This window comes from Canis aureus, chromosome 20, assembly GCF_053574225.1.
Source record: "Canis aureus isolate CA01 chromosome 20, VMU_Caureus_v.1.0, whole genome shotgun sequence".
Lineage (NCBI taxonomy): Eukaryota > Metazoa > Chordata > Mammalia > Carnivora > Canidae > Canis > Canis aureus.
This window is the reverse complement of record NC_135630.1, coordinates 14,310,509-14,598,866: the sequence shown is the minus strand read 5'-3', so window position 1 is coordinate 14,598,866 and position 288,358 is coordinate 14,310,509. Positions and strand designations below refer to the sequence as shown.

General features: G+C 34.7%; 1 protein-coding gene and 1 long non-coding RNA gene across 6 annotated transcripts; one reads left to right on the top strand and one right to left on the bottom strand.

Moving 5' to 3' along the window:
* Positions 1-63,684: 63,684 nt before the first annotated feature.
* LOC144291485 (uncharacterized) lies at positions 63,685-132,705 on the bottom strand. 3 transcript variants are annotated; one of them, XR_013358766.1, is made up of 4 exons: positions 132,473-132,705; positions 131,061-131,156; positions 121,722-121,961; positions 63,685-63,752 (listed from the first exon to the last, which is right to left on the bottom strand). It is a non-coding gene; the product is annotated as an uncharacterized LOC144291485 (long non-coding RNA). The 3 variants fall into 3 exon arrangements; XR_013358767.1 differs by lacking the exon at positions 63,685-63,752 and adding an exon at positions 82,943-85,352; XR_013358765.1 differs by lacking the exons at positions 63,685-63,752; positions 121,722-121,961 and adding an exon at positions 130,262-130,649.
* A 161-nt stretch (positions 132,706-132,866) lies between these two features.
* On the top strand, positions 132,867-193,916 carry PCDH10 (protocadherin 10). 3 transcript variants are annotated; one of them, XM_077861022.1, is made up of 5 exons: positions 132,867-136,502; positions 138,228-138,286; positions 138,844-138,950; positions 146,836-147,141; positions 193,429-193,916. In XM_077861022.1, the coding sequence occupies exons 1-5, from the start codon at positions 133,857-133,859 to the stop codon at positions 193,494-193,496; spliced, it is 3,186 nt and encodes a 1,061-aa protein (XP_077717148.1). In that variant the 5' UTR covers positions 132,867-133,856; the 3' UTR covers positions 193,497-193,916. The 3 variants fall into 3 exon arrangements, with proteins under 3 accessions (XP_077717148.1, XP_077717150.1, XP_077717149.1); XM_077861024.1 differs by lacking the exon at positions 193,429-193,916 and adding an exon at positions 173,901-180,347; XM_077861023.1 differs by lacking the exon at positions 193,429-193,916 and adding an exon at positions 152,837-153,112.
* The last annotated feature ends 94,442 nt before the right edge of the window (positions 193,917-288,358 follow it).

Genomic DNA, 288,358 nt, shown 5'->3' with positions numbered 1-288,358 from the left:
TTTTCACAGATAATATAACAATAATAGACTCACAGTAAAAATTACAAACCACATACAGAAAAAGTTCTATGAGTAAAAGTCATCTGAAACAACTAACAGAAACAAACCCACAAGTACTTCTAAACTTAAATATACTTTAAAACAATTCAACAATCATGTTTCTACGTTTAAAGAAAGTAAAATATGAGGCACCTGGGTGGATCAGGCTGTTAAGCATCTTCGTTTGGCTCAGGTTATGATCCTGGGGTCCTGGGATGGAGCCCCACGTCAGGCTCCTGGCTCAGCAGGCAGTCTGCTTCTCCCTCTCCCTCTGCTGTTCCCCCTGCTTGTGCTCTCTGGTTCTCTCTCTCTCTCTCTCTCTCTCTCATCCACTCTCTCTCTCTTAAATAAATAAATAAATAAATAATAAATAAATAATAAATAAATAAATAAATAAAATCTTTTTTAAAAAGTAAAATAAGAAAAAAAGGTAAAATAAGAGAAACAAAGAATAAATTGAGGATACTAAACCATTAAAAATGGATAAGCATCCCTGTCATCTAGTCAAATGGAAATTTTAAAGACAATGCAAAGACATACACATTTTTAAATAATGGTGGTGTTAAACATGAGGTTAGAGACAAAATTAGAGTTAATAAAATTAAAACTGGAAACAAAGAAAGCGTTCAGAACAAAGTGTTCAGAATAAATATCTCACAATAATGAGATATTTAAAAAATAACTAGAAAATCTAAGCTCTATATCCCAGAGTTTCTAGGGATAATCTTTTTTTTTTTTTTTTTTTTTTTTTTTTATAATGAGTAGAATCACTTAATGAAAGTCACCATTCTTCAGATTCAGGAAGTCTAAAGAATCTTATCACAATAAATACAAATGTATCCATGCCTAGTGACTTAAGTGTTACACAACAGTTGACCGATGAAAGGAAAGATAAAAGTTATGCAGCAGCCATAGGACACGAAAAAGTTTTCTTCAATTGGTAAAAGAACTAAATAATTGAGGGCAACAATGGAAGTCAAAAGAAAATAGAATAAATCTGTGTTGAAATATAACCACTTTAAAGCATAGGAATATAATTGCATTGAGCTACTTTTCATTGAAGATTTTTTATACAAACATAATGCATGCCTACACATAGTGTAAATAGTTTTCAACTCCTTAAATTAGAAACAACAAAACTAAATTACAACAGTACAATGTAAATTGGGAATCCAATAATTCTAAATTTCTTCTTCTCATTATCATTTTTTGCATGGCATATGAAAAAACTCACTTTACATTTTTAAATTAATTTAAATACATGCTAAAAATATGGACCACCTTAAAATGGAAGATGAGAGGCAGAAAGTATACATTTTAAACCAGGAGAAGGAAAATTTAATGAGGAGGTAAAAACTTCAATCAGACCTAAAGAAAGATAGAAAGGAAAAAAATATAACAAAGTAAAATATAATGAGACAAAAAAAAGCAAACAGAAGGTAAAATGTGATCCAATTATATGAATAGCTCTAATACATTGAAATGGAAATGGACTGAGTCAAATGCATGCAAGTTAAAAAGATAACCTTCAATAATGTTTTCACGTAACTGGGACATAAACATTTCAGCTGATGATCAAATCCGCAATAATAACTAAAAAAATTGAATTGATATTTTTTAAAAATCTTTTATATATAACATAATTAATGTATTATGATTAATATATATTTTAATTTGTAAGTGATTTGGTTTATTTTACAACATATTATGTAATATATTAACATATACAAATAAGTTTTAATTATCAGTTCTTTTATATATGAAGAAAGGTATCAGTGTGAAATGTCTAAACAAACCAAATTCATACAAGGAAGAGCATTCTTCAGTTTACAGATATCAGTGGCCATTTGTCACAAACGGTAGACACTTTTTTATTCTGGGCATAGGGATCTGATTGTGCTCAATGTAGGCATCAAGGCTCTTTAGGGCATGTAACCTAGGCTTCCAAGAAGCAACATTAAACTGAGTTAAAAATGCAAGTGTTAGGGAATGAATGTTTGTTCCTCCCTGACCCAAATTCATATGTTGAGTCCCCAGACCTCAATGTGGCTATATTCTGAGATGGAAGCCCCTAAGGAAGGAATTAAGGTTAAATTAGGTCATATGGATGGAGCACTGATATTATAGAATTAGTGTCCTTTCAAGAAGACACACCAGAGATCTAGATCCTCCCCCACTCCTACGCACACACACAAGAAGAGGCCATCCAGAGAAATCATCCATTTATACACCAGGATAAGAAATACCACCAGAAACTGAATTTGCCAACACCTTGATCAGAAACTTCTACCCAACTTAACTGTAAGAAAATACATTTCTGTTGTTTAAGTCACCCAGGCAGTGGTGCTTTGTTACGTACCAGACAGATATTTATTAGGAAGTAATGCTTATGAAATATTAGATAAAATAAAAAGAAGTAAGCAGGCTTGGGCAGGGAGACACTTAAATAATAACACAAATCTGGCAAATTCTTGGTCAGCACAATGGAAGCTCTGGAGCAAAGATTGCTCATTAGAGGCCAAAATGTCCAGGACCCAGTACCAACAGCATGTTCAATCATTCGCTGGATGTGCCTAGGAAGAACCTGGCCTTTGCTCCAAGCCTGAGGTAGATCCTGAAGACTCTAACAGCTGTAGCAGTCAGCTAACTGAACTTCTTACAGATAAATGGCAAGTTCTTTCTTGAAGTGAAATTCAGATAATGCACTGCCATGTGAGCTACTGCCCACGCCTTGTGCTACGCAGATCTATCTGTCTATACATATGTAGGGACTAGCTCTTGCAATATACCAGAGATCCTTACTGCTCAGGGAAACTCAGTAGATACATGTTAGTGAAATTCACTTTAGTCCATTGCTGCGGTTGGTCTAGGGCTGCAACTGGAATTCCTAGCCTATGTTGATTGTGGTGGTTTACTTGCTATTGGACCTTAATCCCCCATTCTTGGTGGTTCTGAATTATGGTAATCATAGTATTAAGATATGAGTACTACACTACTTGTCTATGTAGTCACAAGTGGGGTAAAAATGACCAGGAGGCATCCATGTGGATCACCCGAGTTCCCCACATAGTCTCTTCTTTATAGGGATTGAGGTGCATTTATCAAGATGATGATTCTTCTTTCCTTCTGGTCCCTGGACATAAGGCTTCAAAAGTATACTGGTGTCATTATAGCTTGGAGTTTAATGGAACCATGGCTGTGTCTTCTGGCAAAAGTGCACACTCTGGAATGAAGACCTCTAAGTCTTAAGAGGTCAAAGTTACAAAGACAAGAACTCAGATTTTGCCACGGAATCATTTGAATGATGTCCATTCAGCATATTTCTTATAATGACAAAATTCTCAACCTATTGATTCACACAGAACCAATAGGATGTCTATAGATAGAGAAAATAAATTGATTTTAAGAAATGGACTTTCTGTTGTGGAAGCTTGACAAGTCTAAAATTTTATATTAGAAGCTGTCTGACTAAAGGATCAGGAAAGGGTTGAAATTTAAGTCTAAGGGCAGTCTTCTGGTGAACCAAGAAGAATTAATGCTGCCGATGAAGTCCAAAGTCAGTCTTCTAGCAGAATTCTCTAATTGTAGGGAGATTAGCTTTGTGTTCTACTCAGGCCTTCAACCTATTGGATGAGGCCCACTCACATTATGTACAGCAATCTACATTACTCAAGGTTCACTGATTTAAATGTAAATCTCACCCAAAAATATACCCACAGACACATCTAAAATAATATTGAACTAAATATCTGGGCACCATGGTCCAATCAAGTTGATTCAGAAAATCAGTTATCATACCTGCTTCTACCTCTTGCTTCCCAGAATCATATATTACTCTTATTACAAAGAAAGCATTAAATGGAGGTCTCTATTTCAGTATGTATATTACACCCTGGTTGGCACACAGCTTCTGAGATGACACATCAGATATGCTTTAGTAGGCCATCAGCATCCATATGGTGAAGAAACACAATCAGTGGGCCTCATAGTCCCTGGTGAATTTCTGTAACTTCTTTGCTATGAATTGGATCCTTTTGTCGATTGTATACGATGTGGGATTCCATGCCTATTAATTTAACACATAAACTCCAGATAATGATGCTGCCTAAGGTTCTATGTGCAGGAAGTGCAAACTCATCTCTGGAATAGGTATCTATATCTATAAGAACAAATCACTTGTCCATTCAAGTTCCCAATGTGCCACCATGAAGTTGGTAATGCCAACTACTTGAGACTACTTGGTTGTTGAATTACTTTTCTATGGTGGATACATTCTGGTGGTCATGAATATGAGATATAAGGATCTTTACACCCATGCTTACTTTACTATACCCATCCATATGTGTCTGCTTCATACCACCTTGTCTTCTATTTTCTAGGCTTTTTCCTTTTATGAACTTGAATACACAATCCGGGTATTTGCCACTGCCCAAAAGTCCATATACATTCTTACTTGAGTCAGTATGCATTTAACATTAAGTAGAAGACCAGGTTTACCACTTAGAGTCTCATCCCCTGAAAAGATTTTCTCTTGCTACTTTCTTTCAAGGTCAATCCTGACTGGTTATAAAGCAACTGTTGTTGATTTTTTACCTATAACAACATACTGAGCCAATTAATTCAAACAGGAAGCATATTTATTTTCCTTCTCCAGCTTCTATGACCCTCCCCACTCCAATACAACATCTCTTAATGACTGAGATCAGTGAGGGGTGCTACTGCAGCCACACGGGTGACACAGCAGTAATGGGCACACACTAATAATACGATGGCTGACATGTATGTTAATACTAAAGTAAACCATAATACAGGAGTATTATCAGAGATAAGGACATTTCATAATAATGAAACAGCCAATTCCACAGGAAGACCTAATCATCTTAAATGTGTTTGTACCTAATTATATAGCATCAGTATACATGAATAAACTAAATTAAATGGCGAAGTCAAATTCACAATCATATTTGAAGGTCTTAACAGTCCTTCTTCAATAACTGATAGAAGCAAGTACAGAAAAAAATCATGAGGCAATAACAGATTTAAACAAGATTTAAATACACTTGAGATGATCTGTGTATCAAACACTATTTACACAACCTTAGAAAAATCTACTCTCTTTAGGTGCCTATGGAATATTCACCAATATAGGCAATATGCTATCTCATTGAGCAATTCTCAATAAAATTCAAAATCATTTGGTCTAAGTAACTTTGCCAATTTAAATAATACAAAAAAGTAAGATTTAAAATCTATTATATGAACAACTCTCTCAAGAAACCAGACCATGAAAAGTACATTCATCTCAAAAATATTAAAAGGAACAAAATTATAAGGAAAGAAATCAATGGAAGAGAAAACATATATAAAATAGTCATCAAAAAACTTATTTTTCTAAGAGTGATAAAATATAACTTTTTAGCAATTTTGATCAACTAAATAAAATAGCAAAAACAATTCACCAATTAGTAAAGAAAGGCACACATCATTACAAATCCTAAAAAAAAAAAAAAAAAAAGAAAAGGCCAAGATAAGCACTACTACACCAATATATTTGATGATTTAAGAAAAAGAACAATTCCTAGAAAAAAGACACATTAATGAAACTGACCCAAAAAGAAAAAAAAAATAATTTAATAGTTCTAGACCTCAAATATATATATGTGAAATCTATCAATATATCTATCTATATGTATATATATTCCATATATATATATATATATATATATATATATATATATATATATATATGCCATGCCTATAGATTTAACACATAAACTCCAGATAATGATGCTGCCTAAGGTTATAGTACATAAAGGTACTATACGACTTTAAAGTGTTACTATAAAGTTACTTCAAGGTTATTTCATTAATACTGTATGGTATCACATAGAGATAAGCATATCAGTGAGGCAGAAGAGACACAGTAAGCCCTGACTTCTGTGGCCACTCAATAAAAACATCTAAATAATTCCATGAGGGAAAGAATATACTTTCAATAAATGATGGTACGGCAACTGGAAATCCAGAATGGAATGCATTAATCTTGATTCTCAATACTCTAAACTTATTTCAAGATGAAACCTGAATATGAAGCTAAACTATGAAGCTTCTAGAAGGAAATACTGGAGAATATAGTAATAACCTTTTTGTGTTAGACAAAAATTTCTTTTTTTTTTAATTTTTATTTATTTATGATAGTCACAAAGAGAGAAAGAGAGAGAGGCAGAGACACAGGAAGAGGGAGAAGCAGGCTCCATGCACCGGGAGCCCGATGTGGGATTCGATCCTGGGTCTCCAGGATCGCGCCCTGGGCCAAAGGCAGGCGCCAAACCGCTGCGCCCCCCAGGGATCCCTAGACAAAAATTTCTTAAACAGAAAAATGTAACCAGGAAAAAAATAACAAATTTGAGCTTATAAAAATAATTAAAAACTGCTTATTAAGTACACTACTAAGAAAATAAGAAGGTAAGCCAGAGAAGGGAAGAAAATACCTGAAATTCAAATATCTGCCAATGATTTCATATTCAGATTATATAAACTGTACAAATTAATAAGAAAAAGCAAACAACCTAATTAAAAAGTGAGCAAAGGATTTGAAAAGTCTCTCCTAAGTTAGAATATTCAAATAGACTATAAGCACATGTACAGTTGTCAAACATCATTATTCCTTAGAGAAGTACAAATTAATTCACAGTCAAAAACAATATCCAAGCAGGAAATCAAAATTATTTACAACCCCAAATTAAAATAACAATGAGACTATTATATACCTATTAGAGATCTAAAATTAAAATATGTTATCATGCCAACTGTTAATAATGTGGAATAACTAGAACTTTTATGTATTCCCGTTAGGTATTTAAAATGGCATGTTCACTTTGGAAAACAATTTTTTTTTTAATTTAATAAAGAGTGAAACATAGACCTGCCAACTACCACAGGCTCTATTACTTATTTACCCATGTGAGCCAGGGAACAAGACTAAAAAGGAGCAAGAGAAAATGTCTTTTTGGGGGGTAAGTATGATAGGTAAGTATATTCTCTTGATTATGGTTATGATTTCATGGATATATATATAGACAAAATTTACCAAACTATGCACTTTAAAAATAAAGTTTAATGTATATTAAATATATCTTAAAGTTGTTAAACACACATTTAAAACTTTTCAGAATTTGCTACTAAACCTAAAAAACATATACTCAGTAATCCAACAATTCTACTTCTGGAGAAAGGAGGGCCTATGACAACAAAAATATTTCTACAACAAGGATTATAGTAGCTCTATTCATCATAACCACAATCTAGGAATAACATAAATTTCCATTACATAGAAAATGGAACAGCTATGGTGCTAGATTCATACAAAGGAATATTAAGCAGTAATAAAGACCAAACTATGGATAAATGTAATAATATTTTGTAATAAAAGAAATTTTGTCTTCATTTAATTGGTTGTTATATGCATATAAAAATTACATTAAAATTTCACATTTAAATATCAAGCTGTACAATTAAGATTTTATTTCATTGTGTATAAATTATACTTCACTAAAACATCCAAATATATATACATGTATATATGCCTATATTTATATGTGTGTCTGTGTATGTATATACCTCTTTTTCTATGATATATGTAGAATATAAATAAATAGATACATGTATACATATCCATGCACATAGTAAAATACATGGGGAGGTGTCAAAAAAAGATAAGAAGGACAATATTGATCGAATTAAAGTTGACATGTATTGATAATAGCTAAAAATAAGAAAATTTGCTACATAATGATGGAGTAATTCTAAAGGGATATAAGAATTCTATATCTATACATCTAATAATAATCAGTTCAACAAAAAGAAAAACTTAATAAAATTAAAATAGAAAAATAGACAATTCCACAAAGTATAAGATTATGTTAAAACTGGCTAATTAAAGGTATTAAATATATCAAGATTATCAATTTGTAATAAATAGAAGATTTTAGAAAACAATACTTTATTCAATGTTTGTGTATATTTTTTTCTGTACTCAATTGGAAAATATATCTGTAGTATAATATATTTGAAAAAATCAGTGAAGTGTGACATAAAGAAATTTCAGAGATTCTCTATTACATGTAATATATTTTCTGGTCACTGTGCAACCACACAATTATATTGAAAATGATGATGTAAACATTTAAAAATTCCCATCTATAGCCCAAAGAAATAAAAAATGCCAACAGTATTTAAGAAAACCCAGAGAATGAACCTAAATTTAGACATACAAGGAAATTTACATAATATGTTTACATTAAGTATATAAAATGTTACAGTGTAAAAATTGGAATGTTAGAAAACAAATCAAAAGAAATATAAATGAAGCAGAAATAAGAATAGACTATGGATTGGAGGAAGTTAAGATAGTGGAATAATAGGGGGACTTTGGGCTTGCCTCATCCCTCAAACATAGCTGGATTTACATTAAACCATTTTGCACAGCTAGGAAATCAATCTGAAGATTATGAGAACAATCTGCACAATTAGATTGAGACAACATACAAGTATGAGGTGTGGAGACATGAACTGGGGGAAAGAAAAGCTGCAGTGCAGCAGAGGGAAGGGAGTCCTTTATAAAGAGAGAGGACAAAGGAAGAGAAGGGGAAAGAGGGCAGTGGATCAGGGTCAGGCAAGAAAAACATTCCCCCAAAACCAGCGACTGGGGAATCAAGAAGAATTGTCTATCATAAGTTTTTACAAACATGGGAGCTCATATTCTGAGGTTTTAGAAGTCTGCACCATTTGGCAGAATCAAGCCAGGCAGGCAGCAATGTTCCTGGGAGAAGGAAGGTAGAGGCCCAAGAGCAGACAGTGGACAGCCTGGTTTAGGGATTCCATGGGTTGTACTGGGAAAGAATGTTCCCATTGCTGGAGTACATTTATCATGCAAATGGACGTGAAAAGAAAGCTAGAGTTGCCATACTTGTATCAGACAAACTAGATTTTAAAACAAGGATTGTATAAGAGATGATGGAGGACACTATATCATAATAAAGGGGTTTATCCAACAAGAAGATCTAACCGTTATAAATATATATGTCTCCATATTGGGAGCAGCCAAATATATAAACAAATTAAAAATAAACTTAAAGAAACTCATTGATAATAATACAATAATAGTAGAGGACCTTAACACCCCACTCACTGCAATGGACAGATCACCTAAGCATGAGATCAATAAGGAAACAATGACTTTGAATGACATATTGGACCAGATGGACTTAACAGGTATATTCAGAACATTTCATTCTAAAGCAATAGAATAGGCATTCCTTCAAGTGCACACAGAACATTCTCCAGAATAGATCACATACTGGGCCACAAGTCAGGGCTTGATCAGTCCAAAAAGACTGAGATATATAATACATATTTTTGGACTCCAGCACTATGAAACTTGAAGTCAACCACAAGAAAACATTGGGAAAGATCACAAATACACGGACTTTAAAGAATATACTACAAAAGAATGAACAGATTAACCAGGAATTTAAGAAATTTTAAAAAATATATGGACGTGGGGTGACTGGGTGACTCAGTTGGTTAAATGTCTGCTTTGGCTCATGTCAGGATCTCAAGGTCCTGAGATCAAGCCCATGTCAGGCTCCCTTTTCAGCAGGGAGTCTGCTTCTCCTTCTCCTTCTGCCCCTCTGCCTACCCGACCCTCTCTCACTCTCTCAAATAAATAACTAATAAAATCTTTTAAAAAATAACATGCAAGCAAATGAAAATGAAACAAGACAGCCTAAAACCTTTGAGGTGCAGGGTAGGCAGTCTTATGAGGGAATTATATAGCAATGCAGGTCCTCCTCAAGAAGCAAGAAAAATCTCAAACACACAATCAAACCTTAAACTTAACGAAGATGGATAAAGAACACCAAATAAAGCCTACAACCAGCATAATAAAGGAAATAATTAAGATTAGAGCAGAAATAAATGATATAGAAGTTAAAAAAAAAAAAACACCAGTAGAACAGGTCAACAAAATTAGGAGCTGGTTCTTTGAAAGAATTAAAAAAATTGATAAACCCCTACCCAGACTTATCAAAAGAAAAAAGACTCAAATAAATAAAATCAAGAATGAAAGAGGAGAGATCACAACCAATACTGTAGAAATAGAAGGAATTATAAGAGAATATTATAAGCAATTATATGCCAACAAATTGGACAATGTGAAAACAATGGATAAATTCCTAGAAACATTCAAACTACCAATGCTGAAACAGGAAGAAACAGAAAATTTGAACAGATGTATAACCAGTAAAGAAACTGAACCAGTGATTAAAAAAAAAAAAAAAAAAAAAAAAAAATTCACATCAAACAAGAGTCCAGAGCTGGAATGCTTCTCAGGGGAATTTTACCAAACATTTAAAGAATAGTTAATATCTATTCTTCTGAAACTGTTAAAAAAAAAAAAAAAGAAATGGAAGGAAAACTTTCAAACTCATTCTATAAGGCCAGCATTAACTTGATTCCAAAACCAGATCGAGACCCCACTAAAAAGGAGAAATGCAGGCCAAATTACCTAAACATAAATGCAAAAGTTTTCAACAAAATATATATAAATATATATTACTCAGCCATAAAAAGGAAGGAAATCTTGCAATTTGCAAGGACATGGATGGACAGTGCCCTTGTGATGAGCACTGGATATTAATTTCACACTGTATACAAACTAACTGGATATTAATTTCACACTGTATGTTAACTGAAATTTAAATAGAAACCTTTTTAAAAATGTGGAAGCAGTTTGTACATAAAGTGCTATATAGGGATGCCTGGGCTTTGGCTCAGGGCGTGATCTCAGAGTTCCAGAATCGAGTCCCACATGGGGCTCCCCACAGGGAGTCTGCTTCTCCCTCTGCCTGTGTCTCTGCCTCTCTTTGTCTCTTTCATAAATAATAAATACATGCATACACACATACATAAATCTTTTTTTAAAGTGCTATATAAAATTTTTAAGTGTTTATTAAAATAAGTAAATAAATAAATTTGACAATCAAAATAAACCTATTTTGATTGAATCTACAGCTTAAGGTTTTGAAACTTACTGCTTGGGCCTGATGCGTACTCTCCTCTGAGTTCAACTCAGAACCAAGTCCTGTGAGTAGATTAGGCTGTCAGTGGCATCTCTGCATTTATGAAGTATGAAACCACCGAGCAGCGTCCTGCCTGAAGGCATTAAAAGAATATAGTCTCAAAAGCACGATTTGGTCTAACCCTTTCAATTTGTATGAAAGATATGGAGAACAAAATAAGTGTTTTTCAGGGGGAAAGAAGACAGAAATGGCTCTTAAATATCAATAATGTCAACTGATTCTGAGTACAGAGCCTTTTCAAAATTCTGCACCAAAAACTTTTTGAATTAAGATATCCCAACCCTATGTAATCTGATTTTTTTTTTGCTGAAAGAAAACTAACAGAAACAGCATCTTTATCCCAATAGAGAAAGAAATATGTGATTGACAAATTATAACTCCAGACTCATTCTCAACACCCAACACAGAGGAGAGTTATCTCCATTTGCAGCCAAATTGGGAAATTGGATGCTATGATACCACCTACAAACTTCAGACATCAAAAAAATGCATTACTTGAGGAAAGAAAATCTATAAATGTTTACTACTAGAAAAATAGTGTGAAATTTTTGTCTCTTAATATTTTATTTATTTATTCAACAGAGAGAAGGAGAGAGAAAGAGCACAAACAAGGGAACTAGGAGAGGGAGAAGCAGACCCCCACTGAGCAGGGAGCCCAATGCAGGGCTCTATCCCAGGACACTGGGATCATGACCTGAGCCGAAGCCAGATGCTTAATGGACTGAGCCACCCAGGTGTCCCTGTGAAATGATTTTTAAATCTAAGTTAATAAGTATTTGTGAGGTATCTTGTACTCTTTTAAAACAGCTGTTAAGTAGGAACTTTCAATTAACTTGAAGCCAAGTGGCCAGGAGGCTTACGTGTCTAAAATGACAGAAAATAAAATACATGACATTAAACCTGATTATATATCAAAGGGGAGCATACCTAAAACATAATTTTTAGGAGAATTCCTTCATATTTTTTTCAGTGTAATTAATACATCTATAGCTTAGAGTCAATGGTAAATTTCTAATTTATGTTAAAAACATTTTAATTATGCTCTTTATACTATAAACAGTCCAAGAAATGCAGATCACACATGTGCTTACTACAGCACTGCTTAAATGTAAAAGAAGGATTTTCATTTATCCATATTTAAATATTCATTTCTATCTCCCGTAGAACAAGTAGATGTAAAAACAAACTATAAATACTATTAAAATATTATTGTGCATTGTTATTGATGGCTCATATTGTGGAAATTGTTTTTATGTAAAAGTAAATATTGAAGCATTTAATAAAGAAAAATCATCTTATTTAAAATAGTTGGCATGTTGAAGATGTATAACATATTTGTATAGGAATTAAATGACTAAGGTTTCTCATTTCAGATAATTAAAAGGCATGTATACTTATCTTGCAATTGTAATTTGATGGCTATATTTTAACTTGAAACTACTCTTTCTAAATAGATAAAAATGTTTTTAAGTTGTTAATGTAATGACTTAAAAAACTAATTATTGTATAATGTGCTTAAGTTATGATCTATTTAAATGACAACATAAACACACACACGCACACACATATACATACACTTACAAAAGAGTAGTGAAACTTTTAGCTTTCCTAGCATTTCAAAGTTTGGTATTATTCTAACAATAATCAGTATCACAACAAAAACAGCAGCATTTAATGGCACTATTAACTCAAAAACCTAAAACAGCAACTACATTAATTATATTCATTATACTTAATTGAACATAATCATCTAACCTAACAATTCCTTGTACACTAATTAATAAAACAGCATGTCTTCTAGATCAGAAATATATAAAAATAGTCTTTCTTTTTGAGTAGATCAATTTCAGTAAAACGTGTTGGGCCACAATTTAGTGTATAAAGAAGATATTGAATTACATTTAGTTTTAATATAATTTTAGTGTACCTTAATTTCATATCATTACCAACAATGACATAAGAATATAGGGCTAGATATTTTTTTTAATGTAAAGCAAATGTTTTCCAATAATCCTAGGATTTTTACCACTCTTGTCAGCAAGTGATTTTGGAAAAGCTGTTACTCTTCCTCATTTTATTCCAACTGTCATCTTCATCAAATGCCCTACTCAAATCTTTCCCTCTCACTCTCACTAGTTGTGATTTTGTGTCCTACCTAAGAAAATACTTATTGCAACTATGTTTGTACAAGTAAAAAACTATATGTTCATATTGTTATATTTTTACACCTCTCTGAATATAACAGGTGTTCCTTTGTCTCCAAGATTTCTGTCCCCAGTGACACAAATCCTTGACCAGGTTAATAATCACTACCATTTATTATTATATCTCACTGACACTTTTCTATTCCTTTTGTACCTTCTCTGCAACAAGTGATTGCAGTTTCCATCTCAAATTCCCTCTCTCTGCTTCCTCTCCCTCCAACTTCCCAACTTATTTATGAGATCTCTTTCATACTCAGCATCAACTTCAGCCACCATCATTTACTCGCCCCCTTGATATCTATTTATTTTCCATAATATAATTTTTCCTTCAGTTTTTACATTTCATTCAAAATCATAGATAACAAAACTATATGCCAAAATCTCCCCAAATGGTATCTATAATTTTTCTGCCACTATGCAAGCCACATATGCTAATGAATGTCATAAGCTGCTTCTAAATGTCAACTAACACTAAAGAACTATGTAATCCCTAATTTTCAAATCAACTCAAAATTTTGTATTAATTATCCCTTTTAATGGAAAAGAATGTTGAGGATCACAGAAGGTAAGTCTTCACAGTTTATGAACTGCAAAGCCATGATGAAAATCTTAGTTTGATTATATGTACATGTTTTTCCTACCAAGCCAGGTTGCTTCTCCGTATTCAAATGTCTTAGATGTTCAATATGTAACTCAAACTCAATTCCAAAAATCATTCCATCATCTCTATTCCTCTACTTCCATGTTTTCTCTCTCACAGTGAATGGTACTGCATTTCAAACCAATCATTCAAGCCAAAAAAATCAGTGAATCAAATAGGCTTCTCCATATATATAATCTGTACAGAATTCCTATGGATTCTATTTAATTTTCTTTCAAATCTAGTTTTTCTTCAATTGAAAAGACAACCACTGATACTGCTTCATGTTAGCCCTTATCCTTTTTAGTCAGAAGGAGACCAGAAATTAGTATCTTTATTCCTTAGATCTATCTTCTATATAGGACTGAAAGTGATTTATTTTATTTTATTTTATTATTTTATTTTATTTTATTTATTTATTTGAGAGAGAGAAAGAACAAGAGGAGGAACAGAGGAAAAGGGTCAAGCTGACTCCTTGCTGAGTGTGGAACTCAATGCAGGGCTCAATCCCACATCCCCGAGATCATGACCTGAGCTGAAACCAAGAGTCCAAGGCTTAACTGACTGAGCCACCCAGCCTCCTCTGAAAGTGTTTGTTTGTTTGCTTTTATCCTAAGTCAAGTTTGGATAGCTGCTGCTTGAAATAATCCATTGTGGATGGAATCAAAACTAAGTTTAAGATACTCTACAAAGGACTAAATAAAATGGTCCTTAAACACTTCCCATCTTGCACGCTCTCCTCACTCCCTGCACTCCAACTTGCATACTCTCTATATAATCATCTAGTACAACCAGCAGCTTCAGGGCTTTCTACTTGATTGAAAATATTCACTTCATTGGCTCCTCTTTTTGCTATTTAGCTGACTTTTTTATGTATTTGCCCCATGTGATCTACACTCTTCCTCAGCCATTTTCTAATAAAATGTCCTACTTTTCTTCAAAACATTTTTCTATATAAAAATAGTGGTTATGGGGTAACTCGGTGGCTCAGTGATTGAGTGTCTATCTTTGGCTCAGGTCATGATCCCGGGGTCCTGGGATCAAGTCCCACACCAGGCTCCCTACAGGGAGCCTGCTTTTCCCCTCTGCCTATGTCTCTGCCCCTTTCTCTGTATCTTTTATGAATGAATGAATGAATGAATGAATGAATGAACGAATAAATAAATAAATAAATAAATAAATAAAATCTTGAAAAAAAAATAGTGGTTACATATTTGTGTGCTTATTATCTCCTCCCAGTAGAAGGTAAAGTTTATGAGAGTTGGAGTCTCATCCATTGATATTTTGATTTCCTAAAACAGTATTGGTAGCAATTCAAATATTTATTGAACATATAAAAATACTTGTCATTCTAAGGTAAATTTTAAAAAGAATACCCATTTTTATTAGATAATTTAAGGAATTAATTATTTCTGATTTCTACATGACCTTTTATTGAAATATGCCTTTGACTTCAAAGTCACTACTCCCTCTACCATTTCCTACCCATTGCCTATATAATTAATAGATTTCATTCTAGACATATATTTCTTGACATATTACCTGACATTTTAACCTAATCTGGTACAGATATACTATATTATAAAATAGAGAGTAATGTAAAGTCCTCAAAACATTGGGTATTTTTGGAATATAAAATAAAAGCTAAGACATACACAGAGCCTTCCATTTCCAGGAATATAGCTGGATGTTTGCTCTGTTTATTATGTTCAAAAGAACAGAATAGGGATTAGGGCCACCTCTTCCACTGAAAGATTAAGTATGGAGATGATAAAATAAGGTTTTCTGCCCCAAGTACAGAAGAAAGCAAAATCCAAAGAATTAAATTACTCTTAAAGTTACTTTTACCATGAGAGCATTTCCTAACCCCAGGAACTTGAACATCAGATTTTTCTGCTTAGCACAACACTGGAAACCAAATGCAAGACATGTTCGACATGGACTGTGAAGTGGAGGTATATTCACCATAAATGTGGGATCCCAAAGGCTACCCCTCAGTATAACAGTAAACCCCATTAAGCTGCTCTAACACTCATTGCCAGAAGCCTGCCAGGAACTCCCTTACATTCAGCAGATCTGTAGCAGGGAGGAGGAAACTCCACAGAAGCTGTAATCAATAGATCTAAACAGCTTATAATTCATTACTTTAGCAAATACTATTCCATATTAACTTGATCTTTTTAACAAAATAGTAGCGAAGTTTCATCAAGCAATTATGGTTATCCCCCACTTTAAAGATGGCGAATGAAAAGCAAGATAGGATAAAGTACTTTGCCCAATGTCGCCAAGCTAGCAAACAGCACAGTTAAAACTACCTAAGGCAGAAATCTTTCTAAGCTATTAAAGTGCCTCCCTGTTTCATGACGCTACACAAAATATCACTTGAAAATTTTGATTGCAAAATTCATAACTCAAAAGATATGTTCCTACACTCAACTAAAATTTTTGATTGCCAAATTCATAACTCAAAAGGTTGTATTTCTATAGTCACTTCAGATTTTATGGAATTAAAATGTCATGGTGTGTATGGTGTATGACTTGTGTGTGAGTATTGACTTCCTTTCAGATTCCTATGGTGATTTTCTGCTGCCAAATTCAAACGTTTATACATTTCATAGGCAATCTTTACAATATAAAATGCTTCCATTAAGATAATTGAATAAATAAAAAGTCAAAAATAGAGAACAAAATAAATTCTTCATAGATCTTCCATTTTATAGATTGTATATAATAACATTTGTAATAGATGTATTCATATATGTGTATGTAAGGTTTGCTGAATTTCTTTGTAATAATAATTTCAAATATCTCATTCTCTTTTGTCCATTTATTTTTAAAATAAAAATCTTGGGCAGCCTGGGTGGCTCAGTTGGTTATGAATCTGCCTTTGGCTCAGATCATAATCCTAGGGTCCTGGGATCTAGCCCTGTATCAGGCAACTCTACTCTGAGTTGTGAGTTGTCTGCTTCTCCCTCTCCCACCACCCCTCTCCCCCTATTCCTACTCTCTCTCTCCCCCGCATTCCTGCTCTCTCTCTCTTTTTCACTTTCTCAAAAAAAAAATTGTCTTTAAAAAATAAAAATCTTAAATCTATTTTAAAAGAATCAATAATATTATGGGAACATTACAGCATGAGCATATTATTAAAAAAAAAGAGGGAAACAAGGTATTCTCTTAGATACAAAGGCTAAATAATGATACCATTCCTATTAAATAAAGATATGTCCAAAATGGAAGTTAAGTAAAGAGAATTTGGAGCATAATGGAATTAGCAGTGAGAAATAAAACCACTAAGAGAGCTTGTTGTTGATAAATTAATAATAACAATTCTGGTCCATAATAATGGATTAGTTTAGATCCATTAAGAAGTAAACCATAGGAGTAATGCAAGAGGGGAAATCCCTAACTTCCCTGACTTGTAACTCAACATCATAATCTTATGTGTCTACGAAATCTAAATCCAGTCCTTCTCTCTCTACAATGTATTTTATTTGATCTGTCAGTAGTTCTTTGATCCTCAAAAATTAAGGAATAGTCTCATGTTCCAAAATAGCTTCCACCTTCTGTAACAGACATGTAGGAGCAGGGTAGGTAGAACCATAACATGTGAGATATGTCAACTGGATTGCTGAATCTCTCTCTCATACAATGGCCCCTTTCAACATGGTGGTTGTCCCTTTAATACCTCTTCAAAAAACCATGTGACAGAACGTAAAGACTGCTAACTCTGGGAAACGAACTAGGGGTGGTAGAAGGGGAGGAGGGCGGGGGGTGGGAGTGAATGGGTGACGGGCACTGGGTGTTATTCTGTATGTTAGTAAATTGAACACCAATAAAAAATAAATTAAAAAAAAAAAAACCATGTGGTAGAAGGCTAATGATGCTAAAAGCACTTTCAGCTTCCTTCACATATAGATGTTTTCTCATAAGACCATGTGTATTTTTTTGTCAGTGGGTTTTCCTTTTAGGAAAAAAATTCACATACTTGTTTTTCTGCATGGCTGTAAACTATTTTCAATGTTCACAAACTATCCGATAATATATTTTTGATAATAAATACAACCAGACACCAAAAGAGAATTTGTAAAATTAAGTTCAATGGTTTATTTTATTTGTAAATGCATAGTGATCTTTCGCTATGTCCCAAGCACTGAACTTGTTGCCTTAGATACAACTATAAAAATGAAAGGCAAGATTTCTTGGGTAATTCATAGTGAAGTAGGGATGACAGATGTTAAGCCTGGGGCAGGTACTTTGATGGGGAAGTACAGGAGAACAAACAACAGAAGTTCCAAACCAGTCTAACACTCCAAGAAATGATTCCTAAAAGTCAATATATAATTTATAATCTGAAGAATGAATAACAGGTACTGAAGAGATTGCTGAAAGGAACAATGCATGGAAACTCTCTAAGCAAAATATCAGCACACCTGTTCCAAGAAATTCAAGAAAACTTTAATATGTGTGGAGAACAGAATAAAAGGGAAGAAATCAAAAGGACAGATGGTCTTGGGCCAGATTATGTAGGACTTTGCAGACCATGTTAATGTTTTGAAGTTTTATGGTAGGCATAATGAAAAGTCTTTGAATCATTCTGATTCAAGAAAAATAATATAGTCAGCTTGCATTTTCAAAGATCACTTAAGTTTAGTATCCTAAGTCAACTGTCAGTAGATATATTATAGACATATGACTAGTTATGAAGCTACCATAATGGTTAAGATATGGATATATAGAACTGGAATGACTTCAGGGCTATTCTAGAGCAAGAATAAATCAGATTTGGTGGCTAACTGGAGGTACAATTGAGAAGGGCAGGAGGAAACCAACTCAGACTAAAATTCAGGGGATTAGCTTTGAATGAGAAATGATTCCTCTTCTAAGTAAAAGGTGACGAAAGTGGTGCAGGTGTAAGTTTAGGTGTTTTGGCAGTAAGTTTAATGAATTTGATTTTTCAGGGAAGTAAGGGGAGGGCAATGTGACAGTTTAGAGGCATAAAGAAACAATAATGAAAAACAAGTTATTTAATACAGCAAACCAAGAAAAGTGTTGTTGACATAAATAATACTGGTTTCTCAAGTAGCATTAAGGACAAATTATGTGTTTATAGGGGTGTTAATCTAGCCAGCTGAGAGATTTTTTTTTCCAGTGGATTTGGTTGTGGTTTTACCAAGCTGGTAGAACCAGAGCAAGGGATTAGAGTAATGGAACAATATGACCAAATGCCCTGGTTCTGTTGGGATTGTCCTAGTGTTGGCACCGAAAATCTTGTGTCCACAGAAACTTCTCAGTCCAAAGTAAGCTGTGATGTTTGGTCACCTTCAGTGTTAAAAAAAAAAAAAATCTATCATAGCAAAATAGAGTGAGCCAGATAAAATTAGAGACATAAGATGGACTTAAGGAACCAACACGGAAGGGGGGGGGGATAGAGGATTAAAATAAGAGAGGAAGTTGTTGAAACTTTTGTTGAAAGAGGAATCTCTGAATTTATTTGCCCACTAGTCCTACATTTGTAGGTGCTGAATTCTAAGGTGTAGGTAACTGAAAGGAGTTATGGATGATAAGCTATTATTGGCGAGAAAGTCAAGAAACTGAGAAGTCATACTGTTGAATGGGTTGACAAGATCAATATTTTAATGCTGCAATTTATTGGGCAACATTTCCATTAAAACTGTAGACACTGTTGGCACACTGGGTAAAAGCATTTTATTCCCATGGCATGTGCCTTAAATGAGCAAGGGTTGGTTTTTCTTTTTTTTTTTTTTTTTAATTACATCTAATCAAAACTGCACAGAAGATGCTAAGAAACTGAGGAGAGCATTTACCATACCATCTGGAAGGTACCTAAAGTGTGAAAGAATCAACACATGCCACCTAGAAGAGAGGCAAAGAAGTAATTTCCTCGAGAGAGTGTTAGATTTTGTGAAATAAGAAGTATGAGAAATGTTAGTTGAAGAGATTGAATAGATAAGAGCCTTCATTAATCCTGAAAGGTGACTTCTGTAGGAAAATAAAAGTGCTATCCAACTTTGGAAGCAGATCATAAATTTTTCCTTAACATTTTTACCACAATTACCAGTGGGCACTAAATTATCAGTAGGTATATAACCTTCAGAACTCATTTTCAGTTTTTCATAGTGCCTATCCCAGTGGAAATCTTGACCAAATATATATATTTGATCTGCAGGTGCTATATAAACCATTTAATTATACCCTTGTAAATACAACCTATACTCAGGGTATAAGCAACTATTTCTGTTCTGGCCCCTCTTTATTTAATAAATTAAATGAAACCTATGACATAAAAAATAAATTAAAAAAATTAAAAAAGAAAACTGTGACATGCTTATTTTATATATCTACAAGTCAGGATTTTATTGTCTCTTAAAATTTCTCTCTTAACTCTACAGCATGGAAATTTTAAATTAAAGTTTAATATTCTAATAGACATCTACTGGTGTGGGTGTTTTTCCATTTTAAACTGCAATAATATGAAAACACAGCTGCTAATATCTACTTAATACCACTATAATTATTACTGTGATTAAACAAAGACATACACACACACCCCAAAACTGATTTGACCTGCTAAGAAACAAAAAAGTGCATGATTTCTATAAAAGATTATTGTATTATTTTTTTAAATGTAGTGAGTGAGGTAATTCTACATATTTATCTTTAGCTGTTGATATTTTATGCGTAAAAAAACCTACCCAGAGTAAACTCTTTCCCAAAGGTGTTGCATGAGATGATTGCTAATAGTGCAGACAGATTAAGTTAAAAATCATGGTGGGGTGGTGAAGCTAATGTCACATACCACGTTTTTTATGCAGCACCTACTGATTACCTCCAATCCCAAGCAGAGCCCTTTTCCTTCCCCATTTCTTTTCTTGAGTTTGTTCTCTTATTGAACAATGTTTAATAACAAAAAAACTATATTTTGTTTTGTTTTCCAAATAAAAATTAAAATCTATGCCAAACCTTAAATGAAATAATATGTGAGAAGTCTGTTTTATGATAAAGTGCTACAAGTTATAAAATATAGGATTGTCTAAAGTCAGGTGATGGGATAATTGACAGAACAATGTTAAGGGACACAGGTAAAGTGGAAAATTTAGTTTGATGAACCACAAACAGAGCAGCCTTCTGCTCAGAGGTGCAAGCTCTTCCCTGGCTTTCAAACCTTCATAAATTCTGTCAACTGCAGATAATCCCAAATCTCCTGGTATAACCTCAGCGCATTCCTGGGTGTTCACTAAAAGGGTGAGTGCATCAAAGCTGACTTTTTTGCTTTGCTGCCCAGATTTTCAATCTGTCTGAGGTATCATATTACTGAAATTAAAAACGTAGTATTTCTTATTAAAGAATGAGGATATGTTGATCTGATGAGGTTAGGTAAAATAAGTGCTAGATATAGAATATGCAATAAACCCTACTCTTAGTTAAACACATGAAATGCTAAAACACTTGAGTTTTTGTTCGGTCACTGAGTATAAGAATAAGATAGAAAAGTATATTATGATGGTGGCAATCCAATTTTAAGTACTTTTTCAAGGGGCACCTGGGTGGCTCAGTTGGTTAAGCACCTGCCTTCTGCTCAGGTCGTGATCCCAGGGTCCTGGGATAGAGCTCCACATCAGGCTCCCTGCTCAGCGCGGAGTCTGCTTCTCCCTCTCTCTGTGCCTGCCACTCCCCCCACTTCTCTCTGTCAAATACATAAGTAAAATCTTTAAAATAAATAAATACATATACACTTTTTCCAAGTTTCTACTAATTTAACAATTTTTAAATTTGCTATATGAAATGTTGAACTTGATAAAAATCTAACTTTTAAATAATGTGTTCCTTTAGAAAAGGAATCTTTAGTAGGAGTTTGATATTTTTCTAATCAGCAAAGAAATCTTCTGACCAAAAAAAAAGACAAAACAGTGAATGTTACATTCAGTGATGCAATGTATTTTGCTTGTAGTCTTGTTATAAATTGCATATTATAAAATTCACTTACCACATTTGTCCAATATATTCTTACAAGTTTTCAATATTTTTATAAGTTTTAGAATTAGCATTACAAAGAAGTTCTAGAAATAATATTTTGTCATTGTCACATTTACTAAAAGCAATTCTTCTTCCAAAACCTTTCATGATCTTCTCTGCGCAAAGCTCTGTGAAAGATACAGGCCAAAGAAAGAATCAAAAGCAGATAAATTCTAGTTTCTGAATATTTGAAGTTTATATTCCAGCAAAGGGAAATATACATAAATAAACAACAAAATAATAATAAGGACTGTGATAAAGGTATATATTAGTTAAAAGCTAAGAGTAGGGATTGTATGGTAGAAATACAGACATTAGAGAACTGAGTAGAAGCCATAAATAGGAATTAAGTGCTGCAAAGCACAACTAGTAAAGTGAAAGCAAAGGAATAAAGATAAGAGAATATAATCAATAAACCTGAAATAATAAAATGTATTAGCTTCCTAGAACTACCATAACAAAGTACCACAAATGGGTATCTTAAAAAAAAAAAAAAAAAAAAAAAACAGTTCTGGAGTCTGAAAGTCTAAAATCAAGGTATTGGCACTGGTACTGGTGGTTCTTTCGGAATGCTCTTAGAGAGAAAACTCCCGTGACTGCCAGGGATCTTTGGCATTCCTTAGACTGTGGATGCATCACTCCAATCTCTGCCTCAGTCTTTACATGACATTATCCCGGTATCACTGCATTTTTACACAGTCATTTACTTATAAGGACACCAGTCATTAGATTAGAAATCCACCCTACTTCAGTACGTTCTCCGTTTAAGGAATTACAACTGCAACAACTTTATTTCCAAATAAGGTCAAGTTCTGAGGTGCTGAGTAAGGGTTAGGATTTCAACACACTCTTCTGGGAGACACAGTTCAACCCACATTCTAAGAGCAAATACATATTAAATAGTAAGAAAACACTTTAGATAGTTTTAGCATTTTACTCTCACAATATCACTTTGTAATGGTTAATATTATAATTTTGATTTTCCTGAAGTAATTTTACCAAAGTCACAGAAAGTTAAGTGATGCAGTCAGCCCTCAAACACCAAAGCTAATTTAAAAGCCCATTTTTTAACCATTAAACCATCTAGCCATTATTTAACTATGTTATCCTGCCTTCCACATAGTCCAATTTATTAGATCTATATATGGCATATGAGTGAAAAAAAAAAAGTTGAGAAAGTAAAAGAATGGCATATCTTAAATGGATGGAATTCATGCTTTACTTTGAGACAATTACAAACAGTGATTAAAAAGGCATTCAAAGTCAGATCCCTGTTTTGCCAAAAATACAAACAGTGATTAAAAAGGCATTCAAAGTCAGATCCCTGTTTTGCCAAAAAAAATGGTGGAAATATGAATCACAGCAATTTGGGGAGATGTTGAAGAAAATAAATTGTTTAGAGGCTAATGTAATAATATGTAAGTATGTATGAATGCCTGGACTTTGAGACTGGGAGGTATTAGCTTAAAAATGAAGAGAAAAAATTTAAAGAGAAATAGAACTTGAATATAATTATATGTGATGCTAAGAAAGCACTGGGTGTTATGCTATATGTTGGCAAATTGAACTCCAATAAAAAAATAAAAATAATAAAAAATAAAAAGAACGAAGCTGGTTAAAAAAAAAAAAAAAGAAAGCTGAATGATTCAAAGATGATGCTATCATCTCTAACCTTGCAATAATGCAAACAATGCTACTGTACCACTAAGACCAAGGGGGATATGATAACCACTTCACTCACTCAATCTAATATATAGAATTTATATTTTGAGTTGAATTTATACTTTGAGTTAATTTTCCGCACTATTCTATGGAGTTTGTGTCTATTATTTAAATGAGTTTGGTAGGAGACTATGTCATATTTTAGATAAAAGCTAGGCTCCGGTCTCTCAAAGGTATGGATCTCAGGAAATCTGCCACTCACCAGTGGACCTCCCAGCAAAAACACACAGTAGGAAAGGCAAAGCGTAGATGATCTTAGATATGATAACATATCAGATTAGAATATATATCATAGCCTAGTTTGGAAATGGCTTTTTGATTTCCGTGTTATTTTATTAGAGGTCTTATTCTGGGCACATATGCCAATGGACTTAGTACATTGGGTTCTCTTTGCAGGGTTCACGGGTTTCCACATTCCATACCTTTCTTCTCTTTAATTAGGTATCTCTTATCTACCTGTTTCCTTATAAATGTCATATATGGTTGCTATAGGCTTTGCCTATAAACTTGCTCAGCAGGCAAGTTTCTAAAGTGAGGGACACAGGAGAAGTCCGGGACAGTGATTCAGACTCTTGCAGGTGGGCTTTTACCTTCTGTCAGTATGTATTGACAACCAATACACAGTTAGGAGATGAACTCTAATTTTCTTTATCATTGCTGGTTGGTAATAAATTTTGTTTTGCTGTCATCCTTTGAGAAGTATAGCTTTTGTGATTGCTCATGTAATGAAATAATTAGGATTTTTTTTCAATAATGCTGAAATTGTATGGGAAGACAGCACATTGTTATCTTTTCATATTTTGAACGATGAGCTTTCAAGTACATGGTAGCAATTTGATATTTTTATACATTGCAAAATTATCCCCATGATAAGTCTAGTTACCATCTGTCACCATAAAAGTATCGAATCACTATGATGTACATCTGAAACTTACAGGGCATTGTATGTCAATTATACTTCAATCAAATAAAACATGCTAAAAAAAAGACACATGGTAGCTTGAAATAATAAAGCTCTGCATGTTGAAAATACCTATCTTTCATGCAATTCTTGGTTTCACCATGCATTTGATATGTATGTCCAACTGACAGGAATTTTTTATTAAGAACAGATTTAATCAAGTGATTTATAATAAATAAAATATTGATAATATTTTGCTGACCACGGAGCCTCAAATGTCTCTATTACATTATTTTTTTTAAGAAAGAAAGGGGTATTATAGTCTGTTGGTTGTCAATTGAGATGCACATAAGGATCATTTGGGGATATTTTTGAAAACTACTGAAGCAGGAGATCTACCTGCAAGTATTCTCAATCAACTAAATGTGGATGGACTGGGGACTTGGATTTTAAAACTTACTATCATACACAGCCAGTATTGCAAACCGGTGCTTGAAGATTCCAATCCCTGTGTACTAAATATGTCCTTTTAGGGTGATTCCTTTGGCCCCGAGTTCAAAACTAAAGGATCCCCCTGCCTCCAGCAGCATGGTTTAGTTTTGATAAACAACAGCAATGATGAACAAAATTGAACTTGCTTATTAACATATCACTGCTGAACTTTGTTTTCTTCTCTTGATGAGCATAACTGAGTTTTTGAAGCTGAAAAAAGCCTGCAATTAACCCTATTATTTACAGCCAATGTGATTTGCCAGCAGAGTCTAACACTTGCTGGGTCAAATGGTGTCTGAAGAAATAGTTGTCATTTATTTTCACTGCTTGATTTCTTTATGTTGAACAAATGTGCCCAATAGAAATAAAATATTATGTGCCATGATTGATGAATCATGTTACTATGCATTCCATGTGGCTCATCTTTTTGATAAAGTTGTAAAATATTTTTCTCAGTTTTCGAACTCTAGAAATTAAAACTCAAAAGATTTTCTCTGAACATTAATGTATTAAAGCAGTTAACATATATTCCTATAGCCCTGAGATTATGTATTTATTTTTAAATAATAGCATGCTATTTACCTCAATTAATTTCTAGCTTAAGTTTAATTCCTAGAGTTGTGTAAGTGCTATATCAAGGATTTATATCAGAGAATCTTCAATTCCCTCATAGGAATCAAGTAAACCAGCTGAAATATCTTATTGGTTGACTGTATTCTTTAGGATGAGTTGAAGCTAGCTATACTGGTGAGTCAATTTTATACCATTCTATACTGTAGTTTAAAAAATTAGTAGAAGTAAAACTATTTCCAACGATTTTAGTTTTATTTCAAAAAAGCAAGAAATATCAGATTTATGAAAATTGTCACTTATTTTTTCATATTCCTTGAAAATTTATACTTTGAAATTAAAATGCTGTGCAACTTAATTTGTCATCCATAGAGTAGTTATGAAATTTATTTTATTTTTTTTAAAGATTATTTATTTATTTATTAGAGAGAGAAAAGAGAGAGAGAGAGGCAGAGGATAGAGCAGGCTCCATGCAGGGAGCCCGACGTGGGACTTGATCCCGGGTCCCCAGGAAGTTAGGAAATTTATAAAGAAGTTTACTTTGTAATATACTAAGCACCTAAATTTAAATTAGAATAAGCAGTATCTTCTTTTAATACTTTCAATGGATAGCTGCTAAAATTTGGAGATAACATTAAAACTTGTTTTGAGGGGGGCCTGAGTGGCACAGTCAGTTAAGCATCTGCCTTCGGCTCAGGTCATAATCCTAGAGTCCTAGATGGAGCCCCACATTGGGTTCCCTGCTCAGGGGGGAGTCTGCTTCTCCGTCTCCCTCTGACCCTCTCCCTGCTCCTTCTCTCTCTCTCTCTCCCTCTCTCTCAAATAAATAAATGAAATATTTTTTTAAAAAATAAAATAAATAAAAAATAAAACTTGTTTTGAAGTCCTAGAAAAATATTAGAGGGAAAATAGGCACCATATATTTTAAGTTCAAAGTTTTTTCACCTTGTCAAAGGCCCCATTTGCGAAGGTCTTCTTACTTGAATTGTATATTTAGTCCAGTGTTTTGTAATGCTTGATTCATTTATCTATTTTAATATATATGCCCTTTATAGATATGCTCTACTTTTAAGTTACTACTACTGATCTTGTCTTATGCTCTATAGGGTATAATAATACAATAACAATAACATGTTTTGGATTCTTAAATTTAGTATCCCCCTACTGACCTTTTCTTCCTACTCAGTAATATAAATAAGTAATAAATATATATAAATATGTCATATTTATGCACATAAACAATGTAAAATGATTTTGGTAAAATTGTCTAGAATGTGAGGTTAATAAAAAACTAATTATGCCTATTTTATATATTGTGGTGAAGCCCAGATTAAAATTTAGGTATGGCATGTGGATTGCTTTTATTATTGTTGAAATTACTTACGAACTATTTATATGATTGGGCAACAGCATTTTCTAGAATAGTATGACTATGCTGTAGCCCTGTTTAACCATTTGAAATGTGAACAGTACAACTTGAGATATGCTTTAAGCGTAAAATGCTCAGTGATTTTTGAAGACCTAGTTGGAAAAAAGAATGTAAATATCCTAGTTTCTTTTTGATTTTGTGTTCAAATTGTAGTATGTGTGGTAAATTGGTTTAAATAAGATACATTCCTAAAATTATTTTCAATTGTTTTTTTTATTTTTTTAATGTGGATGGTATAAAATTACATTTGTTGCTCACATTATATTCTGTTGGACAGCACTATTCTAGAGCAATGGGCAAAGTACTTGTAAGCATAAATAACATTAATAGATTTCTCATAAAGGAAAGACTGCATGTAATATCTTTATAGAATTTTATACATCTGTGTTCATATTTTGACTGTAGTAGTTATATTATTTCCATAATATGGATGGGTTTTGGGTTTCAAGTATAGTCAGTAGCTCGTGCTTAACTTAGTATGCGCATAAAATTTATTAGAGAGGATGTCAGTCTTAATTTTCTTCCAGTGTGAAATGGTCAGGAGGTTAAATACAATAATAACACAGGATTGTTAGGTTTCTTTTGATTCTTCAGGATATAATTAGTATATCATATATAGATCCCATTTAAAAATTTTAATGCTATAAGTATCTAGTCCTTAAAATTTAGTTTCTATATTGGGTTTGCTCTGTTAATTCAACTAGAAATGAGAGCAGGTCCCTTTATTGAAATTCTGTTTCGTTTCAGGCATTACATGCTATGCATTTGAGAAATGCTACCTCACTTAAACTTTGAAATGATCCTATGATACCAATATGAACCATTGCCAAGTATTCTCTCACAAATGGTTTTCACTATTAATTCAGCTGTTTTCAATCTATCCTAGAAAGAATTAAAATGCACCCTTTTGTAACTTAGGTCCCTCAAGTAAACAAACATCAGAGTGAATATGGCTTATATTTTGATTGTTGAATACTAAAACCACCACTTCAAATAGAGAATAAAGATTTTGTCACATTTCCAAAAGTAAACTGTAAATAAAAAATAAGATCACTGTGTGTAGAAAGAGAGAAAAGACGGCATTGGAAAACTGATGAATTTTGTTATTCATGTAGTGACTCTCAACATTGGTTTTGACATATCCCAAAATAAGATTGCTTTGCTGCAATTGGTTTTTTTTCAGTTTTGTTTTTTTTAACAGTTCAAGACAATTCTCTTCTATGGAACTCTTTGTTAATAAACTACGCTGTGAATTTGATAGTATGTTTGTGAATTATTACACCAAAACTTAAATATTAGCAAACACTTATATGTACAATGTTCACAGTATTAAAGTGACTTGACATATTAATCTAACTCTTACAGAAACTACAAAGTAATATATTATCTCAATTTTAAAATGGCACAGAATGATAAGTAACTTGCCCAAAAACACAAAGCTAATCGGATTCAAAGTCAGGCATCTCAAATCATGAATATGGCAAAGCAAGCACGCAAATACTTTGGACCTCAAAATCTTTTTTCTGTTTGCTGTTGTTGTTTCTGTGAAAGTCAAATTCAATAAAGAAACAGTAAAGTCAAACTTCTTTCTGGCATTGTTAAGTTCCACTTCCATATTCAGAAGATATAATCTGGAGATTTGAAAATGCAGAGGAAGAAATCACTGTCAATTTCCTTGCCTGCGTGCCTCTTCCGTTTCTAAAACCTAATAGTTAGATATGTAGTCACTTTGTTCTAGACAGATCTCTAATTATCACAAGGAGTTTCACAGAGTTCTAAAATAACAGTAATTTGAATTTTAAATACTTAAAATAATTATGTGTCATATAGATTTTGGGGACAGAGAGGGGTTTCACATTATTAACTGTAAAGTTGGAGGTTTCAGCCATCTAAAATGCCAGAAATAATTATTACAGAATTTCAAGCTGAAATTAACCAGGAACAGCACATCTTCTCTTAGGTTTGATAGAGCACTTTGAGAGAGTCAAACATAGGTTTCTATTCTGTGTATGAATCTCTTTTTTAAAAATTTAACCCAAGAAGTGTTTATAACTGAATCAAAGTCCCCTGGCAGGATGCTTAAATGGGGCACACTGTTTTAAGTCTGTGTTCATTCACAGTGATAGGGTTTTTATATGATACATATTTTACCAATCATTTTCCAATTGTAAATATCAAAACGGAGAATTTTCCATGCATGACACTATTCAGTCAAAGAATATTTATTACTTTCTGCTAATAGCAAAATATCTTGAAAGAATAGAAACAAACTTCACTCAAATGTCTTCATTATTAATCTAGTGTTAACTCTTTTGTGCCTATACTACACTGTGTAGACTCAAATACCTAAATGTGTAATTATCTTTTTAGCTTTATTTTTTCTTTCAACTACAGTTGTCTATAAAATATAGAGACAAACATACTTGTAGATTGAAATAAGCAAAAAGCTAAAGGCTGAAATAATCATACCACAGAATTTCCGGCTTCTATGCTGACATTAATCAGCTTGAGAATTGTCACTCCTGTCTCTGTAAGAACAACATAGACTAAAACCAATGGCTATTCTTGGACACATCAGAGAACGGAGGGCAAAGGCAGGGCAAAAAGCCACTGACAAATCTAGAGAGACAAATCTAAAGAATCACAACTGAGATCTGCTCACCTGAAAGAGAAATTACTGAAGCTTTAAACAAATAGGATAGTTAATGATAAATTTAACAGTATGCTGGAAGCTGACTCTAGATTAGTATGAAAATGAAAAAAAAAAATCTTGAAGGATGTAGTCTTAGACTAGCCCATATCTGTTTTTCCTCCACAATACCAGCTCCCCCAGGTTCTTATAGAGGACAGTGTCAACACCCTCATGGCTCTGGCAAAGATAATGGAAATGTAACCATTTTGAAATAATTAAGTGTTCTCTGTAACACCAGTCTTCGCTGCAGAAAAGACTTGACCAGAGATGTATTGCAAATGGGGGAGAGGCATCTCCCCAGTTGCAGCCTCCTTTAGGCTTTATATCTCCACTTCAGGGGAACAGTGTGGCAGAAACTATTTAATTATGATATTATAGGACACTCTCTTCCCTCCTGTCTAACTTACCACACTATCAGGACCTCAGGATATAAAAGTGGATTAGAGCAAAAAGAACTGCAAGTCAAGAAACCTAAGGAAGCAGTTTAAGGAAGCCTAAAGACAATAGGAGAAATGAAAAGAAGGACAATTGAGAAATCTGAGGCCTCTAATACCTACAACTGTAGAAAAAGTTAAATATAGTCCTATTTCTAGCCAGATTAAAATAAATGCTCATCAAGCCCAGATATTTTTGACAATAAATATATACTACCAAGCATTTAAAGATGAATATTGCCAATTTTACACAATCTCTTCTAGAAAACAGGAGAGAACACTTTCTAACTTTTTATTAGATCAGCATTACCTTACTACCAAAATCAAATAAATATATTACAAGAAAGGAAAACTGCAGATCAATATATCTCATAAACACAAATATAAAAAACTTCAGCAAAATATCAAGAGATCGAATTCAACAGTCCGTAAAAAGAATCATATACATAAACAAGTGGGAATTATTTTGGAAAAACAAGGCTATTTCAACATTCAAAAATTAACCACTGTAATCTACGTATCAGGAAACTAAGGCAAGAAAATTATATAATCTTATCCATTAAGTGTTAAATACATGATAAAATTTCTCAGCACACCAGAGATAGGAGATTTCAACTTGAAAAAAGAATGTTTGCAAAAAATTCACTCCGTGATAATAGAGAATAAGAAAATAAGAATTCCCCCCGTAAAACTGGAGGAGGCAAAGATGTCCTCTTTCACAACTTCTATTCAATATCACATTCTAAAATGTAGCTTTCCAATACGTCAGCAATGAACACGTGGGAAAAGGAAAAACAACAACAACAACAATGAATTGACAATAGCACCAACAATTGAAATATTTAGGTAAAATCTAAGAGAATATGCATAATATTTATATGAAAAATACAAGAAAACTCTGATGAAAAAGTCAAAGATCTAAATAAATAGTGTCCTTGGCTAGCAAGACTACTGTTAAGATGTCAAATCATCCCAACTTAGTTTATAAATAAAAGGAGGAGAAGAGACAATGTTCTGTGCTGAAGAATTGCAAATAATTTATGTAGATACTCAACCTTCAAGGAGGTGGGTGTGTAACTTTATATACTCCTATGAATGAACTAGACAGAGCAACTTCCTTCCAAAGAGTACAGTATGGAAAGCATGCAGGAAAAAAAAAATTACAGTTGAAAAAACCGACAAACCCTACCTCAGCCAGGGAATCAGGCCAGTATGAGTGTTCATAAATCATGTTGATAGGATATACCTTTGATACAATGTGATGAAAATGGCACTTTGCCTCTGTGGACATCCTTCCCAAAACCCATAATCCCAGTCTCATCATGACAAAAACATCAAATTCTGATAGCTGGGCATTCTAGAAAATACCTGACTAGTTTTCCTCAAAACTAACAAGGTCTCATCAAAAACAAAACAAAATGGAAAATTTTTTTAAAAAAGCAAAAACCAAAAATAAATTTAAAAAAATGTAAGAAAATGTCATTGCTAAGAGAAACCTAAGGAGAGACAGTGACTAATTGTAATGTGGTATCCTATACTAGGTCCTGTAGGTCACTAGATGAGTGATCATACAGGAGAACAGAAGAAATGCCAAAACATAAATAATAATTTCAGAAGAAGTCCCATTTGTTATTGGTGATAGGAAAATAAGATATAATCACTCATATTTTATAGTCATCTCTAAAAATATGGGCTTCCTTGAAAGCACTGACACAGAAATCAAGACAACAAAAACATGATATCAGGTATAAATCAAGAAAATATTAATAAAGTATGGACTTCAGTTAATAACTTTATAACAAATGTATCATACTAATATAAAATGTTAATAGTAGGAGGAACCCGATGTGGGGTATGTGGGAACCCTACTATTTTCATAGATTCTCTGTAAATCTAGACTGCTCCGTAAAATAAAGATGACATTTTTTTAAACGCCTATAGTCATTTATGCTTGGAACAATTTCATTTTAAACCCAATTATTATGTGTATACTTTATAATATTTTAAGCCTAAGTCCTGCTAGCATCTCATGTACTTTGCTTCACTTCCATATAGGTATACTATATTTACACCATATTATCAAAATCTTCAAAACATTTTAAGGATAATTTGATAAGAATAAATGAATTAGCAGTGGAAAACTATTAATAAAAATTAAATTAAAATGCCATAAAAAAGGCAGGCAAAAGTGGTTATTTTCTCTATACATCTATATAATTCATTTTTACACATTGTTTTCTTTCAAGTAATGTCATTTCACCTAAATAATCCCTTAAATTTATTATTGTTCATTAACAATTGTAATTGTGGGGTATCTGATGTATATTTAGTTCTGAGAGTAAATAAATGAGTGAATAAAAGTTCAGCAAAGAATCAGGCAGGAAACAAATGATTATTTAGGGGGGAGAAAAAAGAAGAGAAGGTAAAGGACAAAGATATTTTACTCATGAAGTAAAATGGTGTTTACATGCTTAAATAAAATATTACCTAATCATATAACTGTTCCCCAAATGTTAACAAATAGCTGACTTAAGATATTTTAGTTTCCTTCCATATTTTAGTTTCTACCCACCTTATCATAAAAAAAGAAAATGTACAATTGTTTGATTTGAACATTGCAGAGCTTACAAAAATGAAAATTTAAAACCCAAAAAGGGAATAAACACAGCAACTTACCTATAACTTATATCAAATTATAAGACATGACTATACTCATATAAGCTTATAAAATTTCTAGAAGTGCCAAAAAGCCTACACCACATCATAAAATTTCTAGCCAGAAAAAAGAAATAGCTGCCTTTGAATAGTATGGTTGAATGCAGAGTCAATATTTTTAAAATAAGACTGACATTTTTTAAATGGTCATTTTAGAAATTATAGAATTGTTAAAATTTTGGAACCTAATTAATATATTATATCGCCATTAAGTAAAATAGTGAGATTATTTTCTGTGTTTCTATAAAAAGGAATTGGCTATGACAGATGAATCAAAGCAAGGTATTTAACTTGACGTCATAATAGGGAGAGATAAGCACTTGACGGATCAAACTTTCCTCAAAACCATTAAAAGAAATAAGATGTACTGAAATTATGAAAGTATATGTCTCACGTGCAATTAGTGGGCTAGGAATACATTAACATTATGGCAAATAATGTAACACTAAATACTAAACACTGATAAAATTAAGTCAATAAGGAAAAATGCATTGAATTAAATGGCAGTAATGGAAACAAATCAATCAGGACAGATTTTATAGCCAGGAACAGGAAATTTTTGAAGTAAGACTATAATAGATGAAGAAAATGTTTTAGATTACACAGAATCATAGGACTTAATTCTTAGAATTAAAGTCAGAAAAAAATTAAAGTCAGAGAATCTGATGAAATCAGTTAATATTTTAAAAGTGTAGATTGTGATCATATGGGAGAGCAGGAAAAAATGAGAATACATAAATAATAATTTCAGAAGAAGTCCCATTTGTTTTTGGTGATAGAAAAATAAGGTATAATCACTCATATTTTATAGTCATCTCTAAAAATATGGGCTTCCTTGAAAGCATTGACACTGAGAAATCAAGAATAATTGGTTTAGATGATAATGGAACAATATTTTGTGGAAGATGAAAAATCAGACAAAGGTAACACAGGTAACACAGGTAATATCCTAAAAGTATACACTTGAAAATTGGTAAAGAAAATAACAGAAAAATAAATAAGTCTTAAATGAAACTGTGAAAAGAGTCTAACTTCACTCTAATCCAGACATTAATAATTTTTAAATGTTAATGAAACAGATGTTTTGAGCAAATTTTCAATTGATATATAAACTAAAACACTACTAATCATTTTTAAATCATAAGATTATTCATTCATTAAGTAGGTTCAGTCATTATAGTCCTTATCTTCACATTTCAAATATTTTTCCATTAAAATATTAAAATAAAATATTTGAATTCCTGTTATATGTGCAACATTAAAACCTATGTGATCATTTTCTCTGCCATTATTATTTTAATTTTGAGGTAAAATGGTCCTAGAATTAACTTTAACCAAATCTGATGATCTAAATTTTAATTGTTATCATTGCCAACATATACACGTCACTTCAGCAAACATTACAACCCCAGAATTTCTGAATAAAACATTTCTTTTAAGATTGTCTACATTTGCGTATTCTTTTCATTCTGCAAATGCCCTTCCTCTCCTTAACTATTATTTTCACTCTGTTTAATCTACTTCTCCTTGATCCCTTCTTATCCCAATTTCCCTCCCAAATTCACTATAGAATAAATATATACACACACAACAATATAATGTAGAATAAGAATGTGGCAGATCCAGTGGCTGCTTGATAATTATCTCCAAATGATTCCATATTACATTACATATAATTATATTAAGACAATCTATATGTTTTATTTTGAGCATAAATGGAATAAAATGAAACAAATATTTGAAGAATGACTATGTAGAACACATTCTACTAGATGTCTTACACATTTACTTAATTTTAACTCCAAAACAAACCTAAAATGCTTGTCCAACTTTCCACTGTTTGAAGAAAAGAAAACCAGGGTCTAAAGTAAATCATTTGACTTGTCCAAGATAACACATCCAAGATAATGAATTTTAAATCACTTGATTTTTTAAAAAGTTGTAATAACAATTCAATGGGGAAAATCGATATTTTCACATTTTACTCGAAAAGCTTCAAAAACACTGAAAGTCATATGCAAAATTAAATTAAAATGGATCTTATAACTAAACATAAGACCTAAAACCCTAAAACTTCCAAAAGAAAACATTTCAGAGAAAATATTTGTTAACTGGGATTAGATCAATGTTCAGTTAATGTGACATCGAAAGTGTGATCCGCAAAAGGAAAAGAAATCCTAATTTGTACTTTGTCAAAATTAAAAACTTCCACTCTTCTAAGATACTGTTAAGAGAAGGAAAAGGCAAGCTCTCATATGGGAAAACCTATTTGCAATCATACATCTAATAAAAGACATGTGTCTAAAATACATAAAGAACTCACAGTAAAAGAAAGCAAACAATCCATAAACTAAATGGTAAAGTACTTGCATGGGCATTTTGCCAGAGAAGGTATAAAGATTTCAAATAAGCATATAAAAATATTTAACACAATTAGGAAAATAAAATTTTAAACTACACAGATATTGCTGTACATTTATTAGAAATCCTCTCCATTCCAAGTATTGGTAGGATATAGAACAACTAGACCTCTCAGACACTGGTAGTAGAATGGAAAATGGGGACAGCCACTTCGGAAAATTTGGCAGTTTCTTAAGAAATTGAAACACCTACCATGTAAACCACACATTACTAGCTTCAGTTATTCCCCATGACCAATAAAAGCATGCATCTATGCAATGATTAATATATGGATATTCACAGCATATTTGTAATAGCCCCAAACTGGAAATGGCCCAAATGTACATCAATAAAATGGAAAAATAAACTGTGGTATATCCACGTAATGGAATGAACTTCTGATGTACACAAAAACAGATCTTTCAGAAAAATTATGTGAAATGAAATGGGCCAGATAAACAAGAGGTCAGGTAAGCAACAGAAACATATTGTCTGCCTTCATTTACATAATGTTTTAGAATATAAAACTAATTGACAGAAACAGTTAAATTGTTGTCTTGAGATAGGGTGAAGGGTTAGGGAAGGGCAGAAAGAAGGTACCTCAGAAGGGCATAAGGAAACGTGAAGGCTGATGATTAATTTATTGAATGTGGTGATTTTACAAGGGGATATATATTTCAAAATTTGTCAAATACACTTTAAATATGTGCAGTTTACTGTGAGTCAATTATACCTCCACAGAACTTTAAAAATATTTGGTCAGGGCATCGTCTATTAAAATCCTTCTATAAATTTAATTTTCTTATCCTCTTTGTAAGATTTATATCTTGGAAGAGTTGGTCTTTTCTGCCTGCGTTTCTTTCCTCACCTTGTGTTCACCCCTCAACCCATGCCAATCTGGCTCTTGCCCCAGGCTTCTGTCAAAATTGTTCCCACTAAAAGTAACCAATGGCTTCTACATTATTCGATCCAAGTTACTTTTTCCTTTCTCGTCTTACTGGACTCTTTAATAGCATTCAATATTGTTAACTATTTCCTTTTTCCTTCAAACACTGCATTGGTACTAAAAAAAAAAAATCATTGCATCAGGTTTTCATCTATATTTTAGCCAATGTCCTTCTTCAATGTTGACTCAGTTCTTGTGAATAGACATAGTTCCCCTCATGTTTTTCTGTTCTAAATCTCACTCCCCTTTATTTCAATTAGCATCTCTATACTTCAAGTTACTTCAAAAAATTTTTTTTCATACTCTAGATCTCTGAATTCTAATCTATACATTCATGTCTACTTGGTTATATAAAAATGCCTTAAACTTTTTAATCATCTGTTTTTTATCCCCTTTGTTCTCTACAAATGTAGCCAGTGTAATATTTTTAAAAGTACAAATCTCATATATCACCCACTCCGGAAAACATATCAATGATCTCAGGTTAAAATTTAAATATATAGCATGATCTAAACATAACCTTGCCCTTACCTACTTGTGGATTATCTTATATACGCTGTTTCTAATTTTTTGAATTCCAGATATACGGACTTTGTCTAAATTACTTGAACATTGCTTTCTTTCAAAGAAGGCTTTAAGATGCTTTTCTCACTGGCTGGCACTCATCCCAATCCCTCCCAGCTTTTCATCTTTTTAAATAGTCTTTCTCAGATCTCAGTTCAAATGCATTTTCATTAGAAAAGTCTTTCAATTTCCTGTTATCAGCTATCCTTTTTTCTCTTGGCACACTAACACATTTTTTAAAATTATAAACTGATATATTTGCTTAGTGGATATATACTGCACACCTAAAACCCCGTAAGTTCACAATCATGTATCTCTTTTGCTCATTACTGTTTCCTCATTGCCATGAACAGTACCTGACACACAGTAGACAAATTAATATTATATGTGCCGTAGAAAGAATTATCATAGTTAGCTCTTTTAATAACCTATATACAACATAATATTGTCGTTTAAAAACACAGGCTTGGAGACAGGAAGTTAGAGCATCAAATACAGCCTCTATTGCTTCTTTGATGTATGACTTTAAATAATTTATTTAACTTTCTAAGTCTAAATTTCTTCATCTCTATAGTGGATGTAATTAATAAAAGTTTTCCCTTAAGTTTTTATGTATATTAAAATCAATGATCAACACAAATTCCCAATAGAGACCCTCTAAAACTATATTCCCAATGTTTTTTGATATTATATATATCAAATGTATTTACATATAGATATATTATATATTATATATACATATATATACATAAATACAAATATGTATTTACATATAGATATATTATATATTATATATACATATATATAAAGGAAAGTTGCAGGCAATCACTTCCTATATAAACTTCAGGAAAGAATTAAATAAAACGAGGTTATGTCTCAATATGATAGACTTACAAATATCTAGCCTATGATTTTGAATATAGTAACCCCAGTTTAGAAAATGACCAGTCCATGTTATGACAGCATGCTTGCATAACACCCAGATCAAGGGTGTGATAGTACACATAACTGTAACCACTATGAAAACAACCTATTTAAATTGTATATCACATTATTCATTGTCTGATAACTTCATCAGCTCCCACTTTTATTGATATGTTTTCAATGATTTAAGAGCAATGTCATGAAATAATCAGCATAAATAATGTATAATATTTAGATATTTAAAGTCATAATGAAATGTGGAATGAAATCCTATCATTAATTTTGCTGTTACTAATTAACTAATCGTTTTCAGTCTTTTTTTTTTTTTTTTTTTTTTGGTGTTTTGATGGATATAATCAGGCCAACATATGAAATGAAATGCGGTCAATTTGTTTTTCTTTTTCATGGAAAAGTGACAGGACTATATTTCCTTGGCTAAGGAGACAAAACTGTGTGAAGTGCCAATTGTCAAAGGACTCCAAAAATATAACAGAAAAATCACTAGTAAGGAAAAAAACTACAAAGGAGTGGTTAGGGATGCCTGGGTGGCTCAGCAGTTGAGCTCTGCCTTTGGCTCAGGGTGTGATTCCGGATCAAGTCCCACATCAGGCTTCCTGCATGGAGCTTGTTTCTCCCTCTACCTATGTTTCTGCCTCTCCGTCTCTGTGTCTTTCATGAATAAATAAATAAAATCTTTTAAAAAATAAGTAATAGATTAGAAAAACATACTAAAACTGATAAAACTGATGATAGAAAACATTTAATATCTCTATTTTTTCCAGCAACCAAAATGTTTCCTTCATTTCCTAGGCTAATAAAGCATCCCATTAAATATATAGTGACGGAAAGTTTAGTTAATACAATGTGATATATATCTTTAGTGTTTGTGATTCTAATAGTATAAGGAAAAAAGCTGTAGTAAACAATTTAAGATAGATCTCTAAGGAAATTTTAACTTAATTAAAATATAAATACTAATTTTTTATTGGGATCAACATGACCTACAGTATAATAAATTAATAACATGGTAGATTAAAATGCTACGTATTTTTGGCCACATCTCCCCCAAAGAGAGGACCATCTGTTTCTCTTCCCCTTGGTTATGGGCTAGACCTCCAACTTTCCTTTACCACTAGAATACAACAGAAATAACTGTAATTTATGAGGGTGGACTGAACCTTAAGATATCTGCAGTTCTTGCTTTCATATGTTTAGAGAGTTTCCTCTTAAGAACTCACTCATCATACAGACAGAATTCCAAGGCAGGTGGAAGGTCACAGCTAAGGTGCTCCCATGGACAGTTTCAGCTAAGTGCTCAGCCAACAGCGAACACCCCCTACCAGCCTCGTTGAGTGAGCCACCTTAGATGTTCAGGTACAGTTGAGCCTCCAGCTCACTAGAGCTCCAGCTGGCATCATGCAAAGTGAAGATGTTCTCAACTGAGTCAATTACCTCAGTCTGTTCAGCTGCTAGAGCAGAACACCATAGACTGAGTGGTTTACAAAGAACAGAAATTTCTTTCTCATTGATTTGGAGGCCAGGAAGTCAAGGATGAAGGCACTGGCATATTTAAGTTCTGGTGAAGCCCTGCTTCCTGGTTCACAGAAGTCCATCTTCTCTCTGAGTCCTCACATCATGAAAGGGGAAAGGGAGTTCTCTAGGGTCTCTTTTATAAGGGCACTAATCTTATTCATAAGGATTCCATCTTCATAAATAAATACCTCCCCAAAACCCCAACTATCTCAGTATCATCACATTGGGGTTTTGGAATTCAACATACGAATGTGGGGGGATGCAAATATTCCTCCGATAGCACCAGCCAATGCACAGTATCAAGAGAAATAATAAATCATATCATAAACTGCCTAGTTTAAGTATGGTTTGCTATGTAGAAGTATAAAATGAAATAGAGGGTAAAAGTTCTACTGTGCTTTAAAATAAACAGTGACTCCAGAATCCCTGGATTGACAGTAGTTTGTCTGACCTTGGACAATTCACAATTCACTACATTTCTCTGAATCTTGGTAGTAACAGAAATCATATGGTGGGACTGTTGTGAGAAGTGAAAGGAAGAGTTCCTATAAAGCACTTGCACAGCGACTGAAACATAGTAAAAAAGTTCAGTAAAGGCTGTCTGCTGTGTTGTTGCTATTGAGGTTGCTGTTAAACTGGTCTGTATGACAAATTCTATGATGTGTCACTCTGCTAAGGACTTGTGTTGAGCAGGGAATGGAGATACGAATTATATACAATCTCAAAAAATACATATTTTAATAACCTGTTATCTTATTTTATTTTTTTAAGATTTATTTATTTATTCATGAGAGACACAGATTGAGAGAGAGAGGCAGAGACACAGGCAGAGGGAGAAGCAGGCTCCATGCAGGGAGCCAGATGTGGACTCAATCCCAGGATCATGACCTGAGTCAAAGGCAGGCACCCAACCACTGAGCCACCCAGGCCTCCCAACCTGTTATTTTAAATAAAAGCAATACGGTCGCACAGAAAGGTAACTTTGACAGTACATTAATAATCTGTAACTTATTTTTCCTATTTTATTGTTTTAGAAAAAATATATTACTTTTTTCCCCAAAAAATGCTCAAATGGATACATTTATTATGATGTTATTACAAAGATTAAATACCCAAAGTTAGTTGATTATAGTTTGGCATGATGACAGAATTGGTGTTATTTTTTAACTAATAAAAATAATTGATTTTTGGGCAGCCTCAGTGGCTTAGTGGTTTAGCACCTGCCTTTGAACCAGGGAGTGACCCTGGAGACCTGGGATCGAGTTCCTCGTCGGGTTGGGCTCCCTGCTAGGAGCCTGCTTCTCCCTCTGCCTGTGTCTCTGCCTCTCTCTGTCTCTCTCTCTCTCCTCTCTTTTCTCTCTTTATGTATGTGTCTCCATAAATAAATAAATAAAATCTTAAAAAAAATAATTGATTTTCAAGCTGCTGGGTGGCTTAGTCAATTAAGCATCCCACTCCATTTCAACTCAGGTCATCATCTCAGGAGGGATGGAGCCCTGCACTGGGCTCTGCATTCAGCAAGGAGTCTGCTTCTCTCCTTCCCCCTTCATCTCTCTCCTCACTCAAACACATACTCTTTCTCTTTCTCTCTCTCTCTCTCTCTCTGTAAAATAAATAAATCATTAAAAAAAAGTAATTTATTTGGCTACATAACATAATACTGAAGTCAACTCATCCCAGAAATATGTCATATACAAGTCTCAATATTTCATTACATTATGTACTTCATTTATCTGATTACAGTTTAGTTTCTGAAAAGAACTCTCATTTATACTGAGCACTCAGAAAATCCTTTCTCTTTTATTTATGTTTTTAAAATTTCTCAGTGGTATTCTCTAATTAGCTTTAAACTTTCATTTCACATTTAAAAGGGCTTTTCTTTGTTCTTAAGAGAAAATTAACACTGGATTGATACTAATAACTAGTATCTATTTGTGTTACCCAAACAACAAGTATTTTTATCTTTATGTTTGACCAATTGCACATCGTAAACCACTAATTTCACTTGCAAAGAGTCAAACTCTTAATTTCCTCTTCATTTACCCTTTCTAGCTCAGCAGGACATGTCTCTTCTCTCAAGCCTCCATAATAGACTTAATTTACCCAATAGAGAAGAACAGTCATTCTGATACATGGTTCTGAAAAACTCTGCTATTGCTCTCTATTGATCTGTCCACCAAATCTCATGGACATCTCCCTTAAACTTGAGGTATTTTATGCTTGAGTGGTTTGTATTGCTTCATGATATTAACAGAAATCTAGATTAGTTCCAAAAGACTAAAGGAGAAATGCAAAAGGGAAGTAAATTAAGAGAATATTATATTTCTGAAAAGAATACAGTTTTATTTATAAAACTAAGGGAATTCACTTATATTAAAGTCATCTAGTATTTCCTAAAGTTTCCATGTTAATTTAGCATAGATTTACGGTAGCTACTTCAGTGCGGTCAGCATAGTTTGTTCAGTTAGTTCTCTTATTCATACTTGGTCTTACCCAGAAGTTTCTTGATCAATATGAAAGCTACATTCAAACTGCTACTTTCTTTAATTACATGAGTCAATAGAAAAAAAAAAGTCACAGTAAAAATCACAGAAGTTGCCAACATATTTGAATGATTAAATAACAAATTCTGATATAGCCAGAAGTATGATGAGAAAACTTGCTTTGATTGGCCAATGTCAACTAGCAAATTAATAACTAATGACTAACATAAAAGTAATGTTTTTAGATTTTTCTATCACGAGACTTCTGTTTAAACCATTTAGTAGTATTACTTTGTAAAAAATCTTAATTGGCATACTATGGATTATATTATTTCTAAAATACGAGGAACTTAGCACAAGAGAAGCTTCTTCAGTTGTGTAGGCTCTGACAGAAGCAGAATTCACTTAATCCTTGTTATCTAGTGGTAATTCCATAATAGATAGCTGTACCAATATGTAACACCATACATGGGAAGTAGCATCATCATAATAATGTAATTTAGATGTCAGACCAAAACCACATGTCTATGAAAAATAGTTTTAATGATCAATTCTTGCCTTCCTTGTACAATAGAGTCTCAATTAAGGACTATGTGAGCTAAGCTGTCCATCATCAATTAGGTGTCATAAATCTCCTACTATATAGATAGTCATGAACATGACCAGCACTATTCTAACATCAAGTAGAAGTAGTATATATGAAACAGAATTCAAGTGGGTGCTAGAGCATAGCTAAATTGTATGAGGAGCTGGCTCACACTCTCACTTCCAACCATTCTTGCTGCATTGCCATCTTTCCCTCAAATAGCGACTATAGCCCCACAACTCCCCAAATTCAAAACAAGCTCATAAGGGTACCTGGATGTCTCAGTGGTTGAGCATCTGCCTTGGACTCAGGTTATGATCCTGGGGTCCTGAGATCCAGTGCCAGATCAGGCTCCCTGCTTCTCCCTCTGCCTATGTCTCTGCCTCTCTCTGTGTCTCTCATGAATAAATAAAGCGAATCTTAAAAAAAAAAAAAAAAAAAAAGCTTATAGATGGTAACACAAGTTGATACTCCTGAGGCATAAATTGCCACAGATACTACCTCATTCAGGTCATTCTAAAGGAGTGAAGAAGGAAAATCTTCCCCATGGGCAGAATTTTAAGTAATACACCTGGTCATTTCACCTGAAGGACAGATGGCCAGAGATACAGATCTAAGGTGGAGAGAGATATTCCTTCTCCCCTGGACTTGGCAGGTAGAGAATGGGCTGTTCACCCATTCAGATTCTCCTAGCTGAGGTTCGAAATTATCAAAGTCTGAGAACTTTATACAAAGACACAGAGTCAAATTAGATATTGTGTCAACTACGGTGGAGTTAGGTGTCCAGGGACAACAGTAGCAACAATGACAGTCAGTAACTAGAGTTAACGGTGATGTTCTAATCAGGTAAGTTCTCTGTCCTGCTTACACTGATCTTTGTCCAAGCCTAATTCTACAATACCCCACGAAACTCCATAATCTAGCAGATAATTTTTCTAAAATGACTATTTTACTCAAGGTAAGCAGAGTTTATTTGTTTTATGAAGTTAATAAATGAGACAAATGCAGTGCCATCTCTTCATATAAAGATAAATTAGTTTATTTTTTATTTTTATTTACCAAGAAATATTTTTATGAGCTTATGCAGGGTCTTTGAAAAAGAAAAATACTTTTACTTCCAATATATGAGCATTTATCTCTAGAGATTTTTTTTTTTTGAGAGACAGAGCAGAGGAAGAAGGAGAGAATCTTAAGCAGGTTTCACACCCAACATAGAGCCAAATGCGGAGCTCAATCTCAACACTCTGAGATCATGACCTGAGCCAAAATCAAGAGTCAGATGCTTAACTGAGCCACCCAGGAGCCCCTATCTATAGATATTTATGTTTCAGAGCTAGATTGACATTCTAGGATTATGTTTTACAGATCATATTGCCATAGCTAATAACAAATCTCCATAAATTGCAATGCACTAAAATATGTGAATGATTTTCCTACTAATATAACATGAAGAAAAGATACGTAATTAGAAAATGTCCTAAAGTGCTAGAAGCCTTATACACTAACTAGTATTTTGTAACTAAGATTAATGTTTTATTTTACAGAGAAATATGAAGATTTTTCAGATTATTGCGGTGGAAGTAGAATGGAAATTAAAATTTAATCCATACATTTTAATTAGTTTAATATGAGAACTAGACTAAGTCTACTAATGTGGCAGGACTGTGAAATAATCAGCAAGCAATAAAATAAATTTTAAAAATGCATAATTAGAAAGCAATAATAAACAATGTTTATTTTGTTTTGAATAATCTATGAACTATAATTGCTGTTTCTGTTTATTCGAATCTGGCTCAAAACATAAATCATCTTAAGGCCAAATAAGCTGCTGTTTTTGTCTTTTGATATTTTGTTTCTTTCAAAAATATTTGCAGGGGGGCAAGATTTCTACTTTACTCTGAAGTTGGAGGAAGCTCCTGCTGAACTCATGAATAGAAAACTTAATTTAAAACGTAATGGCATCATTTACCATACGAATTATTATAATTAAGCATGTTAAGTGGGCTATGGCTCTCATGTCTGTGTTCTGAATACTCAAATATGAATACTGAAGATATTGTTCTTCATTGAGCCAATAAAAGTATCATCAAAGGAAGCAAGTGACTGAAAGGAACTGTGGTCACTACAAATGTCAATGAAGCCAGAAATAGTCCTTTAAAAATCAGCTATGCTGCCAGTGAATGCAGAAAGGGCAAAGCTTATGAGTCATTGACATAATCAAAGTAATACTTGAATGGGCTACTAATCAATTAAAAATACAAACTGAAATATTCCAGCGTTTTAATTCACATGGGTATATTCAATTTAAAAGACCATATTTCATGTGTAAAGAGATATAACATTTATATTTCAAAAAAATGTTTTTCTACATTTTTTAAAAAAAGAAAATAAAAGTGATCTAAAGCCATGGTCTGAAACTCATTCTGTACTTAAATGTGTATCTGGGAAGCAATAGAAATAATAAAGAACATTCTTCTTTTCCAATCTGCAAAAACACATTTAATCGGAATAATGTAACTGATGGATGTCCTCCACAAAAATATGTAGAGGTGATGGACCATGCCCAAGTTGCTCATAAGGCACTTAATAAATGAAAGCAAGAGAGAGACAGACAGAATAATCAAGAATTTCAGGAGGAGTAAGCTGTAGGTTTTTCCAGGTAGAGAGACATAAAAATGTCAGAATTATTATAAACTGTTTGATACATAAATATGTAATAATGTCTTGGTATCTCAAAAGAGATAATGCAACTTGCAAACACTTAGGTCAGAATTTATGTACTAATTTTATCTCACTCAGAAGTTAAATTAAAACAAGCCTTGACTCTGATTACATACTGATGCAAATTAGTTTACCAGACAGTTATGATAAAATGTATGCTTTGATAAAATTTTGCATCAGGACTCACAAAATGGAGGCTGACCCAGTGGCCAGGCCCGTGTCACAAATCTAAACCAAAGCTGATCTGCATTTCTGGGAAGCACCTGTCAAGGAGAGCTAACATACACTAATCACAACCCTCTCATTCTGCTTTAGCTAGCTTACCTTATTCTAGAATCTAGGACCTGCCTAGCCTTATAAGGATATCCCCAACCTCCTAGCCAATCATGGTCTATTTCTGCTCACCCCTTTTAATATTCTATAAAACTCATGTTTGTCCAAAATTCCAAAATTACTCAGACAGGGTGATCCATTTCTTGTGAAGCAATGTATTTCTCCAATCTATGAATCTTTTTCCCTTAAATAAAAAACACCAAATTCATTTCTAATTGTTCTTGTTTTTTTCACTTGACAAGTTATACCAACCCATAGGCATATGTTGATGCTACCTAACATGCCACTTATTATATAAATGAATATTATATAAAATATTCAACTCACAATTTAAATTATAACAAGGAAAGTTTTTAACAATTTATCCAAATATCCACTAAAATATCTACAAAAAAGGAAAGAATAAGATAGGAAATTCAATCTTTATTGAAAAATAAGGCTATTGTCAACATATGAGTAGTTTCCTTTAATTATACTTAAGAATTTCATTAAGAAAAATCCAATCAAGGTAAATAAAAACAAAAATAAACACTTGTGACTATAAAAAAATAAAAAGCTTCTGCACAATGCAGGAAACAATCAACAAAATTAAAAGGCAACCTGTGGAATAGGAGAAGATATTTGTAAATGATATATCCAATAAAGGATTAGTATCCAAAATACATAAAAAATTATAAAACTCAACACCCCCCAAAAAATAAATAATCCAATTAAAAAATGGACAAAAGGCATGAATAGACATTTCTCCAAAGAAGACATCCAAGTGACTAACAGACACATGAAAAGATGCTCAAAATCAATCAGCAGGGAAATGCAAATCAATGTTATAGTGAGATATCACTTTACAGCTGTCAGAAGGGATAAAATAAAAAACATAAGAAGTAACAAGTGTTGGTGGGTATACAGAGAGAAAGGAACCCTTGTGCACTGCGCAGGAGTGCAAACTAGTGTCCTCCCTATGGAAAACTGTATGGCGGTTCCTCAAAAAGTTAAAAATAGAACAACTCTACGGTCCAGTAATCATACTACTGGGTATTTACCCTCAAAGTACAAAAACACTAGTTCAAAGGGATGCATGCATCCTTATGTTTATTGTAGCATCATTTAAGATATCCAAATTATGGAAGCAGCCCAAGTGTCCATTGAGAAATGAATGGATAAAGAAGAAGTGCTATGTACACACACATACACACACATGCTGGAATATTATTCAGCCATTAAAAAGAAATCATGCCATTTGCAATGACATGGATGGAGCTATAGAGTATAATACTAAATGGAAATAAGTCAGTCAGAAAAAGGCAAATACCATATGATTTCATTTATATGTGTAATTTAAGAAAGAAAACAAATTAGCAAAGAAAAGAGATAGAGAGAAACTGACTCTTAACTATAAAGAACAAATTGATGATTTCCAGATGGAAGCTGAGTGGAGGGATGGATGAAATAGGTGATGGGGTTTAAAGAGTACACCTATCATAACATGATGAGCACTGAGTAATGTTACAGAATTATTGAACCACTATGGTATACACCTGAAAACTAATATAATATGGTATGTTACCTATATTGGAATTAAAATTTTAGGGGATCCCTGGGTGGCGCAGCGGTTTGGCGCCTGCCTTTGGCCCAGGGCGCGATCCTGGAGACCCGGGATCGAATCCCACGTCGGGCTCCCGGTGCATGGAGCCTGCTTCTCCCTCTGCCTGTGTCTCTGCCTCTCTCTCTCTCTGTGACTATCATAAATAAATAAAAATTAAAAAAAAAAAAAAAGGAATTAAAATTTTAAAAACGATAAAAATTGAATCCCTCTTTCACATCTAAAATGCATCAGCCTCATGAACACAAAATAAGGTAGAAATATGCTTTATCCCTCCTTCAAAGTACAAACCAGAGACCCTTACGGTGTAGCAACCATACTCTAAAAGCTGGCAGTGCTCCATTGCTATAGATTGGCAGTTTTCGAAGAAGGTACTTCCCATTCCTTAAAAATGAACCTTAATTATTTATGCCTTGAAAATATACAACTTCTCTGTAATTTAAGATATTTTAAGGAGCATCTGAATGACTCAATTAGTTAAGCATCTGACTCCTGATTTTGGCTCAGGTCATGATCTCAGAGTTGTAAGATCAAGCCCTGCGTCAGGCTCCATGCTGGGCATGGAGATTGCTTAAGAATCCTATCTCCATCCCCTCCTCCTCTAAAAATAAATATATTAATTAATTAATTAATTAATTAAATATCTTAAAAACAGAATTTAGAGATTTTTAAAAAATATGCTCAATGGTCAGCATGTGGCCTAATATAGGACTTGTACTCACAACACTGAGACCAAGACTTAAACTGAAATCAAGAGTCAGACACTTACCCCCCTGAGCCACCCAGGCACCCCAGCTGTAGAATTTTTAAATCAGTAATTGACAGTAATCAAAGGAGAAAAAAATTACATTCAAAATATTGACATGTAACAGATATAATGACATACATAGAAGATGAACCCTAAAATAACAAATTTTATTCTTTTCAAGTGTACTTGGAACAATTACCAAAACATATGCTCTTCTTCACTCTATTCAAAAATTTGGAACTAGGAAAATCATGTATTTCCTAAATATACCAAAAATGTATCCATGAAGACACAAAGAGTAATCTTATACTTAATGATGAATTATTATGAGATTTATTGCTAAAGTCAGAAGTGATACAGAGATACCTGCTATGCAGGTTCTATTCAATATTATAGAAGAAGTGGTAGGCAACTGTATTTGGGCAAGAAAAGTTCTTATAAAATGGCAGTTAAGGGAATAGAAATTAAAAAACATATATGTACTAAGCTTTCGTTATTCATAGCCACTTGACTGTGATGATAGAATATTAAAAAGTATCCATAAAATATTACAATTAATAAAGAATTTAGCCAGATATATGGATTAAAAAAACATGTTATAAGCCATAAAGCATTTTTATGCACCACAAATAATATAAAAATTATTATATTAATGTTGGGGCACCTGGGTGATTCAGTCAGTTAAGCATCTGAATCCTGATTTTGCCTCAGGTCACCATCTCAGGGTCCTGGGATTGAGTTCCCCCATCCCCCCAATGCCTTGTGGGCTCTTCACTCACCAGGGAGTCAGCTCAGGGATTTCTTTCCCTCTTCATCCGTCCCTTCCTCACCCCACTCTCTCTCTGTCTCTCTCAGATAAGTAAGTAAGTAAGTAAATAAATAAATAAATAAATAAATAAATCTGTTTTAAAAATGCTAAATCTCATTTAATTTTCAATAGATTAAAAAATCAAGTATCTAAAAATAAATCTAATGCAAGATTTGCAAACTGGTACATGGAAAACTTCATGACATTAATGATAGACTTCTGGAGAAACCTTAAATAGAGGAATATAGAATATTCATGAAGTGAAATGTTGACCATTTGAATAACATAAATTTCTCCAACTCATTTATAAATCTAATACTATCCAGATTAGAATACAAGCTGGAATAAAAAAAAAAGAATACAAGCTGGAACCTGTGTGTGTGTGTATGTGTGTGTGTCTGTGTGTGTAAATGACGAAACTGACAAGCTGTTTCCACTATGTGTATGGGAATATAAAGAATGAAGAACAGTAAAGTCAATCTCAAAGAAGAAATCTAGAGGATCCATATTATCAGATATCAAGATTTACATTAACTATCATAATTAAGAGAGTTAATAGGGTCTAGAAACAGATATATCTAAGTCTGCTGATTACAGCACAGCACACTGGGAAGCAATGATTATTCTATGACTGTGCTAAGTCACTCAGACAATTACATTAAAAAATTAATCTTAACCTCTAATTCACACCATAAACAAAAATCAATAATGTAGAATAAAACGAAAGATAAAACAACAATGCTTTTAAAAGAAAAATGGAAAACTATCCTTATGATCTTAGGCAATCAAAGATTTCTTTAAAAAGACAAAAGAATAAGCATAAAGAAAAAAAATGGTAATTTGAACTATGGTAAAATTTGATGAAAATAAATTAATAATGGAAAAATTGGGGCACCTGAGTGGCTCGTCAGTTGAGTGACCAACACTTGGTTTTGGCTCAGGTGCGTTAGTAGGATCAAGGCCCACTTGGGGCTCTGGGCTTAGTGTGGAGTTGACCTCAGATTCTCTCTCTCTCAAATAAGTAATAAAATATTTTTTAAAATGGAAAATTATTTAACATTTACATGTTAAATTAATATATCTTTAATAATTATATGCTAAATGTTTAAGTATGTTTTGTATACATGTATCTGACAATATAAGCATAATAAACAAAAACAAACTCTTACAAGTCAATGTTATAAAGGAAGAAAACAAAAGGAAAAAATAGAAAAATACATGAACAGCCTCTTCAAAAGTGAAATATTCAAGAGGCAAATAAGTATATGAAAAGTGCTCAAATTCATTAGTCATTAAAGAAATGTAAAATAAAATAGGCTGACCCACTGTATATCCACCAGAAGGTTAAAACTGAAAAAAGATAATTTGAAGTATTGGCAAGTGTATGAAAAAATTTGAATTTTCATATGTTGCTGGTAGTTTAAATTTACACTATTTACAAAATTGCTATGCTGTCCTTTTACAACATAATCCACACATATCCCATGAACCAACTATTGCCAGCTTACATATGTATCTACAAATATGTAAAACTACATTTGCCAAAAGATAGGCAATATTTGTTCATAGCAATAATATGTGGTATCAACTAGGAAAACATCCCATACTCATCAGCAAGACAATAAATAAATACATACAATGGCCTACTATATAGCAAGGAGGAAAACAAGTTACATCTTTGTGCTACAACATGGATAACTCACACTAACATAATGTTGAAAGAATCAAGATGCAAAAGAGACAGGCTATATATATTTGACATATATGAATATGTGTATGCATTTTATATGTATTAAAAATGTAAAAAGGAAGGCAGCAGTAATAATACTAAAGTATGGGGAAGAAGTCAGGATAAACATTACCCTTCAGAGTTGATAATGATTGCAAAATATAAGCATAATGTGAACACTTTCTGAAATGCTGGTAAAGTTCTGTTTCTATATCAGATAGTATTTACAACAGTAATATTTACTATAATTTTATCAAGATCTACATTTAAAATCAGCTTACTATTTTTTAAGTGTGTTACAGTTCAATAAGCATCTATTCAAAATACATGCAAAAGATAAAATACAAATTATAAATAATAAATACCCAAATTTAGAATCTATATTTTAATGAATGTAACTTGATTCAGAAATTACACTATAATTTTAACAAAATAATTCTATTTATAAGTTTAATGTTCAATGACCATTTAATTGTCAAAAAAAAAAGCTACTATGTTCCATTCATCATCTGCGTAGGCCACATAGGTAAAACTTAAAGAAAATTTGAATTGTATACAGTTGCAAAATATTTCTCTCCTGCTTTATACAATTTCATGAGTACATCATTAATGAATGTGTTACTCCAAGATCATGAATTGGAATACCAAGTGAGGGAAGTTCTGCAATACTGAACCTCATACTTCATCATGCAAAACCAAATTCTCTGGTCCTTTCTAAAGGAAGATATGGCAAGGTAATTAATAAGCTTTCCTTAGCACTTCTTCTCAAATCCTCCTTATGCTCCAAAGTCCATCTCCAACACTGGCAGCATCCCAGCCCATAAATTCTGTACCAATGTATTCAGTCACTTTTTTTGCTTTAAAACACAGGGCAAAAGATAGAGTGTTTTTCTGGAGACTGAAACATGTAGGAAAGTTTATGTTTAGTATTATGGGATGCAATATGTGAGCAATAGGTGTTGAACTTACATGCAGATGTGCTAGTGGTATGCTGAAGTCTTTACATGCAAGCTCATGACAACTTACATCTTCATGATGTAATTTATAAGCCACTTTTTAAAAAGATTTTACTTATTTATTTATGAGAGACAGAGAAAGAGAGGCAGAGACACAGGCAGAGGGAGAAGCAGGCTCTCTGCAGGGATCCCAAATCAGGACTCATCCTGGAAACCCAGGATTACACCCTAAGCCAAAGGCAGGGTCCCCAAGTCACCTGTCTCCTCCAACTTAACCTAGATAACTTTCAAATCATCCTGAAAACTATGAATTTGACCTGAGATTTAAATAAAGAACATCTGGAATGTTAGAGAGAGAATAGTTTGTGCTTCTAACAAGTACAACTTGCTTTTAGCCACTCCACACTGAGCAAAATGACTAGAAAGAACTCACCACAAAATAAAGAATCAGAAGCAGTACTCTCTGCCACAGAGTTACAGAATTTGGATTACAATTCAATGTCAGAAAGCTAATTCAGAAGCACAATTATAAAGCTACTGGCTCTGGAAAAAAAAAGATAAAGGATTCAAGACATTTCATGACTGCAGAATTTAGATCTAATCAGGCAGAAATTAAAAATCAATTAAATGAGATGCAATCCAAACTGGAGGTCCTAACGACGAGGGTTAATAAAGTAGAAGAAAGAGTGAGTGACATAGAAGACAAGTTGATGGCTAGGAAGGAAGCTGAGGAAAAAAGAGAAAACAATTAAAAGACCATGAGGAAAGGTTAAGGGAAATAAACGACAGGCTCAGAAGGAAAAATCTACGTTTAATTGGGATTCCAGAGGGCGCTGAGGGGGGCAAAGGACTAGAAAGCATATTTGAACAAATAATAGCTGAGAACTTCCCTAACTTGGGGAGGGAAACACGCATTAAGATCCAGGATTGGAGAGATCCCCCCTAAAATCAATTAAAAAATTCAACACCTCGACATTTAATAGTGAAACTTGCAAACTCCAAAGATAAAGAGAAAATCCTTAAAGCAACAAGAGACAAGAGATCCTTAACTTATATGGGGAGAAATATTAGATTAACAGCAGATGTCTCCACAGGGACCTGGCAGGTTAGAAAGGGCTGGCATGATATATTCAGGGTGCTAAATGAGAAGAATATGCAGTCAAGAATATTTTATTGAGCAAGGCTCTCATTCAGAAGAGAAGGAGAAATAAAGAGCTTCCAAGATAGGCAGAAACTGAAAGAATATGTGCCACCAAACCAGCTCTACAAAAAATATTAAGGGAACTCTATAAAAGAAAGAGGACGTCCAAGAAACAATCCACAAAAACAGGGACTGAATAGATATTATGGAGACACTAAATTCAGATCTTTCAATAGTAACTCTGAACGTGAATGGGCTTAATGATCCCATAAAAAGGCAAAGGATTTCAGACTGGATAAAAAAGCAGGACCCATCTATGTGCTGTCTACAAGAGACTCATTTTAGACCTAAGGACACCTACAGTCTTAAAATGAAAGGGTGAAGAACCATTTACCATTCAAATGGTCCTCAAAAGAAAGCAGGGGTAGCCATCCTTATATCAGATAAACTAAATTTATCCCGAAGACTGTAGTAAGAGATGAAAAGGGACACTATATCATACTTAAAGGATCTATCCAACAAGAGGACCTAACAATCATGAATATTTATACCCCAAATGTAGGAGCTGCCAAGTATATCAATTAATTAATAACCAAAGTTAAGATGTACTTAGATAATAATACACTTATACTAAGATACTTCAACACGATGCTTTCTGCAAATGACAGATCTTCTAAGCACAACATCTCTAAAGAAACAAGAGCTTTAAATGATACACTGGATCAGATGGATTTCACAGATATTTACAGAACTTTACATCCAAACACAACTGAATACACCTTCTTCTCAAGTGCACATAGAAGTTTCTCCAGAATAGACCACATACTGGGTCACAAATCCAGGTCTTAATTGATACTAAAAGAATGGGATTGTCCCCTGCATAGTTTCAGACCATAATGCTTTGACACTTGAACTCAATCACAAGAATAAATTCAAACACGTGGAGGTTAAAGACCATCCTGCTAAAAGATGAAAGGGTCAACCAGGCCAGGAAATTAGAGAAGAATTAAAAAGATTCATGGAAACTAATGAGAATGAAATTACAACCATTCAAAATCTTTGGGATATGGCAAAAGCAGTCCTGAGAAGGAAATATATTGCAATACAAGCATCCCTCAAAAAAAAAAAAAGAAAAGGGAAAAAACTCATATATATAAGCTAACCTTGCACCTAAAGTAACTATAGAAAGAACAGCAAATAAAACCTACACCCAGCAGAAGAGAGTTAATAAAGATTCAAGGAGAACTCAATGAAATAGAGACCAAAAGAACTGTAGAACAGATCAACAAAACCAGGAGTTGGTTCTTTGAAAGAATTAATAAGATAGATAAACCATTAGGCAACCTTATTAAAAAAATTAATAATTAATAAAATCATGAATGAAAAAGGAGAGATCACACCAATACCAAGGAAATAAAAACAATTTTAAAAACATATTATGAGCAGCTATATGCCAATAAATTAGGCAATCTATAAGAAATGGACGCATTTCTGGAAAACCACAAACTACCAAACCTGGAACAGGAAGAAATAGAAAACTTCAACAGGCCAATAACCAGGAAAGAAATTAGATCAGTCATCGAAAACCTCCCAAAACACAAAAGCCCAGCTGGCTTCCCAGGGGAATTCTATCAAACTTTAAGGAAGAAACCATACCTATTCTACTAAAGCTGTTCCACAGGATAGAAAGGGATGGAATACTTCCAAACTCGTTCTGTGAGACCAGCATCACCTTAATTCCAAAACCAGACAAAGACCTCACCAAAAAGGAGAATTACAGACCAATATCCCTGATGAACACAGATGCAAAAATCTTCAACAAGATACTAGCCAATAGGATCCAACAGTACACTAAGAAGATTATTCATCATGACCAAGTGGGATTTATCCCTGGGATGCCAGGCTAGTTCAACACTCGTAAAGTAATCAATGTGATAGATCATATCAACAAGAGAAAAATCAAGAACCATATGATCCTCTCAATAGATGCAGAGAAAGCATTTGACAAAACACAGCATCCATTCCTGACCAAAACTCTTCAGAGTGTAGAGATAGAGGGAACATTCCTCAGAATCTTAAAATCCATCTATGAAAAGCCCACAGCAAATTTTATTCTCAATGGGGAAATGCTGGGAGCCTTTCCCCTAAGATCAGGAACAAGACAGGGATGTCCACTCTCACCACTGCTATTCAATATAGTACTAGACGTCCTAGCCTCAGCAATCAGACGACAATATGAAATAAAAGGCATTCAAATTGGCAAAGAAGAAGTCAAACTCTCCCTCTTCATAGATGACATGATACACCACGTAGAAAACCCAAAAGCCTCCACCCCAAGATTGCTAGAACTCATACAGCAATTCGGCAGTGGCAGGATACACAATCAATGCCCAGAAATCAGTGGCATTTCTATACACTAACAATGAGACTGAAGAAAGGGAAATTAAGGAGTCAATCCCATTTACAATTGCACCCAAAAGCATAAGATACCTAGAAATAAACCTAACCAAAGAGGTAAAGGATCTATACCCTAAAAACTACGGAACACTTCTGAAAGACATTGAGGAAGACACAAAGAGATGGAAAAAAATTCCATGCTCATGGATTGGAAGAATTAATATTGTGAAAATGTCTATGCTACCCAGGGCAATGTACATGTTCAACGGAATTCCTATCAAAATACCATGGGCTTTCTTCAGAGAGTTGGAACAAATAATCTTAAGATTTGTGTGGAATCAGAAAAGGCTCCAAAAAAAAAAAAAAAAAAAGGAAAAGGCTCCAAATAGCCAGGAGAACATTGAAAAAGAAAACCATAGCTGGGGGCATCACAATGCCAGATTTCAGGTTGTACTACAAAGCTGTGACAATGTTGTCGTGGCACAAAAACAGACACATAGATCCATGGAACAGAATAGAGAACCCAGAAGTGGACCCTCAACTTTACAGTCAACTAATATTTGACAAAGCAGGAAAGACTATCCACTGGAAAAAGGACAGTCTCCTCAATAAATGGTGCTGGGACAATGGGACAGCCACATGCAGAAGAATGAAATTGGATCATTCTCTGACACCATCACAAAGATAAACTCAAAATGGATGAAAGATCTAAATGTGAGACAAGATTCCATCAAAATCCTAGAGGAGAACACAGGCAACACCATTTTAGATCTTGGGCAAAGCAACTTCTTGCAAGACACATTTATTAAAGCGGGGGAAACAAAAGCAAAAATGGACTATTGGGACTTCATCAAGATAAGAAGCTTCTGCAAAGCAAAAGAAACAGTCAACAAAACTAAAAGACAACCTACAGAATGGGAGAAGATATTTGCAAATGACCTATCAGATAAAGGGATAGTATCCAAGATCTGTAAAGAACTTCTTAAACTCAACAGCAAAGAAACAAACAATCCAATCATGAAATGGGCAACAGACATGAACAGAAATCTCACAGAGGAAGACATAGACATGGCCAACACGCACATGAGAAAATGCTCTGCATCACTTGCCATCAGGGAAATACAAATCAAAACCACAATGAGATCCCACCTCACACCAGTGAGAATGGGGAAAATTAACAAGGCAGGAAACCACAAATGTTGGAGAGGATGCGGAGAAAAGGGAACCCTCCTGCACTGTTGGTGGGAATATGAACTGGTGCAGCCACTCTGGAAAACTGTGTGGAGGTTCCTCAAAGAGTTAAAAATAGACCTGCCCTATGACCCAGCAATTGCCCTGCTGGGGATTTACCCCAAAGATATGGATGCAGTGAAACACTGGGACACCTGCTCCCCAATGTTCATAGCAGCAATGTCCACAATAGCCAAACTGTGGAAGGAGCCTCAGTGTCCATCGACAGATGAATGGATAAAGAAGATGTGGTCTATGTAAACAATGGAATATTACTCAGCCATTAGAAACAATGAATACCCACCATTTGCTTCAACGTGGATGGACCTGGAGGGTATTACGCTGAGTGAAGTAAGTCAATCAAAGAAGGCTAAACATATGGTCTCATTCATTTGGGGAATATAAAAAATAGTGAAAGGGAATAAAGGGGAAAGTAGTGAAAATGAGTGGGAAATATCAGTGAGGGCAACAGAACATGAGAGATATCTAACTCTGAGAAACGAACAAGGGGTGGAGGAAAGGGAGGTGGGGGGGGTGATTGGGTGATGGACACTGAGGGGGGCACTTGACGGGATGAGCACTGGGTGTTATACTATATGTTGGCAAATTGAACTCCAATAAAAATATACCAAAAAATTAAATTTTGTAAATGTATATTCAAACAAATTATATTAAAGGCTAAAAATGAATATTCCAAATGAATTATTATTTTAATATAGTTTAATATATTCTATTCTGAGAAGGATGATTTTATATCTATTTTATCTCTATGGCAGAGACAGTCTATAATGATGGTGTGCTACTGTGCATCTCTTCCACATGGAGATGAAAGCCACCATGTTAGGAACACTTATATAGCCAAAAAAGGGCAAATTCTATAATCAGGTATTTACTATTTTGTTGACTATCTAAACGTAAGGAAATGAAAGAGAGAATGTTAATAATAGACCACAAATCAGAATTATGTCTTGTATGTGGCCATTACATTGAAAGTAGAAAAAAAATTGAAAATATTATTCTATTGTTCTAAACCTACAATCCAATTCAGCAAAGAAGTTGCTTGCATCACTGATGAACAAACGATGTTCCCCTACATGTCTTCATTATTATTAATGTAAAATAAAAAATATCAGCCAACATTCATGCCAGGACTATACTTGCTAGTCAAACATTCAAAGGTCAGCCATGTATACAGGAATAAATAAAAAAGATCAATGTAAACATTCTGTGTATAATTATTAGCTATCCATAATTTACAAAAAATAATATTGAATATTTTATTACTTATAAGGAATCTGATATACAATCTTTGCAGCAATAAAATTTATAAGTGTATATACATGTAGGTATATGCATGTTTTTTTTGAGATCCTGTTTTGAAAGAATCAAGATGAGAGCCTGTTGAGAGCTTGTTGTTAAATATTTACCAGCAAAACAATAAAAGAGATCAAGTATTTAATAAATTCATTTTTGTGAGTGATTGTGAAACAGAGGACCTCCAAAAGGACGGGTCCAGAGAAAGTTCCCCTCCCCCCTGCATCTAAGATTGTTAGGGAAGTTAACCAACTCTCCCAAGGCCCACAGTTTATAAATGACATAGAAAGCCTTAAAACTGAAAGTCTAACATGGAAGTCATGCTTTTTCGACTGCAGTGTCTTCTGAGATCATGTCATGCATCTAAAGAAAGAATACATTTTCTCAGCAGAAAAACGAAGTAGGAAAGATATTTTTAAAAATCAAGCACCATCTTTAGTTTTGTAAAATTGGGAAAATATAAGAGAAATAACTTTATAATGTTAACTATTAAAACAGCAAACATCTTGCTAAATAGCTAGAAGTATTTGCAAGACACTATCAGCCCTGCTAATGAATATTTTCCTGGAAGTCTTAGCTAAGGCAATATGTAAACAAGTAAACATGAGTAGTTTAATGATCCAAATATAACTAATAATTTTATTGCAGTTTAGCACATAAAGTATTATTATTTAATTACAAAATTTGAGGTGATAAACCAATGGTAGAATTACGAAGAGGGGGTGATCCAAGTTTTCGGGAGTCATTATCAGGTATTGGTAAAGATTCTAAACTCTGGAGACAAAGTGCATAAATTCAAATACCAGCTCTTCATCTTATGTAAATTAGCACATATTATTAAGATCTCTGTGCCTCAGTTTCATCATTAGTCTGTAGATAATACTTACCACCCATAGCAACATATGATTTGTTATACAGACAATACATTGGAAACAACATATATCATATGAAAATTCATATAGAAAAACTGACACCAAAATAGGAGATCACTGTTGTAAACCTTACAAAATTAAACATAATTACATTATCTTGGTAGATTGACTGGAATTACTGAACGGATAAGGCTTTCTGCGATGTAACACAAATTCGAGAGGTTGTGCAGATAATTAGTGTTGCTTTCTTCTAAATGAATAGCCCTCTGTGAGTCTGCCCTTTCCGCCCATCGACTGGCACAACACGGTTGATCAAAATGAATCATCATATCAGCAAGAGAAAAAACAAGAACCATATGATCTTCTCAATAGATGCGGAGAAAGCATTTGATAAAATACAGCATCCATTCCTGATCAAAACTCTTCAGAGTGTAGGGATAGAGGGAACATTCCTCATAATCTTAAAACCCATCTACAAAAAGCCCACAGCAAATATCATTCTCAATGGGGAAGCACTGGGAACCTTTCCCCTAAGATCAGGAACAAGACAGGGATGTCCACTCTCATCACTGCTATTCAACATAGTACTGGAAGTCCTAGCCTCAGCAATCAGACGACAATATGAAATAAAAGGCATTCAAACTGTCAAAGAGGAAGTCAAACTCTCCCTCTTCATAGATGACATGATACACCACGAAGAAAAAGCCTCTACCCCAAGATTGCTAGAACTCATACAGTAATTTGGTAGCGTGGCAGGATACACAATCAATGCCCAGAAATCAGTGGCATTTCTATACACTAACAATGAGACTGAAGAAAGGGAAATTAAGGAGTCAATCCCATTGACAATTGCACCCAAAAGCATAAGATACCTAGGAATAAACCTAACCAAAGAGGTAAAGTATCTATACCCTAAAAACTATGGAACACTTCTGAAAGACATTGAGGAAGACACAAAGAGATGGAAAAAAATTCCATGCTCATGGATTGGAAGAATTAATATTGTGAAAATGTCAATGTTACCCAGGGCAATACACACGTTTAATGCAATCCCTATCAAAATACCATGGACTTTCTTCAGAGAGTTGGAACAAATTATTTTAAGATTTGTGTGGAATCAGAAAAGACCCTGAATAGCCAGGGATATATTAAAAAAGAAAACCATAGCTGGGGGCATCACAATGCCAGATTTCAGGTTGTACTACAAAGCTGTGGTCATCAAGACAGTGTGGTACTGGCACAAAAACAGACTCATAGATCAATGGAACAGAATAGAGAACCCAGAAGTGGACCCTCAACTTTATGGTCAACTAATATTTGACAAAGCAGGAAAGACTATCCATTGGAAGAAAGACAGTCTCTTCAATAAGTGGTGCTGGGAAAATTGGACATCCACATGCAGAAGAATGAAACTAGACCACTCTCTTTCACCATACACAAAGATAAACTCAAATGGATGAAAGATCTAAATGTGAGACAAGATTCCATCAAAATCCTAGAGGAGAACACAGGCAACACCCTTTTTGAACTCAGCCACAGTAACTTCTTGCAAGATACATCCACGAAGGCAAAAGAATCAAAAGCAAAAATGAACTATTGGGACTTCATCAAGATAAGAAGCTTTCGCACAGCCAAGGTAACAGTCAACAAAACTAAAAGACAACCTACAGAATGGGAGAAGATATTTTCAAATGACCTATCAGATAAAGGGATAGTATCCAAGATCTGTAAAGAACTTCTTAAACTCAACAGCAAAGAAACAAACAATCCAAACATGAAATGGGCAACAGACATGAACAGAAATCTCACAGAGGAAGACATAGACATGGCCAACATGCACATGAGAAAATACTCTGCATCACTTGCCATCAGGGAAATACAAATCAAGACCACAATGAGATCCCACTTCACACCAGTGAGAATGGGGAAAATTAACAAGGCAGGAAACCACAAATGTTGGAGAGGATGCGGAGAAAAGGAAACCCTTCTGCACTGTTGGTGGGAATGTGAACTGGTGCAGCCACTCTGGAAAACTGTGTGGAGGTTCCTCAAAGAGTTAAAAATAGACCTGCCCTATGACCCAGCAATTGCCCTGCTGGGGATTTACCCCAAAGATACAGATGCAGTGAAACGCCAGGACACCTGCACCCCGATGTTTCTAGCAGCAATGTCCACAATAGCCAAACGGTGGAAGGAGCCTCGGTGTCCATCGACAGATGAATGGATAAAGAAGAAGTGATCTATATATACAGTGGAATATTACTAAGCCATTAGAAATGACAAATACCCACCATTTGCTTCAACGTGGATGGACCTGGAGGGTATTATGCTGAGTGAAGTAAGTCAATCGGAAAAGGACAAACATTATATGGTCTCATTCATTTGGGGAATATAAAAAATAGTGAAAGAGAATAAAGGGGAAAGGAGAAAAAATGAGTAGGAAATATCAGAAAGGGAGACAGAACATGAGAGACTCCTAACTCTGGGAAACAAACTAGGGGTGGGGGAAGGGGGAGTGGGTGGGGGGTGGGGGTTACTGGGTGATGGGCACTGAGGGAGGCACTTGATGGGATGAGCACTGGGTGTTATTCTATATGTTGGCAAATTGAACACCAATAAAAGTAAATTTATAAAATAAATAAATAAAATAAAATAAAACCTAAAAAAAAAAAACAAAACACCATTGAACTGTTTGTTGCTACTGTCACTACTAACTACTCCTTCTGTCACTACTAAAAGTACACACTAGGGATGCCTGGGTGGCTCAGTGGTTGAGCATCTGCCTTTGGCCCAAGGTATGATCCTGGAGTCCTGGGATCGAGTCCCATATCAGGCTCCCTGCATGGAGCCTGCTTCTCCTTCTACCTGTGTCTCTGCCTCCCTCTCTCTCTCTCTCTCTATGTCTCTCGTGAATAAATAAATAATTAAATTTTTAAAAAAGTGAATACTAATATTCAAAAAAGGAAATGAATAATGTACCCATAGTTGGAAAGACTAAATATTCCAATTTTCTACAAGTTATTCTATAATTAGATGCAATTCTGATCAAATCCCAAAAATGATTTTCATAGTTGACAAGCGTACTATTACAAATCTATGTGGAATAACAAAGGGCATTGCATAGTCAAGACAAACTTTAAGCTATAACATTAGGAGGAGCACTTCATCCTGGCAGATATTAAGACAGTTAGTAATACCAACTGTTGGGACCGGGATAGACAATGAACAGATTAGAGAGCCATGATTCAGATGCTCACATGTGAATATTTACATCTGATAACAGTGCCTTTACAAATCTGTAGGAAAACACTTGAATATCCAATTCAGCAGATGATGTTGGAACATCACTGATTATATACAGAAAAAACATTATACCATATACAAAGTCAATTCTATTTATCATATAACTTCTGGATGACAGTAGTAGGAAATAAAACACTGTATCAGACCAAACTCAATCCCATATTAGTGCCTGAAAGAGGTCTACAAAAGAAAAATAAAATCATGCCACTGAAATATTCTCATTTCATCTTGAAGAAGGATGAACAGAGACTTGGGCAGGTGATTGGGTTATCACCTTATGATTCCACATATACGTTTTTTTTTTTTTTTTAATTCATGACACTACGGGAGAACTGTGAAATTAACTTCTTTTGAGTCCCTATAACTACAGTTGAAATTTAGATAGGTCCTCAATAGTGGAAATTTGCATTTTAGGTCTGTGTATGTGTTTTAATTACTTTTTCCCTCTATCTGATAGATGAACTTCTATCTCATAAATGGGATTCATTCAATGCAGTTATGATGTGTCCATACCACAAAGTTAGGCATGTGGTATCAAAATTATTTTATAGCAAACTAATTGCTTTAGAAATGGCCACATAATACAAAATAGATCAATTACATTCCTCCCAAAAAGATATATTGGAGAAACAGCACATTATTCATCAACAATATATAGATTTAAAGGCATTCTAAGGGGGTGCCTCAGTGGCTCAGTTGGTTAAGCACCTGCCTTCAACTCAGGTCGTCATCCCAGGGTCCCCTGTTCAGCAAGGTGTCTGCTTCTCTCTCTCCTTCTTCCCCTCCCCAAACTCATGTGCTCGCTCTCTTTCCCTCTCTGCTCCCTCTCTCTCACATAAATAAATTTTTAAAAAATAAATAAAGGCATTCTAAGTTGAGTCAACCAATTGCCATCTTTACCACAAAGACCTGGCTAGCAATGAAGCCAACATAAAGGAAACCCACTCCAAGAGAGATAAAAGATTCCTGAAACGTAAAAGACTTCAATCAGTCATGACAGAAGCCAGTAATGCTCTTTGTCCTCACCATTTTCTGTGTTGAATTTAACCATCAAAGTCTTTTACTATTGCCACCATAAAAAATAATAATTTGGGTGACTTAAACATTAAACTAAGGCTACATAGTTAAACAGGAATGGTTATAAAATTGATTACAAATGACAAAACAGTGCTAGAAATTGAACAGCTTTCATTCAGGATGAATTTATTAATACACGTCTTTACCGCTCCTTTAGTAATCTTGTTAACATTAGGCAAGATCGACTAATTGCTGCAACAAATGGAGACCAAAATAAATAGCATGTTACAGACTGCATGTCTATGTCCCCCTAAAATGCATCCACTGAAATCCTAACCCTTAACGGGATAGTATGTGATGGTGGGACCTCTGAGACATAATTAGGTAATGAAATAGAGCCTTCATGAGTGTGATTATTTCCCTCATAGAAAAGGACCAGAGAGCTAGCTTGCTCACTTTCTGCCACAGGAGGATACAAAGAGAAGTCAGTTATCTACGACCTGGAAGAGGGCCTTCCCCTGGCCTCAGTCATGCTGGCATTACAATCTCAGACTCCCAGTCTCTAGAACTGTGGGAAACATGTCTGTTTATAAGCCAACTTATCTATGGTGCTTCATTATATCTGTCCTAGGATATACTACAAATGTATTAGAGCTTATTTTTTGCTCAAAAGAGTAAACAGGTCAGTATAGCAATCCTCCTCCAAATGGCCAACGGGCTTTCTGCCATCTTCACCTTATGCCAATCCAAGGCCTCTTTGGCAGTGCTCCATTCCAAATTCCAAATAGAAAACAAATAGAGCTTAAAGGAGCATACACGGGAATTTTTAATGGGTCAAGACTGGAAATGTCAACTGTGTTCACACTGCATTGGCTAGAACTCAGGAAATTCCCACACAAAAGAACAAGAGGTAAGAAACCTTTGCTTCCAGGATCAAGAGGTGGAGAACAAGTGCATTTTTGAGCAGCTAGTACATTCTCTACAAACCACCTTTCTGTTGATACATATCCATGTAGACTCACTCTTTCCCCAAGGGGGCACTCCAAAGTTTTATCCACTTACCATAGATCATTGAAAATTCAATCTCTGGATATTGAGTAGTTCTCTCCATCGTGGCTGGATCCAGTTGTAGTCCTACAAAGTATGACATAAAGGACAAAAGATCAGACCTGTGTATGTTATCAGGGGTAGAACAACAATACAACCACAGTAGAAAACTTACATTTTGGAAAAGGAGAGAAAACAGCTGCTCATAATAAACAATACTGCAAGGTAGGCCCTGTAAGGCACCTCCTCCTTAAATGCACTCCTTCTGAACTGCTGTGGAGAAAGTTCCTTTATTAGACCCACATTCCTGACCAGAGAACTTCCTGGTTCATTGTTCTCTCAGATATCAGAATCTTCCCTCTGAGAGACACTTACTTTTTCATTACTTATCGAAACTATACATCTTGTACAGGCTATGTCCTTCTTGTGGGAGTCTACGGATTGTTCTGAGTCCTTTTTTATTTTATTTTATTTATTTATTTATTTTTTGGTTCTAGGCAGTCAGGAAAAAACACTATAATACTATAGTGGGACAAGGTCTTAGTCTTTAAATAAACAGGAATTTTTATAACCCTATAATTATTAAGAGAGTATGCTATCAATGAAAGATGATCAATGAAACAAAAACACACAAAAATATATATCATTGATATATGACAAAAAAAGATAACATTTCAAATCAACAGAAACCTATATTCTATTTTTAAACAGTGCTAAATCAATTATCCATAGGTTTGGGGATTGGTTTCACAACTGTTAAATTCAGACAGACACATATTCATAAATACATACATGTGAATATAATTTTGTACATTACCATAATATATGAAAAAATTAAAAAGAAAATACTAGCTATTTTATTATCATAAGCTTCATATTAAAACTGACAAATGCAGTACAAGAGGGTCCCAGCTTCTATTTCCATATGTAGGGAGGTTGAAAGTAACCAGTCCATCCTAATAAGTAAAATGCTAAACAGACTTAAAAACTGACACCTCTTCTTGGATCCATAGTAAAGGGGAGGACACAGGGCAAACTGCTGGCCCCCAAATCAGAGAGACAAACAAGCAAAATGAGCTTAGCTTACCAGAGCAAAGACTCACATGTTACAACTGCTACAAGAACCCAGTGCCAGGTAAGAAAAACTGAATTACTAGCTGAATTACTAGAGGCTCAGTGCAGACAACTCCGGAAGTTAAAATTCCAGGGGGAGTCATAAAGGTGTTCCACAATATTGTGAGATTTACCTCCCATAGCCTGACCAGATTCCCACAGTAAATGTTGGAGAAACCTCTCCCAGGTCTTCTAGCAGAAGAAGAAAATAAGCCATTTTCTTTTTTAGTTAGTTATTTGTTTCTTTAAATGATCATTTTTTATTGTGGTAAAATATATATCTAACCCGAAATATGTAATTTCTACTAACCACTTTGAAGTGTATAATTCAGTAGCACTAATTACATTTACAATGCTGTACGACCATCACACTGTTTCCAAAATATATTGTTCCAAAGGTATGGTCATTTTATTTTTTATTTATTTTTATTTTTTTTAATTCTCCATGCTTTTCCTTTATTTTTTTGGTTTCAAATTATTTAAATTCTAGTTAATGTATAGTATAATACTGGTTTCAGAAGCAGAATTTAGTGATTTACCACTTTCATAAAATACCCAGTGCTGAGAGAGGAGGCAAGATGGTGGAAGAGTAGGGGTCCTTGAGTCATCTGGTCCCCCAAACTCACCTAGATAACTTTCAAGTCATCCTGAACACCATGGATTCAACCTGAGATATAAAGAGAGAACAGCTGGAATGTTACAGAGAGAAAAGTGATTGCTTCTGACAAGGTAGGAAGGCGGATAAGAGGAAAGGCAGGGGAGGGGAGCCATGGAAAGCCGTGACAGGAAAACGGTGGAGCAGACAATGGGGAACTTGAGAAATCTGCGCCTGATTCTTCCCTGACTGAAAAGTGCTCAGTGAGGAAATAGGGCAGACTCACAGGAGGGGCAGTGAAGTCTCAAAATTCCAGGAGACACATAAGTATAGGAGCACCCAGGAGAAAGCTCACCACAAACTGCGGTTGGATCACAGTAAAGGACTGGAACACTGCAACCCTCCTGGGGCATCTGGGAGAAGCAGGCCAGGGGCACAGGCCCACACCAGGACTCTCGTTACCCTAGAGCCTGGCAATAGATGGAGGCAGGCTGTCCTCTGTTCGCTTCGGACAGGTGAACCCTGGGAGCGTGGGTCCAGTGGTATAGGGCCCTTGATCCAAAGGAATCCCAGCAGATAAAGCTGGCTATCCTCCATTCCCCCAGGGACAGAAGGAACCAGAGAGGGCAGAGGACAGTGAGAACTGTCCTGTTGCTGGGTGCCCTTCAATTTGTGCAGATCAGTGCCCCCACACCTGCACCCAGGAGCATCTAGGCCACTGTGTGCTGGGAGACTGTAGTTCCATAGTCTCAGGGAGCTCTTGGCTCCAGGGCTGGAGATCTGGCCACTGCCATTTTTTAAATTATTATTTTTTTTTTTAATTTTCACCTTTCACCTGGGAGAGGTGTGGCCTCTAGGAACAAAGGCCTCACAGGGTAGACAGCTCACACTGAGCCAGGCCACCTGGCAAGGGGAAGGGCATCTCCATCCAGGCACACACACATGAGCATCAGCATAGCAGGCCCCTCCTCCAGAAGAATTGCTGGAAGAACAAGGGAAGAGCAAGTTTACTGACCAACCAGCACTGGAAAGCTCAGGGACTGAGGGAAAAGAGTATATAGAACTCAAAGGTTTTTTCCTTACAATTATCTTTCAGGTTAAAAATTTCCAATATTTTTTCTCTTTTCCTGACTTAACTACAGTATTTTACCAACTCTTCATTTTAAGTTTTTTCCTTTTACACTTTCATATTTCTACAATTATATGTCTTAAATATATTCTTCATTTTTGGATTCCTTGCAACATATTCAATTTAATTTTGGTTGTTCTATAAGTCATGGGTTTTTTGTTTTGTTTGTTTTTTCTGTCTTGTTTTGTTTTATAATGGTGGACATTAGTACCTTCTAACACACGGACCAAAATACACCCAGGACCAAGGGGAACCGTGTTGGTTCATTCTGTGAGATTATATTCTCTATTCCTTCCCATTCTTACCCCCTCTTTTATCTTGTTTTTGTTATTGTGGTTGATATTGGGTCTCTATGTAAGTTTTGCTGGTTTAAATAAACTCAGATTTTAACATCTTCTGACATACAGAACAAAATACACCTAGAGCCAAGAAAATCAACTTCTAGGTCCACTTGGTGAGACTATATTCTCTCTCCACCACTACTTCCTCCCTACCTTTTTTGTAAATTATTACTATTTTTTTTAATTTGTTTTTCACTTTCATGGCCCTTTTGTTTCATTTTGTTCTGGTTTTCTTTTTCTTTTATTTTCTGGTCTCTGATCTCTTCAGAATTGTCTATGGTGTATTTTACTTAGGTCGTGGTTGATATTTTTGACTCTGCTCACTCATACAGTCCTCCTGCACTGGATAAAATGAATAGAAAGAAGAATTCACAACAAAAGAAAGAACCAGAAATAATACACTCTGCCATAGACATGCTAGATATGGATTTAAGTACCATGCCGAGATACAATTCAGAAGTACAATTGTAAAATTACTTGTGGCTCTGGAAAAAAGCAAAAGGGACCCTAGAGATTCTCTTACTGCAGAATTGAGATTTAATCAGGCTAAAATTAAAAATACTTTAACTGAGGTGCAGTCTAAACTGGTTGCTCTAACTGCTAGGGTTAATGAGGTGGAAGAGTGAGTGACATAGAAGACAAGTGGTTGGAAAGGAAGGAAAAAAAAGAGAAAAACAATTAAGAACCCAAGAGGAAAGACTTAGAAAAATAAATAATAGCTTGAGAAGGAATAATATTTGGCTTATTGGGATTCCAAAAAAAGTGGAAAGAGAGAGAGGATCACAAAGTATATTTGAACAAATCACACCTGAGAACTTCCCTAACCTGGGGAAGGAAACAGGCATTCAGAACCAAGTGATAGAGAGGACCCTTCCCCCCAATTCAACAAAAACCAATCAACACCCTTACATATGATAGTGAAACTTGCTAATTTCACAGATAAATAGAAAATTATAAAAGCAGCTTGGAAAGGGATTCTTAACTTATATGGAGAGAAATATCAGATTAACAGCAGACCTCTCCACAGAGACCTGGCAGGCCAGAAAGGGCTGGAGTGATATATCAGGGTACTAAATGAGAAAAACATGAAGCCAAGAATACTTTATCCAGCAAGGCTCTCATTCAGAATAGACAGGGAGATAAAGAGCTTCCAGGATAGACAGAAACTGATATGTGACCATCAAACCAGCTCTGCAAGAAATAATAAGGGGGACCCTGTAAGAGAAAGAGGAAGAAACAATAAGCAGAAACAGGCATTGTATAGGTAATACTATGACACTTAATTCATATCTTTCAATAGTTACTCTGAATGTGAATGGGCTAAATGATCCCATCAAAAAACACAGGGTCTGGTTTTATCGTACTGGATGAAAAAGCAAGACCCATCTATATGCTGTCTATAAGAGGCTCATTTTAGACCTAAGAACACCTCCAGACTGAAAATGAGGGGGTGGAGAACCATTTACTTTTCAAACTGTCCTCAAAAGAAAGCTGTGGTAATAATCCTCATATCAAATAAATTAGATTTTATACCAAAGACTGTAATACTTAAGTGGTCATCCAATAAGAAGACTTGACAATTATAAATATTTATGCCCTTGATATGGGAGCCGCCAAGTATATCAATCAACTAATAACCAAAGAGATACTTAGATAATAATACACTAATAGTAAGAGACTTCAACACAGCACTTTCAGCAAAAGACAGATATTCTAAGAAAAATATCATGAAAGAAACAAGGGCCTTGAATGATACACTGGACCAAATGGATATCACAGATACATATAGGACATTCCATCCAAATGCAACTGAATACACATTCTTCTCAAGTGCACATGAAACTTTCTCCAGAATAGACTACATACTGGGTCATAAATCAGGTCTCAACTGATACCAAAAGATTGGGATTGTCCCCTGCATATTTTCAGACCACAATGTTTTGAAACTAGAGCTCATTCAGAAGAAGAAATTTGGAAGACAATCAAACACACAGAGGTTAAAGAACGTCCTACTAAAAGATGAGTAAATCAACCAGGAAATTAGAGAAGAATTGAAAAGATTCATGGAAACTAATAAAAATGAGAGTACAACTGTTCAAAATCATCAGTATACAGCAAAAGTAGTCCTAAGAGGGAAATATATCGCAATACAAGCCTTCCTCAAAAAATTGGGAAGAACTCAAATACATAAGCTAACCTTGCACCTAAAGGAATTGGAGAAAGAACAGCAAATAAAGCCTAAACCAAGGAGCAAAGAAAGATAATAAAGATTAGAGTGGAACTCAATGAAATACAGACCAGAAGAGCTATAGAGGAGATCAAAGAAACCCAAAGCTGGTTCTTTGAAAGAATTAAGATAAATAAACCCCTAGCCAGTCTTATTAAAAAGAAGAGAAAGGACTCAAATTAATAAAATCACGAACAAAAGAGGAGAGATCACAACCAATACCAAGGAAATACAAACGATTTTTAAAATGTATTATGAGCAACTATATGCCAACAAATTAGGCAATCTGGAAGAAATGGATGCATTTCTGGAAACATACAAATTACCAAAACTGAAACACAAAGAAATAGAAAACCTGAACAGGCCAATAACCAGTGAAGAAATTGAAGCAGTCATCAAAAGCTTCCCAAGACACAAAAGCCCAGGGTCCAATGGATTCCTAGAGCAAATGTTTCTATCAAACATTTAAGGAAGAAATAACACCTATTCTACTAAAGCTATTTCAAAGAATAGAAATGAAGGGAATACCTCCAAACTCATTCTATGAGGCCAGCATTACCTTGATCCCAAAACCAGACAAAGACCCCTCCAAAAAGGAGAATTACAGACTAATATCCCTGATGAACATGGATGAAAAACTTCTCACCAAGATATTAGCCAATAGGATCCAACAGTACATTAAGAGGATAATTCACCACAACCAATTGGGATTTATCCCCGGTAAAAGGGTGGTTCAATATTTGTAAAACAATCAACATGATAGATCACATCAATAAAAGAAAAGACAAGAACCACATGATCCTCTCAATAGTTGCAGAGAAATTATTTGACAAAATACAGCATCCATTCCTAATTAATATTCTTCACAGTGTAGGGATAAAGGGAACATTCCTCAATATCATAAAAGCCATGTATGAAAAGCCCACAGCGAATATCATTCTCAATGAGGAAAAACTGAGAGCTTTTCCCCTAAGATCAGGAACACATCAGGGATGTCCACTCTCACCATTGTTATTCAATGTAGTACTAGAAGTCCTACCTTCAGCAATCAGACAACAAAAAATGAAATAAAAGGCATTCAAATTGGCAAAGAAGAAGTCAAACCCTCCCTCTTCACAGATGACATGATCCTGTGTGTAGAAAACCCAACAAGACTCCACCCCAAAGTTGCTAGAACTCATTGCTAGTCAGCAATGTGGCAGGATACAAAATCAATACACAGAAATTGTGGCATTTCTATATACTATAATGAGACTGAAGAAAGAGAAATGAAGGAATCAATCCCACTTACATTTGCACCCAAAACTATAAGATATCTAGCAATAAACTTAACCAAAGAGGTAAAGGAACTATACTCCAAAAACTACAGAACACTTCTGAAAGAAATTGTGGAAGATATAAAGAGATGGAAAGACATTCCAATGGAAGAATGTTTATACTTCCATTGGAAGAATAAACATTGTGAAAATGTCTATGCTACCCAGAGAACTTTACATGTTCAATGCAATTCCTATCAAAATACCATGGACTTTCTTCACAGAGTTGGATCAAATAATCTTAAGATTTCTATGGAACCAGAAAGGGCCCTGAATAGGCACAGGAATGTTGAAAAAGAAAACCAAAGCAGGGGCATCACAATGCCTGACTTCAAGCTGTATTACAAAATTGTCATCATCAAGAGAGTGTGGTACTGGCACAAAAACAGATACATAGATTGATGGAATAGAACAGAGGACCCAGAAATAGACCCACAACTCTATGGTCAACTCATCTTCAACAAAGCAGGAAAGAATATCCACTGGGAAAAAAAAAAAAGGAAAATCTCTTCAATAAATGGTGTTGGGAAAATTGGACAGCCACATGCAGAAGAATGACACTAGACCATTCTCTTACACCAGACACAAAGATAAACTCAAAATAGTTGAAAGATATAAATGTGAGACAAGAATCCATCAAAATACTAGAGAACACAGGCAACAACCTTCTTGAACTTAGCCACAGAAAATTCTTCTAGGGATTCTTCTATAGACATGACAGCAAGGGAAACAAAAGCAATAATGAACTATTCGGACTTCCTCAAAATAAAAAGCTTCTGCACAATGAAGCAAACAGTCAACAAAACTAAAAGACAACCTACAGAATGGGAGAAGATATTTGCAAATGACATATAGATAAAGGGCTAATATCCAAGATCTACAAAGAACTTATCAAACTCAACACCCAAGAAACAAACAATCCAGTCATGAAACAGGCAGTAGACATCAACAGACATTTCTCCAAAGAAGACATACACAAGGCCAACAAGCCCTTGAAAAACATGCTCTACATCCCTTGCCATCAGGGAAATACAAAACAAAATCACAATGAGATACCACTTCACGAATGAGAATGGTGAAAATTAACAAGACAGGAAACAACACATGTTGGCGAGGATGTGGAGAAAGAGGAGCCCTCTTACACTGTTGGTGGGAATGCAAACTGGTGCAGCCACTCTGGAAAACTGTGTGGAGGTTCCTAAAGAAGTTAAAAATGGAGTACCCTATGGCCCAGCAACTGCACTGCTGGGGATTTACCCCAAAGATACAGATGTAGTGAAACAACGGGACACCTGCAGCCCAAAGTTCATAGCAGCAGTGTCCATAATAGCCAAACTGTGGAAGGAGCGATGATGTCCTTTGACAGATGAATGGATAAAGAAGATGTGGTCTGTAGATAAACTGGAATATTACTCAGTCATCAGAAAGGACAAATATCCACCATTTACTTTGATGTGGATGGAACTGGAGGGTATTAGGCTGAGTGAAATTAGTTAACCAGAGAAGGACAATCATCATATGGTTTCACTCTTATGTGGAATATAGAAATAGTAAAGGGACTACAAGGGAAACGAGGGAAACTGAGTGGGGAAAAACTAGGAAGACAAACCATGAGAGACTCCTAACTCTGGGAAACAAAGTGTTGCAGAAGGGGAGGAGGGGGGTAGATGGGGTCACTGGGTGATGGGTACTAAGGAGGGCACTTGATGGGATGAGCACTGAGTGTTATGTTGTATGTTGGCAAATTAAAAAGACATTTGCAAATTAAATTAAAAAAAAAACACTCAGTTCTCAGCACAAGTGCTCTCCTTAATACCCATCACCCATCCACTGCTCTTCCATTGATTATCAGTTTGTTCAGTCTACAGCCATACCACCCTGAATGCATTCAATCTCGTATAATTATCAGTTTGTTCTCTATAGCTAAGGGTCTTTTATGGTTTGCTTCCCTATCTTTTTTCTTTTTTTTCTTCCCCTATGTTCATCTGTTTACATCCAAAATTCCACATATGGCTGAAATCATATGGCATTTGTCTTTCTCTATCTGTCTTACGTCACTTAGCATAATACTCTCTAGCTCCACCCACATTGTGACAAATGGCAAGATTGCTTTGTTTTTCATGGCTGAATAATATTCCACTGTATATATTTCCACAACTCCTTTATCCATTGTATCAGTCAATGGACATTTGAGCTCTTTCCATTATTTGGCTATTATCGATCATGCTGCTATAAACTTCAGGGTGCATGTGTCCCTTCAAATCAATATTTTTGCATCCTTTGGGTAAGTACTTAATAGCACAATTGCTAGATCATAGGGTAGTTCTATTTTTAACTTTTTGAGGAACCCTCATACTGTTTTTCACAGTGGCTGCACCAGCTTGCATTCACACCAACAGTTTAAGAGGGGTCCTCTTTCTCTGCATCTTTGCCAACATCTGTTTTTTCCTATGTTGTTAATCTTAGCCATTGTGACAGGTGTGAAGTGGTATCTCATCATGGTTTCGATTTGTATTTCCCTGATGTTGAGTGTCTGTTGGCCATCTAGATGTCTTCCTTAGAAATATGTTTATTCATGTCTTCTGCCCATTTATTAACTGGATGATTTATTTTTTGAGTGCTGAGTTTGATAAGTTCTTCTTAGATTTTGATTATTAACCCTTTATCATGTATCTCAATTGCAAATATCTTCTCCCACTCCAAATGCTTCCTCTTCACTTTGTTGATTGTTTTCTTTGCTGTGCAGAGTTTTTTCTCTTGATGAAGTCCCAATAGTTCACTTTTGCTTTTGTTTTCCTTGCCTCAGGAGATGTGTCTAGTAAGAAGTAGCTATGGACAAGGTCAAAGAGGTAGCTGCTAAACTGATTAAACCCCTACAAGACGTATCAAAAAGAAAAGAGAAAGGTTCCAAATAAATAAAACAATGAATGAATTGGGAGAGATTACACCAATACAACAGAAATACAAATAATTATAAAAGAGGGGATCCCTGGGTGGCTCAGTGGTTTAGTGCCTGCCTTTGGCCTGGGGCATGATCCTGGAGTCCTGGGATCAAGTCCCACATCAGTCTCCCTGCATGGAGCCTTCTTCTCCCTCTGCCTGTGTCTCTGGCTCTCTGGCTCTCTCTCTCTCTCTCTCTCTGTCTCTCATGAATAAATATTTTTTTAATAATAAAATAAATTAATAAAAGACTATTATGAAAAATTATATGCCAACAAATGGGGCAATCTGGAAGGAATGGATAAATTCCTAGAAACAAACAAACTACCAAAACTGAAACATGAAAGAATACAAAACTTGAACAGACTGATAACCAGCAAGGAAATTGAGTCAATAATTAAAAATTTCCCAACAAACAAAAGTCCAGGGCCAGATGGCTTACATAAGAGGAATTTTATCAGACATTTAAAGAAGAGTTAATGTCTTCTCAAACTGTTCCAAAAAATAGAAATGGAGGAAAAACTTCCAAACTCATTATGAGGCCAGCATTACCCTGATTCCAAAACCAGACAAAAACCCCACTAAAAGAAAAAATATAAGGCCAATATCCCTGATGAACATGAATGCAAAAACTCTCAACAAAATTATAGTAAATCAAATCTAAGAGTACATTAAAAGGACTATTCACCATGATCAAGTGGGATTTATTCCTATGCTCATCAATATCCATGAATCAATCAGCATGATACACAACATTCATAAAAGTAAAGAATCATATGATCCTCTCAATAGATGCAGAAAAGAGCATTTAACCAAATACAGCATCAATTCTTGATTTAAAACAAACAAATAAAAAACCTCAGCAAAGTTGGGATGGCAGGAACCTACAAAATCATAAAGGTCATATACAGAAAACCCATAGCTAATATCCTCAAAGGGGAAAACCTAAGAGCTTTTCTTCTATGGTCAGGAACAAGACAGAGATATCCATTCTCACCACTCTTGTTCAACATAGTACTGGAAGTCCTTGCTTCAGCATTCAGACAACAAAAAGAAAGAAAAGGCATCAAAGTGATCAAGAAGAAGTCAAATTTTCACTATTTGCAGATGACATGATTTTCTATGTAGAAAAGCTGAAAGACTCCACTGAAAAATTGCTAGAACTGAAACACAGATTCACTAAAGTTACAGTATACAAAACCAACATTCAGAAATCTGTTGTATTTCTATACAGCAAAAAGGAAGCAGCCAAAAGAGAAATCAAGGAATCAATCTCATTTACAACTGCACCAAAACCACAGGAGACCCAGGAATATGCCTAACCAAAGAGGTAAAAGTTCTATACTCTCAAAACTATAAAACACTTATGAAAGAAATTGAAGATGAAAAAAAAATAGAAAAATCATTCTATACACATGTGTTAAAATAACAAATATAGTTCAAATGTCTATAACTATCCAAAACAATCTATATACTTAAGTCAATCTCTATCAAAATACAATTGGTATTGTTAACGGAGTTAGAACAACCAATCCAAAAATTTTTATGGAACCACAAAAGACCCTTGAAAAAGAAAGGCAAAGCTGGAGGCAGCACAATTCTAGGCCTCATGCTGTCTTACAAATCTGTAGTTATCAAGACCATACAAAAACCGACCCATAGATCAATGAAACAGAATAGAAAACTCAGAAACAGAAGCCATAACCATATGGTCAACTAATCTTCAACAAAGCAGGAGAGAATAACCAATGAGAAAAAGACCATCTCTTCAACAAATGGTGTTGGGAAAACTGGACAGCAACATGTAGGAGAATGAAACTGGACCACTTTCTTACATCATACACAAAAATACATTCAAAATGGATGAAAGACCTCGATGCGAGAGGAAAACATCAAAATTCTGAAGAAGCCATTTTTAAATACTCCAGGGCATGACGTTCTTCTTAACAAGGCCTGCCCTTATGTGAAACTAGTTAATCAAAGCTAACCCTGCAAGAGTTTTATCAAAGCATAATTGGCCCAGGGAAAGGAAATATCCAAATCACTGTAACCTGTCCCAATTAAGGAGGGAGAAAAGAAATGAGAAACACTTGTCAAGTTGTAGTCCAGATATACAACTCACTAAAAAATTGAGACCTGCTTGTAGACTATAGAATGTTTCCCCTCTCCTGACAACTGGCCATGCATTACTAAAGGCCGACTTATAGTAGTTCCTTTTATTCAGTGTATCATGTCTGAGTATCAAGAAAAAATCATAATGCAATTATATTGCAATAATAACATGAAATTATATTGTACATTCATTCTTTATTTCATTGACTCAGCTCTTACATTTATTAATTCCTCCTTTCTATTTTCTTTGGTAAGATTTATTGCTCTTTTATATCATCTTGAGATGGAAACATAGATCACTTGTTCTCAACTTTCATTCTTTTATAATGAATGTGCTTTAAGCTCTACGTATTCAGTTAAGTGCTGCATTAGCTGCATTTCATAAAATTTGAAGTGACAGAGCAAACAGCAGAACCAAACATGGCAGAGATGTTGGGATGTCAGACTAGGAATTAAAACAACTATAATTTATATGCTAAGAGTTTTGAGGGATAAAGTACACAATATGAAAGAAAAACATGGGCAGGGATACAGAGATGGAAATTCTAACAAAGAAAGAAAAAGAGATGCTACAGATTGAAAAAAAAGTAACAGAAATGAAGCATGCCTTTGATGGCCTTATTAGTAGATTGGACACAGCTAAGGAGACTACCTGGTCTAGAAGATGTAGCAATAGAATGCTCGAAAACTGAAAAGACTAAAAAGGCTGAAAAAGCAGAATAGAAAACCTAAGGACTGTAGAACAAATACACAAAGTGAATATATATATATATATATATATATATATATATATATATACCCTTATATATATATATAATGGGAATACCAGAAGGAAATGAAAGAAAGGAACAGAAGAAATACTTGGAAGAGTAATGACTAAGAATTTCCCTCAAATTAATGTCAGACATCAAACCCCATAGCCAGAAAGCTCAGAGAACACTAAACATGATAACTATAAAAAAAAACTACACATAGGAATATCATTTTAGAATTATAGAAAATCAAACATAAAGAAAAAATCCCAGGAAAAAAATCTTACCCATAGAGAAATAAAAAAGCATTACAATCAACTTCTCAGAAACCATGCAAGTGAGAAGAGAGTGTGGTGAAATATTTAAAGTTTTGAGAGAAGTAAGGTACCAGCCTCTAATATGAACTTATCCTTGAAAAATGAGGGAGAAATAAAGATATTCTCCAAAATTGAGGGACTCTGTTACAAATAGATCTGCCATTCAATAAATGTTTAAAGAAGTTCTTTAGAGTGAAATAATATAGACCAGAAACTTGGATTTATATGACAAAGTAAGAGCACCAAAGAAGGAATAAGTGAAGGTAAAACAAAATTTATTTTTTTATTCTTAATGGATCTAATAGAAATAGTTTGTTCAAAATAATAATAGCAATAGTGTCATTCAATTACATATGCATATATATGTGTGTATATGCTTATATATGAATATATATATATAAGTGAAATAAATGAATGACAGCAATGATATGAGATAGAGGATAAAATAAGGATTTTGTTAATATAAGATATGCTATCGTAAAGTGATGTAGTATTATTTGAAAGTTGTCTTGGAGTATAAATGTACATTGCAAACTTTAGGACAGCCAGTAAAAAAGTAAACAAAAAAAAGGAAGAAAGAAGAAAAGAAAGAAAGAAAGAAAGAAAGAAAGAAAGAAAGAAAGAAAGAGAGGGAGGGAGGGAGGGAGGGAGGGAAGGAGGGAGGGAGGGAGGGAGGAAGGAAGGAAGGAAGGAAGGAAAGAAGAAAGAAGAAAGAAAAAGAAAGAAAGAAGAAAGAAAGAAAGAAAGAAGAAAGAAAGAAAGAAAGAAAGAAAGAAAGAAAGAAAGAAAGAGAAAAGAAAAGAATAAATGATGTTGAGAAGGAATAGAATGTTGAATCATAAAATGCTTAAGAAAATTTAAAAAATAAATGGTTAATTAAAACCACAAAAGGCAGAAAAATGAAAGACATATGTAGAGGGAAAGAACAAGGACAAAAAAGAGTAAACATTAATTCAGCTATTTCAATAATCACTTTGAATGTCAATAGTATAAATGCACCAATTAGAAGACAGAGATCATCAGAGTGGATCAAAAAATATGACCTAACTATATGTTGTCTACAAGAAAACTACTTTAAATATAAAGACTCATATGAATTAAAAATAAAAAGATGGAGAAGCATACACACCATGCTAACTGTAATCAAAAGAAAGCAGGAGTAGCAATATTAATTTCAAACAAAGCAGAATAAAAGATAAGGAAAATTAACAAAGAAGGGCATTACATAATGATAAAGGAGACAATTCTCCAAAAACACTTAAATCTGAATGACATAACAACAAAGCATCAAACTACAAGGGGCAAAAACTGTAAAACTGTCAGGAGAAACTGATAAATCCACTCTCATAACTGGAGATTTTAATACCCCTCTATTAGAAACAGAAGATAAAATCAGTAAGAACACAGTTGACATCAACAATACCATCAACAAACTGGACAGAATTAACACCTGCAGCCTACTTTATTTAGCAACAGCAGCAAAGTCCTAAATAAATAACCAGCAAATTGAACCAAACAATATGTAAAAAGAATTATATCCCATGACCAAGTGGGTTTATCCCAGGTATACAAGACTGGTTCAACATTCAAAAAGTAATTAATATAATCCATCACATCAACAGGCCAAAAAAAAGAAAAAAGAAAGAAGAAAAGATAGATAGATCACATGATCATATCATTAGATGTGAAAAAAATATTTGAGAAAATCCAGCACATATTTGTGATAAATATTCTCAGTAATTTAAGAATAGAGGGGTACTGTTTCATTTTGACAATGACTAACAAAAACCTACAGCTAACATCATACCTAATAGGAAGAAGCTTGAAGCTTTACTGTGATCAGATATGAGGCAAGGATGTCCCCTCTTACCACTCCTTTTCAACATCATACTGAAAGTCCTTGCTAATGTAAAAAGGCAAGAAAAAATAAATGAAAAGTATATAGACTGAGAAGGAAAACATAAAACTGTCTTTGTAGAAGACATGATCACCCATGTAAAAAATCTAAAAGAACCGATTTTTTTTAAAAACTTCTTGGAACTAGTAAGTGACTATAGCAAGTTTGCAGGATATAAGATCAATACACAAAAGTCAATTGCTTCCCAATATACCAATGATAAACAAGTGGAATTTGAATAAAAACATAATGACATTTACATTAGCAACCAAAAACTGAAAACTTTAATCTAACAAAATGTTTAAAACTGAAAAACTATAAATCTAGCAAAATGTTTATAGGATCCATATGAGGAAAAGTATAAAACTATGATGAAAGAAATCAAAAAAGCTAAATAAATGGAGAAATATTCTTTCTTCATGGATAGAAAGACGCAATATGACCAGGATATCAGTTTTTCCTAATTTGATCTATAGATTCAATGCAATCCCATTCAAAATCCCACCAAGTTATTTAATGGATATTAACAAACATTAAATCTGAGGTTTGTATGGAGAAGCAAAAGACCTGGAATAGCCAATACAATATTGAAAGACAAGAACAAATTTGGAGGTGTGATGCTACATGCCTTCAAGATATATGAAGCCACAGTAATTAAAATGATGTGGAGTTGAGGGGGCACTTGGGTGGCTCAGTGGCTGAGTGTCTGCCTTTGGCTCAGGTCATGATCCCTGGGTCCTGGAATCAAGTCCCACATCAGCCTTCCCACAGGGAGTCTGCTTCTCCCTCTGCCTATATCTCTGCCTCTCTGTGTCTCTCATGAATAAATAAAATATTTTAAAAAAATAAATAAAATAAATTTAAAAATAAAATGGTATGGAGTTGACTAAAGAATAGATAAATAGAGCAATGGTACAGAATAGATAACCCAAAATTAGACTCCTCTAAGTATAATCACCTGATCTTTGACAAAGAAGAAAATGTAATAAAATGGAAGAAGACACCCTCTTCAACAAATGGCACTGGAACAAGTAGACAGCCATATGCAAAAAAATTAATCTAGATATTGACCTTTTACCCTTCACAAAAATTAAGCAAAATGGATCTAAGGTATAAAACTCCTAAATAATAACGTAAGAAAACCTAGGTGACCCTGGGTATGACAATGCCTTTTTGATACACAGAGGAACAACCCATGAAAGAAAGAACTGATAATCTGGACCTCATTGTAATTAGAACTTTTGCTCTGTGAAAGACATTTCAAAACAGTTAGAAGACACCGACAGGGAGACTGGCAAAAGACACAGCTGATAAAGAATTTTTATCCAAAATATACAAATATTATTAAAAGTCAACAATAAAAAATAACCCAATTTAAAAATTGGCCACAATCTTCAAAGAAAATAGACAGATACCATAATCATATGAAAAGATGCTCTACATAATCTGTCATCAGAGAAAATCAAATTAAAACAATGAGATACACTGCACATCTATTTAGGGTCGCCAAAATCTGGAACACTGACAACAAATGCTAACAAGGATGTGAAGCAACAGGACCTTTCACATGTTGCTGGTGGGAATGTAAAGTCTAGAAGACAGTTTGGCAGTTTCTTACAAAATGAAACACACTCTTAATCATATGACCCAGCAATTGCACTCCTGCATATCTACCCAGAAGAGCTAAAAATGCATGTCCACACAAAAACCTGCACCTAGATGTTTATAGCAGCTTTACTCATAATTGTGAGATAACAGAAGCAATCAAGAAATTCTTCATTAGGTAAATGAAGAAACTATGGTGTATCCAGACAATGAAATATTATTTAGCACTAAAAAGAAGTGAGCTATCAAGCCATGACAGACATGGAGGAACCTTAAATACATGTCCCTAAGTGAAAAAAAGTCAATCTGAAAAGGCTATATACTATATGATTCCAACTACACAACATTCTGGAGAAAGGCATAGAACTGTGGAGACAGTAAAAGGTCAGTATTTGCCAGGATTGGGAAGGAGAAGCAGAAGAACAGGTGGAGCACAGAGGATTTTTTAAGGCAGTGAGAATACTCCGTATGACATTATAACAGATTTCACTATGCACTTATCCAAACCCATAGAATGTACATCAGCCAGAGTGACCCCTGATGTAAGTCTCTGTGTCTTGGTTTGGGCTCAGGTCATGATCTCTCAGCATCAGGAGATAAGGCCCTGCATCAGTCTCCATGCTTAGCAAGGAGTCTGCTTGAGATTCTCCCTCTGTGCACTACTCCCGCCCATGCTCTCTTTCTCTTTAAAAAAAAAAAAAATACAATAATAATAAATAAATCTTTTTTAAAAAAAATAAAAGAAATAATAACAGAGTTTTCCTTTTCTGAGGCATTAATAGGTATTGATGAGGCAGGCAAGACCATCTGTAAAGAGCTTTATGGCAGTTGGCCTGTGAGGGATACTGCAAGGAAATTCAGTTCATTGTTTATGATGGGAAAAAATGGAATCCCAGTATAATACAATCCAGATGAAGAAGGCATATGGAATTAATAAAAAAACCACAAGGGAGGAGTGGTAATCAGATCTATTGACTTTCAAGGAACTGAAGCAGGGGATATTTTATTATAATATCCCTAGAATATAATAAATGAGCAACTTGTATGTGCTTGACATTAATAAAGAAAATAAATCCAGTATGTAAAATGTAACACAGTAGATTAGAACATTTACAGCCTTAAGTCAATTCATAGATCATAAGTCCTTTGACTAATGAATTGAGAGGCTTTGTGGAAGACCCTTGCAATGGTGCTTACAGCTACATTAAATGAATAGGTGTCCAAGTCTTCTCCAGCGAGATATACAGCCATTCGCTTGGGTGCCTTATAACTGGATACAGATAAATACCCAAATCTCCAAAGGTTTGTTAAATGTAGGTTCTGAATCGACACTAAAGTTCAGAATACAAATATGTCTGAGGCCCAACTGCCAGAATGTGTTGTCAAACCACAGAATCTGTGTATATGTCTCCCAGTGTAATCCGTGGATCCACAACCAATCCTATGGTTATTTTTTCAGTTCCTGATGAAAAGTTAAAATCCTTTCATTGACTCTCCAATATTAGGGCCATAAAAGCTAAAAGGAAACTCAGGACTGCTTCCTATATACAAATAAAAGATGAAAAATAATGGATTACTAAACAGTAACATAGTCTGAGTGGACGGACTATAATTACATGCAGCCAAATTGATAAATCCCACAAACACAATGTTCGGAGAGGGGGGAGACCCTGTATAAAAGAGTACATACTATATGATTCTATGTGTATAAAGTTTAAACACAAGCTAAACTACTAGTCTTTAGAAGCAGGATAGCAATAACCCTTGGTGGGAAGGTAGTTACTGGAAGGGAACCGAGAGGGTCTGTGGGCTTGATCTGGATCCTGATGTTGTACATACATGACTTGTGGTCTCTTGTTTCTATGTGATAATTGAATAAAAATGCTTTTTAAAAAGTTAAAAAAAACAATATCACACCTTCAAGGAGCTAAATAAGATTTTTATTCCAGTCTGAAGATGTGAAAGTTGCAGGATTGATCATTTCTGTACTATCCATTTTTACCTTATCTTTTGACAGTGGAAAAGCCTGACAGATGTTAGAAATAACTGCATATTATTATTAAAGTGATTAGGTTGTTCAGATCCAACAATATTGGAAGTGTACATCGGCAATGACAATAGTGCGTGGAAATTCTGTTAAGTCTCAATAGGAGAATCACATTAAGGACTCATTAGTTTTGGAGTAAAGCTATGCCCTTTTCTGCCAAAATCATTCTACTTTTGAGAAGCAACTCCTGGCAATTTACTGGGCTCTAGTAAAGACTTTTAATTAAAAGGCATCAAGCAAATATGCAGCATGAGTTGCCCATCACAAACTGGTTTATATCTACTCCATCATTAAATGTTAATGATGTGTACGAGACTGAGTCCAACAACATCAAGAACTCACAATTAAATTGCATGAGATGATGGCTCAGAATCTCAGGATGGTTATTCATGCCACTCACCAGGTCTTCCCAAAACCACAGGTATGGCCTCAGGGTGGAGGATTCCCTGTGACCAGGGAGCAGGAGATGAGGAATGCAGACCTGATTTGTGGAACTTGAATGGACACATGATTACTGCATTATTGAGGATTATCAGTCAGGAAAATCCTAGAGTGTATAGTTTCAGGCAGTATGTCTGACTGTCCACTCTTCCTAGAAGAAAAGAAGTTTTGATATTCACACTCATGGGCAAGAACTGAGGTTCACTGATGGCCATTCAATTGGAAAGGGAAAGTTTGAAAAGTGGGTATAAACAGGTCTGAAGGAGAGATATGCATGAAACTTTCAGAATGGCCACAGAGTGTGAAGATAGCTGTGAATGGCCATGTAAAGTTCATGAGTCCTCAAGATCACCCTCACTTCTGATAGGGATTTTAAGTTTGGGGGTCCCAAGAATTCAATAATTCATCAATAATTCATCAGAACTAGCAGAACTCATAAAAAGCATTATACTCACAGATACAGTTTATTACAGCAAAATTACACATATTAGTATCAACAAGGCCCAAGAGTCACCAAGCACAAGCTTCCACTTGTTGTCTCCTAGAAGACAACAGTCATACATTGCTTCCCCCCCTAACACACACACAATATATGACAATATTTATTGAGTAGTGCCAGACAGAGAACCTCACCTGGGCCTTTGTGTTTACTGTGCATGTCAGGCACAATTCCAGATGTTTTAAAAATAAAAAAGTAAAAACACATTCACTTGTTCCAAATATCAACCTGATGAGGTAGTACCATTTTTATCCACATTTTATTGTTACGGAAGCTGAAGCATATAGAAATAACCTGATCAAGGTCCCAGGTAGTGGAAAGAGAACTATAAACCATGCCATCTGGCTAAGAGAACCCTTCTCTTAACTACTATGACCTGCTGATTGAATTACTGAAGTGCCGTTCTTATCTCCTTGAAAATATGTTTAACTTCCTGGAACAACTTTGATAGAATCTTTCATTTTTATGAGAAACCTCTGCTTTATATGTTTAGCTTAAAAACTCAAGAGATTCCTCTTTTTGTAAAAGGCAGGACAGTCAGGTGGGGGTGGCAAATAAGAGACAGCCTTTCCCCTGGTGCTTTCACACTGCAACCTTTAGAGAAAATATTTGCTGTTTTAAAATGGAAATACACAAAAGCAGCCATTGTCTAGACTTGAGGTTTCACAAAATTATTGCTTTTTTCATTTAGCTGAAGAAAGTGCAACACAGCAGTTAAATTTAAATGTATACAAAAAAGCCCCAATTACACTAAATAATAGGAATTCTAATGATTACTTCACTAAGTTTTCTGAATATAACATTTATGTCTTAAAAAAATTCCCAGTAGCCAGTGATATATTTTTCATTCACAGTATTTGAGTGATCTGTCTTTTGAATAATAGTAAATATGGCTCACATTTATTTTAAGATGTCAGGAAACAGTCCAGTTGACAATATTAATAGAGAAGAAAATCCATGATCGCAGAAGCTTTCCTGTCAAACATGACAGCCTTCTAAATTACTTGTCAAAGTTGACCCACACACAAGCTTAGATGAACTAAGTAAGTTAGGCAAGTTAACAGTGATTGTAAAAAGTGAAATAAATCAGAATTCTGACGATATTTATCGCTATATATATCTTGGAGTAGAGAAAATAGACAAAAAGCTTACCTACTTCCTATAACCATCTAAGAATAAAAAATATATTTATACCAAGTTCAGAGAAAGGAGACTTTTAACACATATTTAATGTCATCATTCAAACAATACAACAGGGATTTATTTTACCATCAATGAAAAAACGATTAATAAGGATGTCAAGTAAATAATGTCTATGATAAAATCAAACTATAAAGATGTCATTTGCAATTAGAAATATTAACTTCTTTTCTTTTTTTTAATGATTTATTTATTTATTTACTTATGATAGAGAGAGAGAGACAGAGAGAGAGAGAGGCAGAGACACAGGTAGAGGGAGAAGCAGGCTCCACGCACCGGGAGCCCGAAATGGGACTTGATCCCGGGACTCCAGGATCGTGCCCTGGGCCAAAGGCAGACGCTAAACCACTGAGCCACTCAGGAATCCCTAACTTCTTTTCTAAATTCAAATTTTGATTCCTGAAACCCAGGATTAGAAAATTAAAAAAAGAAGAGTTCCATGAGATAATCCATCACCCAAATGTATAATTGTTCAGCATATTTTAGATGCAAGAATTTCTTCTTAAATAATACTTCAACAATATATTAAGGACAAATTCCAAGGGTAGAGATTAAAAGTTAGCTTATTATTATACTTAATATTTGATGAAGACTTACAATGTCATTTTATATGAATTATTCACTTATTAATCACAATAAACCTATGACAAGGTCCTATTTCTCATTCCACTTTTTTAGATGTGAAAACTGGCGATCAGAAGACATAAGAATTTGTTCAAGGTGCAAATGTAGAGCCAAGATTAAAACACAGATGTTACAACCAACATTTTTAAGCACCAACACAAGGAAGACTTTGATGTTAAAGATTTTACATTATTGGATGTTTGTTTGACAAATCTATTCAAATACATTCCCAGTCTGCAAATCCATCAAATGTCTATAGAAGTTTTATAATAAATGTTTAATTTGCCTTGAATCATTCTTCCTACAATGTTTATTAAAAAATTAGGGCAAAAAATAAATAAAATAAATGAAATGTTCGGGCAATTCACATGCAGAAGAATGAAACTGAACCATTTGTTCACACCATGCACAAAGATAAAGTCAAAATGGTTGAAAGATCTAAATGTGAGACAAGAATCCATCAAAATCTTAGAGAAGAACACAGGCAACAACTTTCTTGAACTTGGCCACAGCAAATTCTTCCAGGGAACATCTATGAAAGCAAGGGAAACAAAAGCAATAATGAACTATTGAGACTTCCTCAAGATAAAAAAAAGACTCTGCACAGCAAAGGAAACAGTCAACAAAACTAAAAGACAACCTACGGAATGGGAGAAGATATTTGCAAATGACATATCACATAAAGGGCTAGTATCCAAGATCTATAAAGAACTTATCAAACTCAACATCCAAGAAACAAACAACCCAATCATGAAATGGGAAAAAAAAATATATATATATATATATATGAATGAAACGGGCAGAAGTCATCAATAGACATTTCTCCAAAGAAGACATAGACATGACCAACAAGCACTTGAGAAAATGCTCCACATCACTGGCCATCAGGGAAATACAAATCAAAACCACAATGAGATACCACTTCACACCAGTGAGAATGGGGAAAATTAACAAGACAGGAAACAATATATGTTTGCGAGGATGTGGAGAAAGGGGAACCCTCTTGCACTGTTGATGGGAATGTGAACTGGTACAGCCACTTTGGAAAACAGTGTCAAGGTTCCTTAGAAAGTTAAAATACAGCTACCCTAGACCCAACAATTGCACTACTGGGTATTTATCCCAAAGATTCAGATGTAGTAAAACAACAGGACACCTGCAGCCCAAAGTTCATAGCAGCAATGTCCACAATAGCCAAACTGTGGAAGGAGCCTTGGTGTCCTTTGACAGATGAATGGATAAAGATGTGGTCTATGTATATAATGGGATATTTCTCAGCCATCAGAAAGGACGAATACCCACCATTTGCATTGACATGGATAGAACTGGAGGGCATTTATTATGCTGAGTGAAATTAGTTAACCGGAGAAGGACAATCATCATGTGGTCTCACTCATATGTGAAATATAAGAAATAGTGAAAGAGACCATAGGGGAAAGGAGGGAAACTGAGTGGGGAAAAATTAGAGAGGAAGACAAACCATAAAAGATTCCCAACTCTGGGAAACAAAGGGTTGCAGAAGGGGAGGTGGTGGATGGGGAGATAGGGTTACTGGGTGATAAGTAGTAAGCAGGGCACATAATGAAACGACTGTGAGGTGTTATACCATATGTTGACAAATTGAATTTAAATATTTTTTAAGTTAGGGCAATTGATCTTGTACATGTTAATATACCTTAAGAAACATCATCATGTGTCATGGGAACACATACTTTGAGTTTATCCGGACACAGCAGAACATGAGCATACAAAAAAACACAGAAAAAAAAAAGTCAGAAAAAAACATAAAAGTGTTGGCAAATTCAGATTTTTTCCCAGTGTCTCCTGTGAATTACTTTTCTAAGACACTGCAGGATCATTTTGGCCCTCTGTTTTCTGCTTCTATAACTGTTATTTTATTATGCACATTAATTAGTTCAGCAAGAAGTCTAGATTTCCTCCTGGCGCAAAAAGAATTTACTGGCAGCAGAAAAAACTGGCATTTCTCATAGTTGCAAGATAGCTGAACTGTAGACCTACAAAATCTCTAGTCAGAGAGAAATAAAGCAAAGAGCTGCCATTTCCTGAGCATCACCTAACACCTACAACATAGTGTCCTAGCTATTTTAAAACACTGTTTCATTTAGTGCTATAAGAAATCTCTGTGGACAAATGGATTAGTGTGCATGCCTAAGTGTACTAGATAGCCATAATTTTCCAGCATTAAAGGAAATTTTAATTTATAAACAATTCTGAGTCAGAAACAATTCTAAAGCCTCAATCTAGAACTCTGCCTGACACAGTCCGTAAATGTTCTAAGAACATGTTTTAATGTATTAAATCCTTGAAGAAATGTATCAGCATTTTATATGTGGTCTTTAGCCTTTAATTCCTCAGTTATAATAATAATGAGCAAGAAGGCATAACTTAGGTTCTTTTTCAAAGAGAATTAAGATTAAAAGTGTTGGTAAAGACATTAGATAGATAGATAGATAGATAGATAGATAGATAGATAGATAGATAGATGATAGATAGATAGATGATAGATAGATAGATAGATAGATGATAGATGATAGATAGATGATAGATAGATAGATAGATAGATAGATAGATAGATAGATAGATAGCTTTAACAAATATAGAGAAATTTGAGAATATGCTGGTCATTCTGTATGGTACAGAAGCTGCCTATGCCAAGGCATTCACATCAACATCATAGATTATGTGTGCATACACGTGTGTATGTATGTTGGGGAATGGAGTGCAAAGATAAAATCCCATAAAAAATCATGTCTAATACATATATAGATAAATAAAATATTGTTGGATTAATTAGTGTTGTCTTTTCCTCCTCCCAGATTTTCTTCTTTTTTTTTTTCCACTTTCCTTTCAATAAAGTAGAAAATTCCATGCTTCAAAGTATTCAGGATAGGTATATAACTGGAAGGAAAATAAAGATAGCTTACCAGAATTCTTAACCCTTGTTTTATAAATCCTGCACCCACCGAGCATAATGATGTCAATTATAAATCAAAAGAGCCTTACAAAAGCAGGAGGCTAGTTGGTGTTTCCCCCACAGTTTTCCATAGTTTCCCTCACAGCGCCCCAGGGCTCCAAAAGGAATGCTGTGTGAGAGTAGAGGAACAAGTAACCACTGTCACTGGTCACTGGTCACTGGTCACCAGACTCAGAAGAGATTTTGTCACAAGACGTATGGCATGGCGGCAGCTAAAAAGTGGCAGACAAGTAGATTACTGTCATACGTGAAGGCAATGGGGCTGTCAGCATGTCCAACACAGTCACCAGAAGCTCATTTCCATTTCAGCACCAAGTAGGCTCTCAGAGTATGGAGGAATCAGAGAACCTACTGGCCAAACATGGGACTTCCTATGAAGTCAGAAAGTGAAGAAGTCACAGTAAAATAAATTACAAAGGAAATAAAGTGGTATTTTTTATACATCTTGTCTCCTTGACTGTAATTACCACCTGCATGACTGTAAAATAATAAAAGTAATACAAAGTACGTAAGAAAGACACATGTGTCACAGAGAAGGTGATTGATTATCTGAAAAAGACTTGCAAGATGAGAAAAAGCTTCCTTAGCAGTGAGAGTTGACATATGCAAAGTTAGAAATATCTCTAATCCCATATTTTGATCTCAGTACCATCAGCAATACATTACTGTAGGACTGGAATATGAAAATCCATAAGCAAATGGTTTTAAGACATGTAGAGTTGCAATAAACATAAGATGAATTGGATGAACAGAATAATTTTCTTCAATAGCAGTTCTTTTAAAAAAAAATACAGTAATAGTTCTTGAAGTATGGTCAAAGGACTCCTAGTGATCCCAACAATTTTTCAAGGGGCCCACAAGGTCAAAAGTATTTTTCTCATAATAATAAGGCCTTTGTCACTCTTTTTTTCTCTCACAAGAATTTGTTTGATGCTTATTGTAAATGAGATTCATTTCCTTATTTTTCAAAAATTTTGATGTTGGTGTGTAGAAACATTACTAATTTTTTGTACGTTAATATTATATTCTACAAATTATTGAATTCACTGATTAGAGGTCACAATTTTTGAGATTTTTCTAAATATAAAATCGTGTCATCTGCAAATAGAGACGATTTTACTTCTTCCTTTTCAATTCTTATACACTTTACTTCTTTTTTCCTCTGACTACTCTCCATAAGGCTTCCAATATCATGTTGAATAGGAGAAATGACAGTGGGCACACTTGTCTTGTTGCTCATTTTAGAGGAAAAGCTTTCGTCCTTTCACCATTGACTATGATGTTAGCTATGGGCTTGCCATGGCTTTTATGCTGAGATATGTTCCTTCTATGGCTAATTTGCTAAGAGTTTTTATTATAAGTGGATGTTGAAATGTGTCAAATGCTTTTTCTACATCTATTGAGATGATCATGCTATTTTCTTCTTTCATTCTATCAGTGCAATATATCACAATCATTTGCATATGTTGAACCATCCTTGCATCTGAAGGATAAATAACACTTGATCGTGGTGAGTGATCTTTTGCTGCTGAATTCAATTTGCCAATATTCTGAGAACTTTTTCATCTCTATTTATCAGAGATATTGGTGTGTGGACTTATTTTCTAGTAGTGTCCTTTTCTGGATTTAGTATCAGGATAATTCTGACCTTCTTAAGTCAGTTTGGGACTAAGTGTTCCTTCCTCTTTGATCTTTTGGAAGACCTTCAGAAGGATTGGTGGTAATTCAATGTTCAGTAAAATTCACCAAGGAAACCATCCAGTCCAGTGCTTTTCTTCATTGGGAAATATTTGTTTTCTGATCCCATACCCCTACTAGTAATTGGTTTATTCAGATTATCTACTTCTTCCTGATTGAGTCTTGGTAAGTTGTATGTTCTAAGATTTTGTCCATGTCTTTTAGGTTGTTCAATATGCTAACATATAGTCATTTATAGTAGCCTTCTATGATCCTCTGAATTTCTATGGTAATTGTAATGTCTCCTTTTTCAATTATACATTTGCGTATTTGAGTCTTTTCTCTTTTTTCCTTGGTTGGTCCAAGGGTTTGTCAATTTTATTTATCTTTTCTAAGTATCAATGCTTACTTTGCTTAAACTTGACTTTGCTTTTCGGTTATTTCATTTATTTATATTCTAATCTTTATTATTTATTTTATTCTGCTAACTTTTGAATCACTTTTCTCTTTAACTAGTTCCTTTATGTATAGTTAGTCTATTTATTTGGAAATGCTCTTACCTCCTTTTTAATCTTTTTAACATTTTTTTAACTTTTTAAATTTTTTTTTTAATTTTTATTCATTTATGATAGTCACACAGAGAGAGAGAGAGAGAGAGAGGCAGAGACACAGGCAGAGGGAGAAGCAGGCTCCATGCACCGGGAGCCCGACGTGGGATTCTATCCCGGGTCTCCAGGATCGCGCCCTGGGCCAAAGGCAGGCGCCAAACCGCTGCGCCACCCAGGGATCCCTAACTTTTTAAATTTTAAGTTATTTTTAGTTTCAATTTTTTTATTTAACTTTGTTAGCTAAGATACAGTACAATACTACTTTCAGCTGTATGATTTACTGATTGAATATTTACATGCAACACCCACTGCTCATCACAAGTGTCCTCCTTAATACTCATCACTTATTTAATCCATTCCCTGACCACCTCCATTCCAGCAACCCTCAGTTTTTTCTCTATAGTTAAGAGTCTGTTTTATGCTTGCCTCTCTTTTTTGTCCCCTTATATTCATCTGTTTTGTTTCTTCAATTACACATATGAGTGAAATCATATGGTATTTGTCTTTATCTGACTTATTTTTTTTTTAATTTTATTTATTTATGATAGGCACACAGTGAGAGAGAGAGAGAGGCAGAGACATAGGCAGATGGAGAAGAAGGCTCCATGCACCGGGAGCCCTACGTGGGATTCGATCCCAGGTCTCCAGGATCACGCCCTGGGCCAAAGGCAGGTGCTAAACCGCTGCGCCACCCAGGGATCCCTGACTTATTTTGTTTTGCATAATCTCTCTAGCACCATCCACATTGTTATAAGTGTCAAGATTGCATTCTATTTCATGGCTATATATGTGTGTGTGTGTGTGTGTGTGTGTGTGTGTGTGTGTATTTTCATGGCTTTTTCATGGCATATATATATATATATATTTATCCTTTCATCAATTGATGGACACTTGGGCTCTTTTCATTATTTGGCTATTGTTGTCTTCTGCCCATTTCTTAACTGGATGATTTGTTTTTTTTTGTGTTGACTTTGATAAATTCTTGTTAGATTTTGGATGCTAATCCTTTATCAGATGTGTCATTTGCAAATATCTTCTCTCATTCCATAGGCTCTGTTTTAGTTTTGTTGATTATTTCCTTCACTATGCAGAAGCTTTTTAATCTTGATGAAGTCCCAATGGCTCATTTTTATGTCTGTTTCCTTTGCCTCAGAAACATATCTATTAAGAAGCTGCTATGGCTAATCAATGCCAAAGAAGTTACTACTTGTGTTCTCTTCTAGGATTTTGATGGATTCCTGTCTCACATTTAGGTTTGTCATTCATTTTGATTTAGTTCTGTGTGTGATGTAAGAAAGTGGTCCAGTTTCATTCTTCTGCACATGGCTATCCAGTTTCTCAACACCACTTGTTGAAGAGACTGTCTTTTTCCCATTGGATATTCCTTCCTGTTTTGTTAAAGACTACCTGACCATATAGTTGTAGCTCTATTTATGGATTCTCTATTCTGCCCCATTGGTCTATGGGTCTGCTTTTGTGCCAGTGTAGTCTCTATGACTACAGCCTTGTAATATAGCTTGCAGTCTAGACTTGAAATGTTTCTAGCTTACTTTCCTTTTTCAAAATTGCTTTGGCTATTTAGGATCTTTCGTGGTTCCATAAAAAAAATTAGGATTGGTTATTCTAGCTCTATGAAAAATGGTGGTGTTATTTTGATAGGGACTGCATTAAACATGTAGACTGCTTTGGGTAGTAACAGACATTCTAACAATATTCGCTATTTCAACTATTTCAATCCATGAGTATGGAATCTTTTTTCCATTTCTTCTTGTCATCTTTAATTTCTTTCATAAGTGTTTTATAGTTTTGAGGGTACAGACCTTTTTACCTCTTTGGTTAAACTTATTCCTAGGTCTTCTATGGTTTTGGTGCAGTTGTAAATGGGATTGATTTCTTGATTTCTCTTTTGGCTGCTTCCTTTTTGGTGTATAGAAATGCAACAGATTTCTGATTGTTGATTTTGTATCCTGTAACTTTAGTGTATCAGTTCTAGTATTTTTTTTTTTTTTGGTGGAATCTTTCAGCTTTTCTACAGAGTGTCATGTCATCTGCAAATAGTGAAAATTTGACTTCTTCCTGGCCCACTTCGATGCCTTTTCTTTCTTTTTGTTGTCTGAATGCTGAAGCAAGGACTTCCAGTACTATGTTGAACAAGAGTGGTGAGAACGGACATCTCAGTCTTGTTCCTGACCATAGAGGAAAAGCTCTTAGTTTCTCCCCATTGAGGATGATATTAGCTGTGGGTTTTCTGTATATGGCCTTTATGATTTTTCCTGCCACCTCTACTTTGCTGAATTTTTTAAAATCAAGAATGGATACTATATTTTGTCAAATGCTCTTTTCTACATCTATTTAGAGGATCATGTGGTTCTTATCCTTTGATTAATTTGTGAATACTGAACCAAACTTGCAGCCCAGCAAAAAAAATCCCATTGACCATAGTGAGTGATTCTTTTAATGCACTGTTGGATTCAATTTGCTAATAATTCTGTTGAGAATTTTTGCATACATGTTCATCAGGGATTTTGGCCTCTATTTCTCCTTTTTAGTAAGGTCTTTGTCAGGTTTTGAAATCAGAGTAATACTGGCTTCATAGAATGAGTTTGGTAGTTTTTCTTCTATTTATATTTTTTGGAATAGTTTGGGAAGAATAGGTATTAACTCTTCTTTATATATCTGATAGAAATCACCTGGCAAGCCATCTGGCCCTGAACTTTTGTTTGTTGGGAAAATTTTAATTACCGATTCAATTTCCTTATTGGTTATCAGTCTGTTCAAGTTTTCTATTTCTTCCTCTTTCGGTTTTGGTAGTTTGTATGTTTCTAAGAATTTATCCATTCGTTCCAGATTGCCTAATTTGTTGACATATAATTTTTCATAGCATTCTCTTATAATTGTACTTCTATGGTGTTGGTTGTGATTTCTCCTCTCTGTAATTTTATTTATTTAGGTCCTCTCTCTTTTCTTTTTGAGTTTATAGTTTTTTTTTTTTCAAAGAACCAGTTCCTGTTCTCATTGATCTGTTCTACTGGGTTTGGTTTGTTTGTTTTTATAGGACTTATTTCTGTTCTAATCTTTATTATTTACCTTCTTCTGCTGGTTTGGCTTCATTCGTTTTTCTTTTTCTAACTCCTTTAGATGTTAGTTTGCATATTTGAGATTTTTCTTGCTTCTGGAGGCAGGCTTGTATTGTTACATGCTTCCTTCTTAGGACCACTTTTGCTGCATCCCAAAGATTTTGGACTATTCTGTTTTCATTTTTATTTGTTTTCATGTATTTTTTAACTTATTCTTTAATCTCCTGGCTGATCTATTCATTCTTTAGTAGGATGTTCTTTAACCTCCATGTATTTGTGATCTTTTCAAATTTTGTCCTGTGCTTGACTTAAAGTTTCATGGCATTGTGTTCTGAAAATATCCATGGTATGACCTCAATATTCTTGTAGTGGTTGAGGCCTGATAGGTGACACAGTATGTGACCCATTCTGGAGAATGTCTTACGTGTACTTGAAAAGAATGTGTATCCTGTTACTTTAGGATAAAATGTTCTGAATATATCTGTTAAGTCCATCTGCTCCAGTATGCCTAAGTTCCTTGTTGATTTTCTGCTTAAATGACCTTCCATTGATATAAGGGGGGTGTTAGAGTCTCCTACTATTATTGTACTATTATCAATGAATTTCTTTATGTTTGTTATTAATTGTTTTACATATTTGGGTGCTCCCAAGTTGGGGACATAAACATTACAATTGTTAGATCTTCTTGTTGGATAGACCCCTTTATTATGATATAGTGCCTTTCTTAATCTCATTTCAGTCTTTGGTTTAAAATCTAGCTTGTCTGATATCAGTATTGCTACTCTAGGTTTCTTTTGACATCCATTTGCATAGTAAGTGTTTCTACATCCTCTCTTTCAATCTGCAGGTGGTCTTTAGGTCTAAAATGAGTTTCCTGTAGGCAGCATATAAATGGGTGTTGGTTCTTTTTTTACCCATTCTGACACTCTATGTTTTGATTGGAGCATGTATTCCATTTACATTCAGAGTGATTATTGATACATATTAATTTAGAGCCATTTTATTACTTCTTTTGTCATTTCTGGAGATTGTCTCTATTCCTTTCTAGTGTTTATCATTTTTTATCTTTCTTTCCTAAAGAGTCCCCTTTATTGTTTTTTGCAGGGCCAGTTTAGTGGACAAGAACCCCTTTACTTTTTGTTTGTCTGGTAAACTCTTTATCTCTCCTTCTATTCTGAATCATAGCCTTGCTGGATAGAGTATTCTTGACTGCAGATTTTTCCCATTCAGCAGGTTGAATATATCACTCCACTCTCTTCTGGCCTGCCAAGTTTCTGTGGAGAGATCTGCTGCTAACCTTATCTGTTTTCCCTTGTAAGTTCGGGACTTCTTTTGTCTTGCTGCTTTTGGGATTTTTTTCTTTATCTATTTTGCAAATTTAACAATGATATGTCTTGGTGTTGGCTTGCTTTTATTGACTTTGATGGGAGTTTTCTGTGCCTCCTGGATTTGTAAGTCTGTCTCCTTCCCCATATTAAGAAAGTTTTCAACTACAATTTCCTCAAATAAACTTTCTGTCCTCTTTTCTGCCCCTTTTTTCTAATGGAACTCCTATGATATGAATGTTATTATGTTTGATGGAGTTACTGGGTTCCCTAAGCCTACTTTCATGGTCCAAGAGTTTTCTTTTTTTTTTTAATTTTTTATTTATTTATGATAGTCAGAGAGAGAGAGAGAGGCAGAGACACAGGCAGAGGGAGAAGCAGGCTCCATGCACCGGGAGCCCGACGTGGGATTCGATCCCGGGTCTCCTGGATCGCGCCCTGGGCCAAAGGCAGGCGCCAAACTGCTGCGCCACCCAGGGATCCCGGTCCAAGAGTTTTCTATCCTTCTTCTGATCAGCTTCATTATTTTCCATAAGTCTATCTTCTATATCAGTTAATTTTACCTCCACTTCTTCTATCCTGTCATCATTACATTCAGTTTCAAAACTCAGTTATTACATTTTCATTTCAACCTCATTGGTTTTAAGCTTTTTTATCTCTGTGGTAAGAGTATCCCTGATGTCTTCTATGTTTTTCTTAAGCCCAGCTAGCATCCCTATGATTGCTGCTTTAAATTCTGGATAAGGCATATTATTTACATCTGTTTCTATTAGATCCCTTGCCATGACCTTTTCTTGTTTTTTGGTGGGGGATGAATTCCTCCATGTTCGTGTTTTGGCTAGGTCTCTGTCTTCTTCTGTTGTATTGTATGGATGGAGGTTTCTGTGATTTGCCCTGCAAAACCAGCCACCCACACCTGCATGTACGCAGGCAGACTAAAGAACATTGTTCGTGAGACTTATGCTGCATAAGAGAGTTTGGGAGCCTGCTTCGTTGACATTAGCTGGCCTCCAGGCCAGAATTGCCCTTCTAGTCTGGATGCCAAGAGCTATAAATTTTTCCTTGTATCTCCCCTGGCTCTAGTCTGGGCTGGCCTCCTGAAATGGAATCTGAGAGGGGAGACAAGCATACCTCGCCCAGGACCCTTGAAGATGTAAAGACACAATAACAGACATGCAGCCCATTCCAAACTGCATGTAGGCAAATAAATGTTTAACTTCAGACTCCATCATTTGCCCCATTAATATGGCCCTTATGAGGATGGTCAGTTGGAAGTCTCACCTGAAAGAAGGATGCTCCATTCAGGTCTCTCAATCAGGACTCCAGTCTGACTGTCTTCAAAGAGCTTCTTCAGCTAATGACGTTGGGTGTTGTTAAGTACTGATTTGACGTAACTCTCTTATTCTCCTTTACTGCTTACTACTACCCTCATCTATGTGAAAATTTCCATTTTCTTATGTTTCTGTTAGATTTTTATAATATCAATAAAGGTTTTTTCCCCTTCAAAACTGAGAGTAGAGCTGTTGTGAAACTTTGCTTCAGAACATCTGTGTGTTGGTAAAGTCTATTAGGTTTCCTGCTCCTGAGAGTAATGGTTTTATGAAGAAGTCATATATTTTTCAGGGCCTGGTGCTTCAGGAAGTTTCTCTGGTGTATTCTTCATGCACTCTGCTGCTGTGTTGTGGCTACTCTATCCCTCAAGCCAGTCCTCAACAGAGTTTCTCCTTGCCTACATTAGGGAGTGTTTGGTCTTTGGCCAAAGTGAGGCAAGTTTTAATAACGTGTGGTCTTGTCTGCTTGTTAAAAGAGACCTGATGCTATTTTCACTAGAGCTGAAGATCTGCAGAACTCTATGGTCAGTACACATGCTGCATTGGGTGGGGGGGTGTCAGTCTTCTGGGGAAGGGGCCCTGATGCACTGGTTCTCAGGCACACTTGCCTGAGAAAAGCAGTACTAGCAGAGCACAGGGGGCAGGGCTTGGTGTAAGCAAAGTAGGCAGTCAGTGTTGGCACTGTGCTGTTTACTGAGGTTAGTTTATGCTGAGAGGCAGGGTAGAGAAAAGGTACAAGCCAGCTCCTTTGTCCCAGGAGAGGGGAGTTTGTGCTTGCTGGTGTCAGGGAGGCCCTCCCAGAAGAGTGAATAAGTGTCCCTCGTCTGTCCTACATCTTTTTCAGATCATTGTTTTCTTACTGTGCCCCTGTTGCTTGACTGCCTGGAGTAGCACAGTGCACTTTGGGCTCTTTCACAGCAAGTCTAGCTGAGTTTTAAAACTTTTAACTTTAGAGACCTGGTGTGATACAATCTTGTGCTGGTCTTCTGGTGGAGGGTCTCACCATGCTGGGATTGATGCAGGTCTGACCCAGAAGGGCAGTTGCCCCAAAGCACAAAATTGTGGGGTTTGGAGCAAAGGATATTAAGGGGCCAGAGTTCAGGTTAGCCACCCTCAACAGGTGTCTCTGTGCCTAGACTGAGGGGTGGGGTAGGGAAATGGGTCATGAAGGTTCCTTTGTCCCAGAGAGGCAATGCCACCTCTCTCAGATGCACTCCAAGAAGGAGTGCTTCTCAGGTGATCCTCAGGTCATGCCATCTGCCCCCCAGATTACCTGCCTTCTCTACAGGAGCACTGCAGTGTTCTCTGGGCTCTATACCAGCCACACAGTAAACTTGTAAAACTCCAGGCTTTGAGCTCCACTGGTTGTAAAAACTCAGGAAAATCAGCCCCTCTCATTTTCCTAGTCAGTGGCTTCAGGGAAGTGTTTCCTTGTGTGATCTCCTGCTCTCCTCTCTCAATCTCACCTCTCTCCTACAACCAGGGCTCCCTCCCCTCTGCAGCACCCATGATCCTTTTCTCCCCAAACCACATCTCCATACCTCCTACTTTCCACAATGTGGCCTCCTTCTTCCCTGTGGTTGTTTTGTCAGTCCTCGGATCAATTTCTTGGGTATTCAGGATGATTTGATATTTATCTAACTGTGTTCAAAGGAAGAGGCAAGCCTAGGGTCCTCCTACTGTTTTGCCATCTTAGCTGCTCTTGCCTCTTAATGTAGGAATTTGTTGCTAGAAGTTCCCTGCTTAGAACTATTTTTGCTACATCCTATAAGTCCTGGTGTCCCTAGGTAAGGACATACTATTGACATTTTGTTCATTGTTTTCTAGATTATATGTAGATCCATTGTTCCCTGTTTTTCATTCTGCTTTTTGTGTGTGTGTGTGTTCTGATGTCTTTTTTTTTTTTTTTTTTTTTTTTTTTTAGTATCAGCATATTGTTTCATTGTGTTCTTATGTGTAACTACTACCGAATTTTCCCTTGCAGTTACCATGAGGCTTAAATAAAATATGGTAAAGTTACAACACTATTTTAAACTGATAACTTCAATACAATTTGTAGACTTTACAAATTTTTTTTCTTCTCCCCCTCACATTCTCAGTTATTTCTGTTACAATTCACATGTTTTTTATATTCTGTAACAGCATTAACAGATTATAGTATTCATGGTTATTTTTGCTACATTCAGTTAACTTTCAAGCTACTGTTTTGAGTAAATGCACCACCATTACCATATTGCAGAATCTAACTATGACTATATATTTACCATTGCCAGTGAGATGATGTATGCTACCTTTTTGTGTTTTGGGGATGCTAATTAGCATTATTTTACTTCCACTCAAATAACTCCCTCTGACATTTTTTGTAAAATTTGGTGGTAATAAACTCTCTCAGCTTTTGTTTGGGAAAGTTTTTATCCTTCCTTCATTTCTGGAGGACAGCTCCATTGAGTATAGAATTTTTGATTGAGTTATTTTCTTTCAGTATTTTAACTGTCATTCCTTTCTCTCCTGACATGAGAAGCTTCTGTTGAGAAGTCCACCTATAGTGATCCCTTGTATATAATTTCTCTCTTTTCATTTGCTGCTCTTAAAGTTCTTTGTCTGACTTTTGACAATGAAATTATACTGTGTTTCAGTGTAGCCTTATTCAGATTCAATCTATCTGGGGTCGTTCAGGCCTCACAGATCAAGATGGCTATTTCCCTCCCTGGGTTTGGGAAGTTTTAGCTATTTTTAAATATACTTTCCATCCCTTACTCTCCCTTCTTTTGGAATTACCATAATGTAAATATTACTTATTTCCATTGTGTCCTACAAATCCTGTAGGCTTGCAGTCCTCTTTTCCATTCTTTTTTCTTTGTGCTTCTTCGACTAATTTCAATATTTTAATTTCTAAGTTGTTGATTCTTCTGCATTGTAGACGTCTACTTCTAAAAATCTCCATTGAATTTTAGAGTTCGGTTATATTTTTCAACTCTAGGATTTCTTTTTTATTGTTGTTTTTAATGGTTGCTACTTCTTTGTCAAACTTATTTTATTCATGCATTGTTTTCTTAATTTCATTTAGTTGTCTATGTTTTCTTGTAGTTCATTTAACTTTCTTAGAGGGTTATTGCCTATTCTTTCATGGTTCACAGATTCGTATTTCTTTAGGTTTAGTTACTGAAGCTTTATTCAATTTGGTGGTATCATATTTACTTGATTTTTTGTGATCCCTGATTCCTTACATTAGTATCTGTGCATTTGAGTAATGGGGCTCCTCTTCCAGATTTTACAGGTTTGCTTTGGCAGAGATTGCTCTTCACCAGTTAGTTCAATTTGGGTTTCTTGGTGTGTCTGCTGATAATGCCTTTGAGCAGCTGGGGCCTGCTATCATCATCTATTTTGAGGCTAGGCAACTGTTTGAACTCTGAGGACAGAGATAGGGGGTGTCTCATTGACAGTTAGTTGGATAAGACTTCTGGCTTGGTTCCCTTCCCAAGAGGGCTATAGGATGAGCTCTGCATTTGTCAATACTCTGCTCAAACTTACTAGATGGCTGAGACCGGGTACTATAGTAGTAGACAGGATTATGAATTAGCTTCCCTGCCCTAGAAAAATAGAAAGCCAGGGTCTTGTACAGCTTGTTTTGAGGGGACCTGAATCAGGGCTAAATATAGGGCATTGAGTTCTTTGGTCAGATAAGGGCATCAGTTTTGCTCTGCAGACAGCAGAAGCCACAGGCTATATTCTGCTCAAGGGCCACAGTACATAGTCACACTTTTGAATTAGCTATGCAGCTTCCTGTTTGCTCTCATAAAGTTCTCTGGTTGGATAGGCTGGAGGCTGTATTTAACAATGAGCAGGGCTATAAACTAGATTCTCTGCTTGGGTGCAGCTGAAGTAGCTCTAAAACTGGTGAAGCTCTTTGTTGTTTTAAATTAAGCTGACCTGCACCCCAAGGTCCCTGGCTGTACAAGGCCACTGGCTTTGCTCTACAAACTACTGTTTCTGCCTGTAATTCTCTTGCCATAAATACTGTATACCTTTCAGGTGTTTTTGCCAGCTCTTCTGGCCAGAAAAAGCTAAAAAACACTCTCCACAGCAGGTGGGGCTATATCTCAGCTTCTTTGCCAGGACAGAATGGGGAGAAGCCTCCCCAGGCTACTCTCAATTTCCCAAACAAGCTCTCTGTTTAGGTGGGGCCTGGAGCCCTCCTGCCTTCTTTGAATTAATCCTTCTCCCTGTGTGTAGTACTGGAAGCCTCAACCTGGGGCATTAGTTTTGCTCTGGGGACAATCAACTCTGCTTATCCACCTGTCAGCTTAAGTACCCCTGGGGTATACAGCTTCCATGGGTTGCTAGTCACATGGGCCTGGAAGGCAGTCTCCACAGTGGGTGGGCCTATGGCTCATCACCCAGCCTCCATGTAAGTATACTGGGCTCTAGGCCAGCAAACTCTTCCTTTGAGGATCTGAATCAAGTAGATCTGCACCCCCTCCAAGTTCCCTGGTCAGAGTACACCCTTGATTAGGTTTTGAAGATCAGCAGAGGTGCTATTGCTACTTGGGCCCTACAGGTATCAACTCAGTCTACCAAGATCTATGTGCTGGTTGTTGCAAATCTCTCCCCGCCTTCTCTGTGGCAGTAAGATTCTCATTGATTGAGCCCCACAGATTCCCTTGCAATCTCCATGATGCAAGATCAGAGTAAGGGTTCCCACAAAGACCCCTAGTTCTCTTTTCCTACTGGAAAAAAACAGAGGCTCAAGGGAGACCTCTCTATATGGTACTATGCTCTCCTGGGGGAGGGCAATGTGGTCACTATGTAGCTGTTCCTGTTACCCTTCTAATGCAATTTGTCTTTGTTTCTAAAGTACAGGGGTGTGCTTCAGCCTCACCCACGTTCTAGATATCTCTCAGCCTCACCCACGTTCTAGATATCTCTCAGTGATATCTTGTTCTTGAGTAGATATCAGCCGTCCTTCTTGTGAGTGGGAATAAAAGCATAGGTCAGAAATGACCCATGCTGGCATATTGGTGATGTCATCCTCCAAAACACATAATTTGATATACATTCTCAGTACTGTAGTTTCAGTGTTGAAATTCACTGTTTCCAAAAATCACTAAATAAAGATGGACTTTATGAGTTTACTGTTCAATGACAATACAGTAAGTATAATAAAATTATACTATTAAGCTATTAACCTTGAATAATGAGACATGAACAAGGAGAGAAGTCTTAGCCCTTACCTACTGAAGATGAGTTTAGGGTTTCTAAACCCTTAAAAATGTTCCAGAAAATTAATTGCTAGCCCACCTGCCTGAGGATTTCATTTGGAGAATAAGGCCATAAGTCAATTAAAATGCATGACTTTATGCTGGTTGTGACTACACAAAAGGAAAATTTTGGTTTTTGTAAATACAATGTGTGAACACAAAAGTAGCATATATAACTGATGACAAAGAGATGTACATATATACTTACCTTGTACAGAAACATACATATGTATATGTATCATGTTTACAATGCTAAAAAGTATTTAACCATATTGGTAAATGAAAATTTAAACGACAATTAGGTGTGGAAATAATTGCAAATATATTTCTGAACAATCAGATGGACTCTGCAGTGTAAAAGGAAAACTAATGGCTCATTTGAAATATCAATATCAACAAAATTTTAGAGAAAGCCAAAATAAAGTAAATATTTAAAGAAAAAAAATTCTTAAAAGGTTCATGAGTCCTTCCTCGTTTTAATCTCATTACTTAGAAAACCCAACCCTAAACAAGACAATAATACAAGCCAGGAGACCAGGTTCTGATTGACATTTTTCCACTATTTCACTTTGCCACTTAAAACAAATCAATTAAACTTATCTACATCTTAGCTACTTCTTCCTTAAAATTAGGAAATAGATTAGATGAATTCTATAGTTGCCTCTAGTTCTAACAGTCTAGGATTCTGATTACATTGTCTGGAGACCAAAAATCTTTAGAGCAAGATGAAGGCTACCACTTAGTGATATGTCCTTAATAAATAATATTACCACAGGGGGATCCCTCGGTGGCTCAGCAGTTTAGCACCTGCCTTCAACCCAGGGCATGATGCTGGAGTCCCAGGATCAAGTCCCACATTGGGCTCCCTGCATGGAGCCTGCTTCTCCCTCTGCCTGTGTCTCTGCCTCTCTTTCTGTCTCTCATGAATAAATAAATAAAATCTTAAAAAAAAAAACATATTCCCACAAACATAAGAAGGGCAAAAGCTTGAAGGCGGTAGAATGAAAGATTTATACTTCCCCAGAGAGGTACATGATTCATTTCCTCACTTCATTCAGGGCTTGGCCAAAATACCCCTCAACAAAAAGGTCTTTCCCAAACACCCCATGTAACCATTCACCCACTGTTCATTGAACACTCCCATTTTTATTTTTCTTCCTAGTACCTCTTACCATTGCATATTTTACATGTTTAATATTTTGGATGTTTATAATATATAAATACTAATATAATGTTGCTAATATAATGTCCATGAGGCAGTTTTGTTTTGTCTTGTTTTAATTCACAGCAGTACTGCCAATAGAATGATACGTAATATACGAATGGAGCTCAATGAAAGTTTGTTGATTGAATGTTTGATGCTTTCAACAATAAGTAGACCCACAGGACTGGATCATAGAGATGTGTTGACACTGTGTAGGAGAAAATAAGACTGGAAAAGTAAGCTGGAACATGGTATGAAATGGTTGGTACAACATTCTAAGGCAGAGTTGTCCAATGAAACCCTCTGTGATGATAGAAATATTTTAAATTGGTGCTATCCAATTCCGTAGACACTGTATGGTGGCTTTTGACATGAAACTGTGATTAAGGAACCTTTTTTTTTTTTTTTACTTTTAATTCAGTTTATGTTTATTTATTTTTTTAAAGATTTTATTTATTTATTCATTAGACACACATAGAGAGAGAGAGACATAGGCAGAGGGAGAAGCAGGCTCCATGCAGGGCGCCTGACATGGGACTCGATCCTGGGTCTCCAGGATCAGGCCCTGGGCTGAAGGCAGCGCTAAACCGCTGAGCCACCCAGGCTGCCCAAATTCAGTTTATGTTTAAATGTAAAGAGCTACATATGACTGTGGCTACTCTCTTAAGCTGTGCATTCTCTAAGGAATTTGAAACTTACCCCAAAACCAAAGAGCCATAGAAAATTTGTATCAAGAAAATTAATGGGATAAGAACTATATTTTTGAAAAATCATTCTGAAAGTAATACTTAGAATGAATTGGAGTAGAGAGAAGCTGGAAAGCAAAAGAGCCAGACAGAAACTGCAAAAATCTGGATGTTACAGACTGAGGACCTGAATTAGGGCAGTGACAGGATGAATGGAAGGGGAATAAATGACTGGGAAACACTGAAGAGGCAAAACAAACAGAATTTTTAATTTATTTTTTTTTATGTCTGCATAATCAGACAATGGCTAAGAGAGAGAGAGAATACCCCCCATGATTCATGTTCAGGACACAGATTTCCAAAAAGGCCTCATCAGCTCACTCCTATAATTTATGGGCAATAGGGATGTTAGGAATTCCTCAGTCTTCTCTTGTCTTCCCAAAGTACGTGTGTAAAACATCCACATCTTTTAAGCCCTCCTCATCCAAGTTTGGGCTCCTTTCTTTATCAGTGAAAAGATATCTGCTTCCTTCCTTTTGGGTTGGATTTTGAGACTTTAGAGGGCTCTCCCATACAAGTACTGTAACTCCTACAACATAGGATAAGAATGAAATAATAGCAACAAATGGCCTCAGAAAGAAAAAAAGTAGGGGAGGCACTTATGGAGAAGCAGGAAGGACCAGTTTTTTATCAAACTATGCTGATTCATTTGCATTTCAGCTTCTATAACTACTCGGGGATCAGAGTTCTCATGATTCTTCCTAGGACTTGGCTTGCACACTTTGGAGCAAATGATAGATGTCATTGCTGTCATTCCTCTAGACCTCACTCAATCTTCTCCCACTATAGGACCATTCCAGCACCACTGGGACCTCTCTTTTCAGTCATGCCTGCTGAGTCTTGGCTCCTCCAGCTGCCAGGGCCTTGGCTAGAGGAGCTCTGATCAGGCCAGGATTTTGATGTGTTTAACTGTGAATCCATGTTTGCTGCTACAGGTGATTAGAATGAAAACACTACCACTAACAGAAGAACCCAGGTAGTAGAGAAAAACATACCAGTGTCAAGAAACATTCACTGATAAAAATTCAGATCATTGGGCAACCCAGGTGGCTCAGTGGTTTAGCACCTGCCTTCGGCCCTTCGGCCCAGGGTGTGATCCTGGAGACCCGGGATCAAGTCCCACATCGGGCTCCCTGCATGGAGCCTGCTCCTCCCTCTGCCTGAGTCTATGCTTCTTTCTCTCTGTCTCTCAAGAATAAATAAATAAAATCTTTAAAAAAAATTCAGATCATTGTGAATACTTTTTAAATCCATATGCCAAAGTATTGGTCATGGTTCAAAAACAAAAGCATACATTTAAAAAAGAAAAAAAAATCTTTGCTTGCTTGCCTAGTCAAAAAACAAGTCCAACTACATTCTGTAACCAATTTAAAGTTGACATTAAATAAGACTGTTTCTAACATTAGATATATGTGTGTGCACATATATGTAATATATATAAGCAAATACACATATAAATTGAAAAATAATTTAAGATTTAAGACATTATCAAATAAATCCACTTTGTTCATCATTCCTGTAGAAAGCCATCTGTGACAAGTAGGCACAGGCTTTTCTTTAAATGGAGGAATACATTTTTATTTTAAGTTCACATCTAAACAGTGAAACCCTTTCTATCACAACACAAGGAAGACTTCTCCCATATTGGCAACTGTTTTTATATGGTTGGCAGGTTTCAATGGGTCTGAACTCATATGAATAAATTCCAACTACTCCACTGGATGAAAAGCTCACACACTTCCGCTTTTAAAGATGAAGTAGAAAATAACTGCCAGATGTAAGACCAAAGAGTGATTTAATATTTCATTAACAAAGAAGCCTTGGCCCTTATTTGCACTATTAAAATCTTAATATAACGAAGTCATATAATGGGACAGTCAGAATTTAGAAGCAAATAAAATTCCTTGGCAGACCAAGAATTCTTGCCACCTGTATCTCAAGGCAGAAGGAAGCATACTTTGCGCTTAGGATCTGTAACAAGCACATTAAAGTCAAAGGTGCATCTATATATCCCAAGCTAAGTAAAAAATGAAAAGAAATGCCTGAGGGCTCATGTTCTGAATAAAACTGTCTACATTTTGAGAAATTCCACTCTCTATGGACTTCTAATGATTATAACAGCAGGAGATTGAGCCAAAGAGACTCAAAGGAAATTGAAAAGCATGGTTTTAAGGGAAAACCCCAACACCCAGTAGAATGATAATATAGATTACTCAGATTTCAATCTATTTCAACTAGTAGGACGATGTATTTGTGTTTGGACAACAGCAGCATGATAGAATATAATCCATCTGAGAGACTAGCATGTAATAGCCACCTCTTCTATTGTTCTTCTGAAAGACATGTGATTATGATTGTAAAGTTCAAGAAGCTTTTGAAAAAATTAGATTTCAAACCTGGGAACTACTAAAACTTTTCAAAATGAGAAATCATACTAAAAAGCAATCATAGGTAGGAGCCTAAGCAGACTACAGTTTAACACTTAGTCGTAATGCTAGTCTAGGTTCACTCTTATTTTACATAACTAGAACTTCATTAGAATTCAGTATGATATGGATAATTTAGTAATTTCTAAGAATTAAATAAATTATTCATAGCCTTATGCTAGAAGACAGATGAGGATTAGAAAATCTCACAACTGTGAGTATATTTATTTGAAAGTGCTGTACTGAACTAGACACTATATTTTAAATTTTTTCCCCAAATTTATCAATTCATTACTATATTTTCATCACTTTGTGTAAATAAGGTCAAGAATTGGTATTTCCTTTTTCTTTTTTAACACTTCCCTTGCCTATCCCATAACCTAAGAGGTATAGATAGGCTTCATCACTGATATGGATCTAGCAGAAGCATTTGGGATTACTGAATCTGAGGATATTGGTTGGAACTTATCCCATTACAAACACATAAGTGTGATTTTCAAGATTTTGAATGAAACTTTTATATCCTAAAATTGTATTAGCTTCACTGGAAATAAGCATCTTCTTAGGAATAACCTTTCAAAACGATGACAGTCAAATCTACTGCAGACAAATGTAAGTGAACTTCTTAATTCTATCTTTTTTCTTGTCTTGCCCATTTTGCCCTTATTTCGCTTAGCTAAAATACTTGCTAAAAAGCAAACAAGGAAGAATGTGTATCTGCTAAGTTGTCCTCAAAAGACTCCCTATGACTCACCCCAAAATTCTTCAAAGAAAAAGAAAATACATTGGCTAACTTGTAAAACAATAGGAAGAACTTTTGAAAAGATTATAAATGTAAATAATTTTAGCTAAATATGGATAGGGCAAGAATGTTCATAGGAAGAAATTTGGAAGTTGTTTAAATTAGAGCAGGGCTCTTTCACCTATTTTTAAATTGGCAATGTCATGTAAAATATGTGAATTTGTAACTTTAAAGTTTGAAACCACATTTAAGGAGAGACATCAAAGAAATCTGAAAAAAATGAGACTTGAGTACATATCTTAACTTGTAATTTCTGTTTTTGTCCTTGAGCATATTATTTAATGTCACTCAATCTCATAATTTTCATCAATAATATAATTATATATATTTATAGATTTCATGAGATAATTGAAATATCATATGTAAAATATTTGATAAAGAGTAAATTTCTCATTTAGTCAGATACCTAACTAACATGGAGTAGGACCAATGATGAAATCAGTTGGGGAGCCTTTTTACCCAAAAAGCACTATCAGAGTAAAACTAATTTCAAAGCCAACCCGCTTTTATCCATACTTACTAGATAGTGAAGACCCACTGTAAACAAATCCCCCAAGAAGATGAAAATGAGCAAATTAAGACTGGCCTCCAAGTTAACCTAGAAAAATCAATACACAAGAAATGTACAAGACACCTGAAAGTGACATAATTGCTCCCAATAAGCAAGACTTGATTATAACCTCAATATACCACCATCTCTAAAAACAGAATGTGTCAATCAGAAAAGGGTTTGGTTGGTTAAAGAAACATAGGGGGGAAAAAGGGAATTACAAACAGTAGCATTGGTAGGAAAAAATAAGAAATGTTTTTAAAAGCACTAATCATAAAGGAAAAGATGGATTGATGTTAAAGAAAAAAATGTATCAAAACATACACTGGGGACGCCTGGGTGGCTTAGTGGTTGAGCCTCTGCCTTTGGCTCAGGGAGTGATCCTGGAGTCCCGGGATCGAGTCCCACATCGGGCTCCCTGCATGGAGCCTGCTTCTCCCTCTGCCTGGGTCTCTCCCTCTCTTTCTGTGTCTCTCATGAATAAATAAATAAAATCTTTTAAAAAACAATATACACTAAAAGAGAACAAAGATAACCATTATATGATAGGGAATACTTACATTACATATTATAAATATGGGCTCCTATCCAGAATTATAAGAAAAAAGAGAAATAATAAGAAAAGACAAATTGAAAAATGGGAAAAGGAACTGAACTGGCAGTTCATAAAAGTACAAATCCAATAAATTTATGATACTCATTGGTAATTGGAGACACGTAAGTGAAAACTGTCATGGAGTTTGGCCGCACATCTATGAAATTATCAGATAACTAAAATTTCAGCTGATGCCATGGGTTATTAAATATGTGAGAGCAGCAGGAACTCACATAAACTGCTGATGAAAGGTATAGCACTACAGTGGCTCTGAAAATGTGTTATCATCTAGTAAGTATATATCTCATATAAAATTGTACAAAAAATAAATAAATAAAAAAATAAAATTGTACAGTTGTACGGGGATTAAATATATAAAACTGTTCATAACAATAGTGTTTGTGATGGCCAAAAATAACAAACATATGCAATAAAGATAAAATATACAAGCTGTAAAAAAAAAACTAACCACAGCCCACCTTCAATAATATATGATTCCTATAAAAAAACAACTCATTAAAAGAAGCATAACACAAAATATGAACAATGTTTCATTTATATGAAATATAAAAATATATAAAACTATTATTTTGCTACATGAATAACAAACTTTTAAAGAAAATTAAGGAAGTGATTCTCTTAAAGTCAGAACAATTCTAATGACCACAGATGGAGAGATAATCATTGAAGGAAACAGGATATTTTCAGATTGTTGGGAATGCTGTCTTGATATGGGTGGTGGCTACCTCGGTGATCATTTGATAATTATTTAATATTTTTTAATATTTTTAAAATGTTGCCATCCATTGTAGTGGGCTGAAAAGTGGTCTTCCAAAAGGTATTTCCACCCAGAACCTCAGAATGTGATCTTATTTGGAATAAAAGTTTTATAAATGTAGTTAAGAGAAGAATCTCTAGAGATCATCTTGGATTGAGGTGGATCCTAAATCCAATAACAAGTTTTCTCATAAGACACAGAAAAGAAGAGACACAGAGATACAAGGAAGAAAGCCATGCAAAGAGAGAGGAAGCAACTAGAGTTACATTGGCATATGCCAAGGAAAATTGTGAGCTACCAGAAGCTGGAAAAAGCAAAGTAGAATTCTTCGTTAAAGGCTTTGGAGGAAGGCAGCAGGTGATTTTTGGATTTCTGGCCTCCACACCTTTGAGAGAACAAATTTCTGCCATTTTAAGCCACTAAGCATGTGGTAACTTGTTACAGCAGCTCAAAGAACTAATACACACATTCTATAGACAATATTGTCACTGAGCTCTTTACATTTGGGGCTGTGGAAATGGCCTTGGTTACATTCTGACTCAATCATTTACAACCCTTGGGCGATTCATAATATCTTTTAACCTGTTTTCTCATGTGTAGAAATTATCAACCTGAAAATGTTGCAGTACAGGGTAAACATTAAAAGCTCTCAGTACATTGGTACATGTTAACGATCTGGGTAATCATACACATTTATATATTCTCCTCAGTATGCCACAAATAGTGGACTCTTCTTCAGAGAAGACCATCATATGAAAGATGAATAAATTAAATAATTTTAGTAATACTATAAAATTAAATTAAATCAACTTGCTTTAGTCTCATTTCAGGAACACCTAGCAACTTGGCCCCAGCAGAGGCTGTACCTTATATGAAGTAAAGAGGCTTTTCTAGTCACACAGGTGTTCACAGCTCTGGTCTCTGTGAAGTCACTCATGGTTGTGGTTAAATACATCCTGCTAGTATGTATCAGTCTTACACTGCTGGTCAATAAGAAATAATACCATAGAAACAGAAATAATCTCAATATATTCAAAGAATCAGGTTATTCAGAAACCTTGAAAAGTCCACTTAGATGAAGACTTTTTAGGAAAACAAGTATTGGCCCTTCCCCAAGAAGAAATCATAACCTTTTCCTATTCTGTACACTTATTTGAATCTCTAGTGTAAAGCATGGTTCTAAAGAAAAAAAAATCATCTAAAAATGCAATTACCATCTACACAGATAACCATGGTATAATTTTCATATAAGCAAAATTAATTCTAGTTTTAACATTATCATAGTGATCATAATTGTGCTTTATTTAAATTTTTAAATGATGAGAGACCAAATAAAACTAAAATTAATGAAATGTAAAACACAAGCACTAATTTCCTTTTTTTAAGGTAATATTTATGGTCCAAAGAAGATTAGTAGTATTAATTTTATTTAAAATGAGATGATCAACTTTTGCTTTGGAAACATAATAGGAACATGTACCTTTGGCACCTAATCTGGTTTCCTGGTAAAAGTGATTTGAAATTTGTCATCACTAGGAAGTCTTTTTCCACTAAAAGCTTACTCATGCGTGTCTATTCTGACTAAACTTATCCATTCACCTTCACTGAGCTCTTTGCCTTCCTGACTAAAAACAAAAGTACTAAGCTGTATGGTGTTTCAGAGTAGAGAGCCTGCCTATTTTTTAAAGACCTATTGTTAACAAATAAATATATTTTGAGAGAGGGAAAGAGAGAGCATGGAGGGAGAGGCAGCAGGGGAGGGAGAAGGAGAAGATTAAAATATCAAGCGAACTCTGCACTGAGCACAGAGTCCAAAGCAGGGCTCGATCTCATGACTCTGAGATCATGACCCTATGATCATGACCTGATCCAAAACCAAGAGATGGTCACTTAACCAACTGAGCCACCTGGGCACCTCTAGAGAGATATGCCTAATTAGAAAAGTAATAGGTAGATTCCGATCATGAGTTGACACAGGGTCTTTTCCATATAAAATTCTTAGCTCTAGTATTTAGCAACTCTGGGTCTCCATTTAAATAATTTAATCTTTCAGGGCTGTTTATTCACTTATAAAATAGAAATGATCATACCTACAGCAAAAGGTTAGTGCATATAGAAGCATTCATACATCAATAAATAACATCACTTAATAAATATTAATTGGTCATCAGTCTTATCCTCCATTTTTAAGTCACCTCTTTTTGAGTTCATTTTATTCTTCACAAACTCTAAATTTTTGGACTACTGTCCTATTTCTCTCATCTTTCATCCAAGCCTTTTGAAGGATTTGTCTGTTTCTCTTTAGTTCCTCATCTGCCATTCATTGCTCAATCCACAAAAATCTGACTTCAAAATAAGGCTTTTAATATACATGCTGTGATTCATACATATCCACATTTCAAAATGCAATCTATATGCCAGTGACTTAATATAGGCCTGTGAGATGCATACTCCATCTTCCATTCCCTTATTTCTATTTAAATAAAAAAAAGCCTTTTTTTTTTTTTTTTGGTTTTGTTTTTAGCCTTCCACATTACCACACAGAATAAAAGATATTTCCAGAGCTTCTTGGTAATTTGGTGAGATACGACTAAATTATTTTGCATGCAAAAGAGATATAAGCAGACTGGGGTGAAAGCTTGGCTAAGTCTCTTTAAAAGGGAGGAGCTGTGCCTTCTTCCATTTTGCTACTGGAGACACCATTGTGATGGAGCTTCTACACTAGAAATTTTGGATCCTGTAAGAAGTTCCACACCTTGGAGGGCAGAATGGAGATCTAAAATAAGTCTGGATGACCTTTTTTTTGTGCTCCATTCAGCCTAAGTTGCCTTCCACTATGCTTCTTCCACAAGACTGAAAAAAGTCTCTATCTTGTTTAAGCACCTGTGATATGAGAGTATTTGGTGCAGCTTAGCTAATTCAATCAATTCTATATATTTGAACCAGACCTTTCTGATGAGTTCCAGTCCTATATACAGATTGCTATTTAATATTTCAAAAGATCCTCAAGGTTAATGCATCTGAAACCAAAACAGTTGTCTCTCCCAAACTTCTTTCCCATATATCATGTCTCAATTAATCATACCAGTATCTGCCCACTTATTCAAAACCTACATTCCCTTGGATGCTTCCTCTCTCATTTGAAATATGAAATACTCAACAGTATTGCCTTGCATTGACTTGAATTCATCTCCTCCTTGAGTTTACCCACATTTCAATAGTACATTTTTACCTCTACCTCAGTTACAGAAATTTAATACTACATATCAATATGCTTACTGAATTATATACATTTGAGTAGGACATTTTATGATATTGGCCAGTGATATCAATATTTTTATAAGCATTAGTAATGTCTAAAACTCATGGGCAACAACAGTGGCAATTATTGTAGCAATAGGCTAAACAGATTCTAGTATCACTGACAGGATGTTCCATCCATACATTTTTAACATTTGGAACCGAGTATTATAGAAAATCAATTGAGCACTCTGGTATGCTCGGTAATACATTTTTACTGATGAAGGAATTCAATCAGTATATAAGTATATATGTGTTTTTAAATCATCTTTATTCCAGTGGAGGAAGGATCAGATTTGAATTCTATAGTTAGCAAGTAAAAATTTCTCACAAGAACATTTTGCCATCTCAGCTGATGTAAACAGTCGTTAATGTGAACTCACTAAAACAAAATAATAAAAATTTTTAATTACCAAATAGTTTTGCAAATTAAAATTATGCTACATGACTTCTGGTTGAACATGGTTTCCCTCTAATGCCTCTCAAAACTGCCTTAAAGTGACAAGTAAATTAATTTTAAAAACTTATGTATACACAAGAGAAAGAAAAGGAATCACAGCAGATGAGGACTGTCAGGAGGTTTTTTGGTAAAAGAAAAGTAGATGGATATGTGATAACTGAAATGGCATTGCATAGAAAGTCAATGCGAAAATGCCCTCACAGGAAGAAAGCCATGTCCCTCCTTACATACCACTGAATTACTCAGGAATTGGACTTACCAGTAGAGCACATGGGATGAGACTGAAAATAAGGAGATTCGTTAAAAGATGGAATAAGTACAAGAGGCTATTATCTCTGGGTCTCCAGACAAAAGGTGACAGATGGAGGTGAGATACCCAAATAAAAACAAAAGGTTTAACATGAAGTCTGCATACTCAAAAGTGGCATTTGCCAGCCCATTTTATGTTTATCTGCAAGAGATTAGAAGATTTTGCTCTATGAAAATCAGCCCAAGATAAATGATCCCAAACATTCATATTTAAGAATCCCAGATTAAATGATTCTTCCTACTGTGAGGGACATGTACCATTTTCATAGTGACCCTTGTACACTGAGCATCCAATGAACTCTTTTTTTCTGATCATTAAAGCAACATTTTCATTCTGCTTTAACACTCAATGGGTGGTGAATGAGCACCACACCCAAAACAATACTATAAATGAATAATATTGAACAAAATCAATAAACAGAAAATAGGATAGGATCTAAAAAGAAAGAATTGATACAGGAAAAGGATAATAATTCAAAAGAAAGCATTTTTCCCAAAGCAATATTTAAAAAGTACAGTAAAGGTTAAACACCTCTTATAAATTAAATATATGATAATAGACATAAAAATATCCACTAGAAAATATGGAATTTCAAATTGAGAAGAAATTTAGACAGCAGGAAAGAAATAGCAAAGACACAGAAAATAGGAAAATGTAATAAAATTGAGGCACTGATTTAATTAAGTTTCAAGAAAAATTAGAACAAGAGAAGAAAGTTAAGTTTAAGAGTATCAAAATATTTCCAAAAACTGAAAGATATATGTACATTTAAATATCTAAGATGTCAAGGAATGTTCCCTCTATCCCTACACTCTGAAGAGTTTTGATCAGGAATGGATGCTGTATTTTGTCAAATGCTTTCTCTGCATCCAATGAGAGGATCATATGGTTCTTGGTTTTTCTCTTGCTGATATGATGAATCACATTGATTGTTTTACGGGTGTTGAACCAGCCTTGTGTCCCGGGGATAAATCCTACTTGGTCGTGGTGAATAATTTTCTTAATGTACTGTTGGATCCTATTGGCCAGTATCTTGTTGAGAATTTTTGCATCCATGTTCATCAGGGATATTGGTCTGTAATTCTCCTTTTTGGTGGGGTCTTTGTCTGGTTTTAGAATTAAGGTGATGCTGGCTTCATAGAACGAATTTGGAAGTGCTCCATCTCTTTCTATCTTTCCAAACAGCTTTAGGAGAATAGGTATGGTTTCTTCTTTAAACGTTTGATAAAATTCCCCTGGGAAGCCATCTGGCCCTGGACTCTTGTGTCTTGGGAGGTTTTTGATGACTGCTTCAATTTCCTCCCTGGTTATTGGCCTGTTCAGGTTTTCTATTTCTTCCTGTTCCAGTTTTGGTAGTTTGTGGCTTTCCAGGAATGCGTCCATTTCTTCTAGATTGCCTAATTTATTGGCGTATAGCTGTTCATAATATGTTTTTAAAATCGTTTGTATTTCCTTGGTGTTGGTAGTGACCTCTCCTTTCTCATTCATGATTTTATTAATTTGAGTCTTCTCTCTCTTCTTTTTAATAAGGCTGGCTAATGGTTTATCTATCTTATTAATTCTTTCAAAGAACCAACTCTATATCTATATATCTATATATAGATATATAGATATATTAAACACACACATATTTTGGAATGAAAAATGGTCCAGTGAATAGTTAGCCCAATGAAATGTGTTTTTGTTTTGTTTTGTTTTGTTTTGTTTTGTTTTGTTTTGTATGGAGTAGCACACAGGTTGCATCATCTTGAAATTTCAGAATACTGAAGGTAAGGAGAAAACCCTACAACCTTCTGGAAATATAAGCGAGCACAACAGGTCACATTACACAAAGCTGGAGTTAGAATATCCTAATATTTTTCAAGAGCAACCCTGGAAGCTAGAGGAAATGGAATCTTCAACATTTGGAAAAATAAACATTTCTGAACTAGAATTATATCCTCAGTCAAATATGATGTTCAACAATGTTTTTCAGAATTGTATGATCTCAAAAATGTGAATCCCAAGACCAACTCCTATCTCATACTGTATGTTTCTGGAGGACACATTTACCTAACATTAAGGAATAATCTAGAAGGAGGAGAAATATAAACTGAACACAAGAGAACACACAGGAAACTTCTGGATGATGGTGAAAAGAAGTCCTGGATTGATAACTGTATCTCTGACCTGCAGCTCAGGGGCCTCAGAACAGAGTAAGATGACAGCAGTGAAAAGGAAAGAAAAAAAAATCTAAAAGATGATCTGATGTGTATGTATGAAGAGAATTTATAGTGTTTCTGGAGAATTTGGAGTGATAGGTATATACAAATTAAAGACAATTTATAATCGACTCCAGATAAAAACCATTGCACAAGAAAGTAATTATATGCATAGTGCATGGCACTTAACTCAGATATAAACGTAAGCACCAAATAATGTTCTAACCAAAATTATAAAAAGGCTTCAGTGGGATAATGGAAGGAGTAGAAGCGTGTTTTTATATGTATGAGTGGATTGTTAAAAGACCTTCTTCTCTGGGACTTTAATAGCTATATGCAGCCTAAAATTGAGAGGTTAAGAAATAAAAATATCAATGAGGTATTTAGAGCTGTAGCTAAAAATATCAAAAGAAAAAGCTTATAAAGTTCAAAATACTTGTCCTTGGTGACTGGGTATCTTGGATGGGGAAGGTGGGAGCAGAGGATTCCTGTTTTTTGCACACTGAACTATTTAGTTAAAATATATCCAAATGTATTATATTAAAAACATTAAATTAAAAATTAGTTATTTTTAAGCAACTGTAACTTGAAATATGTTAGAACCTAAAACAAAGAAATGTTTCTTAGGAACATAAATGCTATAATTAATAAGTTGAAACTGTCATGTCAAAGTGATTGAAAAATAATGCTTTAATATTTTCAACTATTTTTAAAACTTTGAAAACTACTTAATCTCTAGCATATATACCTTCCCCATATAATTTTTTACGCTATTTATTTGTTTAGTATACTCTTTTCCACTATGTCAAAAAAGTTCAATACTACACTGAAATTTTCTGAAATTCCAAATTAATCAAGTGTGAATTAATGTATGATAGATGCTAGACAGCAAAATCCCAAATGCTGGCATAAATTCTGCTTTTAAATCAACCTCAACTAAAAAGTAGCAAAACTGAAAATAATCTCCATAAAAGTCCAATATTTTACAACATAAAAAAAATCACTGGTAAGAAAAAACAAAAACAGTCTTCATCTATCTGAGGTTGAGGCAAGAAACACATAAACAAAATGTTACTCATTCTATTACTTGTGCATTCAATTCTGCAATTTATGGTCCCCCAGTCTTGTGTTCATTTTAAGAAAAGTTACTCCTCGCTTTTTTATTAAAGTGAGAGAGAAATGAAAATATTAATGGGATTGGCCTGGTATAATGCATTTGCAAAGGTGAAACCTTAAAGTGAAATCGAATGGGGCACAGGAAATCAAATGAGCTTAAGGATTTAACTATAACCAGGGAATAAAAGGTTATTCACTTTTGCAAAATCAAAGCAGTCTCTGACGAGTCTAATTAATGAATAAAATTATTGTTTCTTTTACAATAGACCTTTAAACTATTTCTACTCAGCAGTCTCAAAATGATTTCACTAAGAGCTATTGGAGTTATTGAGCTGAAATGGCAGCTGCTGTTTTTCTTAGTTTCCTTTATTCCGTAAAAGGATTGGTAACTTACATTTGGCTTCAAAACACTTCTCCACTAGCAACTCCCCTCTGCTTTGTTTCTCCCTGAAAAGTTTAATCTAATTTAGAGTATTCAAAGGGGGAAAGAACCAGGTTATTTTTATAAAGTAATTAAAAGCATGATGCCTTTTATTCAATTGCTTCTAAATTAGAACTGCCCTTTCAAAGAAATATTAAGCTGAAACAGATAAAGTTCATCTTCGTAAATACGACAATTAACCGTAAGCCAAGGTCTCCATACCTGTGGTTTAGCAACATCCAAATGAAAGATTAAGCAGCTCTCAACCTGCATTTTGAACTATTTAGTAGATGTCAAAATATTAAATCCCTTACTCTTAAAGATCAATGAAATCTATTTTCATATTTGAATACTTCTTTATCATAAAAACATATTCACGCCCTTCTGGTAACAAAATAAGATTGATACTGACTCTAGATTTGACCATAGAGAGGCTTCAACAAAATATTACTTGGACAAAATTATGCAGTCTGGAATTTTTTAGTGAGTCATTTAGGGTGAAAAAAAATTAATCAAATGAGTGGGGGAAAATGTAAAAAGGTGAAAAATCCCCTGATTCAATTAACTAAAGGCAAGCTGCCTCTGACTTCTTACAACTGAGATTCTTCTGTGGATACAAGTAGGCTAATTAAATAGGTGGCTTTGTGCTTCTTAATTACTCATTTCTCCCAGAAAGATATTATATGAAATTTAACAATCATTCTATAGAAACCTGAACACATTTCCAATTGCACGTAATGAAATTGTTAGAAACAAGATATCCACAAGCATGTGTAAGACAATTATATATATATGGTGTACTGTACTGAGCTCATTGTATGTAAATGCAAGAATGATTCAAACAAGATTCTTTTAACATTTAGGATTAAAAATATATTACTGCATTACAAAGCTGTAAACAGGAATTCTTTATAAATTCTTTATATATTCTATATAAAATAGGTTTGCAGCAAATCAGGTCTGGCAAATCAGTACACTAAATATATATGGAGCATCTTTTTAAAAAACAGATTAAATACAATCTATAATGGTATAATTTATTCTACAAAGTCTAAAAATATAATCTGCAAAACAATTTTCTTTACAAAAGAACTTCAAAAATAACTAATCAAGGACTTCTTAAATATACAAATGTAAAGCATTATTATCACTAATGTAATTTGTTATTAACTTTATATACATGGGGACCACTGTGTTGAAATTATCCCAAAATGAATTGAAAATGTCTCTTATTAGAAGGACTATAGGTGACAACATTTAACCTTTTCTCTTTGTCTTCATTATGTATATATGTGTAGCACTTAACTGAATTAATACAGATTTCTATCACTCTGCTTTCAAATCTGGTGATACTTCTACCCACATCCTGCCAGTCATTCATCTCTTTTCTAATCTATATACAACTCTAAGCTAGAAAGAACGAAGCAATGGCACTGCAAGCAGGTACTCAAGACTAGTCGTATCACCTTACCACTTTTCATATGAAATTTTTTAACCAGAAAGAAGTTTCTGTAAGCACCAAGCACAATGTCCCAAACACGTAGGACTTTATTTCACATTTTTAAATAAGTAAGTAAATAAGTATATGAAGTTAGTAGCAAATAAGTTTGGGAGATAGGCATTTTGCTAAAATAAAACTAGGAGATTTAGGCACACAGGAAAAAATCAAAGCATTAAAACATGGGTGAGCATTTTGTAATCACAAATTATGCGTTCACAGAGGACGTGACTTCTTCTCAGACCACTGCTTGTGTAAGAATGGTATTTTTGCAAAGGGCAATGGGGGCAGGACCTTGGAGCAGTCAAATTTGATAAACTTTGTCATGAGTTTCTATGTGAAACTTACTTGTTCAAATGGCAATAACTACATTTTCTTTTTTTTTTTTTTTTTGCTTTTAATTTATTTTTATTATCGTTTAGCCATTCCTCATGAAACAGGAGGGTTTTGTTAATGTAACCAAGAAATTCTTTCAAGGTCTCCTTCTGGGGACTCAACATCTTAAACCACAGTTTTACTTCCACTGACACATTCTTAAATACTACCTTATGTTTCTGCCAAGGAAAAAAAAAAAAAAAAAAGGAAAACCTACTCTATATCCAGACATCCCTTTACACCTTTTCTTTAAAAGCCTTCTTGCCATTAGAATGACAAAGTTATTTTAGTGGTTCTCCCACTAATTTAGTGTTTGGGGCAAATTGCCTAGTGGGAAAACATTCAATTTAATGGCTAATGAGAAATCTACTTTAAAGCAACTCCTGAAGGAAATCTTAAAAAAGAACAGCTAAAGTTGCGTTTGTTTTCTCTTCCCAATGCAAAACAACCATAGTCACTTACTAATAACCCATTCTCTTTCATCTCTGAGTTCTATAACCCTCACAGATTTCAGAGGTACTTAATTTTAAATTAAAAGGTCCTCTTAACCTGCTCAACTTTTCTTATTCTCCATAGCACTTTTCTGACATAGGAGATGATTTGTTTATTTAATACATTCATTTGCTGCTGTCTGTACACACACACATGAATTTGAAGGCAAGAATTTGTCTATTTTATTCACTAATATATCCCAAACACCTTGGCACATGACAGGTGTTGAATATGCATTTCTTGAATGAATAAGTGAATTAATCAACCAAAATTTCTTGCCATTTTTTATTTCAAATTGAAGTTACATTGAGCATTGCAAGTTATTAACTTCTGGGGGAGCCTACATGTAATAAACTTGAGTTCATAAACTTGAAATCTAAATTATGATTGTCCCTGCAAGCACAACCTAAATAAATGATTTTTTCTAGGCCCTAGCCAAACATACATACAAAATAAGTCAACTGTACTCATCCTGCAATATCCATCAACATCTTGAAGATGTTATTTATTTTTTTATTAAACCTAGGCATCAGTAGTGAAAAAGACTGAGACCTTGATATATATAATAATATATATTATATAATAATAAAAAAATTCTTAGAAAGACATATTCTATGGGACTATGGTAGGTCCAAGCATAATACTTCTTTCAGGTGAAAAGATATTCATCTTTAACATGCTATTTGATTCAAAAGCTATCTGAAGGAGAAAATTTTTCAAAAACAGGGAGGCTAAATCCTGGGGTCCATTGCATTTCTCCAACACAAACAGGAGCAGATTTGGGTTGGTCTCCTAACATTTGCATGGTTTCAATTTGTTTTTCAAATGAACTTAGCTCAGTATATTTAGTTAATGTCTTCTTAGTTTCTACAGGTCTATGCCAATTTTAAACTCCAAATACTTAAGGGTATTTAGACTTCCAAATGCTAGAGAACCATATCAAAAAACAATAAAACCTGTTGGGAAGTACTTAAGAAACACTCAAGTTCTGAGAACCTATCTTTTTGACCTTGAAAAAGAAAAAAAGTCTGAAGAAACAGTTTCTCTCTGAATTTCTCTAAGTCTACTTATTTCATATTAGAATTAATAAGGCTTAAATATCAGCTCAAGAGAATCAAATGATCCTAAAACAATTGCCCAGCATTAATGTGAGCATTTGCAAGCAAGCAAATCTATTTGAAAACTATAAGCCAAACTATAGGCCAAAAATTGCAAAGCAACTGACTACATTAAAATGAATGAACAAATTATAACAAATTATGGTGGGTCAAGGAACAAAGCAAGCAAGCAAACAAGCATTAAAAAAAAAAAAAAAAAAAACCCGCAAGGGAGAAAACATATACAAAGTAAATACCACTTACTCAGCAGTATAGTAGCATTTGGTAATGTCAGCCCTACACTGCTCATTATTGACTTGATCCTCAGCAAGTGTCTGAATCTACTCTATTCTCAATTTTCTCCTCTATACGTAAGGATTTTGGATTAGATAAAATGGTTTTAGTTTAAAAGGTAAAGAGATCATCTTACAAAGCTCAGTATGTCAAACAAAACAACAGAAAAATTGCAGGGTACCGGAGTTTGACCTGCTTGCCTCTTTGGTTCTCACCTCCACTCCGTCCATCTTCCAACCCCATATGTATCTGAGTAACCTTCATAAAACCGTTGGATGCTCTTTGTGAAAACTTCTGGAAAGAATGGCGTCAATGGACCGCTCTAATGAGGAATGTTCTTATTCTCCATAAGATGCCACAGTATGGGTATCGATCATCCACTTAAAGTTTTTCTGTTTCTTTATATCATGTATAATTTTATCATCATACTCATGAGTATAATGCTTTCAGAGTGGATATGAGGCATAAGGAATAGCAATTTTGTACTTATTCATAAAGATTGATATTACACCTCAAGATAGTAAATCGAAAAAGTATTGAATTTTTCCAATTAGCAGGCAAAGCACATTTACTTGTAATTTTTAAAACAGAAGATGGAGAAGCAGAATAAAAAGTTCTCTTGTCACTGCTTTGATATGTAATTCTAAGAAATTTTGGTTTTAAAATTCTGATGCTAATATTAAATCAACTGGCCAGTGTATATTATACTGTTTCTAATGGATCTTTAATAACCTTACAAAAAAGAAAAAAAACTCTGTATCTTTCAGAATAAACCTGAGATTTAAAATACTTCCCAAGCACACACTCTTATTTGAGGAAGTTTATCTGATTTTCTCATGTTAATAACAAGAAGGAGGGGGGCGAGTTTAAAATGGGAGTTAGAATTACAATAAGCTTAAATGTGAAACTGTTAACCAACTGAGATATCTTCTATCTACCTGTAATAAAACATGAAATTTAGCTGTGTATACTGCCACCTATAATTCACTGATATATAACACCTTCTTCTCAGATAAAAAAAAAAAAAAAGAAAATTTGCAAATATTGCTGAACACAATACAAATACAGCAGGGATTCTGTGACCATCAGCAATTTAAGAGAACAGCATCATATCCAAAAAGATGTTCTTAAATGCCATGACCTTCATTTTTTAAATCTACTTTATTCCTAATTATTAAAGTTAAAATAAACTATAGAATCGATAACATTTCTGTCTTTACATCTAAAATTCTTCTTCATATGTAAAATTTCAGAGCGCAGAAATAGAGGAGTTCTCGTTATAGTCTCCAATCTATAAATCAGACCTCATGCTCTCATGCATGTCCTTATTTTAAACATAAAAATGTTACATAAGTTATGAGAAATGCAGCTAAATCCAAACTACTAACTTTAAGGGTGAGGGAAAAAAAAAAAAGCACTTTTTTAATGGGGCATTTATTTTAAAATTGTAAATGAATTTTCCCAGCCAAGATTAATTCAGGTGTGCTATTAAAAAGAATCATGACAAAGATCAATAAAAATTTTAAAATAAATAAATCATGTGCTCTAGGGTGATATTTACCTCCTTTTTTTAACTTTCAGAGATGAATATCATATATTTAATTCCACAAAAAGTTAAATAAAAAGCGATATACTAAAGCATAACTGAGTGAAAAAACAAAAACCTTTTAGACAAATTTTAATATAAATTTCAATAAGAAATAACCATAAAAACAACCATTAACTTAGTTTTTCACAGAGGACATTGTCAAAGCTACCTATGCATGTTAGAAATACTCTCCACTTGGAATCTGAAAAACAGGCTGTTATTTTAGGACTCTCTCACTGAAAGAAACCTTTTAAGAGTTTCTGGGAATCTCAGCACCAAAAATTGGGAAATTTTTCTAATTCTGGTAATGAGGGATAGGTTGAGAGGCTAGCAATCTAAATTCCCTTCCTCCCACATCAGTGTCAAAAGGAACTCACGTTGCAGTCAAGAGAGGTCCAAAAGTTTCAAACCTCGATTTCCCCTTCCAGAATCTCCATCTGTTGCCACCATTGAGTTCTCAGGTGCTCCCAGGATGCTTCCCAGGTGAAGACCACTGTTCTCTATTTGAGGGCCTCACGTTGTGGGAAGAGCACAATTTCTGCTGTTTCTCACAGATTTGTTTGAGAAGTTCTTTTTCTTGCTTTGAGAAGTAGAGCTGAAGAGCACAACATTCGGCCCTGTTGCAAGAAACGTGTCTGGAGTGATGTAAGCATGCCTCATGTGGAAGGATTTCAATCTAAAACGGAAACAGAGTTTCCAAAATGCAAAATCTCATGCAGGCGCTCTTAGGGAAACCTGGGAGACTTGATTTCCCATAAATGTCCCATTTACGAAAGAAAACTTATCTCTGGCCCAATGAACATCCTCCAAGAGTCTCTCCCTCCCCTCAAGCCAATAAACTTACTGCTTGGATGCTGGCTGGACTCCCTGCTGTCTCTCCTTGTCCCTAAGTCCCTCCCCAGCCCCTCAGACTCAGCAACACCTTGGTGCATTTTGCTTTCTGACTTGCAATTCTTTTGCTATTCCTGAATAAACTCAATTTCTGGTCATTCGAGTTTACCTCTTTCTTCAGTTGATAGATACTACCATGAATCTAATTGTCCCATGGTTTTATATTTTTTAATTAATGCTCAAATCCAGTGAGGAATCCATTTTCATATATCATGAAAGATGAAAAACCAAACCTTTCTTTTCACAACAGACATGAAATTTCTCCATTTTAAACCAAGCAAACGTCTACATATCACCTGATGATGTGTCATCTATCCTATCCCATTGATTCTTTTTTATTTTCTTATACCAAAAACATAGTTTTAACTACTATGCCTTTTCCCCCCTAACATGTGTACTTTAACTTTATACTGAAACCCTTTCTTTCTGGTCAACTAATCCTGACTTTATTAGTCTGTGAAAAACCTCACAGGACTCCTCTCAATCTTGTATATGTAAAATAGTTGTCAGACCAATTAGAGAATTATTTCCAAACTCCATAACATCTAAGCCAAAATATGGGTCTTGCAGTTATGGAAAAAGGAAGCTGGGGAATATATATATAAATAAAATATTATTATTTTATATATATAAATAAAATATTATTTATATATATAAATATATATGCAATATATATAATGGCAATATATATATAGTCAAAAGGAACCATATATATAGTTATATATAGGATTTATTCATATTTGTATATATACATAATGTGTTTATTCATATTTGTATATATAGTCAACATATACATATGAAATAGGGTGAAAATTAGAAAACAAAATCATAATAATTTATCACTTTTGAGTAGTAGTTGGAGAGAGAAGAAATGAATTTTATTAGTTCTGAGTATTTATACAATTAACTTTCCATCTTAATTTCTTTGCAATAACCAACTTGAAAAGACCTTTCTCAAATACAGATTATTAAAAACATAGATTGTGGAATTGAGTAAAATATCATAGAAATATCTTTCGAGATAATAGTAGAAACTTAAAAGGTCAATCATTCAGTTATTTAGTCAGCACAACTTTATGAAGTACTGGTTATGCAGCCAACAAATCCATCAAAGATGTGACCATCCAGCTGAATGTTTGTTAAGTTCCTTGGGCTTAAGCAGTACTTCTCTCTCTTATCTGTCCAGCTGAATGAAAATACGTTCTTGTTAAATTAGATACTTAGGTAGTCTGAGTAGGAAAGGTTAAAAAAATTCTTTAAGAAAATCAGCAATCAGCACTTCATCATTAGATTAGCAACAGCCAAGGTCCTCAAATACATGTGCTAATGAACAACCAATAATATCACATTTTATCATAATTCTGAGGCTGAATATTGGCTCTTAGCCCAAATCATACCAAAAGCATTACTCAGGTATGATGCTGAATGCACCCTTGCCTGCTAACCTTAAATTTGGCCAAGTTCTTGCAGGTGGTGATGGGGAGGAAAAAATCCAATGCAACAAAATGAAGGCCTTCTGACAGTGTAGATAGACTTAAGGGATGGAGTCCAGAGTAGGGATATTGCCCCATAATTGAAAAGATTACTTTGCTGTTTTTATGCTTTCTATAGAAAAGCTTTTTGCTGTCACTGCCTCACTTCTTCACTGTGCAAATCCCTCTAACCTGCTTCGGATAGTTCTAAAATCATAACAAAAGGGCGCTTGAGTGGCTCAGAGTAACTGACTTTTGATTTCAGCTCAGGTCATGATCTCAAGGTTATGAAATCCAGCCCCGGGTTAGGATCCCGCTCAGCACAGAACGTGCTTGAGATTTGCTCTCTCCCTCTCCCTCCGCCCCCTCCCCCTCGTCCCACTCATGTGTATATACTCTCTCTTCCTCTCCCTCTCTCTCTCTCTCTCTCTCTCTCTCTCTCTCAAAAATAAATAAAATCATAACAAAAACTGCCCTTTTCTGGAAATCTCTGCTTAACTAATTGGTTTTGTTCTAGTCTGTTCCTTATGTACCTGGAAGTCACAGTCATTATATGTTTTAACAGTTTTTTAATACTGATTAAGAAGTTATCAAAACTTTTAATGTATATTCTTTATCAAATTGAGTATGAATCCTTAAAAATATATAAATCCATGATTTATGTATCTTTTTTATTCTTTCAGTATCCCTATGACTCTGCTCCTATCACACCAGCACCCATGCATGTTTTTGTTTCTAAAATTGTAAGAAGCTGCTGAAGAAAATACTAATAACAGCAATATTAGGCAGAAAAATTGCAAGGACAGGATGCTGAAGAGAGTTAAATACAATTGAGGCTTGAGACTCAGAATTGGTCATTCCAATAAACTCATTCTATTTTAAGTAACTGATTTTCACTGGTTTGTTTTTAATTTTGAGAATTTAGTACTTATCAGGATGAACAGAGTAATTAGTATTAAGGCTTTACACAAAGAAACTGGAAAAAATAAGTGAATCTATCAAATAAGAATACTTTAATCCTAAAATTTTGATAAATATAGATGAAAAACAAATTTTTACAATGGCAGAGCCATGTTCTTGTCAAAACAATTTAAAAAAATCTATCTACAGGGCAGCCCAGGTGGCTCAGTGGTTTGGCACTGCCTTCGGCCCGGGGCCTGATCCTGAAGACCCTGGATCGAGTCTCATGTCGGGCTCCCTACATCGAGCCTGCTTCTCTTTCTGCCTGTGTCACCGACCCTCTCTCTCTCTCTCTCTCTCTGTATCTCTCATGAATAAATAAATACAATCTTAAAAAAAAATCTAACTACATATCAGTATTATCATATAAATTAAAAACTTACAGAAAATTTAAACTTATCTGGAATAAAATAAATTTTAAAATAAAACACAGTTAGGAATAAAGGTCATTATTGATTTTTATGTTTTGGTGCCTAATTAAAATTTTGTTAGTTTAATCTTCTTCTTTATTATTTGCATCCAATCTTCAAGTTTATATTATAATTTCCTATAAAACAGAAACCACGTGGAATTGTTTTTGCACCTCAAAGTAAATATTTTAGTTTGTGTTCCATAAGGGAAATAAAGCCACTAGGAATCAATGCCAATTATTCTTAATAAGTGTCTTATTTAAAGACACCTCATTCAAAACATCTCGCTATAATAATATTTAACATTTTTTGAGAGTCTACCATGAGCCAAGAATTTTACAGAGAGTATTTTAGTTAAGCCTCACAATGACTCAACAAGGTCAATATATATCATCATACTTTAACAGATGTTCAGCATGTTTGACACATTGACAGTTTCAAAGGAGTTAAGTAATGTGTCCAAGTTCAGATATTTTGAGAAGCAGGGATTTGAGCCCAATTTGGCTTAATTCTTAAGCTTATGTTCTTCATAATTTACTGATGTATCATTGCTTGCCACAGTTGGGTGCTGTTAGAGATGAGTAAGACATAGAGCCTATCCTATAGGGCTTACATCACACATACTCTGAGTGGCTGGATACAGTTAGTTTTTTCTAAAAGAAACATGATATTCTCCTCCGTCAATACTTATTATCACCATAATAATACATATTTTACTTACAGTGGGTAATTAAGTTTCCATAATCATCTTTCTTTGATTATTTCTTTCTGTATTAAAATTGTTTTAAAGTTGATTACTTCCATTTTCTGCTGGCACAAAATTGTCAAATAAATTTGTTCAACTTCGAAATTTCAAGTTAAAACAATCTTTTCTAAGCAACACTGAAGAAATGAGTATAAAGTGAGAGCTGAAATTTCACGTGAGTATAACAGTTTTCCTTTTAAATCAAAGACCAGTTCAGAAATATACACAAAATAAGAACTAATATTTGAATTGTATCAAGTTGATACACTGCTTGGGGTTTTTTCCAGCTTTTAACAAACTCTGATAAACTAAGGCAATACTTCTGGGACCATTGATCAACATTGTACTTTTCAGGACTGGATAAAGCAGAGACAGCTTCCTTTTGGACACGTTTGTTGTATCAATTTCCATTTTCAGTCATTAAAACCTACAATTCCCATGTCAGGCGCTTCTACATGAGAAAGAGATGACTGCTATAAACCATTCAGTCTAGTAAGAAAACATAATCAAGCTTGGGTTCCCTGACAATCCACACACACGTACACACACACACACAAAATTTAAAAAACTCCTCCTTAAATTAATTTATGAATCTCTCCATGGCTCAACTCAATATTTTAGCCATTTTGCCTAGAATAGAAAACCAGTACTCTTGTCTGTACAAAATCTGGATGAACCCCACCTCTAAATCAGCTCTTTTTGTTTGTTTGTTTGTTTTACCTCTTAAGTAAATCTAACTCAAACTAGAAAAATATCATGATGTAGGAAAGTAAGCCTCCACATGAGCATCAAAAGGCCTGCATATGAATTTTGTATTAGTTTTGTGAGTTACTTAAATTCTGAACATCCTTAGTATCTTTACCTTATCATGTTGAAATGATAATACCTAGAGACCTGGAGAGAGATTTGATAACTTATGTAAGAATGCTTGGAATACACTGGATGTTTAAAAGTCAATAATCAGTTTCCTCTAAAACAAAACAAACAAAACAAGAAGTCTAATAAAATATAGCCATTTTACAGTATAGCACTGCTAGACCCATTTAAATAAGACATCGTGGAAATCAAGTTTCTAACACAAAGAATTATACCAACTAAGCAGGCAGTCAAACTGAAATAGATAATTCTTTTATTGAAGTATCTATTTACTGTTTACTATTGTAATTCCAATTACTAATTACTAGTGCAATTCTCAAGTTACATTTGATATTCTTTGCATGGTGTCTGTCTCCAATAACATTTCTGAACTCTTCAGAAAATAATGCTATGGCTTGTAACCCTAATCACAATTTGGATAATCTCATTTTGTATTTATAAACTCAAGGGGCTTCCCCTTAAGAAAACAATTTATACTTGCCAAACACTAGCATTATGCTGACTGTATCATTGTCAGATAAGAAGCAAATACACCGGGGAGGAAAAAACACAGACTTCTAGACACCTTTCTTCTTACTTATATAAATTTAATCAGGGCTTGCAATTAATTTTTGAAATTGTTCTAAATCGATCTTAATGTTCAAACCTTCATTTCTACCTTTGGGCCCCATCAGTAAAACCCGCATATCACTCATGTTAGCAAAGCAGCTTGCCTTTTAAATGTGATGTCTTGTAGTTCTTATTTACAATCCTAATCACATCATTGATTTCAGTAAACTTTCAGTAAGAGTGATTATTAATGCTGTCAAAAGCAGAACCTGTGATTCAATTTTTTTCTTTTGCTTTTTTTTTTTAATAAACCTAGATAATTAAGATCAAGCCTGATAATATAGCTCTGGAAGCCCCAGAATTAGGGGCTTTGGAATTAGGAGTTTCCTGTGGTTGAGTATGTAATACAGCAAAGACACTGCCTTCACTTAAAATTCTACCCACACCCTAAAATACTTATATAAGCTACAAATGGTTAAATAAAAGTGCTAGGAGTAGTCACTCATCATCACACAGAAGTAACTACACTTTTTTTTTCCAGAGTCAAAAAACAACCACCCCATAAAATTTTATCTGACTGATTTTTTTTCCCTGTAATTTAAGACAGCCATAAGATCTATTCTGTCTACTAAGGCCAAAACAAAACTAAGGTATATGACCTTTTTACTAACTCAGGGGTGTCTTTAACACACTAAAGAATTAAACAATGTTCTGGAAAAATAGGATAGACAAATATGAAGAAGGTAAGAGATATTTTGGAGAAATCAGATTTTTCAATATCAAAAGCAATGAAGGGAAAAGTTAAGATGAAATCACATATATTTTTTTTTTATTTTCAGAGAAAGAGGTCATGATAAAATAAAGATTGTCATTCTAAATTAGATCTACTTATTTGCATTCTGAAAGAAGGTGTGGACGGAAACAGAAGTTTCCAAAGGTCTGTTTATCACTCAAAGACACAATATGTGAAGGAGCTGCCTAGAATGTTAGTATGTTCAATGTTCACTCTCCCCATACTCAGGAAATATATATATATTTGGAACCCATATCAGACACCATTGCCTAATTTAAAAATATTCCTGGACCTCTATTGATCAATATCTCTTATAGAAAGGATGAGAGTGTAGCATCTGAACTGAAACAGTATTATTAGAAAATGATATCGTGAGCATTAGGATGTATAATTCATGTTGCTTTCATTTGCTCAGACCATTGTAAAAATCCATAAATCATTTTCTTCTTCATGTATTGCTTAAGTGCAATTTGTCATTTTGCATTAGAGGGCTGCTTCAGCTCATCAGTGCTTTTAATTCACTGTTTAGAGTTTAACAAAATGCTGGCCCCGTCTGATAACTGAAAGACACTGAAATGTGAAGCCGCACCAATATTAACTAGGTTAAACAAAATGGAGAAGAACATTTCTACTTGGAATATCAGGTAATGCTTTAATGGAATATCCAGTGTTCCCAGTTCCCAAAACATGGATTAGTTTGCTCTCTGTTGAGTTCAGAGCACAGTCTCTAAAGAGTTCCCTTTAACTACAAATGTTAGTATATATACAACTAAAAATGTATAGCACATGCTATAAATCTTTTCTAGAAACTGTAGTCAACATTCTCTCTCTAAATAAAGTAGAGGAACAAAAACTAACACAGTGTGTCTGTGCCATTGTCTCCAAAGCCCTGCCTTCCCACCTCTTAGGTTAGGTTACACTACTACGAATAAACCGATTTCATGGACACCCATAAGAGATGCAGTACAGTCCGGGTCCTCTGAGTTTGCTCTCTGCACTGGAAATGACAAACGTCAGGAACCATCTAGCTCAATCCTGGCCGAGTCTGGTGTTTGAAAGACTTCTTATTGACAATTTAAATTTTTTTTCTTCCATTTCTTAAAAAAAAAAAAAAAAAAAAAAATCTCAAAGCTCTGGGCACACTGCAATAATAAGAGGATTTAGAAACAAATTGCTTTCAAGTCAAGTTAAATCACTGCAAACACTCATTTATCCAAACGGCTGGTTAACAAACTTGTTTCCCTCCCGCCTTTTCCAGAAAAGGGTTAGGGAAGAAAGCAACCCTGGTACCTAGTTTCAAAGTTTGGAACCACGTATATAAAAAATGCATTTGTGGGATCCTTAGCGCCCCCCACCCCAATTTTTTGCTGTAACTTAGAAACCAATGAAACACGCGCCTGTGCATTATCAATCTCATACACCAACCAGGACTTTTATGAAAACTGATTTGGGTACACCCCTTGAATTAGCAAGGACTGCTTTCCCCTTCTGATTTAGGATGCAATTTGGCCCAAATGGTTGCTCCCCTGGACGGGGAGTAGGATTGTGTTCTCTAGGTACTGGGGCTCCCTTCCCGGTCCAGGAACTGGGGGTGCAGGGTGGGATGCAGTATCACAGGATAACTCTGGATTTCAAAGAGGTCATGAACCCAGCTACCAAGGCTCTTGTTTATGCAAACCTGGCCTCACTAAATTCCAGGGTCCACCGAAGGGAATGCAAAAGGAAAAGGAATTAAGAGGCGTTTTTTTTTTGTTTTGTTTTGTTTTGTTTTGTTTTTAAGGCTTTTGTGGGTGACAGGGTGGGGCTGTTTAAAGGTGCCAGGGTAAGGTGGCAGAGGCGGCTGTGACTGCCCTGAACCGAATGCTCTCGCTACCCTGGCTGCAGCTCGCTAGGGGAGGGGGGCCGGGCTCGGGGCTCGGGGCTCGGGGCTGCTCCCCGGTCAGAAGACCTGGTCTCACCCCGAGGGTCCCGGGCAGCCGCAGGGGCCAGAAGCCAGGGACGCGAGACCCCGGGGGCCCCCCGGCCGGCGTGGGCGGCGCGGACACAGGCCTGGGCCACCCTGGAAAGGCTGCAGAGCCCCCAACAGGCGAACCCAGCTGAAGGAAAGCTGGAGCCTTCTCCGCCTTGCCCTTTGCCGCTGCCGCCGCTAGGAGACGCCTGCAACCCACGTTTGCATTTGCAGAGAGCGTCCCCGGCTCCAGCACGACTGGACCAAAAAAAAAAAAAAAAAAAGGCAGCAGCTCCAGTGTTACAGTGGATGTAGTGATTATTTACAGGCCAATCTGGCCATCTCTCCACGCCCTCGTCCCCAACCTCTGGAAGCTCCACGGCTCCCAGCGAACCGCCCCAAGTCGGCTCAAACTTCACGTGCATTCCGACCACACCAACCCCCTCCCCCGGTTCCGGATCTGCATTGTCATTCAGCCCACGCGTCTCTCACACGCAAACACGCGTGCACACGCGCGCACACACAAGTGTTTCCAAACGTATAAAGGGGGAAAAGAACAACAACATTAGAACATTACCGTCATTAAAAAAAAAAAAATTGCTCCAGGATTCTGATGAGTCAGCTGGAAGAGCTCAAGATTTTTCATTTCAATCCCGCAGATCTGAGAAAAAAAAGGGGGGGGGGTGGAGAGAGGGAGAAGTACGGATGCAATGCCTGCCGTTATTAATATTCAGATACACTATGATCTCCTTTGCATTGATCCACAGGTCCTTTTTGTAAACTGCCGCCCCCTTCTCGGCAGCAGACGCGAGGCTGAAATCATTGCAACTGCAGCGGTTTTCTGTTGGGCAATTTGCTGCAGCTGAGAAAGGATTAGCCATTTTTGCAGGCATCTCTCCCTCTGACCGCTCCAAGGCGGGCCCCGTGTCCATGAAGGAGCCTGGGGCGGGGGGGGGGCGCCCGGGCCCTGGACGCGCGCTCGCGGGGCGCACGGAGCCCTGCCCCGCTCTGCAGTCCCGCGCGTGGACACGCGCTCTCCTGACGCCCCCGCCGCGGAGACAGGCCGACGTACCTCGGGGCGGGGAAGGGGCTCTCCTTTTCTCGCAGGTTGTGGCGGTGTCACTCTCGGGTCATCCATTAGCGGGAAGCCGCAGGGGACCGTTCTGTACTGTGGTATAAGATGAACACTGAACAAGGGGGGGGGCAGCTTTAGGGGATAAACAAACAACCCCCAGCAGCCCATTAATGAGTATTAAAAAATAATATATATATGTTTTAAAAATGTTTTTTTTTTCTTGGATAATTGACAGTCATCTCCGTCTCTAACATTATAGAGTTCGCGCTGTATTTTAACTTCAGGAGAACGGGATGCATCTGCCCCCGCGTCGGGGAGGCAGGCAGTGGGCCCCGAGAGCTGGCCAAGCGCATCCTTCGAGATCAGCGTGTGTGTGCCTGTGTGTGTGTGTGTGTGTGCGCGCGCGCTGCGGGGCTCCGTGGGGGCTGGCACAGACCTGTGCGCCGGGCCCAGGAGGATGGATGCGGGCACCCTTAGGTGTGCAAGCGCCTTCGCCGAGAGCCGCAGCGGCACAGACCGGCGCCCCGCGTGTGCGCGGCCCCTGCCCGCCCACTCACGCTCACCCCTGCCCGAGTTCTCAGCCGTGCAGCCGCTCTCCTCCAGCGGTCTTGCCTCAAACTGGGCAACGACCCACGGGCGCCCCGGTTTACTCGGGGTGGGGGTGGGGTGGGGTGGAGAGAGGGATCTCCAAATGTCAGAAAAAAAAAAAAAAAAAAAAAGGAAAAAAAGCAGAAAATAGCCCTCCCGGTTTTGTAGGGGAGGAGGGGCGGGGAGAGGGATCTCCAAATGTCGGGGGGGGGGGGGCGGAGGCAGATAATAACCTGAGAGCGCCCGGGTTTTGTAGGGGGGGGGGCGGGGAGAGGGATCTCCAAATGTCAAAAAAAAAAAAAAAAGCAGAAAATAGCCTGAGAGCGCCTTGCAGCGCGGCACTCGGCCGGGCGAGGCGCAGGGACATCCGGGGCGCCTTGCAGCGCCCAGCGATGCTCGGCTGCCTGCGAGCCGGTCATTGATCGGGGCGCTCGCAGCTCCAACTAGCCCCCCGCCCCCCCACCCCCCCGGGAATTGATCTATTTGGTAAGAGCGTGTGTGCACAGACACTGAGCAGGTCCAACGCGTCCGCACCTCCATCGCAGCTGCCGGCCCACATCTGGCGTGAACCCCTCGGCTTCTCAGGACCCACCTCCGCCCCACGCTCCCACCGCTTCACCCTCACGCTTAGTTTTACACGATCCACCTTATATCCCTTAAAAAAGAAAAAAAGAGAGAGAGAGAGAGAGAGAGAAAGATGTCCAACCCATCGCTGCCAGAGTCCCTTAATCAGGTAACCCCTTGCAGTCAGTTAGTGGCCTCTCTGCAACTTTCCCCCTTCCCGGTGATTTATTTCCACGATCGGTAGTAAAGGAAAATACCTTAAAGGAAAAAGAATGTTAGCGTCATTGGAAACCCCGCTCCGGAGAGAGGATGCCGCTGCTGTTGCTATTATGTTTTCGCATTTGCTGATGCAAACGGGGGAGCCTCTGTCTATTCCCTCTGCGTTTACCTGCGGCTGGGGACTGGGAACTTTCCGCGGCGCAGTCCCCAGCCCGCGCCTCGGGACCTGCCGGGCTGTTCTCGCTCTCACACTCACACTCACCCCGGCCTCCCGCCCCGGCCCGGGTTGCGTCCCGCCCCCTCCCGGCTGCCGAGTGACGCGCCTGCCTGACAGCCGGGCTGGCCAATTGGCGGCGGCCCGGTGGGTGGTGCTCCTCAGCGATTGGTTGGCAGATCGAGGGCGCTGCGCAAAAACAGAAAAGCGGAGCGCTCGGAGCTCAGAAACTGCCAGCCGAGATCACAGGCTCTGGGGCTGAAGCAGGAGGAGGGAAAGGACTGGAAGGAAGAGAGGGAGAGAGAGAGAGAGGAGGAGACAGGTTAGAGAGAAGGAGGCTTGGGAAGAAAACAGCAGGAAAGAAACTGCCCATCACTCTTAGAGAGAGGCAAAGGATGCTGGAGAGGAGCGCAGAGAGGGGCAAAACTCTGAAAGCCAAAACGTACCAATAGAGCGAAAAGAGGAGAAAAATGCCAAGAAGAACATGCATCCGGAGAAATGAAGAGAATGAAAGTTTTATGCTGCAGAGCCGTTCTGTGTTTTTCCGGCACAAAATTCTCTCGCTGTTTTTAAGCCCTTTTGCATTTGCCAGCCGTTGACATTGAGGCATGTTCAGCGGTGCCGGCTGCATCTCCTCTTCCTTCTCCTCTTCCTCTTCATCTTCCTCCTCCTCCTCCTCCTCCACCTCCTCCTCCTCCTCCTCCTCCTCCTCCTTCTCCTCCTCCTCCTCCTCCTTTTCCTCCTCCTCCTCCTCCTTTTCCTCCTCCTCCTTCTTCTCCTCCCATCAGCAAGAAGACAAACCGAGGACAGTCTTGAAATATCGAAATTTCCTCCTTGGGATTTGCCAGCGCCGCGTTGCGCCAAGACTGTCGGAATAAAGGACGCTGACTATTGTATTATTATTTTATTAATTGGTCAGTGGGAAGATTACAGATGAGGAAAGGGGACGCCTGTCACCCTTCCTGCGCTAAGATTGAAAAATGAGGCTGAATTGGGGGAAGCCCTAAAATGAAGCAAAAGGAATAAGATTTTTAAGGACAGAAAAGCCACAGGAACACCCCCCTCCCCATACACACACACACACATAGGGCACTTTTATTTGTTTTTTTTTTTTTTTTTTTTTTAGATTTTTTTTTTTTTCCGTGGTGGTGGGGGAGGTGATTGGGTGGCTGACTGGCTGCGGGAAGCTGCTTCCTTTCCCTTTGGAGATGATTGTGCTATTATTCTTTGCCTTGCTCTGGATGGTGGAAGGAGTCTTTTCCCAGCTTCACTACACAGTGCAGGAGGAGCAGGAACATGGCACTTTCGTGGGGAATATCGCTGAAGATCTGGGCCTGGACATTACAAAACTTTCAGCTCGCAGGTTTCAAACGGTGCCCAACTCGCGGACCCCTTACTTGGACCTCAACCTGGAGACCGGGGTGCTGTACGTGAACGAGAAGATTGACCGCGAGCAGATCTGCAAGCAGAGCCCCTCCTGCGTCCTGCACCTGGAGGTCTTCCTGGAGAACCCCCTCGAGCTGTTCCGGGTGGAGATCGAAGTGCTGGACATCAACGACAACCCCCCCTCCTTCCCGGAGCCGGACCTGACGGTGGAGATCTCGGAGAGCGCCACGCCGGGCACCCGCTTCCCCCTGGAGAGCGCGTTCGACCCGGACGTGGGCACCAACTCCTTGCGCGACTACGAGATCACCCCCAACAGCTACTTCTCGCTGGACGTGCAGACCCAGGGGGATGGCAACCGGTTCGCGGAGCTGGTGCTGGAGAAGCCGCTGGACCGCGAGCAGCAAGCGGTGCACCGCTACGTGCTGACCGCGGTGGACGGGGGAGGAGGAGGAGGAGGAGGAGGGGGAGGCGGAGGAGGAGGAGAAGGAGGAGGGGGGGGAGGGGGCCTGCCCCCCCAACAGCAGCGCACCGGCACTGCCCTACTCACCATCCGAGTGCTGGACTCCAACGACAACGTGCCCGCCTTCGACCAACCCGTCTACACTGTGTCCCTGCCCGAGAACTCGCCACCCGGCACGCTCGTGATCCAGCTCAACGCCACGGACCCAGACGAGGGACAGAACGGCGAGGTGGTGTATTCCTTCAGCAGCCACATCTCGCCCCGGGCGCGGGAGCTCTTCGGACTGTCCCCGCGCACCGGGCGGCTGGAGGTGAGCGGCGAGCTCGACTACGAGGAGAGCCCGGTGTACCAGGTGTACGTGCAGGCCAAGGACCTGGGCCCCAACGCCGTGCCCGCGCACTGCAAGGTGCTGGTGCGGGTCCTGGATGCCAACGACAACGCGCCCGAGATCAGCTTCAGCACCGTGAAGGAGGCGGTGAGCGAGGGCGCGGCGCCCGGCACGGTGGTGGCCCTGTTCAGCGTGACCGACCGCGACTCGGAGGAGAACGGGCAGGTGCAGTGCGAGCTGCTGGGGGACGTGCCGTTCCGCCTCAAGTCCTCCTTCAAGAACTACTACACGATCGTGACCGAGGCCCCGCTGGACCGCGAGGCCGGGGACTCCTACACCCTGACGGTGGTGGCGCGGGACCGGGGCGAGCCGGCGCTCTCCACCAGCAAGTCCATCCAGGTGCAGGTGTCGGACGTGAACGACAACGCCCCGCGCTTCAGCCAGCCGGTCTACGACGTGTATGTGACCGAGAACAACGTGCCCGGCGCCTACATCTACGCCGTGAGCGCCACGGACCGCGACGAGGGCGCCAACGCCCAGCTCGCCTACTCCATCCTCGAGTGCCAGATCCAGGGCATGAGCGTCTTCACCTACGTGTCCATCAACTCCGAGAACGGCTACCTGTACGCCCTGCGCTCCTTCGACTACGAGCAGCTCAAGGACTTCAGCTTCCAGGTGGAGGCGCGGGACGCGGGCAGCCCCCAGGCCCTGGCCGGGAACGCCACGGTCAACATCCTCATCGTGGACCAGAACGACAATGCACCTGCCATCGTGGCGCCCCTGCCCGGGCGCAACGGGACCCCCGCGCGCGAGGCGCTGCCGCGGTCGGCGGAGCCCGGCTACCTGCTGACCCGCGTGGCCGCGGTGGACGCGGACGACGGCGAGAACGCCCGGCTCACCTACAGCATCGTGCGGGGCAACGAGATGAACCTGTTCCGCATGGACTGGCGCACCGGGGAGCTCCGCACCGCGCGCCGGGTGCCGGCCAAGCGCGACCCCCAGCGGCCTTACGAGCTGGTGATCGAGGTGCGCGACCACGGGCAGCCGCCCCTGTCGTCCACGGCCACGCTCGTGGTGCAGCTGGTGGACGGCGCCGTGGAGCCCCCCGGCGGGGGCGGGGGCGGCAGCGGGGGCGCCGGGGAGCACCAGCGCCCCAGCCGCTCCGGCGGCGCGGACGCCTCGCTGGACCTCACCCTCATCCTCATCATCGCGCTGGGCTCCGTGTCCTTCGTGTTCCTGCTGGCCATGATCGTGCTCGCCGTGCGTTGCCAGAAGGAGAAGAAGCTCAACATCTACACGTGCCTGGCCAGCGACTGCTGCCTCTGCTGCTGCTGCTGCGGCGGCGGGGGCTCCGCCTGCTGCGGCCGCCAGGCCCGGGCGCGCAAGAAGAAACTCAGCAAGTCGGACATCATGCTGGTGCAGAGCTCCAACGTCCCCAGCAACCCGGCGCAGGTGCCCGTGGAGGAGGCCGGGGGCTTCGGCTCCCACCACCACACGCAGAACTACTGCTACCAGGTCTGCTTGACCCCCGAGTCCGCCAAGACCGACCTGATGTTCCTGAAGCCCTGCAGCCCTTCGCGGAGTGCGGACACTGAGCACAACCCCTGTGGGGCCATCGTCACCGGCTACACAGACCAGCAGCCCGACATCATCTCCAACGGAAGCATTTTGTCCAACGAGGTAAGGCTGAAGCGAAAGGACCACCATCTCTCATCTCCTCCATCCGAAAGCCTCCTCTAGCCCGGCCCTTGTATCTCTGGTGCACTGTGTATTTATACTTAGGATATTCACTTATTTGTATCTCTGTGCGGGGGGGTGGGGGGTGGAGGGGGCCAGGGGGCGGGGGGGAGGCTGTCCCCCACCCCTTCGTCTGTAACCTAAACTTCGTGTCGTCCCTGATCTCCTGCGCTCCACCCCTCCCTCCACATTGACTTTCATTCCCTCCCCTTCCCCCTCCTCCCTCCCTCCCTCCCTTGGTGCTTTGCCACCTTGGACCTTCCCTCTTCCCTCTGGCATCCTTCCTTTAAAGTCCTAACCCCTTCTCAAAAAAAAAAAAAAAAAAATATCTGAAAGTGGAGGGAAAAGTGCGCGGGGGGCGGGGGGGGGGGTGGGCAGCGAGGGAAATGCGGATGGAGGGACTTTCGGGCCCTGGCAAAGGTCTTCCCGCTCTTTGCGTTTGTCCCAGGCACTAATAAAGTTAATTTTGTTTGCTTTGTTTATCGATGCTTTGAGTCGCGTGTAAAAGTAAGCTGTAGATTGTTTGACTTTGCACAGCTGTCTAAACTCGAATGCATGTTTTAGTGAATAAGTTATCAGATCCTTGTCCTCCGACCTCGGGTTGCAGAAAAGGCTTCCGTTCTGCTCTGGACAGCATTTACAGCCGCCCTGGAAGCCCAACGCCCACACAGTGTGAATTTGAATGAAGTTGCTTTGGCACAGACCCCTGTAAGCGTAAACTAACTAACGGAAGGCTTAAACAATTGTGACCTTAAATATATATATATATATATAATATATACCTTTTAGCTGATCCTCACCTTTTGCCACTGTTCTGGGTAAATCGCTGCTGTTGGCTTTCTTCCTCAAAGAATTTGGCTTGTCAATTCTGATCTCTTTTTAAAAGATGGGGAAGTGGCAAAGTTGGAAGGAGGGAGGGAGGGAGGGGGAGAACACAGTTGATTTGTGTACAAGAGAGTTGGGGCCAGAAGAGGTGTGTGGATGGTGGATGGTGGACGGTGGGGAGGAGAGTGCACAGGGCGTTTTGGAGGGGGAAAGGTATGGGGGTGGGGGGGAGTGTGGATGATGAATTCCTTTCTCGGCAGGTTATTTTATTTATTTGAGTCTTAGAGATTATTAATTGACTTTCATGAATATTTGTACAGCTCATTTGTATCTTAAGCACATTTTGAAAATAAACAACAAAATAATTCCATAAAATATCCAAACTTTTTGCTTATTGAGCGTGCTGTTTTTTCTTGTGTCAACCAGTATGCACCCAAACACTTTTTTAGGCCACTGAAGGAAAGACTGCAGAGTATACCTAGGTTGACTCTATTAGGAACAGTAGTTTATGAGCCCTAGCTATGAGGTCATTTGCATTCTCTCCTTAAACACACACACACACACACACACACACACACACACACGTTTAAAATTGGCTTTTTATTTTTGCAATTTTTTTTTTATTTATTTTTTTTTTTATCCCTTTACTGAAAATCTAGACTGAGGTGTCTCTGGATATCTCTCTCCCCTTACCCAGCAGTCACCAGAGGCCTTAGGGCAGCTTGCAAATGCATAAAACCGTACACAATTACTTAAACTAGACTCAATTCCTAACCTCAGAAGAGGACTGCTAGTTAAGCCCTTAGCATTCAAATGCTCTTGATTTATTTATTTTCTTTCTAGACTAAACACCAGCGAGCAGAGCTCAGCTATCTAGTTGACAGACCTCGCCGAGTTAACAGGTATGGACTCTTTTTTTATCCCCCTAGCTTGGTGTATGGACAAGTTTACTACCTATTAAAGTTAGAAATTAGACGTATTATCCAATATTAGAATATAAGATGTATGAAAGCATCTCCAGCTAGGGCAGATCATAAATACTGTTTATGTTGGTTCCTGGACAATACATTAGAAATATGGGTGTCTTTCATCTCTATACAACTTACTGAATATATTTGAATATTTTATCAATTTATACTCTTAACACTACTTCTGATAGCCTCCCTGTTCCAAGGGTCTATATACTCCGTTTTATGACAATGATATAAACATACGCGTAGCTCTCCTCACAGAATAATGACTAAACGTGACGTGCCTTAAAGGCTCCTGCTGACTTCTTTGCTCAGTTGTAAAGAGTTAGGCTGTAAGGGGATGAAAACTAGCTTTTCTGCAGAAATAAAGGCCACTGTGAGAGGCCTGTGAATCTGCAGCACCATTGGTGACCATGTGGTGGCAGAAGAATGTTTTCTGTGTTTCTTCACCTTTTTTTATTCTAATATTCACGTTTTTGTACTTCTAGTTCTGCATTCCAGGAAGCCGACATAGTGAGCTCTAAGGACAGTGGTCATGGAGACAGTGAACAGGGAGATAGTGATCATGATGCCACCAACCGCGGCCAGTCAGCTGGTAAGTGTGCTCAAAGGGCAATGCTGACCTTTATAGTTTGTTGTTGTTGTTGTTGTTTTCAAAGTAAATCTAGAAAGAGTGATGTCCTAGGTATTTTTTTGTAGGGTTAATGTTGGTAAGTCCACACCAGGAATATGGTGTCATTCTATGTTGATAATTACATAGTCAAAGAGGATTCTAAAAATGCCCCTTTGGGTACAGTTAGAGACTTACTGTGAAATATGTTAGAACATGAGCTTATTTCTTCCTTATGTGATGTTCTTTCGTGCAATTATATTGAAATTTAAAAACCTATAGATTTCTCACCTGGTCCAGGCCTCAGTCTTCAGTCAATGAAGGTATTATTAGACTTGTTTATGGATGAGGTAACTGAAGATGAATGAAATTGATTGACCTGCACAAAGTCACAGAGAATAAGTGGATGATGATTGGGAACTAGAATCCAAATTTCTTCCCTTTCGAGAGCAATGCATTTTGCAAGCCACTGAGTATTGAATGAGAGAAGGAATGGTGATTAAAAGTCATGAACAGGCTGACAGCAGGATCTCCAATGCTGGGTTCTTAGGCTTCGGTCCATTAGTAAATATTGGATAATGTGTATTTTCTCAAGCATCCGAGGCTTCCTCATATTTTCCTTGCGGTCCATGACCTGTCAAAATTTGAACCCCGTGCTTATTCGTATGTGAGGTTAATGATGCCTGCCGATAGGGTTGCAATGTGATACATAGATTTTACATTCCTTACTTATTTTAGTTTACTTTTTCCTCTATGAATTTAACCGTGAAGTTTTATAGGGTGCTGATAACTCTATTTCCTAATCCTTAAAGAAAAACACTTTGAAAAATAAAATATATGCCTTATAATAATGAAAATGATTTCATAACGGTTGGATTTTCTTTCCACGTCATTGGCATTTCAACCAAGAAGGGGGCGAAGGGGGCTGGTTGATTTTTTTTGTTTTTAACTTTTTCTTTTCTGATTGAGTCTTGTGTCTTTGTGACACGGAAAGAAATGGAAAGGCAAATTAACTCTTGTGACTTATAAAAGCATCCGTCACTGGGCCATCTCCAAACTCAACTCTGTTCCCTCGCTTTTGAGCTTCATTTTGGTTAATGATGTAACCCCAGAGTGGAAGAGTCCTCATTTTCGAGGTAACACCAGTCCTAGAGAGCACACATTCCTTAGCACACTTGGTGGACCTCTGAAGGGTGCTGAGGCAGTGTGTCAAAGGGCAGTACCCGCCCCACGGTCGCCTGGCAGCCGTGGTTACTGCAAGCCTCTCACTTGGCTAAAGTGTGCTGTGTCTGAGGCTGCCTTAGCCTTGGGAAACACAGTCAGGAGGGGGGAGTAAAAAGGCTGCTCAAGGGTCTCTTTATATTGCTGCAAGTCATTAATATGCAGACCTAATGAGACTTGAGAACTGCCAAGAATCCCCGGAGGTCCCTGCCCCTTGCGGGCCTTCACGCTAACTGAACAGAGCATCTATTTAGTGTCTGGGAACCTGACAACAAACCAGAACTTGCCAGAAGTTTATATTTGAGTACAAAGTCCCTTTCATTTTTGGCCTATATATGGCATATGATTTATTGTTACCTTTAAAAAGCTGTACATTCAGAATTGCTCGTCCCTGTTCCTTTTTTTCAGGGGTTCTAATTTGAGTTAGCCTTTTTAAACTTCTAAAACAAAATGCTTAATATTAAAACAGAGTATCTGCTTCGTGTTTCCTTGGGTGCATTTTATTCTTTTCCCACTCCCCCACCCTCCCTCTTTGTTTTTTTCTGTAGCACTCCAGTCTCAATGAACATTTCAATTAGTTTAGTTCCCTCAGACATAATGAGCTATAATAACCTAACCAAAAAGAAAGAGAAACGAATAAACATCTGCAAAAAGTGCTAAATTTGGAAGATGGATGGGAAGAGAGTCTTATCAATGAGCCTTCCCAGTAGCTACTTTATTTCACAGGGACTCAGTGTTGCCATTTTGGTAATGTTTCTCTCAAATCATTTGAGATGTCAAAGCATTAAAAGGAAAACTTAAATGCCAAATTGTGTTCTGGAGAACATTTTCTAAAAAAGCAAGGCAGTTCATATTTTTCTTCAGCAGTGGCAAAAAAAAAAAAAAATTGCCCTATCTTTACCTTCTTAAACGTGAAAAGTATTACAGAATTAACGATTTATTTTGGTATTGCGTTGGCAGTTCTAGGGCAGCCACAACATACTGAGTGCAATAATCGCTGTTTTCGAATTGTAATGACACTCTTGTATTAAGAAGTCATCTCACCTTTGTGTGCTGAATTGCAATCAGACTTACTATGTCTAATTTTATTGTAAGAGTGATTTTGAAGTGTTTTCTTTTATAAGTATAAAACCCTAAATGCTGAGAATTGGAATGCATCGACTTAATGACTTTGCCCAGTCCATACTGATGTTGCGTACTGTACACTTTACAGCAAGTAGCGCGATAAGGTTTCCTAAAAGATGAGCCTATTTCAGGTGAAAAAGTACATCTGTTTTATTTTCTTGTGAAAGCCAGGTACTGATGATCTTCCCATTTTGTAATACTTAAGACACATTACTCATAGCGCATCTATTTCCAGGTTTAGGATATGGGAAAAGTTCATACTAATAAGCAAATCTTACTCAGCCAGTTTTTAGGGGGAGGACACCAGATTGTCATGGAGAAATGATACTGAAAAGACACAGACTCTGAATTCTCTTCTTCAGTCTCTCCCTCACTCCATGCGACATTATATACACTATTGAGCTTTAGTGCTTCACCTGTTTAATCTTCCTACCTTTGTATTTATTCCCAATTTCTTTTTCGATGTTAGCATTATTTTGTATTTACTTGTCTAGATATGCCTTCTGTTTATTCTTCTATGAATAGTTTTCTTTTTTGTTCTTTCTCCCCTACCCCCCTTGCTTTTCTCCTTTCTAAAGCCATTTGCAGTCACCAATCTTGTTCATAGAAGGGCTTTAAACACGGAGGCAGCTGCACAGAGAGAGAATCACATAAGCTTTTTCAGTTTTCTACTGCACCTGGCTCCATGTGTGAAATTCTTCGGCTTGACCACTGCTCTCTGGCATTTTCTTTCTATAGCCTTGTCAAGGTGCTTTCCGTTTTTTTTCAGGGCACTATTGATGTATTGGTTGCATTTGGCAGAAGTCCAGAGAGATGTGGTAAATCTATGCATAAACCATCACAAGAGGAAAATCTGATTAATATAGCTTAAATAGCCAAAAAAAAAAAAATGTCAAAGTGTACCTAAAAGAAATATAGTTTCAATTTTATTGTATGATTAGAGTAAAAGATTTTTTTTCTGATTTGCAATACTGATACAAAAATTTTAGTTGCCTATTATTAAACATTTTAATGGTCTTGCAGGTACGTCTGAGGAGATATAGTTAGTTGTAAAATTTCCTTTGCCTCGTTTATTGAATATCTGCAGTATGCATACCATTAGAATTATCAATTCATTTTTAATAATTGTGCCTTCTTAAAAGATATATATTGAAGAAGATAACCCTAATAAACGATTCTGTTAATCTTACTTGTTATGGTTTACCTGAAAATTGTCAAGTCACTCTTTCCTGTAAATTTAAATTTCAGTTACAAGCTTAGCTTCTAAATGTGTTTATTTTTTAACTAATTTTGAGATTGATACATGACACATGGTCAAAATTTGGCTACACATGCCAAAAAGTGATTCGAATTGTCAGTATCTTCAAATTAGTGGATAAAGTACATCAGGAAATGTGTTCAGCTGTTTGCACAACTACTGCAATAGTAACAAGACAATGTTTGATTAATCACAAGTACAGATTTCCCTTTCACAACTCCAGTAAGAATTTAGATACAGGCAGATTAGTCACTTGTAAATAAAGTGACTTTACATGATTGATTGCAAAAGCTTATTCAGATTTCTGGTGAAAATATGAACTACAAATTGATGATACAGAAAGATTTATAATTGGAAAAAATACATGATAAAATATTAGAGAAAATGGAGAAAAATATAAACATTTTGAATGATAAGTAGGGAGCAGTTTTGATGTACATGTTTTGATTTTTTCATGAGTGAATCGTGTTGTTAAATACCTGCCTCCAAGCTATATTTTCCTAAAAATTATAGCAACTTTTGTGATTATAATTTATATCTCTCCATTTTTTTGTGTTAAGTGGTTAAAGGAGGACTGGAAATATCTTCAAAAAAATGAAATATTGATTTTCTTTAAAATTAATTTATCATGTTATGAAAAATTAAACATTTTTTATGAAGCCTTGGTGCACGAGGAAGAAATGTACATATAACTCTATATTATTACATTCTTCAGGAAATAGCACACATGGAGTACAGTTATAATATTTTTGAAGTCACAGTTTTTTCTCAGTGATAATATCACTGCCTCTAAGGAACAAGTTTTACTTGCTGGTTAAAAAATATGTATTTCAAAATTTGTCTAAATATATCTTTGCATAACAGGCAGTCTATCATGTCAGCTGTCATGCCTTGTAGGACAGATTATTTCTGAGAGGTAGGAAAAATAAATAACTAGGAGAAGAAATTTCAAATAATGTGTATATGTTGAGATATTTCTTCAAAATTGCCAAAATTTCAAAACTGAGGTTTGGCCTGTATTTGTCCACTGTACAAATCTGGCAGGTTCTATAGTAAGGGTATTTGAATAAGAGAAACTAAAGATCAAGTTAAGTTTTCTCTTGGACCTTTAATTTGAGCTATTAAAATATTCCCAGAGCAATGTGGAAGGCATGCATTTTGTCGCCTGCCCTATGATACCTGGCATTCCTGTATATCGCGTAGTCACTTATCACAACAAAACTTAAAACACGTCTGTTTATTTGGTCATTAAATAATATATTTAATGGGACTGGTGATAAATGAAAAAAGATAAAATACTGGTTGTCTTTCAGTGACTCCCTGAAGTGAGGAATGGGAATGGGGACATTTATCTGATTCTCAGACTATAGCGCTAAAAGGCAAATGGTTTGAAATTTATTGATGTGCTATTTGTTCTTTCTCTTTTAATTTTGTTTTGTTTCTCTGATATTTTCCTAATGAGAAATCGGTACACTTGCTCTATCAGTAAAGCTGGTGAAATACATTCATGCACAATTTGTGATCCCTTATCTTTCATTCTGGTCTTATAAAGCTGTGTATACTATTGCTATGGGGATCACACTTTAGAAGGACTCATTCATAAATTTACTAAGAACATTATATACAAGTGTTTTCTTCCTTCTGTCAGGTAAAATTGTTCTTCCAACAGAAAACTTAATCATGTTTCTCATTTTTCTTGTTATGCACATGATCTATTTTCTGTACAGGTTCTCAACTCATGAGAACTTGATTACATCATCTAAGGGCATTTTAACTAGCCTCTAATAATTAAAGAAGCTGAAACCCAAAAAATTGTTAATTTCCAGAGAAGAAAATGGGCACAAAAAACGTTCTACTAAAAGTCCTTCTAATATAATCAAACAATACCTTAATAATGTCGAGAGACTAGTTTATTAAAATTTTTCTATAAGAGAGATGATCATATTTAAAAATATGAGAGGACTTGGATACAGGTACTTGAAAAGATGTGAAAGATTATCAATGGTCTCATGCAGTATATTTAAAATGATATTCCTCAGTCATGTGAAGAAAAATTGCATTAATCCCAAATTTCACATTACATACCCATCTTCTTCAGGGTCTAATAATACAGTTCGATCTTAGTATTTAGATTAATTCCACCAACTTCAAATTTAACATGACGAATTTAATTTTCAAACAAATAACTGCTCATCATAGTTTGACTTTTAATAACAGTTCCATCTATCCAAAAAGTCTTTTTTTTTTCTCTCTCTCTCTCTCTCTCTAACACAATGCAAACAGGGAGCACTCAGTATTCAAAATATACATTTTTCTGGTCGTATAGCTTTAACCTACCTAGTATGTCAATATTTATCAGGGACATTTTCCTTCCCTTACACTTTTTCTTTCTACATATCTCCTTGAAGAAATAGGATAACAAACTGAGCTACTCTGGTGTCTAGAAAAGCATTGACATGTTTCACATGCTTTCTTAGTCTGGTTCCTTATCCTGGTTTCAGCTCACGTTTAAGTTCCTCAACAGTTCACTGATCAGTAATTTATTTCGAGGCTTATGCATGACAATTATCAATGGAACATTATAATCAAAGTCAGACTCGGCATTATACATAGTTTAATTTAAAATAAAAAAGTCATATAGTGAGATTAATATATGATAAGAAGCTTCGTTTTATTTCTTTAAACATAATTTACATAATTAACTGTTCTGAACTCCAAAATACTTGTGGATAATCTAAAAGATTAATACTCTGAAAAAATATCTTCCATATTTTATACATACAAATGTTAACATATACACACAAACAAGTAAAGCAGTGCCATCAGGGATTTATAAACTAAAACTGACTCAAGAGTTCAAATCGCTCATGGTATTTATAAGAAGAAACAATCTAATGGGTTCATTAAATAAATATTAGTCTGTTGATTAAAAAAAAGAAATTCGGGGATCCCTGGGTGGCGCAGCGGTTTGGCGCCTGCCTTTGGCCCAGGGCGCGATCCTGGAGACCCGGGATCAAATCCCACATCGGGCTGCCGGTGCATGGAGCCTGCTTCTCCCTCTGCCTGTGTCTCTGCCTCTCTCTCTCTGTGTGTGACTATCATAAATAAATAAAAATTAAAAAAAAAAAAAAAAAAAAAAGAAATTCATACCATGCATTTGAGAGTTTCTTTTATACAGAATAATCATGCTTGAATTACTTTAAATTGATCCTGTTTAAAAACATGCACAATAAATGTGTTAGTATGTTTAGAATAATATTAAAATGTGATTTGGGTTTATGTACTTGTTTTTCTGGGTAGGGATAGTTATCAAAATGAATATCTAATAGTATTCTATAATGCTCAAAAATCGTTACGCTTTGCTGAAGAAACTGAACTTTGAGTCATAATCAGATAATATGGAATAGTCTGGTCAATCTGTGGGAAACAATGAAACTTGAGGATGTCATTTGAAATCTTAGAATTCTCAGATTAGTAGGGAAACAGTTCTAGGTCTACTAGAACAAGTGTTTTCCAATATAGAACAAGTAATAAGGTATTTGTCAATAGTATCTGCAAATGACTCACATTACACTTGATTACCTTGGTTTCACTAATTATAGTCATTTGTTCTGGGTTTGTCTGCAGTGGTAAATGATAAGTGGTTTGTCGTAATATGGGCTACCAGAATGTCGTTGAAATATACCTTTTAGGGGCATTTTCTGAGAACCTAAGAAAGCATGCTCTTGGCCACTCCTGAAATGTTTCATTCTTATTTATTGGCTTGTCAATATGTGTGCCGTATTTCTGCTGAATTTCACTTTTTGTTTCATGTCCAGATTCCATAATCTAAATATCATCGTTTATACATCACATAGTTCTGCTGTTTTTGTCTCTAAGAAACAGAAAATGTTGGATGCCTTATCATCATTAGAGATTGTGGATCAGGAAAGCTTTACGCCTTGCATTTTTCTCTGTTATGAATTTCACCAGAGATTTTTAAAAGTATTCACTCCTTTTCTACTCCCCTTTCCCTAGCTATTTAAATAATTTAGAGCCAGAATTTCTTTCCAATACTCTGAGAATTTTAGAAACGTCTACCTCAGGGTCCTCTTTGCTAGAAGAGTCTAGCTCTTTGGAAGACAGTACAAAGACATTTTTGGTTCCTGTGAGGTTAAGGGCAAGAAAAATTTGGCAGAACCCATTCAGCCAGCACTTTGTAGGCTCCCTGTCATCTTTCACGGTGGTGAGTCCTGTATCTGCAGTGTCTCTTTTTTCTGCTTACAGGTATGGATCTCTTCTCCAACTGCACTGAGGAATGCAAAGCGCTGGGCCACTCGGATCGGTGCTGGATGCCTTCTTTTGTCCCCGCCGACGGACGCCAGGCTGCTGATTATCGCAGCAATCTGCACGTTCCTGGTATGGACTCTGTTCCAGACACCGAGGTGTTTGAAACTCCAGAAGCCCAGCCTGGGGCAGAGAGGTCTTTCTCCACCTTTGGCAAAGAGAAGGCCCTTCACAGCACTCTGGAGAGGAAGGAGCTGGATGGACTGCTGTCTAATACACGAGCGCCTTACAAACCACCCTATTTGAGTAAGTATTACATAAAAGGCTTTATCAAAGTATTCCCTTTGAGGGAGTAAGTTCAACCTGCCATGCCGCCCAGTAGCAGTAGAAGAGTTCAAGTTGTTTTCAGAAACAAAGATAAAAGTGACTCTTGGAGGCAGGCAGCACTTTGCTGTGGAAAAATGAATATACGTAACAGGAAGGCAGGTTCCTGTGTCAGGACATGGTTGTTGACAACAATCAAACATCACTTTTGATGTTGGAAACATTTTTCAAATGCGCTTCTTATTGCCTTTGAATATTGCTCTCTTGCGTACTTGATTTCCATGTGTTTTGAAGGGCTTAATTAAGATAGAAAAACATCTCTTGACACTGGAGTCACGGGGAGATTTCATTTTTTTTTTTTATTGATGTCAGCATTATCGCACAATTAATCCTTTTTCCATAGTGGCATTACACATTTTAGGCTAAGGTAGGAAATCAGTGCAGCTATGACTTTGACTATTCAACACGATTCGGTAATATGTTCATATGGAGTAGAGTCTCTGATCAGAATCAGAGGAACTATGTGATGGAAAGATATACATAAAGCAATATTCTTTATTTACGTAAAATATGTTCTTCTAACACGGAGACATTAAAAATTGTACTCAGCTCTTTCAATATAGGAGCCATATTCTTTAAGTGGATTATTTTACACAGCCACTGTGAAAATAAAAATTCTTAGAGATTCTGTAGTGTATTTCCTTTGAGGATCTCGGTAATGAAATTATCCTATTATTCTCTGCTATGTAGTTATCTTTTCCTTCTAGTTAACGGATAAATACCAGTGATAATTAAATAGTTTGGTCAAACCACATAAACTAATATGTGAAAAGGATGCAACTCATAAAAACTCAAAAGATGACTTTTATCTTGTATATCAAATCCAAAGTACATGGTGTCTTCTTTCTTTCATCTTCTAGTACCCAAAAAAAATCATGGAATCATAAGCTAGGAACAAAAACGAGGCAGATTACAGATGTATCATTTCTTTTATGATTTATGGACTGGGAGGGAAATAGAAAAAAAATACTGAAAGGAAAGAAAAAAAACTTGAAGAACATATATTTCAGCTCTTATGAATGTATATATGAAAGGCACAAATGGAAGGCATTGAGGACAATACTACTACTCTAGACACTGATAGTAAGAGTAGACCAGTGTTCTATGAATAAAGAAATAGATCTGCTATTAGATACATACGTTGTGATGGCAATTATGATTAAACTTTTATGAAAGATTGCGTTCAGCTTTTCAAATTACTTGGAAATACCTTTACCCCACGCATGATACAGTATTTTAGCATTTCAGAACCAAATAATTGCTTCTGTCCATGAACCATTGTATTGCTTTCTTTTTTGAAGTTATAAAATACAAGGAGAGCACATATACTTAAGGAAAGTATCGAAATGTCTAACAATTACTATGATGAAATTTGTATGCTAAGGTCCTAAAGTTTAGTTTACATGTCTACACACATTAGTGATGTAAAATCATTATGCGTGTTGCGAGGAATCAAAGAATTCATATGTTATTTAATTAAGAAAATGGATTTGTTTTCATAATAGTCAGATATAGGAGAATAAATTACTTTATAAAGCTTTTTTTTTTTTTTTTTTTTTTTTTCTGTTTTAGCCAGCTCATACCACTCTAAATTTAGGGTTTGGAATAAAGTGTGACCTGGGTGAAAAATAAGCAGAAATATAAGTATTTTGCTGTTCTTACTTATACTCTCCTTAGTTCTTCATAGAACTTTAACTTTTAGTGTTTAATGTTATCTTAGGCTCACAATTATCTTTAAAATTATATCAAGGTTCTGATTTAATAGACGCAGTCAATTTTATGGTTAACTTGTTCGTATAAACAACAAGTCAAACCCTGTCCTGACCATTTTGCCCTGAAAATTCACACGGAGATAGTTGTTAATACTTGTATTATTTATCATCAGGAATGGAAATATTCTCATCTTCTAAACTGAAAAGCATGCCCCTTATGTAATTAAGCTGAAAACTTGACACCTACAACTTATTTTTAATCAGAATGTTTAAGTAATTATTGAGGTAGTAGTTTTCTTTTGCTGAATATGCATTTAGTTCTTTAGTGAACATACTGTGTATTTAATGTTAAGAAAAGCAGCGTGTATTTAGTCATTTTTGTAGAGCTCTAAAAATAAACCCTAATGAAGCTACCACTGTCATTTATAAAATGATCACAAAATGGTAATATGCTTAATAATGCAAATGAGATCATTGTATACACAAGAACGTCCCATTTCTATACTTCTGGTTGTTAAATTTAAAATTAAAAATCGCAAGAAACCAACTTCTACCCAAAAGTGCGTGTGCACACATGTTAAAAAAAAGTCATTTGTGTTTCTTTTCAATGCCCAAATACAACTATATTTCCTTTTTTTTTCTTTTTAACGTGTAAGAAAAGATCCATGAAGAGTATACATGATGCATTTAGTGAAATGGAAGTAATTTTTTAAATCAGGAATAATTTTGAAAATGTCTATTTAAACTCGTCAGTCATGAGCACTTTATGAGCATGCTTGCTCATATTTTCGTTATAATGTTGTAGTTGATTAATACTCAGATTAAAAACTAAAGGGATATACTGAAAGATTGAAGAGATTAAACATGTGGAATATTGTTGTATTCAAAACTGTGTTTAGATTATCTTAAAATGCTAATGAATTTTAACTTAGCTTTACCTTTTTTAGAAAAATAAAAAAATACTGAAATATCACCTTAACTTTTAATACAAAAATAATCTCTGTCTTTGATACATATTAAAATGAAACACAAAAAATATTATTACCTGGAGTTTAAAAATAACGCCACATTTTATCATGGAGAACTCAAGAATTTCTTTAGTACTATAGACATTCTTTAAAATAACAGTCTTTCAAATGACACATTATACGGAAAGCAACCTGGATAGTCTCAGCCAATATGGAGCATAAAAACAATTGAAGTTCAAGAATATATTGTTAAAAGCTGTAATATTAAGATAATTTAGAAAACCCCAATAGTTAAAACAGTATCTTTAATATTACTTTTGCAATCATCCTTGCTTATAATTTTGGCTTCACATTTTAAACATCATGGCTTATGACTTTTGTCAGTAAATAAGCATATCTTTTCGCTCAAATCATACACAGTACAGTAGTTAAGGTGTAAAACTTTATTATTTGGAAACTTGTTGATTTCTCGTCAATAAACATAATCAGTGCCTAAGAATTGACAACAGTTAAAAGACAACCAATGAAGTTTCATCTAAACTATTTATGAAATTCTTTATTTCATTTCATTGGTCGTACAATAATACATTACATTGAATGAAATGGAAAAATACACTGACCTAAAAATTTTTAAAACTCTAAATCCATGAAATTTTCTAGACTCAAGGGACTGTAGGGAACCATTTATTGAAGTGTCATGGTCCATCCTGTGTTCACATTACACAACATTTTGACTAGTCCAATATGCCAAAAAATTACTACTTATCTCCTGACCTAATTTTATTTTTGCCTACTTTTTGAGTCCTTTTGAAACTTCGATTCGACTCAGTCTTAACATAATACAAGAAAAGATGTCAGAACTTTGAAATATTCCTCTTGAAAAATTGCTGACACTTTACCTAGAATTTTTTTTCAGTAAACCTCATTTTGAGAAAATTCTTTTGGGCATCTATGTTATTTCTATAGTGCACTTCAAGTTTTCAGCTGATTAAAATTGTAGAGTATGTTTTGTTTAGACACATCACTTTCAATCCCTTCATTATCTCAATCTGCCTTCTGTGAGTTTTCATAATTTGTTGAACTCGATAGTGTGGTAAGAGCATAAATAAGATTCAAAATAAAACAACTTTACTTATTGGTACACATTACCCTCGCATTTATGAGTCCCTGTATATGTTTTCTCTGAGATTTATATATTCCTGTAATGTCATAAACATAGCATCACTTTATGAAACATTAAAGTCCACAAATAACACTATTATCCATGGCCTTTTTGACATTTCTGTCTCATAGGTCCATACATCACTAAATGAATGGTCATCTTTTTTTAGAATTTTTTTCCTAGTGCATATGTTAATTTCTGTTCCCTTTTTATCTAAGTTGTGTTGATTTTTTATAATACCCTATTTCTGAGACTTTTGCTTCTCTCATTCTTTTAAGGATAGCTCTAGATTTGTGAACCCAACTTTTTCACTTTTTTAGTTTATCCCCTTATGACAAATCTCTGGTCTTTGAATCACACTAGTCCATCACATTTATTTTTCATCAAATTCCCTTGTTTAGTAATTGAGAATTGAACTCAATCAAAATAGTTTACTCACCTGAACTCTGTGATTAGAAAATAAATGAAAACTCAGGGCCAGAAAAAAAAAACCCAAGCCCAGTTCATATTCTCTGTATATCTACTGTTAGATTTAATGTTTACTGAATTTTATGATATTTTACTTTTAAAAAAATGATAATCTAGTCACAGTTTATATCATTACTCCAGTAAGCTATGCAGCACCCTGGAACCTTCCTGTAACTCCAGATAAATGAAATATTATCACATCATCTGATTTCTTGTATAGTTGTTCAGTAATGGTCTACCTCAATTAATAGGACTTCAAGTGAAATCTATAAAAATCCTTCTGAGGTGAACATTCATTTTACACCTATACATCTGACAATTTCTGTAGGCAGCTTATTTTTCACTTATTCAGACATCAGTGCTTCTCGGTGACTTATCACGCCATTCAAAATTTGTGTCTTTGGGTGCATTGGAACTGGTTAGTATCCAATACTCTCTTGGCCTATTTAGACTCATTACCCAGCTGTACATACTATAAATGCTAAATAATTATGTGATTAAAAAATGAATGAATAGCTAAATGAGTGTTTTTAAAGTACCCAAATAATCTTTAATGCTGTCATTATACTTTCATTTACACACGTCTGCCCATAGGTTTTATTTTTTTAATCTCTAGGCAAACTTTTTTTTCCCATTTTTAAAATATGTTTTAAATTAGTTATATTTCTCTCATGCTATTACCCACGAGTTTTTACAAGGGGAAGTAGATTGTGAATGCATTCAAAATATTGAAATGCACCTAATCAAAGTGCTTTGTAAAATATGATGGAGTTTTTCAATACCTGGGGACTTAAAACTCCTCTTGATTCATTCTAAGAACTTCTATTATATTCTAAAGAGGTGTTAAATTTGTTTCATACTTGTCAACTTTTTTAGAATTTTAAATACTCCCCTTTCTTACCAGATCTTTGAGATAATCTTTCCTTGACATATTTTATTTACTAGCAGCTTTCGTAGATTAGGCCTCATCTTTCACTTCTTTGTAAAGCTAATAGATATAAATTTTCATCAGTTTAGTCACTTAGTTTTCTTACATAATTCTCATGTAGGAATTATTTATTTGCATGTTATTAATTATATTTTCAAACTGACAGATATGTAGTTAAATAAAAGTATACTTAAGGATATAGAGAGAAGACTTAATTGGTAACAGTAATTTATATCTTTATTCAGTATTTTATTTACACTCCTTAGTATGTGGGTCTCCATCTATTATTTAAAGCAGTTTATTTTGTGCATATTTTGCATTTTATTGAGCTAACATTTAGCATATTAATATTATTTATATACCTCATTTTATATTACAGATCATTTCCATCCTCTTTCTTATTTTGTACATTGGAAGTAAATCCTTATAAGCCTTGTCCGTCATGTGAGCCTAACAAAGGAAGATTATCAATTAAAATATAAATAGAATTATTCAATGAAAAGGATTATCTACTTGGGATTTTTTCCTGCCTCATCATACTGAAGATGTGTGGGTCAAAATTTAAATGCATTAAGATATAAAGATATTGTAAAGAAGTCTGGAATATACAAATTCAATTGCTTATAAATATCATTAAACATTATTCAATACTCAATGTGCCAGACTTTTTTTGGGTGAGTCTGCGTCTTCTGAGTCCTTTTAATAGGAATTAGACAGCATCATTTGGACAATATGGCTTGGAAACTGTTTTGGACTGTGAGGTTCTTGTTCAAGATTAAATAATTTTATCAAATCAGGACTATACTCAGCATAATGGGAGTCTATTTAATTTTTCCCAAAATATAATAAAAATCTTGGAAGTTTTATATCAAGATCCAATAAGACTCCCTAAATCCTGCATTAGTGGCCTCTAATCATCTAATCAATTTAGGTGGGGACAGTATAGAGAATTTGAAAACATTTAAACCTAAATGTAATTATGTTCAAAAGGATCTAGATAAAGAGAAATTATAAGCTAGAAAACTTCACAGATAAAAATCTGGGTTTTATTTCTGATTCTTTCATCAATACATTATATGACATTAGGTTTGAACATTATAGCTAGGCACATAACCATATTCTTTCTCCTAGAGATACCTTTCTTTTAAGTGTGAAGATTGAAAGAGTATAAATGAACTTAATTTCAACAAAATTTCCATAATCTGTACAGTAATTAAATTATCAATGACAAAAAAAATTTTCAATGACAGCTTTTAAGTCATTGAGTTCAATGAGTAATTTTAAACATATCTTCTGTGTTCTATTTCATGAGTCTATTGTATGGACACATTTGTGCCTATATGCATCCCATATAGAAGAATTTAATTTTTAATTTTATTTATCAATTATCAGAGGAGAAACAGAGCATAATTATTTAACTAATGGCTACTTCATTATCAGAAGCTGTTAAATATAATAATATGGTGTTTTTTGAGAAACAGACAAGTGACATAATCGATTTTGGTCTGTTTATCTTTTAAGGTACTAGTTGTATTTTTGAGGCCCAGTTCCCATTGCGTATTACAGCAAAATTAACCATTACACTGTAGGGGAAATAGATGTTTGTATTCTGAGGAAAATATTATTGTTGCTGTTTGTACAAATAGGATTTTTTTCCTCTTTTCATGTTGCTATTAGCCAGAATCCTACCCTAGATTCCAGTATTACCTGTGCTGGATATTTAATGGTATATTTTACACATACTAGAAAAGTGACTTAGTTTATCATCAAGTAGTTGAAGATTCATATTTATTCCAATATCTATATTTAAGCTGAAAGCTAGATAAAGACTGCATTATTCATAAAAAGTATTTTTTGTTGAAGTTTTCAAGAAGTGTACTAAAAAGGGAATAAAAAAGACCCAAGCCCAGGAGAAATACATAAATGAAATCAATATCAAATATCTATTTCTTGAGTTAAATTTTGAATCACCCTGGTTAAAGGAATAGCCATGGTGAAGGGGTTCTTTGTGATCTCAGGAAACGTATCATTGGGTTTTGTCTCAGTGCAATACATGGTAGAAAGTTCTGAGTCAACAAAGCAACAGTAGATAATAAATTGTACATAATAAATTGTCTTGATAGTACACACCTGATGGTGTATATAAGATAAAATTTTTCACATGTAGGTTTAAGCAAAATAGCCTTAGGAATAGGTCCATAGATATGAAGGTTAATGTTACAGTTTAACTGTTGCTGTCATTTTATTCTTAGAAAGTGTGTAGAAAATCTGGAGGCTGAACTGTAAGATTAGTAAAAAATCATTGTGCTTTTCTTCCCCACTGTTAATAAACCTTTGCTAGTCACTAATGGTGTGGCTTTAAGGTTTATTTGCCAGAGAAAATCTCATCAGATGAATACACTGGATATCATGAAATCTAGTTATCTTTTAGTAGATATGTCCTGATTCTAGAGTTAACTCAGTCTTTTTGATAAGAACAATGGCAATAGAAAACAATACTACATAGAATCTACAGAGTTCTACTAAATTATACTTTTAGACATAAAAATGATGGCTAATTTCAAGCATATACAAAAATAGAAAGAATAGTAGTAAACTCTCCATGTTCTCCAGCCTAAACAATTATCGATTCTTGGCCAAATTTGTTTCATCCAATGCTAAAACATTTTCTTTTCACTCAGATTTTTAAAGCAAATCCAGAGATCCTACTGCTTAATCCATTAATATTTCAGCATATGTTTATTAAAGATAAAAGTCTATTTTTATCACTACTGCAAGAAGAGTATTCCTTTTTTAAAAAGTTCTTACTATCATTGTCTAGTAATTGTTCAAATTTCCATACTTTCTCCTACGTAATATTTACATGTACATTTATTATTTATAATTTTCTCATAAATATTAATGCTATTTACATTTAACTAATTTGATTCATGATTAAAATGAGCTCCATACAAAGCAATCTATTTTTATTTTTAAACTTTTTATAAAAGTATAAAATACTTGTAGAAAAGAACAAAATCACAAATGTATATATAACCCAAGTTTTCACAAAATGAGCTCACTTGTGTAATCTGTGACCACAGCATTAACTGGGTATTGTGTTCAGTAGTCAAAACATTACTAGTACCTCAAAAAGTCCTGTATTTTGTCCTCTTCCAGCTACTACCACCTCAGGGGGTGCCACTGTCCTGGCCTCTAACCAAAAATTATTTTTTCTGGGTTTTTAATTTTCTATCATTTGAATAAATGAAATAGAATAATATATGTGTTTCCCTAAAGTGTAATAGCCAGCTATTCTCTCTGATAATACAGGGTAAGCAATCAGCAGAGCCTAAAATAAACCAATGTGTAAGCTAAAAAGACAGGTTAGTTAGCATGTGTTCTCCTTGCACATGATTTCTTTTACTATTTTTGGAATTCTTAGCATGTCTGGTCATTTAGAAAATGCTTGGTACCTGTCTTTATATCCTCCTTATTGATGGAAAATAATCTGTTAATTTAGTGGTGTTTTATAGAAGCAAATATTTATATGTTCATTTGAATACCAGATTATAATGAAAGAGAAGAAAAATGGAAATGTCTGTATTTCTCATTTCTTTGAGTCTGGGTTAGAGGATTGTGGCAAATTGGCATTCATGATGCTAAAGGGACACTTACTAAAATAAAGAGATTAACATTTTAGAAAATGGCATATCTGAAGAGAGTTTAAAAGGATTGAGGGACTGTGAATTGAGAAGAAAGGGGGAGAGGTGACTTAACAAATGTTAAGTGTTTAAACAAATACTACACAGATAAGATAGCGATCAGTTAATCTGTCTTTCTTGAGAGCAGAAAAGAGAAAATGGAGCTATATTGCATCCTGAGAGATGTAAATTACACATTATGGGAAATATTCTGACCCTGACATTGGTATTTGCTCCTGAGAGATACGGAAACACTATACCTAGAGAGCTTTACAAACTACCAACGTAGACAGCATATGTCAACTGTGATTTGGTGGAATGGCACTTTCTAGCTCTGAGATGTATTTCCTGCAGAACCCATTTCCCAGCACTGGGGCTGGTGAGGAGGGAGTGAAAGGGATAAGGCTCAGTTTTACCGGAGGATGAGGGAAGACAATTGATAAAGCCTAGGTTTTGATCTATGTCCTTCCCTTCCTATTTCTGTGTTGATGACTTCTTATATTTCTTAGGGATTTTGAAAGGACAAAAATTGGTTTTATGAAGACTTTTTTGTTCCCCTCACACATTGAATTGTAACAGACAATTAAATATCCAAGACTAGAAATTAAGAAATCATAATTTTAGAAGGAAATCTGGGGACATGTATAGAGGGCAAAAGTGGAGTATAAAATGTCTGTTATATTATATATATATATATATATATATATACACACACATATATACATATATGTGTGTATATATATACATGTGCAATATATAACATTTTGTATCTATTAAAAATAAAATATTGTATCATTACAAATAAAAATGTAAGGCTCCATATTATATATAATAATAATTTATAAAAGGGAGAGAGAGGACAATAGATTTTAAGTACCTTACTGTATCAAATAAATAATCCTTATTGAACTGGCTTATTTTTTCTATAAATAAGAATTTTCCACTTTTGGTATCATATTATCTTCTGCTGAATTTTAAGGAAAATCCTTGGTGTCACCTACCATGAAATGGCTCACAATTAAGTAAAAAACGGAAACAGCCATTAATAATGATACAAGGTCAAGCCGCCCATTTCTTAAACTTAATAGTACTATGTGCTTTCTTAACTATTTTGGAAGGTATAGCAAGCACTGTATATGATCATTACATTTTGGTTTGTTACTTTGGAGAGTAAATTAAAATGTAGCATTAGCTTGGCAACATGGAAGCATGAATTAATTATACACTTAAGAAAAATAAGATGAAAAGAAAGATAATCAGATGGGAAATTGTATTAGCTAAACATTAAGTCTAAATTTAATAACAGTAGTAGCTATTACCGAGTGCACATTTTATAGGCATGAAAAGATGAAATAAGACACAATAAAAACACTGATTTCATAAATACACAGCCAATGTTATAAGGTGATAGTTATTTTTATCAAGCAAGGGTGATGAAATAATTTTTGATTTAGATACATGAATATTTTGTGATTATATAAATATACTTAATTTTATAGCGGCAAAGGAGTTTGGTATTAAGCAACGTAGAAATGCCTTCTTTGATAGACTGGAGTGAATTTTAACTCCTTTGAACTTGAATTAAGTGAAGGATTTAGGAAATCAATATTTTTTAATTACATATAGAATGGTGTGAAGATAATTATTTTTCAAATTATAAGAACGAAATATTGACTCATTGAAATTACTGAGAAAGGTAATTTTTTAATGCAGGCTTACTTAGAATTATTTTTAGGAAATGCTTGATGTTAAATAATTTAATTTTCAGTTTTTGCATTTACAATTGAGCCTGGGATCTAGGGACATAATCCTTGAGAACTTATATTGCTTGCTTTGTAAGAATTCTTCATAGAAATTATGTTTTCATGAAGCTTATAGAGAAGGTGTTCTAATATATCTAATACGGTGAAATATTATCTTCCCCTTAAATGAAAACATTTAATGTAGTTTATAAAAAACATGTTATGTTTCTCTGAGGTTAATTTTAACTCTATGCCCTTTATTAATCTTTCAAAGTTTTTCATATCTCAGTTACTTTCTAATTTCAGAGGGATGTCAAGAGGTCCTATTACTTGTAATACTATTATTTATCCTAAAGTAGTGCCATGGTGGTTTAAAGCTGTAGGAAAAGTTTTTAACCAGCTGCTTTAGGCATGTCTTCCCAAGCTACTGACAAAAACAGTGTGACCCATATTCAAGAAAACTTATCATTGAGCACCTACTATATATTCCAGGCACAGTGATTTTCAGTTTTGTTTGCCTTAGAACTAGATTACATAAATGTCCTGCAGGACAACCATATAAGAAAATGATTATGGCTCCTGAAGTCATCACAGACAGATGTGAAAATAAGATCAATACCTTAATTTAAATACAAATGTAATAATGGAATCAATTGAAATACTCTTGAGAGATATCCAAGGGAAAAACAGAAATACTGAGAACCTTGGTTGCAAATGTAAAGGGCATCAGATCAAGTTCATTATTAGTGATCACACATAGCCTCGTGCATCCTCATTCAGTCGAAGGATACAGTATCTTCTGTGGGGATCAACATACTCGGATCAGATCATCTTAGTGTCGCCTCTCTCTGCACCATTCTAGAAATATGCAAAAGCATTTTTAATTATTTATATCCTTCCACCCTATACCTCATGCCAACTACCAGCCATCTTTTGAGATAATTCTGAAAAAAAAATGAATAAACCGACCTCAGGCATATTATAACACTAGCAAAAAGTTCTCAACTTCCTTTAAGATATACATGAAGCACAGCCTACTTTCCAGTTGGGTTGTGATCTTGGCAAATACTCAAAAAATACCCCAGTCTTATTATTTTGGGGATACATCTTCTTAAGCATCACTGATTTTATCCATTTTTGACTTTATGATAACTTGGAATTTTTAATTTCAGCAAATATCACTTTCTGATTTTGTTCTTATGGTATGTGTGTACTTCCTTTGGACTTGCATCCTACTACATAATTACAGGAGTAGGTCTTTATATCTGTCCTCAGATCAGAGATGTGATGTAGTATAATTAAGAGTTCTGGTTATAGGGCCAATCTGCCAGCGTTCCAATACTGATCCCGCCAGTTCCTAGCTGTGTGACCTCCGTAATTTCTTTAACCTTCCTGTAACTCATTTACCTCATCTGTGACATAGATCCTCAAAAGCTCATTGTAGAGATTAAATTATTTAACACATCTAAAGCATTGAGTTCCTGGCCCAAAGGAAGCACTCATTAAGTGTTCACGGCAACCATATATTCAGTTAAAATTGGAACAATGACATCAGCCTGAGTACGGAGAAAATTAAAATTCTAGCTTAAATAGAACTAATTATGCTTTCTTTTACTCCCAGAGAAAAATCAGACTCCAAATGTTCTTTTCACGATATATCACTATTTTACATCTGCAGTATATATTCTTTCACATAATACATATGTTTTAAAAGTTCTGTATCCCTATTTTTCTTTTTCATCTGTGAAACCAGTGAAACCGATCGAACAGAACCATAGGTATAATGCCCAGCAAAGACTAGATTGTATTCATTTTATGGTGATGTTAGTCACAAAGCACAATTATATATTTTTTTAATTTCACATTCTTCTTACTTTATTTGTGCATTAACAATGACTAAAGATATTTGATTAGGTAAGACAAATGGCAAAAATAATCTGACAAAGCATACACATTTGAAATGACAAATTCTTATTTTAGTATAAGAAGCAGCATATATTTGAAAGTAAAGAATTTATATTTCTTCAGGCCCCCCCAAAATTGTTAACTGATACAAATAGATGCCCATATCTAATTTGACATAATCTGCATTGTGACAATTGTACTAGCACAATAGAGTGGGCTCTGGCCTTAGACAGGACACAGTGAATTCCAAAGAGTTCTGCTACCCTTGTGTGGGAGACCCAGATGCCCAAAGATCATCGCACAGAGTGAAAACAACCTGTTACTATGTGAAAATTGAATCTTTCTATAAGATAGACGAAAGATATCTCTGCCTCCATCAGTATTTGAACCTGCAGAAGCTCAAATGTTTTCTTGCTTCTTTTTCTTCACTAAGATCCCGCTGTCTGATAAACCTAATTCTTTCAGTCAGCATCTTTATTTCTGTTTTTGTAACTATGTCTTTAAAAGTCACATAGAACTAGCAAATGATGTCACAAGCTCATTTGAAAAATGCCTGAAAAACTACCCAAACTTTACTTTCTGTGTCTGGTTTATTCGTTGGGCCCGTTGTGTACTGTTCTACTGTTCAGGATTTTATGATTGCATGTGTTTTCTGTCTCCTTCCTTCCAGGTCGGTTTTACATGTTTATCACTATTTTGCCTGAATAACAACAAACCTAACGACTAAGTTTTAGTGCCCATTTACAATTCAGCATTATATATTCTTCTTTTTATGTGCCTAATATGAAAACAAACATTTCTCATTTTTTTAAAATGGTGAAATTTCCTCCATTTAATAGTACTGTTGCCCAACTATAGGGAAAAAAATCAAATTTTAAAACAAATTTAATTGTTTTTTTCATTTACATATCTGTGAAAGAAATTGCAGTGTCAACTGCAATTAAGCATTTTCTCTCTTCTCAAAATGCACTGTTTTTCAATGGTTCTACTTTAAGTTTCTCATCTCATTAACAGATAAACAAGATATTTTCTTTTTTATATAAATATCTTTGGCTATGTTTGGAAAAGATCTCTTAGAGTGTAACCAAGGAAGGATTTAGAGAACTGTACTTTAGGTCCTTTATTGGAGAACTATCTGAATGATTTTTACTGATACAGAAAAGGGCATTCCATGGAGTATAGAATTCGATGAACAAAAGTGTGAAACGAGAGAGATACATAGGAAGAAGTGAATACTCCAAGTTATCGAATCTATAACATAAATCTAAGGGGAATAGTGGAAGTTAAAGTTTGAAAGTTATGTTTTGGATAGACTAAGATTCATTTTAAATAATAAAACCAATAGTAATGGTAGCGAACAATTGTTAAGCACTTATTATCAGCCTAGTACTAAGGAATCTAAGAGTTTCTCAGATATTAATCCATATAAGCCTTACAATAACCAAAAGAAATAAGTATTTTGACCCATTTACAGATTATAAAATTTAAAAAAAGATGTCCAGTAACTGTCAATGGTCTGATGGCCAATGAGGGAGAGATAAGCTTTTATTTGAGACCACCTGATTCTAGAGGAAGCGTTTAATTGTGTCCCATTCGCTATTTGAATCCCAGACTTAAAAAAAACTGGACGCTATTCAGAAAGGAGTCTGCAAAGATGTTGTGTTGGTTGTGTTTTTGGTTTTGTTTTTGTCAACAGAGCGTTATTGCAGTTGTCAGGCTTTGTGGCAATAAGAGGCTTGTGGAGAATGGCAATGAAGGGATTACTATTAGAGAATTAAAAAAAAAAGGAAAATATTAGAATTCTAAACGTAGCAATAAAAGACAAAGTAGTTATCCAGGATGGTTCCAAAATCTTCAAACTGAATGATTGGGAAAAGATTCCCCCCCACCCCACCCCCATTATACTACTACTGAAGTTCATGTGCTGGAAGACTTTATTTATTTTAAAGATTTTATTTATTTATTTGAGAGAGAAAGAGCCAGATTGGAGGAGCAGAGAGAGAGGGACTACCAGGGCCCGATCTCATCACCCTGAAATCATGACCTGAGCCAAAAACAAGTTGCTCAACCAACTGAGCCACCAAGGTGCGCAGAAGAGAATACATTTTGATTGGAAAACTAATAACCATACTACATGTTGGCAAATTGAATTTAAATAAAATACATTTTTAAAAGGAAAACTAATAACCAACTAGGAATACCCTTGAAAGTACATTTCAATAAGATGGAGAGAGATAAAATACTACGCCTAAAATATATATCGAAAGTATGAAATTTTTTACAGTCTCACGATGAATTGTGAGACTGTAAAATGTGTACGTTATTAAATTAAGATTTTTGGAAGTGAAAAGTTGATGTAAGGGTGATAACTGAAAATACAAGTAGGCTGGAGTTATTTTTCGATAGGAAAGATTTGATCAAATGCATGTGACCATTAATCACTTTAAAAATGTTGTTTTAAATGCCATAATTAAAATTGTCCCTGTGTCTTCACTATTTCTGTGAATTGGCGACCAGATGTTCCCAGGATGAGATTTACTTGTGTCTCTCTGTGAAAGAATAAACAAGAAGCTATATCTTATTTTAGAAAAATTCAGTTTCACAGTTATAAAGTAAATTTAATGTTAGCCTATGATCATTATCTGCCTTATTTTTTCTTTTTTAAAATGTGTGGGGAAAATTTTTTCTATGCGTTTTACCTCGCTTTTGCTGTTGATAGTTCTTGAGGCTTGAGATTTGGGACAGAATCATTTCTTTGAGCTGCTCCTTTTACCATTTTTTTCTCTCACAATTATCCTAAGTATTGGGTTATGAGCTCCAAAACACCCTGGTAATCATTTGATTGCAAAATATTTTGTTACATTTTGAAGATTTGGGGTGATGGAATACAAACTATTTCCAGATATGTGAAGGATAAACCCTAGTAGCTTTGCTGGGCTCTGTGAAGAGACACAGGTGCACTTTCTTTTGTATGCCTCAAACCCAGTCCTTTCTGCCCAGCTCACCAAAATTAATGAAGACTCCTCTGTTTTCCACGGGCTTCTACTGTCAAGTGGCATATTAATTCATATTTATAGACGTTTGACTTCAGTAGTCTCCTCTAAAAATTTTAAGAAGCTCTCTGTTGTGGCCACAATGATGTTCACTAACTTTAAAAGGTTTTTTAGTTTTGTTTTTACGTTGAAACCCTGCCTACAGTTTTTGCTTCATGTCATTCAATGATTGTCAGCTTCTCCATTCACCATTTTCCCCAGGTCCTTGTGCTTTGACACATTCTATTTTCCCTCTGGAATGCTCTCTCATATACAAAACCACAGCCCAACACATGAGTTTGGCCATCTCTTATCATTAATCAACATTCAACTCATTTTTCCTTGAATAAGGAGCCTTTCCAGACAAAAACAGATATACATTCTTCTTGTTAACTTCTAGATTTTTATACAGGATTGCTGTTTTTAAAATGCCTTGTAAAAAAAATTGCCTCTACCATTGGATTGTTAAATCTTTTAAGAGCAGAATCCATGTGTATTCATTTTAGTCTCAAGTCCCAACATTTTGTTTGGAGCAAAGTAAACACCCTTAAGTACTTATAGACTACATCAATGAATCAACAAGTGGAACATCCTAAAGCTAAGAAAGCAAGCTTTTTTTTTTGTTGTTGTTGTTTTCTTCTCTTTAGTTATCTAGATAGGTATCCTCCTGACTTACAAAATCAATATAATTATAATAATCTCTTAATGCCAAAGCAAATAATCAAAAACTCCCAAACCTCACCATTTTCACTCCTAATCATCATCTTGCAAAATTCCGAAATTTCCATGTACTTTTTATTCTGTTCTTAACTCTATTTGTCCTTTTAATATTTTTTCTGATCGATCACTTTTTCTTTAAAACCTCCTTAAGCCTCAAAGTGCCTGGCTGGCATCTAACTCTTGATTTTGGCTCAAGTCATGATCTCAGGGTCCTGGGATGGAGAGACCTGCGGTGGGAAGTGTGCTTGAAATTCTCCTCCTCCCCTTCTCTCTGCCCTTCCCCCACTCGCAAGTGTGTGTGCATGTGTGCATGCTCTCTCAAATAAGTACATAAATCTTTAAAAAAAAACTCCTTGAGCCTCATGTTTCACTAACGCCAACTGCTGATTTCACTAGTATATTTTTTCCAATAGTCTGTTGGAATTACATAAATTTACAATATATGTAAAAAATTAAGTAAATATGAGGTAGTTAAACATGAGCATAAATGGAGATCCATTGTTATACATGATTATAGGCAGGAACAGGAGATTATTGATAGTACAAGATAACTATGGCTACAGGCAATTTATCTGACTTTAAGGTTTGGCAGTTTCAGTGTAACAATTATTACATGTTTGGTATTTTTACTTATCATCATTATTGCATAAGTTATTTTCAGATTGTTTTCTTAGACAATTATTTTTCTGTGGCCTTGTGGCAACTGAATAGCTCAAATACTTCTTTTGGAATAAGACAAAATTTTGACGTTTTGTATGAGAACTTTGTTAAACATGCAGGTAGGTTGGTACATTTGTCATGTTTTAAAAATGATATAGATATCTTACATATAAACATATTGTCGATATTATTTAAATAGGATCTATAACTGGCACCAGCAAAGATTGTCTAAAATTTGAACTTTTTCCTAGATTTTTGGGATATTTTTCACAAATAGTAAGCATATAACATGACTTTTATTTTATTTATTATGTGGGTATTTACCGTAATTAAGATGAACCCTGTTTAAACACAAAGTGTAAAGTCATGAGATGTAATATAACTGTTTAAGGACCCAAATCTTGTCATTTACCTTGTACATAATTAATTTTTAACAAGCATGATATAATCTTATTTCCACAATTTAGCATTTTTGCTATTTTTTTAAAGGTGAGTTTGGTTCACTTCCTCTCAGTTTTTAAAGATTTTATTTATTCATTTGAGAGAGAGAGAGAGATTGAGAGCATAGGTGGGGGGCGGGGAGGCAAGGAGCAGAGGGAGATGGAGAAGCAGGCTCTTTGTTGAGCAAGGAGCCCAAGGGTAGGTTGAGATCCTGACCTGAGCCGAAGGCAGATGTTTAACAGACTAACCCACCAGGGGCCCCACCTATCAGTTTTCAAAGCTTTAATTATCTGGTAATAGGTTAGATTGCAAGAGCTAGAGGGAGGTTTAATGAGTTTCTGGAGATAACTAAAATTAAAATGTATACATACGTTTAGATTTTAGAATAAATGATTTAAAATTATATTTATTATGCAAAAGAAGAAAGAACATTTTATCTAATATGCTATATCTATCTCACAAAACCAAAGATTTCATTCAAAATCAAGGTTAAAATTTAATCACGACACAAAGAAATAATTCAAATGACAACCTTGCATTCATGTATGACATTAAATTCATTAAATATGAATTTGTATTGTAGATAACTGAATTTCATTTCTTTGTCTTTTGAATTTTATATATATATTTTTTACTTTCTTCCTTTGAATTTTAAATCTTAATTTAAAGTTTAAGAAACTTTGATGTCTTAATTTTAAATCATTTTAGATGGAAATACATATAAAATTATATGAATTCTAGTGTTATAAGATAATTAGAAAATATAATGCAACATTTTTCTAGAAAACACTGTAATATTTGCCTCACTGGTAACTAGTGTCATCTGCTGTGCCATGAAGCAGATGTCTTGGGATGGGGTTGCCAGGTTTAGCAAATAAAAGACATGACACCTAAATACCGCATGGGTCATTTGTACACTAATGAGTATTTCATTATTTATTTGAAATTCAAATATAACTGAGCATTCTGTTATTTTCTCTTCCAACCCCTCTCTGAGCCTGCAATTCCTGTTTTTAATCTGCTATTTGTTTTGACATAGAAGCAACTGAATTATGTTAGGGGAAATCAGAACATTAAGAATCTTAAATAAACAGCCATGTTTTTACACATAGTTTTTAAATCATGTGTATTGTGTGTGTCTTTCTTGAAAATAAACTTGTATAAAATTGTGTTATAAGTATTTTATTTACCAATCCAGAAGATTTTCCACTTATTTTCATGGTTTAATTATCTAAGGTCTTATTTAAATTATTTGGAAATTGTATCCCTATTTAACTAGGTTATTAGTGGTTAAGAGATTAGATACATGGCTATATATTTTTTAAATGAAGGTCTTATGTATTTACTTTTTAAGCTTTTCCTATCTTTGCTGGAATATGGGCTTGGTTTTCATATAAAAGACAATGTGGCGCGCATCACTAGTAGTTGATCTGAACTTATGTACAATGATATTTGTGGCAGATAGATCTATATGCATAAGATCCTTATACCTGTAGGAACGACCAATCCCATTCAGGCATTTTTCGTGCTTTCTGCTTTGAAAATTAATGCTAATTTCAATATTGCAGGGAAATAACTAATTTGATTTTCTAATGTTGTTTTGAAGAAAACTAGTTGAAATACGAGTGTCTAAATGTCAGTAAATATTATTGCTCATTAGTCTCAAAGAAAAAGAACCATTTATTCTTTAAAGGAAAATATGGATATTTTGTTAGAATTTTAGATACACAAAATAATGGTATTTGTCTAACTTAAATGAAAATATTCTTTGTCTTTATTAAAGTGAGATAATTGAGTGGATTGTCTTCAAAAGAAATTTGAAGAGTACTTCTTTACTGCCCATGTAAAAATGTGATTTTCAAATAGTTTTGGAACAAATCAGTGTTCATATTTAATGGATTATGACAAAGGATTCCAGGAAAATTTTCAATGTTATCATAAACATAGAGGGCAATATATGTTAGAGTTCCATTGCCCGACTACATATCAAAATAGAGTCGAAGCACTTAAAAATGAATTCAGTCTCCAAACTTGATTTTAAGATACCAGTGAGGCAAGGTGTTTTTGTTCATCAAAAGTGCTTGATGGAAAGACTAGCGTGGGCTGGGCAGGGTTATGTCCTATTATTTCCCCCCCTTCATGGAAAATTTGTTAAGCTTCCAAGGCATAATTTCCCACATTTCTAGCTGAGTTTGAGATAGATTCCTTGAATCTATAAAATTTTATACAATGCTTTGTCATAGTAGATTTTTATTTTTTTCGCAAATACTTTAACTTAAAAGTGTAATGTCTTTAGCATTTAAAAACAGATATTTAGCATATTGACAACTCTTGGGTTTAGATGGAAAATTTATGCACAATTGCTATGTTTTTAGCTATCTTGCATAAATCAATTTAGATAATGATAATAATCAAGGTGTATTGTCTAATTAAAGGAGCTGATACACTATCATTGGTTTTTTGCTATAGAGTTCAAAGCACTCTTAATTAATCTAATTAATTAGAGTTAAAGATTTTTAAGCCAAACAAAATTGGGTTACTATAATTGTACATCTACCCTGTCAAAAATATTAGTGGTAGCTGACATGGTTGCAGTAACCCACAGAGTAGTGTGAAGGTGATTTTAAAATACACGTCCCACATACACACAAACACATGCAAATATATAGAAATCTCTAGAAGCCTATGAGTCCTCTATCAAGAAGGAACCCGGGACATTTCAAGGGGATTCATTTTCTCATACAAAGCTACATGAGGGTCATGGTAAACTGTCACAGTTGTGGAATGTACTTCTGGACAAATAGAAGCTCCTATTTTCAAGGTCGTTAAGTCTTTTAATTAATAACAAAGTTTGGCTTGAAAATAAACATTGAACAATACATTCTGAACTATTCACCAATAGTAAATTCAGGGCTTTGCAAGTGCATCAACTTTACTTGATCTTAGGGGGCTCATTCCAGCTCACAAAATAAATCTTTTCTTTGCATATACCATTCTTAGTGAGAAAATTAGCTCTAATTCATGTATAATCCATAGCCTCAAATAGGTATACAGTGTTTTTTTGTTTTTTTGGGTTTTTTTTTGTTTGTTTGTTTGTTTGTTTTTTAATTCATGAAAGACACAGAGAGTGAGAGAGACATAGGCAGAGGGAGAAGCAGGCTTCCTGCAGGGAGCCAGATGTGGGACTTGATCCCAGAGCCCCGGGATCACACCCTGGGCCAAAGGCAGACACTCAACCCCTGAGCCTCCCAGGTGTCCCAGTAAAAGGTCTTTATCACAACTAATATGTAGAAATATCGGTTGCATTAGATTCTTAGGGGAGATGGCGGCTATTGTTAAGTAACAAAAATTCAACCGAGTGCATTTTAAAGACCTAACTGGCCTTATTAAATGATTCACCAATCGGGCAGCATCGCATCCAGCAAACACTGGGGCTCTCTGAGGAATTTTACAAAATGGAAGGTTTTTATAGAAGGAAGGTGGGGCAAGAAAGTTATTAGCAAAAGGAAAGGACTGTTCCAGGCAAGGCTGCTTCTCCTTAGGGGGATAAAAAAGGGGTCTTATGCAGATTACCTCATCTTCCTTTGGGGAAGGGACAAGGCCCTTGTGTCTGACTCACTGGCGCTAATTGCTAATCAGAAAGTTCTCTTCTGACTGACTGACTGACTGACTACATCTCTGGGGGTGGTTGAAACTGCATTTAGATTAGGTAGGTATGAGGCTCCAGTTGAGGAATTTGGTCTAAGTGATGTCATTTTGAAAGACAAAAAGGACAGGCAGTGATTTTCTTTTTAATAGTAGTTAAGGGTGCTAAATTTGCTAGAGTTAAAATGTCTATGAAAAGGACGGGCTCAACATGTTGTCCATTTACTCGTTTCATTGATGCAAATTTCTATACCACAAAACTACGGTTGCCAATTCCTTATGTCTTCAAATACCCATGAATGTATCTTTTAACAAGCAGTTATTAATTGCAAATTACGTTGTAAGCATAACATACACATATAGACCAAACTGAACATTTTGGCTTTAATATGTATTTCTTGCATGAATGTTCTGAAGGATTGTTTGAGTCATTTATTTCACAAAGTTTTCTTTCTAAAAGACTAATCAAGTTGGAACCACTTTCTCCAGATGAACTCTTAATTTCTAGATATATTCTCTAACCCCTTAACTCTGTCAAGATAGAATAAGCAGACTGTCTGATGAAAGGAAAAACAGAAATTTAGTGTGAGGATGTTGTGAATATTATGAAATAAATGTAAGAACTCAAATTTAGTCAAGTTCTTACAGCCGCTCTAAGCTAGTATATTCGGACAAAAGAAATATATATTATATTAACAGAAGGTTTTCAGTCTTTTTATAATTCATGATAAGTTATCCATTTTTTCATTGAATATATCTTAAAATTTAAAATCTTGTCATTTTTGTGAAAAGGAAAACATTTGCAATATGAACAATGTACAATTATATTTTAAAATATAAAAGCAGAATTTTTTTGTTTTTTTTGTTTTTTTAATAATAAACTTATTTTTATTGGTGTTCAATTTGCCAACATACAGAATAACACCCAGTGCTCATCCCGTCAAGTGCCCCCCTCAGTGCCCATCACCCATTCACCCCAACCCCTCGCCCTCCTCCCCTTCCACCATCCCTATAAAAGCAAATCTAATATTGTTCAAGAGGGAAAATAAAAGACAAATCAAGCAGCGACCCACTTTTAACAGTTAACTGCTGCTATGCTCATTTCTAGACTTTACGGTTAAGACAGAAAAAAAAAATAGCCAGGTTTTTAAAGAGAATCCTCAAAAATGGCTCAAGAATAAGACAGAGGGAAGTTAAAAGAATTGATTATTCAACTGGACAGATCTCTAATGGAGGCTTGCTTTTAAACGATCTTTCAGTTTATGATATGCTTTTACTCAGGGAACAGAGGGCAGGTGTTTCTGACTTGTATGAGGGGTAATGGGCTTTAACTCTCCTCTGCTAGATTCACTTTACATATAAAGAAGTGTCCTGACCCTGAGGCTCATTAAATATTTGAATGTGCTCTGGAGTAGGTTACTGATCTCAGCCTCTGGAAGTTTTTCACTGCAGTGGAGTCTCAATCATCTGGGATATTGGAAAGCTTTTCTTTCTTTCAGTCACAAAAAATAGGTTAGATCGCGTCACACCTTTCTTCTTTCCTCTCTTTCTTTTTTCTTCTTTTTAAAGATTTTATTTATTTGAGATCAGAGAGAATGAAAGAGAAAGCATTGTGGGGGGTGATTGGGCAGAGGAAGAGGAGAATCAGGTTCCCTGCTCAGCAGGGATCATGACCTGAGCAGAAGGCAGACGCTTAACAGACTGAGCCACCTAGGTGCCCCTGTTTATTGATTTCTTTAGCTTCTGTGGTTCACATACTGTCATAAAATAGAAATGGTATTTTGCTTCCTGTTAGGCAGGTATAGAAATGTGAATATTCAAGTCATTGAATTGCCATTTTAATATATCATAACAAATTATTTTTCACCAAGCTAATTGTACTATTATTATGCATGGTATAAATAGGATATCAGGACTGGCATTTTTACAATTATCTTTGCAACATACATGCTTATAGTCATTGATCAGAATTTGTAAATGTTCCAAAGTTTAATATCATACTTAGGACAAATTATCAAGGGCAGTAACAGGATTCCACATATAAGGAAAGATATTTAACCTGGAACTTTCATTAAAAAAATGTATGTTTAGTATATGCATATATATATATATATATATTTAAAGATTTTATTTATTTATTCATGAGAGACACAGAAAGAGAGAGACACAGGCAGAGACATAGGCAGAGAAAGAAGCAGGCTCCATCCAGGGAGCCTGGTATGGGACTTGATTCTGGGACTCTGGGATCTTGCCCTGAGCCTAAGGCAAATGCTCAACTGCTGAGCCACCCAGGCATCCCTGCATATGTATGTGTTAAATACATACATACATATATATGGTAAATTGTAAAAAAAGTAAATATTTGAATATCTCTTTTCCATTAAGAGTGTTTTTTTCATCCTTAGTTCGGACAATAAATATCTTAAATATGAGATTTCTATGACTTATTCTGAAGAATAAATGCAGTGAATGAAAAAGTAGAAGTAGGGACACCTAGGTGGCTCAGAGGTATTTGCCTCTCTCTCTGTGTCTCTCATGAATAAAGTATTTTAGAAAAAGAATAAGTAGAAGTAAAAAGAAATACTAACAGTCCTTTTCCTATTATTTTAGATTTGACTGAAAAAAAAATCTTTTATCTATACCAAGTGACCAATTCCCTACATATGCTGATGAATAGCTAGGGGGAAAATATATTTGTGAATTGAAAAGAAAAATCAGAAAATTTTCAAGTATGCTTTCATAATTCCCAGACGTATGTAGAATACATCATAAAGCATAGAGATTCGATGTATATGACCCATTCTCTCTAGCCCGAAATGCTTCAGCAAGCGCATAGCCATAACAGTTAATGCTGTGGAATAACTGTCCTTGGCACTGACTCTTAAATGTAATAACATTGCTATATATATATGTGTGTGTGTGTGTATTTATACATATATAATATACATATATTTGTGTGCTACTTGTTCAGCATTAACCCAGACAGCCCTCAAAGATAATGAGTATTCAGTATTCAAACTCAGCTCTTAAAAGCCTTGAAACAAAATGTATGTGGCTATAACTTTAGTAATAATATTTTTTTTCTCTAGTTTGTCTGGCAGTACTTCACATTTGGGAAATTTGCTTCAGAAATGGAGGAAATCTTTCCTCCTGATTCTACTTTGTTCTGACCTGTAACCATAGCCCTTATCACTTGTCCTATTCAGATGGGAATTCCTGAGTTAACAGATAGGTAGGAGGAGGTAATTTAATAAAAGGTGATTATATTATTCATACAACAGCTGGAATAGGTGCGCTTTAAATAAAAGCAGCACACATGCTGCAGTAATTAAAATATGCATTTTAAGCTTATGTTTAGATTTAAAATAGCAAGTATAATGTGTGCTCAATTTCTGTTTTCTTAAAACTCTAAACTATTTTAATAATACAATTTCTTTTTGTATTTTGACTAAAAAAAATGAACGCATAAGATCCATGCTAATAGCTTTTCCCATAAGTAGTATTTTAACCTAATTAGAAATATTTTGCTGATTTAAATATGTATCAGGTTGACTAATTTCCACATTATACAAAGATGCAGTTTTTCAGTATGTGAATTTTTACACAAAATAAGTTACTTTATAGGTTGAAGACAGGTCAGTCTTGAGTTTCTTTTGTCCTTGTCCTTGAACTACTAAAAAGATGTTTCCTATAAATCAGTATTTTGAGAAAAAGCTTCATCCTGGAAGTAATATCGCTAACATATTTTGAGAACACTAATATTGTTTATAGGGTGTTAATATCTCCTGAGTTTTCCATGAAAGGACAGGATTATGTCTTATGCAATTATTAATAGCGTTCCCTTTTACTCACATAATTGTTCAGTTTGGACAATAAATTATTTGATCACTGTAATTACTTGCCCAATTCATTTTATGAACTTGAATTTCTGTGGTGCTTAATTATTCTAATTTACTGAAGAATTTTAAATTCTGAGTGGTATGAACAAAATATATTCAAGTCAGATATACTCAAGTTTATCATGAAACAGTATTTGAATTCAACAGCATAGGAAAATAGGATTTAATTATTTAAAAAGGGCAAAATTTCTATTCGCTTTTATAGAATAGTCTCTACAGTATTATTACCAGGTAAGTTATAACTACCAGGTAGTTTTGTGTTGTAGCTAACTTGTTTTATAATTCATCATACTATATAATATTACAAAACAAAATATGTTTTTATTTTTTTCAATACTAGTTACTATATAGAACAGGTATATAATCATTGGCACTTTATTTCTGTCAATGACAGTACCTGACTTTTACAATTTTAATTGACGTGTCTACTAAACAGTAGCCTAGGGAAGCAATGTTTGATAGTCTGGTTCACAAAATGAGCTTCTGAAGAAAAATAAATGAGAGAATTAGGGAAATAAATTAGGAAAAATATATAACCAAATAACCCACTTGAAATAAATGGAAATACCATAGAGGAGGAATTGAACTGACCACTATATTCTTACATTTGTGTAAAGGAACCCCAAAAAGAAACAAAAAAAAATCCAACTATTCACCAGATTGAAATAATTCAGTTATGCTATTTAGAGTAGTTCTTAATTCTTAATTGTCTCCCTCTCTCTCTCTCTCTCTCTCTCTATATATATATATATATATATATATATATATATAATTTTTATTACAATTGATTTTATACAATCAAATTACCTTTCATCAAAATTGAACACAATTTTCAGTACATTTTTATTATATATCTATTATGTGCCAGATTCTGACTGAGGGAATGCAGTTTTTACTCTCATTGTGCTTATTGCCAAATATAAAGATTATGGATAGGTGGGAATAAATATCCATTATTATTATAAATAAATAAAATACTTAAAATCTTAAAATCTAAATGATTGAATTTGGAAATTCTATTTCATAATTCAATGCATTTTATAAGACTGGGCCAAATTCAATAACTTTTTCTCTTTTCACCTTTACCTTATTTATAAGAAAACTGATTGCTTTTAGGGGATAAATTTATATATATTTTTTTCAGACATAAAAAGGTTTGATTTTTGCATAATCTCAAAGATGAGATAAAGTAAACCTAGAGAATGTGAAGCATCCTTTAACTTTTTAGCTACATAAGTATTTTCTGGAACAGTTTTCTGTATCATATATTGATTTAATATATATAACTTGACTTTATTGAACTAAACATATAGCCAGTTGTTCATAGGTATTATAAAGACTTGCTCTAGAATGTTTAAGGGCCATACATTTTTTCCCTCTACTCTGATCGTGCCTAAGTAGTGAAGTAGGGATTGTCTTCTATGTCACTTAAAAATGTTAGTCTCCACATGACTGGTGGTCCGTATATAAAGTATACATCTCCCATGCAAGACTGATTTGTTAAAATATCAAAATTGTCATTCCCAGAAAGCCAAGCACCAGAATAACCTGACCATGAGAAACCAAGGTTAACACTGAAGTATTTTGATACTACATGGGTCTGTACAGGGACACAACTTATTTCCAACTGTATTTGTTTCTTTCACAATAACATGCAATTCTAAACTCCAAAACCCAGGCTCCTTTTCTTAGAGTATTTTTCTTTCTTTTTCACAGCACGGAAAAGGATATGCTAGTCAATTCTACAGGATTTACCTGAAGCAGCATGATTTGCACAAAGTCGACCAACAAAAGCATCAACTTTTCAACTTCATTATCTTGGCCATCCAGTTAGTTGTGTGTAACTGAGTATTAGATTGCCGGCGGAGTCATCGTGGCCAATTATAGGACCTGATTGCTCTCAGCAGGCCTGAGAAATGAGTTGAAATGTGCAGAACTGTAGAAACTTTAGAGGCAACTGATTTTGCCTCTCCGATCAGTGTGTGCCTGTTTACAGCACTATATATCTTTCTCTCTCCAAATGTCACTGAGCCCTTTAGATGTTTATATTCACCACGAGAAGCCAGTCATAAAGATAAAGGAAATTTGTGCATTATAAATGCAATATCACTGTTTTAAACTTGACTGTTTTATATTATTTTTGTGTGATCAAGTGTTCCCCAAACTATTCCAACTTTACAAGAGAGATTGTGATTATGTTCTTTTCACCTGTGGGTTATAAAAAATGTTGTATTCTGAAGACCCACAAAATATCAAAGACATTCTGTAGTTTATACACCGTGTTGCAAAGTGTTTACTGTACTATTTCAAAGCTTCTAAATAAATATAAAATATATATATTATATTATATAATTTTCCTAAAATGTGGTACAACTCAGTTGGTTTTTAAATGGATTCATACAGTCCACATCATATAGTAAAGTAAAAGGTAATTCAGGGTCCCAAAGATAAACTTATTAAGAAGAAAACAATCCTTAATAATTTCCTCCCAATTTTCATATCTTATTCAGCCCTGTTTTTCCTTGTTTAAAAGAAAATGAAGCTCTAAGCTACAAAATTTTGTCAAGAACTCGTACTGAATTTTCAATGCCAAAGATATAGCTGTCGATGTTATCAGAAGAGCACTGAACATGTAATATCAAAATATCTAACAATCTACATTCTTTCGATTCTATTTCTATGGCTTTGAATTTAGAATCGTTTAAAGCTTTTATAAAGAATCTATAAATTCATCAGTATTTGTGGTTAGGAAAAAACAAAAACAAACACTGGGTGTCTGTACATTTTGTGATGTAAAACACGTCATTAAGATTACTATTTTAAGAAGTCCTCAACCACATGACTCACACAGAATTTTATTTTACATAGTTTTGCATAGTTTTGTGGCTCCTAATAACACACGAATATCAAATTCATTTATAACTCTATATGAATATATAGAGATATGTTGATATCTGAACTGGTAAAGAGTAACTATAAGATACAAGGGATCTCTAAATTTAAAATAAATAAATTTGGAGATAGAAGCATGGTACATTATTGCTTCAGTATTATCTTACATGTGAAAGTTTTATCTCTTAAATATAGTCAGTGTTTTATTAATAAGAAACATCCTCATGAGTCAGCTTTGAAAGGTTAAGCTTGCCTCTTGTTTTTAAGTCAATGAAGTTAATTATTAAATCCATTAAGATGTATTTTCTTTTCTTTTACCTATTTTTTTCTTTTTTCCTGCTGTTGTTGATCGCTTAACTAAGAGAGATATTATGAGAGAAAAGAATTCTCATAGCTCCCCTTAAAAAAGCCTTCAATATATTTGAATGTTTGCCCAATCCAAATCACAAATCAATTTGGCAATATTTACCTTCATCGTCAAATGATCTTATGAATTCAGGATATTTTGAGCTGTGCTATATTATTAAAGAACAGATTAAAACTTAACACATAAGAAATGTTTCCCACCCACTCCATTTTATGGTCACTTAAATGGGAATATTTTCCTTCTATTTAACATTAAAATGTATATGTATATTCATAAGTCCTTGATATGTATATATTTGAGTGGCATTTTGTCATCACTCATTTGACTGTTATCAAATTATAGATATTAATATGTCATAATCCCAATCATTTTATATACTGAAATAATATATGTAATGTTCCAGCCTTTTGGGGACCCTTTGAAAATATATAAAACTAATCCATCATATATGACACAAAAAGCACACGCATTCACATAGCTGCAGCAGTAACATTTTCTCAAACTTTTGGCACTACTACATTAATATTTTGAATGATAAACTATTTTAGTAAGGATATGTTTCTATATAATTTAGCTGGAAAAACGTCTGTTTGTTGTAATTACTTTTTAAACAAGAAAATGATTTTCTTGTTGAATCACTCTGCTTTAATTAAAACCTTTCATTCATCATTTTACAATTATGGGGGAAAACACACATCCATCTGCTTTATCACATGCATTAAAAATAAGATTATACTCACTTCAAATATTATAGTTATATTCATTCATGCAACTCTAAGAAAGTTTCTTTAATTATTTAACCTTTTATGTCAATTTATATAATCTCCCTTGAACAAATGTCTTATGCCATATATTTATGCATTAGTTTTTTTTTATGTCATAGTAACAGTTCTCCTAATTTGCATTTAAATTCTTAAATTATATCGTTAATCTCCAAAAACAAACAACAAAAAACAAAGAAGTTTTACCTAATTTGTGGGTAAAGTAGAATTACTTAAAACAAAATACCAAATGTTTAGTTATTAATCAATTATCTATTGCATCCAGAATAAATCAGAAATTACAATAGAGTAAGGATATCACCTAGCAATTGGCTAAAATGTTATTTACCAATGATGAGGGACTCTAAAACAGAAAAATGCAATCCACTGATAATAAGGTGTCAAAAAAAACACTTATTAGATTAGTATGAAAAGGAATTTTAAAATAGTTTTTCTGTTTAATCTAGTCATCCTAATATCCAATTTTACATCATTTTATAAATATCAAAGGAAAATAATATCTAAATTATTAGTCAATATTTCATCAGTAAATTATTTCCAAAATGAATAATCATGGCATTTACTCCTTGATAACATGGTTAGTTAAAAGTAGTAAAAACGTCTAACTATTTTCCTGTGGAAATAGTATCTTAATGTTTCAAAGGTATGTCAAACGACAATTTTTTAGAAATCTTTTATCCACATGTAAAATTCTAATTTTTACCTTGTGAACATAATTCTGTGAAATCATTTTAAATCCGAAATTTAAATACCACATCAAAATTACTTTGCAGACATAATGGTATCCCTGTAAGTGTATCATCTTTCTTGGGAAATATGAAGGAAATATGTACATTCTGTTTTTTGAAGATATTAAATGCAATGCCTTTATCAAACATTGCAAATAAGTGCTATAGTAGAAGATTTAAATATTTTCATTATTCATCCTCTTGCTTCATTTCTTAATAATGTTATAATTTGCCAGCAGATCTCCTGTAACGTAGAAACTCTCCTACTTCTCCGATAAAGGAACAGAAACCCTCACAATTCTCAACATAAACTTTAATAACTGCATGTAAATTGTATCATTTCACCTTACCAAAGTATTTGCTGGAGTAAAGGTACTATTTAATATAATTACTCAGTCAGAATATTGCAAATGTTAGGCAGGATAATGAAAATTGCTTACAGTACTGACTGATGAGAGAACTATTAACTGTCATTGCATGTGGTTTTCTTTCACCCCTTCATATTTCTGTGTGTGCTTTGAATACCCGAGGAACTCAAAAATATTTAAAACATTGGTATACTTGATAATTTTTCTGAGAATCCTATATTTTTCATATTGCAATTTCTTGGGTTCTTTATCTTTTTCAACTCTAATTTTGTAGTGGTAAAGGCTTTGCACTTAACATCCTTTTTATGTTCCTTTTTAACAAGGAAAAACAGAAAATGACAAAATTCCATATTTTTTACACCATGGAATAGTAAAATTATTTTATATATTGTTAGCACTTCAAGGAATTACCCTCTGCTAGGTTGAACAAAATCCTTATACAGTAATTTGTGAAACTACTGTTCAATAGAGTATTTTTTTTTCTTCTAAAACTTGGCGTAGGTTTTAGATTATAGCATTCTATGAGAATGCTGGTAGATGGGTGCCGCCAGAGTATTGCAGGCAATAATATGACTAAAATTCTAATACTTTAGTGTGCATGCATGTATTTCTAATCACTGTTATTTTTTAAGTATTTGTAAAATTAGAAAAATGACTTTTATTTCTTGAAAACTTGTCACATGCTTAGTTTGAAGTTTTACACACCAGATGTTTTTGAGTTGCATGAAAATTTTGCATTAATGATGCAAATATTAAAATTTCACATGAGACTCAAAAATGTCTGAATGCTAGAACTCAGACTTCCAATACATCCGTACATCATAGAGCTGAAAGTAAGCAGGGAATTTCAGCTCTAAACACAATTTCAAGACAGTTATCTGTGAGTGAAAACAGGGTATTATAACAAAAGATGAGTTTAAATCTTAACTATAGTGTTTGTTACTGTGAATGCTATAATAATACATAAGTAAAATGAGTGTAAATGTAATATATTATTTTATACTGCTGTATACATATGAAATAAATAAAACTAGGATACATATTATGCCATTTTTCCATGCATCGATCTTCCACTGACGCCTGTGGGAGCTTTGAATAAAAATCAGTGGCAAAATATGGCCCTAAGTTTAAAAACAACTAATGCTGATTTAGTAGTTTTAGTCTTAATATAACAGGTCTAAGGGGACATCTGTTCAAAACTGAGTCTCATTCGAAGAAACATATGCTAGGTTTAAAGGATTTCATGATATTTATACTTTTGAAAGTAGACATTTAGTTCCATATGATTCTCATGATACCCACAATGAATATTTTAAATATATATTTTTCCCACCTAATGTTATATTTTCTTTTTAATTTTTTTGATTCGTAGTAATACCAAGGGTCCACAAGGAATGATATAGAAGTTGTACACAGGATATGAGTGCCTTCAAGCAATAAGAGGAAAACGTTTTATCTAAACTTTTAGAAAGAAATTATTTCATATTTAAAGTCAATGGAATCCTAAGAAAAAATAAAATACAGAAGGGTATCACTATTCGAGAAGAAAATATAAATTATAGATTTTTATAATGTAAGAATAATCTGAATGAATCTTGCAGAAATTTACATTCTGAAACAGTTAAAGGTAATAGAAGAAATGTGCTTTGTAATTTCGTATGTGGTTTACGTAACTGATTTTCTTGAGTTCAGACTATACATATCTGGACAGAAATTCATTTTGTGAAGAGACAAGGGATAGGACTAGAAATTTCTCTTATTTGGACATCGAATAAAGCCAACCCTACGGTGGAAAAGAAATAATTGAAATATGCAGGAATGATGATTCTCAATAAAATGTTGACAGCTATAACTACAAGTTACTTTTCTCCCCTAGACCTGTACCTCCTATTCCTCACTTTTACCCTTTCTAGGAATCATATCACAGACTCTTCTATTTAAGCACTATTATGAATTTTCAGACATAAAAATTAAATATTATTAATTACACACCTATATTAAGGCCCAACAATAAGGGGAGGTAAGAATGCCTGGTAGTAATATCTACCTTTATGAAAGTTCTAGTTTACTTTGAGAACCAAAGAAATAATAGGAAAATATTAAATAATTAAATGATCAAATAATTAAGTAATCAAAATTTTGGTCAAAAACCAACTGTGGGTCACGAGAGTAATTCAATGTATTAAGATGAAAACTTAAAAACAAAACTATAGGTAAATAGAATAGAAAAAATGTAGAGTAGAAGAGTATAAAAAAGCATCACTCATGGTAAAAATAAATAATTGTTTGTGAAACATTTTTTCTGATACATGTGTGAAATAGGTCACAATGTGAAATATATTTCTTGCTGTGAATCATTGCCCAAATGTTTGAAAAACACTACACCATATGATCACTCTTTCAAATTTAAATTTATTTAATGCTGTAGAAAGTCAGGGAAGATCTTTTTAAAAAGTTCTTTCAAATCTGAATCTTGATCTTTAGCTTTGTAAAATATGAAGTACACTTAGCTGTAAAAGTCTTATGAGAATTAAGTGAACTGACATATGTGAAATGCATAGCACAATGCTAATGCATATTAGTTGGTGTATTTTATTATTAATATCATTTTTCATCCCTTTATCGCTATTCTTAATTACCAAAAGTATGGAATATAGTCTACAAATGGAAATCAATCCTTTCACAAAACTCCAGACTGCTTCCAAGTTGTATTTAAGCAGTGCTTATTGCAAATTCTCAAGATTAAAGTTGACTTGCCTTTGGCATCCGCTCATCAGCTCAGTTCAACTTTGCCTCTCTATTTATTGGTGGTATGGAGTCAAGGAAATAAAACTCACAGCTTCTGAGTTCCAGTCATTTCCCTTTTGCAACTCTCAAACAGCCCTCTATTCCTACTATGAAAAATATATATGTATGATTGCACTAGGATATATTTACCTGATTTTTTTTTCCCTCAACCTCCAATGTGCTTTTTGAATAACTTTCTATTTCCATGCAAATAAATGTTTGTTGGAGTTACTGAATAATTGACAGAATGATATTTTTTGCATACGACTTATATTATAAAATGAATTTGGGCAGTGTGAAATAACAAAAAATCAACTGAGTAAATTTTAAAGATCTGACTGGCTTCATCGAACAATTCATAAATCAGGCAACATCCCATGTGGCAGATAGAAGAGAGCTCCAAAGGGCTACAGAAACGGAAAGGTTTTAAAGCCAGGACAAGGGAGTTATAAACAAAATAAAGGATTATTTCAGGCAAGGTCATCTCCCTTTGGGGGATAAAAGGGTCTTATTATGTGGATTACTTCACTGGTGGTGAGCAGAACATTCCAGGCTGATTGATTAAGATTGCATTCCTGGGGAAAGTTGAAACTGCAATTAGGTTAGGAATAAAGCCCCCATTTGGTGATGTGGGCCTAGCAGAAGTGACTCCATTTTGGACCTGTGGTTTCCTTTTTAACAATTCCTTCCTTTGATCAGACTGTCAGCTTGACTGAGAGGTGTGATCAAAATTCAAGGTATTAGCACCACTCTCAGCTACCGCCTGGCAGCTTCTGTTGTTTCTTTTTGTGGAATCCATAGGTCACAGTTCCAGGTTCACAGTCCTTAAATTTGCCATTCTCTTTGCTTCTTTTCTGGAATGCCAGTCTTAGGGAGATCATTTTCTTGGTGGTTAGCAGCTGTGAACGTACATTTAAGGCTTTTGAGAGAATACAATGCACTAGGGAGATTATTATGATTTTAATAGGATAATTTTTAATGTTTGGAATGAACTTTGGAGCCATGGTCTATAAAGCCCAAACCAATCAAAATCAAATAAGTCAAAGAAAGACCCCCACTAAAGCAGTCACCTTTTTAAGCCAAATGGCTTGCTCAGGGATCTCTATAACAGAGTTTCACCTTCTCCAGAAGTGTTAATCCATGGGGAGCAGGTGGTGTTTGCCACAATCCAGACACCTGCTCACTCAGCTAATGGATAATTGAGGGCTATCTTATTATCAAGAACAACTTTGGTCAGAAAGGCTAAGGATCCTTAGTGGGTAGCTATTATCTTAGCAACAGATTCTACTCTACCTTCAAAAATAAAGGAGAGGTTTCTTATCATATTCTCATTGACATTTATCCCTAACCAGGGAAGTATGGCCCTGCCAAAGGGAGCACATCCTGAGTCATGGATGCCTCCTGGGAGGTCCTTTCTAGCTAGATGGTGTAAATTCAGGGGAACCAGCTAATGAGATGTCTTAGTTAGTTTGTGGAAAATTAGGGGTACAGTTGGATAACCTAAGTGGTATTGCCCCCGGTATGCACCACAGCCATCTAGGTATTCAGGTCCAAGGAGAATGGTGAGCACCATAGACAAAAACAAACCCAGCTAGGGCACAAACCATTCCCATTAAGGAAGTCCTATTAATGGATTCATTCATGGAGATTGGTGCATTTGCCCCTTCACCCCAGGGGTCAATTAGGTTTTCAGCACATTCAGAGAATAAATCTTGCAGCCTAAAATAAAAAGTTATTCTGAATACCTTGCAAAGATGGGTGCTGCTGGAGAGATCTATTAATGCAGGGGAGGCCAGAGCTGATCTAGACACTCAAGGGAATGTGAGAGTGATTATATGAAGATTTACATAGGTATATGAGTTTAATTGCATAACTACAGTTATAATTGGAGAAAAGAAAAAAACAAGGCACTGGATGTTCTGTTCATAATAGTTGAACTTGTTAAAAGACTTCTAAGAGGGATTGACTGAAGCTTGGGATGACCATCACCAATGGTCTAGGAAGTATAGATGAGGATGTTAGCTCTCCAGGCCAATGCCAGAGTGAAGAAAAGAAAGAGAAGAAAATAGCTTTCATGTTCAGTTAAAGGATGAAGTTTTGACCTGGTGTCTTGAGTGGAAGAAGTCTACACGAATGTCAGCTACTTGTATTCCTTGTCAGTTTGAGTCGGGGGTCTTCAGTATCTGTACTGGACCAATTGTCGAGTAAAGCCTTCTTTGGATGTGAGATGTGTACCATGGACTCAGTGCCTTCTAGTTTTGCAGCGGTGTCGGTGGTGAGAGTGCTTGTAAATCCCTTCTAGTGGAGCTCATGGGGAGTCCTCTGATGATGTTTCCAGAATCATATCCAGTGGCCAGACTTCAGGTCTTTAGATAATGACTAACAGGATCTTTTGAATTGGGATTTGGGAAGGCTTCTTTAACCTGTCGATACCCTTTAGCCTAAGACATTAAATACTTATAGTAGCTAGCCATACTAGCATGCAACAAGGGATCAGCAGAAAGTTGTATACCAATAGACATTGGTCTACTGATGACTATCTCATGTAGAGTTAGTTTATGTTTCCCAAAGGGGGTCTGTGAATAGTCAGCGAAGCCAAAGGAAATACCGTAGGTCAAGGGAGTCCAGTAGTTTCAACAAATATGGAGATTTTGAGTTTGACGATCCCATTAGTTTTCTCAACCTTGCTTGATGATTGAGGATGACAGGGACAGTAATGATTCCTAGAAGTTTGCAAGGTTTTTGTTAAGGCTCATACTATTTGTCTAGTGAAGTGGGTGCCTCGATCACTGGAGATTGCAGAAGGAAATCACCAAATGAGAAACACATTCTCTAATAATTTCTTTCCACTGTGAGCATCAACCTGTGGCAGGGGAAAGCTTCAAACTATCTGGAAAACATACATAAAATAACAAGTACATATCAATATAACCCACACTAACTGGCAATTGAATGAAGTCCAGCTAAAGTGCTCAAAAGGACCAGAGGGAGTAAGTCCAAGACCCTGTTGGGACAAAAACAGTATCTCCAGGATTATGAACTTGACAGGGTAGATGTTGGTATTAAACTGTTTGCACATTTTTTTTTTAAATTAGTTATTCATGAGAGACAGACAGAGAGAGAGAGAGAGAGAGAGAAAGGCAGAGGGAGAAGCAGGCTCCATGCAGGAAGCCCAATATGGGACTCGATCCTGGAACTCAAGGATCACACCTTGGGCGGAAGGCAGGCATTCAACTGCTGAGCCACCCAGATGTCCCATGTTTGGACAATTTTAAAAAAGTTGCTACACCAATGTCTATTCATAATTTGAGTCATCTTAAAGGCACCATGGAGGATAAAGGAATGCAAAAACTGAATTTTGAGGTTTACTAGGGAGCCAGGAAAAACTGTTATCTTGGGTTTCCCATAGCTCCAACTGTTTACTTAATTTATAGCCACTGTTTGCCCATCTTATTTTTTTTCTGATTCAGGAGCAGACAATTGCTATGTCATAAGAACGCCAGGGTGACAAAAGTCTGGCAATGAGGGGTTATTTTTTTGCTGAAACAGAATGGAGTTCAGTCCTGAGTTGCAACTTTTATAGACTCTTGTTGCTGTCTGTGCATGAAAGTTAGCTAGAGCATTTCCCTGGTATTCAGGGTCAGTCCTTTTAGTGTGGGCTTCAATTTTGATGACAGCAATTTCAGAAGGTAAAAGAATAGCAGTAAGAAGATCATTTACTTGTCTGTTTTTTGATTGGGGCCTGGTTATGGTGTTACTATCCAGTAAGGAAGGACTACTTGGGAGGGAGAATCTCCCACGGGGTAAGTCGCCTCAACAGGCAGAGCCCCAGTCCCCAATGGTTCTAATTGTAGACTTCTTGAAGTTGTCATTTCTTAGCTTGGCAGACAATGTTCTCTAGAGCTGGCCTTGGGTTGTTCAAAATTGTTTTATTTTCCTCTTTTTAATTAATCAAAATATTTAGTTCTTTATTATGAAAACTAGGTTTTTAAACTTATCACCAAAATAAAGCAACTCATATTAATCTGTGATTAAATTAGTGTTTCTAAAAGGGCACTTGTATGTTTAAGGGAACTAGATTAATCCATGTAAAAACTTCTATTGAGAATATTGTGTAGATGAAGACACTTTTTGTTTTGCTTCATCATACATATTTACTTGTCTTTGAGAGCAGTTGCTAATCCCTGGGTCATTGCTCACCTAGTTTGCCTGGGAATAAGAAACATTTAATGAATGTTGCAATTATCTAATTTGGAACACCATCTCCATGCTCTTGCTTCCTTTATCATTGTGAGTGACTCTTCTCTTAGTCATGAAAAAAAGGAAAGAAAACAAGCACTGGTGTGGTAATGCATAAGCCTAAAATTGAATTTTATTCTAGAAGTGTGAGGATGTTTAATATTCTCAGTTGTGTTTCTAATTAATAATGGAATCAGTGGCCAACTTCAAGGTTTTCTGGTAATACATTTCTCTCAAAATTGGTATCTGAGTGTGTGTGTGTGTGTGTGTGTGTGTGTGTGGTGGGGAAAAGTATTAACCAACACAAAAGAGTCTCATGGAGGAATGCATGAAGAAAATCATCTTATAGGCAAACATATACATTTTGTGCCACTCTATTAATTAATCTTTAGACTATTTAGAATGCCTGGTTGGAAAGTAATGGTATATTTCATCTTCAACAGGCTGGCATGGGTTTTTCCATACATGGGCCATCAATGATCAATTTCTTCTGGCACCGTGTGGTAACCACTCTTATTTTATGCTGGGCTACACAGACCACAAAGGGACAATGCAATGGTCATAATAAAAATATACCAAGTAAGTTGACTTAGAGAAAAAAAGTGAGAAATAAGAGAGGATAAAGAGGGAGAGAGAATACAACCAATTGTCTTGCCTCACTCTCCAGTAAATTTTAAGAGACTGAGAAGCAGTTATGATTTTTAAAGTTCACGTAGTCTCATACATACGTAAGTTAAAACAAGGAGAAAACTAATGAAAATGAACAATGGTTGGGCAATGCTAGCGAAACTATAGTAAAGAATGAGATAAAGTGATATACCTTAGGAAGGACTAAAACAGAGAAAGGCTATATAAATTTTGTTTTAAAATATAGGAACACCCAACTATCTCATTGGGATGCTTCTGTAGATATGTGTAGGTGTGCGTTCTATACATCCATTGTTTCTCTGACAAAGGATGTACAGATTTACATGATAGTGTTGCAAATATTTTAAGGTTAAGGTGTCTCAGTGATCTTAAGAAAATACACTTGCAATTATAGGGACTAGAACAGGGGGAAAACTGGAAATGCCACTAAGGGATCATGCAGAAGCATGTGACGCTGGCATAAGATTAAAGGAACCTAGATGACAAGTTTACAACACTCTGTTTACTAGTCAAGAGTATTGCTGCTGAGGTGGAGTGAATGATATTGGGCATTTTTCAAGCTTAGATATAGTTTGAATGTAAGACTTCCTCTAACACTCCAGAAGAGTCTATTCCAGTATTAGATATAATAATAATTAAAATATGAAAATAAATGCTGCAAATAATGTTGCATTATGATTTAGAGGATGTTATGAGGTAATTCATAACAATAAAAAAGAGAAAGAAAAACAGAAATTGGGGTAATGAGAGACCCACTGTTGTAAATCTCTAGCTAGGAAGCAAGTGAGCACAGGTAACTTAGAGACTGGACTAGTACACATGGAGGAGGAAGACAGAATGGAGAGACACAGTTCAAAAAACAAATAGATGGTGTTTCCTCCCTGATGAGATGGTCAGCTGACTGATGAGGGAGAGGGAGAAATGATATGACTGGGGTTTTCATTTACCAGAGTGGATCGTGCTGCCTTTAAGCACACAACATAAAGGGAAGAAAAGGGCAATCTTATTTGTAGGAGGGCTTGTTAATTTTCTCTTTATTACTCAATTTTTAAAAAAGGTTTTATATTTATTTATGAGAGACACAGAGAGAGGCAGCGATACAGGCAGAAGGAGAAGCAGGCTCCCTATGGGGACCCCAATGTGTGGGACTCGATCCCAGGACTCTGGGATCACGACCTAGGCTGAAGGCAGACGATCAACCACTGAACCACGCAGATGCCCCTATCACTCAATTTGTGCTAGCTGCTTGCTATCCAAGTGGAACTTGAACTGCATTATATTTAAAGATATTCAGAGAATTTTAGATTTTTACCATTTTATCAAATGATAGTCAGTCTCATGACCTGAGCCAAAGGCAGACACTTAACTATTTCAACCACCCAGGCGCCCCTAAATTATAACTCTTAAGTTGATTTTTTTCCTTATGTTATTTGAAAATAATTCTATAAATATGTAATATGTAAATTAGAAATATTTTTAAAGTTCCCCCCTGCCTCCCGTGCTACTTTGGCTAGTGCATATGCCAAAAGTGGTCTTGCCTAATTTAAAAAGGAGGCAGATTAAGTCAAAAACCTCTGGCTGTTTGTGTGACATGCATGATAGATACCACATAATAAAGTGGAAGACATATAAATAAAAATAAATATAGACATAATAATTGTTTTTAAAAAGCTATTTATTTTTCCTTTCCATCTGCTCAAATAACATTTTCAGCAAATATTTTTGAAAAAAGTCATAATACCTTCAAGTTGTTTGACCTGTATTCATCAACTCCCATCTAAATTCTATTAGCAATTAATTTTCTTTTCTTTTCGGTTCTTTTCTTTTTTCTTTTATTTTCTTCTTTTTTCTTTTTTCTTTTTTCTTTTTTTTTCTCCTTTTCCTCTTTTTCTTTCTCTGTGATCCTCACAGAATCATAGACTTTTAGTGCAGAGCAGGTTCTTGAAAATATTCTTGTCCTTAACATACCTATGAAGAAAATAGGACAAATATAGACCCACTGATGAAAGAACATAACCATAAACTTAATGTCCCAAGCCTTTATCTTGACTGAATTCTTAACCTGCACCAGGCTACATTTCTAGTCTCTGAGTCTTATTTTTACTTGAAATCCTAGGAGTAACTATATTTAAACATATAAAAATAAGTTATAGCATCTAGAACTACACTTTATATTTTTAAATTTCAATGCTCTCTCTATGCCACATGCTCATTTCTAAGGATGATTCTCATGTATAAGGCACCATGAAGTGTGGCCTAAGAAACTAGAGTCCTTTTATATTTAGAATAAAATGTTGTTTTAATATATGCATTTTTATTCCTTTTAACCAACATGTTATGTTGGCAGCGAATAAGCAAAACTGGAGTCAAGCTAATACGAGTACATGTTCCAGAGAAATCCCATTTAACAACTGCTACTTCACCAAGAATAGGTCTGAATCCTCTGTCTTGATAAAATCGTTATCATTCCAGCTAATACATTCACCCAACTTAGCTCAATTTACTTCAATTAACTTAATCAAATACTAAATGAAAAATAAGAAAGAGGGTAAAGGGTGATTTTCATTGTTGACTCTTCACCCTGTTGGTGAGGGAGAGATTTCCACCCTAGGGTTTGAGGATGGAGAACACATAACATAGGACACTGGACAGACAGACCAAATTGATAACAATTTATGAGTCAAATATTCTCACAGCCTGGGGGAGAAGGACACTTTACAGAACACAGGGCCACCTTTCTAAGAACTACGAGAAGCAGGCTTCTTTGGTATCCAGGGGTGGGGGCTCTTCCGTGTTTCCCACTGGAGGATGTGATCACAGAGAATTCAATGGAGCTAGCAGGAAAATGAAACCACACAACCTGAGAACCACACTCCTGGTCCCCCTGATAAGCAGAGCTGTTTGGCTCAGGGATCTTATCTTCCAGGGTAGAATGAAGACCTTGAGGATAGACCCTCCAAGGCACTCCCAGATATGCCAGATGTCAAGGTAGCACATAATATTGGCCTTTAATTTTAGTCCTTATACCGTGATTGATTCCTTGATGTCTTGACATCAGTTTTTACCTTGGTGATGAACTGAGACTTCTAGGTAGCAGAAGTACCTCTCCAGGACATAAAGTAGGCACTTGACCAGGAGGAAGACAGTGTGATGAGAAAAACAACTATTTTGAGTTGCTGCCTAGGCATTTCACAGTACAATTACCCTGCTTATGCACACAGTCTGGATGTTCAGATAAGGACCAGAGCTTCAGATTCCCACCAGAAGTTCCCGCTTTGCTTTTCCTGGGGCACCTTTTAAAATAGTGAAAAGTCAGTGATGTCTACCGCAACCATTGTCTAGGTGTTTGTTACCCTGCTCTCTCATCTCCTGCTTACTCATGGCCTGGGACAGGGGACTGTCTTTTCCCTCCCTCCCTGAGATCTGTAAGCAATGAAACCTTGTGACTTTATTTCTTTTGTGTGAGTGTATTGAAACTGTATTTTTGATCAAAATGACCCTGGGTTCATTTCCCCAAAGTGGGTGCTCGGATACTGAGGAGCTATCTGCCAACCTTGTGGGGATGGCTTTTGCCTCCTCATTCAGCAGATCATAATCCGCATATCTTTAATTTGATACATCAGCTACGGGCCCCCAACACAGAGTCACAAAGTGAGGTGACCTTCAAAAACGTGAACTTTAAAGGTGTTTCCTTTATGGCCAATAAAGGAAATTGAGGAACTCATCTGGCATTAGCACAGGGAGTACATGTCCCCAGGGGATGTGGATTTAGATTAATCCATGCCTGTGGCAATAGCAGAGGGTTATTTGCTTTCTTTGGAATTCTTTGAAGGGGTCATTAAGCCTCTCATTTAAACTGGCTGCCTGGGGTCTACAGGGGACATGGAGATGTATTGAATGTCTTCTTCAAGAGCCCAACATTGTCTGTTTTGAGAGGTGAAATTAATGCTTTGGTCAGGATCAATAATCTCTGAAATTCCAAAGGGAACAATAGGAGTGTCCTGGTGAGGCCTTGAATTGTGGCCTCAGTACAGTTAGTGACATCTCTTACCTTGATTTATATTTTAGGTCGCAGTGAGACAAGAGGTTCCCAAAGTCCTTTACCTCCAGGGAACAATTCTTATATAATACACCAAGAGTTTATAACAATGTACATATGGAGCCATTTTCTGACCAGGTTATCCAGTGCTAAGATGAATGCCTGATGTATGGTCAACTGTGCTGACCCTTAGAGCCTGCATTTATCAGGGACATCCTGGATGCGAAATGAAAAGCAGCAACATTCTACCAAGTTCCATCATATATAACAGTGGCAATATGGTCCATAAAGTATATAGGTTCTGATTAATTATTCACAAACTTGTTCCTGCAGGGCTCTCCATGTTGCTAAGGGGTCTGGGAGAGGGCTGACCTCCTCTAATACCATGGCATCTGGCCATGATCTGAGGAGTGGTGAGGCACTATTCTCCTTGGCTTTGCACTATTCACCATTAGAGTGGTGGCACCATTATATATGAGCATATATCAGGGAGCAGATAACATTAAGTACTGGGTACCAGTCCATCCCCAAATAATGGAGAGGTGACACAACTGCTGTTTCAATGATAAAGCCCCTAGCCAATGTGCCTGGGGCTTGTCATAGTGCTGCTAGTTACCAGCATGTCAAAGGGCTCATCTTCTAATCATGGGGCTTGGTTGCCCGGCTGGCTCCACAGATAAAAAGATTTTATTGGAGGTAAATTCTCACTCTGGGGACATTGCCTAACCACCTACCCACCCCCCCCCCCCCCGACAAAGAGACAGCTGTCTACAGCAGTTGCTGGGCTCCCAGACATCTTCCCTCACCTATCCAGAAGGATTGCACGGGGTCATAAGTTGCCTGTGGACTTCTGATAAAGGAGACAGACTGATATATGTGGTAGTTGTTGGCCATGTACTGAGAACTCTTCTGCAAACAGTCCATCATGGACTCTGAGCATCTATTCTTTCATGTCAAGCTGGCCATTATGCCTTGGGTCATGGAACCAGCACTCATTAGACCTGCACAGTTATCAAACGATCTGTTCTACAGACTGCAGTCAAATCTGACTCTCTGACATATCCCATCTGGAAGGAAGAGACCAACAGCAATTTATTCGTCACAGATAGTCACTGCCCTGGGGTGGAAGGTGGCAAGAAGGATGCTGTGCATGGCCACACGGGGTTGCACTCAGAAAGAGTGAACAGCCAGGGGCTGTAGGAGGCAGGCTTTGTGGTATCAAGGTGGTAAAGTGTTTCCTGGTTCTGCTGAGATAGGATTGGCTGTTTGAATTGGCTTGTTCTGCAAGCTAAGAAGGAACCAACACCTATCTTCTTCTCGTCCCCCTGAGAAGTAGGGTTGTCTGCCTGGGGTATCTTAACTTTGGGAGCAAAGTAGAGAGAAAAATTGGGGAGTTAGATTATTTGATGTTTTTCTAGTTGTGCCAGATGTCAAGGCAACATATAAATTGGGCTTAATTTTGGTTATACCGTAACAGTGAACAGTTACACTGTTTGATAGGACCAAAATCCCTGAGAACCCTTGAGGAATTTAGATCTTGGTCAGGCTTATTTCAAGGCAAACTCGTCAGATATTAAGGTTAGGTTCTTTGAGACGTTTTCCATATTGTCTTCCAAAGCAGAATATTTTTCCAAAGTGGAAACTAAATGTTTTATGAACATAGGCCCCCCATCTCCTATGGAAACTTATGGAAGGGTCTCTTTGTCATCAAGTTCTGAAATTTCATAATATCATGAGATTTGATGTAGATCTGTTTCCATCCGAATTGCAGATATTTAGTAAGCTCTTTCAATGTTTAAACGCGAGCTTTCAGTTTTGGGATATTTTATTGAATGATTGCTCTCATCATTTCTGCTCTTATTTTTTTTTTCATCCTTTTTCTTTATCCCTTATTATTTGAATATTGAACCTCCTCAACTGACCTACCAATTTTCTCCACTTTTTCTTCTCCACTTTCTATGTTTTTTTTTTTTTTTTTTTAATTTACTTTCTCAGAGATTTTCTTATGTTCATCTTCCGAACTTCTATTGAGGCTTTTATTTCTCTTTTTTATTTTTTTATTTTAAATCTAAGAGTTCTTTGTGTTTCCTTAATATTTCTCTTTAAAGGTATTTTGAACGCTTTCCATGCATGCAATATTTTCCATGTATGCATTTTATCTTCCTGGAATAGTGTCTCTTTCCAGGAATTGATGGTAGAGATTTTTGTTTTTCTTTCTTTCTTTTTTTCTTTTTCTTTTTTTTCTTTTTTTTTTTTTTTTTTTTTTTTGCAAATGTCTGGTGATGCTTAGCTGTATGCCCATAATAAAGAACAATGTATAAAATGCTGAAAGTAAACTCTGCCCTTGTGTGAAAAGCTTGTTGAGTGTTTATCTATTGGGCGATCTTGCTGGATCATTTAATTAAGGAAACCCCAATGTCCATATATTTGGTATATATTTTTCTTCTTAGGCTAGTTAGAGATATTCAGAGAAATGTTTTCAGGTCTTCTGCCTGGAGGTATAAGCCTAAACACTTGCATTCTGAAAGTTAATTGGGGAAAGATGGCTGGGAGACTCAAGGGCCTACATTTCCTGGGTATGATGATCTCACATTAAACTGTACTGCTGTCTTCCAATGTAGGCACCTCTGTCTTAACCTCCTTAGAGAATAAATCTCCTGTCTCCAACCAGAGGGGATAATTGATCACCTACATATGCACAGTCGTTGAGAGAAACCTAGGAGTCTAATTGCTTCTCAATGACATTTTTTGATCCTTCTTTTTATTTTTATATTCACTCCTACTTTAGAACTAATTTGTTCTATTAATTCCCGAGCCTTTGGAATATTCTGTGGGATAAGTCAGATTTCTTTCTACATACTCTTAACTTCTAGCTCAAGATTACATATTTTCAAAACTAGTAAATTGATAGCAACTTGCTAATCCATTTCCAAACTTCCAAAAGGTTGTTACAGTTGTTTGTTCTCTTGTTTCTTTATCTTTTACTTGTTCTTGTAGACTTTTCCATAGAAAATGTTCTTTTCTGTGAAGTTTTATGAAAAGCTAAAGGTCTGTGCATAAATTCATCTCTCTCTTTTTAACTGGAAGTTTGAGAATAAGCTTTGCACACAGTGAGCTAAGTCTTATAACACAAAGTCATGAAAAAATCTGCTCTTAGATTATTGAGAGTTTGTGGGAGTCTTACTACAAGTACATATTTCTTTGTTGTTAGGACCATCTAGAAAGCACAGATGTAAAAAAGAATAAAAATAAATAAAAAAAGAAAGCATAGATATGCTTCATATTTAGAAATTAATAATTTAAACATAAGATATACATAATTCTCTCACTACATATCAATAAGTGAAATTATAAAATATGATATGCAATTACTGTTTTCCCAAACGTGACTATTATGGTGATTTTTTTCACTTTTGGTTTGTAAGGAGTTTATCATTATCTTGAGTTCTAAAAATTTTAGATGGATAACAGTAAAACCAAATATGTGATAGGTATTGTTATATTTGATATAGATTCGAATGGTGATTACTTATTCAATTGGTTTTAAGGTTATAATTACGTATGAGAATACAATTTGAAACCTGATAGTGCTTTTCTCTTACATTGGTTTTATTCACCATATTATTCTACTTTGAATAGTGCCTGAAATTAGTGTCCAAATAGTATCAGGCAACTTGCAAGCTTTAGTACTTGAGGTCAATTTAATTACACTGTGCATGACAGAAACTAGGCCATTTGGGTATTGCCTTTGCCACCAGCAATTGACACCTGAGTGTTAATGAGCTGGTAATTAAGAGCTGGCACATACAGACACATTTTACTGTTTGGGACCAGGATAACCATATGCTACATAACTTCGGTGCTAAGTATTTTGTTAGCTTCAGAATTTACACAACTAATGTTTGTGAGGTTTTTTTTTTCTAATCTTCCTTTTGCCGTAGGGGGAAAAAAAAGATTAACAGAGTTACTTTAAAGATTAAAGTAACTGTACTTGTCATTTTCAAGTTATGAAACATTCTAAAACTATGGAGGTCATATTTGGAGAGCAAATATTTGGAAATAATAAGTTTGTGGAGTAGCAATTACTTTTGGTTTAAAACCACATTTAGTGGACTTCTATTTTGAAAAGTCTTTTTTAATATAAAAAAGTACAAAAGCAACCTAACGTGAATGTATATATATGTAGGGTAGGCAGCCTCTGGGATGGCCCATCATGATTATCACGTGCTGCTACTGAAGTCTTTAAGTACCTCGCTTCTCCTGAAGGTAGTTGAGATATGGAACCCAATTCTATGAAACAGAATGTCGATCTAATGTTAGATTATAAAAGGTGATATTTTCCATATTGGGAATCTTCTTGTATACTCTCTCATTCTCTTTTGGATTGTTTGCAGAGATGTGGAGGCAGCTCTGTGGTGAGACCCATGTGGTGCGAGATCGAGGCCTATCAACAGACACATGAGCGAGGTCTGAAGCAGACTCCCTTCCCCAAGTTGCATCTTCAGAGGAGACCACAGCTTTTGCCAACAGCTTGAGTGCAATCTCAAAAGAGCCCTTAGAGGCTCCCAGTGAAGTGCACTAAGAGCTTTGAATCATACAAGTTTGGAATATATTGTTTTCCAGCAACAGATAACTAATATGATATGGAAGTGAGAATCCTATTGTCTGCCACAGCAATATGAATTATTGATTTTTCTGATGTGATGTGTATAATCAAACAATATGTATAATGTACATGCATCATTTCTTTGCCTTCCTCTCCAATTTTCAGTTCTCCTTTCTTCCTCTTCTCCTCCCTACCTCACAAGAAAGTCCCCATCACTTTCTTGATTAATCTTCTATTGGTTTAAAAAAATAAAACTGTTCTCATCAGATGAAAAAATGTATTAACTTTTGTGAATTTTAGTTGTGGGAATTACTTCTAATTTTCTTCTTTGAAAGAGTTTGCTTTTCCATCGAACCCTCTGTAGGACATAGAGCCTTTTATATGCAGATTGATATAATTATGCTTTGAAATAGCTTTGAATTCCCTGTAGCTTAAACTGAGAACATGAAAGGCCAAATGTTATATCGAACTGAAGGATATGAAAGTGCACGTACATCAATCCAAAATGAGATATAGAAATGAACAGCTCTTTACACAGTGATGTCAGTTTTTGACAGATTATTGAAGGATCTTTATAACTGCCGAGACTGCTTTGGGTAGCATGAAAACTCTGCCTGGGGATAGTCTTATCAGTTTGTATTTTTTATTCTTTCAATACCAAAAGGTGAGTAGATGTTAAGTGAAACAACAGAAATACTCTCTGACAAAAGCTTTAACTCTCTTCCCAAAGATGACATCTGGCCCCACATGGTAAAACATAGTGTGATGCGATGATGGAATCATCCACCCAATCTGTCATGCTAGCGATGGCAGCCTAGATGAGGAGGTTACATTTTAGGATGTCGACAGGAAACCCACTTGGCAATCGTCACCTCTGTAGAGATCCCAGTGACAGACAAGGGTCTCTTCTGCACAGGAGGGAAGTTTATTGTGCCCGTGACAGACATGTCAAGAGGATTTAAGGCGCCCACATTCTTTCTTGTAACTAGCAGGAAGATAAAAGGATAAAAGGAACCCAGTAAATTTTGTATGTTCAAAACCTTGAAATCAGTACTGTTTATTTACAAGCAGATTCTAAAAAATCTAACTTTATGTCGAAAAAGTATTCACTGCTCACTTTTAATATCCCAACTGCTTTAAGTTAAATGAAAGTACATCCGAGAATTGTTGTTGACATCAGCCATGAGTACTTTTTTTTTTTTTTTTCCTGCTTAAGGGCACATCCTCTTCTGAAATTATAATCCAAACAAAAGAACGAAATATTCACTTCATCTGGATTTGTTAGTAAAGGGAAATATATCTTAAAATTGAAGATGAAAATCTCCTAAATTCTGGTGTTTCTAGAACGTGCAGATATTAAGTAATTGTAATTGAAATCAGAACAAAGAGGGGGGTAAAACTTTGAACAAAATATTCACTTTGATACTAGTACCAATTCAAGTAGAATTGAGAAAATGATGAATAATGATACTTTTGTATTCAGTCTAGGCTTAGAAATTGTACTTTGGCACTTCGCTAAGCTTACCACTTATTAATCTGCAAAATATATATGAGAGGAAATGATGGTAACTTAAGCAGTAGTTGAGAAAAACATAATCATTAATTAGCTCTGACACTATAATTAAAAATACAGATGCCAATCTACTAAAATGTCTCTCTTCTGAAATTATTGACATGAATTTAAAAAAAATTCAAAGGCTTTAAACATATAACAATATATATATTAGATTAGTAACACTCTTACTTCAGTACTATAGAAAATATACAAACAATGTGTAATGGGGAGCATAATGCCTCTGAAATTATTTCAAACTGCATTCTCTTCTAGCTCTACTATTAAAACTGTTATGACCTTGGTAGAGTTCTGCAGTTGATTTGGAAACTCAATTCAATTCTCATATCTAAATTAGGGTAATTTTATAGAGAGACTCTTTTAGGATCTGGTGTGTGTGTGGGACATACTCACTCCATAAATTCATGTGAAACTCACTGTTCAGTGGAAGTTCTGGGTAGGAATAAAAAACAAACTAAAAAACTCTTGCAATACTGTGTAGGACTGACTAAAATGGTTCTATTTATTAATGATAAGGAATAGTTATATGGTGAGTTTTATTGGCAGGTGTGACAATTTTCTTGATAAGAATGATAAAAGACCATCTCTACCATGAATTTTTATACAATTCCAAATTGTGACATGAACCAAGGTAAACACATAGGACTTGCATTAAAATCAAAACTATAGTAGTTTTAAGCTGTAATAAGAGCTAATATTTATTAAGTATTCCATCTGTGACAAGTACTGTGCTACTCATCACAACATTCATATGAAAAGTGATATTTTCATCAATTTACTAATGATGAAACTATAAGAAGCATGTAAACTTAATTGTTCCTTAATTATAAGGCTAGTGATTGTTGAAGCTTAAAAGTGACTTCTGATGTATGGAGTCTTGATATTAGCTACCTTAAGTAATATAGGAAGAAAAAAATAAATTGAAGTAATTAAGCAAATACGGTTTCATTAGAAACACCCATAATAAGTGTATGCTGAATTTTTTAAAAGATTTTATTTATTTATTCATGAGAGACAGAGAGACAGAGAGAGACAGAGAGAGAGGCAGAGATATGGGCAGAGGAAGAAGCAGGCCCCATGCAGGGAGCCCAATGTGGGAGTCAGTCCTGGAACCTTGAGATCACGCCCTGAGCCAAAGGCAGATGCTCAACCTCTGAGCCACCCAGGTGTCCCTGTATTTTGAATTTTAAAGATAAATTAAGATATATATGTTCCTCTCACACTTAAACCACATATCCATATTGTCTAAACAAAGCTTATGGTGGGGATCCCTGGGTGGCGCAGCGGTTTGGCGCCTGCCTTTGGCCCAGGGCGCGATCCTGGAGACCCGGGATCGAATCCCACATCAGGCTCCCTGCATGGAGCCCGCTTCTCTCTCTGCCTGTGTCTCTGCCTCTCTCTCTCTCTCTCTCTCTCTGTGACTATCATGAATAAATAAATAAAATCTTTAAAAAAAAAAACAACAAAGCTTATGGTGCAAATATTAGAAATGATCAAAAGACTAACAGATTTAGATTGTAAGTTGTATACTTTTCCCTACAACTTCAAAGTACAATAGTACATTTCTCACTCTACTGAGTCTATGTGCATGTGTGTCTGTGTGTGTCAAATGAGGTAGGAATTTGATGGTCACAATATTGGACATAGATAGAATACAATAGAGTACAATAGAATATGTTGCAGTAATGTGTTTTAGAGGTCTCCTTGTCCAAAATTTCCTAAAGCCTGTTACATGAAACTTCAGAGTCACTTCATCAAAGGTGGGGGAAAAAGAAGTATAGGAATTTTCATTTTCAAAGAGACATTGCATACTACGTCAATTTTTTTTTTGCTACATCAATTTCTGAAAGATTTATAATTCATGTTACCCTATTAAAAGTCTCACAGGAGTCTTTAACTTAAAAAAGTCCCATTTGATGTTTTTCAACCTAGTACGTGTGTATGTATACACACATGTAAATACAGACAGGTATGTTGTATGTATGTCTATATACATAGTGTATGTTCATATATAAAATTTAATAGACATTTCATCTAATGATCTAAAAGGAAGTCTATCATCCTTCAGGAATGCTGTGAAAACCAATGCTCTTTGTTTAAAAACAGATTATTTGTAATTGATTTGCATGAAATCAAAGCTAATAAGGAGCTCTTTAAGACACTGATAAATTACATTCATTACTTATTCTTAATTAAAAGGAATTGAAAGTACACCTTAATGGAGAGAAGGGAATTAATATAAGCATTGAAGAAAATGATAATTTTTTTAGTCTAACAGGAAGACTTTCTAACATGATTTACCTGATTAATATTTGATCTGTGCAATTATCAATAATACCAGATCATGTAACTACTTTTTCAAGTTTGAATAGTTCATATAGCTATGGGTTCAAGAACCAAGGGATATGAAAATTAATGAAAAATTTGATAATTTTTTTTCTGAGAACCAGTTTTTAGTAAATTTGAAAATCTAACAATATCTTCTATAGTTAGTTAAATGTCATCGAATCAGGTACCACATAGTCTAAGCATTGTAGCATAATCTCATTTCATACTATTTTCTATTCCTTTCCTTTTCAATATTAAATCATCATTGCTTTCTTCAAGCCTGAAATCCAAGCCTTCCTCACCCAAAGTTTTCAGTGGATGACCTTGCTTCCTCATTCAGATAAATAGTTTATGCATCAGAAAGGATCCTATAACTTCTAAAAGTCTCATAATCTCAACATCATCAGCATCCATCTTTACATTCTTAAAAAGAACATTTTTTTGGTCACCATTTGTATTTGTCAACACTCCCGGTAAGCAACGGAATGCCAACATGCATGGGCTTAAGAGAAAAGGATTATTTTCATTCAGGTACCTGAAAGGTCTATGAGTGGGTGTATTGAAGGATCCAAATGAGAAGACTAATTCTTAAATTCCAAGGTTGATCTATTCACTGATGATTTTAATCCCATTTCTTCCTGCTTGCTCTTGGACATCTTGCTCCATCAGTCATCTCCTCCTTTCCTTCTTCCTCTCCACTGTTTGTCCCTCAGTATTTAATTAATTTTTAAAAATATTTTATTTATTTATTAATGAAAGACAGAGAGAGAGAGAGAGAGAGACAGGCAGAGGGAGAAGCAGGCTCCATGCAAGGAGCCTGACGTGGGACTCGATCCTGGAACTCCAGGATCATGCCCTGGGCCAAAGGCAGGCACTAAACCACAGAGCCACCCAGGGATCCCTCTCTCAGTATTTAAATAAACATGTTTAAGCTACCTTAACTTAAAAATTACATCCTTACACAACATCTCGATTCATATATAGGCATAGCCTCTCACTATGTCTCAGTATATCCTAGCTCAAACATCCCATTGTCCCTTTGACCTCAAACCTTCATGTTTCTCAGGCCAACTCCACGAACTCAATACAACCTGAAAATTAAAGCTTCACTTGTGGACCCTGTAGAACTTGTCTTGGTGCTGCTGATTTATCCCTCCCTCCCACAAAAGTGATCAAGGTATCCTCCAAAGCTAGAGGTGTCCAGAATTCAGTCTCTGATAATCCTTGTTTTCCAGCTCTTCTGTTCCCTCTGTAGGAGCCCCTCAGGCTTCACATCCAACCCAAATGAGCCAAGGCCTCCTCTTACTAAGGGAATTGCAAGCATAGTTGCTTTATTGACCTTCACAGGTAAGTGCTTTTTTTTTTTTTTTTTTTTTTTTTTTTTTTTACAAATTGAAGATATGTGGCAAGGGAGTCCATCGTGCAAGCCTTCCGGTGCCATTTTTCCTAAAGCACTTGCTCACTTCATGTCTCTGTGTCACATTTTAGTACTTCTCACACTATTTCAAATTTTAATTATTATTATTTTTGTTATGGTGATCTGTGATCAGTGATTTTTGATAGTACTATTGTAATTATTTTGAGGCACTATAAACTGCACCTACATAGGACAGAAAACTTCATTGATAAATGTGTGTCCTGATTGCTCTACCAACTGGTGATCCCTCACCTCATTCGCTCTCCTCAGCTCTCCTGATTCCCTGAGATACAACAATATTGAAATTAGGCCAATTATTAGCCCTACAATGGTCTCCAAGTGTTCAAGTGAAAGGAAGACTCACGTAGCTCTCACTTTATTTATTTTTTTATGGCTCTCACTTTAAATCATAGCTAAAAATGGTTAAGCTTGGTGAGGAGGCACACTGAAAGCGAGACAGCCTAAAAGCTAATTCTTCTGCACCAAACAATTGCCCAGGCTGTGAATGCAAAGGAAAGGTTCCTGGAGGAGATGAAAATTGCTACTCCAGTGAAGACATGAATGATAAGAAAGCAAAACAGCCTTATTGCTGATTGTGGAGAAAGAAAGCTTCGGTGGTCTTGATAGAGGATCAAACCAGCCACAACACTCTCTGAAGCCAAAGCCAAACCAAAGCAAGGATCTAAATCCCTTCAATTCTATGTAGGGTGAGAGAGGTGAGGAAGCTGCAGAAGAGCAGTTTGAAGCTAGAAGAGACTGGTTCATGAGGTTTAAGGAAAGAAACTCTCCATTGCATAAAAGTGCAAGAGAGAGCAGTCAGTGTTGATAAAGCAAATTATACAGAAATTTACCTAAGATAATTAATAAGGGTGGTTTCACTAAACAACAGATTTTCAAAGTGGATGAAACATCCTTCTTTTGGAAGAAGATGCCGCTTTGGGCTTTCATAGCTAGAAAGGAGAAGTCCACACCTGGTTTCAAATTTTTAAAAAGTAAAGCTGACTTCCTTGTTAGGGGTGATGTACTTGGTGACTGAGTTGAAGCCAATGCTCATTTATCATTCTGAAAATCTTCAGGCCCTTAAGAATTGTCTAAATTTACTCTGCCTTTGTTCTGTCAATGAACAACAAAGCCTAGATGACAGCGCATCTGTTTATAAGATGGTTTATTGAATATTTTCAGTCCTCTGCTGAGATCTCCTCAGAATAAAAAAATATATATATTCCTTTCAAAATATGACTACTCATAGACAATGCATCTGGTCACCCAAGAGCTCTGATGGAAATGGACAGTAAGATTCATGTAACACAACATCTATTTTGTAGTTCATGGACCAAGAAGTAATCTCTACTTTCAGGTCTTATGATTTAAGAAATACATTTCATATGAGTATAACCGCCATAGATAGCAATTCCTTTGATGAATCTGGATAAAGTAAACCGAAAAAACTTCCGAAAAGCATTCGAGATGCCATAAACAACATCTGTAATTCATATGAAGAAGCCGAAATATCAACATTAAAAGGTCTTTGGAAGAAGTTGGTTCCAACCCTCATGAATAACTTTGAGGGGTTCAAGACTTCAGTGGGATAAGTCACTGCAGATACAGTGAAAATGTCAGGAGAACTAGAATTAGAAATGGAGCCTGAAGATGTGATTGAATTGCTGCAAACTCATGACAACACTTTAATGTATGAAGAACTGCTTTTTAAGGATGAACACAGACAGCGGTTTCTTGGGATGGAATTTACTCCTGCTGAAGATGCCGTGAAGACTGTTGAAATGATAGCAAAGGGTTTAGAATAGTGCATCAACTTAGCTGATAAAGCAACAGCAGGCTTTGCGAGGACCGACTTCCAGTTTTGAGAGAAGTTCTTCGGTGGGTAAAATGCTCTCAAATAGAAATCATTCACGAAAGGAAGAATCAATAGATGCAACAAGCTTCACTATTGTCTTATTTTAAGAAATCGCCATGGCCACCCTAACCCTCAGCAACCACCACCCTGTTCAGTCAGCAGCCATCAACATCAAAGCAAGACCCTCTGCCAGAAAAAAGATTATGACTTGCTGAAAGCTCAGATGATAGTATTTTTTTTTAGTGATAAAGTATTTTACAATTAATGGATGTACACTTTTTAGACATGAAGCTATTGTGCACTTAATAGACTTTAGTCCAGTGTAAACATAACTTTTTATATGCACTGGGAAACAAAAAAAATTCATTTGACTTGGTTTATTTCAATATTGTCTTCATCGCAGATATCTGGAGCTGGATACACAATATCTCTGAGGTACACCTGTATCTGAACAAAAACAAAGCCACTAACTGAACACAACAAAATATCCTTAATCTTAGAAAATAGGTCAACTGTGCTAGGAGATGGCTTTATGTGAGAAGAATAGACAACAAAAATTTGGATATTTGGATATTTCACTCTTTCAAATACTAACATTACACTTTTGTCTATTTTGTGTCTAAGATACCAAATAATATTTTTAAAGATTTTTTTGACTAAAATATTTTAATAGCATTGACTTACCAGATAAAATATGAACAGCCTCAGTTCATACCCTGAGCAATGAATTCAAACTTTCTTCTTCCTAAGTTTGTCTCACATTTTTTCAGTCTAGGAACCCTGAGGTGTATTTCTCCTTAGTTGAACAAACCTTTCTCAATCTCTTTGCCCCTGGTCCTTGGTATTCATTTATGTGAAACAGTATCAGTCACATACTTTGCCTGATGAACCCCTATTCATTCTTCACTCCTCAATGGCCCAAATGCCAATTTTTCTATGACATCTTTGACTGGTGTAGACAAACGTCTGCACTTCTTTTACTCAATCCTCTTTCTCTTCTTCTGGAAGTGACTTGAAAATGAATCAAAGGATGACTTTTGCCTTCATGATGTTTATAATCTGGATATATCTGAGAGTCACATGCAAAATGTTTAAGAATGAGGAAGACAATTTACAAATCATTGTCTAAGTAAGATATGTTATGAGGGGAAAAATTATGCAGTAGGTCTATGTAGAGTCTATTGGAGAAGACTTATTTATAGGGATTAATTTTAGAGATTACAGAAAACAAACTATTATGTGATCTCTATTATAGCATCAGTAATAAACTATAAGTTCTTCATAAATAGGGTAAAGGCCACTTCACTTTATTGTGTTAATGTAATAATGTTTATATATTAAAGCAATATGCTGAAAAAATGAACAATTTAATATATTAGCTGCAGAGGGATTTTATATTGCTGTATGAATAGTTATTATTTTTTTGCTGAATATATCAGTTACCTTCTTATCTATACATTGTCATCAAAATAAAGCCTAGACTTTATAGAACATTGAAATAAAAGGCATTTTGAGGTTTATTTCCCATGTTCATCTAAACTATTTGGGAAGGATTTTTCCATTTCCAGGGTTTAGTTTGACAGTAGTGTTATCAATATCAAGAACTATAAAGAAATCATTTTTATCATCCCAGGAGTTTAGCACTATGCTTGATATTTAGTATACTTTGAATATTTATTTTTAAGTTGAAGGCTTTTATGAAAGAAGCAGCTCAGTTCAGGTTGACATTCAGCATTAATCTGGGAAGTAATTTTTTTCCTAGAATGCTATATAAAAGCAGAGAAAGTTTATTTTGGCAACAGAATGACTATCTGGACAACTTTCCAGCTCTTTGAAATTGTGTCTTCATGGTGTGATTTAATTGCCTTTAATGAAATGATGGGGGTTCTTTGAATAACCATATCCTCGAATTTTATAGAGAAAATTATGTGTACAATTGACCCTGAACAATGTGGGTTTGAACTGGAGGTCTATTTATATATGGATTTTTAAAAAATAAATACAGTACTGTAAATGTATTTTTTCTTCTTTATGATTTCCTAACATTTTCTTTTCTCTAGCTTACTTCATTGTAAGAATGCAGTATATAAATATAAAACATATAAAATATGTGTTAATCAACTGTGTTATCAGTTAAGGCTTCTGGTCATCAGTAGGCTAATAGTAAAGTTTTCAGGGAGTCAAAAGTTATGCGTGGATTTTCAACTGTGTAAGGAGTTCAGGGCTCCTATCCCTGTGTTATTCAAAAGTCAATTGTCCACTGTACAAATAATAGTTTTCAAAAAACGTTCAGATTTTTTTCTGTTACATTGTAATGTTTGAAAAAACAAAATACATGGAATATTAATAAATTCTTTTGCTATGGAATCTGCTTTATCATTTGAGTTTTATCCTATTTTCTTTGGCGTTTTTCCATTTCATAATATAATGTCATTTTTAAAATAAACACAATGATTTTGTCATAGAGGAAAATTTGGCTTTAAGCAGGTATTCCTGTAGATCTCTTTTATTTTTATTTTTTTTTCTTTAAGATGGAGGAGAAACTGGAAGAAATACAATAGCTCTAGTTGTAGAAACAGAAGGGGAAGTAAATCCCCATTGTGTTCAGTTGATAAAAATGATAGTTGTGGAAGACAAATAGTAGCAACCTCTCTGAAATGCCATAGGGAAAAAATAATATTTCATACTAAAGTAGCTTCCTATTATTCACTCATTGAGATTTTTTTGACCAACCTATGTTCAATGTTTGGTTTTGTCACTTTCTATCTTTGTAATAGTGGGTGATCTCAGTAAGCCTCATAGTAAATTTGGGTTTGTAATACTTTTCTCCAAGCATTGTTATATGGACAAGCTTTATATAAAGTGACAGTAATTGGTAGATTTTTTTTTTGTTGCTATGACTTTGATGGTGACAAGCATGGTGATTTTTAAATGAGCCACCATAATGGCCCTGGGCTAAGATTATGGGATACAATGATGAGTAAGACAGTTCTGGCAGTAGTTCAGAACTTCATATTCAAATGTTCATAGGTTGCACAAGTATTCCATAATTATGAAAAAAAAATCTACGACTTAGCTGGCCCAGACTAACCAAATTGTCTTCATCTGGTCTTAAGATTTCATTTTTTCTTCATATCAAATGGAGCAGAATAATATCCGTGTTGCTTAGACAATCAATACTTAGATAAGTAAGCTTGGAGGATATCCAAAGAGAAGTTGTATTCTTCATTTGATCATCAAGTATATCTCATGTTCCAGATTATGTTTAAAAGCTATTATGAATGAGTTTCATAGAGTCTGGACTATAACAGATGCAGCATGGCATCAGGATTTTCACCTGTGAAGGTAAGAATAAGGTCAACACCCCCAGATTAAATTAAATTGCAACTGTCAATAAGGAGAAATAGTAAAAGGTAGCCAGGGTATCTGAAAATTCCCAGGAACTTGCTTTGCTTTTAACTTTACTCAAAAGTGTATTTCATCTACAATTACTTAGCTATGGCTTATACCTCAAACACATTTGGGGACTCTTCAATAATTGTGATACTCATTAACATTTGTTGTATATTAACTATATCCCAGTCACTGTTTAACCAGTTTGCATTACATTTAATTTTTACACCATACATTATCGGTCAAAGTACATTAGAAAGAAAGAAATCCCCTCTAGCTATATTAAGCATGAAGGAATTTATTGTAGATTATGAAATGCCTCACATGATCTTAGGTAGGGTTAAGGAAAAGAGATCTTTGGTTGAGAATTTAGGAAGCCCTTTTAATGCTATGCTGCGAAGCCACGTTTCTAAAAGAAATGCTCCTCGTCCATGAGCAGGTGTATCAGTACTGTCACTGCCATGGTCAGGAAACTGCCATTCTCCAGAAGCCACCACTACTTTGGAGTAGGAAACTTTAGTAAACAAAAACTTCTCTTAAGTATATAAACTAACATACTCTTTGGTTTACATTTTACACGTAAGCATACAGTCACTAAAAAGTTAAACTATATGTTGGCAAATCGAACTCCAATAAAAAAAAATACTTAAAGAAGTATCTATCCTCAGTGGGTCAGGGATAATATGCACATTACCCATTTTCCTACTCAACTATGGAATCTGTTTCTTGAGCATATCCTCTGGTTTGAATTTTGAGGTGAGTCTCACTGTAGACCCGGTATCTTTCAAGTTTGAAATCAAGACCGAAATGGAGCAAAATCTGATTACTCCAATGAAGTTTTTATTAAATTCTACAGGCAAGAAAATGCAGACTTTATTTTACCATCAAAGCAAGTCAAACATCAGTGGTAATTGATCTACATACTTAAAAATGCCAAAAGAAACCTCTGATAATGTTAAATTTATTGATTCCTTTAATAGTTAACTGTGGTTGTTCAGAGACAGATTTTATTTATTTATTTATTTATTTATTTATTTATTTATTATTAATTTATTTTTTATTTGTGGAAAATCTATTTCTCTTTTATGTATTTATATATTACAGATAACTTAAACCATTAATGTCATTTGACTCACACACTTTAAACAGTACAAATCTGATATTTCATTGCTTGCTATGAAAATATCCTGAGCCATCTAATGAACTGGAGACCAAATTATGTGTTCAACAAGAAAGACCACTGAAGTCTTTTTTGCAAAAGACTGAACTTCTGCAACTGAAATTATATTTGTCATTTCATAGCTACAATTTTTTTTCAGACATTATATCAGACTGCATGTTCTTGGCAAACAAATATGAAACATGATGGGATATATAATACAAGGTCAACTTGAATATGTATAAAATTTTAAGAAACAAAGAGAGCTGCCAGATGCAGATTAATAGCTTGGTATCCTTTCAAATTATTACCCTTTATTTAGTAGACATTATTGGAAAATTTCCAAAGATTTTTGTAGGGGAAACATATTCAAATGTTTACGTTAGGGACTCCTGGGTGGCTCAGTGGTTGAGCATCTGTCTTTGGCTCAAGTCATGATTCTGGGTTCCTCGGATTGAATCCTGTATCAAGCTCATCTCAGGGAGCCTGATTCTCCTTCTGCCTATGTCTCTACGTCTCTCTGTGTGTCTCTCATGAATAAACAAATAAAATATTTTTAAAAATATTTACATTAAATAGTCTGCTTGATTCTTGTGAAAACCTCCACTCAACATCTCTCTATTTCATAGCTCTCTGCTCTGCCTTCCAGTCTTTCTGTTTCCTTTCACCCAGGGCTCTGTGTTTTCTGTGGGGTGTCTTTTCATCATAATGAAGATGCAGATTTAGTTTGTGATCTTCTCTGTTCTATTGTAGTTAACTTTCTGTCCTAATTTTCAGGATGGTAAGGTCTGTTCCTACTGCAACATTGTTTTTTCCTTGTTAAAATTGTAAGAAAGTTTCAAAGGCTTAAGGTTAATACTTAGGAATAATGAGTTGTATAATGCACAGCTTTAGAATTCTATCCTTTTATTTTCTACAAATAATGTATATATAATATGCATTATATATAATATATTTTATATGTATAATTGTATATAATATAATATGTATATTATTAATATATATTAATAAAATAATACAATATATATTATATATAATATATAATAAATTAATTATTTATAATAGAATAATGCATATATATTATATATACCTATGTATACATTATATATTATACATACATTATATATATTTTATATAAATAACACATGCAATATGTATACACATACATAGATACACACATACACAAACCTCTTGTCTTACATCAAACACAAAGATTGTTTGTTAATTGATTACATATTTTAGGAGAAAATATCATTCAGTACCTTTGTGACTTCAAAATAGGTAAGACTTCTTAAACAGACCTAATGATGAGTGAAAATTATTTAGACTACATTAAACATAAGAACTTCTACTTTCACAGGACACTAGATACAGAATGAAAAAGCGACCCATAGACGGGAGAAGATTTCACAGTACATGTATTCGAATAAAGACTTTTATCTAAAATAAATAAAGAACCCTTACAAATAGTGAAAACAGATAAACCCAGTGGAGATATGAACAAAAGATTTCAACAGATACTGAACAAAATAAAAAACTCAAATAACCCAAATCAGTAAACATACATAAGATGCTAAGTGTATGATCGTCAGATAAACATAAATCAAGACCACAATGAGATATATTGCATATTCACTGTACTGGCTAAAATGAAAAACAGATGATACAAATTTGGGGGCAGGATGTGGAGCACTAGCGACTCTCATGCAGTATGGAAATATGGGTAATATTTATGCAAGAACCTAAACATTTTAAGACCAACCACTCCGAAGAAGGGTTTACATGAGTACGCCAATGGACATGTTTGAGAATATTTCTAGAAATTCAATTTGTAGTAAACATACACTCAGACATATAAATGCACAGACAAAAAATAAAACCTGGAAACACAAACAGGTAACTCTGAGAAAACAAACAATAAAATTATTCAAATGGCTAGCAAAAATGGATGGCTAAATACATTTTAGCTGTAAGTATATAGTGAAATACCATATAGCAATGAGAATGAATCATCTATAATTGCACACAATGATATGCATGAATCTCACAAACAGAATGTTGAGCTAATAAAATATGACACAAAAGGGTACACATTGTAAAATTCAGTTTATCTAGGGCACAAGAAGAGGGAAAATACTATACGGTGTTAGAATTCAGGGTACTGCTTATAGTTTGTTCAGTAATATCTGAACAAGTATAAGGAAGGAACCCAGGATGCTGGTATAATTCTCTACCTTGACTTAGGTGCAGATCTTTCAGGTGTGCTTAGTTTGTGAGCAACTCCATGATTACATGTGCAGTTTTCTATGTGTAGTTTAATTTCAGCAAAAATGTGAAGATACTAAAGAAGGCAATTATTCCACAGACCTACAAAAACAAGAAAGCCCTTTTCAGAAACATTGGAGTATTGTGTTGTGGAAACAAACTGCATCTGACACGAGAACAGCTAATAGCCAAGAGAATTCAAGGGGGAAAAAAAAAACAAAAAAACAAACACATGACAAAACTAAATCATCATTTGTGCATGAATTGCCATGTGAGATGGAAGTACAGATTTGGCTGTTACCATGTAACTGTAAGGTAGAAATAACCCTCATTAAATAGAGGAGAATTTCCTCTCATATGGAGGGAATGAGGCCTTCCACTGTTCCCAACTCAGTAACATGAACAGCCAGTTGTCATTTCACATTTTAAAAATAACTGAAAACGGTAAAGTAAGAATGGATGGTTTGTTCCTGGTGGAATTATAGCCACTGACAAGTTGTATTCTCTTTATTGTGCAGGAGGTAGTCACAGTGAGTTGTGTTGTTGATTCGTGTGCCCTAGGTATAACACTCTGCAGGACGTGTGTGTGCCAGATGCAGTACATTTTATGATTCCCTAAATTAAATTGTATTTGGCTCTCCTATCACTTTTACCAGAGTGGAGAGATGTCCAACTAATGGGGATCCTTCCTCTTCTCCTGTTCTTTTGACAAGAGCAAAGCGTTGTGCCTGTATATTGAGATCAGAAAAAGATTTACATGTAACAGAAAACTTTTCTATTGCTCCAAGATAGGGATGATTTTAATGACTGAATTTGGGAAGCATTTTGAATTTGTTTTCTAACTTCATATATTGGAGATATTCAAAATATTTTCTCACCAGATGCTTACCTGTTCTTTTCATTGTATTCTGAAGAATTATTCTCTTCTGATTTTCTTAGATTTCTTGAACTATAGCTTTTCCATCTCATTTTCCTCCTCCTTTCCCATTCAGTATTGGATTTCCCCAAAGTTCTCTCTTAGACTTTCCATCTCTCTCTACGTTCTCTGTCTGAAACCTATGTATCCACCTCCACGCTTCTAACTGGAGCCTGTATGCGTCTTCAGACCTGACAATTTATCTTAGTTCCAATCTGGGTTTAGTTACTGCCCGTTGATTACCATTACATACTGGCACCTTGCTTGTAGGCGCTTTATAATCAAGATGAATAAAACCAATTTAACTGTTAGACCAAACCACGTTCCTTCTTTCTGAAATACTGACACGAAATTGACTTTTTCTCATAATTTATCATACAGCATAGGTTTTAGCTCCTTCGTCCTCTTCCATCCCAATATACTTAACGTGACTGAATCTTCCTGAATTTTTTTTTTGCATAACTCAATGCAGTATTTTTTTTCATAACTCAATGCAATAAACTTTCTTTCTTTCTTTCTTTCTTTCTTTCTTTCTTTCTTTCTTTCTTTCCTTTCTTTCTTTCTTCTTTCTTTCTTTCTTTCCTTTCTTTCTTTCTTTCTTTCTTTCTTTCTTTCTTTCTTCTTCTTTCTTTCCTTCTCTTTCGTTTCTTCTTTTTACTCGTACCAATCTCATCTCTTTCCCATCTAATACACAAAGCATCAAACTTATCTTTCAAAAGTGTATAACTCTCACTGCTTGCTTTAACTAAATTCAATCAGAGATTCTCCATGTTATAGCAGGTGAAGTATAAACTCCCTTCAATGTGACAACCCCTTTTTCAACCTTGTGCTACTTCTGACCACACACTTCCACTTAGGAAGATCTGCTTGCCCTGGCTTCATGCTTCCTTGTGTTTTCCCACATTAGTGTTTCTTGCCTGGAGTATTTTGCCCCCTTTTTTTTTCATATGGAAAGTTTCTCCTCTATTTCTTAGATTCAGGCACTTTTCACTTGCTCTGTATTGTCTCCCTGATAGGGTTAAGTGCTGAGAATAAAAGGATATACTAAAAGACAAAGTCCCTTCCCTCAGGGAGATTGCAGTCCATCTAGAGTTGGAGACAGACAATAAACGGGTGAACAAATAAGTATAGGAGAAAATCACGTTATTACATATACTTAGAAACAAATAAAAAGGTTCAGGCACTTGAACATAACTAATTGGGGAAGAAATTTTAGAGAACCTTCTCTATGTTTGAGCAGAGAACTTGAACTGGGGCTTTGTACCAGTCCGTAATGGCATTTAACTCTGGTAGCATAAAAAATAGTTTTTTGGGGGATGTCTGGGTGACTTGGTAAGTTAAGTCCGCCTTTGGCTTGGGTCATGATCCCAGGGTCCTGGGATTGAGCCCCACATTGGGCCCTCTGCTCAGCAGGGAGTCTGCTTCTCTCGGCCCCTCCTCCTGCTTGTTCTCTCTCTCTCTCTCTCTCTCAAATAAATAAATAAAATCTTTTTTAAAAAAATAGGTAGTTTTTCCTCTCATTTGAGATTCCAGAGGTAGGCCTTTGCTATTGAGGTTTAGTTATTCAATAAATAAACCAGTGACTTACTTATTCTTAGCTTGCTGGCTATCTTCCTCTTACTTGTTGCCTCATGGTTACAAGTCGCTGCTCCAATTTCCATCCCCCCTTTGTTCAAAGCAAAAATGAAATAAAAAATAGTTACATTTGTCATATGTTTTGAGGGAAAGGACAGATTTCCCAGACAAGTATCCAACAGATTTTTGCTTACATTGTTTTGCTACAACTTGGAAATATGTATATGCACCAATAGCCAAGGAGTTTAAGAAACTATTTTTGTTATACTTGGTTGGAACGAACATCATCTTTTCCTCCATGCGACGTGTTAAGCAAAAAGACAGGAGACAGGCACACTGAATTGGCAACTATTCGTGAATGCCAAAGACTTTAGGTTGAAAATTAGCTGGTCATAATCAAGAGTCTCAGAGAGAACTTCCAGAATGGCAATCTAGGTGGAAAAATTTTTTGTGTATCTGAAGAATAAAGGTAGACCTATCATAGCTTGTTGGAAATGAGAAAAACAGGGTGTGGTGGATGGCAGAGTCAGAGGTACGGAGGCTAGATTGTAATGTCTGCTCCTGCACAGGAGCCTCCGTTACTTTAATTGAGGAGCCACTTTTTATGCATTTCTTTATGCTAAGTACCTTGCAAAATCCTAGGCTAATAGTAAGTTTCATTTTTTTTAATGAGTGAATTAAGGATAACACTTTATATAAATATATGAAAGAGCTCTGTGATTTCCTTGTTTATAAATAACTTAAACTGTATTCACAGGAACATATGTTAATAGGTCAAAATCATCTCATGACTGGTAGTCTTCATTTTCAGCACAGACTTCTCCAGCGTTAATCACGTCATTTGAAGCCATGAAGGCCTAATTTTAATTGTAAATTGCATCAATTCCATAATTCCTCTTTACATATGTTATTTTGGTTTGTTTTGTTTTGGCAAAAGAAGCCATATGAAAAAATATATATGTTGGCATGTTGATCTCAAGTATCAAAATAATTTCATAAATTTTCTATTTATTTTTAACTGTGGAGTTCTGATCATATTTGATATTTCACAGCTGTGAAAAATTCACAAATAACTTTGTTCAATACTATTTGATTAAGAAATTACAGACTCTGATTTTTAAAAGTGGGCACTGAAATTTGGGTAAATGGTCTATTTAACCAAATGTTACATTGAATATGTGATGCATTAGCCCTAATTTAGGTGCTGTGCAATTTTTATCATATGAACTGAAAAGAAGTGATTGACCCTGTTATTTTCAAAAGCAATATGCTAAATTGCAACTAGTGTTACACCTTACATCATCAAGTACTGCATATTTTTTTCCTTTGTAATTGTTCTTTTGAATTCTTTTACAATATAAAGCACAAGTTCCAATAAGGAAAATATTAACCATAATTTTCCTTATAGTCATAATAGAGAGCTATTTGTGGAAAAGTTTATAATATGCTACAGTTGATTAAATTCAGCACCATACTATGTGTTACAACATTCAGAAAGGTTTCTGTGATTTTTAATAAATTCTATAAAACCAGTGAATCATTTTCTTTCTGTTTAAGGCCAAAATATGTGTACATATGTATATATATACACACACAGACACACAAACACATATATATCCACACACACACATATATCCACATGTATATATCCACACACACATATACATGCAAATACAGACATACACACACACACACATACACATATATATGTTTAATTTTTTCCATGTGAGCCCTAATATAAAGTATCTTTGCTAAATTTTTGTGTAATTAATAAAAATTTTTTTTCTAAAGCATGGGGTTATTTTCCAGGTTCCCTGTACCTTATACTAAATTACTTTGAAAGTCTAATTTTTGTTTCTTGTTTTTCCCATCTGGTCTTCTTACATTATCATCCTATGATCTGTTTCCAAAATAATGCTGGGAAATGGAGTGTTGATTTCTTCTTTACTAAAATATATTTTCATTATTTTTGAAGTAATGAAAACATTTCTATTTTTGTTCAGTTAGCTGACAACACCTTTTTCCATTATTTTATTTTTAGCTGGCTAAGTTTAAACTTGACTGTGTGCCTTTTAAAATTCAAAGTGAAATAATCAGACCATTTTACTTCCATTTGCCATCAGCTGAAGGATTAGTTACTTCAACTAGAGGACAATATAATCAATAATGGCTAAATTTATGCCTAAGATGACCATGCTTGAAGATACCCTTTTCTTTCTTGGAAGCATAGAAAAGTCTATCATAAATTTGGCCAGGAAAAAGACCCTTGATTCCTTTTAAGTGTCTGTCACTCTCTTACAGTCCATTTTTATGGAAGGGAGGTAAAATGATAAATCACAAACCATTAGTCATGAAGGATCAATCATATCTTCCTAAAATATGCCATTCTACCGTTTAAGTCCCAAATAGTTTTTATATGCAGCTAAGCAGGCTATTTCTTGCCATTTTAATATAAAGCAATCGCAAAAACGTTATACATTCAAACTTGGAATTATCAGGATAATTTAGATCTACATTATTTTCCTGGATTAAAAAAGTTATTTAGCAGGTTCATACTTCCTTTTGTTACTGAACTATAATTTCTATCTTCATATGTTTTCAGAGTATGAAAGTTACAGACCTAATAAAGATTAAGTATTGATTTTAATACTTAACAGTACTTTCCAGGTTTACAAACAATTGAAGATGAAAGCAAAATTTTACTGTGCTTACCATACTCATTCTAGAAACACGAAACTGCATTAACAATTAAAATTTTGAGAAGATATAAAAATGACATTGTATAATCTTTTATAACTGGAAGCAAAACCAGTTTCATCTCCATAATTTGTTCCATTTGGTTATTCCGTAAAAAAAAACAAATCAAGTATATTTATTTTTCTGAAAATAAAACCACTTCAGTAAGATATGATTTTCCTCAATTAAACTTTGGCTTTCCCTTCAGTAACATATTAGGTATCTTTATAACTTTTCCCCACCTCCTTCTATTCCAATCAAATTCAAATACATATTTTACATCATTAGTCAAAAACTTGTTCTCTTTTTCCAAATTAGAATACAACATTTCCCAGTAAAATATTCTGATATTAACTTCTTAATTGCCGCAGGTATGTTCCAGAGAAGTTTCCACATAAGAGACCTTCATGTAAGGATTACTTGAAGAACTGCATTAAGTCATATTTTCTATAAACTGAAGACCTCTACTTTCTTTAATTTCCCATTGCTGTGCCAAATCTTCTAGTATTTTTCAGCTACCTTTCAATCTGTGCTCAAAGAACTTTCTCTTGAAGAACATTGTTCAAAATTCTATGCATTCTCCTAGAAAATTATGACCATTGCTCACAATAGCAGAAGAACTGCTATATTCTTTCCCTTCATCTTGCATCACTATATCTAAGTGTATTTAAATGTTGAGCTTTTAAACTTATGATTATGTCTGCTGACACTATTAATTCTCCACTCCTTACAACACACTGCTCTCTTGGTTCTCATGGTATTCTATTCTATTCTTCTATTCTATTCTATTCTTTCTATTCTATTCTATTCTATTCTATTCTATTCTATTCTTTCTATTCTCTATTCTATTCTTCTATTCTATTCTATTCTATTCTATTCTATTACTTATTCTATTCTATTCCATATAAGTGTCCTATTCCATTACTTCTGAATGTGTATCTCTTTTTATATTGACACGGTTTAATATATACACTCTTTTCCCTTTATTTATATATTTCTTTTGTTGGACTCTGCCTCTGGTATCAGTGTCTCTTTGTTTTTGCTCGGTTAATATATTCAAACTCATGTCTTAAATGATTATTGATTTAACTATTAACCATAGATTAAATTTCAGTGTTTCTCCACATCCGTCCATCCTTCTAGACATCTCCACATGAATATTCTAAAATCTCTCTCCCATTTTTTCCTTAGCACTTCTAGGTGATGGTGTTAACTGTCCCGGGATGTTAAAGTCTGAAATTCAGAAGCCATTTTTTATCCAAAATGTCATTGACTTAGTTCGGAGAGTTCCCTTAGATTACTCAGATAACTTCCTTATCTTTTTCTCTGTCTCTAGTTTCATACCTTCTTCTCCTCCCTTAACTGCTGAGCTTTTCAGTTTATTGTTAAAAATTTTGCCACAGTATTTTCTATAATGTGCCAGTTAGATGACACATTGCTCCCTTTGTCTGCACTACCTTTTCTAACTCTGTTAGTATCACGTAAAATATTACAAAATGTTTCATAATTTCCAGGAAGTCTCTAGAACATCCCATCTCACGTTTCCATTAGACTTTGATTACCTTCTCTTGAATGCAAACTGTTGATTGTAATTTCTGGAATATGACTGAAGTATAGTGGTGGACTACAAGGCAGAGCTATTGCCCTTTCATGTGAATACTTGTAATGCTTAGTGGAGTGCATGGCGCTGGGTAAGGACTCAATAAATATTTACCCAAACCAGTGAAATGAATGAAATATAAGTGAATGAATACATTCTTCATAGGCAGAGCTTGTTATGGCAAATAGCTATGATAAGGCACGTAATGCTAGAAACTTATATTTTTAAGTTATTCAGAGGTTTAATATGCTAGGTTAGTATTAATGCTGTCTCAATTTACATGAAATATTTCATTTTAGGGATCCCTGGGTGGCGCAGCGGTTTGGCGTCTGCCTTTGGCCCAGGGCGCGATCCTGGAGACCCAGGATCGAATCCCACATCGGGCTCCCTGCATGGAGCCTGCTTCTCCCTCTGCCTATGTCTCTGCCTCTCTCTCTCTCTCTCTGTGACTATCATGAATAAATAAATAAAATCTTAAAAAAAAGAAATATTTCATTTTAAGAATTTATTTAAGAAAAAAAAGAATTTATTTAAGGAGCCTTATTTCACAACTTTGTACATCTCTTTAGTGTCTGGCTTTTAGAAGAAAGCTGAATTCTTAGCCAATATTTCCACATTCAATCTCTTACCATATATTTTTATGACTAAAGAATTTGGAATAAATATTTGTATACGGCACACAGATACGTAGTTGGAAAAGCAAGGGGGATATTTCAATCATCCTTTTGGATAATTATGGGTATTTTATTTTGGTACCACACTAAAACTTGACAAATAGTTGTTTCCAAATGTTGGTGGCAATGCAGAATCTGAAGCAGCGTCAACAAACTTCTTCAAATTCTATTTTTATGAAAACAGCTGACATTGTGGACCTCATTGAAAGTGTCTTGGAGACCTTGAGAATTTCTGTATCATTCTTGGAGAACCATTGGCATATAGAATTATGTGCTTTTAAAACAGATTGTACGATGTATAAGGCATGGTATTAGGTTCTCTGGAAGGTTACAATGAGGAAGGCTAGCTAGTTGAGAGATCACAACACTAATGCAGGGACAATGTTGGATTTAAGAAAAAAGAGAATTACCCTGGGTTCTCAAATCCCAACCTTTCATTACTTGAGATACAGTTGCTGATTCAGTAAAAGGATCTCTAGTTTCCAAAAGTACCTCTAACATGTTATTTCCTCCAAACCTTCCACATTTTGATCACACTTTTCTAGAGGAACACTAATTTGATAATATTGGAAACTTGTGGTCCTTAAAAAATAAAACAGTTCAGAGTGGATCAGTATAGTGTATCAGCATGGGAGATCATTAATAATGTGAAGAAATTTGAATATATCATTGATTTGGAATGAATTATTAATTGTGTCCTGGAATAAATAACTTATTCCTGACTCAGTTTTCTCATCAGTAAGATAAGTTATATCTAGAAATTACTTTTAGGTCCTTTCGGGTTCTTCATAAATTTTGTGATATAATGCTACCACACTATTAGTATTACATGCTCCTTAATATTAATATAGTTTAATAATTTGTTACATATTACTGGAAAAGTATCACGAATTAGCTTAATATATTCTTTAAGTTACAATGAATATTAATTACTTCCTGTCAGCAATAATATATTAATTAGGTTGATTATATTTCAGGAATTATTCTCTTAAACAAAATTGACTGTTAAAAATATCTATGAATGAAGTCAAAAGGTTAACACATTCAATATTTAATTGACATTCTTTCTAAAATATTCATCAATCATTCCATTACTGATCAAGATGAATATTTATTTTATTTTAGTTTCAATGACTTACCTAAAACAAAAATAGAAATAATATATCTGTTTTTAAAAAATATTAAGCCTACAGGCATTTATTTTCCTAACTTATGACAACTCAGTCTTCTTTATAGCTATTAGAACATTTATTCTGGATCTGTTTAAGTATTTTGCATGAGAGGTAGTTTAGGAGATCCTCATTAAATTTTTCTTTATTAGTTATGCTATTAAAATTTATATTTGGAGTCAAATTCTACCCATTTATGACTTCCACTTATTATTCTTAATGGCCTTTCTTTTTTTTTTTTTTTTTTCTTAATGGCCTTTCTAACAAAGAATTCCTCAACTATTTGTAGATACTTTTTAGTCCTTTAAACTTAAATTTTCTAATACCTAGGCATTAATTTCTTTGTTCTTCAAATTAATCACAGAATATGGTCTTTAAACATTTTTTGAAAAATCAGGCCAGACCAGCCTTATCTGAATAATATTAATTTGTCCACATCTCTCTTAAATCTTGGCCCTCAAATCACACATAATAGTCCAGACATGGTCTTGTATATCATGATTTATACAATAGCAATTTTTGAGTTATAATGTGAAGGAAAATATTTTATTTCTTCACATATCTCTTAAAGTTAATATTAAATCAAGGAAAATAATAATTTGGAAATCATAAATGGAAATGATAGTTTAAAAAATATTGTCATTTCCCAAATTTGTGTTTCTTAAAATGCTTGACTTGATAGTTCTGATTTTATATTATTATTTTATACCAACAAAATAAAATTATAAGTACCTATACTATATGAAAAGTATAGGGGGATCCCTGGGTGGCTCAGCAGTTTAGTGCCTGCCTTGGGCTCAGGGCATGACCCCGGGATCCTGGGATTGAGTCCCACATTGGGCTCCCCGCATGGAGCCTGCTTCTCCCTCTGCCTATGTCTCTGCTTCTCTCTCTGTGTCTCTCATGAATAAATAAATAAAATCTTAAAAAAAAAGAAAAGTATATTAACTTTATATATCTCATAGGAGTCTCTATGAATTGTATGTATGGAAGTTTTAAATACCTTAGTTGTAGAAAATATAGTAGACTGTGTTTTTTATTTGTTTGTTTTGTCTACTTAGCATGGTTTCCATACATTTTCTTCTAAAATAACTCATCACACTTTTTTTAGAGAACTTCCCCACTACCTGTAGTGTTGATGGGATTTTCATTCTCTGAACTAGTCTTTGGTCCAAAGGTAGGACAAGTATCCCACTGTCTAGGTTGTTCTGAACTGTTAGTAGGTAGTAGTTGGAAAAGGTTTTATCTCATAAAGGTGTTAAGATGGGATGCTGGAATTTTACCCTCCCCAGAAAATAGATGTACCTATTTGAAGAAAAAATGGATGAAATTAAGAGATAAAAAGTAACCAAGACAGGCAAAACTAAGCAAATGAAAAAGATAGTTGATGACATTATGTATTTGCATTTTAAAATCCAGGTGAGATAAATGATCTTTTCATCATGAGTTACTTTGTGATGGTGTTCTATTCTTTGCAACCAAATGCATCCTTATTAAAGTAGAAAGTATTAATAATGTTTCTTCAAATGTACATTGAATAAATTAAATCAATTTTAAAATGATCTCTGGTAAATTCTTACTTCTTCCACTATATAGAATTTGAGTATTCAAGAAATATTACCTGGTGGAGATAATGGAAGATAATTCCATATTCTGATTCCATCTTTGTAATACAATGAGAAAAAGAGACTAAAGTCTTTTATAAAAGGTCATTGTCTGTGCCTTTTCTTTTGAAAAGTGAATATACACTCTGTCATTTAATTCAGTATTTGATTTATAGTTTCCTAAATGTATTTTATATTACTTTTCTTTATTATGGAATAATTAGCAGTGGGAGTAAGGAACAGATTTCTATTGAGAGCTTATAGATCACTTCTAAGTTTCTAAAAATATTCAACATTTTGTCTCTGCTAAGATTTGGCCACAAAGCTGACAATTAGTTCCTTTCTTTTAAAAAATTGATTACACTGATAATGAGCACTTATCTTAAGTTTGGCAACTTTACTTAGTGGTTAGTACTGAAAATGAAGTTTTCTGTGTCCTTTCCATGGGTTCTGAAAGATATTAGAATCTCTTCTAAAATAAGCTTCTATGTAATGAGACATTAATGGGTGCCATTTAGCCCGCTACTTGCTACAGTGATCTAGCTTACATGTGTCAGTAATATTTAAGAGTAAAAGTGCCTACTTCAGAAGGTATCTATATTTTGACGAGGCAGAGATTTAAGTTTCCAAATGAGCAGAATACTCCATGAGCTAATTCCCATGTATACTCTAGGTTTTCTAATATAACATCGTATTAAGATAACTTCAATTTGAAAAATCTTTTATTTATTTGGAAAATACTTCAGTGGGAAAATAAGCTTGCAGAGACTGCTTCACTAATACTGAAGGGAAAATGAATGTTTTAACCATATAACCTATTTTGTAATCAACATTTTTATGTATCATACAACAGGAGGAAAATCTTACCTCTTAATACTTTGGATCTTACTACTCTCAATCTAATTTACAGTAACAGGCAGAAAAGACTTCATGCTTTGTTACATAAGTTAGAGATGTGAAAGTCCTTCCATTTCTACACTGTCTGATTTTAATTTTATTCTTTTTAAAATAAATTCTTGAAAATATATCATATGTCTTTCACTTTACATTATTACAGCTACTTAAAATATTATTTTTGTAACTAAATTCAGTAGTATGTACAAAAATAATTGACCTGATATATTCAACATTGGATCATACACCTGGGCAGAGCTTTCTTCATTGTTATTATTGTCTACAAAAAACAGTTTACAACGTTCTGTCTTACAGAGGCTGCACCAATTGTTTTCCAACTATTACTTTTAGATGTAAAAAAATATTAATATATGATTCTTTATATCCAAATCCAGTTTTGCATGTCAGTGATTAGATATCTGGCTCAGTACGGAAGTACCATTTATATTGTCAGATAGTACACTGCACAGCTCCAAAGTACCCCACTAGCATGGCCAACATGGAAATGATGCCCTCTAAAGATGTAGAGAGCAAAATTTACACAAAATGTCTAACAGACCTGAGTGGAGCATGCTATGTTCTGCTCTTTCCCTTACCCTTTTCCTTAGACTTCTTGCTCAGGACAAATTTCTTGAGATTGGAATTTATGTCCAAGTATCACAGTCCTGATTACTCAAACTTTTGTAGATTTTTGGTCCCTTAGCAGCAATGCTGACAACTGACAATTGCTCAGTGTGGAATTGTGGTCTTGTCTTTTCTGCTCTCCTTATGGCAATACTACGTTGTGTGGCAGAAACACAGCCTAAGTATAGATATAGACAGAAATTTTCTACCAGCACTGTAGGAGATGTTCAGTTGCTTCACATCTCTGCTAACACTTGGCAGTCTCAGATTGTTTAGCTAATCTGCTGTATGTCATTATTTCTAAAGTGGTTTTAATTTGCAGTATTCTGATGACTGCTGAGCATCCTTTTAGACATACCATTTGTCTACTAGACATATCATTTGTATATAGCCTTCTTGGAGTCTATTTCAGAGGACTCCTAGCATCTGGTAGTTCTTGGCTTATGGCAACATATTTCTAATTTTCAAGTGATACTCTTCAAATACTTGTGTCTTTGTGTCCAATGAGGACATCAGTCATTGAATTAGGGGCCCACCTGATTGAGTATCACTTTATCTTAATGTAACTAAAGACATCTGCAGTGACCAAATATGTTTACATTCTGAGATCCTGGAGATTTGGAACTTTGGGAGGATGAAATTCAGCCCATTACAGTGACTTTCTCTTTTAATTGGAAAACGTAGCCCATTTGTTTGCCTTTTTTTAGAGTAATCAAGTTTTTTTTTTTCTCATTATTTCATTTTTTTTGTCTATTAGTTTGTGAATTACTTTCTTTTAGTAGACTTTTATCATTATTGCATTAGAGTACACAAGCTGTTCCTTAAGTTATTAAAGTCTAATGTAACAGTACTTTTTGTACTTCCCAGACAATGGAAGTAACTTAGAATACTTTATCTACGTTTAACTGTATAACTAGATGCCTCCTGCCATTTTCTGAGAGCTTATATTAAGAAGTAGGTGTTATGTTAGCATGTACATTTAACTGTGAATTTCAGCTGAGAAAACTAATGTTATATTCATTAACTTTGATAATCCCTCAGACAAAAGCTGTTCATCAAAGTGATATTTTAAGTGTTAGTCCATTACATTTATTTCCACTATTAATTCTATGTATTATTTATTTCATACCCATAACAGTCTATTAGAGGAAAAAAAAAAGCTACCACTGAGGTTGAAATACTGCAATATTAAGGAACAAAGATCTTAAAATTCAAAAATTATCCTCAATCTCCAACAGACCTCAAATTTTTATTCCTATGATCAAGCAAAATATTTCTGTTATGTCAAAATCCAGTATTATAAAGTGAAAGTAAAATTATGATTCCTGCTAAGTGGATTTTATTCATGGTGCATAAAATTTTTAAATCTTTTTCAAATTTTTTTGAGTAAAGGAGTTAGCAAATAGCACCCTGTAACCATTTCTAATTTTTTCACTGAAAAATTATCTATGTAATTTTAAAAACAAATTAAGTTTTTATCCTTTAGGAAACAGAGGTGATTCAAAACATGATAGTGGCTTTTGTCTATTTTGGTACCATTGATATAAAACTAAACTTATATTCAAATCTTTTTTCATAAAAAGCCAAAATACAGTATCATGTACAATTTAAATATTTAACAATATGTCTATACTGTAAAATCAATTAATTTAAATTAAGTAAATAAGAGTATGTCACTGTTAAATATAAAATAGTCAATATTGACTCTATTATGAATATTGTTACTTTATCAAAATGAACTTTATAATGCATTCTTTAACAAAAAGTTATTATGAAATACATTTCATACTAAATACTTCTTTAAGTAATTTTTTACACATTTAATGGGATTATGTCTTACTCTGAAAGGGGCTGCTAAATCAAAAAGAGGTTGGGAAATGTTCCTCTACCAGATAGGTGAGCAAATGCTAGAAACTAGATTTCAAGATTTAGGTAATCCCTTCATGTTAGCAACTGAAAATCACAAAAAATGGAAACAAAGTAGATGTGCCTCTCTATTTGCAAAGAGAGAGATAAATGTATATTTGACCATGAGGGGAAAAAAAAATTTTCTACCTGTTGAAAAATAATCAGATGTAACTGAAAACAACAGAAAATGAATTGTTGCCAGTATTGAAAAAAATAAGGATTAGAAATCCTCAATAAGAAGCTCTATGAAGAAAGACAAAATATCTCCCAAAGAGAGAACAATCTAAAATTAAAGGTTAAAAAAAGATGCAAATGTATCTAAATTAGATTAAGAAAGAAAAGTTGAAAAGCACAAAAAAGATTTAAGAGTGAAACAAGTGGCACAAGTATCAAAATGATGTGAGATAAGTATAAATGGTAGACATCAAGAAATTTCAAACCTAAGCCTTAATAGATATTGTTAATTAGAAACCAAAACAATCATTATAAAAGTTATAATAGAAACTTAATAGGAGAAAAAGTACTGGAGCTGAGAAAAATTCTGAGTCTGCATGTCAAATTTGTCTGTATTTCAGTACCCAACAATTTCACTACCAAACAATTCTTTCAGAGATGTAGTCAAAGTTGTACCTGGAAAAAAATTTATTAACATAAAGCAAATCCTAAATAAGAGAGAAATAATTCATTTAGGGGAAAAGTTTTTTTTTTTTTAATTTGGATTATTTGTTTTATGTGTAAGATGTCAAGTGTATGCTGGGTATTATCAAAGTTGTTGGAGTTGCTGTGATGCACTGCTCCAGAGAACTAGTGTCCTGTTAGGGAGGCCGGAAAATACTAATATACTATATGTATATGTATATGTATATGTATATGTATATATAAAAATATTTTATACATATTAAATATAACATATACATACATATATATGTATACTTTTTTCATATATATATACTACTAAAATTAGAGCAGAACAACAATATCATAAATAAAAATGAGTTTGTGAGTGGCCATAGGGCCATAATGATCCTAAAGTGATTAAGTAGTATATGGAATGCTAAACAAATACATACCTACTCATGTTAGTGAATTGATTGTTGCCTATTTTCCCACGGGAAAAAGGAGAAACAACCTTCAATTCACAAAGAAATGTGAAATTATTTAGATTTAGTTAATTACAATAATAACCTTCCCTTCCTGAGTAGTGCAGTGCATGTAGTTTATCATAGTTAAAAAGATAGATATGCAAAATGTAAGAGACATTTTAGAAAGATAAGTAATGATAAAACTAGCAAGGTGGTACTGCAAAAATATTGAATCATAGGTAAGGTGGATTACAGGAAAGAGCCTCAAGCAAGCCTGAAACCTCTTTCTTCTTTTCCAGTTAAATTGCCTTCATTTCCTCCTGAGTGAAGGTAAACATAGAATTTGCTGGATTTTAAGGGCTTGGCAAGGTTATCTGAAATGCAATATACTGATCTGTCCTCGGCTTTGTCTGTATAGCTTCTTTTACACAGAAAGGTTAAAAAAAGAAGTCTTTACATTAAAAGGACTTCTAACCTTTCATTGTTTTTGTTGGTTTCCTAAATCAAGTGCTGTCATTCCTATGACAAAATTGCTATCAAGAAAATAAAACAGAGTGACATTCTAAATAGTGACTGGCATTGCAAAAGGTGATAGTACTTTAGTTTGGAGAGTTAAAAGGAAAGTTTCTCATAGGGAGTCTCATTGGAGCTAAGACTCACTCCTAGGCAAGAATGAGAATTCAAAAGTAAGGAATTAGGTAAATAATTCAGGATTTCTGTGTGTGTGTGTGTGTGTGTGTGTGTGCTTTTTTTTAAAAGACTTTATTTATTTGAGAGAGAGAGTGCAAGAGGGACAGCAAGAGCTGAGTGGGATGAGGGGCAGGAGGAGAAACCAAGTCCCTGCTGAGCAGGGAGCAGAGGGTGGGTGGGCGGCTTGGTCTGTGACTCTGCGATCAAAGGGATCATAACTTAAGCCAAAGTCAGACGCTTAACCCTTAACCGACTAAGTCACCCAGCTGCACCAAATGAACATAAATTTGTTTATGAATGCTGAAACTTCCAGCTTATTTTCAAGAAAAGTAAGAGATGTGAAAATAATGATTATTTGTGAAAATCAGACATTATTTCTTATTGGTGCTCTCAGTATCAAGACTGACTTAATATTCAAATTTAGTGTCTTACAGATTTAAAAAAATGACAAGAAAAGGATTTACACTGTAACCTATTACACGTAAATATATGTATAGAGACACAGAAATAAACAAAATTGAAACACAAGTTTCATAAAACACTTCTTGGCGTTGCTAGGTGTGATACTCTCTGATATTCATTGGTGCATTTTCTGTTTTATAATTTTTCTTGTGCTGGGGAAAAGCTAGCTAATATATGGCAGATCCACTGCTTGAAAAAAACATGAATTTAATACTGCCAAAAATGAGAACACTTAAGTAAAATGGATTTATAAATTGAATTTCCACTTTTATTATTAACTGTAATTGTTCATCTAAAGGGTGGACAAATTGTTATTTCTTTGAGAAAGAAATCTCTCTTCATAAAGCACATCATTGTCCTTCTGGGTAGAATTGCGTTTTGGGCCTTAATAAATGAGTAGGTAATGGTTAACCCTAATACATGTTCATGTACTTCTGCAAGACTCATTTTGAAATAATAGACAAAAATTATACAAAAAAATATTTCATATCCCGTTCAGAATAACAATACCAAAAAAAAAAAGAAAACAAAAAGCTTCTGGGTCAACTTGCTGAAAGTAGAAGCCAATTTTATGTTATTATTCTAGAACCCTATCCTTGTCCACAATTAGGAGCCCCTTTTCATCTACCTTAGTCACTTTATTCAACCCATTAATCTTTTAGTGACTTCTGATCACATTAAAATATCCAGTTGTACCTCCAAGTACAAAGTTTTTCTTTAATTTATATTTAACATTAAGGATATTAAGAAACACTGGAGGCTCTCAAACAAGTTAGGAAAAAATACTTTTGAAAATGAATCAATTCAGTAATATTAAAATAAGTACATTTTCTTTCAAAGTGTTTAAGGAGACATTATATTGGCTTAAATATCACATGCTGATGTACACCATACTCATGATACTTGAGCACACATATCATAGCAAACATTTCTTCTGTTCTATGACTTTTTCTTTGCCTACTTTTCCTAGCAACTAGAACTGCACCTGGCATATATTATGTACTCAATAAATAGTTTTAATTAACCAAGCCACACTATAATAGCCTTATGTACTCATATTTCCATAAATTATGACATATGTTAAATGTTACATTGACCAAGAGGAAATAGCCTTTCAGGAAAGTAAAAACTTTAAGAAAGAAACAGTGCCATTTTAATGAGTTATTGATGAATTGCTCCAGGATAGCAGAAAAGCATTTATACACTGTAGCTAGTTTAAAGACAGGTGACCTTTTAAGAGATTAGTTAACCTTTCAGCAATTTTGGAGAGTTACTGTTTTGAAAGATAAAGGTCAGAGTAGAACTCAGAATGCAGTTATTGTCTTCTCTGTGTTTGGTGCCATGCCTTTAATTTTCAATAAATTAATTCCAACTGTAGAGTCTGCTCACAAATAGATTTATTTTTTAAAATAAAAGGACAATATAGGTCGCAAGTATTTTTCAGGTACTAAATATGAATAATCTGGACACAAAAACTCAAAATCTTAATTTATTTGTAAATTTCACCTTTAATCTTTTTCATGCTAAAAGTTACTAAGACAAAAATGGTTTTGAAGAAAGATGCATGATGCTTATAGTTATTTTTTTCCTCTTTAAGAAAGTTCATTTTGTTTTTTGTTTCATGGAAAAAAAAAATTTTTTTCAGACCCAGTCATTCTAATTCTCTTCACCAGAGCCCCTGTATTCCTAAACCTGGTGTTTATATATCTCCTTAGATATCTTAACACCAAAAGGAAAATTGGACTGAATGTTTAGATAACAGTAGTATAAAATCGCATTTCTGTGTAGGCTTTCATATGCTTGAAATTTGTGCAGAGGAAATAACCTAAAATATTTTAACATTTATAGATTTTGTTCAGGTTGTGATAAGCAAAGGATCATTAACCTGACCTACATGCTCTCTTTTTCCTTTATAGTTTCCTATATCCATATTTTAAAATGCATACAATTTTATTTTTTGACCTATTCATTTCAAAATAAAACACCCTCTATTTTGGAAATAAAGAAAATGTGTTTTTCTGCGAGATTTGATGGTATTTACAAAGAGGTCAAGGCAATTTTATATACCTGGACATATAACTTAGTTTCTGATGTTTTATTCATATTCAACCAGAAACAAATATAGATAATACAGTGTCCAGACTTAAGAAAGCATTAAAAAACAAAAAAGTCTAAAGTCATACTGTTTCAACTGTTGTAACAACAGTTGAACAACAGTCATACTGTTACAACTATAGTCCTGTTTGAATGAACTGGCACTATTTTGAGATGGCAATAAGCTTACTAACAGAATTTTATCTATTCAAAGATCTGTTAGTGCTTTTACAATAAATTTCACTTTACACAACAATTATTATTCACCAGTTCTCATCATTTCAACATCAATGCATTCTTAAAAATGAAAGAAACCCAGATTGACATTTGAATTCTCTGGTCATTCAGTAAACAAGTATGGAGTAAAACGAGAAGACAACTGAAGTTAGGTGAAAGATATTTTAAATAAATCAGACAGCTGTGTTTTGTTTTGTTTTTGTTTTTTCCTTTAGTGTGTAATTTAGCATTAACTTAATCATTGCTCTATGTGAAAATATCTTTAGGTGAGAGAATGACAATAAAAACATGGGTATAATTCTCATTTGTATACTATTCTATACGAAGGCCATACTGGCCATACCAAGTATTAAAAATAAAAAGTTAAGAGGTAGCTTCTGGTTTCATAACCAGATTCTTTCATCTTACCATTCTGATATTTCCACAGGTGTGAACTTTGTGCTTATGAGTCAAGAAGACTGCTGTAGTTGATAAAATTATATCACATTGTGGGCAGCTCAATGGAGGAAAGCACAAAGACAAAATGGTGAATGACATACAACATCTATCTTTAGTCTTTGGTAGACTACTAGAGGGCATTGTGCCTAGCTTCAGCTTTTGTTTCTATTTTTGAACACGTCTAACTATGCATAGTGATTAATATTTTATTATTTTCTTAGATATCTTCCAAAGACCAGAGGAAAAAATATATTTTCTTTTGTATTAGAATGAAATCCATTGTATCTGGCAAATACTTGTATGTGTCCACTAGATCCTCTTATCAATCTAAGATACATTATGGGTTCTTAACTTATTTTTGCTATGTCTTAAAAATATTTGCTATCATCATCTTAGGAATTATTTCATCACTCATCATTTATTCCAAACCATGCTATAAAAAGATGATAGATGAACAGATGCTATAATGGTATCACTGTCCTTCAGTGTTATCATTCAGTTGTCCCAGCTATTACACTGTTATTTCAAGAAGATGTAAAGAAAGCTGATAGTCTGCTGTAGCTTTTAGTGAACACAGTTGAGAATTCAAATTTGCATTTTCACCTCTGATGACAAAGAGAAGACATTTAGTAAAGTTAGATATTTTGCTATTAATGGAAGATAAATGCAAGGAGATAAGTAATTGTCTAGAGGTATGTTAATCAATATGGTAATCATTAATAGCCACATGTGACTATTACAGCACTAGGACAAATAATACTAAAATTTGTATAGAACTGAAGAAGCGGGCAGCCCCCGTGGCACAGCGGTTTAGCGCCGCCTGCAGCCCAGGGTGTAATCCTGGAGACCCTGGATCGAGTCCCACGTCAGGCTCTCTGTATGATGCCTGCTTCTCCCTCTGCCTGTGTCTCTGCCTCTCTCTCTCTCTCTCTCTCTCTGTCTCTATGAATAAATAAATAAAATCTTAAAAAGAAAAAAGAACTGAAAAAGACTCCTAATAGTGAAAACAATCTAGAGAAATAACGAGAAACCTAGAATTACCATAATTCCAGATTTCAAGATATACTATCAAGCTATAGTCATCAAAACACCATGGCACTGGCACAAACATTAAGGTACTCTTACACTTTCCAGTTAAGGTATCTTGTTTTGTTATTATTTGAGGCAATCTTTCTCTTTTTTAACAATTCTCTTTATAACCACCTCCTTCTCCCTCTCTCTGTTCCAGAAGGGATTTTAGTGTGAAAAGTTTCCTTAAACCCTGCATGGAGGGTCATAATGTCACAATATAATGTCATCACACAAAGGTGAGCACCCTAATATGGACACATATTCTTCTAGGGCTTATAGTGGGCAGTCTTAACAACCATACATGATTTTGTTCTACAAAACCAGATGATACCAACAATATTGATTTGCAATTTCTCCTTGACATAACATAGAGCTTTTTCTTTGTCCTTGAGCTGGACTCAGCTGTGAGGTTTTTGGCTGGAATGGTCTCTAAATTGCTTGTACTTTTATCTGTCAGGATGACTACTGATGAAATTTTCTATCCTTTTGTTGGGTGAGTGCCCAGTGCTTTCTCCCTAACAAGCCCAGTCTTAATCATACATGTTTATTTCATTATCTGAAATCCCCCCATTGTCACTCTCTCCTTACAGGAATGGAAGTATCTGTTCTACTTTTTGTTAATGTCTGATAGAGACATCCTCTATATCATCATAGCCTTCTTCTTGTCCCAGTTGAATTCCTCTATTTTATTCCTTGCTATTAAAAAAAAAAAACTGGTATGGCAAAATCTTAGCTAGGAACAAAAATTATTACTTAAGATATTTTAATCCGACTATGAAATGAGCTATATAATGAACTAATTATGACCTATGTCGTGACCTAATAATGACTTATGTCATGACCTAATTAAATAAAGGTCATTAACAGCTAAGAGAAAGTAAGTTTGTTTTGTTTTGTTTTGTTTTGTTTTGTTTTATTGGAGCATCTATATCCAAGGCAGTTGTTAGATGCACGCCAGTACATAAAACGTTTTACAAAATCTCTAACCTCAAGTCTCAAGTATGTGGCCAAACAGCCACAGAAAGGATAAATCTGGCACATGGCATGTCAAGGGTGTTCTATAGGAGCTTAGAAGAGCTAACGATTTCTGACTGACACAGGGCAGGCAGCACAAAAATGTAGAGACTCAAAGAGGAGTCTTAAATAAATGCCTGTTTAGTTAAACATAAAGCAGAATTGGGGGTTATTTGGATCTGATTATGACTACAATTAATAACCAGTGCTAGTTTTTTTTTTTCAGTGCTAGTTTTATTAATGGCTACATTGGGTACCTATTTCTCACTAGTAACATATAAGAAAATGGTATGTAAATTATTGCATTTGGTCCCGATGGGTTTTGAGCATGTGTGCCATTTACAGTGATGTAGAAGAAATCTGGTATGGCAGGGATCTGAAAAACAGCCTAAACTAAGGAGACACCTGAAATAGGCTACATACTTAAAGAATTATCTAAACATTAGGTAGTAAGAGTGGTGGGAGGGGACAATAATGAGAACTATTAGAATGCTGTAGTTGTTGAAGTATAAAGAACATGGACAACAGAGTCCGTCATAGCTGTAAGTAAAACACACACATTTCCCAGTTATTTGAACTTAGAGACTTTCTTTAACTTTGCTTCTTTGTTTTCTTACTTCAAAAACGAGAATAAAAATAGCTAACACATGTATTGTAATGATTAAGAAAAAAATTATGAAAAAATGTTAAAAATATCTGGAAAATTAAATTGAATTCTTTTAAATATTGATAATACTAGCTGAAAAATGAAAAAAGGTAATAAATTTGTGGATCTAAAATTAAGGTACTATGAGACTATTGTTATTATCCTAAGTCATTAAAAGTAATCAAACTTTTTAGATGGAAGTGAGCAAACCAGCAACTCAAATATCCATCCGTCTACTTTGGGCTAAATCCCAAACCAGGAATGGGTCTGTGAGGCATTATGCCCTGGCAGTCCTTTTTATTTGCTTTCACTCTAATCTAGAACAGGGATAGACATGACCTTCTGCTGTTTGTGTGCAACTCCCCTATGAATGCCAGAGAGTAAATTTGCCAAAGTATAATAGTTTGTTGTCAGGCAAAAGGAGTTTGGACAGTAGAAAGAGAATAAGAAGGAAGTAGCTTTTATAAAAAGCTTTAAATGGATGTATTGACTAATTCAAGTTAATTTTAGATCACTTCACAGAGAAATAGCCTTGGTTCTTCCCTTGATATATTGACATTATTATGCCGCTTTAGAAATGATTTTTCTGAAAAATGTCTTAGGTTTATCTTTGCCTCTTTCAATTCCTGTATAACCCAGCATACCTTATGACATGCCATCTATGGTTTGTCTAACAAAAACAGCACCCCTTGCCTCTGGAAAATTCTCCTAAACATGTGGTTCACATGGAAGCTTTTACCTTCTTCGAATCTTCGGTTTTGGAAGTTGAATACTTGATCTAAGCTAAGGCCATCATTATCCCCTCTCCATTACAGCTGCTTAGCCCAGGAGTGGAAATCTGGCTCCTATGGGGCAAATCAGGGAGCTCTCCCAGGACAATGACCTGCACTTCTTTTCTGGTAGAAGAGAGAAAGACGTGAAGTGCTAAAGATTCTGGTACTCCTGGTCCCTGTCAAGTTGAAGAATTTGGCCTGCACAAAAAAGAAAGAACACCCAAAAACAGAGACAACAGAGGAAAAGGCAATGGGGGACAAGGGGACAGATGAGGGAGGGAAAGTAAGGTGAACAGATGGATGGAGTGATGGGTGGAGAATGGTTCTCTGAAATTCCTTCCCCTTCTTTTCTAAGAACATATTACATTAGTTTGATCTCACTGGTAGTTGAGTAAAAAAGTTTTTCACAATTACATCTCAGTTTTCTGAAATTTATATTAGTATTTCCACAGTTCCTATGATGATTTTTATCTTTTAATTTTTTGGTAAAGACTTATTTATTTGAGATCTAGCATGAGCGGGGACAGCAGGGGGAAAAGGAGAGGGAGAAGCCGACTCCCACTGAGCAGGGAGCCCGATGCCATACCGATGCTGGTTGACAGACTCAATCTCAGGACCCTGAGATCATGCCCTGAGTGGAAGTCAGACTGCTAACCAACTGAGCCCCCCAGGTGCCTCCTAAGATGATTTTTAAATGACAGTTTAGCAAACATGTTATTTTTTGAGAGATTTATATACTGTTTTTTCACCTTTGTACAGATTCAATATTTATTATATGAATGAAGAATTAGTCACCTCAGACCACTGACCTAGGACCTGCATTTGAAAACAAGTTGGAATAAGGATGTTGCTGGATTTTTTTCTCTCTTGTTTTACAAATCACAACTAATCTTAGTATTTTCTGACTGTAGCCTTCCCATACTCTGTGTCTTATGTTCTCAGTCTAATGTCTTCTAAATTTCATATTAGCAAGATAATTTAACTTACATGTTTATACAGACGATCATCACTTTATCTCTGAGACTTTCAAATTAAATAGTGTTCTTTTTAATGAATCACGCAGTCGAGTAAATTACTAACCTGAATATGAATCTCATTGAATTAGTAAAAGTATTGAACAAATGAGCAAATATATTACACGTTTTAATATTTTGTCAGCTCTATTCAATTAAACCCGATTATAGCACTTAAAATAACAAAGTTTTAAAATGTTAAAAGTTGTAGTGTTACCAAGGAAAGGATATCTAATGGATTGTTTTCTGATTTTCTCTTAAAATCGTGATTTTATCACCTGGAATATCTTTTTTTTTTTTTTTTCTCCTTCCGATGAATTGGCATAACACATCATAATTTGACAGGTTTTAGGAAAAATCTTCTTAAAATGTCAAAACCTGCTTATAATATTCATATATTGAAAAATGTCATTAATGGTCATCTCTAGCATGCCACATTGAGGAAAATGAAAATGTGTTTCTTTCATTAAATATGGTATTATTGTTACTACGGTTGAATTAATTCTTGCAAATGAAGTACAGGTTGATGACTCAGCTAAATACTTCCTATTTGATTAAAAGATTACTTTCTCACTTTTCCTCCTGCTTTAGCCATTATCCCCTTTCTTCCTTTCCTCACCTTCCATGTCCCTTCCTCCTTCCCTTTCTCTAGTCCTTCTTTTTTGTCAAAAATGGTATTCAGTGCTCACTCTGCTAAAGACTCTGCTAGAAGAAAGGAATGAGTAAATAAGAAAATGCAGAGCAAGGCAAGTTCTCTTATAGTGTAAGGATGTAGTCCCAAAGTTGCATAAATTCACATTTGAAATGTTCCAACTTGAGTGCTCTGGGGGTGAGAGAAGGCAGTCTCAGGAAAGGAAAACTTAAACTGATGGGTGAGTCATGTAGATCCAGGAAAAGTTGATGAATGTGGTAGAAAAATATTTACTGGAAAGAAGAGTCTTCTCAAAGGTAAAGAGGTGAGTTAGGACATGATGAACATGGCATTTTAATGGCACAGACAATAAATCAGTAGTGTACTTAGCGTGTAAAACTGGTTCTCAATCATGAAAAACTTGCAAATCATGTTTAGAAGTTTTGACTTAAATCAGAAAAATTTAAGGGTTTAAACAACAGATGGGTGTGGTCAGGCTTGGAGTTTATTGTGGTTTTGGTCAATGGGTAAAGGATGGATTGACTGGAACATTTGAGATAACTACTGAATCCAGGAAGACCAGTTGGAGGCTGTTTCTGTAATACAGCTGAGAATATGTCCAGAAAAGAATGGCAACAACAAATTCTGAGAAAATTAAATACCATTAAAAGTGATTTTGGAGGTAAATTTAATGGAAATTAATAATTATTTTTGTAGTTAAAAGCATGGAGGCAATAATTCCAAAGTTTATACCTTAAGTAACAGTAAATAAAATGATCTCTATAAATAAAATCTATATGGGGCCATGACAGTATACATTTAATAAAATTTAGACAGCAGATACACATTTTTTAGAACATATGGATAGTTAAATATACTATATATGTCTGTGTAGACAATGTACAAAGGCCAAGGACAGGGCGTTACAGGAGTGTCAGTAATATCCTCACTAAAGATTTCATCACATATATTATTTCTCTCTACATATGACAAGCTTATGTTGGCTTGATTCTAGGGTTAAGTTTGAAGTTTGATGCCTATTATTACTCTGTGTCTGGTAAGCAAATGGAATACAAACCCACATTGGGACATAGGTGGGGACACAAGAGTCACAGAGCTAAGCATTCAAATAGAATCATAGCATTGAACGAGTGACACATCCATTGCAGGTCTTGTCTAGTACACCATAAACCAAGTATGGCACTGAAAAAGATCATTAAAGTTGGAGAAGGCCACACGGGGAAGTAATTATCCCTTCTATCCACTCTTAGAATCCCTTCAGAACTGTCAAATCACTAGCCCGTTTGTATTTTATTTCTAGAAAATAAGATCAACTACATCCAGGACTTTCGCTTGATTGAAAAGTGAAAACCTCATCTAAAAATAAAGTGAAAGCAATTTGGCATCACTTGTTTTTGATAAGTTCATGTTGACTACTGAATCAGCTATGAAAGTACTAAAATACCTGTAAAACAGAGAAAATAGAAGACATAAATTCCCAACGCTTAATATAGATTTCTCTTGAGAATGCAAACATGGTTCCAATAATATTTTTTAGGATGGTAATACAATATTAGACTTCTTATTTATTGTTAACCTAGTCCATGTAAAATATTGAATATTTTATTATATATAATATGGAATACTGAACATTTGAACATTACACAACACATAATAATAATTAAGAAGTGCATTACATGCCCAAATTTGTTAGTTAATATATGCGCATACATATATTCAAAAATTGAAAATATTCAATAAAGTATTTTGGCATGTAAAGTAATTTAATATAAAAGGATATCATTGGAAAATATTTTTTTAATAAATTTTTATTTATTTATGATAGTCACACAGAGAGAGAGATCGAGGCAGAGACACAGGCAGAGGGAGAAGCAGGCTCCATGCACCGGGAGCCCGACGTGGGATTCGATCCCGGGTCTCCAGGATCACGCCCTGGGCCAAAGGCAGGCGCCAAACCGCTGCGCCACCCAGGGATCCCATCATTGGAAAATATTTAAGGATATATGCTTATTAAATTGCTAAGGAAATTCATAATAAAATATGTCTTGCTCAGTAGGTGATTCCCTTAGCCTTTAGATACAATTATAATGACTTTCCATATGCAAATATATTGTAAAGTATTTTAAAAAGTAAATACTTTCTACCTGTTTCCTGCTGTTATGGTTCATATATTTGTACCTTTTTGGGACTTTCAATATATAACAAAAGTGTTGAAATCCATAACTTCATATATTTTTTTAGTATCTTGTCCAAAAACTTGAATGAAGTTTTATAAGTCTTGCATATTAAATTTAAAGTGGCAATTGTATAAAAGACAAGAGTAATTATCGCAAACACATATACTTAAATTTGTTCATAGTTTGCTGTTTATTTAGATTTACATTATAATGCATTGGTCACTATACACAATACTATACGAGAAAAGAAAAAAAGAAACAATAAGTTTTTTCACTAGTTTACATTAGCCTTCTTAGCTCACTGGTACCAATATTTTAGTTTCTCTTTACTTCTTATATCTAGATTCTTATATCTTATATCCAGATTCTGTAGATTTTCTACAGACAATAAAATGCACTGTTTGGGATAAAACACATGTAAATATCTGGGTTCATTTAAGATGTTAATACATCATTTTAGTGATTATAATGAATAATTCCGACATTTTGCTCAATCCTGGAAATGTTCAGGTATTAAAAAATTTAAACCAAAATATTCTCATCTTGTTAGAGAACCACACTCAGTGGTTACTGTGGCAATGATTGTTATTGTGTCTTTAAACTAGTGTTTAAAAGTAAGTCTGTGATAATATAATAATTAATTTATGAGATGTAGTTTGTTGGGATAAATAGATTGATTATATTTATTTTCTCATTTTAATTTAATGGGAATTACAGCAATATCCCATTGTCCTTCTTTTACCTTTTATATGGCTGTGATCTTGTTAACCTAATGTTTTAAAATTTTTCCAGTTTTAATTTACTCAGGAGTTATAGTATTCTTACTTAGCAAATATCTATTTCTTGACTTAGGTAAAGTACCTAAATTTAAGTTTACAAGGTATATCTTATTTTAGTATTGTCATTTTTCATATGAGGAAACTAATGATTGGAGAGCTTAAGTATCTTGCCCAAGGACACAAAGCTATAAAATAGAAGACAAGACTCTAAGCATAATTGTTTTGTTTTTTTTTTTTAATTAACATCTAGCATTATTTTCCATAATAATTTTGCTGCCTGGTAATCACTTATCATATTAATCATATTAAAATTAGAGTGCCAAATTACTAATTTTCATAAAGGACAATATTATTAAGTGAAAAAAAATGATAGCTAATAAGTTCTTTCTTTCTCTAAAAAAGACCCACATTTTTCAATGTACTTTCTTTTTTTTTTTTTTTTCTTTTTTTTTTTTTCAATGTACTTTCTTTAAGCAAACTCTATCCTTAATGTGGGACTCCATCTCACAACCCTGAGATCAAAAGTTACATACCAGAACTCACATTTTTTTTTTCTTTTAATGGCTTTGGAGTACTAAGTTTCTAGATACATTTTCACAAGATAATAGTAACTTAAACTTTCTTTCTTTTTTTCATTATGAAGATATAAGTGCCAAGTCAGGAAAAATAATGTATATATATTATTTATTTATTTATTTATTTATTTATTTATTTATTTACACATGAGAGACACAGAGAGAGACATACACACAGGCAGAGAGAGAACCAGACTCCATGCAAGGAGCCCGATGCAGGACTCGATCCTGGGACTCCAGGATCAGGCCCTAGGTCAAAGGCAGACGCCCAACCGCTGAGCCACCCAGTCATCCCAGGACCATATATTATATAGTTTGGTAAATAAATTGTATAATGTTTTAAGTAGCTTGGATTCTTCTTCAAATCATATATTTTTTCAGTAATACTTGCACATTGTTTTCAAGTCTATTCCTCTCTCAGTCTCTTCAGAACTCTAAAACACATAATATGAAGTAGTTGTGATCATTAATTTTTATTTGACTGGGTAAGGGATGTGTAGATAGCTGGTAAAAGATTATTTCTGGGTGTGGTTGTGAGAGATTAACATTTGAATTACTAGACCAGGTAAACAATAGCACCCTTACCAATGCAGGTTAACATTCTTCAACCTGTCTGGACACTGAATAAAACAAAAAGACAGAGGAAAGACAAATTTTCTCTCTGGTTGAGTTGGGACATCAATCTTCTCTTGCCCACGGACATTTACAGTCCTGATTGTCAAGATTTTTGACTCAAACTGAATTTCTTACAGTTTTTTCCTGGTTCTCCAGCTTGCAGATAGTAGATCGTGGAAATTTTCGGCTTCCATAAAAACATGAGTCGATTCCTATAGCGAACAAACAAACATCAATTTTATCTATCTATAGATATTCTACTGATTCTGTTTCTCTGGAGAACATTGGCTAACTTACTAACTCTTACAATTATGCTCTTTAAAGCTTTTAACCTTTTCATTATTCCTAGAATTATTTACTAATGTTTGATAATACTTGAATAGGTTGTTAATCTCTTGTGAATTAGATTTTGTTGTTTAGATCTTTGTTTTGTACTTAAAACCTTAAAATCTTTCAGTTGGATTAAAGATCTATTAGAACTCTTTAATAAGAAAATTCAAAAGGTTTGTGAAAAGTTTTATACCCTACTTGGGGAAATTACAACTTTATCATAATATATATTAAAATAGAGCTCAAGAAAATTAAATTTCTCTTCCTTTCTTTGTGCAATATTTTATATATTTTAGTAGTTTTCAAGTAAACATTGCAAAAGAAAAATGCTTCAAAAATAATTTAAAGTTATTTTTCATTTAAGATCTTTTAAATATTTTCTATTGTTCCCTTTATTGAAATCATTTTTAGTTAATGAAATTTATATAGAAATTACATGAAATTGTTAAGACATTTTGTAAATTAGCATCATCTTGACATACTCATTTGTTTGAATATTCCAAATTGATATCATACAAGATTATGTGAAATTTCCAGTTCGTCAAAAGTTAAATTCATTACCTTTTTAAAATTCCATCTTGTACTCATTGAAATTTATTCTAAATCACATCGTTAGATCAAACACATTCACTGAAATCTGGATAAGAAAAAGATTAAGCAAGTAACAGTGAAAAGCCTAATTAGTGTATTTCACCTTTGTCATCAAACATAAGTAGAGAAATGATCAAAACCTTTTAATGGTCAGAAGTGGACAAGTTTGTGGGCATTATTTTTCATCTGAAATAACTCTTTTCTGGATTATCTGAGAAGGTCAGTTTTTGGCTTTGTTTGAAAGAGGTTCAAAAATTTAAGATTTAAAAGGAAATTATAGAAAGATTTTAAAGTCATATTTCATGCATACATTTTTCATGATTTGAAGTCTATGAAGTGGGAGAAATTAATATAAAATTGCTAAAACGAAATCTGAATTTAATTGAAATTTAATCATGGTTATTATTGTATTTTTTTATGTTAACACTTTTTTTTAAAGTTTTTTGAAACAGAATAATTTAAGTTGCATTTTCAAATGGAAAAGTTGGACTGTTGAACATATACTGGAATCCTGTAAAAACTCAAATTGATTGAAGAAAATTGTGAACACATTAGATGTAAGGATTTTTGAAATATATAGATGATTTAATAGCAAACAATATTTCATGATATTAATTACTAATTATTGTTTATTGGTTAAAGGAAAGTTCAGGCATTTCCTCTATATAAATTAACTTATATCATTACCATTGTATTAGTATTTCTCACATTTATAAATGAAAAAATTGAGACAAAATATAATTATGGGATTGGCCCAGATAACTATTAAAGCCAGTATTTAAATATGTACTGATTGTTCTGGTGTAAACACTTCCAATCACTATATTATAAAATGGCTACTTCATATTGAACTTGATGCATTGAAATAAAAACTCTATACCAGTTACAAAACATGAGTTAAGATTTACTCATAATATGGGGCTGGCCAAACAAGTGATATATATATATATATATATATATATATATATATATATATTTTTTTTTTTTTTAACAAGAGATAATTTTGAACAAGTACATGAAACCATTGCTTTTTCACTGATGCATACACACACACATTTTTCCATTAGTTTCTATCAATTGTGTGTGTGTGTGTGTGTGTGTGTATATATATATATATATATATACATATTTAAAGATTTTATTTATTTATTCATGAGAGATACAGAGAGAGAGAGAGAGAGAGGCAGAGACACAGGCAGAGGGAGAAGCAGGCTCCATGCAGGGAGCCCAACATGGGACTCGATCCCGGGTCTCCAGGATCACGCCCTGGGCTGAAGGTGGTGCTAAACCTCTGAGCCACCCCGGCTGCCCTGTGTTTATATATATTTTTATGTGTGTATCTACTCACATGTTTTTCCAAGGGGTATCAGGAGAATTGCTAGAGAAACTGTCAATTAAAAAGATAAAAAGTTTGCTTCAAAATAATACAGTTAAATTGAATATACCATCTAACAAACAAATATAAACTCCATTTCAGAATTGTTTTCCAAAGTGAAATGACCAGTAGGCATCACAGCAAGAAGTTAAAAGAAAAAAAAATTACTCTAAAAGAAATATACAATGTAATCAAAGGAAAATAAAATAAACAATTGGGAGCACAAATGATATTTTTAGTAGCTGGTAACCTGAATAGAAACATCATTATTTTTCTCAATCCTAGATTTTAAATATAAGATTTTCCTAATCCTAGCCTTTTTTAACCCAGACTCCATTTTAAAATGTAGGAAATGGTTTTTAAGGATCCACATATCCTGGCACTGCTCAAATATGCTGATTCGGGGCAGCCTGGGTGGCTCAGTGCTTTAGCACCTGCCTTCAGCCCAGGGCATGATCCTGGGGTCCCCAGACGAGTCCCGCATCGGGCTCCCCGCATGGAGCCTGCTTCTCCCTCTGCCTGTGTCTCTGCCTCTCTCTCTGTCTCTGTGTCTCTCATGAATAAAAGAATTAAAAAATTTTAAAAATACGCTAATTCACAATTTCTGGGATCAAGTTATTTGTATGTTTGAAAATTTCTGCAGAGTAGAGAGACTATTTTAGAAATCCCTGATGAATAAATCTGTTCATTTGGTTCTTTTTATGGTGTTTTATTTCACCCCTATTTCTGAATAAGTTAGTTGGATATAAAATTCTTGATTGAAAATTATTTTCTTTTAATCTTTAAAGATATAATGTGTGTTGTAGCTTTCTTTTGCTATTTTGATTCCTTAGTTGAAAACCCACTGTATCTCTCCAATTGTTTTTAATAAAAAGCAACAAAAACAAAAACAAAAAAATCTTTGCTTTATAAAATATATTAAATATACAAAAAGGTATTTAAAGTTTACAGCTGAATAAAATCCATAAATTGAACCAATACAACCAACTGCCATCTCTGAAGAAATAAAACCCCAAACCCTCAACCTCTGATCTCAAACTACCTTAGAATTATTAGCTCTTTCCTCTCACTGGTATGCATTATTAAATCTTCTAATAAACTCTACTGGTTTTTGCTTCTTTTGGATTCCTAAAGAGGAATTATACAGTACATAGTATTTTGTGTTTGACTTATTTTGTTCAAGATTGTGTTTGTGAGATTTATGCATTTATGTTGGCGTTGTTCATTCACACTGCTATGAAGTATTACACTGTGTGACTGTGTCAAAGTATATTTGTTCATTCTGCCTTTTGAAATTTATTTTATTTTTAAAGATGTTATTTATTTACTCATGAGAAACACAGAGAGATTGGCAGAGACATAGACAGAGGGAGAAGCAGGCTTCTCACAGGGAGCCTGATCTGGGACTTGATCTCTGGATCCAGGATCATGCCCTGAGCCTAAAGCAGATGTTCAACCACTGAGCCACTCAGGCGTCCCCTGTTCATTCTGCTTTTGATGACATTGGAATTCACAAGCGCGGTAATGAATATCCTACTACATGATGGTTTGATTTTGTTTGGGGAACCTATGTATGTAATACTGTTTGGATTATACCTAGGAATTAAATTTGCTGAGCTATAGGTTAGGCACATTTCACTTGAGTAGATACCTCAAAAACATTTCTTAAAGAGGGGCACTAATTTACACTCTCACCAAGAGTTTATATGGGTTTCGATTGTTTTTACGTCACCATTGTTTGTTATTTTTCACCTTTTTCATTTTAACCATTGTGGTATGGTGAGTTCCACCAAATGTATTTTTTATTTGCATTCCCCAATGACGAATGCAGTTGAATATCTTTTACTTATTGGCCATATGGTTATTTCCTATTATTGTCTTTGTAAAGTTTTTTGTCAATCTTGACCATTTATTTCTATCAGCTTTGTGCCTTTTTCTAGAGTGTTGTGGGTTTTTTGTGGGTTTTTTTGCATAATCTTAATACAAGGCCTTTAATAAATATATGAATAGAAACTAAGAGGCTGATTTTTTAAAGAGATTTTATTGATTTGAGAAAGAGAGTGCATGCACACACAAGTGGTGGGATGCACAGAGGAAGAAGGAGAAATGGACTCTCTAATGAGCAGGGAGCCTTACTTGGGGCTCTACTCCAGGACCTCAAGATCATGACCTGAACTGAAGGCAGATGCTTAACCTATTGAGCCACCCAGGAGTCCTGAGACTGATTTTAAGATCTTCTAATTTCATTGTTACTCTGCAGGGAACTGTCATAGATAAAGGTTCTTTAGCATCCTAAATGTAGAAGACTAAAACAGATATATTATTGTACTTATTATGGGTCAAGAATCCTTGAGAGCAGAGCAGAGACAGTTTCTCTGTGCTCCACAATGTCCAGCACCTCAGCAGAGAAGATATGAATAGCTAAGGCCTGGACTTATTAGGGGACCTCTTCACCTAAGTGAAGTCTGACACCTCAACTGCCATGACTCTAAGGAGAGGTTCAGCTTGAACAGTTGAGTGGTGCAGCTACCTATGGCCTCCCATGCACCTTGAGCTTCTCCTGGCATCCAGCTGACTTCCAAAAAGGAGGTTTCTGGGAGGGAATTCCCCTAAAAGAAGTATTTGAAAAGAGGCAGAAGCCACATGACCTCTTCCAATCAAGCTGAAGAAGTAAAATAGCATCATTTCCTCCACATTCTATGGTTTACAAACAAATCCCAAGGCCATCCCAGATTTAAGGAGAAGGGAATTCAATTTCTCCTCTTGGAGGGAGAGTGGTACGGTAACACTATAGAAAATCATTTGGAGTATAAGACACTGTTGCAATCGTCTTTGTAAAAATATAATCTTTCATAGTATAGATTCTTAAAAATGCATCCTGTTTGGGATGTGTCATGCTTCGTAAATAAGACGATTCATGTTTTCTGTTTATCAATTCTGAGTCATTCTCAGTTATTATATTATTTTTTAGTATGGCTTGTCCCTTATATCCTCATTTTTCTTCTTTCTGAAATTCAATGAGGTAACTTTAGGACTATTTTATCATCCATTATTTTATCAGCTCTTATATCTGCTTCTTGTAAAAGTATGCTACAAATTGGAGTAACTTTTTCAGGTCTGCATCCAGTAGCATTACTTCTTTTGTCATCCATACCTACTTGAGTATTTAACTTAGCTCTATATTCTTGCTGTAAAAGTTTACATTTGTCAAGTCTAGAAAACGAATTTCACTCATCATCAAATATACTTGGACTTTTTTCATAATCTTTTGTTCTTAAATCACAGCTGCGACTCCACCTTCAATTTTTTTTAAACATTTAAATGTACCTATTTGTATTTTATATCCAATTACTTAATACCTTAATTTTTGAGCATATTGATATTCTGTGGTGATGTTTCTACTGACTCTAATTCATAGATGCTTCCTTGTGTGTTTGATAATTTAGGATCTTGAGCCTTTATGGTATGTTATCTGGGTAGGATGTTATCTATAGGAATCCTGTGGAGCCTGCTTTAATATTGCCCCTTCAGAGGAAAGTTGCTTTTTAGGTGAATTGAAATGCCACTATCTCATGTCATTTTTGGTTAATTTCTTAGTTTCTTAGTTGGGGAGTTCCTGCAATATACTAAAACCCAAAGCTGCATGGAATCAGGTCCAAATTTTCAAGTTCTCATGAGCTGTATATTCCCCATCCAGTGCCATTAGGAACTCCTTTTTCTAATCATACCTCTTCATAAGTGGGCATATTTTTCTTAGTACCCTTGTGGTTAACATCTTTGTCTTCCATGGGTCTCAGTTTTAACCCAACAATTTTTGTAGACCCAAGGTATTGTTTCCAGTTGTCAAAAAAGTAAATTGCAAGCCTCTTGGTTCTTTTATCAGAAAATACTCCCCAGATAGCTGTAGTTCAGCTACATTTTGCCACTTCTGGTTTCCACTGTCCTCCATTTGGGGTCAAAGGAGTTTTTTGTTTGTCTTCTTTTGTTTTTAACTTATGAGTTCAACTATGCTTTTTAAAAATGTTATCTTAAATCCAGACTTGTTGGTATTATGAATCAGGCTAATTTTTAAGATGTCAAATCTGCTTAGTGTCAGGAATAGAAATCCTTCTGAGGTATGCTTTTCCAAATACTTTATAAATGAACAATCTATCTGCATTATTTACACGGACTCAAGACTACATGTTTTTATAAATGCCATTCAAGCTTCAATATCTCAAGGTTTTCTTTGAAAATTAATTTTCCATATGACTTTTAATCATTAATGTAAGCATTTTGGGATAAAAAGTTTTAAAAATATGAACATGTTTTAAATTTTTCTGAAGACTGAATTTCCTCCAATATGAGTCCCTATGTAGCTAATTATAGGTTATTTATTAAGAAAGATGAAATTTAATTACAATATTCCTCTTAGCTCTTATATGACTGGCAAAGGTGATACTGCTTTGTCACTGTGTGTGCTGAACCTACCCTGGCAGCCTCTCGCAGGACCTTTACATTATTTCTAGTGATGATAGCTTGTATTGCAATACCCTAGCATTGACCCTTTCATAAGAGATTTATAAATATTGCCTTGTAAGCAGCCTGCAGATCTGGGTTTCTGGAAACCAGACAGGGCATTTTGGATGCTGGAGATTTGGCTTCAGGAAATCCTTCATCCTCTCTCTTTAACAAACCCATTGACCTTTAGAACCTGGGGCAGTACTAATCCTTTTGGTCTGGCATTTCTTAGCAGGAATTCACTAGAATTTCTTCTTTCTGGAAAGTTTTAGTGGGTAAAATTAGCAGAAGTGCTGAACTTGTATTTTGTATATGTATGCAGAACCCATAAAGGTATAAATACCTAAAATAAATCTAACAGTTTGCTTCTCACATGTTCAAGGGGTTGTCTTATTAAGAGAGAGTTACCTTTCTCTGTGTACTGTTAACTAGAATCAGGTAACTGCAGAATTAGGAAACATGAATGAAAATTATGGGATTTACTCTTCAACGGAAGGATAATATTTAATAACCAAAACTGTTCAGGAATGGAGTAAACATGCATGTAAGAGAATCAGAGCTCTGGCATTCAAGATATTTAAACATATTTTATAATGATAGTTGTTCTTTGTAAAGAGGATCTTGCATTTAGCTGAGGATATACCTGAAAACACTTCCATTCTAAAGTCAGGACATCCATCCTGACTTTAGACTTTATATACCATATAATATGGTATTATAGCGAAATACCATAATACTTTGCAGCTTAAACCCAGAGCATGTATGATTTCACACAGAAATGATATGCTCCCTGTCAATCACTCCCATTCTTCGTAGGTAAACACCCACCTGGTTTTTAAGTTCATCTTTTTTTTGTGTGTGTGTTATTTAAGTAGATCATACAGAGTACGCAGTGTGTACTTTTTATGTGTGTCTCTCACCATCCAAACGATTTGTTCCCAGATTTTGCTGTATTTTATAGGTAACACTAGTTCATTCATTTTATCTCTAGATAGTCATGAGTGTGGAAATATACTATAATTTCTTTACTAATTTTAGTACCGAAGGACGTTTGGGTTACTTTCCACTTTATATTTTTTGAATTGTGCCAATTCAAATATTGCTGGACTTATGTTGTGATAAGCAGATATATGTGATATGCATATATATGCATAGTTTTTTAGTGTGTTCAGCTTTAATACATACTATCAGTTTTCTACAGTGGCTGTACCAAATTCACTCCTGCAATAATGTAGGAGAATTTCCTGTGAGCTACTTCTTCAGAAAAATGTATAGGTTTTGATTTTTGTTTTCTTATATTGTTGTTTTTATGATGTTTTTATTTTTGCTTTACTTTTCTTTCATGTGTATATGTATGTATATACGAGTGTATTACATACAAGTAAACATGTTGGACAGCCCGCTGAGTTGAGCTTTCAGGTGACACATGTATCAGCTGTCATCTGATTGCAACCAGATGATATTCTAAGTGAAAATTACCCATTTGAGCCCACTCAACTTTTAGAATCATGACAAATAATAAAGTATTGTTTTTTTTGTTTGTTTTTGTTTTTACTTTTTAAAATAGTTTATGTATTTATTCATGAGAGACACAGAGAGAGAGGCAGAGACACAGGCAGAGGGAGAAGCAGTCTCCATGCAGAGAGCCTGATGTGGGACTTGATCCTGGGATTCCGGGATCATGCCCTGAGCCAAAGGCAGACGCTCAACCACTGAGTCACCCAGGCATCCCAATAAAGTATTATTTAAAGAGCTATATTTTGAGGTAGTTTTGTTACATAGAAAAAGAGAACTGAAGTGAGTTCTCATATACTTAGTATTTTTATATTTTCCTGATAGGTTGATACTGTTATGATTATTAAATGAAGCTCATTATAACTAATAATGTTTCTAAGCACAAACTGTATCTTCTCTGATACTAGTATGTAATATATATAGCATATAGTATGTATAGTTTATAATAATCTTTTAATCTGATTGTTTAATGTTGGTATAATGCATATTTTTTAGCTTTAAAGGTTTCTATATGTATATATATGATGTATGTCTTGTATAAGTACATAGTTGGATTTTGTTCTTTACTCCAGTGGGTCAAATTGTCTTTTAAATAGTGCATTTAGACTGGTTTCATTAAATTTAATTATTCATGTATTTTTTATTTAAATTAACTATATTTTTACTCATTTTTCTTTTTTTCCCTGTATTCACACATTTTTTTTAACTTCCTTGCCTTTTTGGATTAATCCAGTATTTTTATTATTTTATTTTAAACCTAGAAACTCATTATTATGCATTACATCATTATTTCTAGGAGTTACTGAGGAATTTACAATATACATTCTTAATTTCTTAAAGCTTGGTATAGGTACTTTTAGATCTTTGTTTGTCAGTAAGTGCTTTTATTTTGCTTTCCTTTAAGACGCATATTTTGGGGGACGCCTGGGTGGCTCAGCGATGGAGTGTCTGCCCTGGGCTCAGGGCGTGATCTTGGAGTCCTGGGATTGAGTCCCACAACATCAGGCTCCTTGTATGGAGCCTGCCTCTCCCTCTGCCTATGTCTCTGCCTCTCTCTGTGTGTCTCTCATGAATAAATAAATAAAATCCTTAAAAAAAAAATGAGGCATATTTTGGGTGGGCATAGAATTTTAGATTGGCAGTTATATTCTATAAATAACTTGAAGACATTATTTTATTATCTTCTAGCTGTAGGTTTTTTTTTTCCCCTGTCAAAAATTAAGTGTCAGTTTTATTATAGCTTCTTAGAAGATAAAATACTTTTCCTTTGGGTGCTTTAGAACTTGTTTTGTCTTTTGTCTTTTGTTTTTTGTTTCACTATGTATGATGTGTATAGGTGTAATTTTCTCCGTATTTATCATTTTGCATTTTGTAATTTTTTTTGAATTTGCGGTTTGGTGCTGTCATCAATTTTTAACATTATTTTGACTATAATTACATCACATATTACTTCTCCCTCATCTTTTGTTTCTTGAACTCTGGTTAACTGTTTACTGGACTATTTTGCTAAGTAGCATAATTTTCTTTGCAGGCTTTTTTGGTATTTTTTCAACTCTTTTACATCTCTGTGCTTTATTTTGGACATTTTCTAATTTATATTTCAATCCGCTAATTTAGCTAAATCTAATCAAATGATAATGCTATGGAATGAACTCCTAATTTTGTTATATGTGTTTTTTTAAATATTATATTTATTTATTTGAGAGAGAAAGAGGGAGCATGAGTGGGGAGGAGGGGCAAAGGGAGAATTAGACTAAGTGCTGAGCAGGGAGCCAGACCCCTGCTCCATCCCAGGACCCTGAGATCATGACCCGAGCCAAAGGCAGATGCTCAACCACTGAGCCACCCAGGCATCCTTGCATGTATTATTTATTTGTATATCTTCCAGTTGACTATTTTTAAATATCTAAAATCTTTTTTTAAAGTTTTTTTTTTTTTTTTTTTTAGAGAAAGAGACAGGGAGAGAGAAGGAACAAGGGGAGGGGCAAAAGGAGAGGAAGAAGGAGAGCCTGATGTGAGGCTCCATCCTGGACTCTGGGATCATGACCTGAGCTGAAGGCAGACGCTTAACTGACTGAGCCACCTGGTCCCCTTAAATATTTCAAATCTTTATGGAAGTTCTTCATGTTGACATTTATATTGTAAAACATTAATTATAGGCAATCTGAAATCTCTGTTTGCTATCTATGTCTCTTCTGGATCTGTTTAGATTGGCTTTTTTCTATTTTTGTTAATTTTTATTCGATAATTTTCTATTGATTATATAATATAACATATAACAAATTCTAGAGATGATTAGAAGTTCTTGATGTTGTGACTTTCCTCCAGAGAAAAATCACCTTTGTTCTTGCCAGGCTGTTGTTCAAGGGGCAAATCACCTTAATCCAATAAGGAATTAAGCTGTTTAAATTTGAGTTCCAGTTCTTGTATGAACTGATATATTTCTATTTTGCCCTTTTTCCTGAAGTACATTATCTCAGGGCTCCCAAGTGAACACTTAAAATATTTACCAGACTATCTTTTCGTAGGGTTGGGAAGATAGGGCTGGTTGGGTATATTAATATGATTACCCAAGAAGCATGAACAATGTACTAAAACAAGCAGATAGCACTAGACCATGGGCACATTCTCAACAATATTGAGAAATATTATTGAGAAACAAATCATCAGAGTAGTGTGAATAAGGCTATGTTCTTATAAATGTTAATTAATATGCATAATATTAATTTCCATATACAGCATTTTATATATTATGTATTGTATGACTTAAGTGTAAATGCTTTCATATCCTAATTTTATCTTTTCTACAAAATTTAACTTTTAAAAAACACATAAAATAATGTGATTTTGAGTAAAACTAACTAGAGATAAATTTTTATAAATATGAAAAAGATACATATAAATAATGTATTCCAAAGCAGATAATATTTTGTAATTTTGCTGTAATAAAAATTTTAATTATTGTCAATTCATAACAGAGGTGAAACCTAATTTCCAAGGAGAGATGAAGTGATTGATTGAGGCCCTATTTCTTGTTAGACACAGGTTAGGGTCATTGTACCTGACAAATGTATTTGACATGGTTTCTACTTAAAGCAAAATGAGATTATGAGGAATGACTCTGTGTGTGTGTATGTGTGTATATACAGATCTACAGATGTATGTATGTATATGTTACAAGTTAGAGAGAATCTAGACTTTTGTATGCAATAAATAATTATTTATATAAATGTGCTGAAGCCAGTATTATCTTTATCATTGATAAGTTCTATACCAGATCAGCCATTTTCTATTTCTTATTTGAGAGATTTTTCTCATTTGGAAAATGAGGAGTTTTAAAGGCAGACATATATTTATGTTTACTCATACTCTTGGGAAATAAATTGGCAGAAATAAATAGATAAGTAAAATGTCTCTTCACTATGCCAATACTGATATTCTTTTATTTATTTTTACACAAAATCCCATTTAGGAAACCAGAGATGAAATCAAATCAATTTTTTTTAAGATTTTATTTATTTATTCATGAGACACACAGAGAGAAAGGCAGAGACATAGGCAGAGGAAGAAGCAGGCTCCCTGTGGGGAGCCCTATGTAGGACTTGATCCCAAGACCCCAGAATCATGACCTGAAGCCAAAGGCAGACGCTCAACCACTGAGCCACCCAGGTACCCTGATCAAATTATTTTAAAAGTATTAGGTAAAAATATTTGGTAGCCAATGTATTGATACATGAATTTTAATTAAGAGTTCTAGAGAAGCTGTCTATTTCTCTTTAAAGCTCTTCATTTTCTAAATGAGAAAAAATAAATGGCTCATCTGTTATAAATTTACCATTTGTAGACACAGCACTGGATTCCAGCCCATTTATATAAATAATTGCTCATTTGTAGTATAAAAAAAAGTCAAAATTTACCCCAACTTGTTTTTCTGCCTCAAGTAGGCTCTAGATTTCTCTATAATAATGTAGGGAATTATGTTGTTACTTCCAACTCTTTTGTTGTAAGTTAATATTTATATAAAGACACTTGGCAAGTATTGAAAAATACCTAGTTGGCAGTATCATTATAAACATTATCACTGAAATGTATATAGATATATTTATAGAAATGTAATTTTTTGATTCAGAAATATAAATGTTACTATGACTCCATAGAAATATAGCTATGTAGAAATATAGCTATAGAAATATAACAAGAACTTTAAAATTAATGTAGTATAAGTTCCTTGCAGATTTTTATAGAAGCTTCTAAAGATTTTCCAAATTTTTATTCGTGAGCAAATTGAAACATTCATGTAACCTAATATACTATTTTCCAATTGTCAGTCTAATACTTGCCTTAGGAAGGCATGGATATAAATCTCTACTGAAAGTACAATGAAGTCTTTACAATGGGGAAAAAAATGTAGTATTAACCCAAAATTATATTTGGCAGATACCACAGCCAAATCCACAAATAGAACTCTCTGGGACATCAAAGGTAACAATTGGTATATTCTATTGCCTGGGTCATATACAAGGATTTTGCAGTTAATTTGAGGTTGTACATACTTATTTCAAAAGGGGAGAATCAGGGCTTAGTTATTTTCTTTTTGAGAGTTTGGCTTTCTTATGTATCCTATTGTATGGGAGGGGGGACTCTATCTTTTAAATGATGTTATAATTTATGCTCATTTCCATTGCAGATTCAAAAGTAATATTTTTCATGACTAAGGTCAGGAAAAAACTCTAAGCTCCGTGATGTATTTTAGTATAATAGTTTATCTGGTGAATATTCTTAATGTTTATAAAGGGTAATTTACCTGTCAATCCAGCACTACACTGGCATACAAATTAGAGCCTGTAAAGAAAATATTTAAGTGTAGAAACAGCAGGAAAATTGAAGAAGAGTAAGCAGCCTCCAGAAATGGTGCCATTGTATTTTCTCATTAAAAGGAAACATTTTTTTCAGAGTCAAAAGATGGTATAATACACAATATTCCATTTTCCTGCAATATTTACTAAAATATTTGTAGCCCGTGGATGTCAATTTCAACTGTATGCTACATCATGATACCTAGGTGATTACTTTTAAAACATTAGTCTTTTGCTTCATGATCATAACTGAATTTTGTACCTGTTAATGATTCATCTTGCCCTCAATTTGGCCAGGTTACTGGCTCCAAAATAAAACACCAGTACAACTGTATCCATTCACTAGTGTTTTTCCCCAGTTCTTTCTTTTATATGCTGATATTATAAATCTATCTCGACTTTATTCCAAAACCAATCTAAGGTGGTCTAGCTATCACACAAATAGAAAATCAGGATAATTAGAAGATCATCAGTTTCAGGTCCCATCTAACAATCAAACATACTGTGTTTTCACTTAGTCATAATTACATATAACTCTAAAAACATCTGGAAAAGCTTAAGTAAGATTTGATTAATTTAGAGAAAAATTCTAATTTGAATAAGTTTGCTTATTTCTCTTCTTGCTTTTACAAATTCAAGCAAAGTAGTATATTTCCAATTCAAATATACACATATTTTTAGGAGAAATATTCATTTGTGATACTTTATGCTATTAACAGCTGATGATGAACTTATCTATGCATATTATCCATATGAAGTAATGAAAACAAAATCCAACTGCCAAAATATCAAAGTAACATTTATTTTTACCTAGTCAGACTACAATGTGTTTATGGTATATGGGATCATTCCTTTGCAATATGCAGTCCAAATCACTGAAGACAAATCCACTACATAGTCCATATGAATTCCTCATTTGATTTGTTAGTTTTGGCAACATCTGTGTTTTTATAGGTCAGCACATAAAGAATGCACTGCAACCTTAATGCCTCCAAAGGGACCTGCTTTCCCCTTTGTATAATGACTAGCATTTTTAGAAGGTTGAGCAGACATTCATCCAGTGTGCAGTAGTGAGCATTTCAGGAATGTACTTGCAGCTGAAACAATTATACAGTACCATGGAGAGATGTGACAATAGAGATAATCAGTCTCTCAAGGCTGTAATGTGTTCTTTGTATGCACAGTTACAAGTCAGGGTGCCAGACAAGAACACTAGGGCTAACACACAGGGCACCTGCCATTACAAACACATAAAAGGATGTGGAAATGTTTCAACATGATCTAGTAAATGGATGGTACAGCTATTTCATCAAGTTTAAATCTAATTGCTTTAGCCCTTGTCACACTAATGGCAACATCGTTCCATTACTGCTGATTCAGAAACAATGCTGCTGTGTCCATTATGGCAGTCCTTCAATCTAAAATGAAACACTATCTCTGTACATAGGATAGATATACGAAGTGTAGCCAGTTAGAAAACACATGGGAATCTTTTTCTCCATTTTAAAGCATATTTGAAGCACTAATAAGCCTTCAGACTCAATGAAACGCATGCAAAATATATTGATTCAGGAAGGTAGCAAACATGTCAAAGGAAGTGACACTCAATATGCAGCATTCTTTTTGGAAAATATTTATGACTTCTTTTTTTTTCACTAGTGGATATGATTTTCTCTCTGTGATCCATTTAATTCACCAATAAAAGGGATTTGACAAATGTATTGACTTGAGGAAACTAGTAAATAAGTTTCTGATTTAACAATAGTCTATTTTTCTACCAAAGTGGAAATAGAACTGCAGCTTTTACCCAACTCTTTTTATTCGTTATTAATCGAACCAAGCATGTATGCATTTGGCATACTGTTATTGAGTACATATTCTGTGCTAAGTAATATGATAGGCACTCTGTTTATAGTCAGGGCTTATACAGCCACCATTATTCCTGCCTTCATAGGGGTGGTGATTAGTTGGAAATCATTGCCAACTACTTTTTGCAAAACATGGAGCTCAGATTTGCAGGAAGACATCCTTTCTGTTGCAAGCGTATATAGAAGTTCAGAGAACTTTTTTTCTTTTGTTATGACAATAAGAGAGTTCATAAATTACAGGTGACCAAAAGTATTTAACCATTAAATGAGTTTCTTGTCTATTGTCACCACAGGGAATACTGCTACTTGGAATGGGAATGGGATGGGAATATGTATTCCTAACATTCAAATAGGATCATTAAATTCCTTTCCCCCTGAATGTCCATGGAGATAATTTTAGAAATTGTTCAGGTATACTTGAATTTATGCTATTACTATTTATTGAGCATTAAGATTTTGTGAGTTGGTACCAGTATATAATAATTTCTGCAGTTATAAGCTTCTTTAGTGTTAAATCATTGACTCACCTAGAGCTCTTGGAATGCAATTCCATTTACAAGTTGAATATTATCTTCTTTTTCACTCATGGTTAAGAGCTTATCTTAAAAAAAATCATGCAATTACATGGAAAGGGATCCAACTCTTCTATAGAAAGAAGAGATAATTGCCACCCTATTCCCTATCTTCTAAGTAATATTTTAAAATTAATAATTAAGCAGATAACTTCCATAGGAAACTAATAAAATGGGTATACGAAACCATGTTGTAATGTATTAAATTAAACATTAATGCAAGGGTCCTGAATAGAAGGAATAACAATATACAGGGGATCCCTGTGTGGCTTAGTGGTTTGGCGTCTGCTTTCAGCCCAGGGCCTGATCCTGGAGTCCGGGGATCAAGTTCCACATCGGGCTCCTTGCATGGAGCCTGCTCCTCCCTCGGCCTGTGTCTCTGCCTCTCTCTCTCTCCCTCTCTCTCTCTCTCTGTGTGTGTCTCTCATGAATAAATAAATAAAATATTTAAAAAAAAGGAATAACACTATACATATAAACATGTGCTTTCATATGGAATTATCAATGGTCATAAAGATGGTATTTTCTGTAATAAAACATTTGTGTTGTATTTGTATTCTAAATTAGGCATAATAGGAAATAATATATAAGTCTTCTCTTTATTTCATTGTCTGTGGCCTGATTTCTGAATAACTAAGAAATATTTTTGGAGTTTAATTTCATAAAACATTTTTTCAATCATCCATTTAAAATATACTTTAGTCTCTTGTTTGTGAAATGCATAGCACTAAGACCCTTGGGGATAGCATTAAGGGGGTTCAATCAGAAGTAAATCATAATTTTAAGTGATTTATAATCTTATCATGTGGAGTCTGATTTTTTTATCTTGAAACATTGAAATCTAGATTTGAAGCACTCTCAATTAAGCAATAATTATTTAGAAAGAAATTACTGCTATAGTTCTCAAGTCAAGAGTATGAACATGTTTTACAACTTAATAGCCAAAAGGTTATGATCTTGGTAAACGGACTCACCAGAGCATACCTCTTTGGGACTTCCTTGCATCTCTGATATGGGAACTCTGGTCCTATATCCCAACTCTGGGATAGTGATAATACCTGTCTCTCTCCACCACTCAACACACTTGAGATAAGCTTATTTTAACACTCTTCTAGTTCTGACTGGTCCTTTCCAAGTTTGTGGAAGAATCGATGTGAACTCTGGCTTTACACCATCCTCTCCAATTTGACTCCTCCACATCCTTGATTTTATAACCTGATGTTGCTCACTCAGGTAATTACGTTTGTCTAACCTTTGGTTATTTTCTCATATTTGATGAATATGACCTTTGAACAATGACCCAAAAAGAGTTCTACTTCTGCCCAAACTTTTGTCCAACTTCCATATATTGTTTATTTTCAGTTGGGTCTTGCTTGCTTTCAGAATGAGTTGTGACTGATAAATTCTGAGAACAGCTTATGAAACCACATGAAAGGTCTAGGTAATGTGATATTGGAGCTCAGAAGAAGTAAATCTCCCTCTAGTTGACAGCTTCATGGAGGAGTTGACATTGGGTTGCATCCTGAGAGATAGATAGGGTTTGGATCTGTATAATTGGAGAAGATTTCTTCATAGATGAAAGCAAATGCATCTATATATAAAAAAATATACAGATATATAACTGCTCACTGCAAACAAGATTAGATAGTGCTTTAAATAGCAGCTCTGTGGAGCAGTGAGAAGATATGCTTGATGACAAACGGGTATGAACTACATAGATTTGCTGCACATTTGAGCATATAAACAGAACATCAACTTTTTTTTTTTATAAGCAACAGTTGAACGTCTATCCATTAGCCTTATTTGCAAATAATACAACATGGTTCCTTCTGAGGCCCCTTTCTTCTTATTTGCCAAAACTCATCATGCTTAAGTAGAGAGGGGGCTGGAAAATCTAATCCAATGGTTTTCAAACCTCAGCATATATAAGGTTAATTTGGATTTTTAGTTAAAATTTTCTAAGTCTTTCCTCCAGAGTTCTGATGTAGGTAACAGGTCTGACACAAAAGATTTGCAGATCACACAAGTATTGGATATGCTGGACTCTTTGGTTTCCCATAACTGCTGTTAGAGGTCAGTCCTGCACTATCCCAAAGAGGTTTTCACTCTGCATCGACACCTTTGCTTTTCCATATTCAGGCATTGTAAGCTGTGGGAGTTTTCTCTTGGAGCCTAAAAGCATTCTTAGCATATCTGAATGTATATACATGTTCAACATGCTGATAACTATTTCTCAGAGCTCCAAATTGCTGGGCCGGTATGGACATCCAACTATGTCCTTTTATAGAAATTGACCCTCCTGAGTACCTTAGGGTACTTCTCTGAGTTACTGCTGCCTCAAATCCAAAAACTCATCTCCTGGTGAATGCCTTTTTTTAAGGATCTGTCTTAGTCATGCAAATGTTTCTCCAACCAGTGACCTGTTTTGTATCCAAAAGTAGTGAGTTAAATCACTGAAAATGACAATTAAATACTAAAACTATTACCAACAACCCTAAACCACAACCACAAAGTTCATCATATAACCTTCTTTCAGGAAAATAAATGCCTATTGTGCTGTATTAACCTATTAATAAGGCCATTTGCATGGTGCAGGACCAAGAAATCAGCACTAGACTTTGTCTTTTAACTTCTACCATATATATATATATATATATATATATATATATATATATATATATAGTGTGTGTGTGTGTGTGTGTATTAGTAATTCTTTTCTCATTTGGCTCATTTTATTCTGGGAAGATGACAACAGGGTCAAAAAAGAAATAATGGACCCTCTTCCTTTCTCATCTCAACAATTTTTCACAGAATTCTGTGATAGATGATAGATGTTATGACTTAATAAAACTATACACATCAAAATATAATTCCTGGGTTTAAAGTGTTTATTTTGGGGCACCTTTCGTATCTCAATTGGTTAAACAGCTGACTTTGGCTCAGGTCATGATCTCAGGATCCCGGGATTGAGCCCCATGTTGAGGCCTGCAAAGAGCCCAGAGCTCAGGAGGAGTTTGCTTGTCCCTCTCCCTCTACCCCTTCCCCTGCTCATGCTCTCTCTCTTTCTGAAATAAATAAATAAAATAAAATTTTAATTTTGTTTCTGTTACCAGTCTTTTCATATCTAGGAATTATGACAGAGCAAGAATGATAGGATCAGGCTCTACAAATTCTTTGTACCATTTGTCAGGAGGAAGCTGGGATCCATATAGCACAAAAGAGGATTTTCCTAAAACTACTCTGGAGAGATGTGCTCTTATATTACACAAAAATGTTATTTTACAACCTTAATGTTGTCTCATTCTGAGGGGAAAAAACAATTTTATTTCTAAATTACTGTGGCTGCTCTATTGTAGTTTAGTTTTATAGCTGGTAGTTCAACTGACAATTTTTATATGAAATTTCCAAAATATTTTGGGAGTGTTGCAGTCTTCAAGGGAAAAACTAGCAGGTGATAGAGGTCTTTTTGAGAGATACATATGTGGTTCACTTCTCAAATACAGTTTTTAAATCAGTTGTTCTTTAGTACATAAACAAGGGACTATGTTTCTGAAAAAGCTTTTAAGGCAATTTCATGACAGTTTCATGATTTTCAATGAATAAAACACCAAGTTGGGCTTTTACATGCTAGAAATGATGTGTTCACTTGTGAACATATCCCATGGCTACCTTTTCCTGAAAGGTAAGTTATTTAAGAATTCAGAGGTACCTCCTCAGAAAAGACATTCTAAAGCCCTAGTGCATTGTTTCTTTTAAAGAAAAACACTTTTATTAGTGTCTAAAATAGCATCTTAGGATTTATATAGAACTTATAAAAAATATATGACTTTTGAACATAAATTGAATCTCACTCTTCTCTCTTGTCCTTGAGGAATTTTTCTACCTTCACATAGTAGTTGTGATCTTAAAGAATGTGATAAAAATAAAGAGAGTCCTTTCCTCACTGCAAGTCATATATTCTGTTTTTCAACTTTTCATGTGTTTATCACATTCCGGAAGTGAAATCTTTCTACACAACAAGATTCTTCATTTTTCTGAGGAATTACAATTTAAAGGAAGCAAAACAGAAAACACATCTCAAAACTTATTTTGGAAGTTTACAAAATGCCAAAGCGAGCAAATCTTTAAAAATATCCTCCTAGGATATTAAAAGTTAAATGAAATAAATTATAATTATCATGAAACACCTTTACCACTTTATGATTGGCATGTTTAAATAATTCATTTTGAGGTAGGAGAAACACCAAAATGTCCAGACATATTATTTATTTGAAATAAAATAATTACTGAGGGAAGACAGTTGGCATGAATCCATCATCTAATCACGTAGTATAGAACTCTTAAGTATTCCCAAAAGATATACCATCCTGTGATAGGAGCGCTAATAAAACTTACTCAGTTACCCACAAAAATATTTATGAATGAAACTGAACACAAAATACAACCCTGCAAACTCTAATAAAACAAATGTTAAATATGTTGCTGAAATAAGAAAGGAATGATACGTAATACAAAACCTCTTGTACTGCATTGAGAACACCATTTAGTGGTTTAGGCTTATTGTGCTATGTGAAAGAGAACAAAAACCTACCAATTTAGGAATGCTGAAAGATTCTTATATCGTTACTCACTGTCCCAGAGATCAGAATTTCTGCCAGTGAAAATTTCTAGCTATTATCTTTTTACAACAAAGTTGCCTTTTGAAGTAGACAGAAAACTGTTGGACCATCTGATGAACCCTCATTACAGTATGATGGGATTATAATTCAGTGAGGTATTCACAAATAAAGCTCCTACGGTAGAGGAAAAACATTTTAAGATTTTACTTATTTACTCATGAGAGATACACAGAGAGAGAGAGAGAGACAGAGGCAGAGACACAGGCAGAGAGAGAGGCAAGCTCCCTGCAAGAAGCCCGATGTGGGACTTGATCCTGGGACTCCATGATCACACCCTGAGCCGAAGGCAGGTGCTCAACCGCTGAGCCACCCAGGGATCCCCAGGAAAGAGTTTTGGTAAATGACATATTAGACGTTGTAAATTTTAGCGTGTCTCCTCTTAAAATTAATTAACCAGTCAAGAGTAGGAACAGGTATTACACCATCCAAGGTAGATGCAATTCCTCTGTGACTTGTAGGCACATGGAATAGATTAGAAAGTGTGAATCAACTAGTCCTCCACCTCTAAACATGAGGAGCCATTTGCTTTTGTGTTCTTTCTTTTGTATTTCTGTTTTTCAGCCCTCTCACAGCAATAAGAGAGCCCAAGGAAAAATTCATGCTTACTGTGTGTTAACAAACATGGGGTCAGAAAATTCTTCTCCCAGTCAAAAAAAGGGCCTGAAATAAGGGATCCATCATGGGCCTGAAATAAGGGATCCAGCATAAGGATGGTAAAGCAACGTGAAATACCCAAAGAAAAGAAAGAAACAAAAGAAAATCCGAACGTACACAGAAACCAAAATATACAAACAACAATACATCAAAATGAAAAGTGAACCAAGGGGAAAAAGGAAGAGCCATGCTTATAATTAAATTTATATCCATGATAGATTAGAAGCAAGTAAAAGTAATGCAGAGAAATTGCATTTGTCTTGGGATGGAAAAAAAGAAAACTGAAATTTTTCTAGAATATAGGTGAAAAAATAAGGATGTAGATATGATACTAATGAACTCCCACACATTGAATTTAAATGTGAGCTTCAACAAGTCAAATCTAAGACAACCAGAAAAGAATAGTTGAGAGAAACAGATGTCATGTGCTGTGCCCTGTTCCAGTAATTTTACAGAGACTAATCTCATTCTCACAAGACTGTGAGGTAGTTATTGATGTCATATTTACTTTATAAATTAAGGCACTAAAAATTACCCAAGTTGGCTAAGTAATGCAAAACTAATTAATGGAGTAGGTTTTGACACAGGTTTGAGCACCAATTTCAAATACATCCTGTTGGTAAAGATGTATTTTTGTATTTAAAAGTCTTATTAAAAAAAAAAAAAAAAAAAAAAAAAAAATAAAAGTCTTATAGATGAACAAAGAATAGGATAGTCATAGTGAAGATTTGGGAAGTGTACAAAATCAGTATAGTGTGTAAACTATGAAAATTCTGTTCCTTAAGTTTTCTGAAGTTTTCTTTTTCCATGTGTTATTTTTGCCCAGTGAACATGTGTGTGGATGCACAGCTATGAATGTGTACGTGTGTGGATATGTGTGTATATATATATAAATGAATGCATGTGCATATGTGTATGACAGAGAGAGAAAAAGAGAGAGAAAGTGATATTTATAGGAGAAATTTAGAAAAAGGGTTTCCTCATATATTTCTCTGGCACTATGACAGGTCCCCCTTTTATACTCCTAGAATAAAGACTGAATAATAATAAGGAAAATTTCTCTTGCCCCATGCTAAAAAACTGGTTACCTCCCTTTATAAAAGCTAATGAAATAAAGCATCTAGAATATTTTTTTAAAAAAAGAATCATTCTCCAAATCAGTAATCACATCCTTATAAAACAGAATTTTTTAGTTTTTGTTTTTACTTATTTATTTTAAATATAATTCTTTTTAAATATGTGTTTCCTTATCAGAGATTTAAGGGTCATTATAGAGTGCTGCTTTGATCATTCTATTTAAAAATGGTTTAGTATTAACAAAATGGTTTAGTATTTTGGGGAACAAATATATTTTCATAGAGAAAATAGTAGGTTAATAAAGGTTGTACATCTGTGAATTATCGTTGAAGACCATATTCAACAATAACAATAACTTAAGTGAGAGACTTACGTTTTGGAATCTTAACAGATTTGGGTTCAAATCTTTTATTTTTATTTTTTAAACATTTTATTTATTTATTCAGGAGAGACACAGAGAGAGAGGCAGAAACATAGACAGAGGGAGAAGCAGATTCCCTGTGGGGAGCCCAATGCAGGACTCCATCCCTGGGCCCGGGAACCACGACCTGAGCCAAAGACTGAGCCATCCAGGTGTCCCTGGGTTCAAATCTTGACTTTGATATCCTCAGGGGATATTTAGTCATGGAATTTAATATCCTTAGGTCTTAGTTTTCTGCTTTGTAAAAAAAAGTATAATATTGGTTCACAATGAGTTGTAAAGATTACATTTGAAAAACTTTACATTTACTAAGGATACTCTTCTAATATCGTAACAGGCATAGGTCCAACAAATGCATCTAAAACCAGACATTTTCTGAAGTAATTTATGTATATTAAATACTTACAATAATCTTATGAAATAGTTTCTATTATTGTCATCATTTTACAGATCAGAAAATTGAGGGAGAAAGACGTTAAGTAACTTGTCCAAAGTCACTTACGCAGCTCAAATCAGATCTGAATTTGTGCTGCCAATCGCTTCCTTAGACAACTCTCCAATTGTTTCTTAAAGGGATTTCATGACCGTCAGGGACAAAGAAGATGCTTTCATGACTGTTCAGTCCCACTGACTGAGAAACAGGTGGGAACCAGGATGTCACAGCAGAAATGAATGTGACCAAGGAGGAAGATTCATGAAGAAATGACTGGGGATGTTCCTCCTCATAGCTGCCTGCATTCAAGTTTGTTTGGAACATTAATTGGACTAGAAAAATCCTCAGCTGAATTGACTAAATTTAGCACGCATTGACCGTAAGTGCAGATTGGACGTTAGAGCCTGTGATTAGTAGTTATCGGCTCTAGCTTTCGTTATCAGGCCTCAGTATACTAGCCTAACCGTTAATCTGGAATAGAGACTGTGTCTCAAGGATAGGATTGTGCAGAGGAAGGAAGCCCTCAAACTTTTGGCTGCACTTGCTTGAAATTTAGCCTCAGCAGCACTGAGGTGGGAGTAATAAGAAAGGCTTGTTGTATATCCTTTCCCAGAAAGATCCCTGTAGTCACAGTCTGAGAGCAGGGGAGAGAGATTGATCTTCTTGAATCGGTGAAGCCAGGCAGGGCAATGAGAGCAGGTCTTGGCTCAAACACCACAGATTCTCTTCCTTTACTGGGATTTATAGATTTTCTTGAATAAGTGTTTCTTCATTTACCGAATGCTCTCATAATATTTAAAAATATTTTTCACCTCTTCTGGCTGTTTTGTTAGGGAGAGTGTGCACTCTCATGCTAGAAGTGGATCCTTTAACCATATTCTAGCATGTGGGAAAAGGGAAAGAGCTCTCACAAACTCCCTCCTCAAAGCATATGATCAGTTGGAGAATTTTTCACAGATTGATAGTCTTACGAGTCGTTTAAGAGCATCATGCTTTAAAAATCAGGAAGATATTTGATTGTCTCTGACTCTCAGTACTTCTATTTTCTACATGTTTCAGAAATTATTGAGTGCTTTGGGAAGCATCATTTCAACATCAATTGAAGTTCTTTTCAGAGTCATGGCAATCTTGGATAAAACTGCAAATAGTTTTGTTTATTCAACAGGATCACTGAAAATGTGGTTTCTGCAGAAGCCCTACTATAAAATATCCAGGATAATGTATTTTTTTTCACTTCTGTGTCTCGCTAGCATCTGAATAATAGTGAAAATGATGGTTGGTTCAGTTGGTTTTCTAATAGAAAATATGGGACTATAAGCTGTTGTAGCTATCAGTTTTCCTGTTTTGAAACAATGTGGAGGGCAGCCTGGGTGGCTCAGTGGTTGAGCACCTCCCTTCGGCCCAGGGCATGATCCTGGAGTCCTGGGATCAAGTCCCGCATCAGGCTCCCTGCATGGAACCTGCCTCTCCCTCTGCCTGTGTCTCTGCCTCTCTCTCTCTCTCTCTCTGGTCTCTAATGAATAAATAAATAAAATCTTAAAAAAAAAAAAAAAGAAAAGAAAAGAAACACTGTGGAGTATATATTGGTTTAATAAATAGTAGTTACTACTTCTACAGTTATAGAAGCATTTAGCCTTAGTTTGAAAATGCCCATGGTTTTACTCAATCCTGCTGGAGTTGACATTCCAGCACAACTCCCTACTTAAATGAACAGGGACCAATGTACTTTTTCCAGATTCATACACTATAAACAATTGCATACAGTGATGCATCATCTTTTGTTTCTTACTGGTTTTCCTTTACTCTTGGATTAGGAATGCTAAATTTTTCATGAGATTTACATATTTTTTACTTTGAATGATAGGAGAGGATCAATTGAGAATAATTTGGTTTAATTTTAATTTATCACTGTAAGATTCAACCTCCAAGAAGTTCTCTTGAGTAATTTTGTATTTGTTGAAATATTAATTTATAATTGAGATGGAAATAGCTGACCTTATTTCTCTATGGTTTGGAATAAATTATCAATTGTTTGAAAAGGATATGCAGATGTTTTGTGGCATGTTAATATTTTTATGTATACTAAAGTGACAGCTTTGTTTTGAGCTTGGGAAAAAACAAACAAACAACCAAAAAGCACCTTACCAGAATAGTTATAGGTATTTTAAAAAGAAAATTCATCAAATTTATTTGAATGGATTGGAATTATACTTTTGTGTTCTATGTTTTACGTAAATAGATAACCAGCCTGTCTCTCTTTTTTCTGTTGTTTCCATGGATAGAGACAAATACCAGATGTCTATAAAGAAGCCAAAAGTAACGTAGTTCTAAAAATTGAAAGCTTAGAGTAGCTTTCTCCCACTGAGCTGTGATCCTAAAGAATGAAATCTGGAAGCTAGACCAAACATTTGTGACTAATATCAAAATGCTGTGAGATGATGTGGGCTTTATGTAAACCTTCAACAGTTGTGGAATTGGTAACCTTAACAGTGGTGAATTTTCTTCAACATTAGTACTAAATGTAGTAAGTTGGATTCTTGCATTTGATGAGAATCATAAAGTATATTGTTTCAGTCCCTTGATTTAAGATATCACGAAAAGAAAAAAATAGATATCACGAAAAGTAATTGATATTATTTAAATCTAAATAAGTTATCACAAAGATAATTAATTGAAAACAGAAGTGATTATCATACATAAACATGGTTTTTAAAGTGTGAGAAGTGCTTTCAATATATTATTTAATTCAATTATTACAATTGAATAAATTTCTATCAAAGGATTTGAGAATTTGCCTAATTAAGGTTGGTACAAAGTTTGGATTAGAATCCAGGGTTATCTAATTAAAAAAAAAAAAAAAAAAAAACTGAATACTTACTGTTTTTCTACGTTGACCAGACTTGAGTTAAGCTTGAAAGCTTGAGTGAAGTTCATATATAAGGGTAAAAACCCTAAAAGAAAGAGGGGTCAAGAAATGTAGATTTGGGGTGAAGAGTAAAAACGTGGTCAACTTACCCTTAGAAAAGATGGATCCAATATCACATAAAGTATGGACTTAGGTTGATTCCAGCATCCTTGAAATTTATTTTCCTCCTTCTACACACAAGATTTCTCTTTGTAGACCAATGAAAAAGTTCCAGTGGTAAGTATTAAGGAATGAAGAAAATACGCCCATTATCACTGAGAATCCAGGAATGAAAGACAAGGCATTTGTCCCCAGTAAAACATCGCAATGTGTTTGCCCTTTTGTAGGAGGTAAGAAAATGCCCAACAATTTAATTCTTTCTCTTCTTTTACTTCTGCCTTCTTTTAGAAATAAATTTTTATATAGAAAGTATGTTCAAGTCATAGTGATATCTACAGTAGAGGAAGAAAATAAAATACTGGAATGAAATGCAATTAAGTTCTAATGAAAGAAAGAAAAGAACATTGTAACTATGGTTTTAAAGCCTGCTATTTCATTATATGTTAACAACATGCTATTTTAAACGTCAAATATGGTATCGCGGAAAAGTAGAACAGCTATGCTAATTCTGGTCAATAATGATTTGAGGGCAGAAAGAGTCAATATAGTATAATAAAGCAATTATATAGTAAAATAAGGTAATACACGAACAGTTTCTTGAGTAAAGTGTGACCCGGAGATGCACTAGGGGAGAAATGTGTTTAATAACACCTTGGAAGCAAGAGGAGGGCTGATAATTGCTTTGTAGTTAAATAATAAAATGGCTATTTAGAGGGTATGATCAGGAAACTATTTATTATTGTTAATTGGCAACAGATATCTCTGATTTGACTACTGTCTCTTTAGTAGGATGTTGCTTTTCATGTCAAGAAGTAAATTCTGTGTGTAAAGATTTGGCAAAACACCAGTATATTTTGCACTTTTTTGTACTACTGATTTTATTCACAATTTTCCAACCTCCTAGTAATGATCATTTTGTTTAAATGATGTCTGATTCATCTATACTTTTTCATAGGTGCTTTAAAATGTCTGTTGAATGAATGAATGACTAGATGGGTAGGTGGAATTTACTCTAGATCATATGATAAGTGGAAAATGATGTGTAGCATTATATATGTAAAATTTAAATTCCCATTTTTCCAGAACTTTTATCTCTAGTGCATAACCTCAGAAATATATAATCTTTTGCTCAGATTTCTTTCTTTCTTTTTTTCTTTTTTGCTCAGATTTTTCTGTACTACATAGAGTCCTCGGCAGTTTAGGGATTAGTAAATTTGAGATCCTACAGATAGGATGCTTTCCATGGGATGAAGTTGACTCAATATTTGGTCCTTTATATGTACATGGTATTGAATCTATATTAGCTTCTCTTTAAAAAAAAAAAATCTATCCATTCATGAGAGACACAGAGAGCCAGAGACAAAGGGAGAGGGAGAAGCAGGTTCTCTCTGGGGAGCCTGATGTGGGGCTTGGTCTCAGTATCCAGGATCACGACCTGAGTCAAAGGCAGATGCTCAACCACTGAGCCACCCAGGTGCCCCTATTAGCTTCCCTTTTTAAATTCAGTCTTCTATTATTTTAAAGATTTGTCATTGTTTAATTATTCTGTGACACTTTTTTCCAAGCAATAAAAGATGATTTAGTTTGTGTTATAGGAACAGTATATTTGGAGAAATCAACACATGTAAGTTTATTAATCCAAATTCTTCACCTTCCAAAGTAGCTGCTAAGTGAACGAGATTAATAAAACAAAATTGAATAGCATACTATATATAAAGAATATGTAAAAAAAATATATATATATAATTTTCAGAAGTGAAATTTGACATAATTCACCAACTTCCTCATGGTATTTTCTTTTTTCATCTTGTAACCTAGACTGATGTTCATTTGGATAAATTTAGAAAACTAATACCTCATTTTATGCAAGAGAGGTGTAAGATTAAGTAGAGTAAAAACCTTGCTAATTATCACATCTCTGATCTACATTTCTTCTTGCAAGAAGTTTTTAGCAAATATTAAAATGAGGTCACATATCAGGGCATTATTTTTATGTTATCACAATTAATAGGAATTTGAAAATATGTATGTGCACTTAGAATTTTAGTAAATGACTGAATATAATGTCAAGAAATAAATTGCTAGGAAATATATTTCTTTTATGATTTCATTCTACTTTTCCTCCTTTTTTTCCACTACAAATGCTTTTCCTCATTTAGTCCCAAAACTTTCTATAGAGCTTTCTAGATAGTCATTACCCAGGATAACATCCTCCCATAACCTTCAAGAAATTTGGTGTGAAGGGAAGCCTGGGTGGCTCAGCGGTCGAGCATCTGCCTTCGGCCCAGGGTGTGATCCTGTAGCCCCGGGATGGAGTCCCACATCGGGCTCCCTGCATGGAGCCTGCTTCTGCTTCTACCTGTGTCTCTGCCTTTCTCTGTGTCTCTCATGAAAAAGTAAATAAAATCTTTAAAAAAGAAACTTGGTGTGAGGATTGCTTACAGGCTGCTCTGCCTTTGGTCTTATCTTTGGAAACAAAATATTTAAACAGAAAAAATAGGGTGAAATATAGATATTCATTTGATAGTGGGGAAAGAATATAGATCTTCAGAACACAAAATTCTACTTTGTTTTCTATTACAAGCAACTTCATTTTATTTTCCTGGATACCTATCTCAGTATTTTTAAAAATATATTTTTTAAATAAGGTTTTATGTATTTATTTATTTGAGAGAGAGGTTGCGCATGAGAGTAGGGGGAGGAGCAGAGGGAGAGGGACAAGAGGACTGAGTGGGGAGCCTGATGGGGGGAGGATCCCAAGACCCTGAGATCACGACCTAAGCCAAAATCAACAGTTGTACACTCAACTGATTGAGCCACCCAGGCACCCCTAAAAATATTTTTATTGTGAAGTACATCCTACATACAGAAACATGATTAAAACATAAATTGTATCTCAGTCACTTATTACAGAATATGGAGGCAAGGTCAGCTTCAGGGGTTTTGTCATGCTCTTAGAAGGTCCTATACTTAAATGCTATACAGTCCATCTTAAAATTAATAATAGTTTTTGAACAAAGAGTCCCCAATTTTCATTCTGCACTAGGCCCCACAAATAATGTAGCCAGCCCTGTAAATTAAATAATGTAATGAGTAAATACAATACTGCCAGCAGCTTAGAAGCTTCAATTGTGTTCCCATTGTTATTAAGATCCTAATGTTTTCCAATTTCCATTACGATTTTTTTGACTTAGTGTTACTTTAGTTTAAATTAAAATATTTGAATATTTCTAATTAAATTTCATTATTACTTTCTAGGTAATTCCACAAATGTATAATTTGAATTGTTTTTATAATCATTGAGACTTCCTTTTTGTTCAGGCATATGGTCAACTTTAGTCATTTTTTAGTGCATACGTGTAGAGAATGAATAACCTACAGTCGTTAGATGCCGTGTTGAGCATGTATAAATGTAGTGAAATCTGTTAGACATAATTTCAAAGTTTCATATGATTTATTACTTTTACTGTTCTGTCAATTTTTAAGACGACTGTGTTAAAATCTACTACGATTGTGGCTTTTTCGATTTTTTTAATTTTTAGTTCTGGCAATATTGCTTTATGTTTTTTTGTGAACATACTATTAGTTTACAGATATAATAATTGTTATATCTTCCAAACAAAATGAACTCTTATCTTTATATTTTATCACTCCTTGGAAATATTTGTCTTAAAATCAACACTGTCTCATATTAATAGAACTATATGAGTTTTGGGTTAGTGTTTGAAGTGCTCCATTTCTTCTTTTTACAATCAAACTATCTGTATTGTTATATGTTGATATGAATTTCTTAAAAATTTATTTATTTATTTATTTATTTATTTATTTATTTATTTATGAGAGAGGTGGAGGAATAGAAAACGTTTTTTTTTTTTTTAGTCTTTTTTTTCAATTTTCACTTATTTATGATAGAGAGAGAGAGAGAGGCAGAGACACAGGCAGAGGGAGAAGCAGGCTCCATGCACCGGGATGCCCGATGTGGGATTCGATCCCGGGTCTCCAGGATCGCGCCCTGGGCCAAAGGCAGGCGCCAAACCGCTGCGCCACCCTGGGATCCCGAGAGGGGGAGGAATAGAAGGAGAAGATATTCAAGTAGTCCCACTGAGCTTGGAGCGCAATCTTGGGCTCTATCTCACTAGCCATGGGATCAGAACCCAAGCCAAATCCAAGAGTTGCAGCCCAGGTGGCTCAGCAGTTTAGCACCTGCGTTCAGCCCATGGCATGATCCTGGAGACCTGGGATCGAGTCTCACATCGGGTTCCCTGTATGGAGCCTGCTTCTCCCTCTGCCTGTGTCTCTGCCTCTCTCTCTCTCTCTCTCTTTCTGTCTCTCTCTTTCATAAATAATCAAAATCTTTAGAAAAAGCAAAAAAGTAAATCCAAGAGTCGGATCCCTAACTGACTGAGCTATCCAGTCAACCCTGTTGATACGAATCTTAATAAGCATAACATAATTTGTTTTTTTTTTTAATCTATTCCTAACATTCTTTATCTAACAATTGAATTGAAAAGTCCATTTACCTTTAATGTAGTTATGGTTTTGTTTCAAAGTCTGTTCACTTACAGTGTGCTTTCAGCTTCTCCATATCATGCTATTTTTACTCTCCTTCCTCACATTAATTTTGATGATTGAGTTATCATCATCATCTCTCTCCTCTTAACCTGCTAGGTATGCCCTCTTTCACTCTTCTTGAGTGATTGCACTAGTAATGAAATTATGAATCTTCAACCCTTCAGCATCTCAGACTTTGGCATCTTGCCCCTTTCATGCAATGCAAGGATTTATAAGGACACTTCTTACTTATAATCTAGTGTTAGCATATATACTTTGAGCTCATATTATTAATGTTAATATTTGTCCATCCATATATTTACCCTTCTGTCTCATCTTTATTCCTTTAATCTTAGAACTTTTATTTGGAAATATTCCCTTTGCTTAAAATATATGGTGAAATATTTTCTCAGATATTTTTTGTTTGAAAAAACTTTATTCCATTTTTTTTGGAAGCATATTTAAGTAAAGATAGAATTCTAGCTTAGTTATTTGTTTTAAACTTTGAAGATAAAAAAAAAATAAACTTTGAAGATATTCTAATACTGATTTCTGAGTCCACTGTTTAAATTGAGGCCAGCTATAACTAGAGCTGTTGCTTCTTTGAAAATCTGTGCATTTTCCTCTCTGCTTTTCAGCCATTTCCTCTTTGTTTTTAATTATTTTACTTTGATATGCTGAGGAGGGGCAACCTGTTTTATTTTTTGCTTGAAGGTCAATGATAATATTGATATTCTCTAATTTCTAATCATTAATATTAACTTTTAAATTTTGTACAACATAAAGACATTCACATGGTTAATTTAAATAATAGTAAAACATAAATAATTAAGGGTCCAGCATTTTCAAATTTTCTTCTTTTTGAATCACCTCTTTTCATAGAAGTAATCATAGTGAATAATTTGATATGTACACTCCCAGGATGTGTTCTGATACTTTATGTGTGTGTTTGTATTTTGATGTGTTGGAGAGATTTATAAGTAATACATCTTAGTTCTTTTGCTATTGTTTCTGTTTTAAATATTTTCTCAAACTCTGACATTTTTCATGAAATTTTTTGAAGTCTTTAGGTAGATAAAAGGCTTAAATTGTTAATCCAAATAAATGAATATATTTATTTCCAACTATAAGTCTTGGTATGGGTTTTGTTTAGAAAAACTTCCCAACACTAAGATCATAACAATATTCCTTATAATAATCTTAAAATTTTACAAGATATGATTTCTGATTTACTTTTACAACAGAAAAATTTTAAAACTTAATTTTGTGCTCCTTATCAGTTTTTGTTTCCCCAAATTAAATCAACCATTCATTCATTGAGTAGAACAGACCACTTTTCACTGATACAAAATATCCCCTAAACTTAAATGGCATCTAAAATTATACAATTTGGGGGATTCTTGGGTGGCTCAGAGGTTTAGTACCGCCATCAGCTGGGGGGCGTGATCCTGGAGTCCCAGGATCGAGTCCCACATCGGGCTCCCTGCATGGAGCCTGCTTCTCCCTCTGCTTGTGTCTCTGCCTCTCTCTCTCTATATATATATCTCATGAATAAATAAATAAATAAAATCTTTAAAAAAATAAAAATAGAATTATACACTTTTGCTACCATCTATATGACTATTCTAGCACAAATATTATTTATATCCCTTGACATAATAGTTTTATGTTTCAAACATGGGAGAACAAGTTCTCTTTCATAGTTTATATTTCAATTGAAGAGGTGCTATTATTGAATATTTCTCTTACGATTTTTGTAAAACTCATTTTACCTTGTTCTATTAAATATTTTATTGAATTTGTTTTTGAGTGAAATAAAAAATTTAACTCACAATTAAAATATCTAAAAGATTTCAGAGGCACCTCGGTGGGTCAGTTGGTTAAGCATTTGCCTTTGGCTCAGGTCAGGATCTCAGGGTCTAGGATGGTGCTCAGCCTTGGGCTCCCTGCTCAGTGGGGAGTCTCCTTCTCCTTCTCCTTCTGCCCTTGCTCCTGCTCTTGTTCTCTCTCTCTCTCTTTCAAATAAATAAATAAAATCTTTAAAAAATAATAAAATAGGGATCCCTGGGTGGCGCAGCGGTTTAGCGCCTGCCTTTGGCCCAGGGCGCGATCCTGGAGACCCGGGATCGAGTCCCACGTCGGGCTCCCAGTGCATGGAGCCTGCTTCTCCCTCTGCCTGTGTCTCTGCCTCTCTCTCTCTCACTGTGTGCCTATCATAAATAAAAAATAAAATAAAAAATAAAAAAAATAATAAAATAAAATATCTGAAAGATTCCACATTCATAGCTTGAAATTTAGCATGCAGTTCTGTATAATCAGTTCTTGGTATGTATCCTTTATACATGTTCTTCATGTTCTTACATTTTGTTTGGCAGGGTATTTGTTAAGGTTAATTATAAGTATTTTATAGTTACCCTAGCTCATTTGAATGTGTTCTTTTATTCCCATCATATCCTCTGTTATGTTACTATTGATGTATAGGACAGCTAAAGCATTTTTGTATATTCACCTCTAATATTTCCTTAGTGGATTCTGTTCTTAAATTTAAAAGAGTTTCTGAGTTGTCTATTTTATTGATCTTTCCACAGAAAGAACTTTAGATGTTATTGATCAAATCAATGGGTCCTTTGGTCATCTTTTTCATTAATTTCTCCTTTTATCTTTATTAATGCCCGTCTGGTTTTTTAATGCATTTTTTTCTTTAAATGTACTCGAGTTGAATATTCATTTATTTCCTGTCTTTTTTATTTTTTCTATTTTTTCAGGCTTTCTCATTTTTAAATTAGTCTACTTAAAAGGTATATATTTTCTTCTGATAAATGTGTTAATAATTACTATTTCCTAGGTATCTTTGTACAGATATTGTGATAAACATTTCCAATGCTTCTGTATGTAAATTACCCAAGGTTGCACATTTAGAAAGGGCAGATTCGGGACTCAAGCCCAGGGCTGCCCAAACATGAGCATGAGTATAACATTATGCAGCCTCCCACCCTCTGAATATTTATTGGCAGTACTAGTTTTGATGTCTTTTTAATCTGATAATTTCTTTTGAAGAATATTTAAATGGTTTCCTGAATATAGAGTTATTTTTGTTAGTTCTTTTGCTAAGTTCAAAATATTACTGCTTTGTAATAAAGAACGTGGCTGCAATGATGTCTGCTTTTTGGAATATAATAATATTTTCTTTTTCTAATTTTGTGAATATTTGGTGAGTAGTTAAACATTATATATTCCATATAGGTGCAAAGTTGTGTTTGTACATATATAAAAACAAAAATAATGCTAGTTGTCCAATGGATACCTTCCAAATCCTTGCTTATTTTCTGTTTACATGATCTGTCCATTTAAAAGACTATTAATTTCTTTCACTACAATTATATATTTTCAATACTTAACCTTTTTTAGTTTGAAAATTTTAAAAAGTAAAAAACTATCCTGCTACTTATAATAATTTTAACAGATCAGTGCTTTGTTGTAATATGCACAATAGGCTATTATATCTTCTGGGTTGATTGAAATTTTTATTAATATAGAAAGCTCCTTTTATTTTATTTTATTTTATTTTTTTGGCATAGAGCTCTTTGCTGTTTTGTCTCATTGAAATGACCATAACCTAATTTCTATTTTTAGACATATTCATGGTATATTGTTTTCCACTTTATATTTTTAATATTTCTATTTGTTTTGCATTAGCTGTATCTCTAATTAATATAGTATGGTTGGAGTTTTAATTTTTTTATTCATTTTTTAGATTTTTAAAAAAGATTTTATTTATTTATTCATGAGAGTCAGAGAGAGAGAGAGAGAGAGAAGGGCTGAGACACAGGCAGAGGAAGAGGGAGAGAAGCAGACTCCATGTAGGGAGCCCGACTTGAGATTTGATCCCAGGTCTCCAGGATCACACCCTGGGCCAAAGGCGGTGCTAAACCACTGAGCCACCCAGGCTGCCCAGTTTGGAGTTTTTAATGTAGTATTACAGTTGTTCATTTTAACAAAGATCCATTTCTCTGTAGGATTACAGATAAGTCTATTGCATTGTGAAGTAGTGAAGCTCAATTTTCTAACATCAGTAGTAAAATGTCTCAAGATTTCCATCTTGGGATAAAACATTTAAAGTAATTACGCCTATTATACTGACTAGTAACATATTTCATGAACAAGTAAATCACATGACAGATTTAACTTTAAATTCATTCCCCAAGAATATCATAGCTGGACGCCTGGGTGAGCGTCTGCCTTTGACTCAGGTCATGACCCTGGGGTCCTGGGATGGAGTCCCACATCGGGCTCCCCGCATGGAGCCGGCTTCTCCCTCTGCCTGTGTCTCTGCCTCTGTCTCTCTCTCTCTGTGTCTCTCATGAATAAATAAACAAAATCTTTAAAAAAATAAAATAAAGAATATCATATGCTATATTCAGGATCAAAGTGAAGACTATACGTTATCTTTCCCCCATAGGCTTCCTTTCAGTTTACTGTGTTAGAATGAGCCCTCAAACTCATATGTCCCTAATCATCCCTTGTATTCCGTTGTGTACTTTAGGAACACGTTCATCCATAGAAACCTGGATAAATATAATCACAACCATGGAATATCTACAAGTCCTCTAATCTTTCAAAATAAACGTTGAGTAAGCTTAGAATATTTTCAAACGTTGTGATATTGAGATTTGCTTAGGAGCGTTTGTTTTCCATTAATGGTTGTTAATGCCTTCAAGGTGTTTAAGTAGTATTAATCTCTCACTTGGTTTGTTGCATCTTTTGTATAACTGATGCTCAGAAAACATCATGTGCTCTTTCCAAATGGCTGCCTGAATTTGTGCTGGACTTCAAGAATACTGGAAATATGCTCCCAAGGATTTTTGAACAGTGGAGAACAGAGATATACCAAGTTATCACATCCTTTCCATCACCACTTGTTTTGATAAGAGTGATGATAGGAACAACTTTAAAATAAATATTGTGGCATTTTATTTAGGATTACAAAAATTAGTATCTGAAAATCTGTATGCTCTTTGGAAAGTGATCCGCAAGTTTGGCTTCGTGTATCAGATAAAATGGAGATGTTTAAAATCCCAAAGCTTTGCCATAAATGCCATATTTGGCACACTTAAAATACATTCAAGACAACCTATGAATTTTAATAGACTTTAAGTGGCAAGTCAAGATAGCTCATAAAAAATCATAGAATACAGTCATTATGTTATTACCAAAGTGCCATCCTTTTTAATACAAATATGGTGGATGGAGATATTGTAGCGAAGTGATATAAATGGTCCCCTTGGGTTAACACATTGTGATTAGAAAATTATCCACAGTTAAGGAAACAGTAGTGTTTTAACGACTCAGTGAATCAGGTTCCACAAATTTGGTTCAATTTAAATTGTCTGAGAAATAGCAGCAACTGAATATGCCAGTCAGTTGTAAGGAACTAAATCTTTATTTTGTTGTTTGGTTTCATTGGTAGTGGTTCTAGGCAATGTTTGTTGTCAAATGTTTGTCCAGCAAGCAGTTTGATAATCAGTCCCAACACATGATAAAGTAGTAATGCCTGAAAAATCAGTGGAAGAAAGTCCATAACATAGTCATTCTGCCACATAAAGCTCACACTCAAAGTAGCTAAGCATCTGCTATAAGAATATGTGGCCACATACATGTGACTTCATCTATACTCCTTGTGTACATAAAATCTTACATCTATCCTAAATGTAAAAGGTTAAAAATTAATTTAAAAAGTAAAGTGTGCCAGACTTAGCCTATCTTTTAAAAGTCTAATGAAATCTGGTTGCACCACAGTTTTGATGTCAAACTGCTTTTTCTTCCTGTTTACATTTTGCAAGAACAAGAAGCCTCAGCTGGAAAATTGGCCCATAATCACAACCTATTAAGCTTTTACTGATATTGCAATAGACGTAATGGTTTTTTAATGAGCTTATCCATTTTAACATTTATATAATTTATTAACTTTTTTCTTTTCCGTATTTTGTATATTAACTAAAAACTTGGGTTTAATCATTTTCTTTACTGAACTTTTGAATCTTCGGAATTCGGTTATAGCATTATTCAAGTTATCATTGATCATTTTACTGAGTATAACCAATAACTTGGATTTTATTGTAGGGCTAAATGTACTATGAATACCCACTCGTGTTGAAAATCCATACCCACATGTGGCAGGGTATCTGCCTTACAGAGATATAGTTTCAAAGGAATACCATCTTTTCATAGCAACCTAGGTAGGATCACTGCCTTCAGGAAAATAAATTTCAAATATTACATGTTATATAAATTTGCAGTTGAATACTCTGTCAACATAATTGGTGGATAAATTGTCAGGCTAAGAACCTCCACAGAAAAGACAAAGCGTGGCATTAAAGACCAAATAGATGTTTTGAATGTGTTGTTGATAAATAAACTAGCATGGGCAGCAGGGACCTTGGAGTTGGGGCTGTGCTCAGGAGATCACCTGAGTCAGATGTCTTGAAGATGGATGAGAAGAGAGTGGGCATACGAAAACATGCCAAAAGCAGGCAAATATAATCTTTTGCCACAGTATATTTTACCCCAGTGGATACAATGTACCAAACTTAAAGAAACAGTTTAGGAAACTTTTGGTATTCCTTTACTCATGTTATTTGGAAAACAATAAATTATTAACCTTCCAGAAATTATTTTAAAGGGGTCATAACCGAGTAATAATAGACATACTTACAAACTACTCTTCTTAATTACCTTTATAATTGTCTATTTTCCTACAAAGAAATAATAATAATGAGACCAGTTTTATATGAATATATAACCTTTATTTCTACTTCTTTTTATTTATATGACCATCATACCTGTTGCCTTGAAACCAGAGGTATCAAATGTTGCAAATAGTAAATGGAAAACATGTGAGACTTTTGCTGAAACTAATAAACTACTTCCACAGAAGTGCTTCCTTGAAAAGAACTTTTCTTTTAAATTGTTACCACAAATACTGAAATAGCTCTTCTGCTTTTCTCAAAGATCTTGAAAAAAGTCCAATAATTTTAGCATGTCTAAATGCAATAGGCTGCACAATATTATACAATTACATTATTTGCATCTGTGAAGACATATGCCTTCAGATCAGACCAATAGTCACAACAGCATTTAAAACTAGGGTGCTTCGGGGAGATGTCCACCTTCAATTCCAATATTTTATGTCCTTTGCCCCCAGGCACACCTAAATCCACAAACATGTGTATTCAATAGGAGTTCTATTAAAGTAAATTTAAAATTACAGGCAATGTTTGAAGGTACTCCCAAGTCTTCAAAATGTCATTCAGGGAAATTTGCAGTTCTTTCCTAAACAGAAAAATGTAACCTACTTTAATGAACTGAATAAAAACGTCTAATAACCTGTTCATGTTACGGAATAAAAGAATTTGCTCTGGGTCCCAGAGTATGAGAGTGAACCAATTTACTCAGACTTCTGATTTTACATGCCACCCTACGATCCAGGTGCTAAAATGCTCTGGAGCAGAACTCAGGCAGTATAGCTTTTCTATTCATTAGGCCTCTTACACCATTTCTTGGCGGCTGCCCTGCAACAGTATGAGTCATTAGCACGAGTCCAAAATTGTGTGAAGAGAGATCTATGCTTTTGTCCTGTGGAAAGTCTTTTCAGTACAATCAAATTTGCTTCACGGTGTAATTTCACAGCTTGTGCGGTAGTCACTGACAGCTCACAGCACTGTTATTCAAGACTAAGCAGATGAGAGAGACATAAACGACTAATAACATGCAGGAAGTTATGTCTTCAAAGTAGCAGCCTAATTGTGCATCTTCATTTAGTGAATGGTTCAAAACAAATTAAAATTTCCTGACCACTGGAGGCAAAAGCAATGCCAAACGAATAGGTTATATCAAATCCTTAAAGGGTGGAAATGTTCTTAATAAAATGTCACAGAAGAAAAGAAAATAGTGAGAATAATACAAATGGACTAGAATAAAAAATCAAAAGTTCAAACCGAGTAGCAAGCAAACACATATAAAATTATTTAAAGTCTGGCTTTGCCTAAAAAATGGCAAAAAAAGAAAAAGATTTTGAGTTGGTGAAAATACAAGAAACAGACAATCTTGTATACTTTAGGGTAAGCGTAAATTCCACAAATATATATTTAAAGATTGTATTTATTTATTCATTAGAGATACAGAGAGAGTCAGAGACACAGGCAGAGGGAGAAGCAGGCTCCATGCAGGGACCCCGATGTGGGACTCGAACCTAGGTCTCCAGCATCACAACCTGGGCCAAAGGCAGGCACGCAAACACTGAGCCACTCAGGCGTCCCCCCAACAGATATGTTTTTATTTAAAAAATATGTAATGTTTTTTGGCTTACCGACCCCATTTCAATTATCCAAAGGTGATAGGAAATTTAAGAAATATATATTTCTTTTTTTTTTTTAAAGATTTTAAATCTTTTTTTTTTTTTTTAATTTTTATTTATTTTATGATAGTCACAGAGAGAGAGAGAGAGGCAGAGACACAGGCAGAGGGAGAAGCAGGCTCCATGCACCGGGAGCCCGATGTGGGATTCGATCCCGGGTCTCCAGGATCGCGCCCTGGGCCAAAGGCAGGCGCCAAACCGCTGCGCCACCCAGGGATCCCTATATTTCTTTTTTAACATGATATCATACTGTTTTAAAGCAGTAGTAAATATGCTGTGACTGAAAGAATTTTTTTATTTAATGTTCAAGAACAGAACTTTTTTTCCTTATGGAGTGAAGTTCTGAAAATGTTAATGCATGCATAACACCTGTAACCACTACCATAATCAGTATGCAGAATAATTTTATCATCCCCCAAACTCCATTGTGCCATCCTTTTATATTCACTTCCTCCCTCGACCCATTACCTTTGGCAACTACTAATGTGCCCTCCAACACTATAATTTGGTCTTTTCCAGAATGTCAAATAACTGAAGTATTGAGTAAGTAATCTTTTGGGATACCCTTCTTTCATCCAGCATAATACCTATGGAATTTATCCAAGTTATTGTGTATATTAAAAGTTTGTTCCTTTTTATTGCTGAGTATTATTAAATTGTTTGGGCATGCCAATGTGTGCTAACCATTCACTTACTGAAGAACTTTGGGCTACTTCCAGTTTTTAGCAATTATGTACAAAGCTGCTATAAACGTTTTTATGCAGGTTCTTGTGTGAGAGTAAGTTTTCACATCTGTAGAGTAGATATTCTGGGTTGGGATTCCTGGGTTATAAAGTAAGTGTAGGTTTGTTTTTTTAAGAAACTGCCAAACAATTTTCTAGCATGGCTGTACCATTTTTTATCCCAGCCAGTCATCTGTAAGTGATCCAGGTCCCCACATCATTAGCACCTGGTATTGTCAGAATGTGGTTTGGTTTTGGTTTTGTTTTTCCCAGATGTTCTAATAGGTATGCAGTGGGAGCTCATCATGGTTTTAATTTTTATTTGCCCAATGGCTAGTGATGTTGAACATATTTTTATGGTCTTATCTGACACTCTAATCTTTCCATGGTAATGTATCTCTGATATTTTTTACCTATTACTTGATTGGGTTGTTTTCTTATGGTTGTTATTGTTTTTATCTTTTTTTAAGAATTCATTTATTTATTTGACACAGAGAGAACACAAACAGAGGGATGGCAGGCAGAGGGAGATGGAGAAGCAGCCCCCACTCCTTGAGGAGGGAGCCCAATACAGTTCTCCATACCAGGACCCTGGGATCTTGACCTGAGATGAAGGCAGACCCTTAACGGCTGAGCCACCCAGGCACCCCTCTGTTGCTGTTTTTAAGACTTCTTGTGTATCCTAGATATTCAGATATGTGATTTGCAAACACTTTCTCCCCATTTTTAGCTTGCATTTTTTATTGTATTAGCAGTGCCTTTCCAAGAACAAAAAGTGTTAATTTTCCTGAAGTTCAACTCATCATTTTTAGTGAATCATGTTTCTGGTGCCACTTATAGATTTTTGATTATTTCTTAAATAGAAATTTTATTGCTTAATTTTGTGAAGGACTAATACAAACTCAAATGTCCACAGAACAAATTGGTCAAAGTATAGTATTTGCATGTGATAAGATCACATCAGCCATTATAAAGGACAACTTAGAAGAGTCTTTAGAAAAACAGAAAATGTTCATTAATAAAGATTTTATTTATTTATTCATTCATTCATGAGAAGCACACACAGAGAGAGAGAGAGGCAGAGACACAGGCAGAGGGAGAAGCAGGCTCCATGCAGGGAGTCTGAGGTAGGACTCAATCCCACGTCTCCGGGATCAGGCCCTGGGCTGAAGGCAGCACTGAGCCACCAGGGATGCCCTAAATAAAATCTTTAAAAATAATAATAAAAAAAATATGACTGACTTTCTAAGTATTGAGAATAACCATGTTAATATTTTTCTGAACTTTCTTGTTTCCACAAAGAAAATGCATTTGTTAAAATGAGCAAACAGAATTACTTTTACAAAAATAAATATTTCATAAATCTATGAAAGATTTTACAAATCTATATTTGTACTTCAAGAAATCCATTCGTTAAAAGATATTTGAATGCAGAATCACTCTAGTCATTACAATTTTAAACTTCATGATTTATTTGACTCATTTGAAATGTTTGATGTAGGTTAGACATATGTATGTTAGAGTCACTTAAAAGTAGAACAAACATGGCTTACCCATTTTTATATGATTAATATTTCCAATATTCTCAGGATTGACATAGAACATGATTCTTAATTTTACAATGAAAAATGTCCTGATCTTGTATATATAAATATTCCTTCAAATGTCTTTTTTTCTTAATATGGAAGTAAATATGTAATCGAAGAAAAAAATATCTGATAATTTTAAAGTTTAAAATTGTAGTTAGTAAGCAAAAGATCATATCACATTCTTACCTACTATGTGTATAAGCCTTATATTAGTTTTTATCTGCCTCACTTGAGGTGAGATAGTTTAGAAAAACAATTTTTAAAATGCTGTAGGAAAAATGATGCGACTTGGAGAGTGAAGCTACCTAACTAACAAATGTGGCTGGTTCTTGAGCCTGTCATTTCTTCTGTGAATTGTATGCAACTGTTTTAAAGCAATTCTTTTTTCTTGCAGGCTGCACACTGATTTTTAGCAGTTGTTTCAGTCTGAAGGCCTTTATGCTCTGCTTCTAAAACAATTCAGGTTCAGAGCACAGTCTCAGCCCCAAGAAAACTAGCACGGAATCCTACCCTCTATAATCTAAACTGGTGTGCTAGTTACACCCATAGTGTAGATGTCATGAGAGCCACTAGGGGGAAGAGCGACAAAATCCTGCGCCAGAGACACCCAGAGATGCCTTATTCTGGCAGCAGCCCTTGCTTGCAATGTTTTCTGTCTCTGTGTCCTGTAGTCTTCAATCTATAAATCATCAACATCCTTAGACTGAGCCTCTCCTACATAATTGTTTTAAACTACCTAAGTGAATCTGTTCCCTTCCATCTAAATAATACATCAGGGCTTCTCTACTGCAGCTGAGAAGCTAGACATATGAAAAATAGCCTTGTACAGCCTCCCAAATTTTCAGGTTCTGAAAATTACCATCAATCTATAGGTTTCAGACTCCTTTGCTATCTCTAAATCTGAAACAGGGTTTTTTTAAAAAAAATTTTCTTAAAAGAGACATTTGTTTTTGAAAAGAGAAGGCTACACTCGGACGCTTAAATTGAGATACAAATAGAATCAATGAATTAATAAAAATATGCATTGAATATCAGTTCTGTGCATGATGATTTGTTTATAGAAGTCCATTTAAAATCTTATAGAGTAGATATAATTTCTGTGAATTACAGGAGAAAAAGTAAGTGCAAAATTTACCTGAGCTTTCACAGGTATTGTAAATGTCAGGGTATGTCTTTTGTTAAAGATGTGCCAATTGACTGGAATAAGGATGTGCAGAGCTGAATTTTCATAGAAACTCTATTAAGCAGACATATTTGGCCAAACTGTCAAAGTTCCTTACCTCTTATGAAAACATTGGGAATATTGTTAAACTTTCTATGTTGATAGAGGTCTTTTGCTAAAAGATTATATATTGATACTCATTATTGAATTGATGATGTGTAAAACAGAAGCATAACTAGAGGCTGAATTTGAAGTACTATTTTCTATTAAGAGATTTGATAATAAAGAGCCAAAGGATATAGCTGAAAAACTTAACAAAATTCATTCATAATATTTTATTATTATTTAACTGATGCTTTCACACATGTTCTTATTGAAGACAGGAGGAAAAGACAACAATAAGCAAAAATTAGATGATTTAAGGGAAGATATTATTTGGGGAAAAAGTTCTGGATGAAGAAGGAGAGGAGAAATCTGGATGATTAGAAGGATAAGTTACCTGAGGCAGAGAAGAGGAGAAGAGGTAAAGATGTGGGATCTTAACGTGAGAATAATAAGCAACATGTCTTCTCCCAGAGTGTGATTTTGAAGTGAGAGGTGCAAATTTTGTTAAGAAATGTTTTCAAATGTAGAAGGCCATGGAGAAAGGGGCATTATTTGGTAATACATTGGGATTGGTATTCAGTTATTTATTGAACTAATATTTGTTGAGCATAAATCATGAGTAATATTGGTGAATCATAACACATGTGCTCCTTAGCAGTCTGTAAGACGGTGTAAAAGTAAAACTTCAGGAAGTACTCAAGACTTGATTTTTATTCAGTTATTTTAAGTTGACATGTCAATCTAAGTCACACTACCCTCTAAGATTTAGAGCAGCCCAGGAACCCTTGTCCAGGTCAAGTAGGCAATCCGGTTGACTTTCCTGAAAGTGTTGTAATTTCCTGAGGGTTTCATTCTCTGGAGTTTGAAGTTTCAGCTTTTGATGAACTCTTTCTCAAATATATCTCATTCATCTGGCTGTTTTTTTTTTTTTTTTTTTTTTAGTACCTCATTGAGTCAGACAAGAAACCCAACCTCCTTCTTGGTTTTTATTCTCTGAAACACTTACACAAGCCATTTGTATATGTGGCAGATTAACTGAAGATTTAAGAAGCTGGAGAACACTTACCAAGTCGTAATGCAAACAATGTAAAACTGAAAATTAAACACACTTTTTCTAAAAAGCCTATTTACTATCATGACCAAATTTCCCTGTAGATTCTGCTTCCTGCCTTGTTGCTATGTGATATTGCTCTCTCCCTCATCTTCCCCTCTCATGCTATACATTCCCATTCTCTTGTTGTTTTCTTCCTTACTCCCAAATTTTATTAATCTTTATGAAGATCTTTGTTCTTGGGTCTCCTAACAAAGTCTACTCTACAGTGAAGGATGGTGGCAATGAGGAGGTATCTATCTATCTATCTATCATCTATCATCATCTATCTATCATCTATCAATCATCTATCAATCTATTTATCTATCATCTATTACATCTATCATCTATCTATCATCTATTTATCTATCTATCTAGATACACATCTATCTATATATGTAGATTTTATTTTGGTCTTCTTGTTCTATATATGGGCTTTAAGCCTATGAATATAGCCAATGGAAATAATCCTTCTCTTCATCAAACTCATGACATTTTCTGCCGTACTACATTTGATATTTAATATCGGGACATTTGATAAAAAGAGATCATCTTTAAATATCTATCACTAGTTTATGGCTGGGTCAGGGTCCCATTAAGAAACAAATGGCATCTTTGCAAGTTGTTGCTTGATCTGGAACATTTTAATACATTCTTATTTTACATTGTGTTACATCAAAACTCTTAATAATGGCCCGTAAGACTTTGGACAATCTTTAATAATTGAGGCTCCTTACGCTTTGGGATTTTAGCTTCTAGAAAGTACCAAGTCATTTTGATTTCATCCCATTCTTCTAGATATTGATTGATGCTGTTCTTTTTGTTTTAAACATGATTATCATGATGCTTTTTCTTAAAACTATGGTAAAATACACATATAGAATTGAACATCTGAACCATTTTAACTGTAGAATTCCGTAGTATAGTATATATCAAGTATATTCACAATTTTGGAAAACAAATCTCCAGAACTTTTTCATATTGCAAAACTGAAATTCTATACCCATTAAAGAACAACTTCTCATGACCGCCTCCCTCCACCTACTGGCAACTGCAGTCCTACTTTCAGTTTCTATGATTTTGACTACTCTAGAAGCTTCATACAGGTGGAATCATACAGTATTTATCTTTTTGTTACTGGCTTATTACACTTAGCATAATGTCTTCCAGGTTCATCTATGTTGTAGGATGTACCAGAATTTTCTTCTCTTTTTAAAGCTGAATGGTATTTCACTGTATGTATGTATCGTATATTGTTTATCCATTCATCATCCATGGTCATTTGGTTTGATTTCACTTTTGGCTTTTCCTGAATAATGCTGTCATGAACATGAGTGTACAAACATCTCTTCCAGAACCTACTTTTATTTCTTTCAGATATTCTTTAAACACCCAGGACTAGAATTGTTAGACCCATGGTAATTCTATTTTGAACACTTTGAGAAATCACTGCACTATTTTTCATAGTAGCTACACTATTTTACTTCCCCTCCAACAGCACATAAGGATTCCATTTTCTTCATATTCTTGCCTACATACTGCCTCTTTTTTTTTTTTTTTTTTGCATGGGTGGCTCTCTTTCTTTATATCCATTTAAATATTAACACCTTAGAAAAGTCTTGATAATCTGATCTAAGGATGTTGCCCTCTCTGACCAATTTATGTCCATCAGGGTGTCCTGTTTGTTTCATTCATAGAGCTTAAAATTTGTTCTAAGCATATAATTACTGGTTCCTTTACATATTTGTAAACATACAATTTACTATGTGAACACATGAAATTGGAAATGTATTTTTCCCTTTTGTCACTCTCTGACATGATAATTCTTAAAAGATGTATTAATGGAGGCTATTTATATACTATTCATCATGGCACCCTTAGATAACTTCAAGAGCAATAATAAGACTCATAATTTTTGGTAAATACATTGTAGTGAGTTAAGTATTTTATTACAATTCGCAATCTCTACAATATTAAAAGTTACATACACATTCTATTCCTACTTTTTGTTGAAGAAACTTAAGCTTTTAAATCTCAAGGTACATGAGTAGTCAGTGAAGAAACGGATATCGAGAACAATATCTACTTAATCAAAGTCAAATTGTTAATGCATGGTCCTTGAAAGATGAAAATATAACTTCATCTGAATCTAATACTGTGCACTTTATGGTTACCATGCTGAAAAAAGAATTTTCCAGAAAAATACGTTTCTACCTTTCTACACAGTCATACTTTTTATAATAGCTTCACGATATAAATTCACCTTTTTTCTAACAGGCATGTTCATGCCTGCATTGCTATAAATAGCCATTTTAGTATTAAATGACTTTACGTACATACAAATATCATACAAATGTAAAATTGTGTTTAGTTTCCCTGTGAAACTGTGTACCTACCTATTACACTACTCACTGAACTGCTTAAGAAAAATTAACATTAGACAGAGGTACTGCTCAGGAAAAAATAGAGTTATCTGATTTGGATTGATAAATATTACAGCAAAACCAAAGAAATTAATCAATATGTTACTCTTATTTGGATAACTTTATTTAAATTTATATCTTTAACAAAAAGCACTTACAAAAATAAAAGCACCTATAGTTCCTATTCTATTTTAAAAAGTTAATATGTAAACCACTTGTGATGTAGAATGAATAATACATACATTATGAATAAGAAAATTTCTGTTTCATCTTTTTTGTGAGCTGACTACATGACAGTCATTTGACAGAATGATGTAAAAAGTACAAAAGAACATTAGTCTCTTAAATTTTAACAAGTTTTAAGTAATAAATTCTTACTATTTCAAGACATTTATCATGATTCCTTTCTTTTAGACATATATTATTATAGGGGTATATAGTTTATGTGTGTTTGTGTCATAATATTTATGGATTAAAAATGGCCATTATCATTAAATGTTATACATATTCTAATATGTTATATGTATAGTAGGTTTTATCTTCTATTTGTTAATAACATGTAAACCTACATTATATATAATATATATATATATAAATCTATGTTAACAAGATATTTTCCTTCAACACAATTGGATAAATATATGAATCTGTACAGTTAAAAATACACATTCAATTTTTTCATGAGCAAAGTCTTTTTAGGGCATATATGTAAATGACTCAGAACCAAGGGCTAATTATATTCATTTTTCTATCACCTGTTATACCTATATCCATCCTATTTTTCCTTATGAGCATTTCTCACATGATTCTTTTACTATGAAAATGAGGAGCACATACTTAAGAAAAGGGAATGGCCCTCTGAGATTGCCGAATAGAATGTAGACCTGTGAGGAAGCACTTAAATATATAATTCTCCAGAAATTTTACTATTTGAAGGCTAGGGTAATAGCATGCAAATTTCATTGCCACTGACATTTTTCACTTGAGAATTAACATGTACAGAACTCAATTTTTTTTGTTATATGAAAGAAATAATCTTTTCTACCTCCTTCCACTATACCTGTTTTCCATCAGAGCTTTACAATTTCTATTAATGTTGAGTTTATATTGCATTTTACTAAGGAGAGAAGTATTTTTCAGCAAAAGTTTTATTGAAGTATAATAAGCATACAGAGAAGTGCACACATCTTAGATATCATGAATCACTCAGATTTTTATATTTAAATCTGCATATATTAAGTGATTTTTAAGTTGCAAATACTTTTAAAATATGAAAAAAAAGGATAGCAACACTCAATTATGTATAAAGCAAATTTATTACTCAGGAAAACCACATTGCACATAGCAGAGCTACCACATATTCCTATTTCAGTTGTTGTAAATAAGTAAACAATATTTTTGTAAATAAGATAGATTCTACTTTGGGGTTAACAGAGTTGTAATCTCTGGCAGTTATAAGAATACATTAAACCTCTAAAAAATGTCTAATTTTGCAAGGACTTTCTGAAGCCTTCATGTAACAATGATGTTGGTGAAAATAGTAATGGGAATTGGGTTTATTCATGCTTATTGTGTGCCGGGCATAGTTCATTGCCCTCTGCATATATTAACTCACTTAAACAATATAGCAAGTCTGTGATCTAACTATTGATATCACCCTGATTGTGCTAGCTAATAAATAAACCTCTAATTCCAGAGATGTTTTCTTTCACCTACAATGTATATTGCTTCCAAGGCATGGAGAAGTTTAATTCTATCCGACAACTGTAACTTTTGATACTTTAATTAAAATCTTAGAAGAGACACTGATACTTTATGCTTCTAATGTTTTAGTCATTTCTTTTATCTTTCTTCTAAATTATTTATTTAAGTAATCTCTATACCCCATCTGGGGCTCAAACTCATGACCCCAAGATCAAGAGTCATATACTCTTCTGATTGACCCAGCCAGGGTCCCAAATTATTTTATTTTATATTTGTATGTATATATCTACTTATTTATGTCTATATATTATATATAAACCTACTTATGTTTATATATAATATATAATCTTAGACTTTTAAAGTCAATTGTGATTACTTTAGAGATTTTTCTTTTTTTTTTTTTTTTTTTTTAACTTTAGAGATTTTTCTAACCAGGCTTCTCATTCCATATACATGGTATGAGGCCCAGAGTTGCAAATAGCTCAAACTGAGTTAACGGGCAAGGTCAGTAGAGCTATATTTCTTTCTTTCTTTCTTTTTTTTTTTTTTTTTTAGCTTTCATTTATTTATTTTGGGAAAGACGGTAAGAGTGGGGGGAGAGGCAGAGGGAGAGAGAATCTGAAGCAGACTCTACATAGAGTGAATAGTCCCACAAATCTGAGATCATGACCTGAGCCAAAATCAAGATACTTAACCAACTCAGCCACCTGAGAGCCCAGAATTATATTTCTGAAATCACATCTAGCACATTTTTCTGTTATTGTGGCTACTCAGTCATTGTGACTCCTATTTATTTATATGTTATATATAATGTGAAGCAACACTTTGGGTGGACACTGTAAACTTCCTTATGGAACATGGACAGCTGCTCAGATATAATTTCATTAGTTTGGCAAAATACAGGCTTCTAGATAAATTTAGCTAAATTTGCATATCAAAAAGTTAACCATTGTGCTGATATAATGATGTTAAAACTTCCTTGAAAATGCAATGAAACGCCGGGACACCTGCACCCCGATGTTTATAGCAGCAATGGCCACGATAGCCAAACTGTGGAAGGAGCCTCAGTGTCCAACGAAAGATGAATGGATAAAGAAGATGTGGTTTATGTATACAATGGAATATTACTCAGCTATTAGAAATGACAAATACCCACCATTTGCTTCAACGTGGATGGAACTGGAGGGTATTATGCTGAGTGAAGTAAGTCAGTTGGAGAAGGACAAACATTATATGTTCTCATTCATTTGGGGAATATAAATAATAGTGAAAGGGAATATAAGGGAAGGGAGAAGAAATGTGTGGGAAATATCAGAAAGGGAGACAGAACGTAAAGACTGCTAACTCTGGGAAACGAACTAGGGGTGGTAGAAGGGGAGGAGGGCGGGGGGTGGGAGTGAATGGGTGACGGGCACTGGGGGTTATTCTGTATGTTAGTAAATTGTACACCAATAAAAAATAAATTAAAAAAATAAAAATAAAAATAAAAAAAATAAAAAGAAATACTCATGTTACTTTTATTAAAATCTTGGGTAATGTCTATGGCAAATATAAATCTTGGCAGTGTCAAATGTTCTATTTAGCACATTATAGTTGAAGTCCAGGAAAAATATATATATATTGCAGAGTGTCTTTGGTCACACTGTGTAAGAGGCTAAAGTTATTTTAAAAATTCAGTTGGGGACACCTTGATGGCTCAGTTGTCTGCCATTGGGTTAGGGCATGATCCCGGAGTCCTGGGATTAAATCCTGCATTGGGCTCCCCACAGAGAGCCTGCTTCTCCCTCTGCCTATGTCTCTGTCCCTCTCTTTCTGTGTCTTTCATGAATAAATAAATAAAATCTTAGCAAATATATATTAAAAATAATTCCCTTGGAAAAAAATTTAAAAAAATAATTCCCTTGGGTTAAACTTTCTTGTACCTTATGTATATGAGACACACCTGGGATTCATCAAATGAAGTAAAATATGTAATAAACATCCTCTGACTTAACTAGAACACTAACACCAACACTAATTTTCACATGCTGAAAAGTATGCATGCCTGAATTATATTATTTCAAGTGATAATTAATATTAGACAGGTTGAGTAATTCTTAGCATTAAGCTATAAACAAAGCTTTAATGAGTGAGAAATCACAGAATTGCAAATCAACTATTTTTTAAAACTGGAATAAATGGGAAAAAAAGAATTTAGGGTGCATTAATACAATTCAAATATATACATAGGTTTTTATCAATACAGTGTTAAGTATGAGCTTGATGAGATTTCTTTTATCTGTTGAATGTTTCTTTTGGTATTTACCTTTTTCTGTCCCTAAAGATAGCAATTATTGTTTAATTTTAATATTTTGTTTTGTCCCCTATCTTGCTCTCCCTATATAAAATTATTTGTACAGCTATATCTGACTGGTTGCTAGTTTTCTAAAGGCATAATAGGGGCCTGAGCCTCAGAATAGCAGTGGAACTAAGCCTTATATTTCAGTGTCAAAAAACTTAAGACACTAGAATATTCATTTCAGAGAAAAAATAATTTGTAAGTAATAATGAGCTATTTTATTTTTTTGTTGTTTAGAAAATTAACACTCCAGCTTCTGATTGGTATTGACTTGTAAGTCATAGACAAAATATGATATTGATAATTGTTTTTGTTAAGTACCTTTCTAATCAGGATGCATAGAATATAATATGATTAGAATAGTTTAAATTTGTTTTAAAAAGTCTCAACCAATTACTGCTACTGTATCTTTATAGGTTCCTGTTTGAAATTTAAGTTAAAAAATTAACTTTTCAAGTAATGGAAAATACTTGGATGTCAAAAATAAGGTACAGAATACTTTATATTTTTTCATAGAAAATCCTGGATATGACTTTTTTTAAAGGAAGTTAAGAGAAGATTTGTGAGAAAAAGATCACAATGTCTCTTCAAGTTAGCACCAAGTATTTTATTTAGTGGATGTCAAGTGTAGCTCCAGATGTAATGAACAATAGCACAGTTTGTGAAGCATTTACATTACATAAAGTGCACATAGAAAAAAGAAACAAGTATTCACAATGCTACAAACCAACTAAATTTACTGAACATATGATGAAAGTAAGATAAATTATCAGCAAAAGAAAATAACAATATATTATTAACTTAAATAAAGTATTATGTTCATTGATGGTAAGTGTTAAATTATTGAGTATATTAGATGTTTTTTAAGAAACAATAAATTAATGCTTAAGAAATCTATCATTTATATAAAGGAAAGTATTCAATTTAGTAAATTATCTTAATGACTATCAACAAAACATTTTTAGACAACCAATAAGGGGTATAATGGATGGATTTTATTACTGAGTTTGAATTTGGAGAATCTCCTTCAAAAATATTAGGCTCTATAGGAATGAATGATGCATAACATATTAGTAAGTGATTTACACAGAAATAGGTTGGAAAAGGAATCTCAATCTTGGGATAATGCTATTCAAATACCTAAGACAGATTTCTTTGTCACAAATATATCTACTGTATGTAGTACTTGGAAATCACTTTGAAAATCTGAGAATATATATTTTGGGATATGTACCCTATTTATAAGCATATATTGTCAGTGGGTCAAAAAAGGCAACTGTATTGAAATTTTTCAAATTAATATTTAAAGAAAAGATTAAAATAATTATAGTTATAATAACTATAGCTATAATATTAATAACTATAATATAATATATAATATATATAATATATAATATTAATAACTATACTATTAATAACTATAATTATAGTTATGCCTTTTGATCACATACATGTTTATAGATTTTGTGTCTTTGGTTTCCTAAGCAGAGTATCATTTTCCTGGTAAATGTGATTCTCTTCTCGGCTTCTAGAAATCTGCTTTGATCACTGCCTTGAGGTGAATCCTATGTATTAGAAATTGGTTTCTCAGGTGATATGCCGAGATAGTTTTTTTTTTTTCATTTTGAGATGAACTTAATTGAAGTGCAAGCACTAATACCAAAGCAATAGTACACTAGAAACTAAAATTCCCATTAACCATATTTTAGGGATCAGATAACTCAAGTTAATTTAAGTACTAGACATTTTAGGGAATGGGACAACAAAGTACATAGATTCAGAGCAAATCAAAACATAACAAGCCAAATTAGGAAACTTAATGTCAAAGTCTTAGATATAATTATTCTTTAAATGCCATGAAATAGGAAAACATCTTCTTTATATTAGGAAAGGATATGTACTTGACTAATCTTTCTTCAATTTCTTCTTTGGAATGCCCATTTTTAAGGCTGTCTTAAACTCTAGATGTTATTGAGTTATTTTAAAATATACACAACGATAAAAAAAAAACAAAAAACACCCTGATCTCTTACCTACTTTATTCTCTAACATCTCTTATTTTTAAATGAAAGATAAAGACTGTCTCCTTTCTCTTCAAGCCTTAATTGATTCTACTCACTTAAAAAAAAAAAAAAAAAAGAAAAGAAAACTTTTATTAGACACTTTTGCCCTCTCCTATGTACCCAAATTCTTTAAATGGGTTGCCTTTATTTCATTAACTTATCTGTCATGAGTAATCTGACTTTTTATCCCTACAGAAAGCCTACTGTCACTTCATATTGGAATTATTGTTGTGGTCTAATGAGGGAATTTTAGTAAAGCTCTCTTGACTAATCCCCAGTATCACTGCACCTTAGGATTATGTATACCTAAAGCTTTTTTTTTTTTTTTTGTCTAATATACTTTGTCCTCTTTTCATATAGAAACCCTATTATTATTCAAGAGCCTTTGCAATTCTTGCATCTTCCATGAAGGCTTTCTTGGCTATTTAATTCTATGACAATCTTTCCATTCACAGAAATTGATAGCATTTTAAACATTTTTAATCCTGTGTCTTTTGTCATGTAACTACCTATATAGCTTTTGTCTTATTTTAATGGTTTTAATATTTATTTTATATTATTTTATTCTTATACCTTATCTTTAACCATATTATAACTTCATCCAAGCAGGACTGTGTTATCTTCTTCCTTTATATAACTACCAACAGAATATTA

What these genes read in the sequence shown, in the direction of transcription:
- PCDH10 (XM_077861022.1), top strand. Translation starts at nt 133,857, where the DNA reads ATGATTGTGCTATTATTCTTTGCCTTGCTCTGGATGGTGGAAGGAGTC. An exon ending in GAAGCATTTTGTCCAACGAG is followed by an intron (nt 136,503 to 138,227) that starts GTAAGGCTGAAG and finishes TTTTCTTTCTAG; the next exon opens with ACTAAACACCAGCGAGCAGA. An exon ending in CAACCGCGGCCAGTCAGCTG is followed by an intron (nt 138,951 to 146,835) that starts GTAAGTGTGCTC and finishes TTCTGCTTACAG; the next exon opens with GTATGGATCTCTTCTCCAAC.